The following is a 288,358-nucleotide window of genomic DNA, read 5'->3' on the forward strand; positions in this document are numbered from 1 at the left end:
TCTAGCAGGTGACAAATGGGAAGCGGGCAATGGAAAGAAAAGGCAGGAGGGTAGTGGCAGACTCTTTGTAAACACATCAGCTTGGGTGATGGCTGTTCAGTGGAGACTCCTGGCTCCCTCTGTTTTCCTAGGTTTAAGATGCTAAAAGTTGTGCAAAATCCACGTCTGATATAAAGAGATGCCATTTTGAGGATGCTTTGGAGCAGGGAGTGAAGCTGTATATCTAGTTGGTGTGCCCATTTTAAAAGCCTTAGGAGAACATCATTAAGGGGTCACCCAAGATTAATATCAACTTATTTTCAACAAATTATTTCAACTTCTAATCAACAAATTATGTAGTATGGGAGTACAAGATGGAATGTCCCAGGGGCTGTGACATAACTCATTCGGCAATGTAACCCTTTGCTGTGTCTAGTGTGAACAGCATCACATATGTATTCGACAATACAATAGTCAATCCTTCCCCTTCTCCCACCCCTTACTAATATCAGCAAATTGTAGTAGTCACTATAGGAGTGCTGCACAGAGGGGGAGGTACCTCCATGATGATCTGTCCCCTTCTATTTATAGCAGCAGACAAGAAATGGGAGAGAAACAGGAAAGATACCTTCCTTTCAGACTATTTTCCATCTTGATGTGGAGTGATAGGCTAAGTTTAACATAGGTGATAAGGGTGTTCCTGGCTACAGCAGCTCTATATAAGCGAACATACAAGTTTCCAGTAGAAGCATAAGCTAACTTAGCTGCAATGATGCTTAAACTGGAACACTTCATCTTTACTCTGTTTAGTTGAATGCTGGATATTGGCACATGCTAATACTTGCTCTGTGCTGTGTCTTCCCCCCAGCTTCACTGGAAACAGCAAAACAAACTTCCCTGTTGCCCTTAGGGGGAATTAGACACGTGGAAAAATGATCAAGCTGTAGGCATAGCTGAAGAGGCAGCCAGGGTAGTGTTGCAGAGAGGGCAACTTGACAGTGCCATTTCTCTTCAAGCAATACTCTACAAGAGCAATGACAGGATGAATAGTCTGTGCTTGGTTCACCAGTTTTAGACCTAGGATACTTTCATAGTCACTTATTAGCTACCCCAAATGTGACCAGACTTCAAAAGCTCTTCTCAGAGCAAAATAAATTTCCACTTTCTCTAGTGAGGCAGGCATATAGTGACTACAACAATCTTTATTTGGCTTTCCTCTCTCATGCTAATTTCAGAAGGGAAAAAGTTACCTTTTTTACTTGTCCTCTAGCCCCACCTTTTTCCTGAATTTTATTTATTTATTTTTTTAAAGGCCTGGTTTGACATCCAGATGACAGCTGTGTTCACAGCTAATTGCAAATGTGAAAGTTTAGCTGCAGTTTCATGTGGCTCCCACTGTTGCAAATGTGAATTAAAATGAAGGCTACTGAAATGTATCACCCCTTTAGGTACTAGCCTGATTTACTGGCAGTTTCTGGGTTCTGGGGCCATTCCAGACCCCAGGGGACACACTCATGCTTTGCTTCTTTGCTAGTGTGAGTGAGGGACACACAGTCTCAAGTGGATAGAGGATATATATCGACAAGCTCATTGTTTCTTAATTTATCACCAATACACAGGCAATTAATGAACCCCAAATACTTCTTTGCTGTATACCTTGGATGTCTTCTCCCCTTTGCAACAGAGCACAGCTAGGTTTAAATGATGATATCGTAAACTCGGCCCACTCTTCCCAGCCATTCCCGTACTGCCTGGCGGACACGGATGTCTGTCACATGGCAAGTCAGCTGGCTGATGCAGGGGAACACCGCTGGCTGCAGGGCTGTGAAAGTTTGGTCTGGCAGGGCCTGAATCTGGTTGAGAACTGTGAGCACCATGTTGGTCCATGCCTACAAACAAATTTGATACAAAAAGACTCTTTAGAAGACCTTTCTAAATAGATAAGCCCATTGGTTGAGGCAGAAAATAGGTATCTGGTGGTTGCAGCCTCATGAAGGGGACTGAGTAGTGCCAGCATATTCATTTAATGTTCACTGTGTCTTCCTAATTCACATTCAGTACTGTAAGTCATTGTTTGACTTTGTATTGTGGGTATCATGCTCACTCTTCATCACCTTTTATTTCATCCCACAGTGAACAAAGACTTTCAAGTTTGATGCTTGCACTGACTTGTTCACTTAGACTTGCAAGTAGCAATATTCTGTTCAGCAACAGAGTCCACTATTTCTGCTGTGGAATTAAAAAAACCTTAAGTACAAAGCATTGTGACAAGCAGCATCACATTTTCAAACGCCCTTAAATGGGCTAGAGCCCTTAGCAGTAAGCAATGAGTTCATTGTAGGCTGTTAGTTCTTAGGACTAAGTGCAGCTTTGGCCCCAGTCACAGAAGCACTCTTGAAAGCTGTACCAGTATATGCCTGATAACACTTCCACTGATTTTCTTCTGATAGGACAGAATCAAGTTTTTATCAGTGCCAGCTGCTGAAATATTCAGTCCTCATCATGATGACTTCTTTATGTAATGAAGACATTTAATGAAGATATTATAGTCATTATAATAAAAACAATAGAAAAAAGTATTATAGGTATCTTTTTCATTATTGTTATTATTATTAGCATTCTACAAGTACGTCCTACCTGTATCTGGGCCTCAGCATCCCTAACAGATATATTCAGGGAACTGACTGTGGATCCTGAGCGTGGTCTCTTCTCTTGTCTCAGGATCTCTGGACCAGCACTGAATGAATGCCTCATTTGACCTTGATCTATAAGGTGTTGTGGCCGCTGGAGTATGGGTGAGTCCGGCCCTCTTGAACCCAGGAGCTCTCCTTTCTTTTCCACTTTGACCTCTTTGGTGAAGGATGTCATGGCCTGTTGCTGCTTTCTTTTCTTGTATTCTGTCATGAGCTTGGAGATAGTTTTGTCAGTGGCCATGGTGTAGATCTTGTTGCCAGCGCTCTCCCACCATTCTTTTTTCCTGGTTTGCTCTTTTTTCTCTGGCTTAGGACTTAGGGGTGGTGGTAGCAGCAACATTTCTCCACTTCCACCTCGGGGTGTCAGGCTGTCTCCCACCTGGTCCCTGATTTGACTCCGGTCATCTTCTGATGGTGTGTCTTTCCCAGATTGCCCTCCGGTCGATGGGGTGGAGGTTTCTGAGTGGAAGGATGGTAAAATGAAGAAAGGGTCGCCTTTGAACACTGGAGGCTCCTCTACATTATTCTCCAGGTCCAGATGCATCTGGATATAGTTGTTGCACAGTTCCATACAGAGCTTATGAAGCCGCTTGATTAGCCATCCCCAGTCTGCATTGCTGACAGGCTGTACACTCAGAGATGGTATTCGAGCCCTCCACTGTCTCTTCTCTTTCCCTCGTGGAGGACTGACCTGGGCAGTTTCTTCAAAAATGTCTTCATCTTCTGAAGAACACTGCTGTGACGAGTCTGTGCTTCTTTCATCATCTTCAAAGAGGATCTTCTTCACTTGCTCTGCAGTGATGTTCTCCTGGTTTGTCAGGATTGCACAAACCAAAGCATGGAAGTATATGTTAAAGCTCATTGCTGACTGGCGATACAAGTTGGCAGCTCCACTAATGCCAGACACTTTTTTCAGCAAACACTTCAACCCAGGTCTGCTGTCAAACTCTCTGGCTGTTCTATAGGAGTCCAACAGTAAGTCAAAGATGACAGCCAGGTTTTGCATGGAAATGTACCTAAGAAAACCAGCCAACTTGTTTTCTGGTACTTGTATTGTCATTTTATCCTCTAAGTTAGAAGGGCCTTTCACAAATTCTTCCAGCAAGATGTCATATAAATTCTGGAGCAGTACTTGGTGGGACAGCAAGCTCACCACTATCGTCCTGAAAGGAATACTTGGCAAACCAAGCATGGGAAGGAAAAAAAATAAAATTAAGTTAAAATGGAGCATTGTGCTTTTACTAGAAGTACAAGAATACTTCATATTTTAGAATCTAACATGAAAGATGCAAATGAAAGGCCAAATTTTCAGAGCCTTGTTACAAAAAAAGTGGAGGAAGATAAAGTTGTCTAGAATGATCTTTCAGCTACTCTTTCAAATACTTTCCTAGAAGTGAAGACACATTGGTTAAGAAAAATAACTGTCCAAAGCAAGCACACTAATGGCACTTGCGCAGAGGTGGTATTAAAACAAAGGTCTATTGTAATTTTGGTCCTTTGCTCCAGAGAAGTCTAACACTGAGGGTTACATATTCTGTGTTTCAATTTCTTGGCAGCTACAAGTACTCTCAATATTTCAGCCTGCTGTAACTAAGGAATTTGTTAACACACAAGTTATGCAGCACTTCTGCCATCAGTCCCTGACTGTATTTTCTATTTTTGTTGCCGAACTTTGGCTAAGTTGACATATCCTTAAAATTCCTCCACTGGCATTTCAGCCAACCTTAACTTTGCCATGACAAATTGAGGCCAAAACTAGTTTCCGTTTCCACTAACACCAGGAGTACTTCTTAAAAATAAAACACAAAGAGCCAACCAACCAACCAATAAAAAAACGTCTACAGAAACATCAGCAATGCAATGGAGCATGCAAAGAAGCTTAAGTCTTCCTGAAAGCACATTTCACTTTTTGCTCTTAAGATTTCAACTTGAACACTGAGAGCCTAGCATGGAAATATCTATTCCTATCCCTGTTTCTCACATGTAATACTGGGTGATTCTTAGCTGTGTTCCTGTTAGAAAGATGCTGTAAGTTGTTCTAGAGCTCACTGATTTTTGATTTGCACACAGAACCCAAGAATGGCAAATTCCCCCAGCCAAAGTTTTCAGGTCAATCACTAGTAAATAACAGTGAGAGCCTTACAAACAAGGGAGGCTAGGAAGAAGGGGTGGGACAGGATTGTTCTTTGGCATCTCATGGATTTAAAATTATAAACTGTGAAACCTATCTCAAGGCATTAAAAAAGTCTTTGGATAAGATTACAGCATCAATGTTTTAAATGGAGCTGATGCTCTGATACACATAGTAATACTTGTTTTGATTTAGGGAACTATGATGGGTGACATTTTAATTAGCACTGCTATCTAGTGAGGAAGAGATTTTTCAGTTTGCTTGCAATACTGAAGTTTTAGGTCTAAGTCAAAGTAATCTACATGTAACATGAGATGTTCAGTTGTAGACCTTTAATTTTTTTCTTGCAAAAATTATTCTACTTTCATTAAACAACTTTCAAAAGTGTTTTCAAAATATCAAAACAAAAGGTCTATTTTTTTTTGAGAAATCATATCAAAACTCAGTTTTGAGAATGCAACACTTAAAATATGTGGTTTTCTGGATTTTTTTTTTAACTCTCAAAATTTTGCCTTATGTTAATTGACTTACAAAAGCACACAAATGGTCCTGATTTAATAAAAAAAAAAAAAGTCCTGAGACTTTTGAGGGACTACCATAGCTTGGCCATATAGAAGCTATAGGTCAGACAAAACTCTGCTTCTAGGGTTAATTTACCTATGTCAGTTCACTTACCGTGACACAGCTGCCAGTGCCAATACAGCAGTAAAATTTAATAGTCTTATTATCTGACAGTGCTAAAATCTTCATGATTAATACATACATTGGAGCTCTTTATGGCAAAGTAGTTTTCCGCTGTAAAAATCATTAGAGGCTCTGACTCAGAAAAGCTCTTAAGAGCATGTATAAAGTTAAATGAGTGCTTGCATTGATTTCAAGAGACTAATCCTGTTTCAAAAGCAGGATCAGAATGGAGATCTGCTTTTCCTTGTAATAGCCAAAATGTCCATTTCCAAGGACAGTTTAAAGTACTGCTCAATTCCAAAAGAAACTAGTACAGAGCTATAGGTGAAAACACACAATGCCAAAGCTGGTTAAGGATAGTATTTTCTTATTCTGCCCAAAGTTTTGAACTGAAATTACTTTTTAGGAAGAAGAAAAGCTCCCTTACCCCAGCTTCCTGTGAAACGATGCAGCATTAAGGAAACAAAAGCAAAAGGGGAGAAAAGAAACCCCACTAAGGTTAAAGTAAAACTTTTGAAAGGCCACAGTTACTAGCATGCAAGACTGGCATATTACTGCACTGCTGTAGCAAATAATATGAAAAACAGTGGCACAGTCAACTTTTGAGCCCTGTTTTGGTGAAAAATGAGCACTGCTGGGGTAACATTTGCCTATTGGCATATACACTTTTTGCAGTTGTTTAGACAAAGCACAGTGTGAAAGCAGTCAGAGTTTGTATTAATCGCAAGCTTTATTTATTTGTTTAAAGACAAGCAAGAGCCATGCTACCTTTACAAATGCAGCCTGTTAGATTGCATGTCCTTGTGTGCCATGAGAGGCGAGTACTCCAGTCTTTTGCTTTGCATTCATTATAACAAGAAGAACGATCTGCAAACATTTGGGTAAAGCAGGTATTTTCCCACCATAAAGGAAGGGTTTAGACTGTGATCTCAACCTTTCTTTGTCTCTGCACAGGGCCCTGTTCTCTGAAGGCGAGGCAACAGAGCAGCTGCTCTTGGGGGAAACTTCTGTACAGCTGCGTAAGAATACAGACATCTTGCATGGTCTTTATTCCTGTCCATCCAAATAAGGCCCATCACACTCTGGCTCCTTGATGCAAGCAATAGTTTAGTTTTGAATGAGAATGCCTGAAGTGGTACAGAAGCGGGTTTGGTATCTAGTAAAAGACAATTTCATGCTGTATATTACATACCTTGCAATACAAACACAAACCCTGAATGCAAAATTCTAATTCTTGGCTCTACTGATGTTACAGCAGTTCTTGAAACAACTGAGTGCAAGCAAAAAGAAATATTCTTTGACAGGATCAGACTGTCATGCAAATGCATGAGTTCCTGAGGTGGTAACGTATAGAAGGACTTCCACAAAAATAAAGTGCCAAGCAAAACCAACGTTCCCTAGATCATTATGTTTACAGTTTCGCAGCTTTGGATGTGCCCTCTTCAATTTATACTGCTCCAGTTTACCCATTAACTTTCTCTACCTTCTTAATCCAGTAATACTGAATTTAAAAGACCATTAGTAAAGCGGACATTATTTAATTTGCTAGGTATCATTACAAACATAACAGTACTTCCAAAGCTTTCTTCAAACTGGTATTTTTAACTCTACTTCTTAAAGAAAAGAATCTCAATATTGGAAAGATTTTCCTAGTGTTTCCTGTGAGAATTTTTTTTCTTAATTTAATCTGCATTTCCTCTACTTGAAGGTTTTGTGTGACCTTATGTATCCTTCAGGTATTTGTAACCTAGCAATTTTTATTATCTATTAAAAGCATTTTCCTTATTTAGCTTTCTAAGGGCCATATTATAGACCCTGACACAGGCTTGTAACAGCTCTTGCACGTGCCTGCTCATCAGTGTATGATCATGGGAACACTGGCAGAGCAGACAGTAGTAAACTATTGTCTCCTGTGTCACAAAACCTAATTTTTATTTGATTGGTGTATTTAATTTTTTTTGATGAGACCTATGGAGAGGCATGGTTTGACAGGCTCTGTTCACATCTCTGCCAGCCTGACAATATTTTTATCTTGCTTTTAATAACCCAGTATTTTCCTGAGTAGATATTTTACCTTCTCTGGGTATGCCCATTTGGTTTCTTATCCGGTGGCAGGTCAATAATGAGCACGCACGACTGGGCATGTTCAAACCCTTCCTTGTTGTTAGGGGTCTTTGGGGAACACTGAGTCTCCAGCATGAAGACCTAGAAAACAAGTTACATAAACCAATCAGTTTAGCACTTGCACTGGGTCCTTGGGGGGCCTGAGAATAGGATCTCCTGCATTGTGAAAGATCTGTTATGATGACTTATTTTACAGTGATGGAGAGAATGCAAGGTATCCCTCCAGGCAGACCTTCCCTGGAGCATGCTGCTTTGGTAAAACCGCCTCAGAGCCATGGGCTACCTCCAGACACCTAGCAAAGCAAAAGCACAGGGCAATGGACAGACATCTTTTTCTTTGAACTTGTATAAGGCATAATACTGAATGCCAAAACAAGCTTCCTGCTGTCTGTATACTACTATCAGAAAATATCACGTATAGTGGAGACAAGGACCTCTTTGCATAGTTAGCCTGTTGTACCTAGAAAGGCTCATTGTTGGAAGGATTATTTTCAGCCATGAAGATACAACAGACACCTAACTTGCAGTTCTTTGGGTGGGAAACGGGGAAACAACTCTCAGTTGCTGTAGCTTTGTTTTGTAGCTTAGTAGTTGTGTCAAATCCCCCCTCAGAAGGACTCAGGGAGTGCCACTCGTCTCTACAAGAAAAGTATAAATGCCACATTCCCTGCTTTCTTGAGTTCTGCACCTTTAAAATTTAATTGCAAACATTTTTTCTATTCAAATGAAGTCTGCCACTGCCACATTATTTGTAATCATAAATCCTGGTCTGTGCCTCAGATTTTCAAGCAGCATCAAGGTATGATTAATCAAGTCAGACACTGACACCAAACATCTGTTGGCTCTTTTAATCCAGCTGCTTTCCCATGCTGAAACTGTCATACAGTATTTACAGTTTTAGGGTACCCTGCAGGTCATTAAGTTCAGTCTGCTGTATTTCAAGGAACTTGTTTCATATAACCACCTTCATAAAATGAACAACCTCCATTGTAGTGAAAAGGACCCTGAGAAGGTTGTCTCCAAGCTTGCTCTGCTGATTAGGAGTTAGTAGTGAGTTTTAAATAATTTGTTAAATGTCAGCATTATCCCCTAGTTCTCAGTAACTCTTTTTCTTTTCTGCAATCTATACCCAGGTATTTATAGAGAAAAAAATCTGCATTCCTCTTCAAACTCTGCTTTGATAGGTTGAACAATCTTGTTTTTCTAGTTTCACATCACAGTCTCTGTTCTAATTCATTTTTTGCCCTTTGAAATTATCAATCTTTAACAGAGTAATTTAAAATGTATACAACATTCTAGATGAGAATTAATAGTGCCACTACTATTTCCTTTTCTCTGTCAGAAACATTTCCACTGATGTATACTAGAGTTGCCTTTTTTAAAGATACATTACACAGTAGGCTCATCATCAGTCCTCCTCAGGTACCTATGCATCTTCCCCCACCCTAGGCATTCCTAATTCCTCCTTACAGGGGGACAGTTTTAAGGGTTTGGGTTTTTTCCATTTTTTTTTACTTTTCCTCAATACTACTGTTAGACAAATAAATATTAGTCTGGTGATGAGGAATTCTTTGCCCGTAGGGTTTGTGAGGAAGGTGGTGGTAAAGATGTACTTTCATAAAGAAAAGCCCCAAGTTTAAAAGGTTCTCTGACTTCCCCTAAAACGTCCATCAGTACCTGTTGTGCCATGGCTCTGATTCTCCAGTATTCAGCTTCAGCACTTGGCGAGAGGGAGGGGGCTGCCACCTTCACTTCACAGGCATCTCCACTAAAGCTTTCAGAACCACTGTGGAAATAGCCCAACAGGTTCTATAGAGAGACACAACATCAGACTTTCACTGTGTGTTAAAGGAAGCCAGCAACTGTAGCGTTGTCCAGCCTGTTCATGTGTAATACAAGCTTCAGAGTGATCTGTCCCATTACCATCAGCTGGTCACCTGCTATTTAGCATTTGATGTATTTGATGCAAAGGCATTACAACTTCTTATGTAGTCTGGCCTGTGATGAGGATTTTTTTGTTACAAGAAAGATAGTGAGTTGAGAAGTAATCTATATGGAGCATGCACCGACAGGATGCAACTTTGTCTTCTGTCTAGTTTTAGCCAATCCAGAGGAAAAAATAGATCAAAAGGTAAGTTTTCACCTACTAAACTGTTCTGATTTCATACTGGCAGGGCAATTTAAAAGAATTCTGGACTATTAGTGACTAGTGTTGTCTGCACATGCTTAGAAAAACTGATTTCAATCTCCATTGTTGATCCAACACCTTTCATTGTGAGTGAACTGACAAAATAAAAGCTACCACATAATTATGCCTCTTTTCTTCGCTCTGTACCCAAAAAGTTTTCTGAAAAAGAAAAAGCAACCTGACAAAAGTTAGTGAGTCTATACCTAGTGTGATTACATTTTGACTGTCCCCAAAAAGGCAGTTTACCTTTACTGGTTCCAGAGTGGCAGAGAAAGCATCCTGCAAGGCACAACATGCGAGCCTCCACATCTCTTCAGTGAAAACAGGCCCTGCTGTCACTAACACATACCTGCAAGGACACAGGAAAATGTTACCATGTTCAAGAAGGAACTAAACAATTCTTACTTGTAATGGGAGAAGGTTGAAAACAGAACAAAAGGCCTACTCAGTAGCTAGCTAATGATATCCAATCTTCTCTGTTGTTACCCTGACCTATTTTTATAATTACACTGTAGTTTTGACTTTTTTTTTTTTTTCTTCCTTTGCTTTTCCTCTTTAAGTAGTCATCTTGCCAGGACAAGAATCACATGTTGTTTAAGTATATAATGCAGTGCTTATTCTGATTAAGACTGTAATAACCTGAAGACTGTGAAAGGTATTAAGACCTGTGGATTCCAACAGAAAGACCCTTGATTATTTTCCTAAGGATGAATTATTGACTAACTGCATCTAAGTAATGTATAAGTGCTTTTTATGGGAATGATACACATAGCAATGCCTAAAATGACAGGTTCTGAAGGAGACAGAAAACAGCAAGAAAAGGTTAGTATGTCTAAAATTCATTATTCAAATAACAAGAGATAGATATATTGTAGACTTCTTTTGAGATGTTAGCCAACTTAATCAGTCCGCAAGTTCTTCAAAGATATAAAGACATCTTTTTATTGAATATGCTAACAGAGTGAATAGATGTGTTACCTGATGCAAGAGCAGCCGACTCTGGAAATAATTTCTGTTGGTTCTGCTACACAGGCTACCAGCAACTTGAAAAGATCTTTCAGCATGGTGTTGATCATATTTTCATAACCAATATCTATAACAAAAAGACACAGACTGGTTTTAACCTCATTGTCTTTCATTATAATTAGAGATAAACAGTCTTGCTACACTTACTGCTATTAAGAGACTTTGCAAAACCAAATCTTTTTATGCAGCTATCATTAGAGTTCAATTTTGAAAAATGCATCACATCAAACCGAAATAAGAACAGTCCTTTCAATGTTAACAATACAAAATATCTGGGCTTAAGTGGTACTGGAGAAATTCTGTTAGATCCTGTTTCTGAATATTCTAGTTCTTTATGATCAAAGTCTTAGTATCCTCTTTTGGAAAGTAGACTGTGATGATTTAATTTTGAAGATAGCCCTGCTCTGAGTGGAGGCTGGACTAAATAAATTCACTAGGTCTCTTACAAGTTGATTTTTCCCATAATTCTAAACCCTATAAAGAAAGAAAAAAATCCCAAACAAACAGAAATTTTCAACCCTCTTCCTCTTATTTTATGCTTGAGTAACCAAAAAGCAATGAAACCATCTCCCTAAGTAGCTATTCAGTAACATGCCACCGATGACTGTCAGTAGATGTGATAGTGCAATGACATACCTGAGTGTATGAAATTTTGAATGTGCTCCACTACGAGTTCACAGGAAAGGCCAATGGCATGCTTGAAATTAGCAGATGCCACATCCCAGTAAGAATGGTCACCATGGCTGCGATGGAGCCAAAGAGACATCGTGGGAAGAAGAAGATGTACAACTGCATAAATGCCAAATCCTGGGCCTTAAAATAAACACAATGATGGTTGTATATTTTTGCTTACAAAGCTTACATGCACAGTAAATTTACTAAGTTGTTCCAAGCTTCAGGCCAGGGGCAATGCTAAAGAAAGCAGGTTCTGAAACTTTTTGTGGGATGAGAGGGGTAAGCAGTTTTAGATCCAGTTGTGAGGTAGTATATGAACATTTAGCCAGCTGTTTACCTGCTGTCTTTCCCAGCAGGTCTACAGGACTATGTAATTTTCTTTTTTCATTTCCTGGACACCAGGCAAACTTTTTATGTGGCTAGGACATCAATAGAGTACTGCATCTCTTTATTTGTGCAATAAATGTAAGAGTATGTTGAACATACTCTTACAAGATGCCTTTTGTCAACACAGAACAATGCACTAACTGGAACAACAAATCACGCTCTGAGAAAATCCCTTTCTACTTGAGAATGACTCTGTGCAGCTCTAGCATGAGTAACACACTTTACAGAAGTCATTTAGGATTCTAAGAGGTTTGGGCCAGGGCTCTACTAGCTTACATTTTATCAAGCCCTTTCATTACCAGGTGTCTTGGCAACATCCCTCAGCAATTCAAAGAGCAGATCCAAAGTAGGAGGCTGGTGCTGGCGGGGACAGTTGGATATAGCAGTTGTTAATTCTTCCAGCAGAATAATCCAGACATTGATAAGGCCTACAAGTAAAGAAACAAAGATTAAAAGTCATGAGTGAGATACTACATTGACCACAGGTGGAATTTGCCCTCAGAAGGTGATGGAGGCTAAGAAATTAATTAACTTAAAGATCATGGGTTCTTGCATGTTCACTGTTGCTATGTAATGGTTATGGGCGATACCAGTTTTTGATATGGTGGTCTCCTTTTCCTTTCCTTTTTATTAAGTTTGTGTTTTATCCCATCCTTCCTCCTCCATGTACATCTTGTTCTGGTCTTCTGTCTTAGTTTACTACTCCCACTAGTCCAGTCTCTTTAATGTTGGGGGGTTTTTTTATTTTTTTAATGTGACATTTTACACATCTCACTACCATTGCAAATGCTGGCCCCATTTAGGTTATGCTTTTAGGTAAAGATCCTAAGATGACTAGCCATAATTTAACTGTCTCTATTTGGTACCCAGAACTGAACAGTAATAATGCCTCATGAAGTATCATCAGGCTGCCTCCCATGTCATCTTTAGATGTTAAGAGGTCACAGACAGAAGAATATTAAATGTGGATATGGCAGAGCTGGACAACTACCAGAACAGCAGTTAGGATACAGACAGTACTGCGAGTTCGTATCTACATTAGCAAACATGTATCCCTAAAAGATTATGGGATACAACTAGGTTTCAATACAATTTTGAAGATGGTTAGGAATTGCTGCCCTTTAATTTTTCACAGATCACTTAAGTACTTGCTAGTTCCCCATGATATTATGAATGAGTAGAAGGATCTTGCATATTACACGCACAATGCTCCTGCATTATTCTTGAGTTAAGTCTCCTTAAAAGGCTATGCATTTATTAAGCTAAAATGGATTTTACTTTGGTTCACTAATAAGTCTTTCTTCTCTGCCACGGGTAGCCATGCTGATGTAGTCTGTGTCTGCATGATGCTTGCTGGCTAATTATGTTCCAAAAGCAATAAAAAAGGCTGCAAGGGAACTTTGTGTAAGATGCATTGAGTTTGCTGACTGCAAGAGTCTTCCTGAGCATCAAGGAAAACATGGTGAAATCGTTACTTAGTAACTGGGTCGATCATTTATTTTTTCACACCACTTCCACGGGGCAGTATGCCCAGTGACATTGTTTGGAGGCATATAGACTTTAATGACGTTTCTAGATAAGGAAACAGCAGAAATCACTCAGCACAAAATCTGGGTATCTTCAAATCTGGAAGAATTTAGTATCTTTTAGAAACACCCTCTTGAAAAGTTTGGCATGGAATCAAATACACTTGGAACTACACTGCACCACCATATGGCAAAGTAGGCTAAAACATTTTGCCCCATCTGACTTTCAGCACTAGACTGCCAGGTGAAGAACCGTTTTCTGTCTTTGTAAAGTCGGTTTGCCTAGCAATGTTCTAATACCGTTACCAGCTAAATAAAAATTGGGTGAAAGTTTCAGCGCTTAGCTCTGACAAGAACCAGATCAGAAGGCTTCTTTGCTGCCACGTGGCATTTCTGTTCACAGAAAACAAAACATTGATAGGCAAAGCCACTTCAGAATAGTAGGCAAGTGGTGCTCACCTGAGATGGGGAGACCCTAGGCCAAGACCCAAGCGTGACCCAAAGCAGAGACTTCAGTGGCTTGGGTCTCCCACATGCCAGGTGCACATCCTAAAATTTCCAGAAAGGAGAAAAAAACAAACATAGAAAGAGGAAAGTAAAAGGGTTGTTTTTTTTTTTTATTTTTAAAAAACTAGGACTTGTGGTTTGCTTTTTTCAGAGAGCAGCTTTTCTCTCCTTTATCCAGGGTAGCAGTAGAAAAGGACCATCCATGTGGTGGAAGAGCCTAGATAAAAGTAGGTACCAAGAGTGATTCTGGTGAGGCATGTGAATGAAATACACTGGAGTCAGCCTAATTTCTGCCTGGTTGGAGCTGGCTCTTCACAGAGACAGGCAGGTTGAAACAGCTCAGTAGTTCAGATATTCAAAAGAGACCGTACTGCTTCAAAGGGCCGTCCTGAGTCCAGAAGCAGTAAGGCTGCATTTCTTTACCACTTGGCTCCACACAGATCTAGTTCATCAAACACCTGATTAATCCACAACCCATATAAGGCACACAAATAATCAGGAGACAAATGTTGCTTGTTTTTCTGGAGGTCATAGAGCTTTTTATGGACTTTAGAAATATGCCACTGTATTGGGTTTGCGTGGCAAGGTTTTGGTAGCGAGAAGGCTACAGGGATGGCTTCTGTGAGAAGCCGCTGGAAGCTTCCCCTATGTCCAACAGAGCCAATGCCAGCCAGCTCCAAGACAGACCCACTGCTGGCCAAGGTTGAGCCCATCAGCGATGGTGGTAGTGCCTCTGGGTTAACATATTTAAGAAGGGAGGAAAAAAAAAAAAACCTGCGCAACGGCAGCCAGAGAAGAGAGGAGTGAGATGTGAGAGAAACAACTCTGCAGACACCAAGGTCAGTGAAGAAGGAGGGGGAGGAGGTGCTCCAGGTGCCAGAGCAGAGATTCCCCTGCAGCCCCTGGTGAAGACCATGGTGAGGCAGGCTGTCTCCCTGCAGCCCATGGGGGTCCACAGTGGAGCAGATATCCACCTGCAGCCCGTGGAGGACCCCATGCCGGAGTAGGTGGATGCACCTGAAGGAGGCTGTGACCTCGTGGGAAGCCTGTCCTGGAGCAGGCTCCTGGCAGGACCTGGGGACCCACGCTGGAGCAGTCTGTTCCTGAAGGACTGCACCCCGTGGAAGGGACCCGCACTGAGGCAGTTCATGAAGAACTGCAGCCCATGGGAAGGACCCACATTAGAGAAGTCCATGGAGGACTGTCTCCCGTGGGAGGGACCCCACACTGGAGCAGGAGAAGAGTGTGAGGAGCCTTCCCACTGAGGAGGAAGGAGCGGCAGAGACAACATGTGAAGAACTAACTGCAACCCCCATTCCCCGTCCCCCTGCACCACTGGGGGAGGAGGCAGAGAAAATCAGGAGTAAAGTTAAGCCCAGGAAGAAGGGAGGGGTGGGGGAGAAGGTGTTTTTAAGATTTGGTTCTATTTCTCGTTATCCTACTCTGATTTGATTGGTAGTACACTAAATTAATTTTTTTCCCTCAAGTTGAGTCTGTTTTGCCCATGATAGTTATTGGTGAATGATCTCTCCCTGTCCTTAACTTGACTCACGAGCTTTTTTGTTATATTTTTCTCTCCCCTGTCCAGCTGCAGAAGGGGAGTGATAGAGCGGCTCTGGTGGGACCCTGGTGTCCAGCCAAGGTCAATCCACCACAACCATTTAAGTTCAACAGACTGCAGGACGTAAGTTTGGAAACGTATTTAAACAAGTATTCTTTATCTTTGCAAACTCTAACTCAACACTGATATTGTTTCTGTTAAAGGCAAGCCTGCCAATATCAACCTTAAAACATTTTCACTCCTTTACTTCAGCTGTGGTCTAGAAAGTATTTTTGTGTTAGCTCTCAGAAATATATGCTGGTTGTATTATGAATATAAGGATAATTAAAATATTACTAATTAAAATATTATTATCTTGTCCCAAGAGAGGGGTTGTATTTTTCTCATATATGAGCCGTATTTTTTAACATAAAGAAGGTGACATGACCTGAACTTCCAAGCTCTGTGTGTGCACATGTGTGTGTGTAGACAACAGGGAGACAATAAGCTACGAAGTTTTTCCCCTCCTTTTTGCTTACAGCAGTTGGCAAAATTTACAGTGACATGTGGAAGAAGCAATTGATTAATTCTGCATTTACTGCTTTCAACGCACTTACCGGTGTCGTCATCAAAGTCAGAAAGGATGCACTCAATACCATCCTCACTGCTGGCTGACTGTTCCTGCACTCTTCGGGGCAAGTTAACCAGCCGGCCACTGAGGAAGATGGGTTTCAAGGGCATTTTATAGATTTTGGCTAACAACTGGGAGTGGAGGGAGAGGAGAGGAGAGAGAGAGAAAAAAAGAGAAGGAAAAATAAATATATATGGGAAAGTTTGTAAAAGCTATCACATACAACACAGGCATGTAAAATAAAATAAAAGCTATGAAAGCAGCATAATGTCAGCATCTGTTCTGTTCATCCAGCAATAGTGTAAATGAAAAACACAACTAGAGGCCAGAAGTCTTCTGTTCATTAACAAGTAAGGGGTTGGGGGGAGAAAGAGAGCGAGAAAAGCAATTTAAATAACACATTTTTGGGAAGGGAGTGTGCTCCCTCCTCATTTGTGAAAGACAAATGTTACTACTTATTGATTGCACCTATGACCTAAGAAGCTCCATTAGCTGTACACAGAATATTTTGGAGCCCTGAAGGACTAAGTAAATACTGATAAAAGGAACTGTACAGGTTTAGTTCAGAGCTTCATTGCCTGGGTTTTCCATTACACAACAAATACAAACTTTGCAGAATTGTGCTATAGCTGGGATGCTACCAGTATTTTACTGTGCCTTTCTAAAGTAAACCATGTATTTGCAATATACAGACAGGATTTCTTTTTAGTTATTCCTGTTCTTCCTCTACTGGCAAGTTAAGACGTATAACAAGATAAAAATGGCTGCTTCTTTTAAAGAGGAGAATAATATTTCTGCGTCTCTGTGGACTGGGGTTTGTAAGGACGAGGAAGAGTGATGTGATACACATAGTGTATAGATAGAAAATACATTAGATATACACATAGATATTCACTAAATTTTTTTAGGTGAACAAGATAGCAAGTACAGTTTGATATATCTGCTGTTTATTATTCTGAGCTGCTTTATTCTTTCCTTCTCCTCTCAGTCTGTGTACTGAATCCACCCGTTATCTCTGAATTTAGATATTAAGTCCTTTCAGCTATGATAATATCCTTTGTAATGCATTTGTACTGTACCCAGAAAAAACATGGCCTGGGTCCAACAAAAAGACCTGTAGGTACTACAGAAATACAAACAACATTATAAAAGCAGACAAAAAACGTCCTAATAACCCTGGATAATAATCTGTGCTGTGTGCAAGGAGATTACAGGAAACATGCCAGTATTCTAATTGTTAGAGATTTGCCCTGAGCTTCAGATATGTTTTCATGGTACAGATAAGCTGCTGCTGCGTTTTGGAGGATGCAACCTGTTGCTTTTCTTAAGATCTGAGAATTCTCAGGTTGTTTTTTTCCCCCTCTTTCATTCCCAACACTGTTTACAGTAACTGTTTAAATAAGAATTAATGTAGCTTTGAATATGTTATTACCAGATTTTGAACATCCACATGCTCCTTGGGTCTGAGTGTTTTTCTCTCCTCAGTTTCCCCACCTTTAGCTGGGCTAGAAGGTATGAGATTCCTTCAGATCATCACTCTCCATCTGGCAGTGCAGGTTATTACCATCAGGCTTACCTCAGATTCTTCTGTGTTCATGCAAACCATCTAACCATTGATGCAAGGCCTAGAGGTCAGAACTGTTTCCTAGGCCAGGGTAGTACCTGTATAAGATTATTCAGCATACCTGAGAACATCTCCTGAGGTAATCAAGCGCAGGAAGGCACAAGTCTGTAGATGCAGATCCTGATCCTGGCACACAGTCACCCATCTCCTTACAGTCTACTTCCCCTGAGGATAGGAAAGGCAGCATTGGGAAGGACAGAAGAAGAGAAACACACAGAATTAGTTTTCCTTTTTCATTCAGTTATGCCCTAGTGTCTGAATAGAATCCAGAAAACATCCTTTGTTTGATCTTATTATATGATTCTCATACAAACAATACAGTAATATTGGTCATAGTTTATACACGGACTTTTATATGAATAAATGCTTTGATAAATACATGCCTATTTAATAACTCTTTATTAGAGCCTTTGGGAGTTCTTATACCTTACAGTCATCTGTCATACTGACTCTACTCCACTTTTTTCCATGGGTTTATAAATTACTTGCTCATATTCACCCTTTGCTCAATTAGTATACTCATTTACTTCTATTCATTTGCACCCCACTGCCCTGGAAAATTCTTACACCACAAGGTCTTCCGTTTAGTTTATTTACTCCTTAAATACATAATTTTATATTTTGTGCTACAATATTTCCTTCTGCCTTCTAATTCAGGTGTCAAGGTCTCACAGTTTCAACTGTATGATATGCTCAGGCTCTAGTGTCTCAATTTCACAGGTATTACTAACTGTGCGCATTAGCAGACTCCTACTTTTAGGTCAGCTTCACTAAGTGTATTAAATAAGCAGATCAGCTCCAAGGCATCCTGTTGCAGAGCTCCTCCCTGGATAACTCCATTCACTTCAGCATTTTCCCTGTCTGCAGTCTGCTCTCCTCCCCTCTCAGCCCATGTTCTGCCCACCCTAGAATACTTGGCTCATAACCATTTTTCCAGCCAAATGCTTCCCATTCAGTGCCAAATCTGAAGCTTTACTAAATGCCTATATGCATGAACATTTTATTGCCTTAAAAACTAATCCTCTCATAAAAACCACAAGATAAATATTAAATCCTACTTTATTCTCCTTTCACTACATTTATTTGCTTTTTCTACGCCCTTAACTATTACCTCCATAATGTATTTTAAAGTCTTGTCTGCTATTGAGCTGAGCCAAGTCAGCAAGTGAAGTTTGAACATAGTTTTATGTTAAAATGCACATAAATGGTAGTATATTTGCTATTGCTCAGTACTGAAGTATCCCATAGTCCTACCACCTTTAATACAAAAAAAGATCTCGCTTTTTGACATGTAACCATAAAGGGGACAAACTTATCTCATGAAATAAGAAACCTAAAGAAGCATAAGACAGGTTTTTAAGTTCTCCAGAAGGAACCTGAGTTCCCTCTACTGGTCTGGACATGCAAGTTTGTTTCTCTTTTATAGTAATAATTACAATTCTGGTCTGTGAGCACAAGCTGAATTCTGACCCTGTTGAAATTGATGGTGAAAAAGCTTACTAAGACGAGAGTAACATTAAAGACTAGATCTGCTGCAGTTAGGTGCTTCATTTAAATCAGAGTCACTTACAGACCTAGATACCTCTGCAAATTAACATACATGCAAAAAAAGCACATCCCATTTTACCACTAATTAGAAGTTTTGCAATTTACATAAGGAAAAAAAAAATCATTGCTATATTTCAATGTAAAGTGTCAAAAAGTGTCAAATTCTAATGATCAAGGCAAGCCACACCATTTGCCTTTGTTCTGAAGTTTGGTGAAGCACCACGATTACTCTGCAGGGTCGCCTTGACTTGACACGCCTGGTGTCCACTGCCCTCAGTAACACAATGAAAAAACTAATCATGGGGACAGTGTTGTTAGTTGCAACACTCGTGATCTCACTGAAGGTTCAGCAGGTGTTCAGCATTGCATATGCAAAACTACTGCTGCTGAGGAGGGCAAGAGTAGCAAAGAGCCATGTGGCTTCGACTGCTGAGCGTAAAACATACCCTGTTGTTCTGTTGCAGACAATCCATGCTGTCACTGCCCAATGCCAGGCCATTTCTGCAACATTCTGTTTGGGGTTTTTTTAATTTAAATTAATATAAGCAAGTCTTGATGCAAATTAAGATTAAATGAAGCTGACATTTAATAGTGAGTGGCATCTTTGCTGCTACAAAAACTTGAAGAATTGATAGTATTAAAAATGTTTCTGAAATAATCCTTTGGTCTTGATTTTATTTTATTTTTTAAAGCATTCTCAACTCAATTTCTTCACTGCCTCTCTCTTCCCTACTATACTATGTGTTACATAACTGAATTTTCCCGTTCTGCAGGATTAAGTTTGACATATCATGACTTAATAGGATAAAAAGGAAAATAAAAATATTTACCCAGTCCTTTGACAAACTTCATAAGGCACATAATATAACTGGTGGCGGCATTGGCAAAGACCTGGATGCTGTCTGTGTTTAGAAATGCTTCAAAGACATCAAAAACTGGAGCCTGGCGTTTTCCTGTGGAAATAACAAGTTGAGAACTCTTCCCTATCTCTCATAAAGTCGAGTTTTCCAACAGTTTTTCAACAATTTAACTGAATCTGTAGAATCTTTTCTATTCTAGGCAAAGACAGAAATGCTCTTAGAAGTAAAACCTAATATGCTTTCTTCTCTTGCTCCTGAGGCAAGGCGTGTAGCCCTTCATAGGAAGTAACAGAGACTCCCTCCTTCTTCTTACCTGTGAAAAATGTCAGCTTATCATTGCCCAAATGGTAAGAGCCAGTTTGAGCTCTTCAACTCAGCTCAGTAGCTAACACTTCTGTTTTGTGGAGGTTTCTGGTTTAGTCCTTGATAACTGTCAAGATGACAGCAGTCACACAGAAAACTATTCAGACTATTCTGATACAGTGACAAAATAGCCTTGCTTTTCCTAAGTATAGATTATCAGTCTTCAAAAGCTGTATACACTTGCATTTTGCCATTGATCATAACAGATCTGAAAGAAAATTTAGGAGGCAAACCATATGCTTCACACATGACTTGTAACATTTAAAAATACCTTCTAATGGGGCAAAAGGACAGATTAAAGTGATTTGCCCATATTACCCAGTTTCCATAAAAGCAAACATCTCTGGAAGGGATGCAGAATCATTCCTACAGCAAACATGGTTTGTAATAGCGCTAGCAATTTGAAGCCTTGTGATTAAGTGTCTGGACAAGCGCTTGCATAGATTATCACACTAGCTTACCCTGATGTATAAGCACAATAGGTTTCACATAGTAAGACAGTCCACATGAGACATGGTGGTTGTGTACAGTATGCCTTCCTTTCTCTAGCAGGACAGAGACAAGGGTCCAGCCAAGCTTAGTACTCCTGCACTACCGTTTTGCTCAAAAATATTCAACTAGGTTTGAAGCATTTCTTTCTCATTGTACTCACCTGCCAGAATCTAGAGAATAAGAAGTCAGAACAATACCTCTGCTTTCTCTACCAACCCAGCTAATAAACCAGATACTTCAGTACAGTCATAGAGTATTGCAGTGCCACTGCTAAGTGCCACTGTTCAGGCAGGGCATTTAAATATATTTGAGTTAGTTATTGTGTCCCCAAGGAATACGACAGGGAAACAAAAGCACATATGAAACAGTCAGTGCATTAAGTCCTTACCCATACAGTATTCTCCTACAAGGTACTCTTTAACCTCTGACTTGCTGCTGCTGTGAACTGTTTCCAGAGCGCTGAACAGGGGTCTCCACCCTGACTGGATCTGGGTAGAACACATTTCCACCAACTCTCCTATAGAGGTGACCACCTGCAAACAGTGTAGGAGAGGTTAAAAGAATAAAAACGAAAAACAGAACTGATACATAGATGGACCTTCAGAAGGAATGAGGATAGCTTTAAACACATTCTTAGATTTCCTAGATATGTCAGTCTAGACTAATTTATTATTTTATTTTTTTTAGATAGTAGAAAAGTTTTATTTAATTGCTTTAAAGCCAGGTGTACTGTCTCTGTGCTCTACCACAATGCTGCCTTAGGTAGGCAGAGCCCTCCTGATTCCTTGAAAATGTTTAAGGGGCACTATTTGAAGGGAATTTGGGAAACACTCTCAGGTGGACCAAGTGCATTCTGGAGACCATCCTTCTTATGGCCATGGTACGTCAGACACAGACACCCTGATCAGAGCTGACTTGCCTGGTCTTGGACATCCTCATCACACAGCTCTAGCTGCATGATACGCTCAAAGGGGCGGAAAAGCGCCTCGTTAAAGTGAAAATGAGAAGGCTCATTCCAGTCCATCAGCACTTCAGTGAGGATGTCATGGATGAAGGAGACAGCCTTCCGAGACACGTGTCTCTCCTTATGACAGGCAGCCTGCAGGGAAAGGAGAAATATTAGAGTTTGTCCAAGCAAAAAATTTGCTTTTAGTGAGACAATTTTAAAGGAGGTAAGCACTTCATGTTGCTGAACCCTAAAAACAGCTTCACCACTTACGTGACTAGGGACCCCACTGCAAGGAAAATGGGAGAGTACTGTCATGGAAACAGATGACTGAGACCCTGAGCTTCGTGGAGTCCCACAGGTGCATGAAGGTTTGCTGACAATTCAAAAAGCACAGAGCTAAAAATAAATTAATTAAATAATAAAACCCACGGAACAGAACCCATGTGAAATGTCTTTTGTTTCTACCGTGTGACCATTTTTCCCTTCAAAAAGGTAGTTTCTGCATATATTCACCATATCTATCTATGCATGATCAAATGTAACTTTTTATTTGGTTACTTATGCAACTTAAAAGTGATGAGAACCTTCTCACTTTGGAAGAGCTATTAAAAATTAAACACCAATGAATCTGGATATAAAGTTACTGTTTTGAGCAACTATGCAGGTTATACTGAATTCTGTCCTTTCCCTGATGTTGCTCCTTCCCAGTAATGCATTCATCTGCACTGAAGTCAACCAAGAAGACTGACCAGGCCTGCATTCTAAAAATGTGGAAGGGACTTCAGGAGTTTAAACTGGCTTGGGATCTTAAAAGGCCTAAAAAGCATTCAAAACATGAAAAGTATTTAAAGTGGTCCCAGGCTGGCATCCAAAGGCAAGCGAGACACTACTTTTCAAGATAAAGGGCTGTTAAAGCATACAAAAAACCTATTTTCTGCTATTTCTACTTCACTTTGAGGGATTCCACTGAGACTCCCCTACGTCTGAACTCTGCTGTAAGATATCCCACACATTTTCTTGAGTCAATGAAATGAAGTGCTATGGCAATTTACTGAACTGCTCATCTTAAAACTCCAGAGAAACATGCTCTCAATAGACCTGGGCACATGACACCACATACCTCACCAACAGAAAGGAAGTACCGCGCGTTTATTCATACCAATGATACAAATCAAAAAGCTCTGAGGAGTCAAGACACCAGCACTTCACCAAATAAGACTGAAAGTTTAGTTGAGGGAAGATCATTTGTTATGACTGAAATCCATTATGTGGCTGCCACTAGCATGCCACTGACCAGGGTCACAAGGAAGAAGGAAAGGGAAAACTGTCACCATCTTCCCAGTTGAGCTGGCTTTATGTGGGAAAAGAAAGCCTGCATCCTTTTATGGGAAGACTTGCAAGGACGCAGACCTTGACTGGTTTCAGTTTTTTCACCACAGACACACAGGAAGTTTCATATTGCAAAAATTCAACACACTGTCCCTGGACCTGCCCATTTCAGTTATTTAAAAGTGCACTCCTCAGTGGCAGTATCACAATCTATGACACAGTATGTACAGTACTCCAACAGGAGTGTAACCAGATTTGACAATGTTGAGGGTTGATATATATTTTAAGAGCTATCAAACCTTCTCCAGCGTTTTCAGCTTTGCTATCTCTTGCTCATGTTCCCATTTTCTCCCTGACTCCTACCTCTACAAGGTGAGGTGCCACCAGGCTCCAGCAGCGCATGAGATGGAGCAATGGACGGGATTTACTCCTTACAATTCTGAGCATAGCATCACCAAGTCGGAACAAATGAAGTGCACTTCTCCTGTCCTGGGTAGATTTTACTTCACCTACAATAAAGTATAAGAAAATAAATGGAAGCTAAGCAACAGCAGATCCTCCACCTCGAGATGTCTAAATAGGAATTTAAATCAGGTTAGAAATTATTAGCATTAACTTGGCGGGGGGGAGGGGGTGGTAGAGGGGAAGAAAAAAAGAAAAAAAAAATCAATGTAAAAGACAGCCTATGCCTGTGTAGGTAAAAGAACTGGAGATGGATCCAAGTTTTAAGAACCACTTATTAAACACACTTTATTTTGATTTAAGTGAACAATTTTTTTGGGAACATTTTAAGGCAAAGGCTTGGAGAAGCAGTGCAGAAGAGTTAAACAAGGACTTAAATAATTAAGACCCAAAATAGTAGTTGCAAAAACCTTTAGTGACATCTACAGGAAAGAATATAAACTGCAAATTATTTAGGTTTGGTTTGTCCTTTTGTATCTCTTATCAAGCAAAGGATACTAAGCAAAGAATGTGAGAAAACACTTTTCTGTTCCCCAGCCAGTAATACTTATTTCCTATTGAGAGGGATTCATCTTCTGTTGCTCTTGCAACATTTGGAAAGACACTTCATTCTCTCATTTAAAATATGCTGGTGCTTTTATCTCTAACGAAAGACGTAATCAGGGGGCATACCACTTTCAATATTAAAAAAAAATTATGCAATTAATTGCTCTACGCTAATTTTAATTTCATTATTACTGACTACTGTTGATTGACTACTACATACATGATATTTATTAAAAAGAAAGTGATGAATGTTGAATGTTGAGACCTGGGGACAAGAAAGAGCAAAAATGAACTCAAAGTGTCACACTGAGAAAATGACAAGTAGCACTTTAGGGAGAGGGGAAACCAATTAAATTGGAGACATATACCAGATAAAATCCATGTCTGCCACAGGACAGAACAAAGCCCGTAGGACTAATGTAAGTTTGAAAGGCACAGTACAAATTTAAGGGAAATATCTTCCTTTGGGTCCAATCCTTCTGCTCTATTTGAGACAGTGATGGAAACAATTTACAGGCTTTATACTGTAAGGTATATGCTCCACTCTGCTGGGGAAAAGCAAGCAGGACAAATCCCATTGGTTTATTTAACATTCTTCAGTTGTGTGCTTTGTTTGCTATGACGCATTTTCTGAGCACTTCTGAGATTATCCCACTGTCAAACATCTAAGCTAAATCCGCTATCCTAGGTCTGCATCCACCCGAGTTTCCTCACTGGATTGGGCTCCAAAATGGAGCTGTGATTAAATATCTGTGGATAATTAACATCCCCTAAGTCCAAGAACCAAATGAATGTCCTCTTAAGCATTTCATAGCAGGTGGGGATGTAGTTCCTGTCCAAAAAAAGCACTCAACCTTTTCTAAAGACTGGATTGCTCCTACAGAAAAATCTTACTAGAGTAAATACTGTGTTTTATTTATACCTTGAAATTTCAATTGGAAAAATTAAAACTGTAAGAATACAAAGCAAGTCCTGTAAGCAGTACAGTTGTATATGAAACACAGAACTCTGTAAGGGATCTTCAGGCAATTTACCTGGCATTGCTAGAGAGTAATCAACTGTATCTGTGACCGAATGGAAAAGCTGTGCCTGAGAAGCCTTCTTGAGCTGGTAAAGGAAGCCTGCCAGTGCTATCAAGTTTAACTTGTCAGCAGCATCTTCAAAAAGCCTGTGAGTAAAAGAACAGAATCTAATTGAAAAATTCATGAGATGCAGACTTAAATGTGTATGTAAGAGGAAAACCCTTATCTGTACGTGGCTGCTATGTGTTGCCTTTGGTGACACATAGGGTTATTGAAAGCTTTTTCATTTACACAGTGCTACAGAAAGACTTTGATCCTGAAGCTTTATTAATTGGAGGGTGGAAGGTAAAGTGCTGTAGGACCAACGAGAACCCTTCCAAAGTTCAAATGCAGTACTAAAACAAAAAGTCACTTTTTCAAGGAATTGACGCTTCCCCATTACTGTATCATAATGCTATAAGCAGTTCATGAAGCAGTAATCAAAAAAACCAGTGAGAACGTGCCCAGTCCTCACAACATAAATCATCATAGCTTCACTGACTTTAGAGTTACACCAGTTTGCTCTATCTGAAGTTACAGCCCCTTACATGAAAAACAAATTAATTCAATTCTTAGACCTAAAGTTGCTGTACCTGAATTTCTTTTTAGGAATATAAACAAGAGTTGTTATTTTCAGCTGCAATGAGCTCTTAAGATTTAAGAGTTAAAATCTATACCCTTAAAGCCGTAAACTTATACTTACATAGGAGGTTCCACAGAGATCACAGTGAAATTTCACATGGTGCAACCACAAGTTGACACAAATACGATTTTCTGACATTGCTTTTCATGAAAAACTTTCTGTAGTCCTCGGAAACTGAGGATTAAGTCCTAATAACGTCCACACTGAAGTAGCAGTGCAGAAATCAAACCTGTATCTTTAAAATTGCAGTACTGCTATTCTCTAATCTTTGGAACCAAGTTGTATTGTGAGCTTCCTGAATAAAAAGTACTTTCTATTCACAGAGTCAAACTCCTGCAAGTAGTGTCAGTATGCATTACTTTTTCCTCTGAATTTAAAAATAACGTCCTCCTATGGGTGGATATCAAGAATGCAAAATGTCAGCTGGAGAAAAAAGGGTATTAGAAGCATGAAACCCAGGAAATTTCCAACTCTAGCCTGGGCTGCTGGAAGAATAGCAGAAATAGTGAAAAAGTCTGCAACATACCAGTCTGCAGACCATGTTATAGGGATATTTAACCTAGCCATTCTGTGACCATGCTTGGTGGCCCTTCTTCCTCCAGACATGTTGGGGCAGGCTGACAAGCTGTCCACACAGTCCTGACAGAAGCAACTGCTTTCTAACTGACACTGGTCTTGTCACTCAGTCCCCTCCTGTCAGGACAAGACACCCACTTATTTGCCTGCTTTAATGAACACAACAGATAAATTTACATGCAAACAATAAATCCACCACTCTCAGGATGCATTTGATTTACTTGGCGTATTCACTGTTGTGCAGACATACTCTGCTCAGTACCTGCAGGGCAGGTACTGCACAGATGCAGAAAACCAGGTCTTTTAGGAGCTGCTGGTTGTGACACTCACACAGCTCTCTTCTGAAACTCAGCTGAAGCAAGTGGCTGCAACAGACAAAGATCAGACCTCACAGCACCACAGAAAGGTCCATTTTTGTTCTGTTTTGGGAACAGGGATTCTGGTTCTTGACACCGCTGCTTTTACCTGTCAGCTTGTGTGGAGAGCGTGAGGACAGCCTTGGCAGCACCAGTCCCACACAGCAGGCTTCCTCCACGGAAGTCGAAAGCTCTGCCCTTACTGCTCTCCTTGATGAGTTCCTGGATAGAAACCGGCTGAATGACAGGATTGCGGCTGAGGGTGGTCTCCTGCTCAGGTGTCAGTGCCAGGGGAGACTCTCCAGGCTCAGAGTCCAGGTGCAGTGCTCCAGTTGCCTGCTGTGACTGGGTGATGGTAAGGGAGGGCTGGGAAGCACCATCACTGAAGTGGGTGTGCTCCAGTGTGCTGATGTACTCGCACACCCTGAGAACAAACAGGAGAAGCAGAAGATGAATAAAACCCGCAAAACAACAACTCCTCCTCCCCTTAATCACAGGGCTTACTGAAGAAATGCTTGGGTCTGTACTCCAGAGGTGAGTCAGAAGGATAGTGTTAAATACAGCTCTCTGCTGCCTCACAGCCCCATCACTGTGAGAAGCCAGCTTACATGGAAACCCGCTGCCAATTCACAGGGACCGATTTCTACACCTGAACCAGATACAATGCACAGGACATTTTCCTCATACCATAAACAGATGATGTCTAAATCTCAGACTACACATACGTAACCTGTCTTCTTATATCCTTTGGCCACCCATGTACCTAAATGGCAAATAGTTTAGTGGAGGTGCCTGAAAAGCCCATTTAGATTCCTGGGTCTGCCACAGTCTTCTAGCAACTTTGAAGTTTCTAAGTGTTGATTGTGTCTCTGAACAGCGATGGTAAACAGCAGTCTTCTCTCTTACAGATACTGGCAGCTAAATCACTCTGACACTGTTTACGTGCCCTGGGAGTGTCCTATATAAAGTCCTTTTTCTCAGTCTGTTACTTTCAGGAAACAGTATAAATTCTGTCTCTTTTGGGAAGTACCTGAACACATGAGGCCAACAGTCCTGATTGTGGCTTCCCATCTCCAGGCCCACGTTAAGGACTGCATCCATACACAAAACATGAGCAGTGTGCAGGCAGACTCCCTGCATCTTCCCCATCTGCTCCAGTTTCTGCTCCACTTTCTGTTTCACTGCAGCATGAAAAATAAAAAAAAAACCAACCAAACATTACCTTCTCCAGCTTCTAAACAAACACTTGTTTGTACATAGGGTGATGGCAAAGGTATACAGTCTGAAAACTGTAAAAGAACATGGATTTTAGACAAAAAACAAATCAGAGAAACCCATTTCCTCCTCATAAACATAAGGCAGTTTTAAAATTAAAATCGTTTTTGATTGATTTTATATGCATGAAAAAAATTAATGCAAGATTGACACCCTCCACCCCCAAATTCACATCTTGTTGCCCACAGAACAGATGTAGATTGCCAGTGATATTACATGCTTCTCTTTGGAGCTGGCTGGATTTATATTTATTTTTATAAAAATCTCCTTTGCTACACATAAAAAGGGTTTGTGGATTTCACATCTATTTCCATGCAAAAGTTTCACCAAAGAGCTTTTGATAATGGATACTCTTGTCAAAGCAAAACTCATCCTGATCTGAACTACAAGCATTTGGACCTCGTACTTTTTCATGAGAATCTCTGAAAAGCTTAGTTTTCATGTTGCGTTAGAATGGAAACTAATTTTGAAGCTTTGCAAGTTTTCATAAAACAGATCTGTTGGCCTTGGGCCACTGCTACTGCCTCTTCTTTGCCTCAGTGTGGCCTGGCCAACTCGCTTAAGTCATATCTAGCAGAGTGGTCAAAAGCTAGTTTGTGCTCAGGCCTATTCAGGTTTGGTTTCTCTACTGAGGCACCAACTTTAAGTGCCAAGCGTCATTTGTGCAGCACGATGTTTTGTTATGGGCTTCTTGCCATTAGAAATCAGATGTCATCAGACACATTTTATGTGCTTTTCCAAACAGCCACTGAAGATAACAATTGACTTCACTGACTTCCGCACGGTTTGAAGTAGTGGTATAGAGATGCAGAACTTTTTATATGTTATACATATATTTTTTTTTTTATTCCAGCTTCATTTAACATGACTTAGAAACAATTTTACATATCTGATGATGATAAAAGACAATCAAGGACATATACACAAGACAGGGAGAGGGATGTAAACTCAGCTTTTATCACCACACTTTAAAAAAATATTGTTTCTCTGGTTATACTAGTATCACGAGGCTTAAAAAGCATACATTTCAAAAATGCTGTTGGCTTATCTGTTGTTCAACTGATTTCAGTTCCATGTAAAATATAATTAGTGTGACATAATTTTAAGAACCTAGGACAGCAGGACGTGTATTGAAACCTCTAGACATACATCCCATATGCTTACAAGCAAGTGGTGCACAGTAGTGGCATTCCCCTCTGTCCTTCTTCTGTGTGTAGCAAAGTACCATCCAGTTGCATCTCTGCAGGCAATATGAGATAAGGCAGATAATTTAATCACATAGTTACCTTGAGCTATAGTATCACTGGGCTCTTGGATTTCTTTTTCCTCTTTCTCTTCTTGGACACAGGAGGCAGCAGCCATTTGGGCAAGAGCAGATGCACAGTTAGCAGCAACTCCTGTAAAGCAACAACACAATTACTGTTTAACCAGAAGTTCTTCCCCAACCTCATGTAATCTCAACACCAGGTTGCGTCAAGGAAAGATGACAGGATACGTCTATGCTTTAGGGCAGGTCGGCTCTATGGGGAGTCCTACAGTCCAGGTTCCTATCCAAGATCGGAACAGGATGCTGCTTTCTTCTATCTGAAATTCTTTCAAGGAAAGCTACCATCCTATTTTATGAGTCTGCCAGGATGCCCCACACGCAGCAGTACCTAGAGCACAGCTCAGCCGGGCTGCCCTTCTCAGTCCATCCAGGCTCAGGCATATGGAGTCCTTCTCCTTTTGGTTCTGCTCCTTGGCTCCTTCTGCTCCCAAGATGAAGGCCAGCCCCTTGGAGCTGCCTGCCATGCGGCCAGTCAGTGGTGTGGACAAAGTGTCAATCAAGTTCTTCCAACAGCCAATTAAAAGGTATCGGGCAAAAGCAACTCCTGGAGTGAGAAATGCATTACTATCACTACTGGAAAATACAGTAAAAAAACCCAAACAGCAGCTTCATCACCAATGGTAAAAAAAAAAAAAAAAAAATCAAGTCATATTTGTCCTCTGTATTCTGGACTACCAATTCATGTGAGGGCGTACTGACATACTTCCCTCAACCCTTAAACTGTTGTTCTAAAACACAATTTACCTGAATAAGTTTATGGTATATAACAACTCACTGCTGGTAGATACCCTTGTGCTTATAATACAGTCTTAATACCTGCAACAACAGAATCATCTGTCTTCCGGTTTTGGGAAAGAGGAGATTGAGCTGATGCAGATGCCATCAACTGGCCACCAATTGCACTGCTTCCCAAGCCGTCAATGTCTGCCAGAACATTAAAAAACATCAGATTACTATTCGACACACAGATGGTATAAGGAAAGCAACTCCTACTGGCTCCTTGTTCAAGCAAGTACTAGCGCTTCTGACTTCTCAGGTATGCTTTTTAGTTGCTTTTTTCTGGCAGCCTTCTGAAACCTTGGCATAAACATGAGCTGTGGCACCTTATGCTTTGCCCAGTATAACCAGTGTTTTCTTGAAGAGGGGAAATACCCCACTCCCGAAGTTACACAGTCAACAGAGCTCTCGGCAAAGATTTCACTTACAGTTCAGAACTTTCTGCACCCTTAAAACTCCACAATTCTTAGTGTATCCTTTCAAATCTTGCTAAATCCTGTATCTGGATGTTCCCAGACTTCAGTCTGAGTCCTCAAGACACACTGGGATCCTATGTCATAAGTGCAATTTTTAGTAGACCTACACGGGTTTGATCTCAACAAACGAAATACAACTCTTTCTCCAACACAATGGAAGACCAACTTCTCACAGAGAGTTTAACATTAGGGATGTCAGGCTGATTTCCCTTCTAGCAGCCCCTGTCTATCTGTCTCTTCTCCACATAATTCATGGCGATTGTTTTTCCAGAGGGTTTCTTTCAGCTTCCCAGCTGACTATTTATCACTCAATAGTTAAAAGCAACACTGAGCTCAAAACAATCAGCAAAAAACTTTCAGAGCAGTGCCCTTTGATTACCAGTTAAGGGCTTAGCTGAAGCCAGTGTTCTCCCTGAATACAGTTTTAATTACCTTTTTGTAATAATACAGTATACACATTCAAGCAGACAGTGCATTTTATATCAATACAACACCATAGACATCCTGCTGCCTTTCAGCTGATACCATTTGACTTTTTTTCCCCTCAAAGGAAGCTAAGGATTGTTTTTAAGCATTTATTAGAGGTGTGCCAGGTTTTCAACTTCTCTCTCTAGCACCATTTGGCATATCCCTGGCATAGCACAAAGCTGAACCAAGGGGAGCCCAATGTATGGAAGGCTTCCAGGATCAGACTTTCCTGTTTATATTTGTACTGCACCACAGGCACACAGACATGGCTTTTCTATGACATCAAGAAAACAGCAGCCTTACTGCTTATCATTAACAGGTACCAAGTCTACCAAAACTGAAGCTGACAGAATTAAGATAGTTTTTGGTTCAGCGAAAAAAAACGACACTCCCTGTGTCCAGGAACAGTTTGTTTTTAAACCCATGCTTCAAAAGCTTTCTGTCCGATCCAGAACAACTACTTAGGTACCTGCCACTCTGCTGGTAATCTAGTGAAACACCACGTGTTGCATGATGACACACTGTTGTGTACGTAATGCAATGAAGCAGCTAGACGTGTTTGGAAGTTAGCCTTGTCACCATAACATAGTACTGACCAGTCAACATGGTGATAAGTGGAAGGCTGTGCTCTTCAGGGCTTCCCCAGTATCCAGCTTCCCCCAGCATGTTCCTTTCTAGTACCTGGTGGTACAGTTCTTCAACCCAGGCCTGGGAAAATACCATCAACACTCCACTGGACTGAACCTGCTTCATGAACTCCTTCTGCAAAGAACCATAAAAGCCAGATGTAAGATAACAGTAAGCCCTACAGCATGAACCTCAGCCACTCGATCCATTCCTGAGTGTAAGAGAACACAGGAATAGAAATGAAGTTATGCAAAAATAAGAATTATCCGAGGATTGCAGTGTCTCTCTATGGTGGAGAATGACACGAACAAGGAGCTTTCCCTTCTTTTATTGCAGTTCATGAAAGATGTAAATCATAATGACAGTTCTTGCACAGTGACAATGGGACATGCTGATCTCTCACTATTTCCACAAGGTATGGGGAGGATCTCAATTGCAATAAAAAGAAGTTGTGGTACCTAACGCTGCCTGTCCAGCAATCAGGCCTTTCTGCATTGAACAGTCACCACAGATGAACTGGGGTCCAATGAGATATCCGAACTATTTTCAACAATACTTAGGTCATGCTCAGGCCTGTTGTGCACAGGACTGCCCCTAGAGAAGGTTCTGAGTCACAGATTTGCTCTCGTGGCTGCTGAAGACCATACCAGAACCGATGACGATGTTAAAACCCAATTGTTTTTGAGATCTTCTAGAAAATAAATGGGAAGCTCAGCCATAATGGTACATTTTGACAGAATTGTTTTGGTTTCATTTTTTTGTTCCATATATCACCAATTTTTTTTACTTCTAGGAAGACTTTAAAATGACCTATCTTGGGCAACTTAGTTGAAAAGCATAGATTCAAGTTTTGTAACTCTTGCAGCCTTCAAAACAATTTTTAAAAAGCCCAAGAAGCTGAGGAATCCCAGGTGCCACAAAATTATCAGTTCATATTACTAAAACCTAATTATTTTTCACTCTAACTTCTCATGTCTTCATCTGCGTAAATGCAAATCAAGTATTAAGCAAGAACTTTGTCATTATGCCCAAAAGTAGTTGCAAGATGAAGGTATGTCCCTTGATAACATGCATGAACAATACCTGCTGTATCGCATGATGCTAATGAAGATCTGTTCTGAAGATAGAGTATCCATCAAAATGACTGCTACTTTAATGGTAATCAGTAAGCAGCATTCACTCCTCCCCGAATTACAGAGAAGCTATGTAATTCAGATGCATGACATTTATTATCATGCAAGACTCATAAGCAGCTTGGAGAACACTTCATTTACAATTATTATTTCTCCACTTAGCAAGCAGCCTGAAGGCTTTACGTGTGGGCTGTTTTATGCGAAAGGAAGCAAAACAAGTTTTCTTTTTTTAACAGTTTTCCCACATTCCCCAACTCACCAGCAATACAGGGGCTTGGGCAGGCTTCTTCCTGTAGTAATCCGAGTTGGCCAATTTTAGATTGAGCAGCAGAGTGTAATGTGAGACCATGTAGAGACTGTCTGCATTCATCAGAGTCTGGAAGTTGAAATTTAGGTTTCCCTCAAATCCTGGTGAGTGCATGATACCTAACAAAAACACCATGTGAGCTCTCACATTTTACACAGATTTTGCCTGGAAAAAAAAAATCAGAAGCCAACCCTAGCATTTCAGCAGCAACAGATTGCTTGAATAGTTAGTGAATCATCAGTAGAAATGACTCTACTAGATGTACTAGAATAGGGAATAGAAAAATAAGTAGTCCATCTAGAATGCAGTGCTGAAAGGCAAACTGAACGCTCCAGTCGCAGTCCAGCAAAGCAACATGCTGAATTTTAAATACACAAGGAGCACCAGCATTCATCAGGATGACTGCCAGGTACAAAGCAAAGGGCAAGATACATCCGCAATGCTAACTGGAAAGGTGAGATGGGAAGGGGCAGAGGCAAAGCCTGTGTACTTACAGGAAACTGAGCATACATTGCACCAAATGGTCCTAATGAGGGACGCTGCCCTTTTAACCCCCCTCCAGTAAATCTGTCCTGGCTAAGTGAGTTGTTGGATGGGGACTGGAGTGCTCGGCACCTTGCAATATCAGGCTGTAGCCATCATTCTCTCCATGGCCTAGAGGTATGTGGACAAATACTTGGGGCCAAGCTGGCTGGAACTTGTTACAACTCCAAGCCCCGTTTAGTTCATACAAGACCTGCTTTCTAGATAGCTGTGCACTTGCAGCTCCATCAGACCCATAAGCCACCCATAAGCGCTCAGTACTCCTGAAAACACTGTTTGTATGAAACGACACCCTACAACTATGCCCAGTGGCACAATTCCTTCTTCCCAGGTAGGATGGACAGCACATACATTTTTCTCTGAGTTAGCTGACCTACTGGTAGAAAAACATATATCAAGTATGAGCAATACCTAATCGAATCCCTGTAATCTGTAGTTCAAGCTGTGAAAAAAACCTGAAATATTTGACCCCCCCACATAACCCACAATATTTCATGGTTCTCACATCAACTGTGAAATCCATTCTTATAATGTCAATTAGGGATAAGCCTGATCCTAGAGGAATGTTTGAAATGAAACAAAACAACAGCTTCCAAGGTTAGTTACATGATGAAGCAAAGCTGTGTCATTTGTTAATTGCTGCAGTGGTTTACTATGAATATATTCCTCCCACCATAAAGCTCATGCCTCTTCTTAGACAAAATACAACAAACCATTAACATTAAAAAAAAAAATCCACACACAGAAAAGAAGCAAATGTTTTTCTTGCCTCGTGAGGGTTTGAAAGCTCTGTGCTGCTGCCTTCTTGGACTTTCCACTGTCGTCACTTTGGGGGCGTGGATAAGGTGAGTAACTGTTTGAGGGCGGATTTAGAAAGAGAGTAACTGTTCCAGGGTGGGTCTAAAAAATGAATAGCTGTTCAAGGGAGCAACCTTTGTGGAAGAGGGGTGATAGGGCTGGCCACACACCATACCCACACAGGTTGCCATATGCTTGAGGCAGATTTCTCGTGGTGAATGTTAACAGAGAATCTTTACCTAATACCAAAACTGCAACCATGTGCTTGAAAGTAGCCTGTGAGCAGCTCCACTGACTCCTTCATCACTGAAGGCAAAGATGCATCTTAACACTTTGTTGGATGGAGGATCATGATATTGATGTAACTAAAATATATTGATTTGATGCCTTATCTCTCTTAAATATGTATCTTGGGGACTAAAATCTGCTAGAGTAATAAAAACCTCAAGGCAGAGAAGTATGTAAAAAAAAAAAAGCCCACTTTATTTTGCGTTAAAATATTTTAAAAATTGTGCAACTTCCTATATAAGACTACAATTAAAAAGAAAGGTGTGTAACTGCACACAAAAGTGGCTACTACATACTGGGTATATATTTGAGCACCCAAAAGTGTTTGGGAAAAACGTGGTCCCTAATTTCCTCTAAAATATGGGGAAATAAAAACTGCATTTGAGAGATGCTCAGATCTCAAAAGCAGAAGATTAGCTGATGTGTAAACTTGCAATGATGCTTAACAACCTAAAAACCTTGCTGCTAAAAGCTATGGAATCAAAACTGAAGAGAGGTGCTAAAAATGTTTGCTATAATTATTCACACAATGGCACACAATTTTTAGAATTAATGCATTGACACTGCAGTTCATGAGAATAGTTATGTCCGAATTAAGAGAACTTTAATTATAAAATACTGCCAGCTATAATAAACAATGAGGTTAGCACACTGTCTTAACAGAGACAATAGTTCATTTAAATTGGCCAGGTAAAAGGAGGTCTTGAAAAAATGCAAAGTAATGTTTTGTGCAAGTCAAGATAATATTGAGAATTTTTAGATAATTCGGTATTTTTTAAGATAGACATCACATATAAGGAATTTTTTGGCAGTTTTTATCTAGCAACAAGGAGGAACTTTCTGAGGAGAGATTAAAACTGTAGATTAGAAAGGCTTTTAACCAACTGACTTCCAAATCTTAATTTCACTATAACTGTGCTTAGCTGACCTCACTTTTTCAATGTTTGTACTTCCATGCCAGTGCCTCAAATTCCTACCTCCTTTCATTGCTTTTCAGTCCTACAAAACCACAATAATGTTACAATACTATTTAAGGACCTAGCTTGTAGGAAAGACTACTAAATTGTAGCTAGTGTATTTTCCCCCCAAAGTGTAAGAAAAATTGATGAATGAAACAAAACAGTTAAATAGGGGCTCTCAGAAACACAAATATACTGTTTCTGTACTGGCTGGTCTCAGAACTGCACCTGTCTCTTTTCTCAACTCGAATCTTAACCAATACTCAAATGTCCTAATGTATTCTTCAGGAATTATACATGAACGGATGTTGTACATATAAGGAGTAGGACCAGTTCCCTTAACTTCATCACCTAATTTGTGCCCTGAATTGTTGGTGCTAACGAAGGAGTCCTGAAATAAGGACTCAAAAGTTGCCTATAGATGCTGACCAGACTGGTGTCTCAGAAGGTCTCCCAGGGGAGTTCCCACCCCCAGACATGTGTTTCAACTTTAGTAAGACTCTCTCTACAGGTCTTCAAACTTATGCCTCTCTCACCTACACAGGAACACAAGTCCTTACCTCAGGAGACTGATGGACTTTTCCTTAAGATCTGAGGTACAAGTTAAGAGACTGTTTCAGCTGGACTAGGTCCCATTCTAGGGAATCAACAGATATTCTTCCATCTTTCTCACTGTATTAGTGATACTGAATGATGACAAAAGCGAAGTTTAGCCTTAAAATCTGTAAGTCTGCTAGGTCTACCTCTTCCAAAGCTTTAAAAAGTTCTAAAGGGATTTGACAGACAAAAGAGAAAAGAAGTAGTATATTCATTCATGCATGAGGGAACAGGCACGCGGAAGTTTGAGCTAGAGTTCTAGTCCTGGTCTTTTGGCATAACCTCAAGATCACTCGTTTTCAGGAAAAATAAATCCCTGGTGACAGAAAGGATGCTTTTGAGCACCTCAATTAGGAATGTAATTAATATTAGTGTCCCCTTTAAGAGATGTCCTTTCTGTGATATAACATGGCCAATGTTTCTTAAGAATGTCATCTACCACCTTCCTGAATTAGGGCTTATTTGGGCAGCATTTAAACAGGGTATCAGGAATATCAGCTTATTTGTGTGGTGTTAACACATTCACCCAACTTCATATCTAAATTATGCTGTATGATGATGGCTATATGATGATGGGAGGCATCCCTTCTGATTCTGTATGAGTTTTATGTGTGTGAGAGAGCACAAATGAATGAAGCAATGATTAGGACAGGAACAATAGGAAAAGCAATTGTGGTGAATTAAAGTTAAAGAAACAGAGAAATATATTTTAACAAACATTTCCACTTTGGCCACTGTCAGGAAAAGGAAACCCTTCTAAAAAAATATATATATTTATACATATTTAAAATATACTATCAACAGGACAAACTAGCCTTTGCATGGCATTTTTTTTTTGATTGATCAACTCAGGATCCCAAAGATTCTAACCTTGAAAAAGCTGCAAGTATTTAATATCTTAAAAGGTAAGATCTTCAAATTTTTTTCACTCGGTCTAGGCTTTGAGCTTTGGATTTCCTGTCATGATAGACAGCAGTATTAAAAAAACCAAAAAAGAGTGAAGGAGAGTCACTCCTCTTATTCTTTCAAGAGCTTACTGTTGTGGAATTTTTATCACCTTCTTTGCAGGGCTTGGCATTACTAATAATAATGCAGCGATGTACTAAGCTACTTAAATCTCTTTCAAAACAGGGGATGGTCCTCCCCACACCCCCAGTCTTCATGCTAAGGGGCAACCCCAACCTTTCTTTAATGACAGCACGTGCAAATCTTCTCAACAGATCTTCACAAACCTGTGAAGATGTATCTTACTACAGAAAATTTGATTACTCTTTTGACCGAGGACGTAATCCAGAGACTGTTAAGAGTCAATGGATTGACCTCCCTTTGAATCAGTGCCTGCCTATTAAATTTGCTTTGCCCTAAATGAACTGTGCTGCTGTGGAGGAATGTGCTTTGTGGTGTTGGCTGATGGTTGGACTTGATGATCTTACAGGTCTTTTCCAACCGTAGTGATTCTGTGATTTGTAAAGCACAAACCTCCTTACTCTTGATACGTTCTCTGCAGATGAAAACCTACAAGAGAATCTGTTTACGGTGCTGTACAATGTACATGCTAGTTAGACAGTAAATATTTGCTTGCAAACCTGAGCAGAAAGTTGAAGAGAAGCTCTGCAGTGCTCCATCCACCTCCTCTATGCTGGGGAGAGCTATAAGCCGAGGAAGAAGAGCTTCAAGTGATTGGATAAAGAGCCGTGCACTGTGCTGGTCTGCTTCTTGGTTTTTCAGCAATTTCAGAGAGAGAGCAGCAGTACGTAAGGACCTGTGACCTGGACAATCCCGTGGTGTCTGCTCCTCATCAGCCAGGGAGCAATTGTCAGAGCCTATGTCTGAGACATCTGACCTACCAGAGTCCTTCTCTGCTGCCATGGAATACTGATCGCATGAATCAAACTCAGTCCTAGAAAGGTCCTGGTCATCTACACTGAAGTTACTTTCACTGTATCTGGATCCATAGGACCGGGTCTTGCAATCAACTGACAAGAAGTTAGTTATATCTGGATAGACTATGGTGTGGCTTCTCTGAACAACATCTGGCTGGTCGATGGTTTCTGACTCTGGTTCTCTATAATGAATCTCCTTGCTTTCGTGTCCAGCTGGAGATGGCAGTGAGTTTTTTTGACTTTCTGGATGATCCTCTGGAGTTGTCTGTCCCACATCCCCTTCCAAAGTGGTCTGACCAGTGTCTGTGGTAACGCTAATGCTAATATCAGGACTCTTCTCATTTCCTGATTCCCAGGAAGGATTTTCTGAGGACAGGATGCGCCTCTGCCACCTAAAGTCGGCATCATTGATCTCCATGGAGTCCCTGCTCATCTCGGTCCCATCCTTCAATTCTTCTAAGCGGCGGAGCAGCAGCTGGATCTGCTCTTCACTAAGACCTCTCCCTTGGCTCAGCTCATCTAATGCTCCAAGCAGGGCAAAGACACAGGACACTGAAGCATAACATGCTTCAATACCACCTTTGATGCATGCTTCTGTCATCCCGTCCATGATACTACAATTAAAACAGAGTTTATTTAAGTGATGCAGAATATATAGTGAGCACATGTCACTATCATCCAACACCATCCCTCCATAACCAGGAAAAAAAAGAAGTGAAATTATCCTGTAAGACTACTCCTGAGAAAGACAACTAGTATTAGAACAAATTATTAAGTCTCCCACGTGGACATGGCCATTCTGTAAAAGGAGTGCCAACCAGAGAAACAGTTACCGTGCATTTGTACCAGCATGCACAGCATGTTTTCCCTTATAGACAAGCACTTACACTGAAAAAACCTCAACACCCAACTGAAGCTAAATTTAAAGCCACCTGTGTCCTGAAAATGATTTTATCTACAAGACAGGATCTTTATAAGAACTGAGAATACTTCTTGCTCAATATAACAATGTTCAAATTTTCGATTACCTCCTTTGACTTCATCTTGGAAATGTACCTCTAAATAAGCACACAGTTATTTCATTGCAAGGTTAGGGACCCAAACCCAAGAATTTCCAGCTGTAAACCAACATATTTGAGTATTTTGGCGAACTCCACAAGCTAGTTATCTATGCCTTTACAAACAGGCCCAGACTGATGACAAACCAGTAAAAGCTTTTACCCCTCTTCCATTTTCACAGCTTATTTAACCAGGGAGACACCCTGACTTATATTTGGGTATGCTTCTGAAGGTACAACTGTTTAAGTGCCCTGTGTGCACAGGTTTAAGAGAAAAGAGGCTAAAGGAGGAAACAAAGCCTACAGCTTGAGAAGATCCAGATGGGACTTCCTTTTAGAAATAGACCTCTTCCTGGATTCTGACTCAGAAGAGCAGGGCCCTGCCAAATCACAAAGCCGCTGAGGACTGCCAAGTATCTGAAAGGAAAGGAAACAGAAGTTACTAGAAGATTATCTAAGCATTATTTAAACACAATAAATGAGTCATAGCTCTATGAAGCCGTGGAACCCAAGGTAGCAGTACTGTAATTTTTTACAGCAAAGGAAAACAGCACACTGACTTTCTACTTATTAAAGCTACTTTTCCTCTTTTTAAAGGCAGAAAAGCAGATAGAGGAGAGCAGAATATTCAACAAGAATCACATATAGAATGTTCTCCAGTGCTTTACAGTTTTGACTGAATATGTTTCAACTGATACTGCACACAAGACAATCTTTATGCCTAAATATAGAACAAGTATCTTGCATTATATTATATACCAAAGGGGGCCTTCCTCTTCAGTCACCCAGTTACAAAGTGATAGTTATGCAAAGATAGGCAAAGTGATTCCTTTTGACTCAACCTGCTGGGTGGCATCCTGTTAATGCCCACCATGAAATACAAGGAAAAGACTTTACAAACAAGCCCGTATTAACAAGCAGAAAGAGGCAACAGATACATCCTGAAGGAAACAACATTAGACTGAGCTTTTCCTAAAACTTTAGTTTTAAACAACAGCAAGATGACAACTGGAGGAAGACAAGTGCCAGGGTGACTGCCAGGTCAGACAACAACCTAGTGGGTGGCTGTGTGGTGTTAGGAGAGATCTTCAGGCACAGAACAGCCTAGGTATGCACAAGCTAGAACAAAAATCCTCTAAGAGGGACCACTCTTCCTACAAATTACGTAAGTTACTTTGTGTTCCACAACATTAGAAGGAAGCTGCACATGTGGAATGGAAGAGTCCATGATTTCAGCTGCTGCTCAAAGAAGTCTCATAGTGCTCCAGTTCTAGCGCTATCAAGAGGCACTGGGCAAGAGGCCAGAATGGACTGGTCTTGACACAGTGAATAAGACGTTGACAGCTTCCTTGTGGCTATTCTAATAAAGCTCAAGGAAAGTGTATTTCAAAAACCTGGCACATAATCAAAGCATATATTCACCTTAATGCCTGGAAGGCTTCACTGTGAGGATGAATGTCTCCTTTTAGTAAGAGCAGAGAGTGGGAAAAGATGCCAAAGAAGTTGAGAACTGGATCACTATGCTGTATCTCACCCAAAAGAGCAGTCATGACTCAGTGATAAGATCTGCTCCATGCAGTACCACAGCATGAACACTGATGGAGTTGCCATAGCAGCTTGCATTATGGAGACAAATATAGCTATTACGACTTTGTAAAAATGAAAATATTTGTCAGAGTGGCTTTGATGTAACAGCTGTGCTCAGAAAGGGCGATTTCAATATCCCTCGTGCTAAGGTATGGAATGGACTGGTATGCACGTATCACCAACATTTACTGTTAAATAAACATTTTGCTTTACATGCCTGGATTTGCACATGTGATTATCCTACCTCTTTCATAATTTTGATGGCTTCTACTCGGTGCTGAGGTGGTGGGTAAAGCAATATCCGGTGATAGAGAGACTGCAGCACAGGCTTCATGGATTCCACTGACCCCACCAGTCGAACCAGTTCTGCTGCAATATAATATATGGTCCGTGCAACAGGCCCACTAAGTGCAGGTGCTATGGAGGAACAACCTGAACCCCGGCCATGATCAGAGATCCCTGAGGAAGGTGAATCAGCCTCAAGGTAGATGCTGCTGTGGGCGGAGGTGATAGTTTTGTCATGGATTGGATTTCCCAGGATTACTACTAGGGCTGGACACAGCTGCTTCCTGAGAAAAACAGAAAAGCAGCAGATGGTAACTGGAAAAAAAATAATCTCATAGAAACAGACTGAAAATAGCTCACGGTTAAATGAGATACAAACTCTTGTTTTAGTGATCAGTCAACAGCATTGGTTAGATAGAATAACAAATTACGCCAGGCTTTTTTCATCTCCCAAGCATCAGCATGCTAGTACATATGGAAATACTTTTGGTTGCTTTATAAACATGGTACTGATTTTGCAAGTTCTTGTTGCTGCACAGTGCTGCCCTTCACAGGATAGCATGACTGTCTCTTTCAGTGGCTGCAACCTATCGCAAGGTAGAAATTCTACTTTTCTACTGCCAAGTGTTTCTTCTTCCATCCAACTTGGGAACTTTAAAAAAACCCGACCAAACAAAAACCAATCTATGTTAACTAGTAAGCAGCCTTAGTTGTGAACCTCTGTTTTGATGGCTTTTGAGACCATAATTAAAGCCCTCTACAGTAATTCAAAGTGTGCATTGTAACTCCTCATATGCCACTATACACTAAAAACACCATCCTTCTTTCAACAGTCTTTCTGCATGAACACTCAAGTTAAGTGATTCCACACCAGCAGATCACTATTCTGTGGAACCAGAGCCAAAACCAGCTCAGCACTTCACTCCATTAGCTGTTATTTCAGCTTTGCATTCACGCACTTGACATTTTACTTCAGTCTGCAATAGCCTAATTTAAAAAACCAAGTGCTGCATGAGAATGCAGTCCCAAACCTGGTTTTCACCCACATGCCTCAGATGTTCAAGCTGGCGCCTAGAGCAAACACCCAATGACAAGCAATGATCAGCATAAAAGGTAACACATCCTTACAGGTAGAGTTCATCTTATTTTCTCAAAATTTTTATGCAGCCCAGAACTTTCATTGTTTCTCTTAACGTGGTTGCTAAAACAGCTCAGCTTCCTGAAGTCACAGAAAGAAAAACAGTTTTTAATCAGACATCAGATAATGAATTTGAGTCTGCTTATTCCATTTCTTTCTCCAATCAGGTACACTTCAAAACATATCAATTCACTGCTTAAGAAATGTGCCTGCCTCAAAGCAGGCTTAATCACAGGTTGCAACAGCAACATATTCCCCACACAGCTTAGTCCCATTAAATGCTTCTGTATCAAACTATGGAGAACACTGTCAGAAAAACACCGAGCTAAATCTTCTCTGTCTGCTCCCTTCTTTAACTTCTGTTGAGAACTGATTACAAAGTGCCAGCCAGAGATACAGTTGTGTGCATGTAGGCAACAGCTCCTTAAAGAACAAAGACAACTGTCAGTCTGGTTCACAGCATCACCAGACAGCTAATGGTTAGTGTGTACTTATAATACTATATATTCAAAATGATGTTTGCAGTTTAAACTGTTTCATGTCTTCCTAGTGGTTTTTTTTTTTTCCCCACCTTCATCTTAAGCATGTAGCTGGAGGATGCATATTCCTTGGCAGCAATGCTGACAATGGCTTGCCCTCATGATACACAGTTACAAATACAAACACCTGTAGATTTGCAGTATAAACTGGATCATGAAAATGATGTAAATTTAAAATTAAACAGGAAGTGTTTTCTTTTAACTGAGATAATTTCATGACCTTGCTTATAGGATGGCCCTACAGTCAGTCACATAACCATGAACAAAGGGTTGGGTGAAATTCAAGGGCAGAAACTTCTGAAATGGGTTTGCCATGAAAAAGAGGATTCTGCTCTTATGTTAGAGCTCCCAGAGGCCTCAGCACAGGGTCCTTGTGCAACACTGCCAAGTGTTATCAACCTGAAGACCTCCCAGTCCAGCAGTCACTGATTTTCCTGGGACAGCAAGGGAAGTTATGGGTGCCTCTACATGTTGCATCTTTAGAACTGTGCCCAAATCAAACACTTCCATTTCAAAAATTACAGGGTAAAAGCACAAGAAACAGATCTGCCATTAACAGACACGTATATCTTTTCTTAACACAATCACCCACCAAGGTCACAGGATGGACACGGGCTGCAAGAAACTGCATATTAGTTACATTCTTGCTTTATTACTATGACTCAATTATCCATATGCTATTAAAAAAAGCACTATCGCAAACAAAAAGAGGGAAAAGGATTATTTCAGGTGCTCTGAGGTGATGATACGAGACAATTTAGAGGTAGATATGAACACTAAAGGCGTCAAGTCTTTCTAGTGAAGTGTATTAAAAAGAGGATTTCTTGGTAAAGTGGAAGCACTATTTAGCCTCAGCCCTTATACAATGCAGGTCATAAGCATTGCTGGTCACCAGCACACCATCTAACATTAATTCTGCTTATCTACCTGTATTACTGCACTGGACCAGTAAGAATCTCTACAGCACCCTCCTACAATAAGCAGAATATTTGTGTGTTTAATGCCACACACAAATCTGAACTATTGCAGAAAGCATAAGAGATTTTCTGTTCTGCACAAACACATTAGACTTCATTACACTGATAATTCACTACAGGGATTTAATGTGCTAGCTGAGCATGAGGTCCTAACCAATCTTATATGAGGCACAGAATGAACTGATAGTAGGTTAACAGCGAGCTCTGCTCACATCTGGAGATTTATTACAGGTTTGTTTGCATGGCTGGGGGGAGAATGTCCTTTTATACTTACAAACTGAGTATTTGCATGAGTCTTCAGATGTACTCACCATATTAGATCAGTGAATCCTTTGTGCTGGTGCATGCTGGGAGAGGAGCTGTTTAACATGGAGAGGATGCACTCCAAGTAAAGAAGCTGAAGTTGCCGATTGTCACTGGCAAAGAGAAAAGACGCCATTCATGTCACATTAAAATAAAGATTATTTAATTTTCTAAAATAAGTACATTAGTCCACTTGAAAATTATACTGCAATTTACAGCAGTGATTTATTTTGCTTCTTCCTATGGATTTACAATGGTGTGATCACTTTTATCATCCCATTTATTTTGTACTGATCACATGCAGCTATCTGCTACTTTTTGTAAGTAATAGAAAGAAAATAGATTTAATTAATCAAATTTCAGAGTGAGGAATTGAAACAAAATCTATGTGAAAAAAAGAGGAAGAAGAAAACAGAAATAATTATTCAAATTCAATCTAAAAACTTGAGGAGGAAGGAACCCTTAAACAGAGGAAAAGGAGACAACCAGAAGATTTTGGACTATTGGATAGCTTCTTCAGGCAATCTGAAGGGCGTTTAGGCTGCTGTCTTCCAGTTATTTTTTCTCTCTTCTTGGTGACAGCCACAATGGTCAAAAGTCAATGTCTACAGGCAGAAAGTCGCATGATGACATGGCTACCTTTCAGGGCTTTGCCAGTTACTCTGTCAAAACCATAAACACAAAGTCAGCTTCATGAGAAAGAACTTGAAAGATCCTGTGGACACCTGGAATTTATGCACTTGTAATGTGCAATGTGCTTGTACCTACTCTCAGAATTAGCTGCGGGATTCAGGAGACAAGCAAGGCTGAGGTCTGCCTTATGAAAGGAGCTGCCCATGCCAACTGCACTCACATTCTGGTTTTCATTCCTAAAATGACTGCAATTAAAATAATTCTTTTTTGGTCCAAGATGAGAGCTGGATGGTAGGTAAAGGAAAGGAAGCTGTAAAAACAGATTTATCGTAACTGAAATTAAGGAATGAGAAATGTCTGCTCTTCTGTCACTGCCTGAATTCTTTTTGTTCATATAGATGAATTTTCATCCAAATTAGAACAGTACCTGTTTCACATGCCATGCAGAAAATAGTGAATCTCGAGGCTTGAAGCTAGATTTCTAACTCCATGCTATAGATGGTTTAAAACTGCTGGCTGGTTATGTATTTTAGAGGTGATAGATGAATTTTCATCCAAATTAGAACAGTACCTGTTTCACATGCCATGCAGAAAATAGTGAATCTTGAGGCTTGAAGCTAGATTTCTAACTCCATGCTATAGACGGTTTAAAACTGCTGGCTGGTTATATATTTTAGAGGTGATAGCCTTTTACTCACAACAGCCCACACCTATCTGGAAAGATACACACATTCCAGATCCAATTGCCTTCTTTCCCAACAGCTTTTCTTACAATGTGTCTTAATGTAGATCATCAACATCTTGCAGCCGACACTTGCATGGGCATGCAAGGGCATCTGTGCACTCTTGATTGCTCTGATGCCTCTTACTATCAATTTGTTTTCCTGCAGCTAAGAAATTAACATTGCACTCCTACACACTTCAGTGTAGCAGCTGTGTTCATACCACAGCTGCCACAAATTCCAGAGTCACCAAAGTCACCAGTGGTCCCGCGAAAAAAATTCACCTCCCTGAACTCTTCCCTCATCACAAATAGCTGTGCCTCCCTCAAAACCAAATTCTAATAAGCTTGAAATTTAGAAGGAGGAATTAAAGTAATCTTCAGACTAAGAAATTGGAACAGTCAGTATAGCATACTAAAACCTCACTTCACTGACCTGGAGGTTAGAAAGTTAAGTTGCTGCCAACAAAGTGTTTTGAAGGAGACATCAAAATTGGCCTTGAAAGAAATAAAGGCTTTTCATTCATGGAGTTAGTTCTTTAACAAGCCATCCTAATTAAATTTATCTTCCTCAGATTCAGTCAGAATCCTTTACTATGCTTTGCACATAATTAGAGATCCTAACAGTCTAGGTACATAATTGCAAGCATGAAGTAAGTCATGGCTCAGTGAGTATTTTTAAGGCCTCTGAATTTCTTATTGTACTTTACCTACAGCATGCCTCAATCTGTTCTAATTCAGTACAGTTTTATGGGGAGCTGGGATTGCAGATATTTTTTTAAAAGACTTTCATTGATTTTGAGAGATCCTGTCAGGTAGTTTAGTTTTGATATTTCATAATCAATAATTCAAACTGATTATCATTTGGTGGACAATACTTATCAGTTGATAGCTGTTTATAGCTTTACAAATTTGATACAAAGAATTAATCTGTCAGCTGGTTTTGCCACTTGCTATTGTTAGATATACACTTTTGAAGATCTCTTCTTATGTAACTATGCACACAACTAAAAAAAAAAAATAATGTTCCTTTAGAAGATTCAGAAACATGCTTGTTTTCCCAAATGCTGACACTGATTAAATAATGCTAAGTAAGGCACTCTTCCCATTCAAATCTTGCTGTAATTAGAGACACTCATAGCAAGAAAGTCTATAGAAGAACTGCCCACAAAGATGTCTGTGCTGTCTTTGGCTCCGGCAGTTCCTAACCCATAGACTTCCTGAAAATGGTAGAGCATATAAAAGGAAGTACCGATGCATGCTTATTCTGTATTTCCCTGGTTTCCCTGAGTTCATCACAGGGTACTTTCAGAGACGTACAGTCCAACCAAAGAGACAACGTTATGCTACATTTAAAACAGTTTCAGACTGGATTTTTCACTACCACTCAGGTGATCTGCAACTGGCAGTAGTAGCAAGTTATATCTTATTTTACTGATACAGGAACAATGTCGTCAAGTAAGAATTTGTTTTTCCCCTTAAAACTTTCAAAGTCTTTCCAGCTTGCTATATTTCTAGTTTTTAAACAATTACTGTATAACGTTTGCATTGCTTTTGGCCGGTTTGTCATCTCTCTAACACTTCAGGCTCTTTTTGGCTCATTTCTTAATAGGCCATTAGTCAAGCCATGCTAGAATGCCACAGGAAGTAATTTTTAACTCACGAGTAAGTATTTACTCTTACAGTACTGGACAACTAAGAGACTCTAGTATTTTAATGCAGTATAATACCATTGCCCATAATAACTGCATTTTAAAAGTCAGGGTCATGCATTTCCAAGCAGGTAGAGTGTATGATATTCCTAAATTTAAGGAATGCTTTGGTAATGCAAATTATGTCAATTGGATAAAGAGGACAATTGGATAAGAAGGACATACGAATTAATTCTGCGTATTAAATGTTTCTGTTAGGTTTTTCCATGTCTCTTGTAATTGTTGTTCTCTCTACAATGGTTGCTTTCAAGCCAGAAAAGAAAATTTCTCCTTTGACAAGTATTTTGCTGCTGTATGGGAGTTCTTATAGATTATATTTACTCGAAGCTCTTTAAATCTGAACAGTGCACAGAGAAGGCAAATTAGCTTCTCATCTCAAGTGATGATTAAATTAATGCATCATGAACAGTACTTCCTCTAATAAACACTTCATTTAAATACAGTTTTGCTCCATAATCCCAGAACTACAACAATACAATCACATGCATCAGTGACACTGTCCATCTCCAGGTAATAAATTCAAATTATAAACTGAAATAACTCACTTTATGACAGCCTGGAGCTTCTCACAGAGCACAGTGAGGACAGATACAACATCATCACAAAGAGACTCAGCTGAAGTACCTCCAAAAAGGACAAAGATCAGAGGCGTTACATATGTGCAGCTGGATTACAACCTCAATTCACTGCATAGACTTTCAGAGTTGGTCGGAGCTTCTAAACAATGAGCAGGGCTGCCAAAATTCATAGAGAAGATGCAGTAGGAAAAGTTCTAGATTGGAAAGTGATCTCTACACAATCAAAAACCAGTAGTATTAAATCCAGAGACAGCATTGATTGCTTACACACGTTTACAGAAAATTAGCTGAAATCCAATTCAGATAATAAAGTAAGTACATAAATAAATAATAAAAAAGGACTGGCTCTAGTACTTCTACATGGCAGCTAAAATTTCTGTATCTCTCCCTGTAGTTTGTCTCTGCTACACAGCTTCTGATGTCTGATCAGGTCCTGATCTTAAAAGGGGACGCTTGTGCACTTCAAAGATTTTAGCCTCCATCCACACAAAGTTCTGCAGAAATCCAATGAGAAGATCAAAAGCAGGGATTATTTTTACCTATCAGGGAAGATGGTGGAAGTTAACCCAGAATAGTAGTAGAAAGAATTCTCTTGTAAAATAATCATTTGGCAAGTGTGAACACACCTTTACTAGCGATGCACTTTCAAAAGCTGCCATTATACAAACTGCACCTCTGGCCTGAAATACAGTAACACAATCATTTTCAGATTCCACATCCTACACTTTGAATCTGTTTCAATTTAGGAAGTAAAGCCATGTACTAAAACTTTCTCCAGAGCACTGAAACTCCTTAAATACAGAAGTTAGCACCTTGAAACAATCATTTATTACTATGTTGAGTGCAATGCTATTACTATGGTCCAAATGAAGACATGACTGAAAATACCAGGAACTAACAGGGCTGTCTCAATTCTTACCACAGGTAACATCAAGCTATGAAGAAAGTAAGAAATCGTGAAGATGTAATTTCTGTGATGCCAAACAGTACTGTGCTGATGAAAGCAAAGTGAAGAATAAAAAAGCTGGATTGGAAAGAGCCACTAAAAAAGTCGTACAAATACCTTGAGTCTTGAATTTCTGCAAGGCGTCATCGTTTTCAATTGTCTGGTGAGGAAAGACAAAGGTGGTGTAATCAGTGGAAGCCGTAGAAAAACACTGTAAAAGCAATGTGTTAACAGCAGAGCTCTCTTAACAAATCTGTGTCCTCTATCTGTTTTGGATTTTTTGTTTGTTAGGTTTTTTTAAGTGAAGCTTTTGCATAACATTTTCAAACATTCCTTAAGATCTGTTTTAACAGTCATTTAGATTTAAGGAACTCGCATCTCACTGAGCTGAACTAGGATTTGTAAAGTCCTTAAGAGGTTTCCTACACCTAAAAACCCTCAGTAATAACTAGGCATGCAAGTCGCATTGAAAATAACTGAGAGGAAAGCATAGTCTAGATTTCACACAGTACTTGGAAACCAAAAATCGATTGAGTATTAGAGAGTTTATCACATTGTCATCATTAATGCTACAGTGCCAACACAATTAATGGCAGTCAGGAAATGGAAACGACCTCTTACATCTTTTGGTTCAGCTGCAGTATAGGATTCTTGCTATCACTGCACAAAGGGGTCAAGCCAAATTCTGCTCTCAAGCACCACCAACAAACTGCCACGAACTAAATGCAGCTCTCGTATACTTCACTTACTCCTCAGCTAAGAGCAGAACTAACAAAATTCAACTTTCAAACCCAAACTGAAATGTCAAAACTATTGGTTTTGGTTTGGGCTTGTGTTTGTTGGGGGTTTTTTTGTTCGTTTGGTTTTGGTGTGGTTTTTTTGGGGTGGGTGGGTAGGGGCGGTGGAGGGGAGGGTGTGTTTTGGGGTTTTTTTTAAGTGTTTTGGCTAGTAAAATGAACCTACTTAGCACAGACAGAAGATAAGTCAAAGTAAACTGATTAATTGTGTTCTGCAGTTGCTCATTAGGATAAAAGTAATCTAGTCTAATAATCAAAAATAGAATTGATCATCTTAATCCAAAACAGATGTAAGGAAAATAATCTATACAACTACAGTCCTTAAAATTTCCTAAAAATAGAAACTGACTTTTACAAACAGTACTTTTTTGATAATATGATAATATACAAAGCAGCACGAACAAATGTAAGAAGCCAGTGTAATATCACATGTGCCCAGAATATTTACAGTTTTGCTGACAATGTGCTGGGATTTCATCCAAACGGCTCTCATGGATTTTGATAAACACAATAAATAGAATTTATTTTTTTGCTAACAACCAAGCAAAGAATTTCGTAAGCTTAAATTATCTTCTACAGAAGGTAGAAGAAAACCCTCAACTGCACTTTCCTTAGTTGAGAATTTGGTTTGTTCATGTAAATATCTGTCATGCAAAAACTTTTGGCAAAAGGATTTCAATGAACCTTAGGAAAACAAGCAAACAAAATAAAAAATGGAAAAGTAAAAGGCCAAGGCAGCCTGACATCAGAACAAAGCCTCTTTTGTTTAATGGAAGGAGGGGGAAAAAAAAAAAAAAATCAGCCAAGTAGAGCTGACACTGAGCGCGCTGCGTTTCCGATAGACTGCTCTGAGGCAGGCGCAGAGTCAGAGCCCAAAAAAGCTTTTAAACAGAATTAATTGTGGAAGCGTCAAATAAAAGCCATGGGGCACAAGAAGCCAGTACAATACACTGCATTCAGAGAAACAAAAAGATATGCAGCCATGGACATGGAACCATTTGTTGATGCCAGAAGGCTCACCATATTTTCTTGCTTTTGTCGTAACTGTAAAGTCAAGTCACTCAACATTTGGCTGAGGGTTGCCCGCACAGCGGTGTTAATGCTCCGCTGGTGACAGCTAGATACATATGTCTCAATGCAAACCTGATGAGGAAACAAGATAGCAGTACACAGATATGAACTGTAACTTACCAGTAACACATCTTAGGAGGATACCAGGGTCTTTCGCATACAGATAGTCAGCCTTCCTTACTAGTCCATATTCCCTTATTAACACATTGTAAGTTTTTAGCAATATGGAAAACTAAGTAAGTAGTGTCTAGAAGCAGCATGCAATTAATCAGTTAGTCTCACAGCTGCAGGAATGGTAAGGCAAAATTGGCAGTCTTCCCCTTCTGTCAAACCTAAGTGATTTTGGCAGTTGCCTTGCTCTCTAGTTAATTCCCTAAATGCTGCTTCAATTGTTCATTTCTAGATACTTATTTGTAACTATCACTCTGCAAGTCTGTATCTGCAATGCAAATACCCTCCAATACTTTAAGGTTGTTGCTTCTGTTGTATAGGTATTTGACACTTTTTCTATAATTAATTATTACATACTGCAGCACATCTGAAAGCCTAATACAGAAAATGCAATAGTGTTTTACCATAAATAACACAAATGATTGCCCTTTAATAACTGGCAATGAACCCAAGGGCTCCTCAGCTCAGGGATCCCATGGGAGCCAAGGTAGCAATAAAAGAACACTGACGGATCATACAGTTCCCAGCTCCATGCCCAGCTGCCTACAGGTTTTTGACACTGTGCTGTGACCACAGTTGTCCTTGACTTTTGCCCCCAGATGATGTTACACAAATAGTCACCAAAGCATAATGCAGCTAGGATCCTGGGGACAGCACACTGCAAAAATGCAGTTTCTATCCTTGATCAGATTTTCTGTGGGGGATGTTGGTCTTGGGAAGAGCTGCTATAACTGTAGTAACCACTGTAACTACTGCACAGTAACTACTAAGTGGCTAACAGTCTTGATGGAACTCAGTGGGTTTGCGACAGAACTGTGCAATACAATCTTCTCAGACTGTGACCCAAAGAAGTAGTTTTCATAGAATCATAGAATGGTTTAGGTTGGAAGGGACCTTAAAGACCATCTAGTTCTAACCCCCCTGCCATGGGCAGGGACACCTTCCACTAGACCAGGTTGCTCAAAGCCCCATCCAACCTGGCCTAGAATGCTTCCAGGGTTGGGGCATCCACAACTTCTCCGGGCAACCTGTTCCAGTGCCTCACCACCCTCATGGTGAAGAATTTCTTCCTAATATCTAATCTAAATCCACCCTCTTTCAGCTTAAAGCCATTAGCCCTTGTCCTATCACTACATGCTCTTGTAAAAAGTCCCTCTCCAGCTTTCTTATAGGCCCCCTTCAGGTACTGGAAGGCTGCTATAAGGTCTCCCTGGAGCCTTCTCTTCTCCAGGCTGAATAACCCCAACTCTCTCAGCTTGTCTTCATAGGAGAGGTGCTCCAGCCCTTGATCATCTTCATGGCCCTCCTCTGGACTCGCTCCAACAGGTCCCCATCCTTCTTATGTTGGGGGCCCCAGAGCTGGATGCAGTACTGCAGGTGGGGTCTCACGAGAGTGAGAGTAGAGGAGCAGAATCACCTTCCTCAACCTGCTGGTCACGCTTCTTTTGATGCAGCCCAGGATATGGTTGGCTTTCTGGGCTGCAAGCATGCACTGCCAGCTCATGTTGAGCTTCTCGTCAACCAACACCCCCCAAGTCCTTCTCCTCAGGGCTGCTCTCAATCCATTCTCTGCCCAGCCTGTATTTGTGCATGGAATTGTCCCGACCCACATGCAGGACCTTGCACTTGGCCTTGTTGAACTTCATGAGGTTCGCATGGGCCCACCTCTTAAGCCTGTCAAGGTCCCTCTGGATGGCATCCATTCCCTCCAGTGTGTCAACCACACCAGACAGCTTGGTGTCGCTGGCAAACTTGCTGAGGGTGCACTCAATCCCACTGTCCACATCACTGACAAAAATGTGAAACAGCGCGGGTCCCAATACTGAGCCCTGAAGAACGCCACTCATCACTGGTCACCACTTGGACATCGAGCTGCTGACCACAACTCTTTGAGTGCGATCATCCAGTCAATTCCTTATCCAGTGAGTGGTCCAGCCACCAAATCCACGTCTCTCCAATTTAGAGACAAGGATGTCGCGCGAGACAGTGTCAAATGCTTTGCAAAAGTCCAGGTAGATTTTATCAGTTGCTCTTCCCATATCCACCAATGCTGTAACCCTGTCGTAGAAGGCCACCAAATTTGTAAGGCGTGATTTGCCCTTAGTGAAGCCATATTGGCTGTCACAAATCACCTCATTTTCAATGTGGCTTAGCATAGTTTCCAGAAGGATCTGTTCCATGATCTTGCTGGGCACAGAAGTGAGAGTGAAAGGCCTGTAGTTCCCTGGGTCTTCCTTTTTTCCCTTTTTAAAAATGGGGATTACATTTCCCCTTTTCCAGTCAGTGGGAACTTCACCAGGCTGCTATGACTTCTCAAATATGACGGATAGTGGCTTAGCAACTTCATTTGCCAGTTCCCTCAGGACCAGCAGATGCATCTCATCAGGTCCCATGGACTTGTGCACCTTCAGGTTCCTTAGATGGTCTCAAACCTGATCTTCTCCTACAGTGGGCGGTTCTTCATTCTCCCAGTCCCTGCCTTTGCCTTCTGCAACTTGGGCCATGTGGCTTGAGCACTTGCTGGTGAAGACTGAAGCAAAAAAGTCGTTGAGTACCTCAGCCTCCTCCTTTGGCCTCCACTGAGTTTTATCATTAACAGTGATTGTAAAAAACACGTAAATGACTGGTCACATACTTTTCAGTCTTTGTGGTTTTATTCTGCCATCATTCAGATATATAGCTAGTGAGAAGAACCATGCATATAGATTAAACTAGCTGTGAAAAAAAAGAGTATTTAAAAAAAATGTAGTATAAATGATATGCATGAAGAGTATACATAAATGCATCTGGTGCATGTTTTCAAATGAAAAGGGTATTATGATGTAAAGCCATTTCTATAGTTCCTTAACAAGGGTGAGTTTTTAAGAGGGAAAAATAGAAGTGATCTGATTATATAGGCTAATCAGTATTGACACGGGTACATGGACAAGACTCTGAATTGTTTCTAACTCCTACTGAAATGAAACCAAGCTATTCCATTGAATAAGAAAGGCTGTGGACTTGAGGCTGTAAAGTTTAAGATGAACATGTTGCTGGCACATTTCTGCATTTGTTAGAGCGGAAAAAAAACATAGGTATGTTCCTAAGACCGTTTTGACCTCCTCACATCTCAGCACTTCAATAAAGCCACGAGCACAAAAAAGCATGACTGAGTTTCTTGGATACAAACTATATCTTAAGTGAATGATCTAAGATGTCACACATGGAAGCTACTTAATTATGGCTCTTGCCTTATTTTCCCTTACTTCCCAACTACACTGAGAGATAGCATTCCAGAGCTTTTCAAGTGTATGTACATCTCTCGTTATCTCATGCTAGAAACACTATGCAAATGACATAAACTGAGGCTGATTATCTCCTTTGACAATACACTAGAACAGGTTACAGTTGAACACATTTGCAGGTTATAAGGGACGGAATCAACAGCATATCTCATTCTTGCTGCCCTTTTTCAAGATTCCAAGATTCCCTCAAATAATACCCCCCAAAAATAAGGGATTTTATTTAGCTTGAGATCAATCAGTCAGTGATGAAGATGGTCTTGTAAGTTAAAAGAAGGCCTGGACGAACTCTGTCCATTATTCAGCTATCACCTGAACTCCAGTGGACAAAAAACCCTAAAGCCTGTTAATCATGTACAGCCCTTCGCAGAGGCCAAACCATTCCCAGTGCTGCTGAGATCATTCTCTTGAGCTGTGAGTCTTTTTCTAGAGTACCTGAATTAAGTGATGAAATACCATTCTTAGAGGTAGGCTGACTTTCTGGAAAGAGCATGGTTGATCTCTCCTTTTTCTCTCCCCTCCCCATGCTGGCTGATAAGCAACAGTACTATCCACTTGAGCTTCGATCTTACAGAAGGCCTGTGTTCTAAAATGGCTGGGCAAGGTACCTTTTGAAAAGCCATTGATGAAGAAGCACCAGTAAAAACGCGAGAGCTCAGGGCCCCGAGGAGATGCGCAATGGACATTTTGATAATTTCATGCATTCGGGGACTTCCAGCTCTATGGCATGCAAAACACAACTAAGAGCAAAACACAGAAGGGTTAGCCAATGAAACACAACAGAGTCAAACAAAACAAACCTCCACAAGGTAGATGGGAGTAACAACTACACACACAAATCCAAGCAACAGCCCAAGCATGAACTAAACTTTCTTGCAGAGGTCTAGACAAGCATGGGAAGGTGCACACAGCAAGATTTAGTCTGTTTTCAATACTTAAGCCACAAAATACAGTACTCTTCATGTCAGACACTTCCTTAATTTGAAGCTGATAATATTCAGAAAGATTTGGGGTGCCATTATTTTGTACACATGAATTGAGAACAATCAGGCAGTGCGAAATGGCCAGACCATAGCCTTGTTTGTCAGAGAAAGTCCTCAGAGTTCTACCAGTAACGCAGGTAGCACCTTTCCAATTCTGCAGTGGCTCCACTTTGCTACAGAGGGCAGGCTAGGAAAACTAAGGAACTGACTTGGAAAGAAATGCCAAATAGCAGGGGCACTGGAGCAGAAAGCCCCTCTCTGCCACCTTTCCCTTAAAGCAAGTCAGAACAATAAATGCTGAGGCTAAGTAAATGCTGAACTCAGAAATAATTTTCTGTTTCCTACTGCTTATACGTTACAGAATTCAGATACAAAGGCATATTGAGTCCACCTGTTATAGCCTTTGCCTGGCCAGAAAGAACCTGAGGAAGCATGTATGTGCCTGGCAGGACTGGCTAATTAGAAATGGCATCAGCCTGCATCAGGGCTGCTGTTCATTTTGAAAGAAAAAAGACAAACTATCATTGTGCTAACTTGTATCACTATACTAGCAAAGGTTTTTAAGAGCCAGGCTAGCCATTTGGGAATGAAAGTGAAGTGCAACTACCAAGAGCAGCAGGGTTTAACTCCACTCTATGAAAGAAAACTGCCATTTTTCAGGATGCTTTAAATGAGTAACAGGCCTATTGCGATCCAAATTTACAGAGAGAACAGCAAATATGATTTCTCATACAGCTTATAGCACACAGACCACGACTGATGGACCATTTTCCCCCAGTCTTAGGCAGTGGAAAGACTGAAATCTGAAGGGTTTAGAGCCATTAAATGCTTTTCCCAGCAAGTATTTTGTCTAAGCTGGAGCTATTTAATTACAGCAAAGAGATGCACTAAGCCGAATTCATCAGCTCGCATGTTAGAAAGTCTGCTGAGAAAAACTGCAGCAGGGGAAACTATCTGTGTTTTCTTCAGTTTGGGACACTGACCTAAAGAGGGTTTAGTAAAACTTAAAGTTGTGGCTTGCTCTAAATACCAATTCAGTAAATCCTTGCTTCTGCATCTACAGGTGGGGCTTACAAAGACCTCCAAAAATAGCCATACCTTATGGATTTGGAAGTCTCACATAGCACAAGAGAAACCGAAGTCTAAGCTGTGCAGGACATCTGGAATGAATACTACTTTTTTATCCTATATATGTTATATACACAAACTGTTTGTGTTATATCCCTGCCTTTTAAAGCCCATTTGTTACAAACTAGCAGCTGTTTTCTTTGGTTCCCTGTTATCCCTACAACCCCATTCTCTGCTTCCAATGGGACAATGCAAGGTCTGTTTTATTCCTAAATTTAGAAAATACTGTAACTGCCAGGTAAAGTTAGCTTATTTTCACATGGAATTTTTCTTTTCTACAAAATACCAAAATCTGAGAAGGAACACATCTCTAAATGTCTACATACACTTGGAGTATATGACATGTATATAACCTTTACATTGCTCCATGGACATTAGCTCTCCCCATACCACATTAACAATATAATTTTATAATATATCGTGCACACAACAGTGTGTGCTGCACAGGAGGATTAAGTGTTCCTGTACATCTTCTCTAACCTAAGCCAACAGCCTCATGGCTTGCTACACACTGTACTAAAAATATCACCTACATACAAAGGCTCACTTAATAGACCTGCTGGTATGTTTTTCTACAGCCAAAGCTCCTTTGCAATTTAATTCAGACTAAAATCTAATGGAATAGAGGGAGAAGAGTGACTGATAGCACCAGAACAACACCATATATCTAGAGGTGTAATAAATCTTTTACTTGGATGTATTAGGAAAAAGATACGCACAAGGCTAACAAGGCACATTGTGGCACTTGTGCTAACATGGCACATAATGGCCCACACACCTCTCTTGAGGAAACTTCATTAGTTTTAGACTTGCACCAGGTAAGGAATTGGCACAGCGTTGTGTTATAAAGAACTCAAGGAAATTTTTCTATTGCAAAAGGCAAAGCAAAGTAAATATGAGGAGCAGTAAATGTGCAACGCTGTAGTATACAATTGTCAGTCAGTTTCCAAAAGTGCCTTCCCATGCAAGCCCATCAGCCCTGCCCAACTTACAGCCCAACTTACAGCTATTTCTTCACACTAGACGTAAGGTAATACCAGACCTTGAGATGGTAATTGTGGTTTGAAATAGTTCAGCTTCAGGGTATGTATGGAAGACACACTCTAGGTAGCGGGGGAACATTAAGTGACACAAGCAATGGTACAACAGAGGCACTTACCTCAGCAATCTTCAACACTGAACTCCCATTCAGCTCAAATGTGGAGGTATATGTTATACAGAGCAAGACCTTGAATCAAAAGAGAGGGAAGAAGGAAAAAAATTACGATTCATCTGTTATTGCCTCCCTTCCCCACCCATGTGCTTTAAGCCCCAGCTCCTTCCATTTTTAGAGCAGACATCAGAAGATTCTTAGCACCATGTGTTACCGGGATAAAGGAGATAGCACAATCAAGTTGCTTCCTCCTAAGAAGCTGCAACTGTTGGCCCCAGAGGTACAGCTCAATGGATTATTTATCACTGTCTCCAACATCTGACCATGGAAGGAAAGACAATCCTGTGATCAACTCTGGCCTTGGACTTCATAGCCAGAATCCATTCATATTTTATCCACAAGCTTTGCGTGATTTATAATCAGCCCTTCAATTCATTTCTATCAGTAAACAAAGGAGGAAGGAAAAAATGTATACAAGTTATTACTTAGGTGACACAGATACATATGTATTATGTGAAACAAGCAATTAATTACTGTTTGACATGAGGATTTCCCAGCCTAGGGTATTTCCAGTAAGTGTATTATAGTCACTTGATAATGAGCAGCTAAAAAACAATTCATAAGCCCCAATCCATGAGGGAAGGCTTGTCCTGTCTTGAACTCAGCAGGAGGAATAAGAACCAAAAGCCCTGTCCGACACCTTACTTTGAAAAGGAGTGGGAATGTGATGTGATCTACCAGGTGGTAGCGTGGTGGGTTGAGTGGGGAAACGTGGTTAGAGGTGCTGTGGTGTAATGCCTTTAGTGTCTGGAGATGTCCTCCCTCCCTCCCCATCTCCCTTTCCAATCCCTCCAGCCCCGTGGAAGACTGAGACAGTCTGAGCTACTTACTGTCCTCTCTCCTTTGAAGCATAAAATCCCTCCAGTGCCAGAATTTATGCTTTGCTTGGTCTGAAATAGCCTGAGTTTTTTCGGATAAGCATACTGGGAAAATATCAGTCACACTAACACTAATGTATTGGTCCCCACAACTTCCTCAGCACTTAAGAACTACTGTTCTCTGCTTCACAAGGCAATTGGGGTCATCAGGTAAGTTAGCATTACTGACTGTTAACTATTTATTTTACTTATTACATGCTTCTCAGTGGTATTAGGTTTTTATTCTATGGGTAGGTTCTGTGACAGCTACTAATGCACAACACCCTGGGGTAATCTCCTTAGCCTAGAAAGCAAAACAAACAAACAACTCTGCCACAATGTGTCTGATCAGAGTTTGCAAATAAACAAACATAAAAAGGAGGCAAAGGGATACATGTTTGGGAAGATTATTGTCCTTAAGTCCCTGTAAAAGTGTCATTTTTCTGACCTTTTATTGCATTGCACAGTTTCCACATTACAGTGGAACAGTAGAAAATTGTAATGTAACAACCTGAAGTGGCAAACTAGATCACCTATCAGATCCAAGCTGTATCATCTCTCTAGATAGTGGTGGTCTCTAGAACCATCTCAGAGCCTTCATAAAGAACAAAAAAAATGCTGATCTGCAGGTTAAGCGAAGCAGACAACTCTAATATAGCACCACTTAGCATGCTGCAACCGCTGAACACCCATCATTACTATTGAATCTCTGCTTGGGAGAATATTCCTCTCTGCAATCATTTTGCACTAGGGAGGGGGGGAAAAAAATATTACTGGAAAGCAGGCACTTAATAACTGTAGGAGAATTTGAACTCTCCGTACAAGTGAAGCTTTGAGCATTACTTACTTGGTCTTACAGGTACAGACAGAAGAGCCTGTCCATGGCTGAGTGTGCCATTTTTCTAGAGAAGGACATAAATAATCGCCTTCGCATTTTGACAGTCAGACTGAAAAGTTTCTATGCACTGAAATGCACTGCATCCTTATAAATGTTTTTCTCAGCAAAAAAACTGTATTTCACTACAGGTTGTCACACCTTACTCCAAGGTTTTTTTGTTTGCTTCTTTGTTTTGTAAATAAAATACCAGTCAGGAGCTTGATCCTATTCTTACAGAAAATGTTTCTACTATAAAAAGTATCCCAAGAAAACCATTAAGTAATGGCAATTTTACATTTGTCTTTATATGTTATTTTGCCCTGACTCTAACTCAGCCCTTCATAAATGGAAGCTGAGTAATTTGGATAAGTATTAGAGAGAACAGAAAAGGGCATGTTACTCTTCTGAAGTACAATAGTCCTGGACTATAATCTCTTTTTCAGATGTTTAATATTTAATTTTAGAGCAAAGTGAAGTTTCTGAACCAATTTTCTTCTTTATAGTTTCCCTTTTCTGTGAAATGGGCAAAATGGATATTCTCATCTTAAGTGTTACACAGCCTACCTCCCTATTACAAGGAGAGATACAGGCTATATAGCACTAACACCTGAGCTTGACAGAGAAGGAAACCTGTTTCTAATTACAAATTATTAAGAATGATGCACTTTATATTTCTTGATATGAACTCTGCAAATTTCTCTGCAATCCGCTGCATTTGCTGGCATATGGACAGGTGCCAGCGACAAGGAACAGTGATACCACCTTTTTTTGTGTCCACAGAACAAATCCTACAGAATAGCTGAAAAGTAAACAGTCAATTATAAAAACCCTCAATAATCTCATCTGGTTAATAAGTGCATAAGTTATAAGGGTTGTTATTTCCATCTGCTGCTCAGCCTACACCTGTGGAATTTAAAACTTCAAAACTGAACAATTTTGTTCAGCACTAAGTGATTTCTAAACTACTGGTCAGCCTCACATTCAGCTGTTGGGCCCCACCTTGTCAGCTATTAACTACCCTGAAATTTTATTGACATTTCTAATAGTTTTGAGAGCTCAGCAGCTGGCTAAAAAAATATATATTCAGTATTTAAGGAAAAACTGTGATTTGTATTCTCCATACACTGCCGCGTAAAACACAGGCGTAGCACACAGTTCATAAACCCAGAGACAGACAACTGTCACCTCCCACTGACAAATCTCTTCTTAACGTGCTAAAAGCCAAGATGGACAGGCAGACCCATGACTAATTTTATTCAGCAGTTTGCGTGTCCTGATTTCCCTACTTGTAAAACCTCGTTTGCTTCATGTGATTTTCTGTTCTCTTGTACCATCTTGGCTTTGTACAGTTTGTTAATACCACTGCTTTCCACAGATCAATACCTGGAAGCCATCTACTACAATACATGGAAGTACACACCAGTTTAGGCACTCTTATAAGCCCTTGCTCTTCAAAATATCTTCTCCCCCTCCCTCCTTAATTTCCTACCTTTATAGAGCTGAACTGTGAAAAGTTAGCACGTATCTGCCTACTCCTCTTTGTCACAAGTGTTCATAACCTGCTTGTAACAGGTGAATGATAGAAAAGTCAGATACCAAGCGCAGTAGGGAAGTGATGATCAAAACCTTGCTACGAAGCAACAGGGAATTTCAGCAAAAGGACTGCTAAGTTTTGACTGCATCTCTGTCTAAAATGAGATCTGGGAACCTACTAGCTCTAGAAAGGGCATATGATCTGATGCGATCAAATGACAGAAGCGTAACAAGTTATTAGCCAGCATATTTTTGGCTTACTCCACTTGCTACTGTCTTCCCTCACAAATCATTTGTGAGATCTGAAAGATGGTCTCTGACCAACACACAAGACTGCTCTCAGCTATGATTTCCATCAGCGCTGCTGCAGGGCTCATTTACAGTCTTGGTAATGCTCCAAACACTCAACTCGCGTGTCTTCCCATTTGTGTGGAACAAACAGGAAGATGGAAGGCTTCTCTTTTAGATTACTAGATGAAAAATGGGATTACAAACAAACAAACAAAAACAAACTTAATCATTCAGATCTACTAAAAACACTGAGTCTCCAGACAGTATATCCCATAGGCTGCTTAACTACTCATGACACTAACTCAAGCAGTCTGTATTTAAAAAAATTAAAGAAAATACAGGTAGGTTTTCTTGGGCAATGACATTTTGTTTTTGCAGCCACTGGCAGTGGAAGCAGAAACAAAACTACAATGCAATTTCTAGTAGCATCTTCAGTACAAAACAAAATTGAAAATCAGCTTTTATTGTGTGTTACTGTGATGAGATCTTAATTGGTATGGACTCTAAAACACACTTTTTTTTTTTTTCTTTTTTTTTTTTTTTTTTAAAGAAGGAACTTACATGACTGTAGAGATAGTTTCAAAGGCACACAACCTCCAGGATGTTTTAATTGTCTTGCATTATCTTGCAAATGCCAGGATGAGATCACATTTCCATAAATGGCTTATCCATAATGAAAGTATTCATTTTAATTACTGTTGAAGCTCTGACTGTCATGGAACAAGAAATACAATTCCTACTCCCCGGAGTCCTAGGGTACCAACTGTAGTATAAGAGTGCATGCACAGATAGTTTTCACAATAAGTAGAAACAAACAAACAAACAAGGTGCTCCTGATGCTATAATGAAGATCTACTGACACAAAATGTACAGGATTTGAAGTGCAATGTAATTAAACTGACATTACAATGTCTATCCCATATTTTAAGGGAGGTCTTTTAAAGAGGGAAAAAGAGGGAACATTTTTAGATTGTGAGACTGCTAAGTGTTGCTAGCCAAGCTCCCCAAGTGTTTAGCATATATTTGTAGTAAAAGGCAATTCTCACATTGAAGAGCTTATGGTGGAATCACATCAAATAAACAAGGTGTGTAAGAAAGCAAGTAGTATCCCCCAAGATGGAGAAAGAGGGAAAAGGTACAAAACAACTGTAATCTGTGATCACCTGAGGATGCTTCAGCATTTCACTGCATTTAAGTGCCAAGTCCAATATCCATACACTACTGCTATCCTTTTTCTGTTCCAGCACTTTGAAGTCCCATTGGCAAAATCCTCTGAACATTCGTGACTTAAGACACTTAAGTCATTAGAGTGCTGAATTTTGCAGCCACCTCCAACCCCTTTGTGAGATTCATAAAGGAAGCCTTTCCCGTCTTACCTTACTTGCAGGCTTGTAAACTTGTATGCAATGTATACTCAGATGATTCTCAAATCCTCCCCCCAGGAGGAAAAACCCAGCCAGAAGACAAGGCAGGGCAACACTTTATCTCATTCAGGAATTTGACATTTAAAGCAGTCATCCAGTATTTCTGCAAAATAATTTGGACAGGAGGTGTCTTCCTATTTGGCAAAATAACTAGTAACCTGCTCATGTCACATTCTTTGGCCTTGAAGGAAAACAAGGGCAAGAGAAACAAAGTACATTAATGAACTCACGTACATTGTCTCACCATGTATCACTGTACAAAACAGCAGATTTTAATTATGGAGGGAAAGGAGACAGTGTCTCCCATGAATCAGTAGACCCATAAAATGCCTTACTATCACAGCAGCAACCGGTGCTCAGTATTATGAATGCACCAGGGCTTCTAACAAAAGGGCTGTATCTGGTGTAGAAGAACCTCACACATTTATCAGTGGTGACATGCTGAATGCTCCCACAAGACCATGCCCATTAGTTCACTAGACTAAAACAGAACTATCACTGAAAAGTATTTATGGTGGTATGAAATCAAGTGAAACTTCTGTTTATGTAGTGCAGTTGTAGAAGGGGAAGAAATTATTTTAAGCAATTGCTTAATAGATATTTAACAGGTTTTCTTAATGGCTCTGGCAGGGGCTTTTATCTTTAGAATTACAACCCTTAAAGGTAGGGAAGATTAAAAAAAAGGCTGACTAGCACTGCTAGGCTGGCATTTTGCCCTTCACAGGTTACAGCCTATTTAGGTATACTGCATTACTTTATGAATTAGAAGATAAATATCTGAGTAAAACAAAACTGAAAAAGGACAAATACCAAACTGAAAAATACCAACAAAAAGTCTAAAGAGTTCTCAAATAAAAATGAAGTTACATGCATCCACTACCAAAATGATCAGAAAGGATGTCAACACATGGATGTAAGTAAACCCACAGCTGTCAAGGAAAAAAGAACCAGTATATCCCCTGGATGGAAAATTCTGACATTTATTCTTGATGACGAGGGAATTTTTTGGACAGGGGAGAGGGAAGACAACTCCCTTACCCTCAGATACGTGCAAGGTTCCACCAAAACTATATCAGGGGAACTTTCTGTGTGGCAATGTACTTTACAACAGCTAATTTAAAATTACTATTTCAAGTCACTAGATTAATTGTCAAGAAGATAGCCTGAAGACAACCTAAGAAGTGGCATCCCACAGGCTGTCTGGCCTGTCAGAAGATTTCATCCTATCCCAGACCATCTCCTGACCTGCACCCAGGAAAGAGATACTAAAAAGCCAGATAAGCTGGTTTTGTGGTGGCAACATGAACCACTATGCCACACGAAGCTTCCATATCTTTTTCCTCTCTCACAAGAGATACATGTGAGGAGCCCTAGGGAAGAGGACTCCCAGGAGCTGGCTGGCATTGTCAGAACAGCTTATTGGGACACAAGTTCTCTCCTCAGCTGCCCCCAGGACCAAATGGTGTTAACAGCTATGGTGGCAGCAGCCCTCATCATGGGAAGCTTATAAGCAGAGAAAGTCTAAGTTGGGTGCATGTTGTCTGTGGCACATCTGGAGTACGTGCATAATTGCATGTAAAAGCTATGGCAAGTGACCCTTCCATGCCACTGTTATGTGACCAACTTGGCTGGCAGAACTTGGCACTGTTACCTCCAGCAAGCAATAATGTCTGGCAGCAGGGAAAAGATTAAATGGCAATATATCAAAGTTAAAATGTTTCTATATTCGGTTTTGTGGTCATACAACGTCTTCCAGTTCACTTTCTTAATGGTTAAGCAATGTCCAAGTTCTTGGTATACGTCTAAGACTAAAGAAAGTCTGTAAGAACTTGTACTTCCCTTCCACACAGGATAGGTGTTAAATTACACTTTCCAGAGCTAGGGACTTGCTACTTTCCACATTAGCCCTGGAAAACTTGCAGGTATGACCCACTGACTCATTGCTTGCATAAGCTGCACAGAACAGCTCAGTGATAAAACTCCAGCACTGCTCAAGTTTCTTCATTTCTGGAAAATTCGTGCTGTTGCAAAAAAGAATGCCAGCCACAAGTACTCCATAATAACAAAACCCCCTACATGAATAGCAAAATCTGTGCCGTATTAATTCTACTTCTGAGCATGTATACTGTAATATAGTATTTGATCACAGTGTATCACAGGTAATAATTCCACCACCCCCCCCAGTCATTCATCAGGTAACCCAAAACCAAACCCACTGCTGAGTTAACCTGGAGTAAAGAACCCTTCTGCCATCCATCCATGACTAACTGAAGACAAGAATCCTGCCCTCTTACCCTTCCCATGATTGCCACAGCCCCGGGGTAGAGCGTTCCTCTAATTCCTGCTTTTTGTGCCCAACCGCAATGATTTTGATTACCCCACACTGAGTGGGACAGTTCCAACACAACAGAACTAGCATGTTCTCTGTCCGAAAACACTTTCATAACCTCACAGCTGAGGGAGCACTGAGAAAGTTAAAATTTTTGCGTTAGAATTTCTTCAAGCAAGAAACTAAGCCTACTTTTCTACTCCTGCAAACCTTTTAAGAGACGGGACCAATCTCTGCTTAGATTCTTAAAGCCTCATGGCTGCTCAGATCCACAGAGGTTGTTCAGAGCTATGAATTCAAGCACAGAAAGGTACTGAGGAAGAGCCACAGATCCTGGAAAGAGGCTGGATTTTTGAGATACTGCATTCACTACTGACTGGCTTAGGCAACTCCCATCCAGTATCCATCTGGCCATATCCAGGCTGCTACCATTCTCATTCTTTTGTACCCATTAAGGAGAAAGCTTGGATATTTAATTCAAGACTGAATTCTGCTATGACGGGAGTTCTTTAATCACAGTCTTAATTATGAGTACTAGGCATTTACCATAGTTCTAATTAATCTGGGAAAGGATGAGCTTATCTTGAAACATGCAAGGTAGGTCACTCAATCCACTGGAGTTAACCTGGTTACTTATAACTAAGCACACGCATAAAATAACTTAAAAAAGTAACCAGCAAAAAGAAAAAAAAAAAAAAAAGTAAACCCAAGAGAGTCCAGATTTGTAATTGGCCTACATTACAACAATTTAACTTATGAAAAGGCTAAGTGGAGGAAGCACTCAGAACTGTAGCTAGCATTCCTTGCCAGGACTGATCTTAGAAAAGAGTCTTATTTGCAGGACATTGTGCAAGTCTTTACAGACTCCCCCCTTTGACAGTGCAGACTGCTAACACATCTCTGAATTATGAACTGAACAAAAATCAGTTATTGCGTATGATAGCTCGTATCAGGCACCACGTTACAAGAACTAATGAACACATTCAGGTGAAACTTTCTTCTATAAATTTTCAGCATTTTATTGACTTTTTTTCTTACTAATATAAATTTTAAACCAGTTCTGTATTAAAGCATGCAAATAAAGTTGAATAATGGTTTTTATTTTTTACTTTATTTGAAACATAGTCCTTGTCTGCTCACAAAGAGACTGGATTGCAATTTGTATTGCAAGTGATGTTGAAAAATGTTTGCAATACTGCAGAGCATAAAATATATCAAGGGGGAAAAGTGATCTGTTATTCCAAAATGATGTATTAACTAAAATATGTAAGACTAACAGCAAGTATCAGCAATTGGGTGCCTGATTCTCATCCTGAAAGTGACAGTCTCTCTTCTCCATCTCCATTTACCAGTTACATTTTTACTGTTGCACCAATGAATTCTTATTTTTAATGGGCAGTGAAATCACTTTTTACTCCTATATAAAACTATTATACATGCCTTGCCTCAAAAAGGCAGCATAGGGAATAACATAGTTTACATATACTTTTAAATCCAAGTTGTTTCAGTCCAGTTTTGTCCTCCATTTAATTTTACAGTTCAAGACAAAGCAGAACACTTGCAAATGATATTCTATTAAGCACAACCAAGTTGTATGTGGAAAGATACATTTCATAAACATTAACCTTAAAACAATGACAAGATATATATATTTGTGAGAGTTTATTACAGTGATCCGCTCATTTACCAGTATCCAAGAAAAAGGTGCAGAATATAATCATCCATGGAGGCTGGGATTTTACAGTTGTGTTTTGTCAACATTTTTGATCAAACAGTTTAGAACTACTTTTCAAATACATAATATAATTTGTTTTCTGTCATGAAGGGCCAAAGAAAAAAATTAACTACCCCCCCCATCAAACCCTCCATGTCTTGGAAAAAGAAAAAAGTTAGGCTTCCTGTTCAATGGCAACAAAGTTCCTGCCAAGTTTTCTGAAAAAGTTAACAATAAGTTTTGCTCAGTTGCTCAAGCACAATCCAGCTTAATCCAGTATTGCATTAGATCAGGACTATCTCCCTGAACCTGTAACACCATGGCTGTGCAGAACCTAAAACAGGTCAACTATGATTGTTAAAAAACTAAGAACAAACAAAAAATTGTCCCCAAACTTTCTGCTACTCCTTGTAGATCTTCAGTAGTGACCTTCTCAAGTGCTGACTAATTCGACACTGTAACTGGGACCCTATCTATTGAATTATTACAGAAAAAAAATAATAAATACTAGGAGATGGCTCTTAGTACTTGAAGAATCACTTTGCATCTTTAAAGCATTATGGTAGCAATCTTGGCACGAACAATTACAAATACCCAATCTAAAGACAGTGTTTCAGAGGCAGAGCTATTTGCTCCATTCAGCCTGTCCTTACACAAGCTAAGTTTTACCACAGAACTCTAATTCAGATTTCAGTTCTGAATATATCCAAAATGAAAACTGAAATCACAAAAAGAGCGGTCTAGTATTATTACTGGAGAGTTCCTAAATGCTATATTAATGGATCAGTGAAGAGACAAAAGAGAAAAGATTGCCTTAACACAGCAGATTTAGCAAGGGTTCATTAAACCTCATTCACAGATTAAAAAGACTTCTGGCTGACTCCTCACTGAAAGCCTACAGAAGAAAACCGTAAAAATTTTGCCCATCAGCAAGCAGTACACCTAATCCACTAACAAATGCAAGTTGGAGTCACTGGGAATAAACTAAGCTAAACTTAAGTTTTCCTAAATGAAAGAGCTGTTCAATCACGGACAATAGGTAAATACTGGGAATTAGAAGAGTCTTCTCTCTCTTGAGCCACTTCGGAAGAATATTTTTTGGTTCCAGAAAATCCTCAAGTCTATTTCAAAACACACCACAAGTAGAGTAGCCACAAATACTGTGTGAAGTTTTCTCAGAGGTAATAAGAAACAAAGCTTGGAAGCTCCACTGACAGAAACATTATATATATTCATAACATGTCCAGCATATCATAACACCGTTAATTACAATAGTGAAATAAAGATCAAATATTTAAAAAGAAAACTGAGTTTCCTTCGTAGAATGTAATTATTCTCATTCTTGCTTGAAAGTTTCTGTCTCGCTAGCTGTAAATTTCTTGGGAAATCTGGGCACAGACTGGACTGACATGCACTGGATTGCATGACACAGCTTTATCTGTGACTGAAGAAAACAAAAGGAGGCAGTAGAAAGGGAACTTTTAAATGATCAATCATGCCTTTCTTTTTAAAAACAACTTGTTTACTGTCAGTACCCATTACATTACAGTGTATCTGGTTTATCTGGAGAGTTTGTATCTGGGTGAGGACTCATCTACTAATTTGCAATTATTCATTAAACTCTATTTTTTTTATTTATTTGAGAATAATGTTAGCACAGTTAGATAGAGAGAGAGGTACTGCATTATTAAGAATGTTGTCAACTTATAAATGAAAGTCACCATAACATTAGCGAGAAGAAAGAAAAAAAAAAAAAAAGTCCTTGCTGTTTTGGATTCTTTCCACCCTACCCACTTCCTTCATACTTGGTTTCACTCCCTTCAACATCACAGTTATGTTCAAAGCTTAATTCTAGTTCTTCCAGGAGCCTTTCCTGGGGGAACTAGATTTTAGGGCCAGAGTTATACAGGTGAAAAACTACAAAAAAAATCAAAGAGAGAAAGGAAAAAAGTCACAGAATCGCTGAGGCTGGAAAGGACCTCAATCCAGAGGCTCAGCTATAGATTAGTTTCCTTTTCCACTGCTGATCTGACCATATCTGCTAGCGCTTTTATCAATACTATATGTATCCCCACAAGCAAAGGTCTAACTGCACAAAGCAGAAGTACTTCAGCCATTTTAAAAACATCTGAAGCCAGAATTTAAAAGCATCAAACCAGGAAAGAAATCAGGATCCCCTCACTCCACAACCAAACCTAAACCCATGCTATTCATCTTCAAATCCAGAATATGTCCCCTTTCTGCTGCAGACTCTCTTTTTGCTTGGTGGTCTAGTGCTTAAGGTCAACAAAACATCCCTACTCCTCAACACGAGATACACCCTTGCATTTCACTCAGTTATAACATGGCCACATGTCACACAACAAAATTCCTCCCACTTCTGGGCCAGCCATATTGCATGACCGTGTTCATCTAAGTAAGTGCTGAATTACTGCCCCCCCCTATTTTTTCTATACATCTGCAACTGTATAAATAGAGCAGTAAGTCGCTTTGGCGCTTCACTGATAAAACACCTAATTTAATTAGTGATCAATATGTCTCTTCCTTCACAACTCACACGAACATTGTAAAGAAAATATACAAGTAAAAACATTATTATATAATTATATTTATTATAGAATTAGATTATTCCGTTTGAAACTGCAGTTAAGCTATCGATGTATTACAAGAAGATTGACAACAAGGCATTCTATGACTCTCTGATTTTCCATTCCCTTGATACAGTCAGCTGAGCACAGTAAAAATACAAACTGGTATTACATATATTAGAGACCTTTTCAGTACGACAGAAAAGTATCACGGCAACAGCAAAGATGAATGCTAAAGTGGCCTTGTGTCAGACACATTGCTCCTTCTGGTCACTTTCTGGATTACCTGGTTTCTCAGTATCTTTTAATATTATTTAAAGCACCTAAATAACCTCAGTTTAGTCCCCAGTGTGAAAATACTAATAAATCTCTGTCATAAACTGTATCAGAGGTACAGAGAAGACACAGATAGCACAGTCATTGAGATATTCTAAAAAAACACTAGGCTCAGCAGTTAAATAACATGCAAGTCTGAATGCAAAATTTATACACCCAGAAAGCTCACTTTACTATGTGGGAAATCAAATGCAGTTAGCACACCTGTGTTTGTTACAGGTGCCCATTCACATCACAGAGAAATAATAGTCTTTTCCCTTTCCTCACTGAAAAGACCACTGCCTTCTTTTGGGCACAAAATTGATGTTGACATAAGAATTACCCAGTGCTTAGTAATAATAAGGGTGTCCTGCAAAAAGATAAACAAGGACTTCAGAGTATCACTTCTACTCTGGAAATTCAAGGGGGGGATTTCCCTACATAATAACTCTATATGAAACATCTAAGAGAAAGGTGCAATCCACAACTGGTATTCAGAAGAACTAGAGATACTGGCAGCAGTCCCTAACCTAGAGTTTAGTTTAGTATTTGCTTATTACAAAAAGTAAAATTCCACTTTAAATCAAAGTATAAAAAGGATAAGAGGTACCTCACGTAGCACAGAGGAAAGATACATTGTGAGAGATGAAGGCTTTGAGTTCATCTTGACAGTTGCATCTGGCCAGTATAAATCTTCCCTGGCTGCCCAGGACGCACTCAAGCACAGTCCCCAACCCTGTCCCTTAAGACTGAACACTGTTAGCATGCTGTTTTTGTGATCCTCCAACCTGGGAATCTGTAGACCATGCCATGACAGTCACCCTTAAAAATAAAAAGGATTCAGTACCTAGCCATAAATTAGTGAGTGCTGTTCCACTTCTACAACAGTGGCCCCAACTGCTTGGTTTTTTCAGTGCGAGAAGAGGCCCAGCTAGCACTCCTCTCCATTTATTTACAGCAACCATTACAGTTACTCTATTCCTTTCCTGTCTAATGCTGCCCCTTTACAATAATATTTGACAGGTTCCAAAAGCCTATCAAGCAAGGCAACTAACTGCACTTATGCCTCTCTCCTGTGTTCTCCCTTTCACTGCCAGTTCCAGCTTGCAGTCACCTGAATGTAAAAAGCTTTACAGAATGCTCTCCTCAGCTAATCAAATCCCTTCACGCTCACATCTGCAATACAGGTGGATGACAACAAACGATTAAAATAAATATTAAAAACATTTGTTCTGGATAATGTGTGAAGTGTGAATTTCTGGTGTACACTTATTGGCAACAACAGGAGATATTCTGGATAGGTTTTAAAAAAAAAAAAACCAAACCCAACAAAAAAATCCATTTAAGTTATTTAGGAGCTTACAAGCCAGCAGCTTACAGTGAAGTCTGTACTTCTGCACCTCTAGTTTCACATCTATTTTGCATGACTAAAACCTTTTGTGGAATCTTTGATGGTTGCATTCCTAATACCTGCAAGACTCGTGCAACTGTGCTGCAAGTCACAGAGAACCAGGCCAGTATCACTGCTGACCCAGTTTCACGCAAACCTGCTCACACTCAGGAGTATCTAATATCTGCACTGGATAAAGATGTGTTTAATCTCCTCCAGATGGAATAACACAGTCTAATGTACAATCATATGCTGCCTTGAGGACACATTTTAGCAGATCCAGGGATACAAATGCATTGCTGAGACCAGCTGCTTGAAAAACCCCTGAAAGCTTTAGACATTCAGTGAGACCTGAGCTAGCTACAACATTTTCAAGTGTTGAAATGGCATCTGTAACCTTCAAGTTACTATGTAAAAAGATCTCTACTTGATTTGACTTTCTGGCAAGGCTCACATTTAATGATGCTGAGTTTTAACTGCCCTGATTACAATACATTTTGGCCCTCCGGTCTCTTGAAATATTTAAATCAAAACAGAAGTTTTGCTTTGTTCTCAGGACATAAAGATGTAGCCTGATTTTTACCATACATCCATTTTGCTGTGCTTTTAGCCAGAAAAGGATTTGTACATCAAAATTTCATTCAGTGGAATGAAGACAGTGTTCTACTTTCTCTGTTGCACTTAAATTGGAATTGAACATGCGTCTTTTTTCTTTAAAATAAAAGTACATTAATAAAGTCTTAGGTTTTGGCTTGGATTTTATGTGGTTTGGAGTTGGGGTTTTTTTTGCTTTTCACATATCAAGACAAATTGAGAAGACATTCACTCATAACTGTAGTAAAATACAGTCCTCACATTCTTCTCAGTGTGGGCACAATGCGTCACAGATGCATGTCATGGTTTTCAAAGAAACAGCGCACATGCAGATTCTGCAGCGCTCAAGAAGGTAAAAAAGTGACTTGCAAAAAATTACTGCATATCAAGAGAGACCTCCTGGTTCAGGAGTGCTACTTCTTAACTCTTCCCCTTTCCCGCTGTAGAGACAAAAGAGTCAGGAAAGAGGCATGCTGCATTAGGGATGCAGATATGTGTGTCACCAGTTAAGCCTGTGCGTGGGCAGAAGCCTGCTCCCATAAAACAGTTACCAGTGCACACAAATACTCCCTTTTTTCTGCTGCTAGGCTCACCCTTCTGCATGTTCTGACACTGAGTCATCTTCAGTGGCAAAGAGTACAGCTAGTATAGAGCAGTTTCAGAATGGATAACATATATTCATTAGAACAAGTATGTCACATGTAAGGAAGAAATAAAATACCTAATCTATGCACTTAGAAGTAAAGGACAGTCAAGTAAGCAGATCCAAATATATCAATCACTACTAGGTGTAGTGAACAGGTAAAAAGGACTGCCAGGTTTGTTCCAAAGTGGTTTCAACCAGTGATCAGCTATAGCACAGCAAACCCTGCAGCACAAAGTTTACAGCCAAACATCTGAGAACCATCCACCACCATATTGCTTCACACAAGTAATACAGGTATTGGAAGTCACTTTTTTATGGTGGTACTGGCAAATTAGCAACTAACCCAATGACAGGGCAAGGAAATTCCATAGTACCTCCTGGCAGTTGAGCTTCCTAATACACACAGGAGAATGCTAAAGCATTTCTAGAAATGGAAGTTTTCACTGAGTACACAAAACAATAGTTTTCCTTATGCACTAGTCCAGGGACATTTTGGTGCCTAAACAAATCATGCTCCACCATTAGCATTTTACAAAGAGAACATATAGCTAAGAAACTAGAAAGCACCTACATACACAATTCAAAGTTACAAACCTGCACAGCCCACTTCACGAGCACTACAGCTCAATACCAAACACAAACTTCCATACCTACAAGTCATTTATCTGTGAACTTCCACGGAGTGAATTGGTTGTCCTGTTACAGTCTGCTAAAACTGGGACCACCAGTGCACTGACTCTTAATATAAACTATCTCCTATTTTACCCGGGGAAACACAAACCAAGTAGAAATGAAAACAACTGACATCTGCCAGCAGGAAGGAGGAAATCAAACACTGTCCTAAGGTGAAGATTTCCAAGGCAACAGCTAATTTGCTTGCTAACCCCAGCATTCAGTCATACAGCCTCTGCTGCAAACACTGACGTGTGTGAAACACTAACCTTCATCACTTCAACCTGCAGGTCTTCGTTGAGCGAAGGAGTCACTTTGACGGCATTCAGCATCTGATTAAGCAACTGCTTCTCATCTGAGTCTGTTTCCACAGATACAAACCTCTCATCAGACAGCAGCTTCTGCAGAGAGAAAATGGCAATGTACAGGTTGAGACGAAACTGCCTCTGACTAATTCTGCCTAAACCAATTAGTGTTTGGTACTACGATGGCTAGGTTTTCTGTGTACAAATTTCAAACTGAAAATATGAAAATACAGCAAAAACTGGGAGATCTGTGTCACGATGAGGGGACAGTTAACATCTTTTGAATCAGCTGCCATTCCAGTATTATCTTTCCCCATCCCACTTCTCCAGTGTCCAGAAGAAAGCAGACAACAGTAATTGACGTGAGAGATGGCCAACCACTCCAAGTAATGTTCTCAAGCAAAACCTCTCAATGTTTTAGAAGTGGGGAGAGGGTGGAACACTTGCACCACCCCAAACCCAAAAAACAACAACAAAAAAACCCCCACTCAGACTAGTATTCTGGCCTCAAACTAGTGCTAGCAGATACCTTGCCCAGAAGGAGACAAAGAGTCAGCTATCATCCTGCTCACTCTGATAGGGCACAGAGCACAAGCACTATGGAGGTCACACTTCTGAATGACACAAAACACATCTTGTCAGTGATCAGAAGTTGACTAATCATGGATGCAATCAAGTCCTCAGGAGGAAGAGTACTGTTAGCAAGTGACTGGCATGAGGACCACAAACATACATAGGAGCGCGTTCAATACAGATTGACGGAACTTCAGATTGAATATTTTAGACTGATCAGATTTCCTTTGCCTGGAAAAAGCCAGTACCTCTCAACATGGCCAGTGGCACGATTTCCTCAGAGTTCTACTAGAAATGCCTCTTCCACTTAGTCTATAACCGCTTTCATAGATGCCTCTTATTAGTGGCAGGCATCCTGCAATAGATGTACCCACTCAAGTCTTTTCCCAGCTCCAATCTTCTTAGAAGCTCCCATGATGCAGCAAAACTACCTTGTCTTAGTTCCCAGGAACACAACCTTGCTCTGTCCCAGCGCAGACTTTGAGCAGCCCACTTCACCCTGTATGTTCTGCATAATTTCTGTACTGATGCTCCTTCCCAGCTTCAACTCTGTAGCACATTTCACTGGTTCATTCCTACTTATTTTCTATGTTTGTACTGGTTTTGGCTGGGATAGAGTTAATTTTCTTCATAGGAGCTCATAGGGTGCTGTGTTTTGGATTTGTGACCAAAACAGTGTTGGTAACACGCCCACACTTTGGCTATTGCTGAGCAGAGCTTACACAGCATCAAAGCCTTCTGTTCCTCACACTGGTCCCCCAGCAAGTAGGCTGGGGGTGCACAAGAGATCGGCAGGGGACAGAGCTGGGACAGCTGACTCCAACTGACCAAAGGGATATCCCATACCATATGGCACCATGCTCAGCAACAACAGCTGGGGAAAGAAGGCGGGGGGTGGGGGGAAGGAACACGACACAGGGACATTTAGAGTTAAGCCATTTGTCTTCCGAAGTAACTGTTACATGTGATGGAGTCCTGCTTTCCTGGAGATGGCTAAACACCTGCCTGCCAATGGGAAGCTGTGAATGAATTCTTTACGTTTTTTCGCTTGCGCACGCAGCTTTGCTCTGTCTTAGCCCAGAAGTTTTCTCACTTTTACCCTTCCGATTCTCTCCCCCCTCCTACTGAGAGGGAGTGAATGAGTGGCTCAGTAGGGCTGAGCTGTGGGCCAGGGTTAACTCACAACAATGTTTTAAAGAATTTCCCACCTATCAGTATATTAAGCGTTTTAGCACTGTACAGCCTGATGAGATTTAACTCAATTTACAAGGAAAATATGTTTTTCTATATAAAGGAGAATATTTAGCTTGGTATGAGAGATATGGAGCTACAGGAGAGAGTCCGGGGAAGGGCCACTAAGATGACGAAGGGACTGAAGCATCTCTCTTATGAGGAAAGGCTGAGAGAGCTGGGACTGTTTAGCCTGCAGAAGAGAAGGCTCGGGGGGATCTCATCAATGTACATAAATACCTGAAGGGAAGGTGCAAAGAGAACAGCGCCAGGCTCTTTTCAGTGGTGCCCACTGACAGGACAAGAAGCAATGGGCACAAACTGAAACACAGGAGGTCCCCTCCGAACATCAGGCAACACTTAACTGTGAGGGTGACCGGGCACTGGCACAGGTTGCCCAGAGAGGTTGTGGAGTCTGCATCCCTGGAGATATTCAAAAGCCATCTGAACATGGTCCTCAGCAACCGGCTCTAGGTGACCTTACCTGTGCAGGGGGGTTGGACCAGATGACTCCCAGAGGTCCCTGCTAACCTCCACCATCCTGTGATCCTGTGACCTACTTTTGGTAAATTCAAGTTGTACTTCATCTCATTTTTGTCTTTTATCCTATTTTTTAACCTATCTCCATAGCGTCAGTTGTGTGGTTTGCTTTTTTGTCCTTCATAAAACTTCACACACCATAAATGCAGATGAAGGACTGTATTGTTGCCTGGATTACTTTTTTAGGCTTCTAGATAAGAGGTAACACTCTTATTTAAGTTACCATGCTGCAAATCCATAACTTTGCAATTCCACTTCTTACAGAACTCAAGTGTATGTGCAGCAAGTTAGAAGAGTAACAAGATAAATTTTATATTCACTGAGTATTCCCAAGGAAGTTATACTACAGTGGACAGTGGGTCACTCATAATTCATAATCCACTATTCTTGGTTGATCATCATTCTACAATGTTCTTCTAACAAGCATACATGCATCAGTACAAGCGCAGACATATGTTCAAGTCCCACTAGTCTACTGTTGCTCTCACTTTAAAAGCAACCCCCCCCCACCTCTCATATATCTGAAACACAGGATCTCAGAGTGGTACCAGAGTACTATGCTGCAAGAGGGTGATACGTGTCTTCTGGCAGAGCCCAATAATTACAGTACCTCTTCAGAAAGTACCTTTTTTCCTTAGCTAGAGCCTTCTACAACCATGTTGTGCCCCAATATGGGGCACTCTCTAACCAAATGCCTGACACCTCATATGCTTAATTAAGTGAATTTGAATGATCCGCTTACATCCTTATACTCCCAAAACAACTTCATGCTTGCCCTTTGAGGGAGAAATTTCTTTTTGGAAAATGGTGGCGTGCATTTTACACCCCAGCAGTGTACCGGCCTTTTCCACAACTGGCATCCCTCTAGATATAAGTATTTACTGATGTGTACTCATTTGTCCAATTAAAAGAAAGGTAAAACTGCTTTAGTTTTTATACCGTCAAACTCGAGAGTCTTTTTGTTGCTTGTTCTGCACTGCTGTTTTCTTTTGCAATTGCCTAAATTTCCAAATCAGATGCTATTCCTACTGTTTTCAGTGCGCAAAAAACCCCTGGAAAGTGCCCACACATAGAGAATGCAGCTCCCAGATCCTTTATTAACCTCTCCATCTTTCAAGCACTGCAGTCCTCTCTTCCAATCAAAGAAAACAGAAAAACTTGACTCAGTTTAGTTTCCAAGACATTTAGCAGTGGCAAGGCTTACCACAAGTAGCACAAGGCCACGCAAGGAAGAGTACATCTCCATTTCAACACTGGAAGCCAGGAGCTCCCACCTATTCGCAGAACATTTTTAGCTTCTACAGAATCACGAGCCTTTACTTGCATCGCAACTGCTGAACACTGTTACAGAAACATGAACACTAACGTTAGGTCCACCTGAGGACACTTTTTCTGTAGTATTTTTCAAAAGAAAAGCCTAGATTTGCTTGACACCCACTGCCTACTAACACACCCCCACTCTAAAGCCATACCTGCATCCCTGCTAGAGCATGTTGGGCCAGCTTCATGCTCTTCGATTCCAAAGCCAGTTGGAGGGGAAGGAGACACTTCTCCCTGAGGAAAATGGAGGGAAAAAAAAAAAGTGAGAGGGAACAATGGAACTAAAATTGGTATTCAAAGGAGTAATGTTGCAGAAGGGCTGTATCACTTTCAGTAAGATAACACTTGCATACAGTAATCAAGGAGAATTTCACAACTCTGTGAAGCACTTTCACCCTCTGAAGAAAGCTGGCATATTTCTTCACATACTGTTATGAATGGCCTTTTAATTGAAATTTCACAAAATACTTCCCAACTGTTAGCCCTCTGTGTGAATGTATGAATGTGCAAAGCATAAAGAAGGGATTCACTGATCACTAGTGGTCCTTCAACTCAGTGTGATAAGAATTACACTTCAGTCACTTACCTTCTGTTTGATATTCAGGTTGCTAGAAAAGTGGTTTCATAATCCACTTTCTATTAGCCAAATTTTGGTCTATGGCCTCCTCTACAGTGTGCCCTGTCATGTTAGCTCCCTCCAACTATAAATGGCATAGACAAAAGCAAATGTACACTAACAAGTTTGGTTTACACCTGAATTAGCATGTGCTAGAACTATGATTAGCTGTACTTTGATCACAGGATAACACAATTTTTTTAAATATTAAAATACATCACTAATCAGGGTAGTATTTTAGATGCTTTTGACTCAGTGCTCAGATACCAATTTTTTTTTTTCCTTTGGTGACCAAACCAAACAGTTCCTGGAGCTGTGACTTCTCTCTTCACTCCTTGCTCCTTATCAGAGAAGAGCTGCAGCATCTGAGGAACACGTAGTAACTACAAGCCCTTTAAGCAAATCCTGCTAGTTGGCAGGAAACTCATTCCTGATCAGAGATACTCAGCCCATGTCTAACTGCAGTCTCCCTGAAGGTTTGCAACACTTCCTTAGGTCACATATCATAAGAGGCACTTATCTGTACACACAGTCTTTTTTTGCATTTGTATAGACATACTTGCTTATGGCAAACCACTCTGTGCCAGCCCTTAAGGTCTTAGTTCTCCAACTGTCTGCACTGCACCCAAAGGAGCTCTTTTGGAACTGCATTAATTTCCTCCCTATGGAGACAAGTGTGTGCAAGGTAAGAAGGAACAGAAAACAACTAGTTGAGTCTTTTCTTATCCAAACGGAAACCAAAAAGCCCTGACTCGTTCCAACTGAAGTATTCTTCTTTGTCAAGTCTCAATGCATTCAAACACACACCCAAAACCCCTGTCTTTTCAAAGCAGAGTCAAAGATGTTTAATTTCTGAAAATACCAAAATGAAGAGTTTTTCATCTTTTGCTCCTGTGAGCTGCCTTAGTTTCAGTTGACTCAAGAATAAATAGTTTATTTGTCCAAAAGTATATAGAAATAGAAGTATTGTCTAACTTACCCACAACTCTACAGGTTCAAGTTCTGACACAAATGAAACACATGCAGTAGACTAGCGTGCATATTCTGCTCCTCTCACAAATCATCCCTTCATAACTAGCTAAGGAGAAGCCCTAGGTTAGAGTAATAGTGGTTACCAGTGTTTCAGACGTATTGTCAAAGCTACCTAAAGTCATGCTTTGCCACAGTCTGCCCATAATCTACCAACCTCCCTCAAAAACTGACAGTCTACAACCTGAACTTGCTTTTTAAAAAACTTAGAGATTACCAAACACTGGCCATCTCAGCTTTGGGGAACCTAGCTTGTAACTCCTTCAGAAGATCCTGCCTGCAGAGGGGACTGAATGTCCACTCTGAAAAGTCAACTCTATTTTGGGTGTGTTCAGTTCGTATTCCCTTCTCTCCACCTTTCCCAAATAAGCACAAATCACAAGCTACCCCAAGGGGCACAAATCTGCTATTTGCTCTTTGAAATGCAACCCCTTCCTTTAATGATAAAGGCTCAAGAGTCACAAGCATGGCTCAGTTAAGCAGCCTAGCAAACTTCTGTACTTGGCAAAGACCTCTTCAGAATCTGCAGGTCTTTTCATATTTGTACCTTCTTTCCAGGTTATGGGAATTTGTAAAGGGCCATTTGGCATAACACCACAAGAAGCTTTTTAAAAGAAACATGAATTACGCAGATTTCTAAAGAACTTGAAGCATACTACATGTGTATCTTAAAATAGGTTTCTAACTAAAAGCTAACCATTTGCTTCATTTAGGATATTCTGAGAAACAGACAGGCACAAAGCCCAATTTTCTCAGAAGCTCCTTTCTTGAATGTTTCTGGAACCAACTTAACTAGAAGGACTCTTAAAACCTGAGAGTTTAGCATCCAAAACAGCTTGAACTACAGAACATTTAGGAAATGTTTCCTCATAAGAGTGCCATAATCATCCGGATCTACAGAAACTGCCAAAACATCTACTCCAGGGTTCAGAGAGTAATCCTCTAGCCAGTACAGAGCTGGCTACCATCTATGTATCTACTGCCAGCTTTGCCTGGACCTAGGCACAGATGTAGCATGCAGGTAAATTGTGATAGGACTTTCTAGTTTAGAGAGGTGCCACAGCAATACATCTCTAACTCACAAAGCACCTTTAAGTGCTAACTTTTACACTGCAGCTTCAACATACTCTCTCTTTTAAAAGAAGTTGTCACTATCACCCTCTGGGGGAGAACTCGCGCTTGAAATTCATAGATAAGCAGGTGCCAAAACAAGGTACCTGTGCATTAACTGGTACTCAATCAACCAGACACACACAGGAAAAAATGAAGAAGGGGAAAAAAAAAAAAAAAAAAAATCACAATAGTATATAGTATTAACTGCAGGAATGCTAAAAACTGTTGATTATTTAGGCCTGCACCTCTTCAGGGCAGAACACCACATTTCTTTTAGACTTTTTACAGTTCACTGCAACAACATGTAAACGCTTGGGGCATTATTAATACACAACAAACTTATTCTGTTATTAAAGTGGATGAAGACTGGGAGAAGAGGGGAAAGGGAAGGCAGTCATAAGTCACTGGAGTGGATCCAGTTCAGTTTCATTATAATGAAGACAGGTGGGAGCTCCTATGGTTTATGTGTAGCTACCCTGCACATCAGCATGTTGCCTACCATCTGTCATCACATACTGCAATGAGCAGAGAACAACAAAAGCTGTTTCTTGAGGTATCTCCCAAAATGAAGAGCAAAAAATGACAAACAGAAGGATGAAAATTTGAACAGATTCAATTAGCTGAACTTCCTACCCTTGTTAAAAAAGTTTAACTGAAAATCTAATTAAGGTTGCTGCAGCCTGTGTTCCCACTGTATTCTCGGAGAAAATGAATTGCCATTGTGTCATTTCCTGTTCTTGTTACACACTCAGTCAATTAAATCTTTAGCATTTCCATGCTATAGCTATAAAACACCTGCAGAGATACCTCACAATGTTTGATTAGCTTGAGCATCTTCCACATTGCAGTTCTACCTGACATTTAAATGCATCTTCTGCTAGTATGAGAACACAGAACGACACGGCAGATAATCCTCAGGCAGAATGGGAGAGGATGATGTAAATTAACACACTCAGTCCCTACTAAGGTCTACCACTTAAGAACTGGGTTCAATAAGGCTGCACAAGAGATAATGCAGACCAGAATTTGGTCTCAGAGTGCAATGAAGAAAGGGATTGAGGTTTCCTCTTATACCTTACTTTTATAATTCCACCCTGTTTTAAGTGGTCCCACACCATGGGATCTCATTGCTTACTCCACTGTCTGCAGTTCTATACTGTCAAGTGACAATTTATTCAGGTTTTGTAGTGCTACACATGTAAGATATTTTACATATGTGAAGTTCCCAGCATAAGCTGGTGCACATCAATATACTTCAAAACACATTTAAGAATGTTTGCCATTTACGTTACTGAACAGAAACTAGTTTCACACTGGAACTCCTAAGTTTCCATACTGATACATGCAGGCATGGAAATATACACACATGCAGTTTTAGGCACAAATACCAACTTAACACTGAATGAGATGAGTCAAGTACAACACAGAGGGAACATGAAAGGAAGGGAGCACCTTTGACTTAAAGAGGAAGCTACCAAAAGGTCCAGGATAAGGTTATCTGGGCATTGACAGATGAAACAAAGCAATGAAAACAGAAGCTAGAGGTAAGGAATAAAGAAGTTGAGATGCTGTAAAGAAGGAATGATAGTGAAGAAAAAGGATGTGCTCAGATATAAGTGGTGTACTATGCTGAAATCCACACTAATTGCATCGTTTGCATATGTCCACACAGCAGTGCTCTCAAAAGACAGTTTGAAAGACAAAACAAACACCACCACCACCTCCCCCCCCAAAAAAAAAAACAAACAGAAGAAGAGGGAAAAGAAGAAAAGAAAAAAAAAAAAGAGGCGCTAATAACAGATCTTGGCTGTAGTGTTCTTTCCCTGACAGTGGAAGAGAAGACAGGGATCACTCTTTACCTGCTGCTGTTGTCTAAGGTCACGTGTGCAAAGGATATGACGAGAGTCACTGCAGAACAACACTCTGGAAGAATGATTTTGCAGCACAGAAAGTAATTGCAGAGACATGAAACAGCTTTTCTAATCATGGTGTTTCTATTCAAATCCAATATACACATCAATACTGAACATTAAATGAGTATAACATGATGGCAGCCCCCTCCCTTCAAAATAAAAGAGTGCCAACCACCCTCCTATCCTTGCCCAGAAGGCCAGATTTAAAAAAAAAAAAAAAAAAGTAAAAACATATATTCTAAGGTCTCTAGAAACCAGTAGTCATTTGCACTAACAGGCACTCCATTAGAGAAAACAGCATTTGGTAATTGTGGACCTTGTTACATGCAAAACAGGGTAAGCAGAGAGCACCAAGGACAAAGACTCAGTCCTGTTCCTACTGAGGCTACCTGGAGTTTTGTCACTAGACCTCCATGGCATCTGGACTGAATCCCAAGTGACCTGCCCAGGGTCAAGCAAAAAGGTCAGAGACAGAACCAAGTGCGTAATCCAGGACCAGTATCTCCAGGAGCACAGGTTGACCTACCTGAGCTACCCCACTCCACGACTGTCAGCTTCATAAACTGCAGAATGAGTCATGAGAATGTAAACAGACTTTATATTCAGCATGCTGGGTTACAATGACCTTTCTGGTTGGCTGAGTTTGCCATGGCTCATCAACCTACCTCTTTCCCTGCAGGTTTGTCACAAGGGATGCTATGACAGGCCAGTGAAAACAGACTGCCAAAAAGGTCAGAGCAAGACAGATTACTATTGTAAGTACGTGATCATAAGTAAGAGATCATAACAAACTTTCTATCCTCATTGTAGTGGAAAAAGCCTTTAGTGAGAAGAGAATGGCAGCTCATTAATTCACTCTCATGATGAAAATTGTAATGAAGATAGGAAAATGGCCCAGTCTTAACTCCTCCTTGTTAGTGCATGGAACACAGTCTCATGGCCCACCTTCACCTCCACTGTACTAACTTAGGGAAGGGGGCACTATAAAAGTACCGTAAGAGTTATTTCCCCTCATGCAAATGGTGATAACCATATTAAATTTCAGAAACGGGATTAAAAATAGAGAGAGATTAAAAATAAGACATCTCTCTGTATTATCTTCCCCCTGAAAATTACACAGGAGAAGCAAAATTCAGAACCTCGTGGCCTTATCAGCTTGTAATTTGCATTCCATAGCATAATTCACAGCCCAGTCAAAGAACAGATAAGAATTTGATTCATGGCTATTGCCATTTTCTGATATGCTGTTTGTTAGGCAGGATAACAGTCATAGCCAGAGTCTGACATTTTTCAGTCAGAGTAACACTGGCAGTTGAGAAGAGCTTCTCAGTCTTGGCTGCTTAAAATGAACAAAGAATCACAGCATGTAACTCCATTAGCCTCACTTACTCAAGCCAAAAAGTTGGCCCACCATGAGAAAATAAATGGTAAAGATGAATTCTCAAAATTCTGGAGGTACTCCCAGCTGTTACCCTTAAATAAACCAAACAGAACCAAACACTGTCCCTACACAAAAGGGGATGATTTAATTTGTGTAAAACAAACTCCAGCAGTGTATATATGAACACATGTACATGTAAAAGTAGAAATATTCATAACTCTTCTTTCCTGTGCTAGCTTAGAGAACATTGATAAAAGATTCCACCAACAACTTTATGGTTCATAATGGAAGTACTTAAAACCTAGAGGAGGAACAGGAAATAAATACATCCTTTTTCAAGCAACAGCTCTTCAAGAAGAAAGGAGATTTTAAGTCCTTGCTCACATTCTCAAGAAATAATTAATTTTATCTGCAGCAGAAATATGATCATCCCACTTACAAAGAGTATTACAGTCGAGCTCAGACTGAAGTTTGGAGCTTGCAGCGTACAAATAAAGGGCAAGTTCTCAAGCCTCCACAATGCAGGAAGTCAGACCAGATGACTACAACAGACCCCTCCAGCACTGTAACTTTCATCTCTCTGCAAATACAAGTTTGTTGATAGTACTTAAAGACCTCTTAGAGCAATAGCATAAAAGACAAAATCTGAAGCCTTACAGTTAGGACCCTCCTTTTCAAGAAAAAAAACAAATAATAAATTATCTTTATGATGCTGTACCACTACAAGATGGTCATGCACTGTTAGACAGCTTTGGTGTTATAGCACTACATAAGAACAAACAAGCAGTCCATGTTGCAGTTTACAGGTCCTGAAAAAAAAAAAAGACAGTTGAGAGAACGCTGTCATACTATGTTGATATAAATTCTGACATGCTTCAGCAGGGTCGGGATTTTACTCCAGTAACTCACAAGCATAGAGACACTTGTGTGCATGTTTCGCGTGTCAAGAGATTTGCCTGTCACATAACCAGGTGAGGTTCCACCTTTACTAATAACTTTATAATTTACGGCTGAAAGCCAGGTCAGGCTGGACGTTGCTCTGAGCAACCTGATCCAGTTGAAGATGTGCCTGCTCACTGCAGGGGGGTTGGACTAGATGACCTTTAAAGGTGCCTTCCAACCCAAACTATTCTATGATTTTCATTTTTCTTCCTCACCACCTGCAGTTTCTTTTTTTAAAAATCTCATTCTTTTTCTCCCCACACAGTACAAAACTCTTCACTTTTATCCAGTTACAATGGAAAGGCTCCTTTTCATATGACTTGAGGTGTAACTCTTCTTTCCGTATCCGATTCTCTCTCACCTCATCTGCTGACATCAGCTCTCTCTTGGACTTCCCTCTGGGTCTCCCCTCCAGCTCAGTATTTCCTCTTTCCATCCTCTTCCCTTCATGTATTACCCTCTTCCCTTGACTCCTTTTGCTTTTCAAACCAAGACACAAAGTAATCACTTCACCTAATGCTAAAATGAACCTGCCTCTGGAGGGATGCATGAGTTGCTTATCAGAGGACATTTAATAACATAGGAAAAAGGAAGTGAGGAATAATGCCTAAATGTAACTTCATACAGTTTGTTAGCTAGAACTTTAACAATTTTTCAACCTGGAATGTTGAATGAAATTGCAATGTAATACTGCTTGGTATTGAAGAAATGACACAGTGGTATTTCTAATTTTTGTTATTTACATACTTTCCAAGAGAAATTGATTTGCCAGAACAGCAGAAGTATAGCTCTACTCATGGGAAAGGCAAATGTGAACAATTTAATCTTCCATCCAGCCTAATGCAGCCAAGACCACAGAATTCATATAATCGTAATTAAATAGCTCAGCACAGTCACTCAGCTGGAGAGTGCTTCTAAGGTCATTTGCTTCTTTGCTCTACTTGCTAATAACATCTTGATTTCAACACATACACAAAAGTTCCTAGATAGGAGTCTGAATGAAACCAAAACAGAGCAAAACAAAAAACATAAGCACACAATGTACCTTTGCTTGAGAAGAGAGACAACAAAAGATTCCACACAATATTAAAGTGGACAAGACCAAAATAATAATCAGGATGTTTCCAGTCTCCAAAGCTGTAGTGTAATCTTTAAGTGATAAGTTATCATCACCCTCCCTAGAACATCCACCCTAGTAGATTTTTGCCCTTTGTGCACAAGGTATGACAGCCACTTACTAACTGTGCTCTTAAGGAATTTGATGATACATGTAAACCTCACAAGGTCTTCATTATAAAGCAATCTGTATGCTTTAGGTGATTTTATGGATTATAATTTGAAGTACAGCATGAAGATGAGGTGTGGAGCACAGTATCCATCCTTAGTGTACACCTCCTGGCCTGAAGTAGAGCACGTGGTGGACTTGCTTAGCCTACAATTTTGAAAGCTTATCAAGCTGTTCCATGAAACCTCTCTTCCCTATATTTGGTAAGCCTGGAAGTGAAGCTGAGGATTTTTCCAGTGAAAGCATTTTTGTTTCAAAATTTCAGTACACTGAAAACAACAAATAAAGCATCTTATGAGAATTAAACTTCCATCAGGAGAAGTTTTACAATGCTGGGACAGGGTAGGATTGAGGGGACAGAAAAGAGACACAGAGGTACTATAGCATAGATATCTTGCAAATGACCTTATTTTCTCCATTACAGCTGGATGGCCTAGAGTTAGTTACAAAACAGTTTGATGAAGAAATGGGAGGATGAGGTATATTTCCAGTCATTACTAGTTATATTTTGAAGGTTAATGCTGCACTCTGCAATTCCATTCAACTTTCACAGCAGTGCAATAATAAATCTTGACAGAACTAAGGGATGGTTGTCAAAAATATCCCCACATTTGCAATGCATTATGTAATTTTACACTCACTGCACCTCAGAATATTCAATTTCTTAAGCAAACAAACATTCAGGGAAACCAAAGGTAGTGTATTTCCTGCTGCTTTGTTACTTTTCATGGAATGTAAACAAAAGAACTGTGAGAAAAGACTTTTATTATTCCCACTCACCCCTTCATTTTCAAAACAGAGTCATGACTTGTGCAGCTTCACATAAAGACCACGGCAGAGTCAAGCCTTATTTAGTAGGAAAACAGTCCTCTCCATTTCAGTGCTACTTCTCTTCTTCCATCCCCTGGTTTCCCCGCCCAACCATATTTCATTCTCTAGGGCAATTATCAACAGCCTCATGATGTTCTCACTTTCTCCTCTTTTGCAAGCACTAAAAGTGATCAGATGTTTAAAACAAGCACACGCACTGCTATGCCATTATCATCCTTAGACCCTTAGGGCAATATTTCAGTTGCATTTGTTGTTAGAAATTAGACAAACACTCAAAACTATGGCTGCTCTCATCTTCTATTGGTGCTATTCCTGTCCCGAATGAATTATGTACATCCCACAGTAACTGTGTGTTGGGGGTTAACATGTTGGGGCAGCTCAGTCCCACACACCTGCTCCGCACTCCCATCCTGCCAGCTCCTGTGCAGAAAATCAACTCTAGCCCAGCCAAAACCAGTACGCTGTGGGTCACAAATCTAGAATGGACTTTCAGAAAAATAAATAAAAGGAACAAAGACCCAAAGCTGCGGTGAATATTAAGGTTCACCACTACAAAATATGTCAAGAAGGGCAGAAAGTTACTTTCAGAAAAAGCAAGCACTGCTCTTTAAAAAAAAAACCAAAAAAACCCACCACAAACCACAAAACCACACAAATCCACAAATAAGAGTAACAGAAATAATCTTTCAGAAACCATGCACCTTTTCCCATGGCAATACCAAACCTTCTTTGATACCTTCAAGAGCCATAACCCCAGCTGACAGGTTTTTAGGGACTCCTAGATCTAGAGGTGTTCCAACACTTTTGGAATATTGTCTTAACAGCAAGAGTTCAGACACACATGATGGAAACCAACCCTATACAGGCCTTTCCTCTCCAACACTGCTGTCTGTTGGGGTCCCAGAACAGATGCAAAGTTCTGCTGAGATAAAAATACCTGCCCATCAGACAAGAAATAGGGCCAGTTACATATCCCAGATTAAACATGCAGATTGATCCAAATACTGTATCAGACAGTGCCACGCTGCCTTTCTAAACACAAATCTCCTCCCCCCACCCACCCCCCAACATTAGAACTAGGAATGCAACATTTTAAATCAAGGCCAGAGCGCATACACCATTCAAAACACCAAATGGGCTACATAAATGCCCCCAAAAGTCTGGATCCAGCCTGTAAACTGCCAACACAGGAGATGCAGCTCAGCAGTCCACACTGCCACTAGAATCTCTTCTTAGCCAGATGCCTGACAGGGAACTCATCATTCACTTGCTGAATGCCAGATAGCGACTGTGTAATGGTTGAGTGGCATGAATCACACATCCAGCCATCAGGTTCAGGAGGAAAGCCCAGGAGCACTTAATGCCACGTGGCTGTGGCAGCAAAAGCAGGAAGCAAAGTGTTTTAAAAATAAGAAAGAGTAAAATAGAGAGAGGTATGCTAAAAACACTGCCCAAAAAAACTCAGAGACAGTAATTCCTCCCTCCCTGATCCTTGCTTCTGGTCAGGGGATCTGATATATACATATATCTATAGAGGTAGATATCTATCTACATATATCTATATATATCAGCTTCCCTATCCACTCTCTCCCAGTAGAAAGAAACTAACAGGAATGATGAACAAAAACAAGTAAATGGGAGAAGAATGAAATCACAGGTATTTCAAAATCAAAATGCATCCCAAGCCTGAAGATTATTTAAGTGGATGAATTATCTGCAAAGCTAAGTGGATTCGAAGTCTCCATGGCATTGGATGTTTGGCGATCACACCACACTTACTGCTTTTATTACTTGTTAAGCACATGCAAACTAAACTGTGTGCGCACATTGTTTTATTTAAGAGTTTGTAAGCTGCATCTACTTCTCAAGAAGTATGTCAGATGCAAAGCTAGAGGTGCAAAAATAAATGGCAGAACTACCATTTTCATCCCCAAATTCCCATGATCACGGCGGGGGGGGGGGGGGGGGGCGGGGGGAGGTAAGGAGGATAGATATTTCAGAGTTTAGCTAAGTTTAAAGCTTACTTCTGTTCCTGACTGCTCTTCATGGTACTGGGTTCCCAAATTCACAAACTGCCCTCAAAAACGAGCACCAAGATGAATAGCACTGGGACACAAACAGGGGAGACAGAACTGGACATAACCTGGTTATTATAGAGGACCCTGCTCACCGCTGACTTCTGACTTTCCAGCTCTAATCCCCAGAAATACTGGTTATTTTTGAAAGGCCAATGTGAAATACCAGAGGGATGCAAGCTTTTGCAGTAATGAACTGCTACCAACACAAACAGGACTTGGAAACGCTTAGCACCTCTGAAAGCCAAGACCCTTATCTCTCTGATTAGGCACCCAAAATCGGTGCCTTGAAGGCTTGAGCCTGTACCTGCAATTGATTTCTGCAACTTTCAGGTGCAATGTACAGATATACTGAAGAGATAAGTAAGCATTTGGAAAGCCTTTCTGGTTCTTCTTTGAAGAAGGAATGTAAATTACATCAGTTACTACGCCAGAACGCTTCACTCGTCAACATGTCTCATGGCCATTACTTTAAAGTCCACAGGGGAAACTTTAAGCTGGTGTGAACAGCAACTTGTACTATCAAGAGTCTTGCCCATGCATCTTCTGCACTCAGCCACATTTCTCTGAGAGCAAAAAGACAACAGCCACTCAAGCTCCACAGAACAGCTCAAACTCAAGTCTGCAGTGATGCTTCTGGTACTCTGACAAAAGGGCAAAAAACATGTTTTGCCATTGTTCTGGTCAGAAGAAAGTAAAGTAGTGACAGGATAGTAGAAAGACTTGGAAATTACAGGAAATGTCTGAGAACTAAGAGAAAGTCTCTCTAGAATAATACTAAAAAAAAATCCTAATGAGGAATGGCAGGGACGTAGTAAGAAATTCTGTATATAGGATTCCAGGTTCCCGTAAGGACAGAAACGCCAAAACACAACAGTTAAACTACCCACCAAGCCACAGCCTCCATCAAAAGTCCCAACCAACCTCCTTGTTATAACACCAAGTGTGTGCTGATAGAAAGCCACTAAGTTTTATATAGCCTATAAGGCGTGACTTAATTGCATAAAGCATTCCAAGAAACTCTACTACGACCAAGTTTTTTCAAAGCACTATGTGATTGGCAAGCGCTGTCTAGCCTCTTATTTTATTCTCTGGTATGTATATAATCCTCATGAGTATTAAACTGCTCTGATCAAACATTCTCTTTCAAGGCTCATTTTCTTGTGTCTGTTCAGTTACCTTTTATGGATCATATTTCAGACTCTAAAATCACAATGGAGAAACTGGCCAGGAATTAGCCAAGAAGAGAGACTTGCTCAGTGTAGGTGGTTGGCCTTAAGGCAGAATTTGTCATCTTGAAAATACTGAAGTGAATGCAGCCTAACTTAGTAGCAAACAATTGTTTGCTGGCAGACAACATCAAGCTCTCTTAAGCTATTTTCCATGTGATCAATTCACCAATTAAAACACCAGCACATCAAGTCCTTTTATCTAATTCATTATTTGTAAGTTATCCATCCAGCCTCCTCTGGCACTTAGTATATATCTAATCTTCACAACACCTGTTCGTCAGAGACAAACATCATACTAGGCAGGCAACAATGGACCAGTTACCAATGGGTTATGTGACTCTCCCTTCTCAAGAATTCACAGGACATCTATGGCAAAGCCTTGAACTGATTTAAGGTCATTTCCATCCCAATTCACTTTAATCTTCTTTACTATTTCATACCCTTACTCAACAGTCTGATCACAAGTTAAAGTACTCAAAAAGCACACACATATTCCTATCTCAAGGCAGAGCTGACAGGACTCTGTGGGGAAGTCTGTATATGTTGGAGATTTGTATTTCTTTAGGAAACGAGACATTTAAATAATGCCCCTCACCAGAATTAATATGCAAGGTCATTAACTGAGATTTGGATTCATAAGTCCACCATCCAATTAACATCAAAGGAAGCTGAACAGCAAAATAGTCTCATTTAGCTCCCTGAAGATATATCCAACAGATCTCTATCAAACTAATTAAAGAATGACATTCCAGGCTGAATGTCCAGACACTGCACTCCCTTGTGACAAAACATAGCAGGCACATGCTATCTTAAGCGGTTAACAGGCAAGTGCTGGAAACAGCTCCCGTACAAATGCTAGAGCTGAACCCCGTAACTAATTGCACAGATTTCAGGAAACTATCATGTGGCCTGCCTGGTGTTCAGTAACAGAAGCCCAACACAAGAGAGGAAGCTATGGATAGATTAGGAGCAAGCCAGAACATAGAAGTAATCTACCCTAACAGTACGGTGGATACAAGTATGTAGCTGACATAACACATGTAAAAACCCCTGAATTCAACTAGTCATAGTCTGAGGAAATGCAAAGAGATAACTTGTCCTCCCCATTCTCACGCTAGGATCACTATCTTAAAAGAAAAGATTATGAAGAATCTCTACTCATCTAGAACTGTGGTTTCAAAACCAGCAAATGGCCTTTTACTTTTTAAGGGGAAAAAAAGGGAGTATACAGTTTACACCTTCTCCTCCTCATGAACAGAATTCATTCTTCAGTTTCAGAAGGAAAAGAAGGAGTTAAGTAAGGGCACGGCCATTCTGTTAAACAGCAATAACAACAGCACAACTTGCTAGTGGAAGCCAGATGCTGCTTTGTGGAGAGGTAGAAACAATATTGATTGGGGTACTTACTAGATTCACTATTTCTGACATCGAGCCAGTATCTATCTCAACTGCACATGGCCGTTCATGAATATCTGTCCCCCATTCTTATGCAGTATAGATGTGCCCAAGATCATTAACTTCCCCAAATATACTGTAGAGAAGTGCTGATATACTTTCCTTGTATTCATTACATTCTAAGGACACGCCAAACTTTCCTACTAAACAAGCTGGAATATTTTCCCTGCCATGCAGTACTCTAAATACTTATTCAGCTGCTACTCTTGGAAGAGACCTCACAAACATGGATTTTTCTCCTGAACTATTTCGCACGCTGCCTTTAACACTTTTGTTACCACTACGGATCTCAGATCCAAGTTGTGAATTAGGGTCACTTGGTGGAAAGATGATACATGCATCCACCCTAACTCTAGTACCACAGAAAATTCCAGACCATATCCCCAGGCTCTGCTACTACACCCAAAAATATCACAGCAGAAAGGGCAAATGGCAGATTCAAAGTGGATGAACAGCAGGGGCTGATCTGTGTTACAGCAGATGATGCAATCTGCACCTGATCAAGATGAAAGCAGGAAAAAGACATGGTCAGGATTCTCCATCCCGCACCCATCTTGGCTGTATTTCTGGTCATTGCTATTGCTCTGTTTTCAAACGTATTCTTTTACAGTGTTAGGAACCAAGCTGTCACAGTGCTGTTCTTTAACAAATACCAAGCGGAGATGAACTTTTATCTAATTTGCACATCATGCAGGTGAACTCCAGCCCAAGATGTGGCCCAGTGTGCTGACCTGGATTCTGGCAGTAGCTTGTTAGCAGAGAATGAAGAGTAACCTCAGAGTACTGGTGACAGCAACATCTCCTACACTGTCTGAGGTTGTGTGGCAGAACCATACCAAGGACCCCACAATCAAAGCTTTTATTCAAATTCTCTAGTCCATCCTTCATTTTGTAAAACATCCAGTAATACTGAGTGCATTGTTACTGACAAGTCTAACATTAAGAGCTTAGTTCATCATAGTTACACCTGTAAAGGTATTAGCTTCATTCAAAAAGATTAGTATTTACAGTGGAAAAAAAAAACCTAACTAAACAAATACAACATTAAGAACATTGGAGGAAGAAGAGAAAAAGGTAGGCATACTGTAAAGAAGCAGTAGGCAACTGAAAAAGGAAGAAAGGTGGTTAACAGCTAACTAATTCATAAGGAATGAGAATAGTACTTAAAAACAGAGAGACCATACACTATATTAAAGATGAAGGGTGATAAATGGGAAGATAAAGAGCCAAGTTTTCTCCAACCACCATGCCAAGTAAACAAAATCTAATTCTAATGGAGCTACTGGGAATTACTCATCCAGCTGTTCTCAGCTGCCCAACCTGTGCTGGAAATGTATGTGTCTGGCACTGGTCATGTCAGAACTGTGCTACATCCATTCCCCATTGACTTGGGGCCCCTTGTGGACTGCAGCTGACAGGATTTTAGAGCAGCAAAAGAACTGCTGTTATTCCTTCTCTATTTGGTGACTACTCTGGAATAACTAGCTCTTCAATCCCTAATTTTCCTTGCACAAAGGTGCACCAAGCATATCTTAAAGGAGCAGTGGGGAGTAACGAGGTGATAAAAATAGTCCCAGGAGAGTAATATTGCATTAAAAAAGTGTCACCTCTGTCAGCAGCTAATAGCGGATATCTAGGAGGACTACAGGGCAGGCCAAATTTTAAGCAACACTCCTACACACTCTCTTATAAACTCAATCATCTTTGACTGAAGTACTTCTGAATAAGAAGGGGTACCTTTGCATCTGATAGACTTCAATCAATTTCTTCCATGGATTTTTTTCCATGCAAACTTTTAGCATCCATTACACTCTCTAATAAGGCAAGCCTAAGCATTTCACATCTTAACTACAAGCTGTGTGAAATAGGGTCCCACTGTTTTGAACAGTGCACTTGCTAGTTTCTTCTGATGCTTCCTAACAGTTCTGTCAGAAGGGACAGTGAATAATTTTGCCTATTTACTTTCTCCATAACAATCAGAATTTCCAAAATGAGATCTTAAATAGCTCTACAAATGAGAGCAGGGCCACCTCCCCCATTTTATAGGTGTATAAATGGAGGCTGGAAGAAGGAAGAAGGCTTACTCAAGATAATCTAGCAGGCTAAAAGACGAAGTAGGCATAGAAACTGTATTATTTTAGTTCCTACTCAGTGTCCTAGCTATATGATGATATAACCTTTCAGTTTCTAGAAGAGCTATTTTCAGTAAACAAAAACTGATCTAGATTTAAAAGAAAGCAAACACACTGAGAAGACTGCAAAGCATCATCACTTACACTGAAGGCTGTAATTTAGAAGGAAAAGTCTTTAGACCATAAGACAGCCCTCCTTTCTAACCCAGGGTAACCATAATACATACTCATGCCCATTTTAATAAGTTTCCTCACATTTCATTCATGGCTAGAGGCCAAGGGCTCATCAGCAAATTATTCACTACTACCTGCCTAGATATGTGTATCTACAAACGAAAGAAATCACAGAGATTCAGCCCTCTCCTCTAACTCACTTTTAATTCAAAATTTTACATAACTTTTACAAATACTTACAGCTCCATAGGATCCAACATTAACTGTTCTTACCTTAGCTGATATGCAGGTATCTTGATAGCAGCATCAGGAGAATCCAACATTTCTGTATAACCAAAGGAAATAATAAGGCTTTTAAAAGAAACTTCTGAGTTCAACCATAGTAATACATCTGGCTACAATCTCTGAACCAACAATCCTAAAGTTTAGACCTACTCCAGCTGACAGAACAACAATCACTGCTGCTCCAAGACTCCAAAGATTTGCATGAACTTATCAGGACACTGGGTGCCCAATGAGAAGGCACCAACTACCATCTTTTCCTTAGTGAACTCCCTTTCACATATCAGCACTTCGGCAGCACGTATACTAAAACTGGAACAGTATAGAGGATATTAGCATGGCTGCTGTGCAAGGATAACACACGATTAATGAAGCAACTCACGGCACATCAAGCTGAACGGCCAGTAATAAGACAGCAACAGGTATGAACTACCATGCATTGCTGTAACTACATATGGATGAAAAATAAAAATTTAAAGCAATTTCAAGTATCACAGCTATGCTGATGTAAGCTAAGGGTCTTGCTGACTAGTGTTCCAGGTAGTTAGCATCAAAAGCACTTCAAGTCACAGCCAATCTCTGAAAATGGGTGGATGCTGAAATGTACCTAAGCTCATATTCCCTTAAAAGAAGAACTCATTTTATTTATCATTATTTCCATTATACAGCAAGGATAAAAGAGCTCACGGAATCCAGTCAAAAAAACACAGCTTTGAAAATAGATGCCCGAAGATAAGCCAGCAGTGAAAACTGTACTGGAGGAGGTTTTATGATGCTTTAGGAAGGGGGGGCTTTTATAAAGAAGACACATACACAACATACACAGAAACTGGTAGCTACTGATACCCGTATCTGGCTCGCAAGACCCACGAGGCAGACCCAGGAGGCGGGGGTGGCTGGGACACGGATGCTCTCCGGGACGGCGAGCAGGTGCCACAGCCCCTTCCAGCAGCGCGGAGCTCCCGGGCATTTTGAACCGCCTGAGGCGCCCCGGTCCCTCCCCACCCGCTGGAGGCTCAGCGGCCAGCGCGGAACAAGTTTGTGGAGGTCTCCCTGCCCCGCCGCTACCAAACCTCCCCGTCGGAGGCTCCTGCCCCGCACCACTACGGGTAGGGCCGTGCCGTGCCCCGCTCCGCTCCCCCGCGGGCAGCCCGGCCGCGGCGGGGTCAGCCCGGCGCCGCTGCCCCCCACCCCTTACCGATGGCCCAGGTGCAGCTCTCCTTGATGGCCCTGTGCTTGCTCCCCGACGCCTCCTTCTGCAGCTTTCGCAGGATTTCTTCCATCTTGCCTCCCCCGGGATCCTCACGTAACCGCGGGGGCAGAGGAGCAGGCGGCGAGGAGGAGGGCGGTGCGAGCGGCAGAACGGTGCCGGGGCTGCCCCCGCCGCGACCGTGCCTACGCGGGGACGGTGCGCGGCACCTCGCTGCCGCCCCACCGCCGCTGATGAATCACGCCGAGCTCCATGGCGGGGACACGTCAGTTGCTGCCGCTGCGGAGTCCCTCCTCCGCCTCCTCCTCCTCTCCCACCCCGGGCAGGCCCCGGTGGCGCAGCCGGGCTGGGCCTAGCCCCGCCCGCCGCGGGCACAGCCCTGCGGCTGCGGCCTCCTCCCGCCCCAGGAGCGCCGGGACTCCTTCCCGGCGCCGGGGGAAGAGGTGGCGGCGGCTGCCGCCGGCCCTGGAAAGCCCGGGGAGCGGAGCGGAGCGGAGGACGGCGCCGCCGGACCCGACCCCACGCGGCGGCAGCCGCCCCCGGGGGAGGAACGCGGCGGGGGCAGGCTGCGGCCTGGCCGGTCGCCATGGCGACCGGCGGCCTGCCCGGCGGGCGGGGGGCGCCGGCAGCCCTTGCCTGCCTGCCCCCGGAAAGCGGGAGGGTGGGCTTGGTGTCTGCCTGCGGTTTAGGCTCAGCGGTTCCAGCCGGGTGACTCGCGGGGCCGGGCGGCGTGCCCGCGTCCGGGAGTGGGAGACGCTTTCTGGGCTTTGCAGGGCTGAGGCGGGGGGCCCTGCGCCTGGGCCCGGCCGGTGTCCCCACCGCCTCGCTGCTGAGCGCGGCCTGGACCTGCAGGGCCTGACTCCTGTTCCCCAGCCGGGCCGGCCTGGCGCTCCTCTCCCTGCAGTCCTGCTGCTGGGCAGCCGCTCTCTCCCGCCTGCGGAGCCACGCGGGGCGGGAGGCAAGGAGCCTGCACACCGGCAGCGGTGCAGGGGCTGGTCACCCTCTGAAATCAGTGGGATCAAACAAATGACAGTGTGCCCCGCGGGATCGACACCTTTCTTCCCAGCTGGCATGTGCAGGAGGTGACGACTCAAGCTACTCGCCCGTGCCTTGAGAAGCGTGTGTACCCCTGTGTCCCTCCAACAAGCCAGCCCCTGGGAGAGAGAACAGCCACTCCACTAGCTCAGACGTTCCTCCCCACGCCCCAAATGCTTTCTATGCAGCAAAACTCCTGCCTTCTTCAGTTTGTTTTTTCTCTGCGTTATCTCTAGGATCGGCTACTTGCCCTTTTTGTGGCTGCATCAGTTAATTGAGTGTTTTAATGTCGTTGTCTTGTTGCAGAATCTCTCTCAAAAGAGACAAGAGGACAAACAGGATAGGAAAAGAAAAAGACAACAGATAAGAAAAGCAGTCCAGGTAGCAGCTGGTGGTATTAGCGGTTATGTCTCCTATTGCTAATTGGAAGAGTACCAATTGCGAATTACCAGACAGAATATTGGCACCTGGTGAATCAGCCATAGCATTTCCCCATAGGATATTGGGCTTTCAAAGGCTGTCCCTTATCCAAATACTTAGGAGGGCTGATCCTGCTTATGTTCGCAAGTATAATGAATGCATAATCCATAGCTGCATTTTAAGGCCAGAGTGTAAAACTCGAGTCTGAAGAGAAGGATTTAGAATGATGCCAGAAAGGTTTGGAGATGGATAGGGAATGCCTAGAGCTACAATACTAAGGATTAAAAACAAAAAAAGCTCTAAAAGAAAGACCATTAAGCTTCAGATTCCAGGGCGTAAGCCAACCTCTAAGAAACTGGAAGTAGTTTCCCAAAGTTTCTTATCTCTGACCATGCTCTGCCACTTTCCTTGGAATGAACAGCTGGTAATAGCTAGTGGCCAGGGTTGTCAGTGAACCATGATGCTGTTAAGTCAAGGCTCAAATTGAAGTGATGATGAATTGTTCCCCACCTATGTGCTTCCTCTTTATTCTGTGATGTGCTTAGTGGAAATGAGCATGAGGGTTGGTTTCTGTCTTTTCAAGTCTTTGATTTTTTTCTCCTGGAGGGAAAACAACAAAAAGGACTGTCTGAGGTATTTTTAATGTAGAAGCAATGTACCAGAGATCATTTGACCTGTGGAACACTAAAAGATAAATATGTATCTATGTAAATAATTAAGTGCTTATTTTCAGGAAGCCACTGATGAAACTGAATTAATTTTGAATTTTAAATTATTTTCTAGCTATGTGCATCGTCAACTCACTAGTTAATTTCTCTGTGGTCTCTACAGGAAGCCCTTTGCAGCTGAAATCCTCACCAGAGCTACGGTGTTTTCATAGATGCTGATGTCACTGGATCAAGATTTGCATTTATTTGTGTTTCACTCACTGTCTAATGTCTTCAAGCCAAATGGATTCTGTGCTGCTAACACTTTTTCCCAGTAGTTATGTCAGCAGAGTGAGAGAAACAAAGGTCATGTTCAGGCTCTCTAAAGCATATTAAGGTCTGCCTATAAGATTATGCAGATGGAAAAACAAGTAAGCCATGATGAATCTTCCCAAGCAAATGTATGTGAGAGTACCATGAGTCAGCTTGCTGACACTTTTTATGTAAGGCCCTCCATCTCCAAATGAACAGGAGTCCATCAATCTTTGTCTCCGTTGTCTATCGTAATCACATAAATACACAGTAACCATGTCTTGCTGGAAGTCAGTCACTGAGTGCACTTTGCACAGGGAGGAGGTCACATTTAATCATACGCTTTGGGCTCCCCTTCAAGGCAAGTGGCCTAGAATGTCACAAGATCTGGAAGTCTAGGTACAGAGTAGGGATGATGGAGGAAAAACCTCCTATCTTCTGCCATGAAGAGACAAGCTTCTAGGGTCATTCTTACAGCTCGTGAGTCCTCTTTGCCATGTCCTGGCTGTTGAAAGCCAGCAGCGTTCTACAGTGGTAGGGGCTACCCAGGACTCAGCTCTGATGATCCCCTGCACAGCTCAAGCCGTGCCCAACTGGAAGTCAGTAGGATCCTATGCAGGTCTGGTGTCTGCAGGATGCAGTGATTATATATCACTAACATGCAGTGGCAGATATGCAGCATGCTTTTGGGACTCTGACCTGGCAGTGCTACTGATCTTTCGCATTATGTGAATGCAGATTATATCCCAGGATATATCCACAGCTCTGAATGCAGCCAAGAAGTGTGTAAGCAAAGCCAAGCTACTCAAGATAGGCAGGGTGATAGAGTTGTAATACTACAATTCTCTGTCTAGGCTAGTAAGCAGAATTAAGGAGCAGCATGTGCTTGCCTTCAGAGATCTCCATGCTACTATGGCTCTGCTCCTTCCAGTAGCCAAGCAAGGCAATGTGGTGCTAATTTAAATCTCTTCCCATAGCATACAGCCATATTGCCCACCATAGCACATAGCCATATTGCTCATGCACACACCTGCCCTGTCACTGTAGTCTTTGAGATCCTAAAAAAGAACCAAATGTACAGTGGAAAAGTATGAGACAAGGGCATGTTAGACTGTGAGATAATCACATATATTTGCCATTAGTTATCACTCATTTATTACCCGTGCTTTGGCCGTTTCAACAATATGCTTGGTCAGGATCTCATTGTACACTGCAGACGCTAGACAGTGTGGACCAAAGAGATGGGCTGTGTCGCGAAGATCTTCCAGTTTAATTATAAAATACTAAGAAGTACCCTCTAATGACAGGAAAACCACCTGGTTCCATGATTCAGAAATGGTGCTTAGCCAGATTTTTCAAAATTACTCTTTTCCCAGAAGTATCCCCATGACTGGACTGACCAGACTTGCAAAAGAAGCTTGGGCTCTGTTTTCCTCAGGAAGCTCTGTACGTGTGACACCCTTTATGTAGGACAAATTGCTCAAAAATATTGAAGTGAAGGGGGCTGTAGCTGGGACATGGGCTCACTAACACCTTTGTGACACCTGATACCAGAGGTAGGTACCCTTCCTTCCCTCTCCCAGAAGGCAGCAAGTCATGGACAAGCAAGACCCTTGTCAGGGTTTGGTTTTAGTTTTGGTTGTCTAGACAGTAACCATATTATTGATGATAGGGTGGCATCTGTCATTGTTTGCCTGATTACAGAGTGAGTTACCAGAGGCTAGCTGAGCGCTCAGTGAAGTCGTTCCTGAGCAGGCGCTGCTTTCTGCACCTTCCACAGCATGACCTTGCTGAACAAAGGCAAAGCACAGCGACGACAGGTGCTGCTGACTGTGGGGATTAGAGAGTTAAGGAGAAAAACCCTTTGGGGCAGGAGCTGTGAATAAAGCTACCATATATGCAGCACTGTCTGTTCAACATAACCTTACATCATTTATTCTGTAAAGAACAGTTGAAGCAAAAGTAAAGTCTTGAGATCCATGGCAGGATAGCAATAAGAGACAAGACTCTCTGGCCCTGCTGAGACATATTTTCTGCAAAGACAGAGGAAAAGCAAAAATCCCTTTAACTGCCTTCAACCTACCATAATCTTCCTATCTTTCTGTGGAATTGCAAAGGCAATCAAAGAGGGTATCAGGAACGCAGAACAGCTATTCTGGGTCAGATCAAGGTCCCTTTTACCCAGTACCTTATTCCTGACAAAAGTTAGTTGGGGATTCTTAAAGAAAGGGTAGAAAGGGTATAGTGCCCCTTCCTTTGGTAAACTCTCCCAGTTTCTATTAATTTGCAGACTAGGTACTTCCTGACACAGTGGGTTTATGTATTCAGTAATACCTGACAGATTTTTCTTCTGTGAATGTATCTAATTCCTTTTGAACCTTTTTATGCTTTTGACCTTCACAGCCATACTGTGGCAGCAAGTTCCACAGCTGAGTTGCACACAAACAAAAGAAAATACTTTTTTGTACAGTTTTAGCTTCTTTTTGCTTAGGTTTTTGATGCTACCTAGCTTTTGTACTGTAAGAAGCACTGCATAAGCTTTCCCTATTCACGTTCTCCCCACTATTCATGATTCCTTATGCATTGAGTGTGTTGTCCCTCAGCTGTTTTTATTCCAGTCTACAGTGGACTATTCTATTTAATCTTCATATATGATCTTTGGTCATACTGATTGCCCTTCTCTGTACCATTTGCAGTTCTGCTTTACCCTCAAACGAGAGTTTGGAAAGAAGAGTGAATACATGGGAAAAGGCAGCATGAAGTTTTGAACTATAAAAGCTCTCTTTCTTCCATCAGACTCTACTGAAAAGGCTTCAGGGGGAAAGGAAATTACAAGTAACTGTGGAGTTAAACTTGATATCGCAAGAGTTCCAAGTTGGCCAGACAGCTAAACTTCGGAGGACTACTGTGTCCCACCTTTCTCTCTGTAATCCAGAGGATTCCCATAGTCTTAATCTATGGAAAGAGAGCTTAAAAGTGTAACAGCACTACATTCGAAGGCTTGAATACTAAAATCAGGATTGTACCATCTAGCCATCATATAATTGGAATATGCAAGATAGGCAAAACCAAACTCTCTGAAGCTGTGTCTAGAAAAATACTGAACTGACAACTTGTCACGTAGCTGTATGAAATGTAGGTCACTCAAAGTTACAAATGCATTATACTTATTAAGGGCCATAAACTGCTTTGAAATCTGTTGTGGCCTTTGACTGAGAAAAAGATGTCTCTCATTATGAGAAAACAAGGACATCATGGCATCTACAGCTGTCAGATGCTTATGATGCAAAGTCAAGAAAGGTCGGCAAGACCTAAGAACATCTCTGCCAGCCAGGAAATGGATTGGGATTTGCATTCCCTGTTTGTGTTAAGCATGTAAATAAATGGGCTGAAGTACTAGAAATACTCCTAGAAAAGCTGAAATTGTGTAAGTTTTCAACCTAATACGCTCTTTTTAAGGTAGATAAATAGATTTTCATACCACTATTTCAAATTTTAATGTATGGCTCCCCTGTGACAGGTCCCTAAATTTAAGTATAGTGCAAAGTAAAGAGAAGCACAAAGGGACGGATTAAGTAGAAGTTTATTTAATAGTGTTGATTTGCAGATTCTGTTCTGCCACAGATAGATCAATCTGAAATGAATTCCCTGGTTTCAGGGGAATGTTGTCAGTTTTACAATGCAATAGTGGCAAAATTCAAGTCAGAGCCTACTTTTTATGCATTCATATAATATTCACATATAAAGACTAAACATGAGAAAATTTCTCCTGTTTCTTTTCCATGCTGCCTTGGAACTCTCTGAGATGTGGTTTGACTCTGTTAATCAATGCTGCTTATTTTGCCAACTTTAAAGACCAACTTAGAAGATTTACAAGATAAAATGTTCTGAATTAAGAGAGCAAGTTAGCTCCAAAACATAATTTGGTTCCTATTTAGTATGCTTTTTTCTACACAATAATAAGTAGGAACTTATTTCAAGGAAGGTAAGCCCTGGACTCCTAAAGCTTTTCCACAGTATGTAAGGATCTGTTACTCTCCATATGCTCTTGTCCCTGCAGACACTACTTCTCATCATCTCAAAGGCAAAGCATGTTCAATACTTCCAACATGAATTAGGAGACTATTAATTACTTACATATCTCTCTCTGCCATCTGACTGGGCACAGGACCGAGTTCCTGGATTTGACACTTAGATTGCAAATTAACAGTAAAGTCGACCTGTAAGTAGACCTGTGGTATAGTCCCATGCTTGGAGGTTTTTCTTGGGATGTTGTTCCAGACAGCAGTTTGCTATAAGCTGACCGACGAACTTGCATTGAGTGATGCCCTTTTATATTTCACTACTAGTATTAATCAATGTGAAATCAATGCTCAGATTGTTATTGGCATATACTTCTGGAGATATAATCAGAGGAAATATAGCATTCAGCTTCCAACTTGCTAAGAGTAGACAGTAATTGCATCTAAGTCATGATCTGAAAATCCAGTGCTAAGTGGATATTGAACCACACAAAAGCTCTTATTACAGCAATAGGCACACAACCACACAGCCTTGTAGGCTTGAGGGAGAGCACTGATATCCAAATGTATGTTTTTTAAGGCTTTTGGAAATTGCTCTTACATTAAATGGAAAATCTAGCAGAAAGACAGTGTTTCCCAACATGTATTTTGAAAAGGGATTTCAAAGAATTGCATTGCAGAGTTCTGTGTGTGGATTTCAGTAGCTTCCAGATCGAATACACTCAGTCTACAAATGAAAAACCTTGGGGGGAAAGGGACCTAATAACCAAGGCTACAGATTCATCTGGTTTCTGTTAGATTGGGTTCCTTGCTATCTACATCATACTGTAGGGTAAGCAGAAAGGAAAAAGATGAAAATGTTTGGGAGATTATTAGAATGATGGTCCTTTAAAGAACAATGACTATTTATAGGGATACAGAGTGAGTGTATTTTGTTGGCTTGATCTTAAACATACCTAGCAGCAGTCTTGCTTTCAGTACTACTGTAAGCCTCACTGATTTTAGCAGTACATGATTGGACCTATGCAACTCTTTTCCCTCATGTTATGTTGCCACAATTGCAACCAGAAGAACTGTCTGATTTCACGTCCACTGATATGAAAAGAGAGGGGCTTTTCTACCATAACCCTTTACTTCTGCAATGTGCTCTCTCTCCCCTTTGATCTGTAAGAGCTTGGATTGCTGCACAGTAGCTGTACTGGTTTGCCCACATATTTTTTTTTTCTGGGCCTGTAAGGAACAGGGAGATAGGAATAATAAGAAGCCAGACCACTAGACTGAAGAAGATTGCTCCTTTATTGGAGGATAAGGTACTTGCCTTTTCAGGTATTTATTTCTCAGAATAATTTTGTGTATAAGGCATATTTTACAAAAAGACAATAGATCTTAACACAGTTCTTCTGTGTAAAATTTAAACACCAATGAATGTTCAGACATGTGCAATAATATTTGACGTTTAGCTTGAATTAAAGATGCTCTGAATTAATATTGCTATGATTTCCTGACAGCTAGTTTACAAGAGATGATGACTCTGTACTCATTTCTTTTTCATCTGTCTTTGCTATTCTGTCTCATATATTCTCGTATTTAGTTAGAATGTACACACAAAAGCACAGCTATTAAAAGAACATGGAGGTGCAGCCTGTGCATTGCGATGAAGTCTTGATGCTCATTCAGCTTCATGCCTCCTCACAGTCCCGGCCTTCGGGTTCTGCCCTAGCTTCTCTGTGCTTCATCACACCTCTTCTCTTTCTGCAGGCGCTTTCAGCTATTCTCTTTGCCTTCCTGTGCCACAATTCTTGCCAGGCCAGTTTGCCTTGTATGAGCATCAGCCTACCTTGGCCCTTGCCAATGTATAACCTCAGTCAGCCCTTCTGTCTATGGCTTTTTTCTTTAAAAAAAAAGAAACCTATCCCTTCATAGATCTTTAGAGTTAGATGACATATTGCTGTATGTAGGACAGTTCTAGTGTGAATTAGGTTAGAGTAACTTGGATTGAGCTATGTGTTACTGCAGTACTCTCCGTTTAGGACATGAGTGACCAAGTTCTGTCTAGGTTGGGCACTACTAAGTTATGCGGACACAATTACGATACAAGACAAGCAAGACTGCTTGCTCTCAGCTCCTGGGTCACACGCTAATGACAGCCTGCAGGTGTGCAGGTTTACAAATACAGGAAAGCTTGTGTTTAGCCCCTTACAGAGTAGAGTGTTAGCATATAACTATAAAAACACTCTTCAGAGATTTTAGCTGATAAAAACTAGTGATCTTACTGAACATGTGTAAACTGATTTTCTGAAATTTGGACAGATTTGGACAAGTTTTCAACAACGCAGCAAAAAGCATAACCCTGATACATAAGCCACTCATGCATTTTGTTTTAATCATTCAAGACAACAAACAGGGACAGTACATCTTCTTAAAGAAAGGTTATCAGATTGTATTAACATTGGCAAAACATTATCCTCTCTCTTTTGTCTAGAAATAGTGAAACTAATCTGATAGAAATGCAAAGCAATCACCCCTGCTCCCATCCAGATGGAAGATTTCAGCCCTGGTTAGTATTTGACAAAGTGAGTGAAAATGAGGTTGTACTGTGGCAGTTGCCAGGTAACCTTAAGGTAGTCCCACCTGTAATGCCAGCCAACTTTATAAATTATATCTATATTACAGATACAATGTTTATTTCATACAGTCACATGTCATTAGTAATGAGAATATTGTTCATTTGACTTACTCTGCCTTTTCTGATCTGTGTGGAAGATGAAAACATTATGTTCTTAAATACCAAGTGTCTAACTTGAATAATTTCTTCATTCAGGAACAAATTAGTCCAATAGATGCTCATGCCAAGAGTAAGCTGATCTTTATGGCGCAGAAGAACAGAGCATCATTGACTCATTAACGAATAGCAATGTAGATATCAGAGTAAGAGGATTTAGTCATGTTGCCTAAGGATATATAAATACAAAGTATATGAAATATAAATCATTGTCTCTCTCTTTTCTTTTTTTTTTTTTAATTACGCTGCCAGGTTCCATTTATTTCTGTTCAGCCTTGTGCAGATGTTGTAAACTAATTTACTGTTATTGGCCACTGAATGAAGACACACCTTCCTGCAGAAGGCGTCAACTGCTGTTACAGGATTTCCCTTCAGCAGTGGAAGCAATCCTTCCCAATAACACAAGTTAACATACCTCACATATTTCTTGCAGTTGCCGGATGCTTCAGTGTATGTGCATGCATTCTACCCTCTGAGGAGGGCAGCGGCAATTCCTGTATTCTCTGCCTTCGTTCTCAAAGGCTGTTGCTGTAAATAGAGGTTAACCACTGTAGGTATTTGCAAGACTGTGAGCTGACACAGGTCCTTCAAAGTCACAGAAGATGGTCCAGTAGAGTTACACCAGCAGAAGAGGTAGACCTATATTTTTTAAGCTGAAGCATATATATATACACATACCACAATTTAGAGTCTCTATTTTCATAATCTTAAGAGAAAATCAAATGTCTAGTTGCTAATTAAATTTTATTAACTTAATTAACTTAAAGAGAAATTCAAGGAATAAGAATACTGCTTGTTAATCTTTTCATTAATGATCTTTCCCCATTATGCTCACAATGAATCCAGTTCTACAGGAATTTGCATTCCACAGATGAATACAACACATTAGATTATAATTTCATTTCTTAAGGGAAAACCCTTAAATGGGCATTACAGTGATTTATGTTATGTTGTATGGGTGGTTCATGTCTTTACTTTTTGTGCTTAACAATGCGGCAAGAATACCATATAACAAGCTGTATGTCAATATGAGGACTTATCACTGAGTGCAACATGTAAGCTTCCCATGCATCTTTATTGACACCTCTGTGTGCTGAATCTCATCACTTTTTTCCCCCCTCCTAATTATTTGCCCCATTAATCTATTCACCTCAATGCTTTCTGATGCTTTCCCTCTAGCAAACTAGCTGCATAGATTTCCCAAATTCTCACATGGTCAGAAAACCACAATCTTCACACTTGTGTTTGTTTAACTTTTTCCTTGTTGAACGTGGCACCGGGACATATTTTCAATAAATGCCTTTTGTGCTTCTCAGGTACCTCACAGCCTTGCTGTGGTGTTCAGTTACTGACAAAAGCCATTTATTCCCTCACGAATTCCTCCACCATGGGCATTATCCCTTAAATAATTCACACCCTACTGTGCCTCACTGCCTGAGCTGCAAAGAGTATAAAAAATGTTTAAGGACAGCCTTACATAAAGCTCACATAATTTCATGTAAGTACAGTTGAACCCTCTTGTGGAGTCAGGTTTGCTTCAAGAAAACTACAGCTCAGCAGGAAATTTACTGTGTCGTGTGTGAACTGTTTTCCTCATGATTTGTGTATGAATCATGAGAAAGAACATCTTCAGTGCAAGCTGCATTGTTGGCAGAGCATATACAGGCAGTTAAATCACTTTTATCTCCTTGATGCTCTTGTGAGTTGTTCTTTTTGTTTGGTTGGGTTTTTTTTCCATTTACAATCAGGGGCAGAGCAGATAGCAAAGGCTTAGCTTGATGTAACATGTCCATAAAATAAGCAAAGCTGTCAGTGAGCCTTCTCTCCAGCAGACCTACTTCACTTTTGGGATGATTTTTCTTCCACTGGAATAAACCTCAAAAAAATATGACTTTAGGAAGAAATGAGTAGCTCTGTGAGCAGCAAAAGTTAATGGTTCCGTAGTTCTCTGTGAGGTCACTGTGAGCTTCTCCTTTAGGGAACGAAGGCGATACTCAGGGATTCTCTCCTCCACAAAGCACTGTGTTTTGACTAAACTTGTAGAATTCCTCAGTTTTGCTGCTTTTGCTCTTCTGTCATTAAAAGGTTTTGGGGAAGTAGGGAGTGGCAGGAAGCTGCAAAGTCATAGAGACATCAGCACTGCATTTGTTTATGGCTTGATAGAGTCAATCGCATCAGTAAGTGCAGTCTCACTAAGTTTGTCTCATCAAGTTCCAAAAGAAAAAAAAAACTTAGATTTTTGCTGCCATAGGAGTTGAGATAATTCCTAAGTATCTTCTGGAGTTGTAACTTCAGAAGCTATTTCTGCTGTTATTTCTGCTGCCAGGAGTGCCCAGCGTGTGCCAACATATACAGCCCTCTACAGATAGACAGTAAAGACAGGCTTTACCCCAGAACACTACCTGAACAGAAAACACAGGTAAAACAAACTTTAATTTTGCCGATTTCTTAGATAAAGAAATGATGGCATGGACTGCTTAAATGATTTGCCCAAGGCCACACGCAAAGTCTGAGGAAGAGCTATGTCTGAAGCAGAGCTGTGAAAATTTCTCCTAAGCCACAGTTCAGTGCATTAAGCAAGCAGTTCATCCTTCCTTTTCAGAGTACTACCAATGTGATTCAAAGTTGCTGACAAGTCTAAATAGCTCTTTTTCTAACAAATGAAGGAGTGGCAGTTGGCAAAAGGTAATAATAGCACTGGGCAGCAAAGACTGTAACTGCCTGTGCCATGCATTGTATTATACATTTTATCTTTAAATGCTCCCTTAGAGAAGCACAAACAAGAATACAAAGGAAGCTGAAATCTGACACCTGCCTATAGTTTGTAATGCTCATTATATTTTTGGGACAGCCACCTCTTGGCAAGGTAAGTTCTTTTATTTATAGGCAGGGGCTGCTCATGATTTGCATGCTAATGCATTCACATCTGCAAAGCCTATAAATTAGCCTCCAGCTCATTACCGCAATGCCATTGTCCTACTTGCCACTATGTAATCTGATCCCAAATGTTTCAGATGTCCATAAAATAAAACCAGCCCGAGGGAAGAGCTTCACTGTTGCAGTATTAGCACACCAAAAAATATCCCCCCCCCCAAAAAAAAAAAAAAAGAAAATAACATAAAATGACTGGAGGAGAGGAAACTGCTAAGTGTTTCAGAAAGATGAGCCCAAAAGTCTAACACTCAAGAAACTGGAAAGCTGTTGCTATGTTTTGAGATGCTTATGCCAGTTCAGACAAAAGAATGAATTTATAGCAGCTTTTTAATGGGCTCCCAATAAAGTATCTTCATAGAAGATTAAGTCACTTGGCTGTGCATCCTGATTGGATCCCAATGTGTCATACATGAACACTCATGTTATTATTACTGTTTAAATTCTGGTTGTGCCTAACTATCTGAAACAGACACTGAGGTCCTTTTTTTTGGTGAGCCTTATAAAGGCAGTCCTACTTTCAGGTAGTCAAGAGTTTACAATTATGTCAAGATTTTGCCCCTTCGTTAAGCAGGCAAAAAGATGAAATGCAGCGTAGGCAAAGCAGGCTCATAGAGCATATACGCTCTCCCATCCAGATGTACAGATGCCTCCTATGTTAATTCACTTTGTCAAAGTTAACCAGATGGTACAAAACTGCTGCGCCCAGAAGTTCAGCTTTTGAAATCTCTACAGTCTCAACTTTGCTACTGTGGGTAGGGTGCAGGGTACTCTCCACCAACCTCAGGTAAACACTGTCTCGCTCTTGTAACTTCCATCTGCTTACCTTTAACTGTGCTGAGACACATAGACATACCCATCCTTAAAAAAGAGAAAAGTGAAACCCTTGTAACGCAAAACCCTACCTACATCGTTGGAAAGATCTTAAAGAGGGTGACAGAGCAGCTGTCAGAAAACTGTCACCCACTGCCCAGACTTGCTCCTGCATTACCCTACTGCTTGCATCCTCTGGCCTTTTCATCTCTTCTTCCCAACCTCTCCAACTACTCTTCCCTGGCTGTAGAGTCCTCAGAAACCTCCCTTCTTTGCTGGCCTACTGCTATAGGTAAATGACCGTAAATGAGAAGAAGGCCTGAAACAGGAGAGCCTTGACTGAGGCTTCAGAGTGGGAGGGGGCAAGGCACATGTCATTGCATAAGTGTGACGTTGGGTTCAAGATCCAGATGTACCTGCATGCAGGAGATGTAGCAGTATCTTTATTAAATTTCTTTACTGAATTCTGGTTGATAATAACAGCTGGTTATTTATTTATTTATTTGCCTGTAACTCTCCTGTTTGTCAGAGTAGGTGGGAGAGGAGCAGAAAAGCAGGGCTCTGCATGAGTCATAACCCGGAAAAAGCTCTGCTGAGAACACAGCTCACGTTGCTCTGCAGTGTAGCCCAGGTGATAAGCATCAGTGTTGCTGTTGTCTCCATGTTGTCAGTGTCATTATTGCTGTGAATGACAAGATTCAATATGATATATTCAAATGGGGCTGTAGGTAGGGATAGGTAGGGACTGCTCCATTTCATTTTCTTATACTTCTCTTTTTCATACTACTGTAAGAAAGGGGAATTGCAGCATAAAGAAAAATAACTACTTGTTTAGAACAAACATAGAAATAGAGAAAAAAAGGTATTACTTCTAAATCCAGGGTTTTGACCTCAATTCTGTTCAACTGTACTTTTGATCTTCCAAAGAATTGCACAAGGCTAGATCCAGCTATGAGGCCCGGGGAGGATTTATACATCTCTGCTGTTCATCCTACTACACGAGTGGGTAGTACCCATGTGTGAGCCACAGCCCTGTCACCCCTGCAACTGGCAGATAGCTGGCAAGTCCTTCTTTTAAATACAGGACAGTCCAGTGAACTCTCGAGACCCTCCTAGCTAAGAACTGGGTACAGAGTGAGGGAACAACAGGGCCTGGTGTTCTCACTGAAATCTGCGGTCCAAGCACGTGATTAAAGGCAGCCTTCCTGCCCATGTTAGGAGTGGGGTTGCTCAATGCTGAGTCTGTGATGAACTTCTCACAGACGGACCCTGGAGCAGTCATTGCTGAATGAGGACCACTGGTCGCATCCACGCTGCTCTGAACGCGCCCAGCTGGGGATGGCAGTGAGCACTGATCTGGGTACATCTCCTCTGCACATCTGCCTCACTCAGAAGCTGAAGACCATTTGGGGCTGCTGAGGTGCCGGACATGTGAGGTCCTGCATGTCCCACAGAGAGCGAGCGATCTCTGGCTGTGCCTGGAGCTGCCCTTGTAGCTGGATCTCTGCACAGGCACCTCATCTTGCCGGCTGGGCTCCTCCGGCCCTGCAGCAGACTCTGCTGATGGACTCTGAGCAGCTGCAAGAGATTCCAGTATTTGAGTAGTTTATTGATGGCTCCCATGTTTATTGTGTTTCTTCTTTTCCCAGCAGAATGGAGGATGGAATACACTGGATGTTGCTGTTTAGATACTGCACTGAAAAGTGTAGTGTCTGTGCCTAGACAGAGCTGATTCCCATCCCATTTCTAATTGCATTTCCTTTCTACACGTGGCATAATCTCCTTTACAATAATATGTGTGGGAAAAAAGTTCTTGGTAGCATTTTTGTTCAGACCACCTGTGATAAAGCCTCATTTTCTCTTTCCTCTGCCTATTGTGCTTTTCTTTAAACTTTTGCTGAACCTATATTTTGGACCTAGTTCCTTCATGCTTTGTACCACAGAGATCCAAGGAATTATTTCTTCACAAATGGTAGCAAAAAAAAGCACGCAAAGGCTAGAAACAAGCATGCTGTAAAGATGGTTTAAAAACATACATTTTCCTCTGTGTGTATTTAACAGTTTCCATCTTTGCCATATGTTCTTTCCCTCATCAATTTGCCTTTTAGATTGTTCTTTAACACTTGCCTATTTTCTTGCTTCTGCAACAGAAGGCAAGTTGATCTTTCATTTGTTCCGCAAATATTCCTAATTGTCCCAGGTTTTATTACCCCATCTGTTATTGTGTGATCAATTGAAGTCTCTCGTGGTCTCACTTTTCCAACCGATCACACTATACCACAGGTTATATTTCAATTTAATTGCTCTCTACTGTATGATGTGTAAACTAGAAAGAGAGGAGCAAAAAGATGAGGCTATTTTCCCCTGCCTACCATTCCTCTCTTTCTGTGTAAGCCCGTATCTTCAGTGCTTACTTGTTACCAGTGACAGTGTTTAAACTCAATCCCTTATCTCCACTCTTTTCTACGCAAATCCGATGCTTCCATCTCAGCGTTTACTACTTTAAAGCACAAAAGTATTTACAGAACAAGTTCACCAACACTTGAGAGAAACGGGTAGATACTGTCACACTTCATGAGCTGAAGCAACACTTCCCTGCAGCACCCTTGCCAAAATGGAAACTTCTCCCTCCAAGCACAGTGATTCCCCGTTCTCCCTCCTCCATCTCCCAGCCCTCTCCTACTGCTCCCACACACTTGGTCATGCACGGCTGTGTTACCTCTGTGTGTGTGTGTATTTTTAAAATTACTTTTTCTCCCATTACTTTAGGCATTTATAGACACTATCTTCTGCAAAATCCTCTTTCATCTTCTTGCACTCAGCTCTGTCTATCACAGCAAGGTGTTCAAGGTCTGCTTTTAAAATCAGAGGTACAGTACTGTTTCTGCAAAGGGAAGCTAACCCTGTAAGTGTGATCAAGCTGATTTGAAGAAGGTGAGCCTTTTGCAGCAGGATAAATAGATGGAGATTTCTCCTATCTGTCCAGTGCTATGGGAGAGATGACTCAGCATTATAACTATTTATAACTACTGCTTTTCATAATAATAGAGGAAGACAGGTCAATGCCAGCGAGGAACACGGAGGCAGCTCCTGCTGTGACAAGGCTTGGAAGAGATTGCGTAAAGAAACAGCACCCCCAATTTGCTCCTGAAAATAATGACTCAAAGTATTGACGTTCATGCATGCTGCGTGAATCCAGCGTCATGTCCACATGTGCTGCTAATTTGGTGTTGTGATCCCTCATTTGAGCATTTACTTAAAGACCAGACTGTCTCTTAGAAATCAGGCCTCGGTGGACTGAGCTATCGGGTGAGTCATTTGTAAAAGCTAAACAGGGTCTTTAATCTGGAGCTGTGCAACAAAATGTACCCTGTCTACTTCTGGATGTGCACATGGAGATTAAATTTATCCCAAAAGCTCCTGATGCCGCTGCTGGGAGCCAAGACATCATTTTACTAGAGCTGCCTGTGCTGAGGCTGGAAAGAACAAAAAATGTGAGTGTCTTCTACAGTGCTGTGTGGGCAGGTTCGAGATGTGCGTGGCTTTACAGAGGGGAAGGAGGAACTGAGACAGGAAATACAGATTAATGCAAGGAAATGCTAATATTGGTGGAAAGGAAAGCTGCTGTAAATCTGGCAAGCCAAACATCTTTTTTCCTCAAGATACTTGAATGAAAAACTCTTTCGAGATTTGACTGTTTCCTCAAAAGTATTGAGTAAAATATAGATATAAAAAAGTCTCAGTGCTAAGAATGGACAGCAGGACAGCAGCTTCTGGCTCCCGAAGTGAACTCAAACCCACAAATGGAAGGCAGTGCCACTGGAAGGCATAAAGGCATTAGGCTCTACTTTATGCACGTCTGTGGTGTGGGTGTGTGGACGGGAGCGAACCTCGCAGACTGGGTGGCTCTCCATCATCAGTGGGGAGACCACCAGACGTGTGTCTCTTCACTTCAGCCTCAGTCTGAAATAGCTGAGCGAGAGGAATTCCTCTTCGGGTTCCCGGCCTGCGGTTTCAGGGGGAGTTAAGCGCCCACATGTCTCCTTGCCAGAGGAGCAGGAACAAGGACAGCTGACTTTGTGCCCACGGAAGGGCCTTGCCGAGCCTGGCCAGGCTGCTCGAGAGGCTCGCGGGGCCGGGCTGAGGGTCCCGGCACACCAGAAGCCCCTTTGCGGGGAGGGGGTTTGGGCGGGAGGTCCGCGCTGCCCTCCCGGGGCACAGCCCAGCTTTTTGGCGGTGTTTCCTGCCCCCTGGTGGCCAGGGCAGCCGGCACCCCCCGCTGCACCCGGAAACCTGGAGCGCGGACCCCCATTCCGCCAGGCTACCTGCGGTGGAAGCAGCAAATACGGGATTGAGTCCACCTGCGTCAGATGCTCTTTTAAAAGCAGTGTAATCGCAGGAGAAATCTCAGGTCTCACTTCAGCTGGGTTTCAAATCCGACGCCCGTACTCAGAATGGCGCGAAAAACTAACAGTATCCCTGCAGATCAGAGTTACAGCAATGGCATTTCCAGCTTTGTATCCGATATTGCACAAATACGATATTTTCCAAAACACATCTTCTCTCAACTTATTTGATGTCAACACACAATCCAGAATAAATGCAAGCATGCTGCCCTACAGGAATTAGTAAGTCTTCTCTGTACTTCTGAGTAAATCGAAGTTTATGTTAAAAGAAAACAAAGCCAAAAACCAGTGAAAACCCCCAGACCCTCATGCCTAAGTATAGACTATACCTTGGGTTTTCTTGGAGGCGTGGTTCAAAAATAAATATTAGAAGCTCTAGGAAATAGTGTCCGCATGCTGCACCAAGCTCCCATTCCTGCAGGAATAGTTTCAGTGGTAGCTAGGCAATTCCTAGCACTTTGTGACCACTCTTTAACATCATGCACAAAGATGGTCAGTTTGCAGCCTTGGAAAAGAGACAAACCCCAAATTAATATGGAGGTCAAGGATGACACAATTCTGTATTTGATGCTTTCCTTTTTTACCTTTTGAAAATGCAAATGAGAGGATGAGGTAAAAGAGGGAAAGTTGCAGCAACAAGCCTGTAGACCTTAATTGTCTGAAGACCCTGGATATTGTGTGGGCATGATCTAAGTGAGCCAGAGGCCTCTAGAGAGCTCTGGGGTAAAATCCCAGCCACCAGGGATTCCACCATTTCCCTTAATAGAGATGGGATTTCATCCGGCGCACCTCCAGGACAATACAGAGGCCTCTGCACAACCTAAGTGTAGAAAACTGGAGTTGGGGAGCTCACATGCACCTTTACGGCTATCTGTACAGCAATCATAGGCACAGCGTGCACAGAAGGAGGAGGGTTCTTTACCGTCCTTTTATTTCTAAGATTTTAGGTCATCTCAGGCCGATGGAGTCACATAAGGTGTCTCTCGCTGGAATGAGAAAGGGTTAGTCACACCTTCGCGGGCCACGCTGATGTCCTAGTATTTTCACCAGGCTTTTGAAGCAGGCTCAACAGCACGCCAATTGCACAGAGCCAGCTTATTTCAGCTGCGCTAGCCCCAGATGAGTCTCTAATGTAAGCTGAGTTCAACCAAGGGCTACTGACAAGAGCTGGTCAGAAAAATTGCTCTCTTTTAAATTCAGATAATGGCAGCATTTCAGCACACGTGAGGAAATTGAAGTTCGATCTGGAAATACTGCCGGAGTGGTTGTTGCAGGTTACATCGAGTACCTCCCATCCCCATCCTGTTTTATGGGTTGAATGACTACCTTGTTTTGGTGATGCTAATTAGGTATTACAGCTGTGATGCCTGAAGAAAGATTAAGTAGAATTAGGGCACTTGGACATGGAGGAAAGTCAGCATAAGACGCTGCTGAAAGACAACACCCATGAATTATAAAATAATTGGATTTACAACAGGTATTCAGTCTGCGGACATTGCTTTTTTCCTAATGGTTTTAGCTGAGAGGTAAACAGGCTAGAAAAAATATATTCAGATTAAATGGGAAAATGAAAGGGAACCCCAGCCCTGAGGAGACCCCCCCGCCCTGCTCCACAGCTGCCCGCAGCAGGGCGGAGGGGTGCCCTTGGCACTGTGCTGCCCACCATGTCCCCCCTCCACACATACCCTTGGGAACCAGCCTGTGGATTCCCGCTGGCCCATTTCAAAGCCGTGCCCGTCTGGGCTGGAGCTGATCCCTCACCTTCACTCAGCGCCGCTTGGTTTTCTCTGATAGCTGGGTGAATGATTGCCAGCAGTGGTAAATTATTTACTCCACATAAAGCACTGCCTACTAGTGGGGCATATTCTAGAAGGGCAGAGAAAAAATATTGCTATAGAGCCCCAAAGATTATGACATTATGTAATTATTTACATAATAAACAATTGAAGGTAATTGTAGTGGTGGTGAAAGACGCTTGTGATTCCTCTGTTCCACGGTAAAAGAAAAATTTGGGAAAAGGGCCTAGATTTTCATAATAACTACAGAACACATAGCTGTGTTCATAGCCGAAGATAACGTACTTTTCAAAGGGCAGCTTGGTCCAGAATGCCCAGATAAATTCAGACATTTTTGGTTGTTTAGCAAAGCAACACTCCAGTTTATTTTGTTACGTATTAGGGCATCTTTTCTTCATGATCATAGCACTACATGTTTTACATGCGTGTATTGTTGCAGCCCCACAGAGCTGACTCCTACCATCTGGTCTCTGTGAAGATGTGGGCTACACAGCCTGGAGGTGAGAAAAACTACATATGCTGCTGGAGCTGCCTGCTTTGCTGCAGGAGGCACTGGTTTATTACTTTGCTAGATTTCCTCACTACTAAATCCAAGCAACATCGGGACTGAAGGCAGGTAACTTCATTGACTGTGTTGTAGACCCTCAGTCACACAGAACTAAATCTTTGCCATATCGTTTAACTTCAGCTAGATTTCCCAGTTGTTTAAAAGCCAGAGGTTTAAAAACAAAGGCGAAGACGGCATTTCTCTCTTCACGGGGTCACTGGGAGCGGCAGGGTAGCCGACAGGAGCTGCTAATGCCAGAGGTGGGCTTGGAGGGGTTTGGTGTGATGTGGCACAGCGGGGCCAGGCTGCCCTCGGTGCTTCTCATCGTGCTCCCCCCAGCCACCGCAGCGTCCGGGCGCTGAGACGCTCCAGGTGCCAGCACAGCCTTGGGAAAACAATTAATGCTACTAATGAAAATGGCAGCCAGCTCGACGCTCCCATCTGAACTGGGGGAACTCTCTAACTTTTGACCTTGTGATGAAGCAAGCACTTTCCTGAGTGGTGCATTCCTACTCTATTTCTTGCAAAATGGATGAAATTTAACCTCCCTCTCTTCCAACAGCTCTCCCTTTTTGTGCTGAAGAAAATACCTTCTGTGTCTGCTTCTGAGGTGACTTGAGTGCTGATGGTGAGACTGCTGGAAAATCACCTCTCGGCACTGCCCAAATGACACGCTGCTATAGGGACAAAAAAAGATGATCATGGTGTCCAATTCTGCCCTTACTTCTCCTTTATGCAAAAATTGTGTGCTGAAGAATCATGCTTGCAAGTAGTTCAGGCAAAATTTATTTACAGCTCTATTTTATAATAAATTCAGAATGCAACCTGAACAGTCGGTACCCATCAGGAATGAAGGAGGAAGAATCTTTTGGTTGCAGTGCGGTACTGAAGATTTGGTTAGATTTGAAAAGGACGAAGTTATGGTAATCAAGGCTTCAAGAATAATACAAAGGTAGATATGATTTGAATAGATATTGCAAGGAAGCACTGGCAATAACTGAAGGGTGGAAGAGGAGTTATGAACAAAAAGTATTTGTGTGTAAAAGTATATATATAGGTGTGTATGTGTGTATATATATTATTAAACAGGAAATTGATACTTTGTCACAATACAACTTATTATGCAGGAATATGCAGGCCATTAGTTTTTCAAAATAGGTGATTTAAAGCTAGATTAGATCTTAAAACCAGCCCTTCATTATTTTGCCAGTCAATATGCACTTGCCAGTAAAAGCCCTTGAGACAGTTAAGTGGCAAGTAGTCCCTCAACAGTATTCAAAACTGGAAATTCTTAAAAATGTCAGCTTAAAAATACCCTTTTTTCAGTTTTTAGGAAATGTTACAATAATTCATAGCTATAGCTTTTCGTTTGCACTCTTTGAAAAGCCGCATGCTATGCAGCAAATATACAAATAATCTTTTAAAGCTACTTAACAGAAATTTTATATTTAATTATTATTGACAGAATTAATACTTCTCACAGTCCTATTTTTCCACTCACATTGTATTAACAAGTACATACAGTACATGCTTTCTAGATACATATAGCATCTTTCTAGATTTCTCCAGTGGGAACTTTGAGGAGGATGTTGAGAGAGGGCTAGTGAAACTCCAGATAGTTTGAGGTAACCTGCCTGAGATATTTGCAACTCGGCTATGGTGGTATCATCTTATTGTTTGGGTTCATCACAATCCAGTCCCTGGCATTTGCCAGCAATTGCTACTCAAATGAGATTCACCATCCCTCCCCACAGAACACCTCCCCTGAGTATCTTTCTGAGGAATTGACATTAGGCACAGTCTGAGCATGTTTGACACGGCTGTGACAAAATCCCGTTTGATGCGGTCCAATAAGAACTTAAATGCCCCCATCCTCCATGAAACCCATGTAATACCCCCTACCTGCTATTCTTTTTCAGCCCTTCAGACGTCAAAGATTTGTCCTCCTACTGACCTCTTTGCTGAGGCCTTGAAGCTGCTCCAAGACTCGGCCAAATGTGTGTGAGTTACGTGCGCAAGACGCGTGCACCCCTAGTCCTGTGATAGGCACATGTCCGCTCATATGATGAGAGTTTGCACTGGTGCGGGGCAATGGGATGACAAGATGGGAGGTATGTAGATCTTACTGTGGAGAAGAGTTTCTGCCATGACAAAAATTGTAGGTGTTCATTCATGCCATGTGATGGGGAAGCCTTCATTTTGATCACCTTGGGGGTGCATTTCTAGACATGAGGTGGGGAAAGATGAGGGCACATGGGTCCTGAATGCCACTCCTGGACCGTGTCTGAGACAGCCTGGTTGGAAGCCAGAGCACAATTGCAATCAAGCACTCATTAGACAGCCATTAGGAAACGTGCCTTTGTTTGATGCTGAGCTCGATGCCAGACAAGTGATGGCTTCCTTGTTAACAATGGCACATTCCCATCCTCAAATAACACTTTTCTTTCTTCCTCTCATGTGCATTAAAATTGTCCCAAAACTGGGCAAGAAGTTGATCATTTCGACTGCAAAGCAACTTATCACAAGCCTTTGGAACCTGAAGTGGCTAACATCGTTGGTGTTATCCATGCTGGGTAACGCTGGTCTGCCTGTCTAGTGAACAGAGAGGCGGGAGATGAGCGTCAACACTCGGGAGGAGGGCAGGGCTTGTGAACCCTGGCGAGAACCTGAAGTTTTTGCTGTGGTTACGTTTTGGGGTGGCGCGGCCACGACCGACAAGCGGGTCCGGACACGGGAGGGTGGCAGCCAGCAAGGGGTTAAGCGCAAGGCTGAGCCCGGGGAGGACGAGTGAAGGGACGGGGGCTGGCGGGGCAGGGAGGGAGCCGGGGCCGAGCGAGGAGCGGGGCCCAGCCCCGCGCTCCCTCCTCTCCCCTCCTCTCCGCCGGCCCCACCGGTTGCGGCCGCCGCCGCTGCCAGGCTTAGTCAGAGGAATGTGGGTGGGACTCCCTCCTCCCCCGGCGCCTTAAAAACCCGCTCGGACCGACACGCACGCAGCCTCCCGTCCCGGCGCAGCGTCCCCGCCACACCCCACCCGCGACGCTCGGGCTCGCTGCCTGCCCCCGCCGGCCGGGCAGGATGGTGGTGTGCGGCCTCGCCTGCTGGCGGTGCAGGTGGCTCCTGCCCCTGCTGCTGGGCCTGGCCATCATCATGGGCATCATCGCGCTGGCGGGCAGGGGCTGGCTGGAGTCCGAGTCGGAGCCCTACGTGCAGCAAGCGTCGCTGTGGGAGAGCTGCTCGCGGGGCGAGGAGGACCTCAACTGGAGCTGCGAATCCCTCATGGACTACGGTAAGCGGGCAGCCCCCGGCCCTCCGTCCGCGGGGCCGCGGCCCCTGCCACTAGCTGCACCCAGGGGCGGTGGCTGGAGAGCGGTGGGTGCTAGTGCCGTGAGTGGTCGCCCCACCTCCCTTGCGGAGCCGCTGCTTTCTGGGATGGGGTTTCCCGTGCAGAACCGGTGCTAGTGCTGTTTCGGGGCTTCAGCTAGCAGAGAAATACGGGCTCAGGCTGCTTCAGAGAAATCTGTTCTGTCGGTGCAACACTGAGAAGCCAGAGTGTTGTCGGTTTGGGGTTTTTTTAAAAAGTTATTTTTACAACCGAAGTAAGAGAGCCAAGTGACCACAAGTCCCTTCGGCTCTCCAGTTTGCTTTCTCCCAGTGATCTGCAGGCTGTGGTCCCAGCAGCCTTGCCTGGCACTGGCCAGCTTCCCCCTCCCTGTGCCAGTGGTCTCACCGCTCAGATGGTGAGTGGGGAAACCTTCACACAGGGTGTCCTATGCAGAGCCACACCTGGATGATAGCAAAACTGCCTTCCCCCCAGCCCTCTGGAAGGAGAGAGCACCTTAATTTAATCCTGCCTGGCCAAGGGAACTCGGATATTCAGATGCTTCCCGACCTGCAGCTTAAAATGGCCTGATGTGGGTTTGCAGATGGAAAAAATGCCATTTCCTGAATATACCTCTCTATTGCACTGAGGCCTAAATCAGGGGATAATTGTGCCTCTGTTTTAACTTGCTGAGCTGCTTTTATATCTGGCATTGCCAGCATAATAGTCTTACAGCACACACCCAGTTTCTCGGTTTTTGGGGGACTTTTTGGTTTTTTGCTAGAACATGTGGGTCTGATTACATCTGCTTTTCCCTCAACAAAATACTTCTGGACGAATAAGCAGACCCGCCTTAAGATCCTGGACAAGGGTACTTTGGGGACTGGGAAGCTGGAAGGGCGTGTTTCAGCCGGGAGAGTCGGGACTGCTGCCCCGCGCAGATCCCTTGCCGCCCAAGCACGGCGGACTGACTTCCAGAAGCTTTCCATTGCAACACTCGTGTGTAAGCTAAATCTTGAATATATTGCAAGAGCAGTGGCTTCATTTCTCAGCCAGGTGATGACTACAGGTCTTACTGTAGGTGGAAGAAATCTGGCTAGTGTGACAAAAAATATCCGTCTCCCCCATTAGACAGGCAAGAAAAGCTAGTGCAGAGTTGCTGAAATTTGCATTGCAGAGGGAAGAAGTGCTAATACAGTAGAGCTCCTGAAATTTGCTTCTCATGTCCCTGAGTAGTGATGGGTGTGTGCTTTGTGTCAGCTCAGAGCGTTGTGGGGCAAAAGCAACTTTCTGCTGTTTTTTCTAGTTAACAAGCTGCCAAAGAGGAATAGTATCTTTGACTTTGCTTATTTAAGCCTCAGTTTATTTAAGCCAAAATTTATTTAAATCCTTAGCTTATTTGGACCAACTTGACTTTGCCTCTTCTCTAATTTTCATGACATCAATGCCACTGTCTACTCAAATACTATTTACATCTAGAAACAGGATGTAACATGTGTTCAGGTTTGATTTAGTTTCCTTTTTTCCATGCTAATTCAATTAGGCTCAAAATAGGTGAGGGCATTTACAAAGGAAAAAATGCCTAGCAGGCATTTACAGCACTGCTGCAGGAAAAGAAAAGTTAATTAATTGAGATGCATAACTTGTGTTTTGCATACAACAACTACTATGCACTAACCATCCTGTGCCTCTCCTGATGAAATGAAAACTTCAGAGCGGATCCCCATTAACAGAAAACTCCATTAGGCAGTTTCTTAATTGAACTCCGGCATGTGTACTGAGAAGAAGAGGAGAAAAAGCAGGCGAGTCACTTATTTTAAATGGGGGTAAAAAGGGGCAGGAACAGACAAACAAAGATTTGCAAATAGGAGTGTCTCTTAAACTGCATTGCTTCTTAACGCACATTTGCAAATGCCACATGAGAAGGAAGAAGTAGAAAGGGAAAAGAGTGGGATGTCATTTGGTAGGGAGGTGGGGAAGGATTTTGTTTAGAGCTCTATACTGGTTTGCGTCTGGGAAGTACCTGGCTGGCAGCATCCGTATATTATCAAAATGTTGCAATGCAGAGCTGCTGTACTGCACTATAATATGACTCAAGATGACTTAATCTGGACCATTGCAGGATTAAACTGTAAGCCATCAGATATGACAAGGATTGTTTGCAATGTGGTTACTTGGAGAGGGTGGTTGTCTTTATAGTGATGAGGCCGTAAATTTAAGAGCAATTTTTGTGGGTGGCTGTGTCCTCCTAGTTCTGAACGGCTGCTCCCAGCGACTTTGCTTTGAATCATCACTGTAAAAGACGGGTGTGTATGTGTGCAGTAAAGGTGATCCCATGGCGGTTAGCTCTTTCTTATATTCCTAACAGACAGTTGGTATTCATTAAGTACACAACAGCTGACCTAGAAAAAGGGAAGCATTAATCTGGATCCTTAGGAAGTGCCAAAAGAAAAGAAAAAAAGTTGGAACCTAGAAGTAGGAGCCCAGCCTTTGTGAATCATGTTTCACCATGGCTGTGCCACTGTACCTGTGTCCTTAGAGGCATGGACTTTGATACCACAGATTATTGGTGAAGCTGAGTGCATGTGTCGACTTCACTGAGGGGCCAGGTAAATAAAGGAGGAATGTTACAGGTATGCTTATCTTTTCAGTACGCCTCTTTTCAGGCATGCTTCTGTCTGATTTACAATGCCAGGATGTATTCGAGAGAAACTAACTTAGTTTATGGTGTCAGCTGAGTGCAGGCACTTGGAACAAATGCTAATGGAAGAGGTGTTAGCAGTTGGTGTCCCTGTCTACACCCAGAAAGCATTTGCTGAAACTCCCCAGTAAAAGACCCCAGTGAGCAGGCAAGGCTGGTGTCCCTGCCAGTGGGCTTGGCTGGCCCCGGGGCAGGCGCACTTTCACTGCTAGCAACCCGCAGGCGTTAAAAGTTGGAAATTGTGCCTCCTGAGCTCCAGGCAGAGCCCAGTGGCTGAAGCCAAGTTTGTAGTAGTGGGCTTTTATTTAATGGTTTGGTATTACAGCAATCACTTTTCCTCCACTCCTGAAACGAAAACAGAGCTGTGATTCCCAGTATTAATTCCCAAGCAGCTCTCCTGGCAAACCTTTGATTCTAGGCTGTCCTGTGCTTGTGGTGGGTATGCACATAGCTTTCCTTCACCAGTCGTGCTGCCATGGAAGCTTGCATATTATGTGAGCAAGAACATATTACTGACAATGTTCTCTTGCTTGCAGTCCACTACTCCTTTGTTTTGTCAACAAAAGCGTATTTTTGGGGTATTCTATGTTATGAGCTCTCAAGGCCAAACAGGAATTGCTACTGTGATTTATATACAGAAAAATATTATAGCTACAGTGTAAAAATGTCTCATCTATGCACATCATGGTAGAAACATCTACCCTAAGATTCCAGTTATTCACAAGCTAACAGACTAGCTTCTGCTTTTGTAAATAAGTGAACAAAGATGAGAAAGGCTTGTTATTTCAAATCCTGTAGCAGTTCATCTTCCTGCTAGACTATTTTCCCGGTCCTTTTATTAATTTCTAAAGGGAAATCTGTATTTAAATGTCCTATGCTGTAGAGCTTCCATCTCCTCCCTGTTAAGGCTGAGGCACAGCCAAATAAAATTAAGAAATACAGCTAACACTAAGGCTCTGTTACTTTTTTTTTAATTTCAACATATTACTGATGCTCATCATTAAATAATCCCAACCCCTCCTAATTATTTGCATAACATTTGCAGCTTAGTTCCTTTCCATAGTCATCATTAATCAAGATATATAATAAAACCCTTAAGCCTTCCTAATAACTATAGACCTTCAGCCCCTAACAGTTTTTAGTGTTCTTTCAACACCACCTAATTGATAAATACTTTTCTGCTAATTAGATGCAAATAACACAACTCTTCTTTGAGTCAAAGCCGACCTGGGGAACACTAATACCTCCAACTGTTCTTCTGCTCTCCTATTTATGCAGCCCCAAATTACTGTGGCGTTACTCTTTGATTTCATAAACAGACATCATATTTATGCCTATCTTAAGTAAGAAATACTCTCTCTGCCACATGAAGGGACCTAAAGATTTTCTATTTTTATGAAAAACTTAAATTTTGGCTAAATGTCTTTGATTATAAGGTACTTATGAGCACAAACCACCTAGAAACTGGGGATGATCTGTCTTTCCGTGAGTGTGAGCAAGTGTCTCGAGCTCTTAAGGCAGCGAACAGTGAGAGTGTAAACCCCCACCTCTCCCCTCCTGGGAGCTGTAGGTGGAGGATCGTGCAGAAGGAGACAGGAGAGCGGGGTGCCTGCAGGGGCTCAGCCAGCTCTCAGGAGTCTCTAGGAGGAGGAGGCAGGAAAGCCTGACTTGATAGGTATGGGGATGAGGCGGATCCTGCATGGGGAAACATCAGTTTCAGTCGGAGCCCTGCAGCAGCCCTTCCACTGAAACCTCTCACTGTTGGTGGGGGTAGCAACAGTTTGTATGGGAAAGAAGTGGGCCAGGGCTGCACCCTATGCTTGGTAAGGGTGCAGCCTTCCATCCCAACATCTCCCATCAGTCACTTATTAAAAGACTTCTGGTTATTTTTTTGAGGTTTCTCTTACATTGTGTATTTATACAAGTCCAGAGCTTTTTGCTGCTCTTCCCGTGACTCCTACCAGTGCTCATGTGGCAGGCTGGCCGTTTGATGGCTGTTGTCTAGTCCAGCTGAGAGTAGATCCATCCAGTGCCATGGCCAGCACCTATGACTCAGTCTTATCAGTATTAACCTGCTGATAACTGCCACTGGAGAAGATAATCCAGCAGGAGAAGGAGAGGAAGGTATGGGGTCACCAGCACTGAGCTCTGTCACATGTGAGCAAAAATCCCCACTTAATTTCGTAATGGTCATGTCTACTACTGCCCTGTTTCTGAAGACCTGAAACAAAGCGGGGCTTGATATTAATTTTCCTGACAAGACATCTCCTACAGCTATGTGTGGTGTCACTTTCATATCACCAGAGACAAGAAAATAAATCACTGTGAGTGGAGCTGGGGCTGACCTGTATCCAAAAGCTTGTTACACTTGGAAAGTAAGCACAGAGGATATGGAAATAGCAGAGAGCACACTGGGGGCTTTCCAGCTTGTATCTTCTCCATGTCATGTTTGTGTTGCACGAAACCTCAAGGTGTCTAACCTGCAGGTGTATTTGAGTTTGCAACCTAAATTTTATCAGGCAGATGCCAGGCTTAGCTTCCTACACTGTGCCAACATGTGTGATGCATCTGAAAGGGAATGTGCTTTGATAACTAAGAGTTCCTTCTTCTTGTTGTACTTTTTTTCTGAATAGGGCACCTATTGATAAATAGCATTGCTAGGTGATTTAGTCTGAGTCACATTTCCAGGCTGGCTGTGTGTAATGGTTAAATATCCCTTTATATACATTACCCCTAAATAAATCCTGTTGTGGAGACAATATCCAGTACCTGCATTAGGTACATCAGAGAATATTTTGTATGAAAAGATTTTATCGGACCACTGATGTAGCTTTAATCTCCTCACGCTTGTTGGGTGTCCTCCCCCCTCCTCACCCCACAGCACTCCCTTAGTGAAGGCGTATGAAACACACACAACTGGCTGAAGGAGAACTAGTTTGAAAAGTTTTTGCTCACTTGCGTAGCTCCAAGAAGGGATAGGGGAAAGAAAACCCTTTTCCTTACCCTTTCTATGCCAGCATGACTATCTTCAGGTGGCGGCGGTGGTGGTGGTTGGGTGTTTTGGGCCTAGATCTGGCTGACGGATGGCTGCTGTATTTCACTTTTGCTATTGGAACAGGGAGGAAAGAAACCGGTTCAGACTGATCTAATGAAAATAGCTGTAAAACAATGTTTTGCTTTCAGAGGGTAGTTGATGTGCATAGTAGAGGTGTCTGAGATAGTTTTACTGCATTCTCTGTCTCAAATTACTAGTTTTAACCCATTTATGCAACTAATGGAGTATGTGAGTTAAGGTGGAGGGTTTTAACTCTTTAGGAAAAGGTTCTCTGCCTCACTGCCGTTTTCCTCTTAGTTTTTGCACAGAAAGAACGGAGGCTACCTTGAAAGCAGGGTGTCTCCAGAGCCACTTCAGCTGTGTTGGAACAGACATCTCCGAAAGAGAGGTTTTTTTGGAAAGTGTTCTGACCTAGCACTTGCTGCTCTTTTTATTCCTACGTTAGAGGGAGCTCGGGATCGGGCCCTACCTCTGTCTGAATACGTGAGAGTAGAAACCCACGTTACGCAGACGTGGGAAGTGAGCTGTGATGACAGCTGACTGGAAAACGAAGCAGTAGCCCGTGTGGGCAGGTATCCTGCCTCCGGGGCAGGAACACCTTTGCTTGTTGTTGGTTGCATTGGGCTCACCTAAACTCCTGCTTGGTTTCTAAAGAGGACAGGGTCTGGCCATAATGAGGGCCTTTTCACAAGCCCGTGTTACTTCGAAAGGGGAATTGTCAGCTGTTTTTCTGGGAGGTTTTCTTACCTTTGTTGCCCCGGCCCTAGGCCACTGCTTTGTGCCTGAGCCTCTCCAGCCTGCAGTTGCTTGATCCTGAGAGTCTGCACCACCCTGTCCCGTCAAATGTCAAAGTAATGATTCAAAGAGGACTCCTCTACTTTACCTCAGATTCTGCTGTTTCTCCTCCACCTGCTACATTTTAGCTGTTTCTAAAGTTTTTCACCTGTGAATAGGTATTTATCTTCAAGAGCTTTCTCTTTGCCATCTCTCACTTCAGCTTTTCCAAATCTATTTCTTTTTGGTCATCGTTATTTTGCTCCACATGCATTACTCTTGTCATAAACAAACAGGCACGAAGCTGTAGGCTGACAGCATTATTATTTCCCAGCAGTTATCTCCTGTGGTGGTACCCTCTTGTCTGCTCTTACACTTCCCCGAGCGTGGAAGTGGTTTTGTAAACTTGCACGTGCACGTCGAACAGGTACGGTAATGATAAAGTACATTCTCAGCGGTTGTGTGCCCTATCTGTTCAGATTTCTGTGGCTGTCTTGCAGATACGGAGTTCAGGGGTGTTATCTCCATTGCCATGCTGCACTATCGCTCTTTTCAGCAGGACAAGTTAGTGGGCAGGCAGTTCTGTGCTGCACCACCAACAATGGTGCCTCCCTGCTCTGCAGCTGTGCGCTTTGGAGGCATCCAGTATTGCTTTGACATACAGCATGCTTCTTACAGTAAAGGATTTCAACAAAAAATTATTAAAGGAAACCAAAGGCCTGCAGTGACCTACAGTTCAGTGCACTGCTGTGTGTAACATCTTTCTTGTTTTCTCTCAAGGATGGGGGAGAGCAGCAGCTGCCACGTACCTCGTTGGCTTTGTGATCCTGGTCATCTGTTTCGCCCTCGCAGTCATTGCGTTCTCGATCGAGATACTCCGCTTCAACTTTGTGCGAGGAATTGGAGGCTTGCTCTTTGTTGTTGGTAAGGCTGAGCAAAAAGACAAGGTTATGTTGGATGTAAAACAGGCATCGGCAGAAAAACATACTAGATGGCACCTTCCTTATAAATAAGCTGTCTTTGGTTTATGACTCATTTTCATGGGGAACAAGGGAAGGTTGGTTTGTGCTCAGAGAGGATAATGGTTAGGGAAGCTCCAGTGGCCTTTATCAGTTAGCACTTTCCCAAAAGCGGAGGGGGGGAGCAACCAACACCTTTGACCCTACATGTCACATGCCAAGACTTAGGAGCTGAGAACCCCGGGTGCTTCCCACCTTCCCAAGGGGAGGAGGAGCGACGGGGCTGTGGTACACGTGGGAGGTAGCTGGCTCCACAGGGATCGTGGTGCCTGGCTGTAGGACAGGGCTGGTCGCGGCATGCAGGTGAGTGCCATAGCAACCTGGCAATGTCAGCTGTAGCTGCTGCAGCCAGATAGGCGTGGGGATCTGCCTTGGCCAGGAGTCACGTATCTCTGCAAGAATGCAGATCTGATTGTAGGACTGAAGCTAATCCTTACATATCTTAAAAGGATATGCAGTTATCTCCAGGTGCATTTTTTAGTGGGAAAGGTAATACCGTTCATTGTCATTTACTCCTGCTTTTCTTTCTTTCTCTCTCTAGCTGCATTCCAGATCATAGGCTTGGTCATCTACCCAGTGAAATTCACAGAAGAAATTCCACTGACGGGAGATAATATGTTCAGCTGGGCCTATGGCTTTGGTTGGGCCAGCACTGTTGTTGTAATAGGTTGTGCTTTCTTCTTCTGCTGCCTCCCCAACTGGGAAGATGAAGTCCTGGGAAACATCAAACCTACCTACTACTATTCCTCCCCAGAGAGAGCACCATACTTAAATTGAAAGATTAAATCCAAGTACAGACAGTTGTCAAAACAACAGGAGCACCTCTGATGTAAATTTGGTGCGATTATAGGAGACTGAAAAAAAACCACCTTATTTTTCCAGAGTATTTCTTAGTAGCCCTGGCAATAAATTAGTAAAAACACTGGCATCTTTAAGGAAATGGCTTTTACCTGAAGTATTATATATGTATTCTCATGTCGATTCTCTTTGGGTGGTTTACTTGCTCCTTCCCCTCCCAACTAGTTGAGTCATCCTTATTTTATTCAAACATTTGCTTATGAATAAAGATGTAGTGTTTCAAGTGTAGAAAGGAAGAGGAGATATTTTAAACAACCATTAGAGGGACCTGTGTGTTATTTTGTTTTCACCTCTGACAAAATTGCCTTAAATGGGACTAGAAAAACACAACCTTCCAAAGAATGCTTTTTCTTCCACCAAAGTCAGTCCCAAGGAAGGAACTTCCCTGAGACTATTGCAGTCACCTGCTGCCTAAGAATCTCTTCTCATTCCTGTTACTGGACTATTGTTGACTATTAGCTATTTGAATTAAGGGGAAAATAAAATTAAATTTTATTTTCCACCAGTTGGTGCTGTTGGACGGAGATCTCCTCTAAAGCACGGAGCTGGTGCGTATAACAGTGCCTAATGTAACACTTACTGCTGTTTTTGTGGCCACTGCAGGACTTTTGATGGAGCCACATATAATTAAATATACATTGTCACAGAGAGAATCAATAAACCTTCAAATGTTAGACTACATATATTTTTACATGGTATTCGAGGGATGCTGATTTAGAAAATGCCTTTGAGTAGAAACATACACTGTTCTTTATGTCTACCTTTTTAAAACTGCAGTGCTTTAATTATCAGGTGTGCTTTGGAGGGAAATCTTAGCATAAAGTGTTGAAAACCTCCAAAAGTTTCTAAAGCACACTGTAGGTACTCCAGAGTTTAGTAAACTTGGAGAGGCTTTGTGAGTCACTAGGGATAACAGGTAAAAATAGAAAAGCAGTTCTGTGAGCAATTTACGTATGCAAACTTCATACAGACACCCGTCTCGGGGAGGAATCTGGCTGGCTCCTAGCTTGTGTTTCTGGAGCCAGCCATTCCAAATAAGTATTCCAGCAAGGCAGACCTGTGTCTGTGTTGGTCATGGGCCTGCAGCAGCTTACAGCAGATTTAATTATGGCCTATATTCTTTGTCAGAGCTTTCTTCAGATGGGGAAGAAGGAAGATGCTCATTTGTGGAGCTCTTCTTCCAGCTATGGGGGAAGTAGCTATAGCGGAGACAGATTTCTGAGCAGGGTACAGGTAGAGTGGAAAGCAAATGCTGCATGTTAGTCTGTGTAACAAGCAGCTGGGGACTTACTACTTAGTATTGTGAAAACAGTACTTGGGAGAGGGTAAGTGTGTGGGCATATGTGTTCATGCACATGTGCAAAATAGAACTTATAAAGCATTAACCAGCATATTGTAAAGCTAAAATAATTTAAAACTAAGCTTTTTCAATGCCCAATACATCTTGTATTATATGTTGTATAGCTTTCTGTTTTGTAACACTTTTTTAAATTTGGTAGTTCTGTATATTGCATGTGGTCCTGTTTGGGGAAAGGCCAGGTGACTTCTGAAGGTCCCTTCTAGGCCTGTATTTTATAACTTTAGAGAGCGTAAGCATCTGCAGACTTCAGAATTGTGTTACAAGCTCAGTCGTGATGTATACAATCAACTGTGTTTATGATTCTGGCTGAAGAAGAGAATCCTGTGACAAATGTGTCATTTTTTTTTTCTTTTTTCTGTACAGTACTGACTGGTGGGGAATACTGACTTATCTGTATCATGAGTAACAATAGTACCTACTTTCTAGAGAATTCATAACACAGCAGAGAATCCCAAGTCTGGAAAATCCTTGGACGCTAAAGCTGAGAAGGAGAAAAGATGTAAGAAAGTGGACAACCTTCCTAATGAGAGGGAGAATGGTTTGGTAATAGGGTTTAGCATAACTTCAGTCTTTTGTATGTTTTTTTTTTATAAGCATTGTCATAACTTGTCAAAAAAGCACAAATGTAAAATAAACTTGGCTCTGAATATACTGGGAGGGGTGGAAGGATAACCAGCATGTTACACAATGAAGATGTTCAGGAGAAAGCTATTGCAAATAGTCATTAATTACTCTCAAGTGATACTAATGTATGTGGCACTCCTTTCAAATGTGGTGGCTTAATTAAAGCTGTTTTAACAGATGGTTGTAGAAACTTGGTGTTGTTTGTGGTTCACAGATTCATTTCATAAACTCAAGCAAATAGCCATTCTTTACTTCCCTTAACGTGAATATCAATATCCATGAAGTGTCAGGTTAATAAAATAAAGACCTTATATGTCCAGGAGGCAACAACTTCATTTTCCAGTCAAATAAGCTTGCGTACACATTGCAAAACACAGCTGTGCACTTTCATCGGAAGTGCCAGTCATAGAAAAGTCTTTGCTAAGCCAAAACCTCTTAAATGCATCACAACTTGAGGGGGAACCCTAAACATTTATCTCATATACTGATCAAGAACTTTAAATAGGGAGAAAAAGATGGAGTACTCCCCTGCTATTTTCAGTGTAAGACTGCACTTCTCCCATGATAAGAAACCTTCCCCTTTCTAACCTCAGATTATGCATGGCCTGTACGTAGCCCTGTGCTAGTGGCATTCTGTATCCTGAACAACTCTTTCTCCCTCTGTGTTTTTACAGAGAGCAAATCTTCTGTCGGCCACTGCTGTCTTAAACCAGCCTGTGGCTTCTGATTTCTGGAAAGACTGGTTCACCATTCTCCCGATTTTTTTAGCTGTCCTTTTCCTTAAATGTCTTAGCTTTAAAACACACATACCACCCTGGATTCTGGTGGCTTGCATGGGTTTCTTTTAGTTTTTGGGGTTTTCCTCCCTCCTTTAATTACTCTTGATTTTAAATACACAATTAAAATATTTTTGTTCCTTTTAGATTTTCCTAAATAGATAAGATAACTGGAGGGTTTGTATAAAGCCCATTTTTTTGACACGAACATTTGTACTCTTGTTTACCTACCAGTCTGTATTCAGCTGCTGCCTAATTCTGTGCTCACTAAAATCCCCTGAACAACTCCAGTGAGCTTCAGGCTGCACAGTAGCTCATTCTAACCCAACCCTGGAGAGGAGAGAGCTGTTTGGGAGAATCTGAGCAGCCTTGGGTCTTGTCTCAGGGAGAGTTACGAGCAATCAAAAACGTGTATGACTGGGTGCTAGGGAAGGCTAATTGACCCGAATGGGATGATTAATGCTTAAATCTCATGGATATGGGAAACAGCTGCCACACCCCGCTGGGATTTTGTATTTTTAGTTGAGGTAATGAGTGACTCATTTTTTAGACAATTCCTTGACAAGGTAGAATTCTTAAGAAGTATTCACCTGATCTTTACATCCTGCATCTAAGGACTTTTGTGCCTAGAATACATGCATAAATCAAGACAGTGTAGTAACAGATCATTCAAGATAATTGGGGGGGGGGGGTGTTATGGTGATAAGCGCTATAGAAACAAAAACACCCACGTACTAAAAGGAAAGGTTACACACACAAAAAAAGAGTTGCTGAGATCATTGAGCACTTTTGAATTAACGACGAACAAAGCGCATACGACAATGGAAGCCAAAGTGCTTTAGGAGATTCACAACAGCCGAGAGAGCTGAGGTACTGGTCCCACCACACAGAGCAGTGGAGGTTACTGGCAATACGGTACAGCACCCTGAAAAAACAGGGTTTTCAGTGCTAGTAGGTGAATCTGCACAGATTTTAAAATTAACTTGGGGGATGATACTCACAACCAGAATAAAGTGTAATCAAATGTAGAGGATACGGTTGCCACAAATAGGGCTGCTGAGTTTCTGAATGTGATTCTTGTAACAAGGTCTGTACGGTAGTAGTGAAATCCCTGTGCAATGAGTTTACAGCACCTGCGATACGTGAGCATTACTGCAAGGGCACAGCAGTTCCTATGTGTAGATCTCATTGACCAAGATTGCGTCAGTTTTGCTGTGCATGTACAGCATGTTTGTAAGACAGGGCTGATGCATCCACTGTGCAGGTCTGCGCTGGTACAGCAGCCTTTTGTCTGGGGTTTCCTGGCATCCAAAGGTGTGGGCCAAGCTACTCCGGCTATGGAGCTTGACATCCAGAAATTCCAGGCAAAAAGTCAATGCCCTCAAATTTTGCTTCTATAAAATTATATTTAAATCACCTGGGAGTTCTCAGAATAATCCAAAGGGTATTATTTTTAATTGTGATTTTTGAATACCTAAATTTAATAAGGCTTTATTTGTAATAAAGATTGTAGTGCAGGCATATCTAGAGCTTTATAATATAAATATTATAACTATAAATAGTAGAAATAAATAATAATGTATGATAAGCAATATGCATTGTATAATATAAATAATAAATATACATGTTTCCATGAATGATGTTCCTCATGGGTTCGTCTTTGCAGGATTGGGTAATATTTACTAGAAGAATTAGTATGGCTGTTGCTTTTTATTTATTTATGGGATTGTGGGCAACACATACTATTTTCCACAGAGATCTTTACGAATACAGACTATTTTATAAGTATTAAAAATTGCTAAGCATCAAGGAGACACACTGGAAATCAGGGTTCACTGAGGTTGAGAGGGCCCAGAAAGGTTTGGAGTGAGCACTCGCATGAAACTGTGAGCCTAAAAGCCAGCTAACTCCTGTCGTCCAGTGTGCTGCCCTGGGAAATGAGCATGGATTAAAGTACATTAGTTGACTGTCACGGTCTTGAATACACACAGAGGCATATAATTGGGGCAGGAGCTGACATGTGGCCATTAAAATCACTTTTCAGTAAACAGCCTATTTTTAAGCTCTCTTTGTGTTAGCAGTCCCATAGGACAAGAAATCAGCAGAACTTATTGTGAAAAAGGAATTTAGATTAATCGGGATACTTGAAAATTAATTTCTGTTCTGATTTGCAATAGAAAGAAAAAACAACTTGCAAAACAAAACTCAGGAAAATCATAATTGGCATTTTGTATCAAGACAACAGGAAAAGTTGAAAACGTTGATAGGAGACCACCATTTTCATTTCAGCCACTTCCCAAATTAATTCCATATCAAACATTTAAAACATAGGAGGTCATTTCCATATAACACTTTGGTTTCAGCAAACCCCTGCTTTTGGCTGGAAAATCTCAAAGTGAAAATTCATGGCTGAAACTCCTAAAGGTATGTTTGGTATGCATGTCTTCTGTTTATCTGTAAATCTCAAAGTGCTTGAAGAAGTAGCTGGTGCTGTTCCCAGCTGACCCATAAGGCACAGTAAATGAAAGCCATTTCTTTGACAGAGAAATGCAAGTAGCAAAGGTGTGGCACCTGGGAATTACCTACATAAGGCTGATTTTATTCCTCTCCTAAGGCAGCTGAGCTATATGTTTTAAAAGGAGTTACTGTTATGATCCACTATGATGGGACAACTATTTAGTTAGCCTAGCTATGCCACAGAGAAGTTGTGGGGCCCAAAGCAAGTAGTTTAAGTAAAATTATCCCATATGTAGAACAGGGCTGCACTGTGCCACTCTACCTGCTTACACACAATTTCGTAAACCCCTGTATGTTTCATGTGTGCCCACCAGAGAGCTTGCGCTCCTGACAGCCTCCTGACAAAGTTACAGATCCCCACAATGGTTACAAATGGTCAGAAGCCATCTCAGCTGGTAGCTGCATGGTGGGTTTAGAGGACACCCTGGATTTCAGCTGTTTGCCTGGGGGCGTTGGCTGAACTCATCACGCTTCTGCAGAGCATCAGAAGAAATAACTGGGGATTAAACCTTTTCCAGTACAGATCCCACCCTGAAGAAACCATGTCCTTTAGCAAAAAATAGCTGAAAATGAAATCCATGCTCAGGCACACAGAGCCTTTTGTGTTTTCCTAATTTTGTGGTTTCCTGATTTTGTGGTTTCCTAACGCAGGAAGCCAGTGAGTGCTGTGCATGGGGCAGGCTTTGGAGGTCTGACCACAGGCCAGTCCTGGACGGCTCTTGCTAGAAGTCTTAACAAGACTCCATGGAAATTTTCCTCCATGCTCAGCGGCCAGCGAACAGAGGAGGTCTCAAACCTCTGCAGAGCTTTCCTGCGCTGCACAAGGCAGCAAGAGGAAGGCTTTCCCAGACGCATGGCAGCAGGACCGAGCACCAACCACTCCCAAGTCACCACAAACGTCACGGACGAGCCTCAGTGTCCAGCCACTGTGGGAGAGTCCCTCAGAAAGGCCGGGTGTGTGGGAAACTACAAGATCTCAGCTGGGTCCATTTTTTTTAGGAGGGTGTTCTTATTTTGCAATGAAGTAAAGTCAGGTCCTGTTCAAAATGCATTTCCAGTATCCTTCTAATTAACGTAAAGAAATTGCAGCTTGGATTACCTTGTGAACACTATTGGTGTCTAAAGGTATTTTTCTACATGTGCTTACTATGGATGAAATATTAGTCACAATGAGAACACTATTGCCTTGGTGCCCAGGTGATGCAGGGCACAGAGAGTGACCAGAGTGTACAATTTAGCCCAGGCAGGATTTGGCTGACTGAGTTGCATCACTGTATAGGCTGTGGTTAAAACAGTAACTGCAGTGCAATATTCCAGCTGCAAGGCAAGGTGCAGCCATCTCCAAAGGGAAAAGGCAGATTGGTATTATCAGAAAAAAAGAACCTATGGTTGTAAATGTGTCAATAAAGATAATAATAATAGTCATAAGATTTATGATAACTCATGCAGAAAATGTTTCTCAGGGTAACCTGTTAGATGTAAGATAGCACAGAAGAGAACGAATCATAAAATAATCTCAGCAAAGCTTTTAAAAACCAAACTCTGGGGACTTCTTGTTTATAAGCAGTATGAATATCAGAGAATGAAAATGAGCTTGCTGCAAAAGTAATGAACATGCTCGGCAGCTGGTCAGCCTGTGTCAATCCAGTCATTTATCTAGCTCCGCTGACCAGGTCAGCAGACTAGAAGTGGATGAAAATGTTTTGTCAGTCATTTGTTAGCTTCTCCTTCCACTAAGAAACCCATTTGCGTCTTGGCTGAAAAGGGCATATTTTTATCTTTAGCTCTGATGCTGTAGAATTGTTTGTTTTATCAATATCCTACTGCTTACATGATTGCTTCAAGTAGCAATGAAGATTCATTAAGGAATGCTTTCAGATGCAGAAAGTGCACTACAGTCTACCACGTTTAACATTGATAATATATCTTCATTTTCAACGGATGATTCTGGTGTTAACCAGGAGGGACTATCCAAAGATAGTGGAAAGGAGAAAGCATTTGCTTTCACATAAACAGCCAGCTCATACGCTGCAAAATACAAAGCACGTTGTGCGTAAATAATCACTTCAAATCACAGACAAAAAGTTTTAAATAATTTTTCCCTGTTTGCCATAGGAGTATCAGAATTACACGAGGTACTTCATTTTGTCACCTTTGAATACATCTACCTCTCTGCTGTTCCAGATATCACAAACTACCCTTGTATTGAATGTGACGACTGCTTGTAGGTTTAAGTTACTTCAGGATGACAAAGATGGGCAAGACGCAGAAACACCCGCGGCAACTGAACGCTACTCATCTTTCTTTCACAGAGTGATAAATATGTTCTGTGGTATCATTTATGACAATATGCATTCGTCCAAGGGTGAGTTATGACAAAAACTGATGACAAATCCTTCAGTCATAAATGCCTACCTGAAACACGGCTGAGCATTCAAAAAGCAGGGAAAAGGATTTTATTCTTCAACAAACAGTGTCTCTCAAACACCTGACAGTGCCTGACTTCATACTGGATTTCAGCTACAAAATTGCTTTAACTTGATTTGGCTTTTTTTCTCTGAGAGAGAAAAAAAAAAAAGGCTGAGTTTTTAGAAAACCGCAACTATTCTTGAAGGACTGAAACTTGGCAAGAGACTGCGTATAGACAGCTGAGCAAGGGCTACAGTCTACTGCCACATGCATGAGTACTTTTGAAGTAATCTTTTAAAAAAGCATTTAATATCCAAATCCAGCTCCGTGTTCTCTCAATCTTTTGACGTTTATTGTGCCCATCTCTACATCAGCTGTGGCAACAGAAAGAAGATGTGTAAACAGACCTGTACAGCTTGCAGGTACCAGCTTATTGTGCTAAAGATGAGCGTCAAACAATATTTGTTTTAATGGAAATATTAAAAAAAAATCATGTATAAAAATTGATATATCACAGTGTTATAGAAACGGTAAATGGCATTTTAAACATTATATTTAGGTTAATGATAACTGAATTGTGGATAGTACAAATGTGGACTACAAGGGAAGATACATACTATTCTAAGGAAATGGTAGTTCCCTAGAGTGTCCTTTACAAAATATACCTGAGGTTGTCCTTTATTTCCAACCCAAAACAGCAGCTGAGGTGTCTTCATAGTTGGCTTTTGCTTTAAGTGACATTCAAATTCAAAGGCCAAATCTGTAAAAATGCCTCCTGCTCTCACAGAGAGTCGCGGAACGCCCCGATGGCCCTCTCACAACCGCCGGATATTGGGCCATGTCCGTACTACAGGGAAGCCGCTGGCAGGATGCTTCAGCCAGCCGGAATTGCACGGGCTAGGGAATGAGAGGCAAAGCAGCCACACCGCTGCTGGTCTACCACCAGGCTAATAAGCTATTTCTGGCTGGAGATAAGGCACAGTGTCACCTCAACACCTTCAAATTGCTTTCATGACGGAGCTACTACCTCTTCAGCTCATTGCTGCGGATGTTCCAGTGTGGGTCTATGCAAGCTCAGCACCTCTTCATGCACTCCCCTGTACAGTGTATAAATTCGATGTAAATTACTGATTTATTTTATTTAGTCCATTATTGATTTATGAATATTAATTAAGCAAAATACTGTGGAGTCTGCAGTTCAATATGGATGCCAGATTTCACCGTGAATGCTGCAATCTAGTAGCAAATCTCTGTGAGTAAATGAGGTCTGTAGGTGGATGCAGACCCCTCTGACAAAATCCACCACGGGAGCAAAGGATACTTTGCCTCCTCTGTGCTTAACCATGTTTCACAAAACCAGCTTCAATCTGCCAGGGGTGCAGCTGCTTCCAGATGTAAACGTGTCTGGGTCCTACCCAATACTAGGTTGTAGCAGGTGTTAGTTCAAAGGGAGGGTGCTACTAATGTGGCTATATCGCTTCTGAGCTGACAGACAGAAGATTTCGCCCCGCACTCGGCTGGGTGGCTGCTCGGGGCACGGCACGGTGACGGCTGTCCCCACATTGCTCTCACAGCCATTGCAGGCAGGCCCTGACAGGCCCCGGGCAGGGCACCCACAGCCAGAGCCACGTTCGTAAGGCACGGTCAAATCCAAGCTCAGTCTTTGTTCTACCACTAAGGCTATACCCAGATCATACTGTATTTTTAATGGTAAACCTTGTTGTTTATTTTCCCCTGCAGCTACATCCCAGAAGGGGGAGGGAGGGCAGTCACACGTTCTTCATTGTCTTAGCTTCACAGCAGCTAAAGGAATTTTTTTGAATTGTGAAAAATAAGGTATCATTTTATTTTTAAATGGAGTCCAAGAAAAGCAGCTTTCACCTCCAGGTGGCAAGTTTCAGAAGCAACCACCCTCTAATGCAAATAGTTCCCTGGCTTGTCTCCTGTGTTTGCCTGCCATAATGCAAATCCCTTAGGAGACAGAAAGGTGTAAACACAGCTGTGAGATGCTCCTGCTGCTGGGGAGTGGCAGGAAGGAAAGCGTTAAATGCCGAGGGTAAACAGCACCCGATTTGTCAGCTAGTCAGCAGGGCAGAGAGGATCCCACAGATAAACCCAGCCTTGAAGCTTCTCCCCAGCTCAACTGGTTATTGCCCAGCGGCAGCTCTTACTCATCTGAATCTGGGTGGAGCTCCCTCCCTCCCTCCTTTCTTCCTTCCCTCCCTCCCTGATGTGTGTCTCCTGATTAAAAAGCTTTTCTCAAACATCTGCACACGCGCTTGCAGGTACCGGTGCTCACTTTCCAGGAGCTTTGCAGAAGCACCCTTTGCTTCGTGCTGCTGAGTCTGTGGCAGAGAGGGCCACCCTCGTCCCGCCAGCCTCCCCCTGCCCTGGAAGATGGTGAAGTACGGCCTCGACTACACGCGGTGCAGATGGATCCTACCCCTGCTCCTGGGCATAGGCGTCATCTTCGGTATCATTGCGCTGGCGGGCAGGGGCTGGCTGGAGTCGCAGACCTTGCCCTACGTGCACCGAGCGTCGTTATGGGAGAGCTGCCGGAGGAACGAGCAGAGTTGGGAATGGACCTGCGAGTCCCTCATGGGTTACGGTAAGCGCCTGCCAGGGTGGTAGGGAGCAGTCTCTGAAGCAGTGGGTCACGTCTCCGAGCTCATCTTCCCTCGGCTCTCCTAACCGTGTCGCCCAATACCTGGCATTTATATACGAAGTTCTGGGCACTAGGGACCAACACTGAAATACGTCAAGGCTTTTGACTAACAGGGTGAAGAAGAAAAATGCCTGTACCCCTGTGCTGAAAGAAACCTGGTTGTTTTAGATGGTGGGCTGCACAGTACAAAAAACCACATGTGGTAATGTACCAGTACAGAAAATATTACAGCATTTAAGGTTTTCTTCCTCTCTCAGAAGAAGCTATAACCTCTTCTCACTGGTTACTGCTTTCCAAAACTTAACAGCTACTGCTGATCAAATGTCCAAACAGCAAGTTGCGTGGGTAAGCCTGGCATTAGTGTGATAAGCCAGTCTTGAGTGCTAGCAATAGATGGGGAGGTAAAAATGTAAGATGGGAGGAAGATATTCCCAGGGAGTGTCAGGCTGCAGAATGCTGCCCTGAAACTCTTCCGGTAGGTGGGTCGTGTGAAAGAGTCTCCTTGTGATTATGAAAGAAAGCTTTAAAAGATGAAAGGATTTCTTGTTTGTACTGAATTTTGGTTAAGTATGCTATTAAACACGTTGACCCAGGTGCAACCTTCAGCTTGAAAAGATGTTATCCACTGAGTCTGGGAGAATAGGCCAAGAGAAGGATCACTCTAGATGTGTCCTGTTTCTCCCCCCCCCCCCCATATATCTGCTATTGGCTGCAGTCTGAAACAAGTTATTGTGAGTGATAGGCTGTTAGCCTGAGCTGGGAGGAAAGTTCAAGTGTTCTTACAATTTACACTAATTCAAATTAAAAGGAAGAGCATATTCACTAAGGCTCAGAATCTCAGCTGCTCTGGGTGAAAATGAGTGTAAAAACACTTGCAGAAGCAATCTGAGGGATCATTTATTACAGCTTTTCAAAATTGTTCCTGAAAGTTCATCATCTAGGGTCAAACTCTACCTTCTATGCACAAAATTCAGCTGAGATGAGTTAATTGTAGCAGGCCTCAGTGAGCGTAGGGCTCCAGGACAATACTGGCTCCACTCAGCATCATACCTGGTCCTGTGCTCAGAGCTCCTGTGTCAGCTGTGTGGCTGGGCATAGATGAAGCCAGTTTGCTGCCTCTGGTACATGGCGCTGGAGAGCAGGAGAGAGACCATGATGCTTAGCAAAGGGCTTCTCAGCCCTCAGTTTCCATGAAAAGTGAGCCCTCTTCCTGATCTCCAGGTTAGGCATTATCTGTGTCATGAATGCCAGCTTTAACTGGACAGAAAATATTAAGACGTTTCACCTTGCTTCTCTTAATAATACCAGAGAAGTTTCACTTTGCTTCCAGGTCCTACATGGTTGTTTGGCATTTCACTTCTTTCCTTATACTGCCTCACTCATACATGCTTAAGTTCTGCAATTGTATGCACAGTTTCCCGTTGGACAGCACCTACAGACAAACCAGGGAGGTCATTCTCTATGTGGACTATCCTGCAATGTCTGGGGTTACTGTGAATCACATCCACAATAAGTCCAGCACTTCTAACACAGAAATGATGGTCTTAGTAAACATGTGCAGAGTATTCTCCAGCGCATACATTGGAAAGTCAGCTGATGCTTCTGAAAGCATTAGAAACGCTGTTCCTGTGCTGCGTGACTGCATTATGCTCTCAATGGGCATGCATCTATCATTTGACCTCTTCAAGCTTACTAAATACCCAGAAAACCTAAGCAAATCCTCAAAATCCTCCTGGACAAAATTTCCAGGTGGAAAAGGAAGAAATGTCTGGGACAATGGAGTCATTTAGCCAATGGGAGAATATGTGAAGCCTGTATGTAAAAAGTGTGTGCATAGGCCATGTGATAGTGGATTACACTGCCAGGCTTCTGCCTCGGCAAGGTTATGCCATTACAACGTAGATCTCGGTCATCGCAGGGGTGCGTTACCCCTGACCCATAAGAGGGATGTAGATCTGACCATTAAGGATGCAAACTCATGTCACTGTCCTGATCCTTTCCAGGCTCTTCCTTCAAACACCTTCTTTCCAGAGGCGGGATGTGTTTAGGTCCAATCCTGTCCTCTGGTTTTCCCTATCATTCTGTCCTTGCTCAGTTGGTGGGGGGTTGGGATTTTTCTTCTGGGGCTCCTACCTTTCCCCACGTATAGAGTGCAGGTGCCTGATGCTGGACTTAGGTTTCAGCCAAAAGACGAGGCCATGAGACAGCATCTCACTTGTGATCATCCAGGTCTTGTGTGAAGCCTGATTCTACCTACCTCAGTACTGAAACATAGGGGTTTAATAATTCCAGGATTACATTTATCCACACTGCTCCAGAAAGGTCATAGAAAACAAGCATTCAGCATCACGTTCTGTGGGATGTTTAACTTTGTATTGTGCCAAGCTAAACACAGTGCTGGATAAACAAAGTGTAATTACACGCCTTCCCCAGTATAGAGATAAAAGGTGTGATGTAAACAGAAAGGACAGAAGTGTTTTACATCTTTCCTGAGATGAACTTTCTCTTTCCTCCCTCTATTCCACAGTTCCCATCTCCTTTCCTCTGGGCTTTGCTCTCAGTTTACCTGCCTAATCTGCCACAGGCTGGGTAGATTCTGAAATTCGGTCTTCCTGCAGGGATAGTTTCATGGTATATGCATGTGCACCCCAGCAGCTGCCAGCAAATATTCTCAGCATGACTTGGACAGTGTAGCTATCTTAATCCACTACAGACATCTTCATCCTATCATAATGAGATATAACTGTAACGTTCTTGCAAGTTGTTCAATATAATGTGCAAATTCAAATAAAATTGTCCATCTGCAATATTTGTAGTTCCCCTTGAATCTCTGCTGTTTGGCTTAACATATATATATATATACACGCAGAAGACAGAAAGCCAACATTGTTGAAGTCAGTCAGTTTGGAAGGGAAGAAGGCTGAATGTTTCATTGGTTGCACCAGTGGAGTTTGGGGTCTCTGAATAGTTGCTCAAGCTGACAGATTTCAAAACCTCATAGGGAAGACAAGATGCCTGTACAGTTACTTTTTTTTGAAAGCCAGGAGAGTAACTCCACCAGTGCAGTTATCTTCTGTGAAAGCATCTACACACTCTAGGTCTTTTGCAAAGTTTATGAACTCTGTGGAAAGTGAGAATATGAAGAGTTTATACAGTCTGTTACCTTCTCCAAGAGTTCAGATTTTCTGCTTTAACCATATGACACTCATGTAGACTTTATCAGAAGTCTTTTGCTTTTCAAGGATATTTAGCTCAAATAAATAGAGCTTTCTAGGAAAAAATATGTCATGCATTAGGACACCTACTAGAAACAAATGGAGTTTAGGATGAGGGACTGAGAGATGCAAACTGTATCTCTGCAATGTTCTGGCACTTGGAACAAGTAAAGGTCTAAAGCTTATAACATGCTTGAACCTGTACAAAGACAGAGAAAAAGAATTTTTGGATAGATTATGAGCACAATGTGAAATATATCTGTCTGGGACATGGCTGAGCTTGCAAAGGAAACGCAGAGGTTAAATCCCTTCACGAAGCTGGCACAGCACTCCTTTGTTTTTCTTGATTTTTGTCTATATAACCTCTCTTGAATAAGGTGTGTCTCACAGACCTGAGACTTTTTCAGTGTGTAATTTATTCCACTGCAGGCTTTGAAGACGTTTAAACATGTGTGGGTTTGTTTGGCAGAAAATAACTGATTTGATTTTATTAGTCCCAATGTGATGCACAATAAGATGAAAAACTCATAGCTACACTTGTCCCACCTTAAGTTCCACCTGGCCTTGCAGCTCTTCCATGTACAGATGCTGCCATCAAAATAACTGCAAGCTTAAGGCTCTAAATTTAGGTTGAAGTGGTTGGCTCATTTGCATGGTGCAAATAGAGATCTTGGGGAAAAAATCAGGAAAAGGTATTTCCACATGACAATTGGAATCCAGTTCTTCAGTTATCTTCACATCATAGTATTCAATTACAGCCTTTTCATAAGATGTGTGGAGGGTTTAGTGGCTGTGGAGATTAGTGGAGGGATGAATGATTTTGCCATCTGGAAAGTACACCTTCCTGCATCTTGTCTTCCAGGCAAATAATGGCTAACTATGTTCTGGCTCATTCCAGTTTTATTTTAGTCCATGAATATTAATGCAATACTACAAGATAGAATGGCTGGTATAGTATGATTATAATGGACAAAAAGTTACTTCAAATATGGCAGCAGATGAGTATGTCTACAGGATAAGTGAAAGAAGGGAATGTTGCAAAAGATAATATCCTCTTGAGGAATGAAATATTCTGCTTTAGTCTCATAAGAACCCCATTGAGGAGTAGATTTTCTTCCCTGTTTTGCCTATATCAGGCTCTTGGGTCGGGAGAATCTTTTGCTATGACAAAGCACCATTTATTATTCTGGAGGAATAACAAAATGGAAATCACTTGCTAAAAAATCCCCAGCTAATGATACAACAGCGAGGTACACTGTGCGGTCGGGAGCAGTCTCCGAGCAGCAAAGGACCTCTCTTGGTACTACACCTACCACTGGCCTTGCACTGCTGGCCCCACAGCTCTCCCTCTGGAAAACTAACTTCTCAGCAGACCAGCGACTCATCACACCCAGGGCACAGGACAGACCAGACACCAATTTTCCCCATTGCCACACTGCCTATGTAAAACTGCTTTGCCTTCCCCCACGTTCCCATCACATCTGACAGCCAGCACCTACTCCCAGGCGTGGGGAAGCCCTCACTTGCCTCAAGCTGAAGCAAGTGCCCCGAGCAGAGTGGCACAGGGATATTTCCAGAGGGATGGGCTGCTAGACAGCCCCTTTCAGCAAGGCGTGGGAGGAGGAGCAGGCTGTCCCAGCGGCTCTTTGGCATTTGAGGGTGTCTACAGGTAGGAATAGAAATGAAGCGAAAAAGTAACTGTGCTTTTGAAGCAGGGACCAGCTCAAGTCATGGGGCCTTTGTTGCAGACTTCCCCTGAAGTCACGATTCTGCACCTAAAGGCTTTCAGAATTTGGTAAAATTCAAGTAGATTTGGAAAAGTGTCCTTGCAACTGGGAGACAAAGACTGGGGAGGTTTCTGACCAGTCCAGGGAAGTCCATGGGAGAGCCCGGGATGGAGCACAGCTCTATGCTCTGTGCATTGCCTGGATTACAGGGCAAACCTTGACGCCTTTGATGATGATGGTGAACTGAAAATGAAAGCCTGTTGCTGTTCCTGCTGCATTGTAGCGTGAAACAGTTATATTTATATATGGTGATTGCCTGTAGTTTTAATGACAGTGTATAGAGAAGCACATAATTTCCTAAGTCATCAGTCTCCTAAAAGTGTAACGTTACCTGAGACTAACCAGTGAGAAATGAGATTACAAGATTAGTTACTTAAAAACATAGAATAGTCAATCATTATTCAAAACTTAGAATGCTAGAAAATGCAGGCTCGATTAAATATATATAGTAATGAAAAGACCACAACAATAGTATATTTAAGGAACTCTGATGCAAGAAAGAACAAATTTGATTTTTCCCCAGCTTGTAGGAGACACTCCGTTGCTACTAAAGAGGTATAAGAGAAGGGAATCAAGCCCAGAGCATTTAATTACCATGGCAATTTTCATTCCTCATCTGCAAGCACTAACATGCTTTTCCTTGTAATTTTGGGGCTGTCCTTTTATATGTTTAGTGGCAGATTCATTTAATCAGACTCTTTTCTAAATAATAGTTATGCTTTTCAGCAACTAAGTCTCCAGAGAACAATTGCAGATGGCATCCCACTGTTTGTTATCCAACCTTCTTTTAATAATTACAGTTAAATTGGGTGGCAAAATGGCAATTGCGTGGAGGGTTCTCATTGCCCCATCAGGAGATATGAAACTGCTGGTGTTGAAGGCTTTGTGAAGATCCTCAACACTTTGTGTCATCAGGATGTTAAGTCCTTGAGAGGATACCATTCACGCACACACACAGGAGGTGTCTGCTGAATATGTGTGGAAACTTGTGGCTAAACTCTCATTTCTCTTCACCTCATTTCTTCCTCTAGCTTATTGAGGGAATCTGATACAGCCAGGCTATAATGACTTCTGCATAGTCTGAACAGTGATAAGGGCTGCAAGATGGATTTCGAATTCCGCTGGAGGGTTAAACAGTCAGGTTACTTAAGCAGGAAAGGAGTTACGCAGGAAAAGAATCAAAACTCTCAAAACACTGTTTTTTCACATTTCCATATCACTTCTGACTGACAGCTTGCATTGTTCTGAGGAACCTTGAACACATTCAGTCAGTGAGTATTGTAGTGCCATGTTTCTTCTTTGTCAAGTACCACTAGAAAATCTCTCGTCGGTCAAAAATTCCCAGGAACTCAAGGTAGTTTGTGGAGTGACGATGGTAGCCTATGTCCCAGCGGTTTCTGGCTTCCTTCTACTGGTACTAAGTAACACTTCAGACCACACACTGTCCTGCTGAAGTACTTATCTGCAATTGAATACATCTAGTGTCACCTATTGTATGGAATATGCCCACTGTGCCCAAATCAGGCCCCAAATGTAGGAAGTCTCTGTGCAGTTCATTAACAACCCCATCAGCAATAAGCAGCAAGTGATGAAGACTTTCAGGATGCATTGTAAGAGCTATTTCACTCACAAGAAGAGTAAATAGAGCTTATGATGTATTTTATGAGCACAAAGTACCATTTCTGCTTATATATTGGGGGTTTTCTTTTGCAAATGGTGAAATTTTGCTTCTAACAGAAAATTAGATCCAGATTCACAGCTGCTCTCTATCAGAAACTCCCTGGTGCAAAAGGTGACTTTCAGCAAGGTTTCAGAACAAAGTTTGCTCACAGCATGAAAACTGCAGATCAAGAGTGAGAACAATACTTGGTGCATATGGAAATGAGATGTAAATTCAGTGTTCTTCAGCCTCAGATGGCCCCGGGGAATATAAAACGTATAAAGAGCTTTTTGGAAAGGTTCCACTCTGCTGTGTCGATTAAAAGTCCTACTTCATAGCCTGTGTTATCATGGAAATGGATTCTGTTTAATTCACATTAATTATTTTAACCCACCTTTAACTCAGGGGTAGTTAGGGAGCAGGTACATCTTGCTTCTCTGATTAACTGAGCTTATGTGTATGTACTGATTAGTCAATAATTTACCTGCTTTATTTACCTGACCCTCCCAACACCCATATACACATCCAAGTGTAAGTAATCCTGCTTTAAATAGGAAAAAATAGGAGGAAAAAATGTTATAGCATTAAAATGTATAAGACTGAGCTTTAATCCTGAGATGTTCTCAATGTATGCAACTTCTTCTGAAGATAATGTGAGATAGGGGTACTCCCTGACTCTCTCATGAGCAAACCTTTAATTTTGAGGCGCTGTGTGCACAGTATTTTAAATAGCTAACTTACTCCCTTGGTGCTCCCTTTGATGATGGCTCTACGCCCTCTGTCACTTCTGCCTCCCTAGCGCTACGTAAGCATCAGGGAGCAGCCCTCATTAATACAAGATTTGCAGAAGCCAGCTTCTAAGTCAAGCTTGTACATGCCTGGGCTTATGATGAAATGAATTTGAACCACTCCCTCAAGATGTAACTGCTCCTCCCCTCAAATTCAAGTCAAAATAGTTTCTAAGTTGAATTGCTTGCTTCAGTAAGAGAAGAGGTTTGCAGAAGAACTTAAAGACTTGAATGCAGTATATGTTTGTGAGTGAAGTCAGCGGTGGGGAATTAATAGGTTTTTGCTTTAAAGAAGTTAAAAGTCCACCAAGCCAAACTGAGCTATCACTTTAGTACTAAGCTATGGCCAAGACACTGCTTTCTGCTAATGTATACTGTGTTTTACTGATAGATGGTCTAGATAAAGGTTCTTTTCCTTACTGTTGTCATTTAAAATCATTATTACGGGGTAATTGTCCTAAAGTCCTAATCTTTTCTCATTTATATGGGACCTGCTACTAATCACTGAGAAAGTTTTGCAATGACATCATCTTAGTGTGAACCTAAAGAGGTCATTCTCTGCTTCCGTGGTTGTCTCTTAAATAGTGGCAAGCTAAAAGCTGGTTCCTGCTCACATGGAAATGGCTTACATGTTATGAGATAATACTCTGTTATTAAATGAGAAATCAATATTAACTGCCAATGAATTCTAAAGAGGTAATGTTAGGGGAAAAAGAATGGGGTTACCAAAAAGGATGCCATACAGAAGGACCAAAAAATTTATATTCCACTCCAAATGATATAAACTCACACAAAAAAACCCAAAAAACCCCACAGGAAAGATATTCAGAGAATGCAGGATTTTTAAGAATGATCCAGATGCAATGAAGGTAGAAGCTCAGAGAATAATACACATCCAATCATGCCTTTGATTTTTTTTCTTCATTTTATTCTGTTCATAAATTATCCATGACTAACGTGATTTTCTTCATTTGTATAGCCTTCCTTTGAAATTATTTTCGGTCAATAGCTTTCAATCTGCACATACAGTTTATACATAAGAAGCTGCTTTTAATAGTTTCTGATTTATCTTGGCTGTATACAAACACACACACACTGGTATTTCAATGCCAGCTCATGTGATCAACAAACACTTGCAGAGATTTCAATGTTCCCTTGTTTTCAAAAGCAGCACAGAAGTTTCCCATAGTTGGCATGTTAGAGAGTCGTGATTTCTAGAAGACAGGATTTTGCACTGTTCAGTGTTGCACAGATAACATGGGGAATCCAGAGTCCTGGATGACAGTGGATTGCATATACACCAACAGCTGGTAACTTTTTGGCTAATAAATTGAGATGTGGGTTAATGAGTTTGATGGACCGTCTTAAGATTCAAGCTGAGAAGAACACATGTTCTGCTGCAGACATGCTCACTTTTGCATGGAAACTTTCTTGAGGAGAACAAACCAAAATGAAATGGATAAAACCTGGCCAAATCGGTTCCTTTTCAAAGTGAAGCATGTGCTCTGCAGAGTTCACCACACCCTGATGAAGAACGTCAGGTTGAGAAACCTATGTGAGTTCAGCTTTGTTTCCAAAATAATGCTCTTTCCCTTTAATCAGAGAGATGTAAAACAGGTTGAGCTCTGCAAACAGCCTAGAAACATTCTCATTACTTACAACACAGAGATGAATCACCACCACGGCAGATTTTAGTTCTTGTAAGAATTGCTTTGCAAGGCTGGAGCTAGAACTGCAGGGTTTGTGTTTCTTTCCCTTGATGGTATGAAGGATAACAGAGCAAAATATTAGTCTCTTACATTTTCTTTCCCCCCCTCCCTGTTTCTTTTGAATTAAAACTATCCTTCCTAAAATTGCTGCACAATTCACTGCAGTGGCTGATGTGTTAAAACGATCAGTCAGCAAGAACCTGTAGGTAATTGTTGGTGTCTGCAAGCTGGCAGAAAACAATTGTTTTTCTTTTCAGTGCTAGTTGTGTATTTAGCTTCAAGCCAGGAGGAAAATTTGGAGAAGTATGTTCTTATTGGTTAGACCAGGAGAAGTTGTTCTGAACATTCTGGGGTTGCTTTCAGAAAATGTCACCCAAAGAGTGACACTCACTACCACTCAGTAGTTCGTGTGGTTTGGGGGTACCAGATCAAAAAACCCATGAGAACGTCATTGTGAATGTTTTCCCATGTTTTGAACCACATATACCAGAAACACAGACATTTGTATTTGTCATGGGGGAAGTAGACTTCACACTCTATTTTCAAGGCACGACAGCTCTTTTTTGAAGGCACCATTTGGAGCATGAAACACAGCAGGCTAAGGATAGACTAGATATGGTGGTTCAAAGTTTTGGCTTAACTTGCTCCTGAGCAAGGAAGTTTATTTCCTTATGTGTGAAGCACAGACGGTGTTTACACTTTTGCAACCCGGAAAACACATGAGGGAGTAAAATCAGGAAGGCAGGAAGCTGAAGACACTCTTAGTCCTGGATCTCTAATGAAGTCCCTCAGCTTCCCTATGGCTGCGGTCAGCAATAGGATATTCAGAAGGTGTTTAAATGGTGCAATACAAGAGGTAGTTGTGCTGCCTCTAAACTGAGTTAGCTTTAATAGCAGAGTAATAAAGCTGTGTTGTATGCTGTCTCAGTTAATCATCTTGCTCATAAGCTACAGTGAGATCTGTACTGGCATGGGTGGGACCTCTTCCTAGGGGTCTTCTCACACAGCAGGGAGTTTTAGAAGGAAGGTACTTATTTTCATTTTCCAGTAGTCACATATTACTGCATTCACTGTGGGTAGTCCAGACTCTCACAAATCATTGTTGATTGACGTACAAAACACTGTAAATAGAAGCACTGTCCTTGCTCAGCTTGAGATAGGCACGAAAACGTGGGTTCCTTTTGCCTGTTTGGGGTAGTAAGGTCTTGTTTTAAGACAAAGTTGCTCAGAAAATTGCCAGCTAGAAGTTTTCAAGAGCGGGTGGTGTGTAGCTTCCTACAAGCCTTTTCATAGTGTTCACTGGTGTTCTTTCAGCTGATAGAGGGGCTGAAAGAGGGAGAAATACGACTGGCATGCAAGTGTTACAGGATCCTGCTGATATTCAAGGACACTCTTGCATAAACACACATTTCTTTTCTAACAAGCACATTTTAACTCTTAAACATCAAAAACATCACTGCCATTTTTGGGGACTGAGAAAACAGATCTCACAAATTGCTGAATATTTTCACAGACTCAGCTGGATGTCGTGTAATGTATTTCTAGTCTTGATCTGATGACAGGTGGACTAGATCCTTTCAGCTTTCAACTCCCCTCTCTCTAGAGTCAAGTGTTCTTTGAGTTGGTGTTGCACCTGTGATGATTCTTTGGCCTGGAGTTCATATTTTTAAGAAAAAGCTTTGCAGTTAGAACAATTTATTTATGCTTTTGCTTTATGTTAAAGCAAAAAAATCCCACAACATTGAAAGATAAGAAAATATTTGGGACCAGATTAGCCACTTGCTTGTCAGTGTTTTTTGACCAATTTAATTCTTCTAATTCTGTCATTTTTAAGGAATTGTAAGTCTTAGTTCTACTGGTAAAGCCACTAAGCTACTCTAGTGCTCCTGGCTGGCACAAGGAAAAATTAACATCTCGAATGTAGAAACAGTAGCAATTATTCCTACACAAAGCTTTTGCTGCCTTTTACCCTGGAAACATAAGGTGTTTGCACACTGTGGTCTTAGACTACTGATAACTGCTACTTTTTGTAACGGACAGATGAAGCCAGGGTATCGTTCCTCAAAAAAAACCCGTAGTGACTCTTCCATGCAATCCTATTGCCTTACTTGGAGCTGCATATTGGTTTTCTTCCAATGTTGAGTTAATTTTTTTTCCCTTTTGTAGAAGTGAGAGTCACAAAATTGGCTGTTAGTGATTAAGCAATGCCTCCTAAAGATGTAAGCACCCTGCAATAAGCATGTCTCTTCTTGCCATATAGCCAATGCCCGGCGGGCTGGGTGTGCACCCAATCTGCTTTCATACAGTCACAGCATTTGTAACACTACTTCAGGAAAAACACCTGGGCAAGCCCGGCGGAGGAGGGAGATGGTGGCATGGGCAAGGTGACACCACGCACGGCTGCGGCCACCAGGTTTTTCATGCCTGAGCCCCCAGCCCAGGCGATGCTCCCACCCCCGGGGACGGTGCTCTGCCATCAGCTCCTCTCGGGAAGCAAGGCTGAGCTTTGACAGACCGTCTGCTGCCCACAGGAGTGGTGGTGGCAGCGGGTGAGACGAAACCCCCAGCTCTCATGGTGCCTCAGCACTTCCTGGGGGCAGCTGCACTCGGAGTCTGCCATGGGAAAGGACACCCCTTTTCCCAGGAGGTCTGCACCTAACCACAACCAGTGGTGCACCTGACAAAAAACATCACCTCTAGACATCCTTGTCATTTCACCCTTCTGCCAGGAGTTGTAACTCTCGTATCCAAGAGCAGTGAGGTCACCGCTGCTGAGCAACTTTTCTTATGGCCAGGTGCCCCTTTTTTTGCTGTTTTAGAGGGATGGCAGAGAGGCTGGGAGCAGGAGCATCCTCAGTAGGGTAAATTGGGCTGTGGCAGTAGGAGAAATCTTCCTGGCTGTTTCCTTTGATACTCTGCCTGAGGTGCTGCGCTGCCACCTGCACCTCCACGTTGCATACTCTACCTCCGAGCTGACTGCAAACTCCCCGAGAGAAGAGTTTGGACTAAAATACTGGGCTAGAAAATGAGATGTAGGCACATCTTTGCTGTCCCTTTCAGTCTTCTCAGGCAGCTGCCTATTTGCAGGAAAATTAAGACAGTTGAAAAGCCCTATAAGCAGACAGAAACTTTTTGGCATAAGGAAGAAAAAGGACACAACATAAAATTGAAAATATAGTGCAATAGCTAGAATGGAACAGGGATCATAAAGCAGGGTGGCATGGTGAAAAACAAACAAAAAGGGAAATTCGTTTTGATGGGCTAATGGGAAGAAAAGTAGAGCTGGAAAATCCTTATCCTTTTTTCTAGTCTAATAGCAGAGGTGGCCTGGGGGAAGAGAGGTTGAGCACCAAGGTGTCACTCACCAGGGACAGGACAGTGGCTTTCTTGCCTACCCGACACTGGTCGGGGGGAAGGTAGGACACTTGGCATTTTATTACTTGCATGCTCGAAGCAAACAAATTGACAGGTTACTGGGTATCAAAAATCTTAACTGAGTTCCAGAGGGAACTTTTTCTGAACAGAGTGCACCGCATTTAAGTTGAGTTGTAATGATCGTCAGGGTTGTTTCGGCTGTGATAATTTTTCGGCACTGCTGCTGTATATATTTGGTTAGAAGCCGACACCTTACAAACGCATAGTGTAGGCGAGGGGGTGAAGTCTGTAGATGCCCAGCAGACTTTACCTGCCTACTCCCATCTACATTCACAATTTAAAAAGTGTCAAAGTGGGCTTTTTACATTCAGAAGAGGAGACACTTTGATCTCTTTGAGCAGTAGTTGCCCTTCAAGACTTAAAATATTGAATAAATACTATTTCTTTTCCAGTTGTTGTGCCAACACAATATGCTTTGCTCTGACATGTTATAACATAAAGTTATGTAATTTGAAAATGAAAGTATTAATATCCTGAACAAGCGTTTCAAAACGGAACAGTTCTGACTTTGGATCAAAAGCAGAGGTCAAATTTCCCTACAAAACAGATTCCAAATCTTTAGCTCTGTTTAGGACACAGAGCTAAACAAAGGCTGAAAAGGGAGAAACCACTGAATTTTGACATTAATGGACTATTGCCATACCTTTAAATTTGCATGTCAGAGTGGTAGTGCTTGTATAAACACTTTTTTTTGAAGGAAGAATTTAATTAGTTTCAGGGACAGTCTAATTCTCCTTGTCCATGCAAAATGCTGCTAGTTTTATGGCATCTGCTGATGTAATGATGTTTGTTATTTAAGGAGAATGTCCATTCTTACATCTTTACAGTCATTTTTATCTCGATTCTTAATTGTTAAATCTAAAGAGGAAGCTTGCAGGCAAGCTCCATTGCATTCTGTACAGGAGGTCAAAGCCGGCATTTTTATGTATTTTGCACTTAGTGAATGATTTCTTGTGGAACTAAAATGTTCACCTATGAGAGGAGAGAAAGCTCTCATGCTTTCCCTCTTGGGAGCTGACCTTCTTTTCACATTTGTTTAAAATTAGCCTTTCATTATAAACCAGAGAAAAACACTGCAAGGGATTTTTTTGTTCCTTTCTAATGTATCTTCCTTCTGATTTCAGCTTGGGGAAGAGCTGCTGCTGCCACATACCTGGTCGGCTTTATACTTCTAGTCATCTGTTTTGCTCTGGCCATCATAGCATTTGCCATTGACACACTTCGGTTCAACTTCATACGTGGGATTGGAGGCTTGCTTTTTGTTGCTGGTAAGGCAGCATTTGAAGTCAAGTTTAGCTTGTTCAGCTCTATCCATACTAGAACTGGTATTTCCCTCAACTGATTCTATACCCAAGTCTTTGCCTGTGTGCACTTGAGCTCTCTATGAAAAATGATACAAAGTCTGTCACGGCAGTGGATTGATTTTCAAATCCTCCAAATCATGGGTGGGTTTAGCGACAGGTATTATGGAGGCAGGCAACGTGATGGGTGTTAGCTTCAACATTTTTTGTTTTCTCGTGTTTCTTCAGCTGTGTTCTCCATCATGGGCCTGGTCATTTATCCAGTAAAGTTCTCGACTGAAATTGATATGACGGGAATCAATATGTTCAGCTGGGCCTACGGCTTTGGCTGGACCACCGCCATTATGGAAATATGCTTGGGATTCTTCTTCTGCTGCCTTCCTAATTATGAAGATCAGATCTTGGGTAATGTGAAGCCCACATATTTTTACTCTTCCCCGTAAGCACCAGGAAAAATGTGTTCATACTCCAGAGATATCTGACAGACCAGCTACATTTCCCAGGATATTGTCATCGGGTGTTAGTAGAAAAGGCTGGAAACTTTTCAAACGCGTGTAGAAAAATGGTACTGGCATTCTGCAATAAAGTTATCATCTACTCTATTTTGGACATTCATATCTGATGTGGGTTGGTTAGATAAAAGTCTAAACATTAAAAAACCTTGTGTTTCCTCATTCATTCTCATGAACGGGGTGTATGTGGATTCCATTGCATCTTAAATGCATTCATATTTCTAATTAAATTCAGAAAAGCTTTTTAAACTGCCAGTAACCAAAACAAAATATATCATCTTCCTGAAGGAAAGCAGCTCACAAAAATCCTGTTTTGTATGTATCATCTTTAACCTGAAGATTTTGCACATTTTTCAAGAATCCAAATACCTTTATCCACTGACTGCCAAAGTAGTAAATTAGTCAGCCAGCACTTCATAGCTTTGCTTTTTCATTCATTCATTTAAGCCATAGGGGCAGGGCATGAAAAGGATGAGAGAAAGCCCCCTACCAAAGCCAGCATCTTGACTCTTACCCATCCATGTGGAATGTAAGCATTTATTTCTAAATACCTGTAAGAGTAAGCAAGGACCATCAGTAAACCCTTAAAAATCCTGGCATGCTGTTGCTGGGGCCAGCACAGCATGGGCAGAGGCAGAGAGGATTTCAAGCCACCCCTGCAACCTACAGACCTGGTTTGAAGAGGCTCCTGGTGTGGCTTTCTTCATGGGCATCTGCCTCTTTTATCCACTGTATCAAAATCTATGGCTTTAAAAAGCTCTGCTATACTGATCCAGCTCTTTTATCCAGCGTAGAAGTGTCAGGAAGGACTTAAGCAGAGGTATGATTCCCCTACACATCAGGAGTTGAGCTGGAGCAGTGTGAGTGTAGGGATCAAACATTTATTAAAAGGCCCTTTTTTCATTGGTTTGCTGTTCATAAGTATTTTAAAAGTGGAAAGTGTATACTGTTGTACGTAACTGTAAAATGCATAAATACCCCTTGCCCTCTCATACTAAGGCTGTCATAGAGAAAATCACATCATAAAACACCTTTCAGTATCTTATACTCCACAGTGCTGCAAGCCTCGATATATTGCAAGCGATGACGTATACTTAAGACTCTGCTGGTTTCTGCCTTGTTAATCCTAACATCGTAACATTCCATTTCTTCTCTTAAGTGAAAAACTGGGTAATTTTGCTATGTGGAAAAAAAAGTCTCATTGAAATCCTTAGCTACAGAGGATTATTAGTTTGTAACACATCTGCAATTTTGTAGCTATATGTACTTTATGAAAAGTGCCCTGCCAAATGTTCTTTACTGCAAAGAATGCAGTTTAATAAAACCTCTGGGTAGCTAAAATTAATAAAGGCACAGGACTTAACCTGTTTTTTTGAAGTAGTTAACTCCATTCACTTTTATGGAGTGTCTTCTAACTTTGATCAATAAACATGAGAGATGTATCAGATCAATGGGGAGAGTATATGCAACAGGGAATAGTTAGACAAGAACTTGCAAATACATTAAGAAGATGTTTCCTAGCTGGAATGAAATTAAAATGAAATAGAGTTGAGAAAGCACTTTGTATAAAATGGCTTGCAATTCTTTGTGTAATATTATCTGTTCAGGAAAACATTTATCATCAATCTTTTCATTATGCTTATTGTACCTAATAAATGATGGTATCTATGTATTGTTTCAAAAATTAGTCTTCGCTTTTGTTCTCTGCTAAGAGTGGGGAAGTGTGGAAGCCCCCAAAGCCTCCTCTTCTCAGGCACCACCTTGGAGCACCTGGGTATGCTGGCTGGATTTTGAGAGGGGAGAGTAAGTTACAAATCTAGCGTCACAACAGCTTGTATTATTCTTCAGTCCTATTCTGGCCAGTCTCTTCTGTCCTCAGGCCTTGTTCACAAGCACATGAGAGCAGTGGACTTGCTCTGTTTGCTTATGGGCTATGTGGTGTCAAGTAACTATACGCACAATTCTGTGCTCTAGTGTGCTACAGCTTGTTTTGGCATGGAGCGTAACGCACTCATGTTCACCGAATAGGAAGCCAGTGCGGCCCCGCTTGATGTTTTTGCTCCAACGGATGTGGCAATCCCCTGAGGAAGCAAAAGAGAACTTGAGCAACAACTGATGGTATTTACAGTTTCTTTAACGCTAGCTGGACACTGACTCAACATCTGGAGGTGAAGAAAGGTGCACAAAACAAGGTTTAGGACTGTGACTCCAACCTTGATGAGAGAGCAGAGCATTATTAAAAAGCAAAGAAGATCTCCAGCAATCAACCCCTTCCTCCCTCCTGTCCCTTGCTGCTCTCAGCATCTTCATCACCTCCTCTCTCCTTCTCCTCCTCTTCCTCCTCCTCCTAAGGGTGACAGAGCAGTGTTGGGGCTGGTGGCTGTGGCTCTGCAGGATGCAGCCCCCATCCCCATTTTCCACTGCCACCTTCCCCTTCCTGGGAGAGAGGAGTGAAGCAGCTTTGCTGGCCCCAGCACAGCAGCAGGGACCCTAGCCTGGCTCCCTGCCCCAGGCCCCCAAAGGGAAAGGCTTTCTCTAGAAAAAGGAGGGGGTCTGGTGGGTATCCAACAAGCAGAAGCATCACAGGGCCTGGAGCTCAAGTGCTTGCCTTTAGGGCAGTTTGCTTCCAGTCATGCCAGGCCAGTTCACCACAGATCCCTAAAAAAACACATCCTAAACCTTGCGGCAAAAAAACAGTGGGGAACAGTGTAAAACTGTTGTACAGATCCCAGTGCTGTTTCCTGTGACTGCTGCAACAGGGAAGCACGGAAAAGCAGTATGCAAAATGCAATCGGTTCTGACAGAAAAGGAAGCTGAATCCAGAAGCCAAGGATGTGCCTCAACTAGATTATTAACTAACTAGGTTTATCAACTAGCTAGGTTATCAACTAAATTGTTAAATTAGTCTACAGCCAGGTCAAGTACATTATTAACTAACCAAATTGTTAGATTAATTTGAGCTAAGTCAACATCAGAAAGTTTGGATTTTTAAGCAAAAGAGAAATTAGAGGAAGAGAAGGCATCCCTTTACTTCTGCAGCTCCGTTTGGCAGGGTTCTTGCTCCAAGTCTTGCCTATAAGAGAAAAGGGTGCTTAACCGCTAAAAGCAGCACAATAAAAGACTTGAAGTTTCATTGTGCCCAGTGGCAATGCTAAAGAGAGATCAGGAAAAAACAGATGTCTGCAAGATTTGGCTTTTGAGAACATGAGGTCTGCTACAACAACAGAAGTAAAGACTTGACTGCCAAAGGCATTGCTGTTGTTCCCGTCAAATTAAGAATTAGGGAAACATCCTCCAACAAACACATTTTATCTAATTCAACTATGCTACTGCACAGCAAAGGAAAAAACAAATGGAATGTCAAGCAGCCCTATAGGTACAAACTGAAGCAAAAGAAATAATGAAAAGTCCCTACTGGTAAGTTAATAAGTTTAATTTAATTTCTGCTGTTTCTGCCAGAGCTTGTAAAATGTGAACATCTTGGTGTTTTCAATTTTCTCTGCAACTATGTCCATATTTCACTATACATTTTTCAGGCACCTGCCATTTGGTATTAAAATACAGCCTGCTTAATCAATAATTCAACTGCAATCTAGTTTGCAACTGTATTAAGGTTGTGCATATTTTGTTGTATGAACTAATGCTATGAGTGAAGTTTTGACCCCATTGACATCACTTGCAAAACATTTATTGATTTTCTTGAGGCTGACATTTCATCCTTGAAGTGCAAACCCTTTTCTTACAAGTGCTCAGAATCAATAGTATCTCTACGGGATGCTCCATTGATTTCAGCAGCTTTGTTTACTTCTGGAGTAGGACACTGGTCCATACAAGGTAAGGAACAAGAGTTATGGCAGACAGGATCATTCCCAAAATAAAGGACAATTCAATGTGTGGAAGATTAGCAGAATCTGGGTCATAATTAAATCACATTTTGTTAGATACACAACATGGTTGCAGTAAAAAGATTCATCTTTCCTTTTGACACATCTCAGTTGTGCAACAGTTATTACTTCTTATAATTACAGAATCACCGAATCACAGAATTCAATTTCTTGGAACAATTGCTTGCACATTTCTCTATTCAGTGGATTTCTGTGTGCTCTGAAGATAAGTAGATTCAAGAAAAGAATGAAACAATCGAGTTTGTGATGAGGGAGAACAGAATTGACCCATTTGCACACTCCGTCAGAAAGCCAGAATCAAACGGTCTTGCTAGAAGGATAGTGAACTGAACAACCAAAGAGTTACTTCTGAGTCATATCGGAAATTCAAAACTGAGAATTTAAAGGCTGCTATACAGTTAATAATGGGGAGAGACTAAGTCACGTGGATCTTCCTTTATCTCTTCCCTCGCTGTCAAAATTTTGGTTTCAAGAGAAGATTGTTAGTCTGGTGCAGCTGCATAATAATGTATAGGCCTAAATTTTATCTGCAAAGTTCTTCAGTGCTAAGTGCCAAAATCTAGAAAAGCACCTGGATAACCTTAAGGTTGCATATGGTTCTGACGAGGTCATCAGAGCTGTTTACATAGATGGTTCCTTAAAGTGACTTAATACATTAGGGCTCATATGCCTGTCTACACACACTGGTCAGTTCCACAGATTTCCTGCATATGAAGTGATGTAGTAAATTTTTTAAATTTTGCTTTTCATTTTTTATCATCAGAGTGAAAATGTGGATGCATCATAGAATTTTGCATATGACTGCTGGGTGTGAGGAGAATTTACAGGAATAATTTTCAAAATAGTTTTACTGTTTATGATAAATGTGGTGAGAGTAGATCAAACTGCCCTCTCTTGGATAGCTTTTATAATACATCTTTTTACTTGTGCCACTGTTTGCCTGAGCCATCTGTTTTTCTGTAAAAACAGTTTTGTGAAAACCTACTCTAATGATCCTATCATACTGAAAAGAAATTATATTAGGTATCCATGGAGAACCCATCATAAAGCACTTTAAATAGCCCTTGATTGTTCAAACACAGCGAGAGATGTTGCCTGTAGGATTTTTCCACAGAATAGTGTAAACCCAAAAGAAGCAGATTCACTCAACTATTGATCATAGACCTGGGTTACATGCCCAGCTCCCCATTTCTTACAAAGTAACCAGCGCCCTAGAGCCTTGTCCTTAGCACAACATCAAACAAATAAGTCAAATGCAAACCAGAAAAAAAACAGTGAAGGAAAAATATTGCATAAAAGCATATACATATACACATACTTTGTATCACCAATGAGTCTATAGTTGACCTCAATGTGAGTGAGGATGAACCAAAGTTACATAAAACACATTTGGGTTTGCACTGTTATTTCCAATTTTTCATTCTTTTTTTCTCCCATACGGAAATTTTCTCACCTCGCTTCTGTAAAGCATTACTGCTCCTTGGTAAGCTGTCCCAGTTTTACCACACCCTGTCCTGACAAGCACACCCACGTTTGCCATGCTCATATCTGAAGCTTATATGAAGTATTAATACAACTAGGCTTTTATCCCTTAACCCTCCCTCTTTGCTTCTTAAATAAAAGGGTTTGAAGTAATAAAATCTTGCTGACATTAGGCAAATTAGAAGCATGGAAGATTTTCTCAGGCTGCTTTAGAATTAACCCTCAAAAGAAGAAAGAAACAAGAGGTTCAAGAGAAAATCCCAGTCTAGTGCACAAAAGGTGTCCCAAAATCTACTTGCAGTCCTGACAGTAAAATGGCTTGGGGTGATTAGCAGCCGAATTACCTCTGTAGCCCCTCCCTTCATATGAGTGTGTACTCTCTGCTGCCTTGCAGGTTTTCACTAACTTTAACAAATCTTCTGAGCACTGGTTTCTGAGTCCTCCAGCACGCAGAAGGAGGAGCTGGCCATTGCCTCTGCCTCCTACAGCGCCCAGGGAGGGGAGTCTGGGGGGAAGCCCAAAGGACTCATCTGACAGGTGTGTGATATGGCTGGTGTCTTCATGGCAGGATGGGATAGTTGCCCACCTGAGTGGAAAGTTTCCCTCTGTTTTAGCCTACAGTCCCAAAGAAGTTACTAGCAAGTTGAAACTGCCATTTTATGCAGGTGAGAGGTTTGGGGGGGGGGGGGGGGCAGACGGAGGTTAGAGACTTGGCGACTCACGGTGGTTAGCACAAGACAGAAAAATATTCTTGTAAAATCAAAAATTCACTGTGTCAAGATTTACAGTCTTCCCCAAGATGTACAATACATGGAAAAAGGGAGGGAACAGACGCACCTATTGATCTTCGTAATTGCTAGGCCTGGTGCTTCAACACCAAGAAATACTCTTTGGATTAGTAACAGGAGGACGAGTACAAAGAGCTGAAACTTTACACCTTGCCCTGAGTCCCAGCACAGGTGAGGACCTCCTGAGTCACCAGGTGCTGTCCGTGATTATCAGAGAAAATTTCTTATCATCTCATTCATTACCCGATCCCAGCTCTGCTTTGCCATCCGTCTTCCATAGGAGGCTGATCTGAAATACCATCTGAGAGTCGGCCTCTGACTTCCATCCAACACGTATCACTAGCCAGATGACAAGAGTGCCTCTCTCTCCCTCTGGCACTGCCTATGGCGGTACCCAGACCTCACCGTGGGGCAGCGTTGCTGCCTCTGAGCTTTCATCCAGCACAACTTCTTGTTTCAACTGCAAGAACTCGCATTTTGTCTGCTCCATCCCTTTCAATACATCCTTCTCCAAGCAGTACACTGCCTTCCAGTGCTCCTGTCCCAACTGCTGCCTCACTTCCCACGACTGCCACTCTGGATAATTACTGTCATCCCCAGTAGTGTCCTGGGCATCCTTCCGGTCCCTCCTTTCTCTTGCCCAGCCTAGAGCACAATTTTTCTGAGCTGGCCACGCAGCAGCCAGATGGGGAGCACTCCTCACCCCGTCCGTGCGAGCAGGCTGGAGGGGAGCCTTGCTCAACTCTGTGGCAGTGTCTAGGCCAGCATGAGGGAGCACTGTGAAAAAAAAGAAAGTGAAGAATGAGGTAAAAGCAAGCTTCTTCAGATCTCCATCTGCACAGTTAAGACAAATAAGGACACAAGAACTGTTTGCTAAAACATTTTTTGCAGTGGTGGACTTGAAATGACATGTTCTACCTTCACCTGCCAAGCTCCTGAGGGCACTTGGGAACCATGGTGCTTGCAGGAATGAGTCCTCTAAAAGTTCAAAGACAATGGGCAGGTTTTTTCTCCACATACATTTCCACCTCCTACTAGCGATGCAACTCAAAGATTGCTCTGGAACCTGCAATGGGAATGTAACTAACACGAAGCAATCAAAATAAAATAGCTCCGAAGAGGAAAGATGGCTTCAGGCATCATAGTGGGTTATCACGTCCTATATATAATATTAGTTTACATACAATATTACACAGATCATAGTGCATGTTTTGGGAATGGATGCTTTGTTCTAATGTCGTAAACATTGCTACAGGTGGGGTACTAGCTTGGATTAATATTGGAAATGGGGACTGATATGCAGCAACCTCGTGTCATCAAAACAGCTCCAATCTGTGCTATGTTTATTTGTAGCTTACTATGTAAAAAAATCCAGAAGTTTGCCTAAATGATGGATTCTTTAGGGCAATTTTTTGTTTCTTTTTATTTGGCTACTTTCATGAACTTCAGCCCGAACCAAAATATTTATTTCAGCTTCCTTTTCCCAGTATATTTTTTTCCAGATTTTCGAATAATAACATTTTGAAATAAAATATTTAAACTTTATTTCAAAAGTATGCGGCTATGACATTTTAGTTGTTTCATTATTATTCTATAGTGCATGAAAATATTGACAAATGACAAATCTGAGAGTTTACAGTCAAGCCAAGATCTGATTTGCTTTTTAGTGAATAATCTATTTGCCCCAGAACTGGCCTGGTTCTGCTGTTCTAAATAAGGTAGCTGTTTTGCTATTGAAAACAGTAGTATAGCTAATGTAAAGCTAATTTAATCTAAAGAGATTCTTTCTTTCAAGTCGCTAGCGATAACGTAGAGTGAGTGAAATGTGGAGAAAGGCACGGCTTTGAAGGTTATCAGATGAGAGATCGCAGAAGACTAAGCCAAGTTACAGATGACTGGGCTTGTACATGGGCTCCTCCTCACTTACTCGCCCAGTTTTGAGAGGCCCTGCCAAGTCAAACACAAACATGAAGACTTGTTGACAGTCTGTGAAAAGCGTTTTGAAGGCAGGGAGGCACTGCAGACAAATGCCAAATAGTTACAGTGCTGCTGCCACAGGCTCCTGCCACTAAAAATGTCATCTGTGCCTCACTGCAGCTCTACAGATGTTTTAGTTCCTTTACATTAGGAAGCTTTATTTAGCCTGCGTTAATAAAATGAAGATGTAGGTTGGCCTAGTGATAAAAAAAAGATGAACTAACGTGCAAGGGCCATTCGAAAAGGCAGTGCTTGTGTTCATCTTACAGAGCTTTATCACTGCGCTTCCTTCATGGCTATGATAGGTAGTGCTATAATCCACCTCTTGTAAGCAAAAAATATGAATTGATACCCCACAAATACCAATCCCCATCAGGCTTTGGGACTGCCAAAATACTGTGTAGATGGAAATAGTAGGCATCTCGAATATCTACTCAGATGAAAATTAAGGTCAGCAGGAAACAGTTGATCTGGGCAGCAGAAAGCCTCTGTTGCAGCTTCAGGGCAGCCAGCGTGTTTCTGCTGTCACAACAGATTAAGAAATACACTGCACAGTCCCGAGGAGCTGAATCGGCAGAAAACCCTGGGCCGAGACGCTGGCGATGAGACAGTCGGTATCAGCTCTTGGGCAGAAAATGCCCCTCGGGCTAGGGCTGGGCTGCCCCAAACCTCCTGGGGCAGAGGCAGGAGGCACGGGCAGTGCAGTCACCCAGCGCTCGGTGCTGGGGAGCAGCTCCTCTGCGAAATGGCTCCGGGGCAGTGAGACAGTTGGCAGAGAAGCCATCACAGCACCGAAATTAAAGTTACAAGCTGCTTTCCCATGGCAGTGCTGGGACATAGCACGGTGCTTCATAATTACGTTTCAGGAGCCTCCGCCCTCTCGCCCTAATTTCCAATTAACAGTTGTACCCTTCCCAGTTGCAAACATCCCGCGAACAGGGGGAGGAGGCCAGGAAGGACCATTCTGCGTAGGTCAGTAGCAGGCTGCAATCTGCAGAAATTACTTTATGTCACCACCACCAGCTTCTCAGCCCCGTCGCCTAATTCATTTTCTCTTGTAGACTCACTGACAGTGTATTTAAAGCCACAGGGAAAAATGGCCAGCGAGTGGAACGGAAATGTGGTGGGAATGGAAGGAGATGGGAAACTGAGAGGAGGCAGCAAGGCAGTGGGATGCAAACTCTGCAGTGCTTCAGCCTGGATGTTGTTTTGATTGTCAGCCAACCCTGACTTGTCTAGAGCAAAATGCTAGGCTAAACGTCTCAGCAAGGCATGTCCCTTTTTCTAGTTTGTTTTCCCGGCCATATCTGGATGTTAGACTGCGTCTTCTCCAGTAGGGCTCCTCTGTTTACCCCTGCCTCATCCTAGATGACACAGAAATTGCACTGAGAAACCTATCATGTTCAGTAATCTCATGATCTTTTGAAAGGTAGAATGTCAAGACTGTACAACTAATAGTATTTTAAAATATTTTCTTGCTTAAGTTTTGTGAACTGTTTCATAAGCCACCCCAGGTTTGTATACAGATTTTTAAGATGTTTGCAACTCCTGATTCACATTCAAAATGTGCAAGACCCACATTTTAATCTCCAAAAGTTTCTCAATTGAAATTTCCTGGTGACTTTAAATGACCAGCAAATGGCTCTGAATGCCAAACGGCACAGATGAAACCAGGATATTTGATTTGTGATGGAGGCTGACAGCACCTACTTTAATGAGGAAGAAAGGTGTAGGTAACTGCTGAAAATGCTCTGGTTTACCACGTCTGAACAGGTAGTCCTTCCCTGCTGGGTTACGTTGCCTGGTCAGTAGGTTGCAACCATAACACAGTTGCCCGTCACACAGATCCTGCTCTGACGCCCTCTCCTCCTCCTCCTTGTTCGCTGGTGGAAGGAGGAAGGTTTCTCAACTCTGCAGCCGTCCATTCTTTTCATGTGGGTAGAAATTAAGGAAAGACTATAATCTCAGAAGGGTAATTTAGAGCAACAACTTTGCCCAACGTAATGATAATAATTGAATATCTCCAACAGGACGTTAAAAGGATGTTTCTCCTTTCATCTGCGTAATAAAGAGTTTCCTTTTAACTTTAATAGACCTTTTTCTATCATCTGTGACTAGCAGAATGTATCATTAGTAATAAATCTAATTTATAAAATTAGAGATTTATGGGCTTATATTGAACCCTTTACCAGCGTGTTTCTGTTCCCATACACCACAGTTTTCTTGTTTGTTTTTGCAGCTGGTAAGAGACTGGGTGGCCATTAAAATGGAAATTGCGAAAAATTTTCATATAAAAACCTTTCCCACTGGAAAAAGCAGATTTGGATAAAAAAATCAAAGCAACTTTTATGAACCAGTTTGGTTAATAAAGACTTTCAGTCCAAAATTATTAGAACAGACTGTAACACTTCACTTGCAGACTTTGGCACTTTATTTTGATAATATTTTTATTCACGTGAAACAACAAAAACAGTGCTTAATGAGATGCATTTTTTTATCTTAACAAAACAAAAGAACTTTGACATTATGAAAATAACCTTAGTAAATCCTTATTTTATGTTTTTAAATAACTTTTCCTTTTGATTTTTTAAATCTATCTCACAACAGGTGGAAATATCAAAATATTAAAACATAGATCGCAGAAAAGAAATTTCTTCATTGATCACTGTCAATAAATGGAATTTTTTGGGATGAGTTTTATGAAAATTTTGATTCTGGTGAATAACCAGGAGTTATTTTTCATTAAGGAACGTCTTTACAGGGAAAAAGAAATGTGAATAAATGTGGAAAAGAGAAATATTCCTGCAGTTAGATGTAGTGAAATGAAAAGGTAGAAGAAATGTCCATTCTGGTGGACACTGTGAATGTCCTGTCCATTTGAAGAGTGAGTACCAAACCTCAAGCTCTGTAACTGGGGCTTCAGCCTATTTGGCTAGGTCAGACGCTGCCTTAAAGCAAAGCCACGTTCAGACTGACACCCCAGCACTGGCTGCACTGCTCATCTCGAGCCATCGAGCACCTGGCACATCGGTCTCCTGAGACCTACCTCAGGAAAAATCTTGGGACAAGGCTGCAGGGGACTCATAGCTGAATCCAGAGACAAAGCTCGATCAGAGCCTGCCTCTTCCTTCATGATGGGAGATGTCGCAACACGACCAGTTTATGACCAATGCGGTTGCTCTCGCTGAGGAAAATGTGTTGTAAAGTATTGGGTTCTGCTTCAATCCAGGGTGGCATCCATGACATTTCCTTTGCTCCCTGTGTAGTACAAGATGGATTACAAGCAAAGGGAAGACTATTAATTGTATAATTAGCAAATGATTTAAGCTGAAATGTTACTGATTTAGCAAGAGCTTTTATTGTAGCACAAACAAGCAGCCATGTCTCACATGAAAGGCACAAAGCTTTTTGCTCATAGCTCTTCAGGAGTTATTAGTGTTAAAGCTTTTTCAAGCTACCCTGGATTAAAAGGTTGACTGAGTGGTCATCAGCTGCACTAATTGGAAAACTTTCAGCCATCAATCAAGGAGGAGGCAGGGGCAAAGGACAAATGCACATGTTAAAGACAAGAGTCTGCATTCCAGTTCAACGAGTTAATATTAAACCACATTTTTATCCACTCTTGTCTGGTTATGCGTGAAGTCTTCTGACAGCAGAAATTCAGGATAGCTCGTCCTGCCATAGCCCAAAGAAGGCTTTCCCTAAGTATCCTAGGGAAAGAAAACCCGGAAGCCACACAGAAACAATAAAAAGGATCAGGGGTTACCTTCCCGCCCGCCCCCCTCAGGAAATGTAGAGTGACCATGACTGTCAGGTCAGTAAGTGAACTACAGAATGAGCAAGTGGTGTGGAGGACGGGGAGGCCATACTGAGAGCCTTTTTAAGGAAAACGTGGCAGTGAGGAAGCACCTCAAGAAGAGCTTGAAATGGCTGCTAATCCTGATGTGAAATGCCAGCATTTCAAGTACTGCAATGGCTTGCTCTCAATGTTATTTTTTAATTACATCTTGTTACTGCTGCAGCTAGTGATCCATGTGGGAGTACTGCGGGGAAAGAGTTTAGCGAGCTGCATGTACAAACTGGGCTTTCAATGTTATAATTTGCTTTAGGAAAATCATTGTCTTTCAGCAGTTTGTTGTGTGTGAGGGTTTGGGAGGAAAGGGAACCTACAAGGGTTTGAGCTTAGCTGTGATTTTAATAAGTGGGAACCTCAATTTTTCCTACGTGTGTGGATATGAGGGATGAACAGAAAAGCATGGCAAATAATCCAGTGAGTGCAGGAACTGAATGCTGTAATCCTCCAGTGCCACTTACCTCCTCCGAGTATCTATTTCTATGTAAAATAGGGATAACAGCATCTCATAGAGTTGTTGGGAGGATGAATATTTGAAAGTCACCCTGAAACTGTGCATGTTTTTGCATTTAGCTGTAATTGATTGCTAAAGCTGGCAAACAATCTGAGCCTGTTGTTTCTCAGGATGCCAACGCAGCCACTCCTCAAAGGCAACGCCCAAGGCAACACCACCACCACCCTGATCTGAAAAGAAATGAAGAAGGTGCTTTCCTTCCTCTTACTCCTCTGTGTCACCAAATCCCAATTTGCTCACGTCAGACACCGCAGATTCACCAGATTGAAGCAGGTGAAGCAATACTGCCTTTTGTGTCCTTTCCCATGTTTTAGAGAAAGAGCAACTGTGACAGCACAAAAGAACTTCATTAGAAGTATATTCAAAATACTCAGAATATTTTCAATAGCTTCTGTTGCAGATTCAGAGCAGCCTGCAAACTGTTTGGAAGTTGTATACAACCTAGCAGAAATCAGCAACACTTTTTTTTTGCCAGTCTGATTGAACGTTCAAGCTTTGTATGTTAGAGAGGTTCAAGCTTATCCCTCTGTGATGAGCAGCAGTGGTGCTGATACTGGGTTTACTGCAGTGCCCCAAGGACGCCAGGATAACTATCATTGTTGCATTAGCAGTGCTAGCCTTGTCATTCTCCTCCCAGTTTATGGCACAGCAGAGATTACCTCGGGTGTCTTGGAAGTTGCCGTGTGGCACAAGTCGTCGGTTTGTTGCTGTTGCATGGGGGGATGATGAATCATGAGGGTGTTGGTTCAGGCTTGGCAGGGTTTGGCTCGGAGAAAGCACTAAACAAAGAAGCCTAACAAATCTTGTACAAAGCCAGGAAAACATGAATGTTGTCATTGTCCAGGTCAGGAACTGGCCCATGCAACAGATAGCAGTGTATGCACGGGAAAAATCCTTGGCTTGGCAGCCAGAGGTGCCAGGTAGCAGAGACAGCCTCATCAAATGACCAGAAAACAAATTATATATATTTGGATTTTTTTCACTCAGGGATTACTCCGTCCTGTATTAAACAAAAGCAAGGCTCTAAAGTTTGTGTGTGTGTGAAGTTGAACACAGAGACTAACAGGCATCTAGGCAACACCTTTTGGAAATACAGTGACTTTAATGGATTTTAGGGCTCCTGGCAGAATTAGAAGTTTTGAAATTTGGTACCAATTTTAGAAACATATGCAGACTTAAGAAACGGATTCTCTTAATCAGTTTTTCTTTTAACTTTGAACAGACTTATAAGCGTTCAATATCCCATAGTGAGCGTTATGCAAATTTTCCTATTTCCTGCTAATAAACCAGAAAATAAGGAATGGTGGGGCTGTGTCAATTACACGATTTGATAAGACTGGCAAACAAACAAGCAAACCAACCCATGAACTGCAGTTTTTGAGTAAGTATGTGTGTAAATCTATAATTTCACTATCAAGAGGCTGTACAAAAAGCAATACATTTGGTTTAGGTTGTATGTGAGCTGTAGCACAGATTAGTTTTTACTTTGGAAGGCAAATGTCTTTACCAGGGAGCCTCCAGGTGGGAATGTAAAAGCAACCATCTGAAAGCTTGTCCTTTACCCCAGGTATTATGGGGCTGTATCTTGAACCACTAATTTTCTGTTGTTTCTTTTTAAACATAAATCAACCTTGACTGAGTTTCAGCCCACACATTTAGAAATCCCTGTTCTAAATTGAGCTTGTTTGAGCCATAAGGATTTTTGTTCATATCAGAAGCTGTGTGATTCTCAAGTCTTCTCATTTGTTACTATTGCAAAGATCAATTTTGTATCATGAAAATGAGATGTGACTAGAGCTCTTGCTTTCCCAGAACCTGGCAATGGCTGTGACAGTCTTTCAAAGCTGCAGAGAAGGATCTTCTTCCAATTTAATTTCTTACTATTCCCTTCGTTAGTTGTCATTGTCTCCTGCCATAGGTTATACCTCACTGATCTGCTTGCCAAGTGACTTGTGTTAATGCTCCCTAACTTGTTTCAGGCACAGTCAGTTGGATTATTTCAAACTTTTTTCCACCGAGTCTCTACTTTCCTCTGATTTACATTATTTAGCTTTGTTGATCAACAGTGACATGAATTAGAAAATGCTTCTGTAATTGTGAATTGTGGTGTCAACAGAAGAGCTGTGGAAGAAAAAAGTAGCTGGGAATCACTTTTCTGCTGTCACTGGACCCAGAAGAGGGCCCTGTCCTTGCAATATGAGTCACATCTCTGAAAGCTTTTCTAGCTGGCCCCAACCATGTTTTCGTTAAGGTCTTTGGCAAACCCTTCTTCAGAAATACGTGGATGTGATTAATTTTTTCAGGCTACGCTTAATTCTCTGCCTGCTTCCTTCAAAATCCCACAGACCTCCTTTAGAAACACCCATATAAAGTGACAATATAAAGCACTTCTGTGTAGCCCAAATGTACAGCTAATTCTCCGTTAATGCTTTCTCTGGTTTCAAAAGAAAAATCCATTGCACCCTGGGGAAAAATAAAGATACGATAGCACATAAAAGGTCAAGATATTTTCAAGTGAACATGTAAGATATCTACAGGTCTTCTGGCTTTCTCAGTACACACAACAGATAACTATAACTAACCAAGCAAAACCAAGACCATTTGTCTATATTAATATTCTAAGTCATATATTGAGTACAACAGATCTGCATTTGGTTTTGGGTTTCCATCATTTTAAGAAAAATTCTCCTTTGAAGAAGAGAGCCAAAATTAAAATTATTTTCTACCAGTCCCCAAAAGCAAATGGAGTTAGTTGATTGGCACCATCAGCAGGAAGGATTGATTGAACTGAACTAATCGTTCTCCTTTCTTAAATCAAGAGTTGAAAAACACTAATAAGGTAGCGTTGGGGAAACTTGCATTGTTGCTTCTTATGGTGTACCTGTTGGTAAATGAAGGCAGGATTGTGTCTTCCACCACAACTGAGAGCTGGGCGCATTTCGTGTGAAATAAGTGTGAGGAAACATAAAAATAAGGGAAGTTAGGAACAGGCCTTTGAAATGGATCTGAGACCAAAATTTAGACAGCTGCAGTGTAGCCTCCTTTGACTGTCAATACTTTTATAGCCAGCAGAGTCTAAGGAAAATCATCTCCTCGTGCACGCCTCCCCGAGGAGAAGGTGAGCCCAGCCTGAGCAACTTCGGCGTAGACATCTAAGAGAGGTTAACCTATCTATATGTCTATCTCATTTTCTCTTGATTTCTGTATCATTTTCAATAATCTCAGATTTTAAGGCTGTAAGGGACTTGCCACTATAGTCTTGCCTTTTGCATGACACAACCATAAATGTTATTTTTTAATGAATAAAATGTCAATACTGCCAAACTCAGCCTTTATAGTTTATCTGTCAGAAGAGTGAGATCACTTTTCTGACTTTTTCAATGCTTACTCTTCTGAAGGATTAATAGAAAAAAAAAAATCCAAGCAAACCCCCTTTGCCTGTTCTAATCCCTGGATCATCTTAAGGTGGGAAGAAAATGCTGCTCAGACTTCACAGTTTTTATGCGTATTTTCCATACTGCTGAGTTGTGATCAGCTTGGGACTGAGGTCTCATACAGACCTGGGCCTGTATGACCCAATGCTTTGCTGAGACCTCCTGACCCAGAGCAGCCTTCATGGGCCAAGGATCTCCTCTCCTGGAACAAGCTGGGGGTGACCCTCTGGGGACCAGGGACTGCCAGGAAGGAGGGCTGACTCTCCACTTGTTCTGTGGGGAAGGATATCTGTCGTTAGCCTCCGGCAGACCTTGGGCACAGAAGGTCTGTAAAATAAAGCAAGAACTGAAAAGGTTTTGTTTTAGTGGCTTGGTTGGGGGAATTTTAACAACTTGTCCTGTGTTACCCAAAGTCATAAGTCAAAAGCGCTTCATGAGTCAAAATGTAAGGCTTCACTGATGCTGACACTGGTAGTATTGACATTTTCTATTGTAATATAAGTATACATTTAATACTCATTCTGCTCTTGGGCAACTGAGGACACCAGACACAAAGCAAGGGCAAATCAGGCTCTAGATTTTGATAATCCCTTTTGGTCCCTTCCTTTTCCAGTCTTCCCAGATAATATTTTCTGGAACTATTGAAAAAAGACTTAATTTTTATTTTTTTTTTAAAGAAGGGGTTATTAGAAAATAAGTAAATCCAATTATATTGAGAAGCTACTGACTGTAATTACACCATAGTTGCCTATGCTCCTTGCATTTTGCACCCTGCCCATTACAGCTGGGTGGGATTAGTCTCCCTGCTTGAATCCCTGAGAGCTGGTGACATTGCTGGAAGCCAGCAGAAACATCTCTACCGTGCTCCCTATCAGACAGGCCAAGGAAACCTACTTCAACCAGGCTGCCAGGAAGCACAGTAGTGCTAACTCCTGTGTGTTAGCACACACGTTTTCCTGTATTTGTGGCCCCTGCAGCTTATTGTAAGTCTGTTCCCAGTGAAAGTGAATGGCAAAATCCCCTCTGAACACGTTTTATGGAAGGCAGTTCAAGTACTGGGTTTGTATCTGCTTTTCTAGGCCAATGGACCCATAAAGTGGTTCATTAACATTTCCCCCTCCAGAGGTGATGTAATCCTGCCTTCTGCAGTCAAAGCTCCTTAATTTAACTGAAGTTAAACTTGCAGCCACAGTCTCAGCTCAGGCTGCGGCACAGGAGTTCTTTACTTGGGTTCTTTGCTTCACACCCCATTGAGCTTAACTTTTACCATGCAGATCTCTTAGAGAAAAGATTCATTCTAGTCATATGGCTGGAGTTTTCCATCCGCCCCCCCAAAAAAAACCCAAACAAAAACCTCAGTCCATCCTGTCATGCAGATGGCAATAAGTAGGGGACAGTGCACATGGGAGGAAGAATTAACTGCAGCATTCGGAAAGGCTACCAGTACTTATTGGCACTGTTACTACCTGATATCAGTACAAACAACTCTTGTGCAAATTTGTTGTTAAACAGGCTTATAAGCAAACCCTCTGCAGCTCTAATAGAGTACTTACACACCTATTCCACTTTGTGTAGATTTTTCTTTTATGGCACAAAATAGTCAGAAGATAGTGTTTAGGAGCAATGCCTTTTTACCAGGAAGACTGTCACAAGTTCAGCTGCAGCTTGTCATGCCCTGGAGTTCTTTGAAGCTTATCCTAAACAAATCCAAGTAAACAATAATTAGCTGTGGATGGGTGTGGGTCTTAATCAGAAGGCACAAAGGATTCATATTTATTAATCCTCTTGTACCAGGCAAGTTTACCTCCCAGGTAGAAATTGTTAGGACCTTCAATGGCTCTCTTAATATCTCACAAGAATCTCAAGGACCTTACCCTTTTCAAACTGCTCTAGAAAAGGCAGACTGCTTTCTCAGATTGGATATGACAGCCAGAATAGTAGCTTCTAAAGTAAACCTTGAGGTATCGATGATCTGCTTTGGGCATTTCACTCAGGTTTTTTTACATCTTGATTTGCTTGTGCGAACTATGAGAGCAGCTCAAGCATTTCTGTGTCAGTGGTGAGGAGGGAGGACTTCCTTCTTTTAGCAGCATTTTGCAAGTAAGAAGTTATTATGTAGGACAAATAATAATTTGTTATGTAAGGCTATAACAGCTTTAAAAATTGGTCAGTGAGTCCTTCCATGTAAAACTCAGTTGCTGACCACAACTTAGTTTTTGATGTGGTGGCTGGTTGATTTCTGAAGTTACACTTTTCTCGTTTGTTTGACTTAGAAAGCAACCTTACCTTTCTGTATTATTAGTAGCTACATTGACCTCTCTTTATTTCATTACTAGAGACTTAGTTTTTTGTAGTAAGGAGCTTGTAATCCCTGCTAGGGTTTACCTGGCAAACTATAAGCACGTGCCCTCGGTTAGCTTCCTCAGCGGGCAGAGACGGTTAAACCTTGTGTCTATAAAGGTGTACTGGTTTTCGGAAGGGAGAGCTGTCAACATCAGTACAGATGGTTTGATGGTCTTAGAGAGCCTTTCAACACCCCTAGCAATTACTAAATTTAGTTGAATATCTGGAAAAGTTCTTAGAAATTTCCAGTAGCCAGTCATTATCGAACTGTCTCATGTCCCTTTTGGTGTTAAATCAAAGCAATGTTGGCTCAAGAATTTGAAGTCAGGGCACAGCATTTCATATGGATAAGGCTGAAATTCAGTCTCACAGACATTTGCATGTCTCTTGTTCATTTGTTTATTTTGGAACTGATCTAATTTACCACTTGACACAACAGAAGAAAAGATTTCTTTGAAAATAAGAGAGAAAAGGTGAATTTTTAAACAGAGATTTGTAAATTATTCCCATTCTTATTAATTTTTATGACAATTGAGCTCCCAGCTCCCTTCAGATCCTTTGAGAAACCCGACTCCATTGATATAATTTATGTAGACCATGTCTATATAAAATAAGGGACACCTGCACTTTAACTGTCTTGGAAGCTCTAAGTATTACATTCACCTGCTCTAATAGAAAGATTTACTCTTTTCCTGTGGACATATGCCCAAAACAGCTTACACTGAGATTTTAATAAGGGACCTAGAAGACTCAATGGTATGATGAGTTTGAACTTAAGGAGTAAATTTGGTAAATAGTTCAGATTTCATAGCTCTGTAGGAAAGAATTGATTCCTTTTACGTAAACAAACAAAATCACTTCTTGGCTATACAGGAAGGGATGGAGAAAACATTGTAGCAACAGTATTGGCTTCTCTGCCTCCTGCGGTAGCAGATGGTTTTCGCTCTCCATGCCCAGGCTGCAGGTCCCATGACCTGAGGGTTTTTTGAATGTGATCATGGTGAGCAAGAAGGCTGAAAGTTCCCAGAGGGCTAAAAACTGCAAACAGTTATTGTGAGTAATATGTCTAAACTGGGCCTTGTGTTGTCCACACTCAAGCCCACAGCAAAACCTCAGCTGATTCAGCCCAGAAGCAGACCACACATACGGAGCTGTGATATATCGACCAACTGTTTAGACAGAGAAATGTATAGAAATCTCCTCATCCATATATTCTCTGACACATTTTCCAATGTGGGATCCTGCTCAAAAGTGCTAGACCCTCAGATTGAAACCAAAGCTCAGTTTCTCAATTCTGGTTTCAAGTTGTTGACAGTCAATCATTTAATGGACTGGCCAAGTCCTGTCATCATATGCCGCTTGGTGAGCATGTGTCCATGTTATTTACAAGGTTTGCACATGTTTGCAATAGGTGAGAGCATTGTTTCCCTCTTTTGTGTCACATTACAATGACTCTGCCTGCGCATTTAGAGCTATTAAGTTCTTGGGGGTAGGGGAAACTACGGAGCCATCAACAAACCACTTTAATTCAGCGGATTAGGGAAGAGAAGGTTCAATTTTTCAAACTTGCTGATGCAGAACATGCTGCATGTGAGTGTGTGGGGGAGAGTGACCTGTAAGGGAACAAACACACAAATAGAGATGTGGCCGGACTGGTGCTGCTAATGAGCAGGGTAGCATTAGGTGCTGGCAGGGTGTCATGCTCAATAGGAGTGCTGGCTGCACTAATTACCAGAGGAAGAAAAGTGGCTTATGTAATTCAGTGTCACTAAGGTGAAATAACAAAAGTAAAAATCAAAATACTTAGTCTAGAAGAGAGCATAATCCAAGAAGACTGAGCTCCCCAGCACAGCCAAGCTCCTTGCCGGGCACGTGGATGATGAGGTGCTCCCTGTGCTTGCACCTCAGTGCCTGGTGCTTCTTGACTGCAGTGCAGCACCATCCCAAATGCCCTCAGCAAGAGGTCTCACAATCTTGAAATACATATTGTTCTGTTGTCAGAAAATTATGAGAAGAGAGGTACGGTCAGCCAGCCAGCCTATGTCTCAGGAGACCTAGGCAAAGAAAAGTTCATTGTTTTGCCTGCCATTCATACCCTGTGTTACCTTGGGAAGTCACTTCGGGTGAATCAGTAAAGGACAGCTACGCTTTCAAGGATGCAAGATAGGAAATGTTTGAAGGCAAGAGCAGTTCTTAAAAATTACCTTAGTTGGAGTGTTAGATACTCTTCAGGGCTGAGAAATGCATTTTTCTTCATGTGGGACCTATAACTTAACATCTCCATTAACACAGACACCAAGAGTTTCCTAAACTAAGCAGTGGTAATTCTGACACTGAGGGAACTGGTAACTCCTTTGCATTTTTTCATTCAGCAAGGAGACATGTTGCTGGCTCCCAAGTTGGGAAGACACATGCAACTGCCCCTGCTGCCTGGGGCAGCTCAAATCCTGGAGCCTCCTCTGCTCCCCTCTGCCAGGTGGCACTCACGCTCCCTCCTGAGGTGAGGACACTGCAGAGGAAAAGGTAAGTAAAAGAGCAAAGCAAGAGATGGAAGGGATCACTGCCCTGAGCTCAGAGATTAGCATGCCTTACTCAAGGGAAGACCTAAGATTCTGCCTTTTCTCAAAGTACTAGTTATACATTTAAGAACTGTTACAGAGTTATGAATATGTATGTTCATGCTCATGGACAGAGGTGGCTGTAATCCAGTTCCCCATGTCTTCTTCCTTCTCTGCCACATGAGCATCTTCATCACTGTGCTGCTGAATTGTGTTACCTCTGTAGACCAGTGGGATGTGAAGCCATAAGACTCAACGTGAGGGAAGGGGTTATAGCCATATTTTATGGGAAGCAGCTGAACCTAGGGCTCCCGTGGCCTTGTGACTACTCTACCTGCTGGTGCCTGTCAAAAAGCAAGGCACTTGTATTTGGAAACCTTCAGGAACAGACAGCAGCCGAACGAGGGCTTGCTGATCTGAATCTGTGCGCTTCATTCTGACAATGGACCATTTTGTTATTGACATCTTTTCAAGATCTCAATTTTTCAGCCCAATATTGAAGAGTGAGAGGAGAATATTTATGAGGAAACTGCAGGCATAAATATACTGAAAGGTTGTGAAACTACAGACATTAGAATAATGAGCAAAAATGCTTGACATGTCATGCCCTCTGAGTTAGGGATAAAGTAGTTGCCTAAGTGATTCCTTTCCAACCAATGCAAGACCAACATTAATCATGTCTAACCATATAATTTTAGCTTGTACAGATACATTCTGGCTCCCGTCCAGCTACTGACAAGCTTAACCACATTATAACTGCATTTTGATTATCTGTTGCTTAGGGAATCAGCTTCAGGCCTCCTGAAGGCACAAAGGAAACGTGAATGAACGCTGTCAGTATCCTGGCAAGCACCATCTTTCTTCTTTAAGAACCATGGCAGAGGTCTCCATTTCTGTTGGATGCATCCTTTCTCCTGGAGCAGGCATCTTCTCCAGCTGCTGCCTCTGCCCCAGCCAGCTCTGTGCTAGTCCTGGAGCGAGGAGATGGTACCGTTTCTGCCAAGTCCACAACAAAAGCCATTGATTTGGAGAGGAGTCACTACTCACGTGCTTGCAGGAGGGGCAGTAAGCTGTTAGAGATCCACATTTACGGCTGAGTAACAAATTGTTCAGTAGGCAGTGTGGCATTAAGGAGTTAATCATCAGCAGTGAGGCAGAGATTAATGTCTAATTGTAGCAACTCCAGGCAGTTTAATTTGCTTCCCTTGGCCTAGTGACAGAGTGAAACCATCAGCTGGAGCTGTGTGAAGCCTGCTCCACCCAAATAGGGGTGGTTTCAACCAGAAAGCTCCTGCCAATCTGCCCATCCCGCCTCCCCACATGCAGAGAAAAGCAGAAATCATGTACAACTCTCCAACTCCTAAGCTCCTCTGCACTGAGGGAATTTTCCATGATTATATCCTCGATGGAAGCTGCTGTCTCCTCAAATTGGTTAGGCATGTTCATGCGCTGAAGAAAAGATAAAGTGGCTGAACAATTTGAGATTAGTTTCTACCTCCTTTTGTTGGAGCCATATTCACAGCCCATGGCCTCACCCCCCCGTGCAGGAGGGAGAACAGCATCAAAGGGATTATTACAACAAATTTCAACTCTGCCCTGAAATACTGTTTCCTTATCTTGCTTTTCTGTCAGTCACACTCCACTGCCCTAACACTGGAGTTGGACAAGACTCAGGGAAAGAACAGAGTGGTCTGCATTTGGTACTGGGGATTAATTTTGTACCTGCGCATCTCTTGGAAAAAGACTTGCAGAAATGTGTCCACTGTAGCAGGTTTCTTTCAAAAAGACTCCAATGTCACCACTTTGTACAGTAATTTATTTCACACCTCTCCACACTGCCAAGGTCCTAATAAAGGAGCTGATTTACAGCATAGCACAGCAGTGGACAACTACTGGGAAAGTACTTATAGGTTGCACTAGCAGCAATAGCAACAGTGGTTGAACCTGCAAGGGAACATCCAGTAGGCTGGATGAAGACACCCAGATTGGGATTTGGCAAAAAATCTGAATTATTTCCTTTACCTTAAGAAACATATAATGGAGACCCTAAGGGCCTGCACTGCATGAAAAATCACAGTCTCCCTAATATGGTAAAATCAGTCATACACCAAAGTAATTTGAATTACTTTTCCCCATGCAAGGGCTTGTCTGCTTTAGGAGAGTGTCCCTGCCAACCTTAATTCTGATGATTATGTTTGCTAGAGAAATAATTATTTTGGTCTCCCAGCTCAGAGTCCTTGATGTTGGTTCTCATGCAAAAGCACAGAGAATATCTATGAGCACACTGCAGGCGTAAATATACTGAAAGACTGCAAACTTATGTGCATGCTGGCATGCACAGGGTGACCCCAAGCCATTGCAGTGAGGCACTTAGGTGGTGAGCTGCTCTTTGAAGGTGTCACAGACGTCAACAAGTGCCACTTTCAGCCTTTGCTGAAATAGTTACTGAATTCTGAGTGATACCGTGGGGAGATTTGCCATGCAAAATGACACGCTTTTTTTGATGTGAGATAATTACTCTGATTTTGTGCCTGTTTCTTTTTAGATGATAAAGACAGGGTGCTTCTGTTGAAAGAGTGAGACTCCAGGGACTAAAAAAATTAGGAGCGACTGCACAGAAAAATCAGAAAATGCCTGAGCTGACCAGATGTTTTTGATACTAAATGGTGCCATAGTGGAGAGATGGCAAATATTTTCCTGCCTCAAGACCTAGGATTTGACTGCTTACTCTGGCCAGTGCCATGACAGTCAGCAAACCTTTACTTCCAGACACAAGAAAGCTGCCGTCCACAAAGGAGGGCTGGGCTGGGCAGGGCCTGGGAGAAAACGTTTCTGTGGCCCAGGGGAAGGAGGGAGGCAGAAGCCCGACTCCATCAGTCCCTCCAGGCAGGAGCCTGGTGCTGGTGCCTCTCCGGATCGTGGAGCTTATCAGTCCGTGGAGACGCTGACGGGCCCCGAGCGCATCCTCACTCTTTGTGCCCACCTGGAACTGGGAGCTCCACCTCGTTCTCTGTGATAATAAAATAGCCCGAGGTTGACTTTCCCAGTGGGACTCCATCCGAGGCGAATGGTTACCACTCCCTAGAAACTGCCAGCGGTCACCGCCCTGCTTGAATCGCCGCCGTATTCCGACCCAGGGGTTTTTACTGGTAAGAACGGAATAGAAGAGCGTCTGTCTACCTCTGCAGTGAGGACGGAGCAGTATTTTCCTACAGGGACTCAGTGCAGAGTGAAACGGCTTCTCGGGCTGCTGTTGCCCCCCCTCCGGGTCTGCCCCCCCCCCCCCCGGGACTGCCCCGCCCGCCCGTGCTGCGCCCCCGCCCGTGCGGCGGCGGCGCTGTCCGCGCCCGCCCCCTGGCGGCCTCCGGCGGCGCTGCCGGGCCGCAGGAGCCGGGGGGCGGAGGGGAGCCGGCACCGGCGCCGGGCCAGGCGCTCCCCGCGGGCGGGCGGGCAGGGCAGGGCAGGGCAGGGCCTCGCCAGCCGGGCCCGTCTCGGAAGCAAGGCAAATACAGAGCAAGCGCTGATGGATACCTTTCGCTTTGGGCAGTCAGTCGTTTCAGAACTCCTGCCAGGCCGGGGATTTCTCATGGCCATAAGAGAGCGAGCAGAGCTTTTGATTTTCCCGTGAAGTGCTAAACCGCAAGAGGGGAGGGGCCAGGAGACTCCTGCTGCAGAGCCGCATGGTAGCTGGGGCGTCTGGCAGCTGTCCCTGGCCCGGCAGCAGTCAGCCTCCCTCCGCCTGGTGCGGAAGGAGCTCCCGTGCTTGTGGTACAAGGTGCACAGGTGGAGCCGTCCCCCGCCCTGGCACCCCCTGCGCTTGCATGGCTGTCAGCAAGCCCAGCTTCACACTCCTCATCTTCCGAAGAGAAGAACTAGCAGCCGCCAGGCAACAGCTTAGGCCGCCTGCTTGCCTCACGCAGCCTGGAAAGTGCCTTCTCTCACTGCAACACGCCACGCAGCTAAAAAAACCCGTACTCAACCCGGGACAGGATCCCAGAAGTACCTTTGATTTAAAGCTAGGTCTTCCTCAGATGGATCGGTGACCTCTGTCCAAAGAGGAGGAAGGCTGGCTTGGCCTGACGGGTGGAAACCCAGCAAGCCCAACCCAGCTGAACCCCATCCTCAGAGGAGCTGTGGGCTGTAACCCCGCCGGCTGCTTTTGGGGTATAGCTGTTTTGGGGTGCTGAGCACACACACAGATCCCCATGGGGTCAGCTCCCAGCCAGCCCTCTAACACTGTAAACCTCAGTAACATTAAATAACACTAAAATAGTGGTTTATTTGGGAAATGAACCTGTTATGCGTAAAGGAAAAGGACCAAAAGTACACCAGGAAATTAAGAGTTTGGGTATGGGATTTTTACAGATATGTAATCTCATAAACACTGAATTAATACAAGGAGCAATAGAACTGTAGCCATTCTGTCAGGAATTACCCAGCTGGTATTGGTGGGGATCCAGTGTCCAGACCTTACCATGGCTCCTTTTTAGAAAGTCTACCCATAGCCACAAGTTGAGATGGCCAAGTGGCCTCTTCAAGTCAGACCTCAAGGGTAACCCTTATGCGCTGGGCAAGGAGGAAGGGAATTTTCTTGCTTGTGCACCCTCATTCTCTCTTTACTTGTCAGCACTGTTCCCTTTTGAAAACTGTGGGGAATAAACAAGAATTAACCACTAGATGGCTGTATTCGGTAACAAAAGGCCACACATACATTCTTACTCTGCTATAATCCGTAGTAAAGATGCGTTATTATTTTTATAAGCTCAGTCAGTCTTTTCACGGATGAATTCATGTGGATAGGCCAAAGAAGCAGGACAACCCACCCTGACAGGGTTATTGGCTATATAAGCAACCTTGGGTATTCTGTGTATTGGTAGTTGGGCAACCCCAGATAAGGAGGGCTGGGGGGTGCAGTGCAGTGCAGAGTTTTGTTCAGTAGCTATTCACAAAACCAGCCTGGACAGGACAGCTTGGTCAGCACTGAGCCTGAGCATGTAGGTCCTGAGCTGTTCTCTAGTGCTAGACCCAGCCTAATTCTAATGGAGGCCAAGGATGACATTTCCTGCCAGGACTATGGGGAGGTGCTCCTGCTTCAGTTTGAGATGTTGCTAGAAGTCCCAGATATGGAGTACCTGTCAATCTATGGCTGTGCCAGCCATCCTTTTGGGTGGCAGAGGAAGGGTAAAGCAAAAGTAGCACATCTCTGTCCCTTCCCACAAAGGAGAAGTCCACAGATGCCAAAGGAAGACTCCAGTGGGTTAATCTTGGCTAACAGCCAAATGCTCACCCAGCTGCTCACTCTCTCCTCCCTCCCCTCCTCCTCTAGTAGGACAGAGGGAGAAAATAGGATGAGAAAGGTCATGGGCCAAGATAAAGACAGGGACATTGCTTGCCAATTACTGTTGTGGGCAAAACAGACTCAACTGGGGAAAATCAATGCAATTTATTGCCAATTAAAATAAATTTGGGTAGTGAGAAACAGAAAGAAGAACATTAAAACGACACCCTTCCTCCCCCCTTTCCCAAGTTCAATCTTTCAATCCAGACTCTTCCACCTGCCCCAAGTGGTGCAAGGTGCCAGGGGTGGGTATGGTCAGCACATAGTGGTTTCTCTCTGCTACTCCTTCCTCCTCACGCTTTTCCTCTGCTCCAGTGTGAATTACCCATGGGCTGCAGTTCCTGTCAGGAAAAATCTGCTCTAGCGTGGGGTGTCCACAAGCTGCAGTCCTTCAGGAATATCCATCTGCTCCAGCGTGGGTCCTCCATGGGCTGCAGGGTATATCTTGTCCCCTATGGAGCACCTCCTCCTCTTCCTCCTTTCTCTGATGTTGGTGTTCCCTCTGCTGCTTCTCACTCTTTTTTTCCTGCTCCTTAGTCTCAGAGGACCCTCTAGAAATCATGGAAAAGAAATACCTAGTGTGTCTACTTGGTTTTGAGCCTTCTTTCAATGATCAACTGTGAAGGGGCCTGCCCTTGGGTACACTGGGAAGGGCTCCCAGCATTTCTGCTACCGTGGGAGCAACCTAGGCACATCTGGCCTTTCTTCAGTGTCTCTGAGAGGATGTGCAGAAGTGGCAGACTGCCAGCCCCAGGCTCTTGTGAAAGCCTGACAAAGCCATGGCACACAGAGCAGGAGTTCCAAGCATCATGCCATCTGGAGCTAGCTGCGGAGCTTATGGGAGGCACAGTCTGGGCCAGTGGGAAGGTTCCCTGTGGCTGCTGGTTGACCATACTTGCTGGTGATGGTCCTGAGTTGATGGGGTGTTCATCCATCATTGCCAACAAGGCAAGGGAGCTGTTGGACATGGCATCTGTTAGTGAGGCCCCACTCGTCAGCTGATGGCTATGAGGTACCTTTTTTTTTGTCTTTCATGGGATCCCCTATGTGTGTGCTTTAGCAGACAGTGACCAAGGATACTTCTTACTGCATGGCTTTACAATGCAAAAGCTAGGCTTGTGTCTCAAAACATAGGTCAAAGAGGGCTAGTTGTCCACATTTGTTTATTGCATTTCTGTGGACATGAGAACCAAAAAGGTATCTTTTTTTTATTTTATGTCAGTGATCCCATGTTGACCATTGTCAGCTTTACCAATCTGCCATGTTCGAGGTGTGGCTGACTTGCATCTTTTGCTATCTCTGGTCATAGATTCACAGCCCTAGTGATAAAATGGCAGGCCAGCCTTGTGAAGGTCTCTCTACCTGTACAGACAGCTCTGTAAATCTGGCTGCTTCTTTGCTCCCTGTTCCTCAGTTTTGCACACCACCATGACAGAAAAGGCAGCTGTGGGTAAGGCCACTTGTCTGAGCAGGACTTCAAGAGCCACGGGATACATCTGATGAGGACATTATGGGGTTGGTTAGTGTGATGGAGGGATCTTGTCAAAGGTGCCAAAAAGGTTTGTGGAGTGGGTATCATTTCAGACAGGACCTCAAGTGGACACTTAGGCAAGGAAGGGAAGGGCTTGCAACGTGGATGTAGTTGGTGCATCCACACTAGCTCCTGTGAAATTTGGGAATATAGTATTATTTCACTGTCCACATCTGCATTGCTGTTGAAACACTTCTTCCCCAAGACTGACAATGGTTTGTCTCACTATTGCCAAATCAAGGTAAAGATAGCTTAGGGGTGCTTCCAAAATCTTCAGTGGTGTACTTTCTCTTCTCCACAGAATATCTAGTGACTCATGTTTAGAGAATCAGAGTAAATTTTATTTCCCAATTAGGCTTACAGTGAAAGTCAGAAACAAGAGATCTCTGGTCACTGCAACCTAGAAAGTAAAACTTTAATCCAGTTACATTGGCCATAGTTAGCCTTTGAAATGCTTTTGAATGTTAATTATACTGTGACAATACTGTCAGGCCCTGGGTTCTAGATGGCACCTAAATTAGGACCTTCATAAACCTAAAAGATCTGCAGTGAAACTTGAAATGATGCAATGATTTCAGTGGATCAGGCAGATGGAAAGTTAAGACCAATGAAAATGCCCCAGGGCAGAGGCGGTGACGATCAGGTAGGGATCACGCCTCCCAGGCAGGGTCATAAATTACAACAGTTCCATGCAGCTGTAACACAGTCCAGGCAGAATAGTAACGCAACGGCCCTGGAAAGCAGGGTGAGGATAAAAACCCCAATATGCTGCTTGACTACAGCAAGATGCTGCTATCTAGCATCCTCTGAAAGTTTTTTCTTCTGCCATTTTGTTTGTCAGGAATTAACAGAAAATGTGCTCCTCTCTTTTAAGTGCTTTTCCAGCTCCTGATACCTACCGGGGGTGTGTGAAAGCAGAGGTGCCCATGTCTTAGCCAATGTGGATTTCCATGCCCTGTAACATCCACTTTTATTTTACCCTTTTACATAAATGCAGTCATCATCCTTGAGGGAAATAAATGCTAATTTTGCATTTTCAGAGGTGGTGTATGCACAGATATAGGTACTTGGCTTTAGTCTGCCATATTTGAAAATGTTGATCCAATCCGTAAAGGAAATATAACACACATGGAGTAAGAAACATTGTATATTAAACATTGTTTTGTTTCTTTTACCATTTAGAAATCAAATCGTTATGTTAAAAATCTTTAAGAAAGCAAATTAAAAATCATTAAAGGGGGCTGAAGATTTTCTTTCATAAAGGATTTTGAAATTTTTGAAACTTGAATGTTGAACTTGTCACCAAAGAACGCTAGACAAGTGATAACAATTCAGCAAAAGAAATCTAGACCTGCAATCTAACTGCAGTCTAACTTGGACTTGTACAAGAATTTCACTTTAACAAAACCCTGTAGTTTCAGTGTTCTTTTTTTTTTTTTAATGAGAAATTTAAGCACATCATCTGATTATGTCAGGAATTTCTCATTTCCTCTGAAATAGTATTTTGGCAGAACTGATGTGATATTGTGAAATATTTCTTTGGTAGCACTGCTTTCTTTTAATTCAGAAGTGTTCTGTCAGATTTTTTCCAACCACTTTGGATGTGACTAACTCCTATAACACATTTTCTTCCTGACTACCTGCTTTTTATAATCGTTATGATATCCAGGCTGATTTCATAGGCAGAATTTGGAAACCTGGCCTCACAGGCAGGCAAGAGGAAAATCTGTCACTGTCTTCAGTATGGCAAGTTTTTTCCACCTGCAGTTCCTGGAGCTATCTCATTCTTGGCCAGGCAATTAAATTACGTGTTCTAAGGAAATTTCCCTGTAAAGCAGCTTTTTTGTTTCTACATAGATTAGAAAGAGAAGAGTAATTTTTAAAATAGAAAGGTTTTAACAGTTTCTTGTACATTTAAAATGTGAAAATGATGGGTTCGTCTTAAGAGAGGAGCAGAAGGTCAAGGCAGTTCTGCCTGATCTGAAGTGATGCTGCATCCCAGTTACCAAGCATTATGACAAGTGCCCAGTGATAGGAAATCTTTGCTTCTGTATCGATAGCTGATACAATCTTTTAAATAGATTCCTATTTCTTGACATAAAACAGTGAAATGTAAGCACTCGATGAAGCACTGGGTTAATCCCTGGGGTATCCTGGAAGAGTGCTATGGTACCAAAAACTTCTCTGCCCAACAAGGCTGAGTTCCTGGTTACTGTCACTTGTGGGGACTCTGATACATGCTGCCAGGGGTTAAGAAGAAGCGGTGATGGAGAATGGCAGGCAGACCAGGCAATAGCTACTGAAATAACTGGCCCACAAGGAGGGATTGGTGTATCTTGTTGACCATGACAACTGTCATCAAAATCTTGCAGCAGATTCCCAGGGGAAGGGTATAGATGCGCTTTATACATGTTTTCACTGCTCCAGCAGTGAGATTTGAATTTAGACTGTAAGATAATATATTCCAAATGAAACTACTGGGGTCAGCTGAGAGTGTTTGAGATGAGATTTAGCTGAGGCTGAAGTAGTTAAAAAAAAATTTTACCTTCATCTTAGTCTTTCGGTAAAAGGAAGGCTCTTTCTCCAGGGTATATCACATGAAACTGGTGACTGCAAATTTATTTACAAGACTTCATAAAAATTGTGCAAAACCTTTTCTTTTTCATTTTTGATTAATAACATGGCAATAGAAATCAGTATAAATTTCAGATGATGCAAATATGGAGTTACACAAGCATACTCTAGAGACTGTTCTTACACTGAGTGGTGATTTATCTATTTATTAATTTTTTGTCCATTTACGTCGATTGCCAGTAAGTCTCCAGAGTTCTCTCTGTTGTTTCTAATAACAGGACCAGGACTCATGCAAATTTGGAGAAAACACATGGTTGCAGCTTTCTAAAATGGGGTAATGAGGGATTTCTTAACAGACCATCAAGATAATCTTGCATCCCTGTTTAGTCAGTCTTTGATGAAACTGCCCGTTGTGATGCCAAACAGAAAGTGAGTTGTAATTATGAACCTCTTTTTAGAGCTTGCTGGCTATGAGCCTAGCTCTGACCATCATCTTCTCTTACAGAAACATCGTACCTTCAAGAGATGATGACGTCTTTTTTGTGCTGCACCAACACTAGGAGGCAGGATTAGGTATGTATATATAATATGCATTTTTATAGAATATCTCAAACGCCTGAACTAGTGTATGAAAATATTATACAGAGCGTTACTGCGAATGCTATTAAAAAAACCGTGTGAACCATTGATAGGTTAAAGGATTTGTCTGGGTTATACAGGGAAATTGTGGGAACCTCAAGAACTGCCTCGAAACCCTCCAAAACCCACAAAATTATCTTATTCACAGACAGGCCTCTAGAAAGGATTCATCTAAAAGTTAGGTAGCGGAAATTGAACTCCAATGCTCTTGTTTCCTCTCTCCATGTAATGAATACTTTGTTCACCCTTTCCTTCTTTCTCTACATGTCTGAAAATAATACATGTTCAATGTGCTGCAGCGGCTATACCTTGCTCCTCGTGGATACATACTGTTTGTTCTTCATATCTTTAGCAGCCGTCATGAATGCCCATCAGCAAACGTTTATATGAAGTTATTATTATTGTTTAGTTAAAGATGTGACATGTAACATCAAGGATGAACACTGACGAAAAAGCAAGCTGTCAGATACTGATTCAATAGTCTCAAGACTGCTCATCTGGAACCCAGGGCACCACAAGGTCAAGTACTTCCCCTTATTCAACCACACACACCGCTCCTGGCTGCTCTGTATTTTTAGTTTCAAGCATTTACTATCTTTGGTATTGGATTGTTCCACCAACAATCATGGTGTAAGAAAAGTTTTGAAATGAAGAGCTGCCAGGAAGCTTTGTTGGAAAGCTTGTGGTGTTAACTCAGACGCTGGCATACTTCTCGCACTCAGATTTGAAGGGATGGCAATAGGAGATTTCAAACCGCAGGCAAAGCCATGCCAGTTCTGTACAGTTTTCTGTAAGCAAGTGAAGGTGACGCCTTCCTCTGGAAAAGGATGTCAAGTAGTAAAAATACAGGTAGAGAGGCAGCGTGTAGCAGTGGGATTTTCTAGGGCATTCTTTATGGGAGAACTAAAGTGTGTTGATGAGCAGCATCTTGCCTGGCTGGTGGTGCCCCTTGGGACGGTAAGAATATTAATGGTTGTTCGGGTCACTTTCAGTCTCAACATTGAAATTTGCATGAAGGTTAAGAAGAAAAGAGATTCTTCTCTGATCTTCCCCTTTTGCAGTTTTAATCAATGAATGAGTATGCTTAGGTAGACAGGCCTTCCTCTGCTGTGCTGGTAACTCAGCCCTCAGAATGATGGGTTTGAACCTGAGAACCTCCAAATGACACCGGTCACTGGGGAAGCTGTCACCGACTGTCTGCCTCCTTCAAGCTGACAACAATGCAGTCCATAAATAAAGCACTCAGGCAAGTACAGGTTGTTTACCCGATTAATCTAAAGTGCATCATCCCATTTTTTTGCTTTTAGAAAGAAACGTGGGTCGAATTTCTCACGAAGCTCTGAAGGGTGAGCTATAGCCCACGTAGGTATATCTTGCTCATTGCTGTGGTATTTGAGTATTTTATTGGACTCTGTAATGCATGAATGTCAGCTACTGAAGCTTGTGGTGTTTTTCTCTACCTTCAACAGACACTGGAAAGACCAGGAGTTATCTGGATTCCCTTTTATAAAATGGAAGGGGCAGGGAGGAAATTACTGAAGAGGGAGGAAACATTTACAAATAGTAGCTATGTGACTTCTCAAGCCAAAACAAAGCAACCAAGCCAAAACATAGTTTGACGTCAGGAAGTGGCTCGTCAGAGAACAATTCTTCCAAGCTCTTGTGCCAGTTTTAGCCTTGATCACCTAAGCAGAGCACAGTAGCTCCCGAAGGACCCATGTGGGCTGCTGGCTCCGTGGGACGCATGCAGGCACGCTGCCGGTCGGTCTGAGTGAGGAGGGAGAGAAGGTGCCTGCATGCCTCTGGGGAGGTGATGCCTCAGAAAAGGTAGGTATAGAAGACGTCTGTAGAGGATTACAGGTGACTAGATTGTTTCTCTGGGAAGTCTAGAGAATATTTTTTCTTTCATTGCCCGTTAGGTAGCATTGTCCCATGCTTCTGTTATGGTTAGAAAAAAAACCTCATCTTGCACCAGGGTGGCTGCAGAACTGGTTGTTCTGGCTAGCGAGAGGCAAGGCGAGGTTGAACACCCACATCGCATTCTCCGAAATGCATACGGTGCATTTGGACAGTGCGAGAGCCAGCCCTGCCTTACCCACTGAGGTGGGGCTCCTTCAGCTCCTCGTCCGCATGGGGCGAGGGAATGGACACAGCTTGCCCAGGGCCAGCCACTCCTGAGGCCTTCTCATGTCTCTCCGCAGAAGATGAGCAGGTCTTCAGCCTTTTCCACTGAAAATGACTGCAGCAAAAAAGTGCAAGTAGCTCCGCACAAAGCCCAAAGCCTGGGTATGCTCCCAAGCGCAGGGTGAATAAAAGATACAGCTGGGTAGGCTGCTAATCACTTGGTAGAAACATTTCTTAATTATGCAACTGGCAGCCTTAAATAACCTCCTGGAAAAAAGCCGAACACTTCTTCCCTCTTGATGCAATACCTTCTTAAAGAGGCAGAGAAGCACTGAGGGACAGCGGAGGCAGGCAGCCACCATAAGTCCTGTGGGCTTCACAGGGCGGCTGTGGTGCAAGTGGGAAGCCGATAAGAATAGCACATTGGAGAGCCAGGCGTTTGCGCCAGACCAGGATGACTGCTGCTCATGGAGCAACGTGCTTGTTTGTGGAGGGGAAGATGAAGTGCTGCGTAGTGCACCAGCGGCAGGCAGGCAGGGCACTGGCCAAGCAGGCAGGAGGAGGCTGTGATAAGCAAGGGGGAGGCAAAAAATGGCTAAAAGAGGAACTGGGGAAGAGAATCTACCCACAAGGAAACTTTTCTCTGCCGGCAGCGTGACAGCACTCTCACTGCGTGACGGTAGCTGTGCCGTCCATGGGCACTGCCCTGGTGCCCTGGCTGGCTCGGGGTCCTCAGCACACCCAGCCCCGTCCCGGCACAGGCAGGCAGCAACGAGCCTCTGCAATTGGAAAGCACGGAGGTGGAGGCATCGGGACGCCAGAGCAGATGGGAGACCATGCAGGCAGTGAAGCTGTGGAGATCCACCAGCCCCTGGAAGATGGTGTAGTAGTAGGAACTGAAGGCATCATTTGAGGACATCAGACGAGAGTGCATGATGTGCTGCTCCAGCCAAAGGCCAGCTTCCCTTCTGACATCTTCTGGCAGCAATCACTTTTGAAATGAATGGAAGTACTTGTAACATTTTGGAAAAAAAAATATGACAGCGTTTTCATGTTGCTTGGAGAGATGTGGCTGGAGATAAAAGCTGTGTCTAAACCAACTCATCCTGAGCTGAATTAAAGAAAAACTGAGACTTATGTACAAGCATTTGCACCTAAGGTACATAGACATGTGTGAAAAGCACCTAGATAAAGTTTCTGAGGAACAAGAACTATTTTCACGTGGGAAAGGAAGAGGTTGCATGAATCATGATATACTCCCAACTTAGATTTTACAGTAGTGAGGTTTTAGGGAGGAGAGATACCATCTAAAAGTTGGCAGAATTTGTTTGTAAAACACATATCTGTGGAAATCCTATACTTCAAACAAAAAAATATTAAATGACAGAAGTCAGAATAAACCACTTCGTTTAGCAAAATAGCTGCACGATCTACCAAACCCAGTCTTGTGATGACAAGCCACATGAAATCTGTGCAGATAACCATCACCAGTGGCTAGTTTCCCCTGTGTCTCACTGACAAGGGGTGGGGAGGAGTATGCATAATTACTACCCAGGGGAAAAGTAGGGGACATCTGTTGAAGTAATCCCTCATTACTCTCAAGTGGGTATTGATCAAGTGAAATAAAATATGCTTTTGTACTCATATTCCTCTGGATAGCAGAATCTGGAGATGGTCCAAGCAGAAGTAGTAGGGGAGCTGCTAGGTGGCCTGGTGGTACAGTATCCCACCCACCGCTGCATGCCTGGAGGGGCGGAGGAGCTGGGAGAGGGGGAGACCCTCTGCTGAGATAAGCCCATGCACCGCACGGCCGGTGGGCATAGAAGACGGACTCGACCAGTCTGGGTGAGTATTTAAAGGTGAATTTTTTTGCTAAGATTTTCACGTGTGGTCTTTGATCAAGCTAGAAGTAGGAGGACAAAAATAAGTATTTGAAGGTTGGAAAAAATCACCTGTCATTTGTTCAGGAAACTCAGGTTATTCTGTGACTGTGCAAGAGAAGTTTCTGGGTGTGGTGTGACTTATCTTTTCCTGTTTCTCACTGTTATTCAGCGAGATGATGTTTTTTTAATTGCAGTTATTATCTTTACGTGATAAAATTAGTTCTGGTGACAAGATAAATAATGCTGTAAGCAAGACCTCATTTTCCTCTCACCGGTTTCTTTGGTTAAGTAACTTACATTAGTTATGGAGGAAAGCAAGGTACAATGTAAATATACCCTGTCCTTTTTATCCAGCCTTTCAGCAATATTGTATTGTGCCAGGTAACGACTTTATGTTTGATATTGCAAAAAGTTTATGTTGTTTTGACAGATATCATTTTACAATGGTAAGCTGCAGTGTTAAAAAAAAATAATTAACAAAACTCTCAGCATTCTCTTTCTTTACCCTGATCACAATTTTTCAGGAAAAATCAGTTACACAAAATTTTTCCTCTTTATTTGTAATTACAGTTCCCTTGAAATTTCAAACCCTGGAAATATTTAGAGGTTTATTTGCTGTGAGCAAGATTAAGCGCATTGTTCTGTCCCGAGTGACTGGTGTGGTATAAACATTCCAGTCCTCACTTGTGCCTCCAGCTCTCTAGAGAATCATTCTGAGAAAAGCTGAGATGGATGAACCAGCATTTAATTACAGAAAAAGTTGTGTCCTTGTGGGTGACTGGGGTCGTGTCAGTGGTTAGAAACTCACACCTAGCTCAGGCTTCACCGCACAGTTTGGGTAGGGGTGAATGGCTGGGCCGGGCAGGAGACACACCACTGAGGTGTTCCTTCCTCCCATGCTGGAAACTCACTTGTCTGGGGACTTTCTGAGACATTTGCTTTCAAAATTCACAGAAAATGTGACAAAACCTGAAAAAAACAGATTCTGCTAGTCTGTGTTTATGGAAGCAGCAGACAAAGAGATCTCAAGGGGTTTTGCCACACATCCTAAAGACCCTGGGCCGTATTTTGCGTGGTGTGGGGGGAACTGATGGAGGCTGTGTTGAGCTTGGGGTGAAAACAAGCTGTGATGAGCGGAATTCCCAGCTTTCCACATTGCCTTGGTCATGCTGGAGAGCCCAAGGGGAGTGCTCCGGCTCCTGGACCGAGGGACCGCCCAGGGTACCGCTGGGCAGGGATGGATGCCCTCACCTGCGTGAGTCCCCTGACAGGAACCGCCTCGGTTTACAAACATGTGGACGGAACGAAATGGAAATTCTGCCAAAGGCGATGCGGCTGGGCGCCTGCTGCACAGCGGTGTGCTGCCACTCTCCCAGCATGACTGAACCGCCCGAGCCCCTGGACACTGGTGTGAACCCCTGGCTGGTTCACCCAGACTGCGCCCGCCAGCCAGCACCTGAGAGTCAGCTGGTGCCCTTCTTCTTGGTAATTGACTCTTTAAAGAGGTAACATGGTAATCTCCTGCAGTCAGAAATGGGAAACCCCCTCTTTGCAAACGACCTTGTAAAAATGCTGTTTAGACTCTCACCAGATGGAGCATCCAGAGGGAAAAATTCCTCTTCAGACCTATCAGGTCTGAATCTGTTGGAGAAAAATGGTCCTGAGGTGTCCTCAGTCCTGCAAGTTGCAACCTGGTGTCCTTGGAGCTGACAGGGACAGGGAAATCCCAGAAAAAAAGACGTTTCTCTTGAGAAAAGGCCTCAACAGGCTTTCCTTGGGTTACCTCCAAAGCCAGCTCCAACACCAGCCCACCACTGAGTGGGGCCAGGACCCCCAGAGAAAGAAATATCCCCTGTACAACAAGGGGTTTTCATTTCTCCTTTGGGAATGGGCTACCCTGTGCTCTATCCAGGTGAGCTGCCACGTATCGCGCCGGTCCTGTGGCAACACCACTCATGGGATCCTGCCGGGGAGGACCGCTAATGGGACACGTGGCATTTGAACACAGCCTGAATCCGGGCTGAGCTGGCTTGCAAAGAGGCATGGAGCTGGACATGGGCAACCTGCCCCAGGAGTCAGCGAGCATAGGCAAGTGCAGGTGTGGTCATGCTGACCTCTAGTCACCACGAAGCACCCCACAGCATAGAGGCTGATGACAGTTGGTCTACTGTAAATTTCATTTCTTTTAGTTACAAAAATAAAAATATCTCAATTCTTCATAAGCTTTTTTTTTCCCTGAATAGAAATTAGTCTCAGAGCTATTTAATTCCCACTTACATGGCATTTTCTATTTTGATAGCAAATACACTTCTAAGTTCATTTACTTGTATTCCTCTGTAAATTGTTGTACAATATGTGAATTACGGTTTCTTAAATAAACACTTTCCTCTTGAAAGTTTTCAGGACCTGATGGAGAGAACCAATAGCACATTGTTCTCTCTTATTTAATGTAGGAAAAAATCAAATTTTTGGATTGTGTTTGCAGTTTATTTAGCCCTTGTACAACACAGCAATTGAGTACAATTAAAAATAAAGAACATCACATTTTCCATACTGAGGGACCAAAGGGTCCTTTCCTCAGCTGTGCTGAAGCAGTTCAGTAGCCAGAGTATGGCAGTGGAGCTGGGTGGATGGTGCAGACACGTAGGAGTAGGGAACTTTTTGCATTGCCACATAGTGCCAAAACTTGACAGTTGAACTCTAACCCAGCACCCTGTGTGTCATCCATTTGTTCTTTTGACATCTGACTTCTTTACAGCATGAACACATCTCTCCCACGTACAGGGATCAAAACTCCCCGAAGTCTAGCACCAGATGCCAAAAGACAGGGTGGTTTACATGTTTTGAACAGAGGGTAGGTAAAAAATTTTACCTGGTATGAAACTTTTTCAAGGGTTTGACTTCGCTTATTTTTCATGTGGATTGGACGGGTAGACAGGGGCTACTAAAGGTTAATGACACTGGAGAGCCTTTATACTGTGGGTTATCTCCCTAGGTCAATTTTTGTCTCAAGTCAAAACTTTCTTGCAGTTCAGAACTGACAGTTGATGGGCTGTGTAAAATGATTAGATCTTTTCAAAGGAATTCCACTTTATCAAAACAGAGCATGAACATTTGTAGAAGGATGAATTTAGGAACATTTTGGACATCTTCCCAAGTCCAAGTTGCACTCACATCGAGGGAAAATCAGAGGTTAGCAAATCTAAAGGCAATAACGAATTTTTAATCATCAAATTAATCTCAGCGGTAGTAAATATCTCCTCTGGAGATAATAAAATTCTAAACATGGAGGGAAAAAGTGTTCAGTAAATATCCTGGTTCTGTATCTAACATTTCCCTTAAATATTAATGTAATGGAAAGTATCGTTCATATGTGATACAAGTAAATAACACTTCTTCCTGAATGCAACTTACACCCACAAACCCTCGACACTTGCTTGAAGAAGAAGGAAAACAACCAGTGTCATTCTATGTTAATTATTAGAAAACAAAGCTTCTTAAATAAACCTGATTCCATGCTTTGCTGATGTCAATTACTAGCCTAGTTGATAAAAGCAATTACGTAGACCTTTGTGAGGTATTTGTTTCGGTATTGTACAATGTTTCGACAGGAAAATCTAGCAACTCTTGCTGGCAAAAACCCCATGACCATTAAACTGAGAACTGATGCCCCGGCAGAATTACTAATAGGTTGGCAATATGAAATCTTCAGCACATGACTTCTCTAGTTATTTTCTGCAGAGATCAGTGCCAGATTTGATCTCATTCTACATTTTCGTCTGTGGCCAGGAAGAAAATACTAAGTCACTACTGATGAAACCCAAAGATGACAGGAAGACTGGGAAAACAGTAAAAACAGAGGAGTCAGAGGAGTCAGACAGTGTAAAATAGATGGATTAGCAAACTAGACCCACTGAAACAAAAGCACTTTAATACAGGCAAATACAAGGTGGGGTGTTATATCCTGAGAACAGCAAAGAGTGTAGGGGACACAGTGGGCAAATAGCTCAATATGAATTCACAGTTCACTACAGGGGTAAAAGGGAATGATGCAATTAATGGATGTAAAAGCAAGCTAGGAGAAGAGGTGATTCTGGCCCCTGTATTTCTCAATTGCTGCGATTTTTTTCCACGCTAGTAATTTTAAGTCTTTTTACCGGTACTTCCCAGGTCTCACTGAGATCACAATTTTATCTTTATTATGAATATTTTTCCACTGTAAAGAGGGTGTTTATCCCTTGATTATGGCAATAAGTCACTGCAGAAATAGATAAAAGCCAGCTAGATGAACTTCTCACTTAACTTCCTTGTTCATGCCACAGTGGTTTATTCTCATCTCCCTTGATAACCTTGAAAACCTCAGAGCAAACAAGTGGGTCATCTATTTCCCCCAATTTATAACATTAATCATTGTGTAAGCTGGATAGAAATTCCCTGGTACATCTTAACTGTGTTATGATTCAAAGAAGCTAAACATACTGCAAGCAGTGTACAGAGAACTGTGGTCCGGTACTTTTCCTTGTCGTTTGACAACATTTCAGATCTTTTGCTTTGTTAGAAAGAGAATTCGATGACGGAGCCAGGTAGTTCTTTGATGCAATTCCATTGACTACAAAGGAAGACCCTGTTTTCTTGAATGTATTATTAATGCAACTGGAGGATATATTGTCTTTGGCAACAATGTCAAGTATCTTGCCATTAACACTTATTCCAAACAGTCCTGCCTTGATATAACTACATTTGCTCTGATCTTCTACACTGGGAACATATTTGGCCTGAACTGGGAATTATTTGAGAATTCAAACACATTTCTAGAACACTGGTAAAATAACCAAGGAACTGGTAATGAAGTGGGCTTAGTATTTAGCTGTTGTTTAGTGCAGAGACACACATCTGGTTCCACATGATCCCTTTGGGCAAGTTTCATTTTGATTCCTCTATATCCCATGGAGTACCTGAAAGAAAACAAGACAGTGACTTCAGAAAAATGAAAGAGGAGTCTCAAAAGGTGAGACTCAGTTGATCCCAAAGTTATGTTGTTAGTGGGGAGTGAGTACGTCCTCAATGCAGATAGAAATATTAAATATTGTTAGTAACGTATCGGACCTTTCACCTTAGGATGTCAGTGCATACTGTAATCATCAATGAATTTAATCTCATAACTGCTGAGGAGAGTTAGGTGAGTGTTATTTCTCCAATTTCATGCAGAACAAATATATAAATGGAAGAACTGAGAGGTTAGTTACCCCAGATATGCAAGGCATTGAAATGCCTAACACCCATTGATTTCAGGGGGCGCTAGTCGCTGTAAGTTTTGAGTGTCTCTGTGGTTTGCCCAGCATCAAACTGAGTAGTCAGGAAGCTATGAAATAAAAGACAATCTGCGTATTGCCCTGATTTTCTAACTTTCTCCAAGAGGAAACATCACCTTAGAAATGGGTTGTGAGATTCATCTCATCAAACGTGTCACCTTTACAGTGTAAACATCTACATCTGGACTAGTCATCTAGACACTCCTTGTAGTCAAGGGAGGGAAAGACAACAGAGGCGAATTCCACATTGGGTGTCTGCACCACAAAAGCGGAATACCAAAATGCAGCCTACGCCAGCTGTGGTCATCCACTTACCCTCGCCTCTTGTATTTGCTATCCTGAGATTCACCGGAAAAACTTACAAAACATATCCAGGGGATTTCCACGCAGTCCTTGATGCTATCTTTAGAGTGCTCTAATGCAGTTTCAGAATAAAGAACTTGTTTGTACTTTTTCTTGTATCTACTTGTCTCTGCTTCACCCAGCTCAAAACAGGAGAGTTTATAGATTAAACACTTACTGTCTCCACATGCCTATAAAGTTATCACATTCTGGTTTTGCTGACCTCTGTGATGTCCCACAATTACTTTCCATTTATTATAGGCTTTTCTGGATTAATTTTATCTACTGATGATATTTTCATCATTGCAGTATTAAAACAGAGGTTTAGTCAATCTTTTATACATTAGCAAGTATTTTTAAATAGCCTATTGCTTTTTGACTGGGGAAAAATAAGTCATGAACAATATGATCTAGCTAGACTTTCCCTGGAACCAAAAGTATTTAGTTACACCATGAAACATAACAGAAAGAACATGTTAATAAAAAGAAGTTAGGCACAAACACAATTCTGGCAGCTATACTACAGATGTTGTTATTACAGGCTGAAGCTTCACTGTAGAGAAGAAGAAAAGAGATAAAACCAACCCATGACTGCTGTGTTTGCTGCTGGACTTTGATGAGAGCTTATTTCAAAGTTATTTCCAAATAGGAAGCGCTGTTAATTCAAAAGAGTAAATACTGTGAAATTTGGAAGGTCAGCCCTTTGCAGAGCATGGCCAGACTTCTGCATTTCTACAGATGAAGCCATCTGCAAGATGAAGGCGGCAAGCAAGCATAAGGAGGAGTGTTAGGGGCCGGAAATTTTCAGCAAGCTGTGCTTGTGACCCTCGCCTTCTCCAAAGCCTCAGGGAGCACAGGAATGTGCCCACCCCAGGAGCCGGCTCGTTGTGGGAGCAAACTGAGGTGCACCCAGACCTGGCATGAGGGTGGGGGAACAGTGAGGCAGAAGCCTCATTGCGGTGCAAAATGAAACCAGAGCTACCTTAGGGAGTTCGTTAAAGCTGGAAATGCTGTGCCATCTACAGCACATGCAGATGTGGAAAGTATAATAAGCTCCATCCATTAAAGAACAGATTGTTCCTGGTCCCAGCTGTTGGCAGGTTTCTCTTCTGGGAGAGGAGAGTGGATCAGAGAACAGACACGTGATGGTGCGGTAACTCAACTTTGTAGATGACGTTGTGGCTGCAGTCAACTTACAATGTTCAGACACATGAAAAACCCAAATCCTCAGAAAAAATCTTACCACTCTGAGGAGGACTGAGTACGTAGTGGAGCCCAGAGTGGAAATCTGAAATCTGATGTAGCCCCAGTGCAGGGGAGATGAGCAAAGCTTCAAGGTCTGATGTTATAGCAAACTGTCTGAACTGAAAGTTGGTTAAGAAAATACTGAAACCTCGATGATATGTAGTTCTGCCTTAATAGGTCTTCCCTGCCCGAAACAAAAAGCAAGAGGAAGAAAATTCTGGTGATGAATATGTTAAATTTGACATTCACGTAGACTCAGGTTTGGCTGGGCCTGACGGGGCCTGAGCTACACGTCTGATCTGAGTAATGCATTTTGAACTTTAATGGTGCACAATACTGATATGACTCAAATGCACAGGAGCCCTGGCAAGCACCAGAGGCTTTCCTGCCTCCAAGCACCTGACCTGGCACCAGCCTTCAAAGAGAACAGCTCTGCCAGGGGTCATCATTCATTGCTCTATCACCACCACCCAAACTTCCCTTTTTTAAAAAAAGTCTCTGGAATGATGACTTTTTTCTTTTAGGCAAATGTAGGCTGGTCTAGACATGCACATGATTGTGAAAAAGCCATGCAACATCATCCTTTTCTGTTAGACTGTGCATTAATGATACGTACATGAAAAATAATGTGACCTCTTCCCTCCAGTAGAAATGAGTCTTGTCCTCATTGCAGGTAATAAGTTCCAGGCTAAATAAGCCATAACCTATCATGCTGAAATATCAGTTTGGCTACTTTTCTTGCCTTTTAAGTGGTTGTGTGTTAAGGACCACAGCAAAGGCTAAGACACCTAATTCCCATTAAACTGTAACCAGCAAGCAGTGCAAGACATGCATATATTTAAATGAGATCTTAACAACGAGGTCTGCTTAGATAGGCATGCCTTTGTGGCATGAGGATTGCAACAGAAGCAATTTAAGGCTCGTCTTTTCGCTCCAGAATGTATAAAAGGAAGTAAGAGACTGTTTTTGTAAGATAGCTGGCCAAATACCCATCCTAGTCATGCTACAGCATACCTAGAGCAAAGTTGCTGAAGCCAATCGAATTATTAAAAGTTTACACCAATATAAACGTTACCGGAGTTTGCAGTAAGATGTTTGCCAGGTGTCACTGCAGTGCACACTCTTCTGTCACCAATGTCAGGCAACAGGAAACGAAACGAGTCCTGCAACAAGTAATGTTAATAAGTGGGAATTCTGACTGGGTGATCTCACGGTACATACTACTTCACGCCATGACCAAATTCTGCCCCACGGTACTCAGCAGCATATCCGAGAGTGGTCAGTAAGAAAAGCATTGGTTTCGAAGCACAAATCACTGCACAGAGCTGCGTTCCTCGGGGCCGTTCCCCAGCTCACTGGCTTTGCTTTACGTTGTAAATGAGAAGGGGATTTTGACCCCTTCTTGTGACGTGCCACTGAACAGTGGCTTTTTCAAAAAAAAACAGTACTGGCTGGGAATTGGACTAACTCATGATGTGCATTCGTATGAGCTCATATGAATCCCTTGAAATGGAGCCATAACCAGAGAACAAAACCTAAGTTTCCCCCTCCAGTAATTCAGCAGGGGAAATCTGACTTCCTGCCCAACACCACGGGTGTGTACTAGAGCATAACACAAAAAGAAGGGCGGGGAGGGAAAAAAAGCCAAATCAATAACAAAAAGAATCATTGCTGTCAGAGATCGGGGGTGGTGGGAGAGGTTACCTACGTAATATTATTCACTTTAATGAGGCTGGAGGAGGGGGTAGTCTGGATAGCATGCCGTAGGCTGTCTTTCAATATTAGACATAGGGAGTTTTTTGAAAATTAACATTAGTACAAAAAGAAGTCATCATAAAACTCCCAAGCAAAATTACCTGCTCTTATTTTAGGTTTCTGTTTGACAGACATTAAATACATTTGGTTTTTATATATATACACACACACACGTATATATACATACAGGTTTTTTTTTCAATTTATCTTGACAAAAGGAGACGCAATCACACTGGGCTGACTAGGTTTCCTACAGCAGCTGTTTGGTGTAAAAGGGTTGTGAGAGACCTTTGCAGGGGGTGCTGGTCTGCCCGGGAGGCAGTGGGAGGACAGCCACAGCTCCGGCCAGCCAGCAGCGGCAGTCGGCTGCCGGACTGCAGGGGAACTGACCGAGTTGGCTCTGCCACAGGTTGAGAAGTGATAATGCTCATTCAGGAGCCGTGGCTGTCCTACTAAATAAAAGAGCTAGAATGTGTCCTACTAAAAGCAAGAGCTCGAGGAATAACCCTCATAAGAGCTAGTGGCAGTCTTCGCCACAATAACCATGGATGGTCGAGGAAAGGGGAGTCAACAAAGTAGCAGCTCAATTAAACCACTTCCAAGCATTTTGTCTTTCTTTTTCTGCAGCTAGGACAACCCTTCTGAACCAGGCAAGGGTTGATGCTATCAGTGTTTATCACCGACGTGGAGAAAGCATCAGCACAGAAATGACTGAACAAGTTTATGTTAGCACATTGAATCTGCTCCCATCAGCGACAGGTTTGCTGCACTGCGTGTTAAATGCGGGCACCTGAGAAATGGAGTACTCGGATGTAAAGGCACCCGTACTTCTAACTCCAAATTTTAAGAGGCCTTGGAATTTTAATATAAACTGAAATTGTAACCATTCAGTGTTGTGGTTTTCTATTTTGGTGCAGTACATACTACACTATAGTGTCCTACTCAAGTATGCAGGATAAAATTATGCAGTTGCTGTTCCCCTGTGGCTCTCACCTGAACAAAACATGCATCATATCACGGTGCGGAACCACTTACTTTGCACAGATTGAATGCACGAGCTAATGTCATGCATTGTGGCCTCATAGCCCCAAGTGCCCAAAGTTAGGCTCAGCATGAATTTTTTGAGATTTATATCCAAAACACTTATATACAACCTCTAGATGCTACTGAAATCTTCACAGGCCCTGTGAAATACTGCCTGAAGTCCTTCAGCTCCTCTGTCAGTAAAATCCCCAGGTACTGAGGATCTCTCTTGTGAGTCTGTGTCCCCATTCCCATGCTGCAGAGGTACTCAGAGGCCTTCCTGGTGCCAAAGTCTCAGCAGGACTCTCGAACAAAGCATCGTCCCGGGTATCTGAACTACCAGGTCTGGCCCTACGAGATATCCCTGCTCACTCATTGCCTCCTAAGCACAGCTAGGGATGAGCAAGTTAAGACTAATGTTTTTTCATTAGGTGGACTGCCTCCTTGACATAGCAGCTTAAAAGTCCCTGCTGTGCCTGTTAAGAGGAGCTTAGAGTCAAGTACCCCAAGCCCAGGTGGGAAAGACACCTTAGCATATGCCAAGAGCTTTGGTCTCACGATGGGGGTCTTTTTTTTGTGTTTATCCTGATCACTGAACTGCCTTTTCTCCTATGTCTATCACTGTCAGTGTAAAGGTCATAGCTGCCAGATACAGATGGTTTAACTGGCTTTAGACAGTGGCTTTAGACTGAGGAATGGGTGGTACAGATCAGGACAGTCTGTAGCATATGCAGAGACACCAGGATAAAAGACAGCTGGTAGAATGGCTATCACTTGCAATTCAATCAAGCACATAAAAAGTAGATATGAAGCCACTCCTACATTTGCACTAACTCAGACAAATGTTTTTCATTTCCATTTATTGCACTCCTACTTGCTCCAGGCTATCAGTGGGTCAGCTGGAATCTGTACACCACGTTGCATGGCAAGCAACTCATGAATGGCTAATCAAGTAAGACAGTCTTACTTAAATAACCGCTTCTCAATAACTACCTCAGAGAGACATGGTTTATCCGTGAGGTCTGCCTGCAGCGAAGGAGTAGCACTGCAGACTGTGGGTCCCCTGCACCTGCCGGTAGCTCTTCTCTTCCACTCTGCTGGGCACGGGGGGTACTGTGTGGGATGGGGATGGGGCCAAACAAGTGCAGGAAGAATGGATGGGCAGATGGCTCACAGGCTGTAAATAGGATCCCTTACCTTCTGAGTAAACATAGAACATCACAGCCTGCACCTAAGACTGTAACAGCAGGCACTCTCCGTTCTTGCTTTCCCTGCAAACCGCCGACCACACTGCCTGGGGCTCCTGGGCTACACACTTAGGTCAGTAGCTTGATGTAAGTGTTTTGATCTAACAGAGTACATGCTGCCTGGTGCTCCCAGCCCTGTTAAGTGGCCTGGTACTTCAGATCACACCAAAGACTTGCTGAGCACAGCACTTAAGTATCAAAAGATAAATTGACATTCTCTATACACTGAAAATTTAGTAAGAGCTTTCTTTGTATCATAAGTTGCCAACTAATATGGTGGTTAGATCCCTGAGAACTCCAGAAACATAGATAATATTCAGATCATCCATCTTCCCAGTCAGGAATTACTGTAATCATCTAGAAGTATCCCTTCCCCAAACAAAATGAATGTGTAATCACCGCCTGCGCAGCAATCCCTTCTTGCACTGTATTATAAGGAATTCCAGTGCAATGCAAGTAGTCAGTAAGCCAGTTGTTTCATATTAGTTTTGCCTTTCTACTAGGAAAAGAATCTCTGGCTATGAAAGATTTGCATCTTAGCAAAAAGACTTCCAGAAGTGGTCACAAAAAGGGAGAATCCAAGTAAAAGTTCTCTCTTGCAGAACAGGAAGGAAAAAAAATACATGAACTTGAAGAGGTGTCTGGGCAAAGAGCAGAAAGCATCAGAGGGTCAAAATCCCCTAAGGACATTAGGGAAATACCAGAGTATTTTTAAAAAAAGACCCTACTAGGGTTAATGTTCCCACACAAGTAAATCACAAGAGGCAGGCTGGGCACTCATTTACATAGGAGCGTCAGAATGAGACAAGCCTCATGTGACTGTAGGGTTATGAGTAATGGGTCCAGAAAGCAGCAGAGAAAAATCAGTGGGATCTGGGGCATTTCATCTGAAATCCTTCCTCTGCGTGGAAGCTGCAGTTAACAGCAACTGGAGCTAACCGCGCTTTCAACACTGACGGTGTCATGATGGATGCTCTGCCTTTTCAGTGCGCAGGGGCTGATGGCTGCCAAGGCTGGATGCTGTGAGCTGCCTCCACCTCTTGTTGGAGACATCCCTCCCAGTCTTTCCTGGCTCTTTCAGCACCAAGGTGTCCACCAGGTGCAGAAATTCGATGAATCGGGTGGGCATGTGAGTTGCAGGAGTTGTAAAGAAAGGGGAAGAAGGGTACAGATAAACAGAGAGACAAATTTGGAAAAAGGGAGCACGCTGTGTAGATGGGGTTGGTAGATTCAGCAGGCTCTGCTCTGGGGCGAGTAGGCTGACTTCTAGGTTGTATGCTCTGAAAGGAGGGGTACACAGGTCCAGAGGGAGCTGGGCTAAACTGTAAGGAGAGCAGTGGGCATGAGGAAGGTGGACAGGCATCCGGGAACATGGGCTAGAGGGCTGAGTGAATTACAAGGCCTGGCTAACCTGTGACAAAAGTACTCAGAAACTTATCATCTACGTGGTTTTAGTTGGGACAGCACTGAAGCATATGCTGAGGTGTGCTCCTGAACAGCCAAAAGGGATTAAAGAGTTAACCAGGACAGAGAGCAGCTGATCTGGAGAGGTCAGCCTCTTAGGAAAGGGTCCTCTTTCCTGACTGCACAGGGGCATTTGCAGCCCCAACTCATTTATTTCCTTCAGGTCACGGGCAGCACCAAGAAGCCACGGTAGTGTACAGTATTGCCTGTCTATGCAGAGGTCTGAAACACCTGAGTGCTGGTACAGGCACACTCACACCACACTGGGGGAGCGTTACAGTGCAGAAATCCCCTGGCAGTGGGGCTGGGTTAGGCTGAGCTTGAGACGAGAAGAAAACATCGCTTTCAAGTACTTTTTCAAGTAGCAGTTGGCAACTTGCTTTTCAGGAGCTATCGAGCAACTCAGATGCCAAGACCAAAAAGGTGAGGGGCTTCCCTGCTGCCCCAGATGAGGGGAGGTGGCAGAGCTGGCCCGTGCCTTCAGGGCTGCAGGCATGGCTGGGCAGTGGTGGGGATCACGTGCTGCCATCACCACCTCCCAAGGTGGCACTCAAGCAACGTTGGTGGGGGAATCCCTGGCATAACTCATGGATGAGTGAAGAAAGCAAAGTCAAGTCAGTCTAAGCTCAGCTTCTCTTGCAGCCTGGTCCTGACCATCTTTACTTTCCCACACCCATAGTTCTGGGGACTGAAGATATTCTGCACCCACAGGAGCCAACTCCTTATGCACATTGAATGCATGGGTCTCCCATGGTACCAAGAGCTCTTCCTGAGAGGATGATGATGTAAGGTGGGAGTATGCAGAGACTTACAGCATGTTATCGCTTCCTGAAAGCACTTGGCTACACATCATCTGAACGAGGGAGCATTTGATAACATGCTGAATAGTGGTCCTGAATCTTTCTTCAGTGGGTGTCCCATGCTCAACTGTGCTCTCTCTCATCAATATAAAATAGCAAATTCAATCCTTCAATAATTTATTTCTTTATATCAGAGAATGTTTTTCAATTATACATTTAAGTTTGTAACTTTCAACACAAGAGTAAATATATGTAAAAAAAAAAATCTTAGCTGTGCAAATTTCAAGTTGCATTGTTTCAAATAATATAAATATTTTAATAAAACATATGTTCACATTAAGGTTCACAAAATATATAAAATTTAACAGAAATAAGTCACCAGTTACTTAATTTTTTTTTCTTTTTAAAAACTGTTTTTTAACAACTAGAAAAAGTTTCTAAACTTGAGAAGCAACTTATAAGAGGTACCACCTCCAAAATCATAGCAGCAAAACAGATGCTGAAAAATTAAAAGGTGTGAAAGGAGAAGAGAGAAGGGCAGGTACCAGGCACAACAGTAAAGGCAAGGTCACTGAAGAAAGTATTGCAGATTGAGAAGTGGATGCATGAACTCCATGTGGTGAATGGAGGTAAATCCAGCTGGCGGCCGGTCACAAGCGGAGTCCCCCAGGGCTCAGTTTTGGGACCAGTCTTGTTTAATATCTTTATCGATGATCTGGATGAGGGGATCGAGTGCACCCTCAGCAAGTTTGCAGACGACACCAAGTTGGGTGGGAGTGCTGATCTGCTCGAGGGTAGGAAGGCTCTGCAGAGGGATCTGGACAGGCTGGATCCATGGGCCCAGGCCAATTGGATGAGGTTCAATAAGGCCAAGTGCCGGGTCCTGCACTTGGGTCACAACAACCCCATGCAGCGCTACAGGCTTGGGGGAGAGTGGCTGGAAAGCTGCCGCGCAGAAAAGGACCTGGGAGTGTTATTGACAGCCGGCTGAATATGAGCCAGCAGTGTGCCCAGGTGGCCAAGAAGGCCAACGGCATCCTGGCCTGTATCAGAAACAGTGTGGCCAGCAGGAGTAGGGAGGTGATGATGCCCCTGTACTCGGCCCTGGTGAGGCCGCACCTCGAATCCTGTGTTCAGTTTCGGGCCCCTCACTACAAGAAGGACATTGAGGTGCTGGAGTGTGTCCAGAGAAGGGCGACGAAGCTGGTGAGGGGTCTGGAGCACAAGTCTTATGAGGAGCGGCTGAGGGAACTGGGGTTGTTCAGCCTGGAGAAGAGGCGGCTGAGGGGAGACCTCATCGCTCTCTACAATTACCTGAAAGGGGGTTGCAGAGAGGTGGGTGTTGGTCTCTTCTCCCAAGTGATAAGTGACAGGACAAGAGGAAATGGCTTCAAGTTGCGCCAGGGGAGGTTTAGGCTGGATATTAGGAAAAATTTCTTTACTGAGGGAGTGGTGAAACACTGGAACAGGCTGCCCAGGGAGGTGGTGGAGTCACCATCACTGGAGGTGTTCAAGGAACGTGTCAACGTGGCTGTGCGGGACATGGTTTAGTGGGCATGGTGGTGTTGGGTTGGTGGTTGGACTTGATGATCTTACAGGTCTTTTCCAATCTTAATGATTCTGTGATTCCATGAGTAAAATCTCAACGCTAAAGCACTCCATTACCGACCTCTAAGCTGTTTGCACGATAACAGAATCACATTAAGGATAACAGAAAGAAGTGTGACAGAAATCAGGAGAGAGGGTACAAACAGCAGCACACATATTCCCAACTGTTACAATGCAAGAGAAGATAGTTGCTCTGGTTTCAGAACTGAAGATGAAGACAAAGGGCTTTGGGGTTTTTTTGTCTGTTGGAGGCAATTCCTTCCATACGAGTGGGGAACAGCAGGATTCAGTTTTCCCATCATATGCATATGCTCATGAAAGTTGTTTCTATAATCACCTGTCTTTCCAGCTGTCTTGGGATTTGGGAAAGGATCTAAATGCTGGTTAGGTTAAGCATGTTAAAGGAGCAGACCACTGCTGGTCTTGTTTTTGGCTGCAGTTTCCTGAGGCCTCTGCAAACACAGAACCGCTCGCCATTAACACCCTGAATGCCTGTGGGAGCTCCCGCCTTGACGAGCTATGTAAGAACACCAGCAAGGATGCAGGCAACCGAACGCAAGTTTCTTCAGACATAAACTGCAAGCTGCATCAGCCTGTCCTGGGGGATCCCCCTCAGGAAAGACTTGCCTCTGACTGATGTACACAAACACAAAGAGGTCCTGCACCTCTGACAGTAGCTGCGGCTCCTTGCCCAGGAGCAGGGGAGGTATTGAGAAAGAGGCAGAACTGGGAAGTTCTTTGGATTCAATGCTTCACTCTTCCTCCTGAGAAGTCCAAGAATTAAATATGGCATTGTAGGAGCTTAATCATGAATGACAGCTCTGTCCAAAAGGCAACCTGCCCTTCTCAGCAGTCCTTGTATGCAGTGTTTAGAGGAAGTAGATATTTATTCCCATTCTTGGGAATAAACATAAACACGAGTGGACAGCTTATATTTCCCCCCACGCTCCCAATCCCAGGACTGTTAAGTGTTTTGGACATAGCACCGTTTCAGTGAAGGAAGTAGTTAGTATTGCTTTCTTGTTCTTTACCAACTCCTCCCCTCTGCTAGCCATAGATCTGTTTGAACTGGTAGCATTCATTGCAGTAGCCGTTGCACTTGGCATTGCCATAGTGATCACAGGCAGGGGCTCGGCAGCGTTGCTTTGGGGGCTCCTCTGCAGCTGGGTCCCTGGCACTCCCCGACGGCGCGAGCTGACCGAGGCGCTGGCACTCCTGGCACAAGTCATTGCTTCTGCAGGCCAGGTTGTTTCTGCATGAAGCCACAGCACACTGTCTCTTCTGGCTACTCAACGCTGCTCGCTGCAAATCTCTGTGCTGTCCCATTCTCTTGAAAAACGTTAAAACACATTGTCAGTTGCCATGGCGGCAGCACAAGCGGCTTTTCATTTACTTTCAACTCTGCTCATGGTTTGTATAGGTAACCACTGGGGGCTGTTGCAGACACATGCTTCTTCTGAAAAGTACAATACCAAGAGCCCAGTTGGGCTTTACCAAAGAAAATCACAAGTTCTGTCATTTCTTAGAGAAAAAAATGGTTTTTATCTTTGGTAACTCAATTCTAAAAGGGCCAAAACAAACCAAAAGAAAAAAATCTGTTAGAAAGAAAATCTCTAATGGGCTCAATGAAAAAGGCAACATGAAGCAGACTAAATCCCTTGATGCAGTTGCATAGCTCTAAGGGTAAGAATGAAAATCTCTCCCTGATCAGCAAGGAAACCAACTGTTGGTCCAACTGCTTCCACTGAAATTGCTGGTGAAATCCCAGCTGAGGTAAAACTGAACACGGCCATGATAACCCTAAACTGAGAACAGCTTTTAGGAGTGCTGCTCAGTTGCAGCAGGAAAAAATAATGAGATACTCTACGCGTGTCTTTCCATGATACTTAGGATGCAGTCATTTGAGAATTTTCTACTACGCATCCAGAGTCATTCTCGCAAGAGAAAAACATGCAGCGCTAAACAAGAGGAAGATTTTGAGAAATTCACACTTACTTCTGGCTGTCTCACCAGCTGTTCTTCTGTCCTCCTGGCTTCCTGAAATCGCTGGTTCTGGGCTTTAATGAAGCAGTTCTGGCAGTACCCTTCGAGCATCGTGCTGCCCAGGGTGCCGCAGTCGCGCCGCTGGCAGGACACGGTGTTACGGAAGGTGGCAGCAGAGGTCCCCAGCTGACCTGCTGCCGAGGACTTCTTCTGAGATCTCCTCTGGTGGCGTAGCAAAGCGCTGTCTGTAATGCAAAGTAAGGACAAGAGGAGTTTGAATGTGCCCAATAGACGTGATGGCCCAAAGCAACTATGAAAAGCTCCCCAGTTTAAAAACAAAAAATAAAAATAAAAATAAAAATAAAATCTACTACCCTCAAACATAGGGTTTGGACAATCCTGAGACCCCTTGGTTGATGCACTTTCCTCTATGTTACATAAATAAGGAAGCTAATACAGCCTGATCTTCATACAGGTAGCTGTTGAAACAGCTGATTTGGGAAAAAATTTGCCCTCAGTGGGAAAACTAGATCCCACTGAAGTCAAGAGGAATTTCACCTTTGGCTTCAGCATGTCATCTGTGACCTATCTGACCCTTCCCTTTCAGCCTCCCCCCTTTCAGGTGCATGGGGTAATGGAAGTACAGTGGCACAGAGCTTAATGGGAAAAAGCGCCTTAGGCTTTTTAGTCTCATGAAGTAGTCTTATATATTCTACAAGCAGAAGGAAAAAATTTTCTTTGTGAACAACGCTGGAAAATAAGCTATTGCAAGCTGGCATAGAAGTTCCCTAATTTGAAAGTATGTGGAAAGCGCAGCATTGGCACACTTGTCAGCAATGAAACAGTCTTAAGAGATATGCAATAATTCTCTCTTTCACCCTCTCTGCCCAAGGGCTCGTTGTCTGTGTAACAGGGCAGTAGCATGAAAGATGAAGATTTCATGCTGTGATTTATTCGCAGACGATTACCTTTCCGAAGGCCTGCCTTTAAACACACATGTGCACGCATGCACGTGATACTACCAAGAAAGATTTCAAGGTAGATCATAACAACACACTCCTAAGTTACTCCAAAATAAAAGCACATTATCTACAGTCAACTTCTACTTGCTCTGCTTATCAAGGTGACTTCAGTAGTTACTCCAGAGTGTTACACCTGTTACATTCAGAATGGATACGGATCTTCAAATTCATCCCAAGCTTTTTAAAAGCCTTGCCAACATAACTGGTTTTCAGTAGCATCAATGCAATAGCATTTCCCTCACCGACTCCTACAACTTGTCTAGCTGTGAACAAAATTCATACCAAACCATGACTGCAGTGGACGGTGGGGAGGGATCAAAACCCACCCTCTCTTGAGCTAGTTTTGCTGCCATGAAAGCCAAGGGGAAGTTTTATGAGAGATTTCACAGATTTCCCACACTGTGGCCATGCGCCCCTTTACAGGATAATAACGGCCAAAAAAGCACCTTCTCCTCAACACTGCTGCTTCTGCTCCACACTCTTTCCGTCACCCCCTGCCCTTTTAACACCCAGTGCGCGCAGAGCTTCATAGCTCAAGGAGGCTGATCTGCAGCCAGAGTGTGCCAAAGCTCACCCCATCTCCACTTACCGTGGTTTTCCCTGTACTCAAAGAAACACAGCGTGCAAAAGCCCTCATTCTGCAGTGTCCCAAAAAACTTGCAGCCAGGTTTCCTGCAGAGGTTACCTCCCCTCTTCTCCTCAGGAGGCAGCGCCGGTGGCGGAGGCTCCTCGCCGCAGCTGTTGGGACCCTGATGGCAGGAGTGCTGGAGGAGGCTCTGCGAGATCTGGGAAGGGTCAGACGTCGATCTCTGATGGCACGTGGGCAGGAACGCGGGGCTGCCGTTTGAGGAACGCTCTGTAGTCCTTTTGAAGCAAGTGCTGCATATGCCGTTGAAGGTCCTGTTGGCCTTCTGACAGCACACCTTGCATGTGGCATAGTCTAAATGTCTCCGATCATCCAAGTTGTTGCAAGGACTGAGCTGTCTGGAGTTGTAGCAGCGTTCGCAAAGCCCATTGTGTTGCACGTTCAATGTAAAGGGGCAGTCTGGTGTCCTGCATTTCATGGCTGTGGTCTCGCTGTATAGGAAAAGGCTTGGAGCAGTCGGAGGTGCGGAGCGAGGCCCTGTTACGGGCTCTTCGGATGTCCATCCCCCAGGTTCACAAACGTCCCCACGGGAGGAGCCTGACCCAGCTGCCTTCAGTTTCTCAGGTGCTGCTTTGGAGGTCTGCTTTCTTCCTTTGCTTCCCTGGGATCTCCGCTCAAAGCACTCGTGGCAGTAGGGCTGGGTGTTCACAGACATGTAGAAAGGGCAGTTTGGTGTTTCACATTTCACCTGTAAGAGGGAGAGCTGGGAAAAAGACAGTTCCTGTCTGTTCCTGGACCAGGTCTCTCTCCTAGCAGGTTCAGCGTTCTCTTGCCACTTCTTGTACTCATGCTGTACCAGTTGAAAGTAATCTTCCACAAGGTTTATTTCTTTGGGTAGGTTGCCTTCATCTAACCTGACAGCCAAAAAAAGATTGCATCAGTAGTTGAAAAGGGCAGATGGTGGGGGTGGAGGCAAATACAAGCAATGCAGGAAGGAAATGTTGATTTAATGCACATCCATATTACTCAGCTAGAAGATCCAGGATGTTAAACTGTTGCTGTAAATGGAAATAATTTTAAAAGCAGGTGTTCAGTGATGTCAAATGGAGACTTTCACATCTAAAGAAATGGTCTGACACAATGCTAAACAGAAGTATTCTTAAAAGGATTTTGTAGGTGAGGGTTTCTGTCTGAGAGCTGTTTGCAGGAAGAATATGGATAATCTCTCAGAAGCGAAAAGAAAAATCCCCCCCAGTCCTGAACTCCTCTGAACACCAGTGCTCAGCTGAGCTGAGGTTAGAGTGGAAGACCCCTCTCTTCACCAGCCCACACTAAGAACAAGCCTTTCCTACAGTGGGCTCAGCATTTCATGATAAAGTTTATCACAAAATCTGCTCCTGATTTTCCCTTGTTGGGTCTGTATCTACCAGCGGAATTCTTCAAACAAACTACAGAGCTTCAGTGAGGCATGTGTAATGCCAGCATCATCACACCGTCCCTACTCTGCCCCTGACTGCAGGGAAATCCCCACACCAGAGCTTCACCATGCCACAGTTGGGAGGATGAGGAGCTAGCACTACCGGTAACACTCAGGAACACATCCATGCAGTGGGACTAGGGAAGCTGGACTGCTACTTTTTACATACGCATATATCCTTTGGGCAGGAGGACTTCAATTTTCAAGGCTCCCAAACCACTACTCCTTGTGTGGTAATGGAAGTAGAGACAGAGAACACAGGGAGTCGCTTCCCTCCCACAGTGATGAAGAGGCTGGGCGGACACCGCTGCCAGCGACCCCTGAATGTGAGAAGCGGATGGGTGCCGCCAGCTGCCCCCCGCACGTTACTGATGCTCAACCGTCAGGGGGACGAGCACAGATGCCGGTTCCTCCACCGGCCACAGCTTCCTGCCTACTGCCGCACTGCAACAGCCCAGGGCATCAAGGCATCTGTGCTAAGAACATACCAAGTACTTTCCCTAGGGCAGCCAAAATTACACCAAATGCCCTTTATGCAATGTGCCCTTACTACAGCACAAGAGTTCGGTCTAACTAGCTCCTGGGATTAGCCACTTTTCAGCCACCCTCCCCTGTAACCTAAAAGTCAGTGAAACTAATCCATTGGGTTTACTCTTCCAAAATATTAGTTTCAGTCTCCTAAGTCTAAGACATTTTTGCCTTTAGATTTGAGACTGGCTTGGGCTCATACCGCTTTAAAGCATGTCAGCAGTAATGCCATTATTTCACGTTGCAGAGGGTAAATACATGTGCTACTGTGGAAGGAAGGAAAGACGGAAAGAGCACACTGGGCTGCCTGGCTTCTCCCACCACCGTAAACAAGATAACTTCGAGGAAACGGGGATGACACTCACTTCGCAGCATTAATTAGATGAGTTGTACCATGATCCCAGCCTTGCACTGGAATTTCTATCACTATCAAGTAGTCTTTTAGCAGCTGCTCTTTCTCCCTCTCCTCTGCATCTGTCAGAAAGTGCACGCTCAAGTCCTCAAATCTGCCTCGTTCACTGGTGACCAGAGGGACAGCCCGGATTTCTGCGGGGAAACAAGATGGGTTAGCATATTTATACATGTTACTAGGCAGGAGTAACCACAAGATGCAACACAGAGATGTCACCACTGCTGCTGAATTTTGGAGAGAGAAGAGAATGGCTGGCCAGAGCAACTGGTTTCTAAACAGTGCCACTGGGGGAGGACACAGACATGTCTGCACCACAAACCTAGCCCCATCCCACGGGAGTTTTAATGTCCCCATAGAAAGTTTCTTCTCGGCGTGGGCAGCATTGTAGATCTTAGTTTGTTATACTATTCCACGGGATGATGCCCTAGCCTGGACTTAGAGAACTGCTATCCATTCAGAAGAGATGCATTAAAAATGGCAAAGCATATGTCTCATTATCCCTGCCAGACAGTGGTACACCGCTGTGAGACCATGTCCTTCGAAGCTTCTTATGATGGTGCGTGGAAAGGAGGCCAGAACACAATGAAGCAGAGGCCGCCCTTTGACTGATGTCAGCCTGCAAGCAGGGGAGTTGTACTCTACTTTCAACCAGTATTTTGAAGACAACCTTTAGTTTCTATTCAAATTTATAGTCAAAACTGTTTCTGCTCACATTTGAAGCACGTATTCCAAAGGAATCTTTTACATTTATTTTAACTTTTGAAATGCAAATCTAAATCAGATTATATTTTAAATGCTTTATCAGCATGACGGTATTGAAGAAGCTACATAAATACTAAACAAGGTACTTGAAAAATACCTGGCCCACTGTCCTTCAGAGTCACTAGCGGTGTGAAATGCATATTATCATAGCCAAGCACAATGGGGTATCTGTAGCATTCTTCAGCTGGCCAAAGCAGAGGCAAGTAAATACCACCAACGTTCAGAGGAGCAAAACTGGAGCCTGATTCTAAACTTCTCACCACTTTATCTGCATAAGAAAGAAGAAGAAAACACAAATAAACACAAATAAGTGTGCTACAGGCAAGAGAAAACATATTCTGAGGGTTTTAGAACAATTGCTGAAAATGCCCCATTCTGAAATGCATCTACCTGAAAACAACAAGTATCAAAGTAAGATTACTAACACAGCACAGAGTAACACGGTGAGGTGGCTGTCCGGACAACTCACCTGCAAGGACAATGACTGGCCTTCTGAGGATGTTAGCAAGGATGAAGATGTGGATTTCTTCCAGTGCATTATATGGAAGCCTGTTTCGAGCCCCAGATGTTTCAGGGGAGGTCATTTCAATGAGGTATTCCCACTCCTCCTCCCAATTCTGAGGAAAGAAACATCCATCAGCAATGGTTCAAAGACACAGAGGTCAGGAACCAACTGCAGCACCACTGTGCTCAAAATAATCGTATTTTCCCATTTCCTCCAGAGGAAGACTATTTCTGCTCTCCACTAACAGCAGAATCCATGAAGCCAAAAAGCAAACAAAATCAGCAAGGCAACGGTGATGAGCACTCAGAAAACAGCATGATTCCCTCAGGCCACCTTACCCGGGTGTCATAGTGGAGTCCTGTTTCTACAAACTCCTGGGATTTAATAGCCTCCCGCTGCCAGCGGAGCTTGAAGTTCTGTGTGTCAATCTCCCTGAGTGCGCTAAACAATGTTTTTCTTAAGACGAGGTCGATATCTTCAATACCCCACATGTACTGTGATGCAGCATGCATGAGGCAATTTCCATCACCTGCAAAAACAGAAAGAGTACATTATTTTTAAATGGCTACTTAAATAAAACCCCACAAGTGCATGGGTGTAGAATTATGCTGTGCATATCCATATTCCCTGTGTGCTTCTCTCTAAGCCTCGGACAGAAAGGTTTTAACAAGAAGACCACAGGTATGAGCTCTCTGCTCACAGACAGGAAGAAAGTCCCCTCGCTACTGGTTCTCTCCCTTCACCGGTTGGTGTTAAGCTGTCATTCAGCAATGGTGGGAAGCCTGCCCCTTATCTATCTTACTTAACTTTGATTGATATCATAAACTAAATTTTGGGGTCGACTGCAAATGTCAGATACAGTTGAAATAGCTTTTAAACACAACAAAGTCAACTTAAAATTACAAAAGAATGTGTAAATCTCCCTCAACAAGGTTTATACAAATATACACCTGATGGCACAGGGTAGAGGTAATGGAAACCACTAAGAAAATACTATAGTAACACCAAGCCTCACATCCCCTGACAAGCACTGCATTGAAAGGCTTGGCACTTGGCTGTGCTTAACGGAGGAATTGTAATAAAATAAAATGAAAAAAAAAAGAGACAGAAAAGGAAGAGTAGGTGATTTACATAAAGCAATTGTAGGAACACCTCTTGCCTTCCTCTCAGAACTGATATTATGCTGTGCTGCTAAAAGTTTTATTTAGAGGGTTGTTTTTCTAAAATACAAAATTAAAACTAAATAAATGAAAACCATATTGATTCGATTTTCATTTAGACACACTTCTTGCATTGAAAAAGTCCTCTTTACTCTACAGGTAGGAATTTCAGAGGGGAGGAAACCAAGAATCAGAGGAGTTAACTAGCTTAATTAAAAGGTGTGACAAAGCATGCCTATGGCTGGGTTTCAAATTTTATCTCTAGCCATCTTCTTCAAAAGGGGATGTCTCCCTTGAAAGGGAGACATCAAGAATCATTACTGTCATATCCTCAGATTCAAAACTAGGTCCGGTGTTTACTACAGTGGTAAACAGATTCACCAAATGCTAAGAAATCACAGCAATTTCCTTGGAATAGAGGACATCAACCATGGTAAAGCTACCACATTTTTCTCATGTGGAAAAAAAACCTCACCCAAAGAAAACCCACAGAAGACTTAAACCCAGTTTGCCACACGCCTTATGAGCTCAAGTACACCATTTGTGAACACTTTTACTACTTTTTCTACGGAACTGCAGAGAAAAACCTACAAGACCCCAGAACCTGAAAAAAGATACCATTTGACATCTACTTAGCACTTCATAAATTGCTATGGACTCAGTGCATATCAGGTCCCTGCAACTGCCTTCTGGTCTCTGAATGCTGTCTTGCAAAGCTTACTTCAAGTCTGCAGGCTGCTTACTTGAGCTCAAAAATCAGGGAACAACATATCAGACAGAAAAACTGACTGGGTTTCCTTCTGACCAAGAAAGATGACATATTAATCCCATTAAAATTTTCCCTTTGCAAAATCTAGAGCAAAGATAAGATTTTTTTTCTCTCTCTCTGTCTCTGAGAGCTCACTCTCAGTTCTTTATTGAGAAGCATTGCCCAAAATTCCTTACACAGCACTTGGAATTCCCCCGTGCCGTTTGACTAGCAATTGAGCAACAGTTGTACTTTTTGTTCTGTGGCGCGCACGCTGAGCAGCAAAGCCTCCCTCGGACTTTCCCGAGGGGTGTGGTTGGGTGAGCTGGAATGAATGCCGATTCATTATACAAGTGAAATCTCTACAGCCAATAGATGCTGGAATTTTTAAATTTAAAAAAAAAAAAAAAAGTTTCGATTTTTATACCTCCTACTTCTTTCCTTCTATCCTTCATTTGCACGTCTGCAAAGAAATGTGTGGTGATTCAAAAGGGCTTTTTTAATTAAAAAAACCCCACCACTCCACAAACTCATATACATATTAGGTAAAATATACATCGAAAGATCCTACAGGAGATGCTTTCTCTGTTTTCAACAACTACAATCTTCATCAGAAAAAAACCCAAGAATTTTCCAAAGAAAGTCCACCATTGACTGAAAGAATTAATATATTCCTCCCACATCTATGGGTTAAGCAGCTAAATGCTTTAAAAAATATTCTTCATGCCACGTGGGAGAAAAAAAAAGCAAAACCATGTTATTTTCTGGGATAATACAGGGCTCCTCCAGGCTTCTGTCCCTTCTGTCAGGGATCCTCTCCTTCAGTCCAGTCTACCGTCTTCTCTCCTGCAAAGGTCCCTCGCTGCGACTACTTTGCATAAACCACAGGTTCCCAAAGCCACTCCTTCTACTCATGCACTTAATGACCCTAAAGCACAGAACTGAAGCTGTGTTCATTGGCTGCACGGGGTACAAGGGGACCACAAACCAAGCCCTTGCGTTGCCTTCCCTCAACCTGCCCTGATATTTCAGCATCTTGTATATTGGTGCGCCTGCTCACGGATGGGATCCAAGTCCCCAGTCCACAAATTGTGGCCATTTGTAACACTGGCCAACAGTCATGAGATAAGGCAAGAGGTCACAGTTACTGAATAGTGTTGTCAGCAAGAAAGGCCTGTCCAGGCAGTGTTAACCCCTGCAGGACTCGTATTAACAGGAGATGGGGGATTCTACAACTGTTGCTCTTTGCCCTGGGCAAAAATTACACAGGTTGTCCATTTTCCTAGTAAATCTGTTAGAGCGTATCTCCTGGGGTGAAGTTTTGAAGATGTAACACTTGGAGTCACGCTACCTTCCTAGTACCTGCAAAGTGCTGCCTGCCCTAGCTGCAACTCGAGTCATTTTGGAAGTTCAAGACTACATGATCTCCATGCACAGCCTAATTACAGTCATGAGAATTTTATACATGTGCAGAGGCAGCCCACAAAAGCCCACCAGAAGGTCAGTGCCTCTATGACACTTACAGAAATGCACATTAGGATCAGACTCTTCTAGGCTGGGGCAGTGACATCTACACGGCGGTTCTATTTTTATGGCTTCTGTACAACACAGCTGTGTGCAATCTGACTGAGAAATACGGTAGGACTTGGGAAGGGAAGAATGTGGACTAGGAAGATAAGGGCAATGTGTATATAAACTGATATGAAAAGAAGCAGCCACAGAACATAACGTAAGGACTTCAACGAGGCTGCAGGTCCACCCACCCAGTGTTTCTATAACCAGTGTCATCTGCTCCCTGAGCAAAGAATATGTATTTTCCATGCTCTTGGAGTCTTCACTGTCCCAGTCTACCTTCCCAGTTTTAGGGAATCCTAAATCCAAGTTTGCAGCTGCGTGACTGTAAGTCACAATCTTACACAATCTTTCCTCCACTGAATGTGAAATGCCCAGCGACTCTTAGAGTCATGTGCAAAAGTTTCCTGCTTGGGACCTGTGGACACATGCACCCTATTCGAGACATCTCTGCACTACTGCTGTACCTTTTCATTTATAGCGCTTGATGCAATACACACGAAGTAACCCTAAAGCCAAGTCCTAAAACCGGCACTGACCCTTGGAAAAAAAGGGCACTGCAAACCATTGTGTTGCACAAAGATGGCTGTCATTCACACACACGGGAGCTACTGGTGAGCCCCGAGGGAGGGCAAGAGCTGGCAAACCCCAGCAGGTAGCTGAGGATGAGGGAGCCGGCCGGGTACGGGTCGCTGACTCCAGGGCCAGCAAGGTCAGGTTCCCAGAGGCTCCAAGTCCAGGACGCTCCCTCCAGCACTGCTGTTAAAGCTGGATCAGCAAGTGAACCTTGCCTACCAGCTACAACGGCAGGGCTTATGGCAGGATATTAACTTCTGCTAAATATACCCGGGAATGCATCCCCATCACCCAAAGCATCTGAAGTCTCCTCTTGCCTGGCTTTAAGGGCCATTCGGCACTTCTGACAAGGCAGCTGACACATAGCAGAGTCGGATTCACAGAAAGGCGATGGGTTGCAAGTCAGGGTTCCCGCCTGGTATTTTACTCTGACATGTCACAGGTTACTGATATGATGAAAATATCCGTGAAATTTTCAGGCTATTCATAATACTGTGATATGGGCAGGGGACTGCTACAGCCTCAGGACAGTACATCATGTGGAAAGAATTTTAGTTTACAAAACTAAGATTGAAAGGCACCACGTTTTTAAATCCGTGCGCTTCTTTTTCAGTAACGTGAACTCAGATGCTATTAATAAAGGTGCTACATTTGTATTACCCGTTTTAATGCAATCGCAAAGACCTGCTCATAACTTACCATTAGTCTTCAAAGGGACAAGTCTCCGAACTTCCATGCACCAGTTGAGCTTCCTCTGGCGCTCCAGCGAAGTCTGGGTTGCCTGGTCAGTCAGCGCCTTCTGAAGTGTTTCCCGAAACTGAGGACAAAACTGGCACATTCTGAACATTTCTATGGTGTATCTGTGCATAGTCCTGAAGTGGTGAATTATTCCACTGGGTGGTTTGACCAGATCTTCAGGTGTCCTCTCTCTAATCTTCATGGCTTTCAGCATATTGCTCTGATAAAAAGCTTGAGGAAGGATGTGTTGGCCAGCCATGTTTCTAGAAGACATCTGAAATGAAAAAGGCTCCTTTTATTGGCATGTTAGTGTCCTTGCATCATAGCACTATCACTTCTGCAGAGATTGAGAAGGCACTTTCAGGGGCAGGATTCTGGCTGCAGTTTTGCCTAAAATGAGCACACAGAGGATGCAGTCCACTGAGCCTTATATAGATGATGGTTTTTAAAGCTTATATTCACCAGCCTCTCTGCATTACTCAGATACAGACACTGACCAGCTTGTTCCGATCATTTACTGCTATCATTTACTGAGCTATTAAAGAGAATTTATTCATACCTAAGGAAATTGCATCATCGTTCCAAAAAAAGCATTTAAATCAAAGTAAGGATAAAAGAAGGCAAGATCAAGGGAAGGGAAAATTATCCTGGAAACTTGACTAATTGATAATTGCACAGCGTAATCCCATATGAACTTGCTGAACTTTCAGCACGTTTCAAGCTTTTGTTTTGATGACATGCCAAAAAAAGCAGATAATGACCATTTCAGATTTCCGCAGCCCATACATTCTGAGAAGTGATGCTTGGTACAGTACAAAAAGAGCCCCAAGAATTACAATGCCATGCTAGTATCTGTCCCATACTTACGGTGGCCGAAGATGGCAAATGAGGAATTTGTAGCAGAGCAAGCACTCAAAGACAGACTTATGTTACTCTTCTTGAGGCTCCTTATATTTTGTGAGCGGTAGAGCTACTGCACAAAGGTGCTTGTGCTGCGTGTGGGGGTGCACACTGCGGTGCCGCTATTACTCACCGGTAAGTCAACATAGCTGAAAAAGCATTTCCACTTGGCTCAAAACCCCCAATATTTTTCCACAGTGGCACATGTAATGTTTGCTGCCCTGCATCCCTTTCTTCAGTAGCTCTGGCCTCATGGGCTACAGCAGGAAGAACAAAAAAACCCCATAACCTCAAACTGCCTATACTCTCTGAAATACTTATTCAGAGCACACTAACTTTGTGGCTAGCTAGAGCCAAACGTAGGGACCACATCCCTCAAAACTCCCGTTAGCTAGAGTAACACCACCAACAACCTATTTTTATATGGAGAGACTCTCCATGCTGTCCATGTGCATTACTGCTCTGTTTAAAAACAAAGCAAAATTTCTATTAAGACAAATAAAGGTATGCATGCCTAACATGTTTAAACTACAGCCAGTCACATTAGGAGAGCCCATCATTGTGATTATGAACCTAGGGACAAATATTAAGTCATAAGCGTAACTCAAGGTCTGGATATATACCTTGCCAAGTACAGGGAGACAAGAAGCAACTGAAAACTGATTTATGCAACTATTAGGAAGTTTTCTCATGGAGATGGGAGGTCTGGAGGGCCAGAGAGAGAAGAAGAAGGACTACAACCTCACAGACTGTCCGGGAAGGAACTCCCAGGTCTATGGGGGCGGAAGACCACTCTTGCACAGAAGGACTTAAGCACATCCTTCCCTGCAGGGAACCAGCTGCTGTCTTCTCTTCACCCGGACACTTCCATTGGTGACATCCACCTCCAGCCGCCCAGCCAGAGCGCTGGAAAGGACCCTGCCAGGGTAAGAAAGGACCTCAAACTCCTGCTGCCGAGAGCTGCCCCCTATAACCTCTCCAAGAACCAACTGATGGAGAGACTCAGTGGCCATTCTGTCAAGCCCTAAATAGAGGCAGGTGAAACACGAGATGCTGCAAAGTCCTTTCTGCTCAGCCCAGGCAATGTCATTCACACAGCGTTTCCTCTGCTCCTGTAAGAGCAGTAGGAACAGGGCTCAGAGCTGTCACATCTTGCAATACACGGAAAAGCTTTCCTTTAAGTGATAAAGATGGCATATTCCTATCATTCCCCCACCAACATACAGCCTTAAAATGGAAGTAACACATTTTCTCATCCTCTCCCCCCACCAATACAGTTTTACATGTGCGATTTATGTAATCCTATATTTAAATGTATGGACGATTTAAGAAATGAAATATAAACAAACCCTTATTAATCTGTTTAATAACCACAGCTATAGTTTGCTCCGAGATGACCAAAATACTGAATTCCTTACTTATGTAAGTAGAACCATTGAGTCAATGGGATTATTTTACATGAATAAAGACTAATCACATGATTAAGAACTACCGGCATGGACCCTTGAAATGGTTATTTCCAGCTTTAAGTAACAAAAAGTACTGATCTTACAGAAGCATTCACTGAAACTATATTAGTCAAGATCATATTCTACAGGCATATTTTCCCCTCCTCACATGGAGATTACTGTCTACGCTATTTACGGTCATTAAATGTCAATCAAGGCAAAAGCTGAGCAACCCTTATTTTCAAAAACAACGTGATGAAACAAGCAGAACTCAATAACCACCTAAGCTAGAGATTTAAAGAACAGAAAGCTCAGCTACAATTGGATCAGTTCATACTGTACTGTGCTTTACTGTATGCTATACTACTTTAACCTTTTGACATGTAATGACTACGAATTCTCAGAAAAGAACAGCTGTAAACAATGATTAAATAGCTATCTGAGGCAGCATCCTTTCTGAACATGTAGTACTGAGGATGCTGGGCTCAGGAAAGCTGAATTCTGTTCTGAGATCTGCCAGTGGCTTCATAAAGTTATTTTAACCTTCTGTCCTCTAACTGAGAAACGGCAATAGTAAACTCTTTTCTGTAAAGTGCTAAGACAATACTAAAATAAACATGCTTCATACACCTTCGGCACCCATGGATTTCTATGCGTGGGTCTCTGCCTGAGCGCTTGGTACAGAACTAAGCGCATTCTCACTCTTCTCCGAGGAAGACGATGAGGATTGAGGGTGCTCTATGCACCACGGGCCCGGCTTACACGGCTTAGTTCCCAAACTCACTGCTCTGCCGGCAGCAAGTGGGTGCAAGGCGGAAAGGACAGCCGCGCTTGCCACCTGCCAGCTCCACAGGAGGAGCTCAAAGCAGACAACTTTTCCAGCCGTGGCCGGCGCTAAAAGCAAGCCCGGCACACCCACCGCCCGCCGGTTTCCCCGCCGTACCTGCTGCGGAGAGCCCGCTGAGCCCCCGCGGGGCCGGGGGCCCGCCCAGCCCGGGCCAGCGCCAGGCACCGGAGGGCACCGTGTCACCGCCCGGCCAGGGGTGTCCAACGCGAACCGGGAAGAAGACACAGCCGCCCCGCGGAGCGCTAACTGCGCGCCTGCCGGGCGGAAAACGACCACACACCGCGGCCAAACCCGCCCGGTGCCCCCAGCCGCCCTCCTGCAAGCGGGATGGGGGAGATGAAGCCGGTTTGGGGGAGATGAAGCCGGTTTGGGGGTCCGCCGTGCCCTGCCCTGCCCTCCCCGTGCCCGCAGCGGCGCTCACCTCTCCGCCGGCGGGCTCCTCCTCCGGTCGATCCTGCCGGTAACTCCTGCTCAGCAGCGGGGCTGGGGCGGTAGGACACAGCCGAGTTCGGGAGCCATCAACCCCCGCCGAGCCGGGGCTCCCTTCCCTCCGCCGCCCCCTCCCCGCCGGAGCTGCTGCCGCCGCCGCCGCCGCAGCTGCGGAATGAAGGGCTGAGCCGAGCCTCTTGTTTTTTTTCCCTTTCTGTTTCAGCGCCCGGGCGCATAAAAAAAAGAAGAAAAAACACACAACAAAAAAACCCCACCGGGGATTTCCACCGGCAGCGCCGGGGACTTTCCGACATGTGACAACCGCGGCCGCCGCCGCCCGCCCCACCAGCCGCCGCCAGGGGGCGCCGCCGCGCTCCCGGTCCCGGACCCGCCGCGCCCCCCCGCCTCGGCCGGGCCGCCCCGCCGCCTCTCCGCCCGCCGTGACTCACCGCCAGGCTTGCGGGAGCCGGGCTGTCATTTTTTCCTTCCTTATTCCGTTCTCCCCCCCTCCGGGGGGTGCCCATCCCGTCCCGCAGGCCTCGCTCCGCAGCCATGCCGGCCCGGCGCTCGGCGGGACGCCGCGGCGCCCCGGCGCGGGGGAGGGCAGCCGGCGGCCCAGGTCGCTGGGGCCGGAGCAGCTCGGTGCCCCCGTGCAGGGCATCGCCCTGGTGCCACCACGGCGGTGTAAAGGGTCCCTCGGGCAGCGGGGAGCTGTGCTGGGGAACCGGCAGCTGCGGCCGGTCGTGCCCTGCCCTGCCGTGCCCAGAGCTCGGGGAAGCACCCTGCGCCCTGCCTGCGCCCTGCCTGCGCCCTGCCTGCGCCCTGCCTGCACCCTGCACCCTGCCTGCGCCCTGCACCCTGCACCCTGCCTGCACCCTGCCTGCGCCCTGCCTGCGCCCTGCACCCTGCCTGCGCCCTGCCTGCACCCTACCTGAACCCTTGCCTGCACCCTGCACCCTGCCTGCGGCCTGCCTGCGCCCTACCTGAACCCTTGCCTGCACCCTGCAACCTGCCTGCACCCTGCACCCTGCCTGCGCCCTACCTGAACCCTGCCTGCGCCCTGCACCCTGCCTGCACCCTGCCTGCACCCTGCGCCCTGCCTGCACCCTGCACCCTGCCTGTGCCCTGCCTGCGCCCTGCCTGCACCCTGCACCCTGCCACCCTCTGAGCGCCAGCAGCAGCAGCAGCGAGAGGCTCCGTCTTCCCCAGGAGCCATTACCTCGTCCTCGTCCACACGGACGGGCATGACAAGGGGCCCACTAGACTCCTCGCACACGCAGAGAGGTCTCAGGGTGGAGGTGCCCACCCTCCCTCGAGCTGACATCCCAACGTGATGGAAAGGGAGCCCATACTGTTTGAAGCTATTGCTTTTCTAGGCTGTTTTCGAACCCAAGCAATCTTTTTTTCGTTTAGGTTGCATCTCCTTGACAGTTTTGGCTTTGTATTGTTAAGTAACCACAAGTGACTTCATTTCTTTAATTAGAGGTTAGACTGATATGTAATCCCATAGCTTCATATGCTGGTATTTTAGGCAGGAGATTTAATCCAGCCCTGCTCAAGGTAAGGTCATCGTAGGCAAGGAGCAGAACTTCACACTGAAGTTAGCAAGTCAGGAGGCTCTTAGTGCCTGTGTCTGTTTGTAAACTCTTGGCCACACCTAGCAGTTTGTAGGAATCATTAAATTTAATGATTGTAATCAATTAATTCACACCTTTAAACCATGTCCTAAAATCTGTGCAATGGAAAAACTCACTGAATAAAACACAATACTTAAGGCCTGTAAATATGATTTACGATGGGATGTATGCTGGAAAAAGGGCAGTTCCTTGCCCACCAGGCTTGCAACCTGAAGGCACCCAGAAATGAAATTTAGTTCAACAAAGTTTCGTGCAGTCTTAACAGAGGACTCAGAGATGCTGTGCTCCTGCCCATTCCCGAGCACCCACCGCTACCACTGCTAACTTGGTGATAAGCTAGGGTTGCTCCACACCTTGAAATGAGGTCATAAATCCTGACTCCTTTAGAGAACAGGTGGATTTTGGAAGAGTTCAGCCTTGAGCTCCCTCACCTCGCCTCCAGTAGCAGCAGCTGGCTCAGCTCATGCACTCCTGTCACGTGCTGTGGTTATGTGGCGGCATGCTCCTTCCCAGGGTTTACAGGCCTGTGTCTGGCTCTGCGCAGCCTGACGTCCTTCTTTCTCTGCATTTGTTCAGAAAGAAGTCAGGGATATGGCTGGAAAAAGAATAATCCCTTCCAATTTTTTTTTCTCCTCTCCTTGCAGAGATTTCTTTTAGAGACTTTTTTGTGGGTGATTTTTTTTTTTAGTACAGCTCTTCTTTTTTTCTTTTTTTTTTTTTTTTTCCTGTTTTCCCCCTAGCCTCTCTGCTGCCTTGGAAAGTAGTAGTTGGGTAGGAAGACTCCGCACTTAAGGATTGATGGCCTGAGGGATGACTGAGATCCAGGGGGCTGGATGCCTGAGGGAACTGGGCCTGAGCGATTATTTGCATAACTAGCACAACATTTGTGGCATGCTTTACCCAGTGTATGTTTCCTTCAGCATCTTGGCATTCCCTGCTCCTGGACATTTTTCCCTGTCCCTTTATGTGGGCTGAGGTACTGGATTACTGAAGTGATCTGATTGGAAAACAGCTATATATATCTCTATTTTTATTTTTACCCTAGCCATTTCTCTCATGTGATGTGAAGCCCAGCCACTCAGTGAGTTTAACAGAGAGTGTTTGAAGTGATGGAGAGTTTTACCATGGAGTGGGAATGAGGAGCTAAAGTAGGAAGTAGGAACTTACACCCTGCTTTCTATGTGAAACTGCAGCAAATAGATTAACAAGTGGTCCTAGCCCTTTCTGGTTGTCACTCACAGGAGAAGGAGAGGAAAATAAGTGTGAGTAAGGAGATTAATAGTTCTGCAGGTATTTGCTGTGAGCCTATGAAGGAGACGCTGAGTCCCAGGAAAACCTGAAAAGGCAACAGCTTATTTTTGTTTTTCTAAATGGTGAGCACATCTGAATATTCATAATTACTATTTACAGCTCGATAAACTGAAAGTTGATTGCACGTGGCTAAGGCTGATGTTTATCATACAGGTCTGAGCAGGATGGCAGGAATTTATTTGATCTGAGTTTGCACAGCACAAAATAAAGTTCTGTCTTGTCAACTGCATCTCCTAGGCAATATAGGAATACATTAAAAACATCAACATCAATAATTATAGAATGCGTGAATATACATTCCTCTTTTCTGATTTACTCCTATTTCTTGTAATTATACCCCATAGTTTATTTATGATATAATGTTTATATTTGACAGAATATAAACATATATACATATATAGTAGGGCAAGGAAAATTTTCTTCTTTGAAGTGTGTGTGTGTAGACACACACATACACACACACATACCTATATATACACACACATTTTTTAATGTATATATACATATCTATGTCTCTTGAGGGAAGCGGGAAGTTCTTGCCATTGAGGACAGGATAAGAAATACTTCAAATTGCATATACCTGGATTCTGGTTAGGCATAAGGGTGAAAAAACCCACCCTTTTAAGTGGTGAAGTTTGTATAACCCTGGAGCAGGCTTTCTAGGGAAGCTGCAGAATATCCATCTTCGGAGGGTATTTAAGTACTCACTTTCATGCACATCAATCAATAACAATTCTTTACTGTACTTGGGAAGAAGAATAAATCTCTCAAGGCCCCATTCAGCTATGTATCTCTGAATTATTTTAATTATTTCACTTCTTTTTACTGTTCAGGAAGGAGGAGCTCATGCTCACTAAATTAAACGAAGACCTCAGGGTGTTCAGAACACCATCATCAAGTGTTTCAGAGGTCGCATTCGGTAAGACTCATTGTCAAGACAGTACTCATATAATATTCTGTCATAGGATGATGTTGATGATAATACTTATGGATGGTAACATTCAGACTTTAATAGCTCAATCACTTGCCAGGTCTTTTAATATCAGATAATTCTGTAAGAGATGTGATTCATCTAGAAGGGAGGAAAAGGATCATAATAGGGAAATCCCTTCTATTGCAATAGCAGTGCTTGAGGTCACGCTTGAGTTCAGCACTTCTGCCTTTCAGGAGCCCTTTTGTTACTTCTTTTCCTGGTGGAGAAGTGATGAGAAGAGCTTGTTGGTGCAGAGGAGAAAGAGGGAGGAAAATCCCTTAAACCCCTATCAGACAGAAAACTGGTGCTTACTACTGAATCAAGTAGTGACAGTAAAAAAATAAAATACCCAAACTCATCTCTACCACTTAGAGAGCAAGACCTGAACTGGTTTTGTGAATTTTCCATTATACTCATCTGAATACAGTAAGAGAAACTCTGCATTCCCAGGGAGACTTTTACCAGGCTATTGTGGCAAGGGACTGTACCAGGGGTAGGGGTTCTTATTTATGCCACTGGGCCAAGGATCCCTCTGCTTTTCTTGTGCTTTTTCCCTTCTGTTTTTTTTTCTCATTTTCTTCTTCTTTGCAATAGCTGTGATTGAAATGTCAGAAGTAAAGGGCTGGAATTGCAGTGGGTTCCAAAGAAGCTGAAAGTTCAAATCTTGCCTTAGCCCCTTCTGTTGAGCTGTAGGTTGAACATTAATGATAATGTTGTTCCATTAATGCTGGTGAAACATTGCAATAAATGACCTATGGAGGCAAACACTGGACATTTTTAAGAACAGGTTATATTAGCTAGAAGAGGGTTAAGTATGGCCTTAACCATACTTACCTCCCGGTGTGGAGGTAACGGGCAAGCTGAAACCTCAGAGTGCCTTCCCAGCGCTGTTTTATGAGAGTCTGTGAAATATGTGAAAAGGTTGCAGTGGCAATGGTAATGTATTTCTAACTTGATTTTTATCTGTCGTACATTCCTCTGATATCTGTACATACTGAAAGGAGCCTCAGGGCCCCTAAGAGCTGCAGAGACATACAACTATGTATAGCTACATTTCAGATAGCAGCACAGCGCAGCATTACTGACCCTCTGCAATGCACAATATAGAGAATGCCAATAAGCCCCCAGCAAGAAATAAGCAGAAGACCAATATTATTTTTGCCTAGGAGAGTAAAGTACTTTCAGTGGATTTTGAAGCAGGCTTAGACAGGGCTTGTGGCTAAATTCAAGAAAATAAGAACAGCAGTAGTAAGCCAAATCAGAGGCCCATGGAGCTCAGTGACCTCTTTCTTTCAGTGGTTGAGAAGATGCCTAGGAAAGAGCATAGAAACGGGGTGGGTTGTTCCTCATACTTTTCCAGCCCTCACCTTGCCACAGTTTTCCTATGGGATTTGGGGCTGTGGCTTAGCATTCTGGTGCCTCAGTTTCTCAGTTGTACGATAAGTATAAGGATGTTTCTTGTCTCATGCTTTTCTGTATCTTGCTTGTTTACTTTTGATTACAAGCTCTTTAGGATAGAGTCTTTTCTTGGTTTTTGTTTGCTTTACCTTAACACCTAGACACATGGTTATTTACCATGCATATTTACAGTGTGGTCCCTTCTTCAAGAAATTTACCATCCAAGTGTAGCAGACTTCACTTTACTGTGAACTGCGACTGTCGTAATGGTATTTCATTTAGGTTGAGGGTTGTAAGCATAAAGCACTGCATAGGTAACACTGTGGAGGGATGAGTTCTGCACAGGGATGGTCTTCTCTTTCCAAAACTGTAGTAGTCAGCATGCCTTAATGCACAGAGCAAATGGATGGGTTTAGGTAGTGCAAGTCCACTCATGTAACCTTTACCTTGATCTTTAGGATGGGACAACTGCTGTGCTGCCTAAATGTACAGTGCACACCACAGCAGGGGACCCTAAAGCAGAATCTGGATTTCGGAGCTGTTTGCTTCAGCCAGCACTTCAGCATCCATGAGTCAGCATGGCTAACAAACAAATAGCTAAAGATAATGCCTCATCTGAAGTCTGGAACTACTATTGTTTTCCTTTCTTCTATGTTCCCGCCTGATAAGATTACATAAGCAGCTATTCTAACTTTACATATGAAGTAAGCATTTAGCACAGGGCTATACCCTCTGGGAGCAGATGGGAAGGGTTGGGGAATGGAGCTAGCGAATGCCTGTTTATGTAATTAAAGCCCTTACTCCTCTCTCCTCTATTCCCCCCCAAATTTCCACATATAATGCAGTCAAACTTTCTTAGATAGAACAGCCTGCAGTTCAGCAAACTTGACAGTCTTTCAGGTCTTTAGCATCCTGTGCTGTCTTAGCTCCTTTCCCAGTGAAATCTAGTCTCACTGGAAGTTTTTATTTTCTCCCAAAATATATGCAGTTCGTATAGTCTGAATGGTAAAAAATTCAGTGCAACCTGTTCTCATTTCTTTTAGCTATTTCCAGTAACATATTTTCTTACATATGTTTCCAGTTATCAAGCCAACCTTACACTCTTTAAAATCAGTAAAGCTATTTTAAATTGTGGTTAATTTCCATGTGCTTGGTGAATACATGAATGAATGACTCTGTATCATTCCTTACTAATACAGGAGAACTGCTGACACTGTTTTCTCTCAAGATGGAAATATCTCTCCTCTTCAGCAGCTCCCAGCAATGGAATTATGTGGGGACTGCTAAGTGAATAAAAAGTCACCATGTGAAGGTAGTCTTTAGTCACAAATCATAGAGCATGAAGCTTGTCTATCTTTTCCCCGTGTTATTTTTGTCATTTCCCCCAATTCATCAAAATGTGGAGAAATAGCCAAGAAATATCCATTTCTGCAGTACCTGGTGAATGTTCTGACCAGCTTTTTATGTTCATAATTGTCTAGTCTAACGTCCTCAATAACACAGGACGTTGAGATTCATCTGTAGTTTCTGTGTCAGCCCCATAACTTCTGCTAGAGGCACAGCATCTCTTTCAGAAAGAGACTATTTTGATTTCACCAAAGAGAATAGAATTGTATAAGGGGGCTGGTACCCCCAAGCGCTTACTGTAAATCCTATTTTAGAATAACTAGTGTAGGTGTGGGATTTAATCTCATTTGTCACAACCCCACCCAAACAGTTTCACTGGGGTTTTACCTCAAAAGCGTTAAGTATTGAATAGGTTTCAGTATCTTGTGTGTTAAGAGGTTAATTACATTTTGGGTCTGTTCAAAGCTCACAGCCGTTTTCAATGACAATGAGGAAGTTAATTCATTCCTGGACTTTCAAAAGCAGAGGAAAGGCATTTCCTTTGCATAGAGCAAATTCTGTGCATGGGGAATAACAGGAGAGGCTTATATGAGTGGCCAGAAATTCAAGCTAGCTTTCCAAGTGGAGAGAAAATCTATTTGCCCTGTATTAGCAGTGCCAGAATTTCCCCAGGAAAAATTCCTCCAAAAAAGGATGTTCGTTTACGCATGGGAATTTACCAGCATTTGCTGAATTAATATCAGAGTCCCTAGATTGTTTCCTAAAAACTAACAATCGTCTCCCACCAGGGAAATGGTGATTTTTGCTTTGTAAACATGGGTTTAGTCAATGTCCGTGGGGTGACTCTGATAATGTGTTTTAGCTCAAGAAGTATATTGTTTTCCATGGAATTTGTTCTGATTCATACTGATCTCAGGGAGAAGGGACTCCCCGTTTTTGCAGTGACAGCAGTTATTGGTAACACTAACATAATAATTTATTCCTATCTTCACAGAGAGAGTTTTGTAAGATTTCTGCCTTGTACATGTGGGGAATGTGTTTTCATGTCACACGCCCCCACTTCTGTAATTTTCATAGCTGCAGAACACAGCCCACAGGCTGCTTACTATGAATTATCGCGCACTCATTCACATGGAGGGAAGTAAAAGTAGTCCCAGATAGATCTGGGAATAGTAGAGAAAGAAGTAATGTATCATGTCTAGGAGATGTTATAGAAATCTATTAATCTCTGGTCTGCATGGAGCACCCTAAGTAACTGTGTTTCCATCCTCATGGTCCTAGAGCACTAAAATTGAGGACTGTCTGACTTGGATCACCTGCAGCAAGCAAATGCATGTCTGTGTGTTGACCTTCTTCATATGGAGTGGGAGTCCCTTTTCATGGCACAGTAACATAGTCCAGACTGGGCGGGACAGGCAACTTCTGAGGGGCCGTAGATTTAAGATTTTTGGTATGTTCCTGTAGTAGTTCATTGTGCATGCTTTCTAATCGGACTGATGAATCTGCCATACTCTTTAGAGGAGGCATTTCTTTATTTGGTAGACCAGTTTTACAGAAAGCTGCTTTTTCCATTGCAAAACCATTTTTTTTCCAATGGGAGAGCTGCTGAAGTGCTAGTCAGCTCCTCAACTTTGTGATCAAAATATGTTCACCTTTCAAGTCCTCTCTGTGCAGAAGAATAGATGTTGTGTATAAGAAAACTAAGCACATGCTTTTGCATGATAGCTGAAGATGGATTGAAGGGAATATCCCACTGTGGACAAAGTAAAGGCTGAAAGTCCAACAGCAAAGATTTAAGTACACCTTTAGCTTGGCTGGGTCATGTCTGGCTTGTGGAACAGTAGTCAAACAACCTAAAAAGACCAGTGCACAGCTGATCCTGATCTCCTCGGCCTCCTTCTTTCACTGTTCTGCCATTTTTTCCCTTTTACGGTCATACACATTGCCCGAACTCATTCATTTTAAAAATAGATGAAGGGGAAACACTAACTGTATGGTTAATTCTCAAATAACTTGTAATGAAATTTCACGAAGACATGAGGCAGAAACACAAGGAGCTTATAGTTAGTAAGTTTTCCAGGGAATTTGTTATCATAGTAAAGGTGACTAGCTGCACTGGCTTGACATGTTTTGAGGAGGCTAACTATGTCTGCCTACATAGGTTTCTGCTTGCAGTTTCAGCAGGTTTATGGCATCATATAATTTCCTGGCCTAAATAAAGTCATTTAGGTGTGCACTGAGAAGCAGCTATGATATTCTCCCAAAAAAATGGCTACATTTCAGGAGTAGTTCCAGTGTACAAGAAGAAAAGAGAGAGAGAATGAGTATCAAAGAGATTGCCCTGTGCCACATCATCTGCTGGGAAACACAGACCAGCATATGCTGGATTTCTGTGCTTTTTCTATCACGAAAGTAATGTATGGGCTGTATGCTCCAGTAAGGATATACATCTATGTACACACGTGTACACAAATGATAGAGAATTGGAACAGAGAAGGCTAAATCTTAAGGTGACAGAGTCAGCAAAATGCAAACAACAGGGGTAAAGATCGTGGTGTGATATCTACAGAGTACAGAGTGGGTGGTTTTCACAGGTTCCACATTAATTTCTTCTCTTTGACACTCTCAGCAATACCTTTTCAGCTCTTCTTCATGACTCCTCTGAATTTTTGTGCCTTTCTGTTCTTATGGGTACAGTGCAAGGCTACCGTGCAGCTAGTCTGCAGGCTGCACCCACGAGGGCACCCATCCCCACCCAGATCTGCCTGCATTGCACTCCCCTGAGCTCCTGACTCTGGGGGTAGCCAGTGTAGCATAAGCTCAAGTCTGTCTCCCCCAACAGTGCCCTTAACCAGTCATTCCCCTACCTGAGTAGGAAAGCATCTCTTTTGGAGTATCCAGCAGATCTAACAGCATCATGATCAGTTATAACCATGATTCAGAATCCACGTCCTGAGAGGGGCTTAATCTGGTTCACTTCAGTGGGATGGAAAATGAAATGGAGTGATACACTTCAGGCTTCTCTTGTGATGCTTCAAGAACATCAGTCCTAGGGATAGGATCTCAGCATCTGCGTGGCTCGCTAGCTACATTCTGACATGGTCACTCTCATCTAACCGCTGCAAGTACACTCAGCCTGGACACGTCTGTCTTTTCGAAGTCCTCCTTCCAAAATAGCAGTCATTAGTTATTCCTGGTCACAGACCAGGGCCTTACTCTAAGCAAACATCGTTCCAGGAGTCCCTGTGCTCCTATGACTATTTACTCTTCTGGCTGCAGGTATGTTACATTGGCTGTGGGAGCAGGTATCTATCTGATCTATCTCTGTTCTCTTTCTATGGTACATTGAATCCCTAGAGATGCAGGGAGGAAGTAATCTCTGCACCCTCTGCCTTTGTGGTAGATTCTTGTGGAGATTGCAGAAGGAAGATGTGTTCTGCCCCCTTGGCTGCTCAGCGTGTATACTGTAATTGGGCATTAATGACACCAGGATTATCTCTGACCTCATGTTCTCCAGAGACATTAGTTCCTTTATAGATAGGACAAATGGCACCAGCATGGGAAGCCTTTACAACAGGCCAAAGTAGCGAAGTTACTTCAAAGTGTGAGTCTGCAAACTCTGGAGAAACTTACTGGTACCAGAGCTATCCCAGGCAGAGAGGGCAACTCCTTCTAATGAAGTCCTGCACGATTCTAACAAAGCTCTGCAGTAATTCACCTACTTCCACTGAACTGTGCGTAAAAAACCCACAATGCTGTTGTAGTCCATAGCTAATTTAATATCTGAATTGCTCATCAAAGGTAATCCCCTAAATGAACACTCACTATTGCATGAGCATTTAGAGGCACCTACACACACTTACCCATTTCTTGCCTTAGTTCAATACTCAGTGTATCTGCTCGATGTTAAGCCATCACTGTTATTATTTAGAGAAAGTTGATACAACGTCTCTCAAGAATTAAATTAGAGCATGTGTTTCAGACTTACGTCTTACTTATAAGCAGAGTCAGGGAAACCCAGTTTAATAAAGTGCTCAGCATCACTGGTGTTAAAACCCAGTTTCCTGTTTTTTCCATGTTTGTCACACCACATATTTTTTGGATGAAGTGTCTGACATTGGTCTGCACAGTGAATTTGGTGACAGGGGTGAGAAAGAAGGAAAGCCTGACTTAAAATAGCTCATTCTTTTCTAGGGACAAGGCTAAGGAAAAAAACACATCATTTTATCTGTGTAAAAAATTCCACCATTTTTTTCTTTAAATTGCTCTGATGACCCATAATTTGGACCAGAAACCTGACTTATGGCAACAGAAAGACTTATGCATCAGGGATGTGCTATTTGCAACTCAAAGAAATGTCAGTCCAATCCTATTGCTAGTCAATTGCTATTTGCAGTTGTGGGTAGAGACTTCTAAAAGTCAGACTACAGGTGGTTCAGTCATGAGTGACCACGTGCAAATTCCTCTTAGCTTCTCATGGTGGCCATACCACTGTGCCTCCCTCTGTCCTGGCTGGAGCTGTGTCTCTGGACCACGTCCTGCAGAGCTCACCCCATGCCTTGGCTTGACCGTGCTGCTTCCAGTGAATAGCATTATTTTCCTGCCATCCAAGAAATGTGCTCTGGTTGACCTGAAACCATCAGGAGTCAGATCAAATACTTGCACCTGGAAAATATTTCAGGGTGAACACAAGTGGAAGTGCCAATTCCCCCTGTTGCCCAGTGGCCCAGGGGAGGTCACATGTACAGAATGTGGTTGGCACAGTTTAATTTCTGCCTCTGCTAGGTGAGGACTCCTTGGTGAAGTAAGGAAATCTCCAAGCTATGCTGAAGCACAGAGTATGCAGGAGGAGTCTTTCAGTCCCTTTTGCTCAAACTGTGGCACTTAAGTAATTATTTATTCTCTAGGCAGGAGAGAAAGCACCAAGGATTTAGGTTTCATCATAGACTAACAGTGAGGAATCTTACTGAGGTTATTCCAATTAATAGTTAAATGTTTCTAAATAGAGTAGGGAAGTCTCAACATGCAAAGTTGGGAGCACCTTACCCTGGACTGTACCATCTGGTGATATTAGCTGTAGAAGAAGAGCCTGGGTCTCCTCACATACCAAAAAGTTAAACAAAGGTTCCTTAGTTAAAAGGTAAGAAGCTATAGCACTGTCTCCTTGTTCTTCACTTTGTGCCCTTTGTTTTTTATGTTTCCAATGCTGTAAATGGAAATTAAAAGTTTTCTAATGAGTAAAAACGCAGGTGAATATAATTTTTCAGGTTAATAAAAGGAACAAAAAAATTTGCATTTTCCTCCAGATCAAACCACTTCTTTTATTGATTTTTCCATTCTTCCACTAAACCAAACCAGCTTTATCCAGAGCTGGAGTAAGTTGCCATCTGCAACCACAATGTGATGGAGCATATACATCCCCTCACAGATCCAGTGTTGCTCACAGGGTGCAACAGTGCAGGGTGATCCAGAGAAGCTGCAGCTCAGACCGGTAGGGCAAGGCTGGACCTCCTACAATTCCTGCCCCCCAATAGTCCAAATCAAGGTGAGAGGCAATGCAAATGAAACAGGGGAGCTTCTCCCTATCTCGTGCTTTTAGTGGCCTTTGCTGGCAAGCGTTGTAGAAGAGGGGAATATGCGTGACTTGGGAAGAGCCTGGTGTTACTTGAGTGGCAGCTGAGACTTGGTGGTGGTTGCTGATAACTAAAATTGAAGACGACTGAATTTCAGAGCTGGGGAGACTGGGGACACAGAACAGTTTCTGTGGGAGATGGGAAAGTGGGAGCTGAGAAGCTGCATAAGGGAAGCGATTCAGTCACTCAATTAATTCATCATCGGTGCTAGAATAGAAACCAACTGGGACTGGGGAAATTGGTGATGGAAAAAGCTCCAACTCTTACTAGGAGCTAAAATACAGGATGAGAAAAGGAAATGACTGGAGAAAAAAATACCAAGTAAAGGAAGGAACTGAGTGGGACAGGGATCGAAGAGCCCAGGGAAAAGGCTATGAATAGGAGTCAGAAAACAGAGATTAGGGAAGGTGAAAGCTATCAGCAAAATGTCCAATGCTATTAATTTTGAAGAGATGAAGACTTAGCCAGAAGGGCTAGAAAAGAGGACTGGAACTTGGTAAAGCAAGGAGACGGGAGCTTGGTGGTGAAGCTTGAGGAATGGAGCCTGAAAGTTGAAGAAAACGAAATTAGAGGGATAAGAAAGAAACAGGTGGAACCTAAACAGGGAGGAGTGAGAAATGAGAAGGAGACAATGTGAGGCAGTGGGCAGAGACATGTGTGCCCTGCTGCACAGTCTGTGCTTGAGCATGGATTGGTGTTCAAACTCCTTGAGTTTTGCCATTTCTCCACCAGGGATTATCCATTACCTTTGTCCCACACTTCCTATCGCTCCCCCTGAGACTAAAGAACACTGAAGTCACTAAGTGTGATACATGAGAATGCCTGTCTCCTTCACAGTACCTAAGACATTTGTCCTGGGGGAGTCAGGGATGCGAGGCAGAGTGAACAGAACATCCCCCATGTGTCCAGGACCTCCACTTTGCTTGCCATCTCGTTCTGAAGCTGCAGGCTGAAGGAAGGGATTGCACCGAGAGCAAGCACAGTTGCATGGTGAAGGCGGTCTCATGCTGGCCTGGGAAACTGTGTTTTATCCTCTTCTTTGCCGCAAAATTTCTGTGCGGTGCTGGGCAAATTTTTGAAACCTACCTTGTCAGAGGTGATGAGCAACTGGGTGCTCCTCGTATTACGCATGTGTGGGTGGAGATTTCAGGTCTGACGTGAAGGAGTGCTGAGTTCTCACAGCTGTAGCTGAAGTAATGCGTACTGTGCTTTGGAGACAGAAAGTAGAGTATTAAATAAACTGAGAAATCAGATCCTAGGGAGTACACAGAAGTAATGGAAACTTTTGACCTTAATCACTTTGTGCTTCAGTTCCCTATGTGTAAAATGTGGATTGTACCACCCCCTCATGTTGCAGGGCTTACGAACAAAGATTAGCTAACTTTCAAAGATACTCAGATGCTTTAGCGATGAGGCAAGAGCAAGAGTCTCTGAGTAATTTTATTTTCAGAGCTGTTTTTGAGTAGTAGGTAAAGTGTGAGGCTAGGCACTGAGCAAAGGGGAGGACACGAAAGCCCAAATAGCTGCTCACCAAATGACTAGCTTTGCAGCCCGTGCATGCAAAGAGATGCCAGTGAGGTGGAAAAAGTTATTGTGAGATCATGAAGGGACTCTCTCCTAAGGCACAGAGCGACTAAAATAGAGCTGCAAAGGTAGCTTGGATTCTGGGATTTCCTGCTGAGTGGTTGGTTTGTAAATGTCTGATGAACATTTCTGTGCACAACATAAACTTGTGTTAGCAGGCTCTGTTTGCTGAAATGGACATTTCTCTCTGTCTGTAATGCAAGATGAGTGAGGCTTGCCTCCTCGTAGTATAGTATACTCTGTTGGTGAATATGTTGGCATTCATAGTCTGCTTAGTAGCAGGATTTTAGAAAAGTGGGTAAGTATCGCAACCATTTTACAGAACTAGCCTACCAAGATTTGAAATGAGTATTGAAGAGTTGGGAACAAACCCCAGATCCCTGCATCTCGCTCTTTCCCCTAAAGATCAAACAAGGCATGCATTTTAGTTCCAGTCACATTGGGTTAGAAACACTGCATAAACGAACACACATCTGCAGTTTACCTTGGAGTCCGGTGGTTGTCTTGCCTTTTAACATAACTAGGGACAGGTCTGGGAGTCTGGTAGTTGTCTCACCATTTAACATAATTAGGGGCAAGACTGGGATGAATAATTATTTGGGAACACCAAGCATGTTAGAGGAGAAATCCAGGCCTGACGTTGGAGGAAATCTTAATGAATCTTGATTTTACAAAAATCTCTGGGGTCTGGATGGGTCTGATTTGATGGAATCAAAAGAGCTTCTGGTATCAAGAGCTGAAAGCCAGGGACACAGATGAGGGGTCTGACTTTGGAACAAAGGCAGTTTCCTAGAACCGACGTTCACCTGTACCTTAATGAGCAAAGGGGTACTCCTTTCTATTGCACTGAGAGTATGTGGAATCCCCTCTAATAACTGATAATGAAACCGTAACTGATAATTCTAAAATCACACATTTGGTGGTTTGTTTTTTAAAGATTTCTGTGAGTCACAGGAATCCGTGAGGCCAGCTGGGAGCAGGGGGAGAAAAAGAAACCCTCTAAAATGTAGGTCGCTAATTATCAAAAAGTCAGTGGAGAAAAAAATAAAAGCCCCAAACCACGTATAGGTCCTTACTCTAGCCACTATTTTGGGTACAGAAACATTTAATTTCTGAGCAAAAAAAGAACCCACAACTTTTTGTTTTCTTCTCCACCCTGAAAATAAGATCGGAGGGAAATTTATTCTAAATGCCGTTACAGTCTGTAGATTCAGAGCGATTTGTTTGACACCATGTGGGACATTTATCAGTAACATTTTAAAACTCAGTATACACAATTTTCCTGGTGGCTGTCTTTGCTAGTGGCTTCTCTTGGTCTCAGACATGAGTTTTCTCTTTTATATACTCTGTATTCATAGCAGGAAGGGCAATGTCTTGTCTCCCTTTTTTTAAACTTTTTGTAATATTTAACAATGTGGCTTCAAACTAGGACTGGAGCTTTCTTTAATTACACTGTGGAAGTAATAAGTAAAAGGATAATATGAAAGTACCTCCAGCCTTTCCAAGGCAAACCCAAGAAAGCACAGTCATTAAAGGAATTGTGCTGATTCTTCTCTTCTGCTACAGCTCTAACTACAGCTGAAATCGTGGGCCTGACATCAACTACTGGAAAATGTTTAATATTAGCCATGAGCAGAAAATGCTGCAGGCCTTGACCTGTCATTTTCAGCTTGTTTTTTGATAGGCATTTTCTAAAAGAGACAGGACTGGGTGCTAATGGTAGAGAAAGGCAAACAAACCCCAGTGGCTGGAAGTCAAAGCTAGACAAGTTCAAATGAGAAGTCAGATACTCATAGCTAAATGATGGTTAATCGTTATTGAAATGAATACAAGATGGAGCCAAGATAGCTTGAATGTCAAATCAAACAAAGGCAGCTTTCTGGATGATAAGCATCAGCTGAACACCACCGAATGCAACTAACTGTGCTCCGTGCAGGGGTCACTAGGAGATGTGTAACACCGGGATAGTCAAACGATCTGATTGCCCCTCTCAGCCTATGAGTCTCTGAGGCTGTAGGCGATCACTTTGTTGAAGAACACATAAATCTCCCACTGCTTAGATAAACAGGTCACAAACCCAATCACACACCACCTTCTTTGGGGAAAAAGGGCTGGAAGATATTTTCAGAAACAGCTAAATGATTTGGAAGTCCAGGTCCCACCTTCAGAAGTGACCCTTGTCTCATTTGCGCTGAAAAGTCTGGATTGTTGCTAATATGAGCCGACAACGTGTCCTCTTGGCAAAGCCGGCTAGCAGCATCCTGGGCTGGCTTAGGAGGAACGTCACCAGCAGGTGGAGGGAGGTGATCCTTCCCCTCTGCTCAGCACTGGAGAGGCATACCTGGAGTGCTGGGTCCAGTGCTGGGCTCCACAGTACAAGTGAGACATGGACTTGCTAGGGCGAGACCAGCGAAAGGCCACAACGATGATTAAGGGACTGGAGCATCTGTCGTCTGAGGAGAGGGTGGGAGAGCTGTGACTGCTCAACCTGGAGAAGGGAAGGCTCAGGGGGATCTCATCAATGCCCGGTCGGGAGGAAGTAAAGAAGAGGAAGCCAGGCTCTGCTCAGCAGTGCCCAATGACAGGACAAGAGGCAATGGGCACAAACTGAAACACTGGAAACCCCACTTAAACATAAGCAAAAATTTTTTTACTGTGAGGGTGGTCAAACACTGGAAGATGTTTCCCAGAGAGGCTGCAGAGTGTCCACCCTTGAAGATATTCAACTGGACACAGTGCTGAGCACCCTGCTAAAGGTAACCTCTGAACTGGGTGGCCTCTACCAGGTGACCTCCAGAGGTGCCTTCCCACCTCAGCGACTCTGGAACTCTGTGAACATGGTAAAGAAGCAAATTCAGCCAATGTATTACAGCCTGACAGGCTTCTTTACCTGGATGAACCTTGGTTTATAATAATCACACACAAATGTCACTCTCCATACTGGTCTTGCTGGATATGGGCACTGGCAAATAAGTACATTACCTAATACTAAAATACTGTTGGTATTCATTGGGTGGTGTGTTTGTACTAATATACAAATAAACACAAAATATTGTACATACCAATGCAACTTGCTCCAATTCAACAGCTGGTAATTAAGAAGTATTTACTACAGTTATGTGCCAGAACTCTTACCAGCACAATTATGTCGGCAGAAAATTACCTCTTTTCTCAGCATGTTTATACTGATTAAAAAAACGAAATGTAAACTGAAGTCCTGAGTATTTATGTAAAAAATCTAACATAAGCGCAAAAATCATATAGGTATTTTTGAACTATTCCATCTTCATATGCAGGTAGTAGTACAGCTAAGGGCAGGCAGCCGTCTGCTTCCAGAGGAGACACATTTACACAGTGGTGAAGGTGCTCTATGCTTCTATAATGCAGGAAAAGACAAAAATTATACTGACAGAAGTTAGCTCTTTCTTGATAAGCTATGTCTGAAGCAAGAATTGTACGATTGCAGTAAAAAATCACACCCCTGCTTTACAAAGTTACTTGCCAAAAAATCTGCGGTTGTCTGAGGAATGAAGTGACTCTTTTTGCTTCTTTTTTTTTTTTTAAGTTTGGACACTGACTCTAGTAAGTGAGAGGGCTGCCGGAGTGTGGGTATTTCAAACACATCCTGAAATTGGATTAGCTGAGGTGGAATAGACCTGTGTGTGTAGACATTGGATATAAAGTCTCTTTACTAACATAACACAGTCTCTTAAACACATATCATCCTGTTAACCCATTCAAAAAAGGAGGAGGTGAAGCTCTTCTGTGTCAGGCCTGTAGTCATGAAGCAGTTATGGGTCATAAAGCTGCACTCACTTTCAAGAAAACCAAAAATGGCCAAATTAGTTAATAAACATCTTTGTACAGCTATGTTTTAACTGAATGAGGCATACACAAAAATAGCAATACCCTCCTTAGGAAACATAGATATATAGGAACATCCTTTTTAATGTAATATAGCTAGTAACTATTTTTAAATGTCTGCCTTTGCCACTCAGATCTTCAAAGATTACTGTTTACTTTGGGGTCTCTTATTTTTTGTCTACCGGGCACCCAAAAGAAACTCAAGGAAGGGCACTCATGCAGCACTGTAGAAGAATATGGTCTGTTTAAGCACCTCTCAAAAAGACACTACCAAACAAAGACAAGTGAGCTGACCAGTCACTTTTGTGTGGTTTGCCCCATGAAGACAGGAGTGTGCTCCTGGGTGTATGTTGGCAAGCATTACTCCTGGGTTGTTGAAGCACTGAGCTCTATGGTTTTCAAACACAAGTATTTAATGCTGCTGCAAGCCTTTGGCATTTCCCTGCCTAGCAGTCATGACAGAGGGTAGTTTCACCTTGTGAGGATTGCCTCTGGCCAGTAGTACAAGGCTGCCACGACTGGAAGGAGAACATGCATGATCCTCCTGCCATTATTTTTTCAGTGGGGGAGAGTCTGCTGCCGTTACATGCTGCTGAAGTGGCTTGAAAAGTTGCACAGTAACTCAGGTCGGTGATGTCGCATCATGGTAATACGTGCTAGGTTGCAAAGTTGCTGTCATCATGGCTTTAAGCAACAGTGCTTTTCTCCTAGCAGATGCATGTTTACAGAATTAAAAGAGTTAAGTACGAGTTGCTGGTCTAAGAAAGAAGGTCAAACCACTTTCATCCTTTCCTATTGTCTTCCTTCGTTTCCACAGCACATCGGCATGAAAAAGTGTTTATGACTTTCTCTGCAAATAACAAATCTGCTACTGCAGATGTTAAATCTCTGTTAACCTCATTGGTTCTTTTCATACCTGTCAGTGGCCACAACTGATCAGTTGTTGCTTAGGGGTGGCTGTTGACATCCAACCTGTTTTCTTCACCCTAGTTACATGATCAGTATCACCCCAAAAGGAACTTATCTGGTTCACTCGCTGGCATAGCTGCTTCAAGAGATGGCAGATTGAAGCAATTGGTACGTTGTATTTTTGTCTTCTGCTGCGTGTTCAGTGGAAGGGCCTATCCTTGCTATGCTGGTCTGGAATAAACCTGTGTGCTAAATATATGTGCAAGTGGGAATGAAAAGCCACAATATTCTTAGAAATGGATGACCTCTGGAAGTGGTGAGTGTAGCGGTCAGTCATCTTAACGCACTTCGTGTACAAAATGTGGGAGGATGTGTCCATGCTTGTTAACATTTATATAGGTATAGGCTAATTTAGCATTGCTTGACTGCTTTCTTTTAAGCAATATCTTCTTTTCTTTCTTTCTCTTTTTTTTTTTTTTTTTTTTTTCAGAGGGGAATGCCAGACTTGACTAACAAAGACAAGAGCAGACTAAATGTTTCCTTAACAGGAAGCCACTAGCTCTCTGCTTAGCAAGTGGGGAGGGAAAGCCTTTAAAACTGTTCAAATTTTGTTATGCAGATTTCAGCTACACGCAAGTTAAACTTTTGGGAGAATGTCCCAGGGAAAACCTATTCAATTGGAAATTGAGCCCCTCAGTCCCTTCCAAAAGGTGATTGTGGTCTCTTGGTGATTATTAATGCACAGTACACAAAACTGTATGCAGCACCACACAGAAATCCAAAGGTGAGGGGGCTTTCAGGTCTCCTAGGCTGTTGTTCCACAGTTTCCATCCAATCTGGTTTTGGCTGAGGATAACACCTTTTCTAAGAAAAGCATGAGAAGAGCTTTGAAGCAAAAATAGAGCATTGAAAGGCATAGTAATGCAGTGCCCCTAGAGGAATGTGACAGTTACTCAAATGAAGGCATTTACTACAGTTGTAGCCAGAAAATTAGTGTTTGAGTGGCTATTTGAAACATCTGCTTATATAATTGCCATTATTAGAAAATATCCCAGAGTCCTGTCAGAGATCAAGCATGCTTTCTAACTGCTCTTCTCACATACGTCAAAGAGATCGTTTTTAACTCCAGACTGTTCCGCCTTGGACTTGGGACCTGTATGCATATTTTCTTTGTGACCTCGGTGATGCTAATCACATCACGTAAAGATAAGCACATGTGCAGGGACTGAGGCCTGAGTCAGTGGCAAGATACCATCAGAGAGTAAAGCAGAAAGAGTGATAAGTGAGAGCTGGGCCATTGTTTACAGGTTATCTTCTCTGGCCCCCATGGTAAAAAGGAGTCTTAGGGATGTGAAGCAGTTCAGGTGAATTAAGAGCCCCTGCCGTAATGGTGTTCCTAGAAAAACAAGTGTCCATACCAAGCTCTCTTCCCTGGATCTCTGCCTCTCTCTTGCGGAGGGGCAGAAAATGGTTGTGATGGTTTCCATTGGACTTTGTGGGACGGTCTGCAGAGGGGACAGGGAAGTCCCTTCCTTGGGGGGGGGGGGGTGAGGTTGCCTTAAAACTGCACTGTCTGGCACGTACATCCCAGAACTGAAGATCATTGCGTGCCTGGCCCGATGGCTGTCAGAGAGACCAGCCTGTGGCTCTGCTTGTATATAGGCCAGCATCTAATGGTCCTAAGGAGGGGATACCACAGCTGAGTATCAGGACAGCAGGGTCATGTCCCCTCCCTTCACCTCCCACCCTCCTACTGTCAGGAAAGCAGGCAGTAGCTTATACTACCGGAGGATGCCTTTTGCATTTCAGTGAGCTACCTGGGGCTGAGCATATCTCAAAGCAGGCACAAGGCTCCCCGGGGGGTGTTGCTGCTTGAGCTAATGCTTCAGGGCAAGAAGTGCAGTCTGTCCCTTGAGCTCTGGGCCCAATTTCCTCAGCTCAACCCCTTCACCACCAGGAGGGACGGTGTTTTGTCCTGGTGATATGGCCATGCATCTTCATGAGGACCGTCTGCCTCCTAGCCAGCTCTTGGTGTACAAGACCTGGGTTGTACTCTTGCTGTTGCTACGGTATCTCCCTGACTCAGTTTCCTCATCCGCTGAATGTGAATAAGGATGCTGTTCTCTTTTGTGAAGTCTGTTGAGCAGTGTGGATGAAAGTGGTGCACAAGGGAGAGGAACTGGGAGGCAGCTCAGGGGCAGAACACAGCACTGGCCTGCCGCAGACTGCAGTGTGCTACTGTGCTGTCGGTACGTGGTGGCAGCTGTAATCCTTGCCAAGTAAGGAGAGAGATGGCCTGAGTTGCCTTACCTACTCTCGCTTTGCTCATCCTCTTGAGGAAGCAAGCACTTTTATCCATGTGGCTGATGTCTGAGAGAAGTGACCATTCTCTAGAGAACTGAAAGTGCTTTTTGGCGTGCCGGAGCATTTTATTCCCTAACGGATAAGCACAGCACTTGTTACTGAGAAATAACCCTGGCCAAATCGACTGTCTCTAGCTGTCCACAGCCTTAGGTCATCACACGGCCACACAGCAGCAGATAAAGTGCTCTGGGCCCTGCCGGAGGGTGGGAGATGGTGAAGGAAATTCCCGGGTGCTGCAGAGGGTAACGTGGCAGCAGTGGAAGCAATGATTCAGGAGGCAGCATTTTTTTCTCTGAGTCATTGCTGATCCTTTACCTCTGCCTGATGTTAGAGAAACTGTGCTGCTGCATAGTTACCATCTTTCTCATGATATTTAAAACTGAGGTTTTGACACTTTTTAGCATCAGCGGAGGCTACAGCACTTTTTGCAGTAGCAGGTTGAGATGAGTGTTTATTGGGTCATGAGAGACAAGGTAAGAAGCCCAACACTCAGAGGTGACCTACCCCTGCCCTGAGGCAGGACCCAGCACACCTCAGCTGATCCTGACAGATGCTCTTATTACCTGTTCTTAAACACCTGCAATGATAAGGGTTTCACACTCTCGCTTGGCAATCTGATCCAGTGTCTCCTTAGCTTTACTGACTGGGGGTGTCTCCTCACATTTAACTTCCAGCTCCCTGACTTGTGCACTCTGCAGTTGGAGCCAAGTAGTGTGAGTATAAGCATCATTTGGCACCAAACACTTCCTCTTTGTAGGAAGGAAATGAAGGATTTTTTTTCCCATTAAAGAAATGTGGGGAAATTAGGTATTTATAATGCAAATGCCTAGTTTCAGACTTTGCTTTCCATCTTCATAGTGAAAAGCCAACCTAGAAAACCCACCACTCTAGGCTGGATGTCACAGGTGCCCCCATCTGCAGTTAGGATCAGTGGCAGCACCAAGCCATAAACCCCACGTCACTGGCTCACGCTGTTGCTGCTGCCAGTCTGAGGCCTGTGGGCCCAGGTACTGCTTTGCTTCGACATTTCACCCATCTGCGGTGAAGCTGGGGGCCATCGTGGTGGAGGTGGGTTAGAGCGTGCACGGGTGACTGAATCACTCCGTGAGTGGTGGGAGGGCAATGGTCCCATCTGGTGACCTTGTCCTCACCCACCCATCCCCAAGTGTCCTCTCGCCATGCCCTGGGTGACAAGCACTGCAGAAATCTGGTGTATTTCTTATTTTGATTGTGTGCCGAACGAGTAATTCCTAATGGACGTCAGTGGTTTCACTCGGGCTGGGCAGTGGTGTTCGGCGTGCTCCACGGCATGTTGGCTGGGTGATCGCGGTGGGGTGCTGACGCCAGGCGGGGTTTGGGGCATGGCCAAGGCAGGACAACGAGATGGGGAGTGGCGTGAGGCAACCTGGGAAGTCACATTCTTGCCATGGCAATGCCAGCAAAACTTTTTAGGACTCGGCTTTCCACAGAAACAAACGCAAATGAGGTTAACGTCTCTTTTGAAAGCCTTCAGAGAACTTCAAATCAGGTCCTATACCTCTTCTTGTCCTATAGACTTATCTTTTATTTCACTTTTATTGTCCAGATAATTAAGCAAAAAGCTGGATTCTCGATAAATCAGAACAGCTCAACTGAAGTCAATAGCACAGCTATGTTATTCTAGTACCAGCATGTAGGTTCAGACCCCAAAGTGAAAGCTAATTTATTATCTACCTGGATATAAATTCATGGCACAGGTCCTCAAGTTCCCACACTGTCCCATCCTGCGAAAGATGCCACCAGCCTGGTTTGGTTTGTTTCAGTGTGGATGTGCCAGTAGTTTTTGGTGCTGTGGATCGTACTTAGCAGCCACTGCCTGCATAGCAATTCCCTTACTAATTTTCTCTTTCAAAGGTGGCAACCTTACCTTCTCCTTACCCAGGAAAATTCTGTCCTCAAGTACCGACTTCAAATATATGCATATACCATATATCCACTTGTATATTAATTCATTCCTGTGCCTCTGCTTAATTTATCAAGAATTTTGCATTAGCTAAACTTTTGTAATTATGTAATGGAGGAAAAAACAAAGGAAAACCACTTGAATCATTCATACTGCACATTTACCAATACTCCTTAATGCATCTAGTTCTTGTGTATCAAGTATGTGGCAATTTCACAAGAATCAACTGCCACTTTACTGAAAGTGATTTTTAGCTATATGACCAGGGAAAGTCACTATTACTTTTCATTTCCCAACAACAACTAATTTGGTTTGAAATTCATATTTTGTAATAGCTGAAATGAAGATATTTTCTACCAGACAATGCTGGTGACTTCTTAACACAAGACTAGCAACGCCACGCAGATGGAAATGGATCATTTCCACTAAGACAGGTCATCAACCCTGTTGCAAAACCGGCTACTGATTCCAACTGGACACATAATGATTAATTTTTAATGAGCAGGTTTTGCAAGTCTGTTGGCTTGCTTATTTTTACTCTACATTGACTTTCTACCTTTTCTACTGTTTTGACAAAAGCTCTGCAATTTCTGAAATGCAACTGCTTTCTGCACAGCTCTGCTTCTAGCAGTCATCTAAAAGTGTTTTACGTTTAAGGGCATGTACTCCTGTTGACAGAGATGTCAGGTCTAAAGAGGAAAGCAATTTTTCTCTTTTTTTGGTTAACCCATTTTTGACCTGGCAAATCTAGGCGTGATTTCGGTGATTGCCAGCTACGCCAAGGGCTTGTTCGGCTCGCTGCAGCGGAGGCCAGAGGCTGATCTCACGCATATTGTTTTTACAGGCGTGCGACTCTGCTGACGTCCTTCGGCTTCCTGTTCAGTGAGGCTGCACTCGGCGTCCTCAGCTTTAGGCACAACCTGTACCCTCTTAGACTTCACCCTCCAGCTCTCGTTTTGTTTCACCAGCTCCTCCTGCCTGTGCATAACGTTTGGTCATGATCGAAGTGCAGGGCGGCTGCGGAGAGGGAAGGTCCCCTCTCTCTCGGTGGCAGCAGCGTGGGTGAGGTAGGTGTGTGTGGGAGGGAGGGGGACAAAGTTTCAGGCAGTCACTGGTAGCGTGCAAGACACGCAGTGGGTGGAGTTTCCCTCCCAACACCATCAAACCTTCAGGTTACAAGTGGGCTGAATCCTGTCAGGTCATAGGCACGTTATAAAAATAAGCACAGACCTCTGAGGTGAATAGGTTATCGGTGAGGGGGCAGTAGCATGGCTAAATCAGATCATTCCTCTTTTTGGTGAACACCGAGAGTAAAATCAACTATTCTTGAAAAGGCTTTGCCTCCCCTTAGCATTGCTGATGTTGGTGCTGTATTGCATGTCTTGGATGGCCACACCAAGGAAAGGTCTTGCCCACGCTGAAGTTTCTGAGTGCATTTGAAGGTCCTGAGTGCTGTTTTCTGGTGCCTGACCAGAATAATAACAATGGGCTAGTGAGGAGGTTCTCTGAGAATTAGAGACCAGAATCGAGGGGCATGCCTGTCCACCCTTTTATCTTTGAGATATTAGGTAGGGAGGTGGTTTCAGGTGTTATTCAGAGGAAACCAGGGCAGACAGTGCCTCTCCCTGTGTTCCAGGTCTGTCCTTCTCTGAACCTCGTTTCAGTAATAAACTCATATAACACTCCTCAGAACGACATGTCATAATATAAGCTGAGGATTGTGCTGCCTGAAGTATTCTGCTATCTACAACTAAGAAGTACTGCTGTGTTTTGTCAGTGGAAGCAAGAAAATAAAAAATATCTTTCACCCTTTAAATTTCCTAAGCTTCACTGCAAACATAGCTGTCATATGCTGTGACTGCTTGCAGGACTGGTTTAAAGAGAACATTTGCTTTTTCCAGTGGTTTCTAGACTTGCACAACAGCTGAAGAAAGTAGGAAACCTCCAATCCAGTGCAAATGTAAGGTTGTTAAAAGACAAGGCTGCCAGGCCCTGGACAGGCTGGTGGCATGAGCTGACAGGAACCTCATGAAATTCAACAAAAGCAAATGCAAAGCTGTGCGCCTGGGAAGGAAAAGGCCCTTGCAGAGATATACGGAGGCGACTGACTAGGGGAAGAGGACTGGGTACAGGCAGCAAGCTGAACATGGGCCAGCAACATGCCCTTACAACAAAGGAAGCCAACAGCATCCTGGGCTGTGGTAACAGAACAGGCAGCAGATTCTCCCCCTCCACTGAGTGCTCATCAGACCACATCTAGAATACCGTGTCCAGTTTTGTACACCCCCCTCACCCCCAAGTACAGGAAAGTTGAAGCATGTTCAGCAGAGGGCCACCAAGATGGTCAGGGCTGGGGCACTTACACTGTGAGGAGAGGCTGAGGGATTGGGTCTGCTTTGGCCTGGGACAGGGACATCTTTGGAGGGATCTAACAGCAGCCCCCCAGCACCTATGGAGAGGTCAGCAAGAAGACAGTGCTGGGATCTTCACAGCACTACACATTGGGAGGACAAGGGCAAGGGGCTGAAGTTGAAACAAGAGGGTCATGCTGGATATGAGGAGACACATGAGGACAGTCAAGCACCAGACCAGGTCAGCCAAGTGAGGTTGTGCAGTCTCCATCCTTGGAGGTTTTCAAGACTGACTGGACAGAGCCCGGAGCGACCTGGTCTGAGCTCACAGCTGAGCCTGCATTGAGCAGGAGTTCGGAGTAGAGATCTCTTGACGTCCCTTCCAGCCTGATACCCTGTGATCCTGTGATCTCCTGTGACCCTGTGATATGCCTAGGATTTAGCTGGTATCCCACACTCCAAGTGTCACAAAAAGTCTCAGAACTGGGTGAAGGGTTGAAAAGATAAAAGCAATATGTTTTGACCCCTCTCTCCACCTTTGACTAATTGATTTAGCTCCAGTCCAGGAGCAATGGTATTTCCTGACTTCTCTAACCATGATCAGGCAGTGAGCTTGTATAACTGTTGGCTTGGCAGCTGGTATTTTAAGATGACCTCAGAGGACGTCAGCACAGGGATGATGCACCCACTGCCTGAGGAGCTTCTAATGCTAAAGCAGGGCTCAATCAAGCAGGAGTGCCTGAGCCTCATGGGATGCCTTGTAGGCTGAGAGGTAGGAACAGAAACCCAGCTTTGCCCACTGGGATACCCCTGATAAGTGAGCTGCTGATACACATGGAGACAAAGCAGATAGGGTTGGCCAGAATTTGACAGTTTTAATCTCCCCAGAATACAAAATCAATATTATACCACAGCATTAAAATAATTGCAGTTATTTGGCGTATTTCACTTCCCAACTTGAAATTAATTGTGTGCAAATTCATCTCCGAGACTAGGGCACCCATGTTGCCTGTGGGCCAGTCACTGTGCTGAATGGTGCCACTGTATCATACTTCTTCCTTCCTTCCTTGCAGCTCAGAAGTTCGGTGTTGGTCTGTCCCCTCCCCACAGATCCCAGTGCTGAGCAGCCATTGGCAGCCAAAGGAAGTCACTGTGTTTGGGTGGTTTTTTTTTTTTTATGAATGCAGGAATTACCACAACTGAATGAACAATTCATTCACTAAAATGATGCATAAAAAAGAAAAGCGCTCCTCTGTTATTCTTGGAAATTGTTAACCCACTTGCTTTTTTTTTGCCTTTGCTGCGGTGGGGGCTGGCAGCAGCCGTCGCTGAGAGCCAGCGAGTTCACGCCCAGTGAAAGTTTGTGAACAGGGGGAGGAAAGGTGCATGTCTTCTGGGGGTGAGCTCTGATCTGCTGTCACTGATGGCTTTTGTAGGCGTTCTCAGAAAGTCCTGCCGGGTGGCCGGGGTGACTCACCAGCAGCTGACTGAAGGCAGGCAGGAGGCCAACAGCCCCAGCACAACTGGAAAGTACAGAGCCAGCCCAGTGCATGCCAGAAAAAGGAGAAGATGACACGCAGCGATGTATCCGTCTGTCTGGCTGTCTGGCTGTTACAATGCTAGAAAAACCGGTGACTCTCTGTATTCCTTGTAGGATATAGGGGAGCTTGGTGCTGTGAAGCCACCTTCGCTCTTGCAAGAGGGCATGTTCAATGGTTACATAGCAAAAGGGGGAGCTGTCACAGGCTTTCTGCGGACTGCTTGGCAAACCAAACTTTCTAAGACAAATGTGATATTAAATCCTTTCAGAGGCACAATGTACTTTGAGGGTCCCTGAGGACTAGGGTCAGGTTTACTCTATCAAACCTACTTACTTTCCTATGAAGCTCCTCTTGCCGCTTTCTGGCAGGCAAGTGATGGAGACCCAAAGGGATAATGCATATGGTCATAGGGGTAGGGGGGTAAATACAGCCCAAGTCTCGTTTTGTTGCATCTCCTTCACTGGGGGCTCTGAAGAGCAAGTTAGGGTAGACAGTTCTGTGCATTAGTCCTGGAGCTCGTGAAGTCTCATTCCCTATAGAGCCGTGTCTTCAGCTCTTGTGAGGGCAAGCTCTGACTTGAGATCTTCCTGTGATGGGCTTGTTTATAAGTTGACCCTTCTCTGCGGACTTGCTGGTGCCCAAGGAGGGTTATCCTCCTGCCACAGCATCCCTCCACCCCCTTGGCTGCTTGCCCTGACAAACTGCCTCTTCTTACAGATTCAGCAGAATTTAATTTTCTTTAAAACTCCTGCCCCTGACAGTCATGGCAGGCATTGACCAACAGGCTCTGGGCTAGCTCTGGCAGGGTTTTTCTGAGAGAGGGGGTGGGCAGGAAGGGCAGGATGGACAGGCAGACAGACAGATACATGAACTGTGACTCCTGGCGCTTTTTAAAGAAGCTGAGATGAACGGCTGCTAGGGGTGACCCTGGGCGGGAGCTTGCTACTGCCTCAAGGACCCTACATAGATAGAGTTGGAGTTAGCAGACCACCAGCAGCATGTGTCTGGGGCTTACACTGACGGGCCTTACCATGGCCCTGCCTGGACATCCCGGGGCTGGGTATGATGCCAGTTCCCCTCACCAGGCCTGATCCTGACCCTCACCCGCAGGCTGACATCCCATCCCCGGGGAGTTGCCCAGTGCCGAAACCTGTCTGGTTCCTTCCTGGCCCCGGATGCCCAAGGTACATAACCAGGAATGAAGAGTCACAGGGGTGCTTGAGGCCAAGGAGATACAGCATGTCCCTAGCTGCAGCTGAGCTGTGGTATTTCAGAGATCACCGACCGCCCAGCCCCACCTCCCACTGACAGCGAAGTTATTCATCAATGGCAGGAAAAAAGCCTTCCTGGTTTCAAGCCTCTGGGAAAGAACTGAGGCATGGGCTCAGCATGATACAATACAGAGCAAACAGTGATTCAGTTTTGATTCAAAGCCTCTGGCGAAGGGCACGGACAGCTTGGCTCTCTCTCTTTTTTCCTTGAAAGGGCAGTTCTCTGCCAGTATTACACCTGAGGGGAGATGTGAACGCATTTCCCACTTCTCACAGGGTCAAAAGCGTGAGGGTTTTGTGAGGGGAGTCCATCAAAAAGCCCACGAAATCCACTTCACTTCTCTCCAGCGGACAAGCACCATTCAGTGGGCATACCGTGACTCAGATTGTATGGGAAACGCTGCAGGCTGCTTTCTGGGGGTTGGGGTGCAGTTATTCCTGCTGCCTGTGGGCAAGGAGAAGAGGCTTGCTGGAGCACCACAGCTGCTCTTGCTGGTACGGACCTGGAGATTCCCACAAGGGCTGCTCCAGGGACAAGCCTACAAGAAGAGGTTTACGTACCAGCAGTTCAGGCTGGGTTGGTTAAATCACCACTTGAGTAGCTGTCCTAATATGGGCAGGACACAAAACTCTGGAGTCTAAAGAAGGAACTGACACTAGTGTTTAGGGATGAAAATAATGAGGCGTTCCTTTTTTCAGTGAGAGCGACTGATCTCCAACTGCAAGGAGGGAGTTTTTCAGAATGCAGGCACTTACTTTCTGTGGTTTGTACCGCCTGACAACCATTCAAGCTACAAAAAGAGTCAAGTAAGCCTTTTCTGTGATGAATGCAAGAGAAAATTGAAAAGCAACCTTTTAAAAACAACTGACCTCTGCCAATGTTCAGTACTTCATAAAATCAAGGGCTGATAGCGCTGGCGTGGGAGCGATGTAGCTTGCAGTAGGCACCGTGCAGCCTCCTCTGCTGAGCTCCTGGCTCCCAAAGGCGAGGGCGGAGGGCGATGAGGTGTATGGTAAGAGCAGGACCCCATAAGGATGAAGCAGGGACCAACTAGCTTGCATTTGCTTATAGTAACTGGAACTTGTTTCTTTTTCTGTGGGTGTTTCTTTTATTTTTTAGTCTCCCTTTATCCAAGAAAGAGGTGTGACATTCAAGAATTCCTTTAGCCTAACCAAAGCCCGAGGGCACTCAGTAGACAGGTCTGTGACACTGAACTCAGCAATGTTCAGTAAAAGACAGTGACCCTAGACACAAGTCCTGGGGAAATACAGAGCCTGACCCTCCCAGAGCTACTGGCACAAACCTTTTAGGGCACTTCCACCCCCGCTGCCGGGACAGCAGTGTGCAAACCCGCAGCGCAGCAGTGCTTAGCTGCGAACCGCGTGTGACGTGGTGACACGGTCACGGGGCATCTCCAGGACAGCTCCGGATCCTTTTGCTAGCCTGGCTCCATGCCAGGGATGATAAGCTCTGTGCCTTGGCAGGAAGGATTGGTTTGGGCCCAGAGCCATCCCAGGAGCACTACTACTCCTGTACCAGCTCCCAGAGCAAGGCTGCTGAGGGTTCCGCCTGCAGCGGTGGTGCTCTCTGAGCTGTGCTGCCTGCAGTTCCCTTGCCAGCCCCGGCAATGGGTGAAGCCAGCCCAGACTTTGCTGCGCTAAACATCTGAAACATCTGAAACATCTTCTTGTCCCAGCAGATGTTCTGAATGCTGGGGCTGTGCATCAAAGGCTTATGCTGGTAAGGGGCTATATATATCCCCTGTTTCCTGTGTTAGAGGTTTTGGGGCAAAGATTGCAAAAATGCAGCTTTTGTTTTCCTTGTGATGGGCCTTCCTCTGACAGAATGAATGAAAATATAAATGCACGAAGAATAAGAAAGAAAAAAAAGTTCTGAAGATCTCCATAATTCAAAAAGGAGCATTGATATTAACTTATACTTGTCAGGGTACTCAACGTGTAAGATGAGGTTTTAAAAAAAATTTAAATTCAGACTCCTCCTTAACAAGTATGCAGCTAAAACTGCTGAAACACTTCCAATACAGGAAGCGGACTGCAGTTCCTCATCTTCATTGAGTCCTAGGAATCACAAGGGCATGACAGTCTGTTAATCAGGGCCTTGGGACGACTGGTCAAGGGATCGGGAGCACAAGTCGTGTTCTCCTCTATCCCTGCAGTTGCGGGGAATGACGAGGGGGTAAACAGGAAGAGCCAGCAGATCAGTGCCTGGCTCTGAGCCTGGCGCTAGCGGCAGGACTTTGGGTTCTTTGACCATGGCTTGATTTACCAGACACTAGGCCTGCTGGTAACAGACAGGAAAAGCCTGTCTCATGGGGGGAGAGGGTTCTAGGACAAGAGTTAGCAGGGCTCACTGAGAGAGCTTTAAACTAGATTTGAAGGGGGATGGAAGGTAACTGGGCTTGCTAGAGAGGTGCCTGGGTGTAGTAGCTCAGCACTTGTGGGGCAGCGTGCTAGTATTTTTGAGAATCAGAAGGCCTACCACCCCTCAAGGGTGAAAATTACACACAACTCCCTCCCTGAAATGCTTACACACAAATGCACGCAGCATGGGGAATAAACAGGAAGCATTAGAGATCTGTGTGCGGTCACAGGGCCATGATCTCGTTGCAATTACTGAGACATGGTGGGATAGCTCTCATGGCTGGAATGCTGTCACGGATGGCCATGTTCTTTTTAGGAAAGATAGGCCAACAAGGCGAGGTGGTGGAGTTGCTCCTTATGTGAGAGAGCAACTGGAATGTATTGAGCTTTCCCTGGGGGCAGATGAAGAGCAAGTTGAGAGCTTGTGGGTAAGGATTAAGGGGCAGGCTAATATGGGAGACACTGTTGTGGGTGTTTATTACAGACCACCTGATCAGGATGGGGAAGCTGATGAGGCCTTCTACAGAGAGCTGAGAGTCGCCTCACAGTCCCAGGCCTTGGTTCTCATGGGGAACTTCAATCACCCTGATGTCTGCTGGGAAGGCTACGCAGCCAGGCATGGACAGTCCAGGAGGTTCCTCCAGTGTATTGATGATAACTTTCTGACTCAGGTGGTGGAGGAGCCAACAAGGAGAGGGGTACTACTGGATCTAGTACTGACAAACAAAGAAGGACTGGTGGAGGACATTAAGGTTGGGGGCAGCCTTGGCTGTAGCGATCATGAGAAGATAGAGTTTAGGATCATGTGCAGTATGCACAAAATGACAAGTAGGATTGCAGCCTTGGACTTCAGGAGGGCTAACTTTGATCTCCTCAAGGAACTGCTTGGAGAAATCCCCTGGGTTAGGGCTCTAGAGGGTAGGGAGGCTCAAGAGGGCTGGGTGATATTCAAGTCCCACTTCCTCCAAGCTCAGGATCAGTGTATCCCTAAGAGCAAGAAATCAGGCAAGGGAAGCAGGAGACCTGCATGGTTGAGCAAGGAGCTTCTGAAAAAGCTCAAGTGGAAGAAGGAAGTTTACAGTATGTGGAAGAAGGGACTGACCACTTGGGAAGACTACAAGAATGCTGTCAGAGTATGCAGGGATGAAACGAGGAAATCCAAGGCCTCCTTGGAATTAAACCTGGCAAGGGATGTCAAGGTCAAGGAGGCAAAAGGAAAACTAGAGAAAATGTGGGCCTGCTGTTGAATGAGACAGGTGCCATGGTGACAGATGATGCAGAGAAGGCGGAATTACTGAATGCCTTCTTGGCTTCAGTCTTTACGGCTCCAGCCAGCCCTCAGGAGCCCCAGACTTTGGAGATAACAGAGAAAGTCTGGAAGAAGGAAGACTTTCCCTTGGTTGAGGAGGATCAAGTTAGAGACCAATTAAGTAAACTGGACATGCACAAGTCCATGGGTCCTGATGGGATGCACCCGCAAGTGCTGAGGGAGCTGGAAGAAGTCATTGCTGGGCCACTCTCCATCATCTTTGAAAGGTCCTGGAGAACACGCAAAGTGCCTGAGGACTGGAGGAAAGCCAATGTCACTCCAGTCTTCAAAAAGGGCAAGAAGGAAGACCCGGGAAAGTTAGCCTCACCTCCATCCCTGGAAAGATGATGGAACAGCTCGTTCTGGGCATCATCTCAAAGCAACTGGAGGAAAAGGAAGTTATCGGAAGTAGTCAACATGGGTTCACCAAGGGGAAGTCATGTCTGACCAATCTGATAGCCTTCTACAGTGGCATGACTGGATGGATAGATGAGCGGAGGGCAGTGGATGTTGTCTACCTTGACTTCAGCAAGGCTTACAACACTGTCTCCCACATCATCCTCATAGGCAAGCTTAGGAAGTATGGGTTAGATGAATGGACAGGGGGGTGCATTGAAAACTGGCTAATAGAGCTCAGAGGGTTGTGATTAGTGGCACAGAATCTAGTTGGAGGTCTGTAACAAGTGGTGTTCCCCAGGGGTCAGTACTGGGTCCAGTCCTGTTCAATATATTCATCAATGACCTGGATGAAGGGATAGAGTGTGCCTTCAGCAAGTTTGCTGATGACACAAAACTGGGAGGAGTGGCGGACACACCGGAAGGCTGCGCTGCCATTCAGCGTGACCTGGACAGGCTGGAGAGTTGGGCAGAGAGGAACCTTATGAAATTCAACAAAGGCAAGTGTTGGGTACTGCTCCTGGGGCAGAATAACCCCATGCATCAGTACAGGTTAGGGGCTGACCTGCTGGAGAGCAGCTCTGTGGAAAGGGACCTGGGAGTCCTTGTGGACAACAGGATGACCATGAGCCAGCAATGTGCCCTTGGGGCCAAGAAGGCCAATGGCATCCTGGCGTGCATCAAGAAGAGTGTGGCTAGCAGGTGGAGAGAGGTTATCCTCCCCCTCTACTCTGCCCTGGTGAAGCCGCATCTGGAGTACTGTGTCCAGTTCTGGGCTCCCCAGTTCAAGAAGGACAGGGAGCTGCTGGAGGGGGTACAGCAAAGGGCTACAAAGATGATTAGGGGACTGGAACATCTTTCTTATGAGGAAAGGCTGAGGGACTTGGGTCTTTTTAGTCTGGAGAAGAGAAGACTGAGAGGGGATCTTATGAATGCTTATAAATACTTAAAGGGTGGCTGCCAGGAGGATGGGTCCAGTCTTTTTTCAGTGGTGCCCAGTGACAGGACAAGAGGTAATGGGCACAAACTTGGTCATAGGAAGTTCCACCTAAACATGAGGAGGAACTTCTTTAGTCTGAGCGTGGTAGAGCACTGGAACAGGCTGCCCAGAGAGGTTGTGGAGTCTCCTCCTCTGGAGATATTCAAAACTCGCCTGGACACATTCCTGTGCAATCTGCTCTATGTGAACCTGCTCTGGTGGGGGGGGTTGGACTAGATGATCTCCAGAGCTCCCTTCCAACCCCTGTCATTCTGTGATTCTGTGATTCTGTGAAAACCCTAAGCAGTGGCTGAGGAGAAGCCAAAGGTACAAACAGAGGAAACTCCCTCACACTGATTCCACAGTTCCCCTTCAATTCGTGCCTGAACTGCAGGAGGCAGCTTAAATGATCTCCTGTATTACTGTACTTCCATCTGCTGCTCTGATTCCTCCTGTGACAGTTGCCTCCAAAGCAAGTGTAAAACCATCAGCCTAAAATATTCTTTCTTGCTTTGTTACAAAGACAGTCAGCAATTCCAGCTGCTCTTAAGGAAATGTACAGTGCTAGCAGATAAGCTACTGTGACCTAAATATGGTTTCTTCTTAATAAGAAAGGAGATATGAAAAATATTGTGGGCACATTAGCTATGGAGAAGTCTTAGGAGAAGGTCAATGTTTTGCTTAAGCCAGCACATCCTGCTTATAGTCAATATATTCAGAGTTTATGAAAGACCCAAACAAACATGAAGGTGTGAAAGGTGGAAAAATATTCTCCTACTGGGGAGTGAGTGTGCTTTAGCGCTGGAGCAGAGAGGCCAGTTGGAGGCAGGAGGACGGTAAAGTGCCCGTCAGGTCTGTTTGTCTTTCCTGAGACCACCAGCAGAACTGTTACCAAGATAGTGATTCCCAGCTGCATGTCGGTGTGATACCGCATGTTTCATCCTGAAGGGAAACCTAGCAAGGTTGCTGGTGGCCGCTCCTTTAGGAAAGCTGCGTTGCCTTGACATTCAATAAAGAAAATATTTTCATCTCTTTAATTTATGTCTGTCGCATTCTGGAGAGCTGCACCTGTGCTGGTTTTGGCTGGGATAGAGTTAACTTTCTTCATAGCAGCTAGTATGGGGCTGTGTTTTGGATTTGTGCTGGAAACAGCGTTGATACACCGGTGAGTGGGCTGGGGGTGCACAAGAAGTTGGGAGGGGACACAGCCGGGACAGCTGACCCCAACTGACCAAAGGGATATTCCATACCATATGACATCATGCTCAGCATATAAAGCTGGGGGAAGAAGAAGGAAGGGGGGGACATTTGGAGTAATGGTGTTTGTCTTCCCAAGCAACCATTACACATGATGGAGCCCTGCTTTCCTGGAGATAGCTGAACGCCTGCCTGCCCATGGGAAGTGGTGAATTAATTCCTTGCTTTGCTTTGCTTCCTTGCGCGGCTTTTGCTCTACCTATTAAGCTGTCTTTATCTCAACGCACGTGTTTTCTCACTTCTACTCTTCCGATTCTCTCCCCCATCCCACCTGGGGGGAGTGAGCGAGCGGCTGTGTGGTGCTTAGTTGCCGGCTGGGACTAACCCACGACAGCACCACAAATGACATTGCTTTGGCTGGTTTCATTAGCAGTATACGAAAGTCTTCAAAACGCAGTTCATGCAAAGGTCCGTCGTATACCAAGAAACATAAAAAAATAAAAAATGATCGTGAGTAGGGCTGTTTGCAGACACCTGAGTTTCTGTGTCCAATTTACCCACTATTAAGAATGGAGATAATCATATGCCCATGGCAAAGCTCCTGGAGATCTACTGACAAAACCAGCTACATGATGTTTGATATTGCTATCACTGTAATTGTTGTTAGCAGTGCATGGGCTTCATGTGCAGTGAAATGATTGCAAGCCAAGCTGGTACAAGGCACGTTTAAACCTAATAGGAGGAAAACAAGAAAGGAGTCTGAATCCATGTAAGGGGAAGTCTCTGACAGCTGAGCCTTGGTGACGCTTGGCATAGCAATCAAAGATGCCAGCTGGTGGATCTGCATCCTGCTTGTGCCTTGGGCATCCTGGTTCACAGTTTGATATTCTGGGGTACCCAGAGAGTCACCGTTTGCCATATTAAGGTACCCAAAGTGTAGAGGACAGTAGCTTTGTGCTAAGATTTTGGCACATGGGCAAATGTCGCACTGCCTCATAGGAATGGAAACCTCTGGCTTTGGTTCTTGGTGGACCAGAAGGGAGAGTAGCATCTTCATCTGTCCTGGCGGATTTTCCAGAGCTTGTCAGGCTTAAAAGGAATTATAAAATGGACTTTATTTAAATCAACACAACTTTGCTGTACAGATGTGGCCAAAGGTTCTTACACTACTGACCTAAAAAGGAAGCAGAAAAAAAATCTAGTGTTCCCCCAGTCCCCACAAAGCTATGGCTTCTGTATTCTCTTTTTCCTGAAGAGCTGGAAAATATGTCTGTTTTCTTCCTACAAGGACAAACTACATGTGAATTTCAAACTACATTTTCCCACCTCTGAGTTCATGCAGTCACACTTTCTGAGAGTTCAATCCCTTCTTTGACAAGGCAGAAAGGATGTGTGAAAAAAATCCAGATTTTATTTCAGCATTCTCACCATCAGACCACATCAGATCCTGTTAATGAATCTGGTCTGTGCTGAGATTTTTAAGATGCTCCCAAGATGCCAAAAAGCGTGCTATGACACAGTAATGAAGAGATCACTATTCTGAGTGTCTCAGTAATTATTTGATTGGTAGCAGAGCGCTACTTCTCATTTCTGCCATGTGGAAACGTATGCTGGCCACTGTTAATGTGCATTCCCAGCCAAGCTCCCAAAGACATGTAGGGTGGGTGAAAGGCTAACGGCCTGCTTCCAGGAGCAGGGAAGGTAATTCGGGCCAGCAGTTGTTGGAGTATGAACAGAGCATGCCCGCTGATGGGTGCTGCGGGGTGGTGACGGCAGGGTGAGAGGAGAGGGAGGGCGATGGAGGGCATGTGGTGCACAGCCGGAGCAGCAGCAGAGAGCTCTGAGACCTCAGAAAGGATCTGGGAGGAGAAGAGTGCAGGAAAGGGGAAACAAATACAAACAGAGCCAGAGCGAGCAGAGAGATTTGCACTGAACATGGAACAAGAGCTGCACAGAGGATTGAGAGGTGAGCGTGTGGCAAAGGCGCAGCAGCAGAAGAGGAAGATGAGTATTTCCTTTGGCTGCTTATGCCACAAAGCTGTACCTACGGGTGCTGGCAATCGTCACTACACCCATCAGTCTTGGTAACAGACATTGGACAAGTGCTGACAATAAACAAAACATTTATATCTATTCCAAGCTAACTGAACTGGTTAACCTTATGGTTCAGAGGAAGTTGTGACGGGGTAATCCATCTTTTGTTGGGACTATGGTTACAACACTGGCTCTGATCATATGGCCTTCTGAGCATCTCTCAAAAAGTATTCAGGGAAGTTTTATTACCCTCAATTAACTGTGCTCCCCAAAATGGAAAGATCCCAAGATCACCATGAAAAAGGTCAAAATATTTCCGCTTAAGTATTTCCTTGCTGAGAAATGGTTTTTTAGCAGAATCAGTCCTTACTTTTGGGAATTTGTCATTTCCAGGAAAAAGTCCATATTTATATGGGAAACATCAAAGCAAAACTTGAAATAGTATGTGAATTTCATTTTCATTTTCTTTCTCTTTATGAAAAAATTTCTTCAAAACTATGACGAATAAGGGAGCAACGTGTACTCAGGGTTAGAAATGGTAGTAGAGATGCTCATATTCTAGATCACAGTAGTTTAAGGGGCTGTGAGGAAAAATACGCTGCAACAGTGATCCAAGCAAAACTTTCACATCCATTGATTTGTGCACATTGGTCTTCAATGACTTGCCCAGACTTTGCTGACTGCATTCTGTGGGGGCACCATCAGGTCATGTTTCATTTTCTTTTTCCTATTGCAGCTTTCAAATCCCCCTCAGCTTCAGCAAAGCTATAGAGCAGGTAAAAAAAAAGACCAGAAAAAAAAATGCAGTTTAACACTGGCCCTAGGGAAAAGTGAAAAGCTAAAGTTTAGCAGGCTTGAATAGTTCACTGCCGTACATTTTCCCCAGCTGGAGACAGTATGAAAAATCACAAAACGGAAAAAGAAAAAAAAAAAAAGTGCTTGTTGAAGGAATCCTGCATGTGAATCCTTTTCACGTTCTCACTGGCAGAAAGAGGGGGGAAAATGGGTGCTACCATTACCAACTGAAAATGGAGTTTTAAATGCATGAAGAATACGTAAATAGGCTCACACACCTTCTCACATACACAAAAGCACAGTCCCCTGCTATCTGCTAGACTATCTACCTGCCATCTCAGATAGATTTCAAATTCATAACTGATTTTAAGGCAGCTGAGGTGTAATAGTAGCGCATCTTTTCATCGGCAAAATTGTTAATAATTTTTCTGTTTATTTACAGAATTTCTTAGAGACTTTATAGAAAGTAGAAATGGGTCCATATCAGCATAAGAAACACTCAGGCTCTGTGAATATTTGAATATCTGACTGAGAATTATGGGTGAGAGGATTTACATTAAAATGTCCTTGTTAGGGTAGCATGAAATCCTCAGGGGACTGGTTGTCTAAAATAGTGGAGTCAGGGCTAGGGATTCATAAATGTTTTCAAGGGCAACATTTTCAATGGAGAAAACAGCCTCATCGTGAAAAGCAGCAAATACGCATTTTTATTCTTTGCTACCTCAAAGTTTCTTGCCAGACTATCACAGCAAAAGCAATTTTTGTTTTGAGTCTTCTGTCTTGCCTTTAACTTCTTCCGCTTTCTGTTCCCTTCCTTTTCATTTCCTGGTCTTTGAAGGAAAATTTGGGTGACTGGCTGTTAACCTGAATTCTCTTTGGGAGGTGACCTACTCCTCCACCATGAGGATTGGGTACATTTAAAGATTAATTCCCCTTTCTGAGTAAGAAATTCTCCATTCTAAACTCCTGTAACTAGAGACTGTGTAACTGGAATTAATTCTCAAAATAGAAAATAGAAAGAGAAAGAATTGTGAAATGGAAATCGCTTGCAGTGGGAATCTTTATTTTTAGACCTTCCAGGTAAAGTCCAGCCTCAGGGGGTTGATGATATTTAGAATTTTACCCATGTCTTTTCATTATTGTACAGTAGCCAAAACTTGGAGTTGTCATAGGAGATGTTACTGTCAGACCAGTCTCACTCTCACCTACATGGCTGCCTCCCCTGTCCTTCCTTGTTTGCCTGGAAGTTCCCAACTTGCAAGATTATGGCGTAAATGTAGAAAAGAGACAGAATTTCGTAGGAAATTAGTGAATCAGTTGCCTAACATGCCTTGTGTCACATAGGAGGAATGCCAGTGTCTTCAGCACCCAGTCCCTTTACTCCCCCCCAAGTGAGAGCATGGCTTTTTACCATTTCACACTGTCCTTTTAAGACAAGAACCAGTGCCTGCTGCAGTACCAGCATCGTCAGAGCTCTCCCTTGGATCAGTGTCCACTTTTGATGACCCTGGCTTGCCAGCTGTCTGGTAAGAGTGGCTGCCAGTGGGACTGGCAGTCAGGAGACTGGCATCCCCTGAACATCCCCTGGTAACCCACGACTTCTTCTGTTTGCTTCAAATCTGCTCCAGAATAAGCCTCTGCACTTCTGCCGCACCGCGCTCTGCCAGTGCCAGAAATTCACGTTGGGAGTGCATGACTGGTTTCCTTTTCAATTGTGTTTCCTTCCTGAACTTCAGGTGGTGTTCCTGGGGGAGCTCAGTCAGAGGTGAGCACACCGGGGACAGCAGGCTGCCCGCTGCCGTGTGGACACCTTAGCGAATCAGAAAAAGGAAGGGCTTCAAAAACTTCACTATGTCGGTTTAACCCCACACCCAGGAGTGTGAAATACGCTGTCCGTTAGTCAGAGATGGGGTCAGAGATGTTTCTTTCTCTGATTACGAAACGGGGAGTGTTGCAGTTGCCACCCATATTTCCTGATAACAGCAATACTGGGATGTGTTGTCAGATACCTCTCGCTGGGAAAAAGGTGTTGTCTCGTTTATCCCACTCCCCCCAAAGGACAGGCTGGAACAGGAGCAGGACACCCATCTTGTGCTTTGTCCTGGGTCAGCGTGCCCAGGAGAGCTCTTGGTCACGTACCGGGGCACCCCTCTGCTGCAGGTGATCACAGCAGAGGGGTTCCAGGCACCAGCAAACCACTGAGCCTCTGTCACCCAAAAATGCTCCTGTGAGAGCACCCATCATCACGTGGAGCTCCAAGCTGCAGATGAGATCCAGGTATCCTAAGGAGGCATCTACATCATCTTTTCTCTGAGGGGAGGATACAGCACGTTGATGCCATCTTGCACAAGTGCATGAGGTGCCTGTGGGATGTGGGGACCAGCTGTGGAAGTCTGATGAGATGGGACTGGCCAGAGTCACTTTGCTTCCATCATTGGCACTGATCCAGAGCCTCTGAGTGAAGTCCTGGAGGAAGACTGCGGAGAGGAGCCAGCATTGGGAGCCAGCGCAGGGGGTGCAGAAAGCACCCTGTGGTATTGACTGAGGTTTTTGGGATGAACAGCCCAAAGTCTGGGCCCCTTAGCTTCCTTCTCACCCTTCCCTTTGGGCTCACTCTGCACACTCCTGCCCTTTCCCTCCTTCCAAATCCTTTCTATCCTTTCCTGCTTCCTTCTTGAGATTGCCTTTCCATCTCATGATCTTTCTGTCATGGGTATGACACCCTTGCCTCTCCCCAACATCCATCTGGTCTAGCAGGGCTCTGCCATGTCATACTGCATTTCCAAAAGGGTGGCAAGCCTCCTGCTTCTGCACAACTGCTCTGAATTTGATATTGCCTCTAAGCAGTGAGTCTCCGAATTAACTGAGGGCTGTGAAGCGACTGCTGTGAACAAATGCATTTTTTAGTTTTGCTTCAGTTTCAGAGAGATACTTATTAACAAAGAGATACACGCACATGCTTACACAGACTTTCTCCCCAAACTGTACCCTTTTTTACTAATCACAGCAGTGACCAAGCAGTAGGATGTGCAAGGTATAAAGAACATGAAGTAAGCGTATCTCCTCTGAAAATGTTCAAATGACCTTGGAGAACTAGACTGTGCTCTTCTGGTTGATCTGAATAAACAGAGACTTTTGAAAAAAAGAGAGAGGGAAAAAACCCCAAGAACATAAAAGTTTTATTTTTAAGGGCCCTTAAAAGCTCTAAACAGAATCACAGGATCACTAAGGTTGGAAAAGACCTGTAAGATCATCAAGTCCAAGCATTAAAAAAAAAAAAACAAACAACAAAAAAACCCCACACCACACAGCACCATGCCCATCAAGCCATGTCCCACAATGCCATGTCCACATGCTCCTTGAATACCTTCAGGGAGGGTGACTCCACTGCCTCCCTGGGCAGTCTATTCCAGTGTGATACCACTCTCTCAGTAAAGAAATTGTTCCTAATATCCAGTCTGTATCTCCCCTGGCACAACTTGAGGCCATTTTCTCTTGTCCTGTCAAAACAAGCACATTTTTTGTAGTGTGACAGGAGCTCGTGCTCCAGCTTCTTAGTTTAACTCTAGGGAGACATGTGGAGACTAAAGGCTTTAACATCAAGGAGAAAAATCTTGCAATCTTGCTGACAAAAATTACAAAGGTCTTCTATTAACTGAAATGAAGTGCTGCCTAAGCCAGGCAGAAGAATTTGGCTGTATGACAGAGCAAGAAGTGAGTTTACAGTGCCAAATTACTACAGACCAGAACTTGCTGAGGTGATGCTGGGCTGATCTTTCTATCTGTTAAAAGTAACATTTCTGTGAGTCATCCTAGATAATTCCTCAGATGCTTTTCTGGCCCTACAGCAGGAAACCTCTCCTTCTTTCTGGTGGGAATTTTCCCTGTGCTGTAGCAGAGCCTGGTGTGGTTTCATAGACAGGAAATCCATATGTCCCTCCCAGGTACGCAACTGTCAGGGCTGTGGTTTAGTTTGGTAGTTATGATATTTTGACCGTATGATCCATAACATTTCTTCCTCCATTCACTCTGAGCTCTCTGCAATGGCCTTCAGGGGCCCTGGGCTTTACCAGTAGCTCATACCTCCCTCTGGGTTGTTGCTCTACGCATTTACATACCCTCCCACACACAAATATACACTGGGCACAAGAGCTGTAGCACCTTAAGCTCAGGCTACATGCAAAGAAAAGGGCCCATAGAAGCAGTGGCCTAGGACTCCCCAATGTAAGGCAGCTGTCACGCTATCCTCTGACTGCATCACTGCCAGGATCTGGCCAATGCCTCAACACAGGGCGACAGCTTTGTATCAGGCAAGCTGGCCTGCAGCACAGATGCTTCCTGAGCCGCCGGGTGCTCCTGCAAGCAGAAAGCTGTACCAGACCATCCCCCCCTCCCTGTGGGTGACCTACACCCCTAGGTTCTGCTGCACTGCAGCCGTCAAACAAATCCCAGCTGGTAACTGCGTTTCACCCGGCCAGCAGTGAGGGGTCGTCTCTATAACCACTGGTGTGGCATCAGTCATTTTTCCTGCTCCATTTATATAGCATGGCACTTTATGGGAACATTCCTAGTCATGAAGAGGATGTGGAAAAAGAGATGGCTATAAGAAGAAGCAAAGAGATCAGGAGGATAAGGCTGGCATATATTACCCTCTCTTTTTTTCTTTGTTTCTCAATACCTTCTCCCGAATCGCATGTGTATATGCAAATACCTCTTGTTCTTCATGAAGAAGTTCTGCCCACAAAAAGAGGAGCTCTGTGCTGCATTTTAAAATAAGCAACATTAAATGTTGTTTGCAAGGCAGAACATCTTCTTAAAAAGAAAGCATATAAAACCATATTTCCATTGCTAGCTCTGCCCTTTTCCATGTGGTAAGCACTGAAAAAAGGGAAGGTGTGCCCTCTGACAATGTTCCTTGGCACAAGTGGTGCTCTACCTTCCAGGCAGTCATCTTGAAAGAGAAAGTTCTCCCTGTTAATGAAGGTAGTACTGCGGTTACTTAATTACAGCAAGCAAATGCCTGTGAAAGCAAACAAAGTAAAAAGGACCTTTCATCAGTAGCTAAGTTATGCCAGTAACTGCAAGTTAATGTTCCTACAGGTAATAAACATATAATGAGCAATTATGTTTGGAAGGCAGCAGTGCTGTAGCTGGTGATGTCATGAAATATTGACAACTCTTGCTCCCTCTGTTTCCTAAAGAGAAGTGAAAGGCACTGGGGACATCATGTACTGTGATGCTCTGCCAAACATATTTTACTCAACACATGCGTGATCGCTGCCCCAGCCAGCTGGTGCCAGTGGCTGTGCTTGTACTGCTCAGGGCTAGAGCACGGCGACCACATCCAGGTCACAGCAGGCTTGCCCCAGCCCTTCTCTGAGCTCCATGTGGTGCAGCTGGGGCTTTAGGACACGATCAATGTATTTTCTGTGTTTTCTCAGTTCAAAGTGTCTGAAGCAACGAGAGGGTTGCATCGCAGCCCACTGCAGAGCTACTTTTATAGCGTGAAGCTGAGTATACGTCCAAGCTGCTGCATGCCACGTCGTGTGAGGTGAGGTCGTGGGGAAGCTGGTGCCCGGAGGTGCCTCTGTGGGACAGCGGTGGAGGATGATGTGGAGTGAAGGAAGGCAAACCTGGTGCAGATTGCCCATACTACCTCCTCAGGCCATCCTGGGCTCAACTGTTCTCCCCACTGCACCTGGATTTGTTTCAGAGAGAACCAGCTGCCCTATCCCAAAAGGACTTGGAAATGAACTGGTACTTCTCTAGGGTGGATGAGCAGGGGGCTGGGTGTCACAGGGGAGGCTGAGTTATCTCGCAGGCTGGATGAGGGTATGACACCATAACCAGAACAGCATCCTCTCTCATCCATTTCGTCATATGTGCCAGTGATCTTATCTCTCCATCAAAGGGCAAGATCTAGAAGACTTCCTGGAAATGGCACTCTGACCCTAGTTCTCATTGACTTGGGGATGCAAGAGAGGCTGTCATTTTGCTGAGGCCCAGAAGCAATTTTATGTTACTCCAAGTGCAGCATAACTGCACAGGATGCTGTTGAAAGTGGAGGTCTAGCTCCTCCCTGTCCCTGGCTGACCTTCCTACTGCTTTCCCAGGGTCACCTAGTGACTGGGTGGCCAGACACTGAGCTGGAGGCACCTGTGGATCTGCCAGAAAGAGAACACAATAACCAGACACTACCAGGTTGGCAAGAGCCAAGCTACCCCTTTGAAGAGCAACCCCAGACCTCAGTCACAGGAGGAAATGAGCCAGCAGGGTTGTCCTGGGACCTAGCTGCATGCCCAGTCCTGCTCTCTCCCACATTGCTCCTGGAATTTCCCCTCCTCTCAGCTCATGGTAGTGCAGTATGTGGTAGGTGTCTCGTAGCTGTCAAGCACAGGGAAGCATCAAGGTGCAGAAGGGAGGACTGAGGAGTTTGGCCATTGCTGGCCCACCTCCCAGGGACAAGCGGGAAAACTGGGATGACTCAACTAAAACTGCAAACTCAGTCTGCAGAAATGAAAGCAACTTAGCTGCACCCCACCCCTTCAGAAGGCACCGAGCATGCTTTTACTTGTAGAAATGGAGTTCACACCTTTAGCAGGGTCGTCTTAACTTTCTTGAGAGTCAGGCTAGCCCTGGTTAGACAAACCTTCAGTGATTTCCAGATGGAAGGCAAGAAGCCTGGTTAATGTCAGTGTAAATAAGGCCAACAATCTTCAGCTAAGAAGTCATGTAAATAGGTAACAATCTTCAGCTAACAAGCCATGCCTTGGGCTACTGGCTGAGAGGGGAATTTTGGTAATGTGACCTTTGACAAAGAAATCTGAACAAACAGGGACTGCCAAATTCAAGTGAGAAAGCACCGAATGGCAGTCACTTGCCTGCACAGGCACTTCCAGATGCTAGTAGATACTCAGAAATAAGTCTAAGAAATGCAGTTAAGGGTCCCAGACTTGGTAAGGACTGACAGACAGATTGGTGTTTTGTCTTTCCTGGGGTAAATCAGGAGTAACCGTGCCCATGGGGATTCACCATGCAATAAGCTTGCCAGTAAGAACAATGTCCTACCTGGGCTGTAACAGGAAAAAGGCAAAAAAACACGTAGTTTAAAGACTTAGATTTGAGAATTGAACCTTAGGCCATGGACTGACATCTCTGGCTCCAGTTGTGTCTGGGTACTGACTGCAATTGCTCTTTTGGGCTTTAATCTAATGTCACAAGAGAAGCTTATCTAAACTGAACGCACTGCACCGTAAACTGGGGAAAAGCATATTTACACAAAGATTTCTGCTTTGTGCATACTTTTACATTTTATTCCTGCTAGAAAAATGATACCTTTCTACCAGCTGATAGAAAACACCCCAGGAAAACAATTGCAGCTTCTTCTCTGGCTGTCAGCACAGTGCCAGGGTAGAGACGGCATGACTGATGCCTGTCCCAACAGTCGTCCAGCCACAATCCTGTCATCCACTTTCTTCATACAGCAGTGATTGCTCTGGTCACAGCTTTCACCTGCCCTGGCCAAGATAGTTCCCTATCCTCTTTAATTCCTCTTTATAACCTACCAACAGTTTTGGAAACTCTGTGTTTGCTGCACAACTTCCCAAGAAGGCAAATAAATGGACTCCACTACCTAAACCTCCTCTCCCTGCCCAGACCAGGACGGATGTCCTCAATCTCCTCAGTCTGCAAAAAGAAACAGCTAAGGGAGTCTAGCTACAGGGGAGCCACAGGACTCGGGTGTTGAGGCTGGGGATATGACCCAGGAGCAGCAGAGAGCTGAGGTGCAATGCAAAGGAACTAGGGAGCACATATTATAAGTGAGGGTGGAAACCGGGGTGGGGAACTGGCCTCCACCCTTGTTGTCATTGCAAAAACCCAGCATGAACCAAGGGAGCAACCTCGGAAGGCCTCAATGAAGAGATGGAGGGCAAAGATGCTGAGATGAAACAAACACACAAAACTTGTGGAGACGCGGGATGTCTTTGAAACGCAGCAGGGATGGCCCTAAGGCAAATGTAAGCAAGGAGGGAGCCAGTTGCAATGCAATCCTGTCTGATTTATTTTTAAATGTGTGGGCTTTTCTCATGGTGTTCTTGCAAAGTATCTTGTCCAAATATGCAAATATACTCCTTTTGTCTGTGTCATCTCTGCATTGTTTTCTGGAAGAAGCACTTTGGTTCTTTATCTGAGATCCTGAGGAAAATTCACTCTGCTTCTTCCATCATAGTGTGGCATTTTATAATAAGGGCTGTAGGGACCATCCCTGTAAGTTGCTCTGTATGAACAGGCTCTGGAGCCACAGGCAGTGCCTGCCCTCTGTAGGACTTCATCACCTTCAAGGGTGATGCAAGGGTACTTGAAATTATTACTATATTCCCTTGTTGAGAGCACACCTATACGCTCCCTTTTCTTAAAATGATGGGCTTGCAAGGAACCCCCATACTAGCCGTACCTGTAGCTATACAGCAGTCTCAAAGCAAGCTGTCCAGAAAGGTGCCCACTATTACCATATTGATTGGCCTGTATCTGTAAATGTTTTTTTTTCTAGGGAACTCTTACAGTTGCCACATTCCTTTTGCTACCTACTAAAATATGAACAATTCTCAGTGTTTCTTCCCAGTGATACCAGTGTTCAGGAGAAGCTCAGTCTTCATAATCCAGCAATAGTGACCCAAATGAGTGTTCAGAGAAAGGAGAGATATGACCTTGGAGCCTCATGCCTCCAAAGAAACCTCCATGTGCTTCTGACTGAGAGAAAATATCTAGCAGAGGCTCCAAACCAGAACTGCACAGGGGTACTGCAAGCCTCCAGACAGATGCTTTAAGAAAACCAAAGAAACCTGGTGTATCTGTGACATCAGATCTGCTGCAGTAACCCAGATGTTACAGGCCAGCATGGAGCAAAGGCTTTTCTCTGGCTAAGAGGCACCTTGCTGTGTGTGAGCAGACAGCAGTGGAGCCAGCTCATGCCTTCTGACCCCAGTTTGAGTCTTTGTCCTAATTGCAGGAAAATGAATCTCTCTCAAGATGAAAAACAAATCCATGCATTGTGGAATAGGTACTAATGCACCGAACAAAATGTTCCATCACCAAAAAAGTCTGAAACAGGAGCTTATACAGTATTTTTATTGTTTCTTTCCATTCATACATTGAATAAGAGAATGTAGGACACAGCATCGACCTTGACAGTTCCCTTAGGTGAACAGCTCTGCAAATGGTTTTAATAACTGTCCTTGTGCTTTATGCTGAAACTCAGCAGGCAGTGTGTCCAGCACCAGCTGCCATCTCAGGACTCCCCCCTCCCCTCCCCGTGCCTTGCCTCAGCTTGTGGCCCCTGTGCCCAGTGCTCTGCAGCAACAGGAAGGGGTTTGGCCTTCTCTGAGGTTCAGCCCAGCCTCAAGGAATTACTTCTGGCCTTTCAGAAGCACATATAGCAGCCACCCGACACCTGCTTATGTGGAAGTGAATCTCTGCTGCTCCTCCCATCTCCAGTGAGCCTTTTCCTGAGACATGCTGTGTCACAGAATCACAGAATCACAGAATCAGTACGGTTGGAAAAGACCTGTAAGATCATTGAGTCCAACCTGGAAAAAAAAAAAACAAAAAACCAAAAAAAACCACAAAACCCACGCCACACAACAACAACAAGCCACAACCCACCCAACACCACACAGCACCATGTCCATCAAGCTACATCCCACAATGCCACATCCACACGCTCCTTGAATACCTCCAGGGAGGGTGACTCTACCACCTCCCTGGGCAGCCTATTCCAATGTTTCACTACTCTCTCAGTAAAGAACTTTTTCCTAATATCCAGCCTGAACCTCCCCTGGCGCAACTTGAGGCCATTTCCTCTAGTCCTGTCACTAGTCACTTGGGAGAAGAGACCAGCACCCACCTCTCTGCAACCCCCTTTCAGGTAGTTGTAGAGAGCGATAAGGTCACTCTTCATTCATTGCTGCTATTCTGATCCCACCAGCATGTCTGGAGAGGACTGTCCCTGCTTGCATCCCACGAGAAGTCTCATGCCCTGGAAAATGCGTGTTTGCCAAAGCCAATGCCAGTGACACAACCCCAGTGACACAGCAGTGCCTGCAGGGAGCAAGGAAGAGGCAGAATAAGGAAGTGCAGCCCCTCTCTTTCCCCACCTCAGTTCATGGAGGCCATTCCATTTTCTGTAACAAAAATTGTTACGTGGGCTCATTATCCTGTGCAGAAGATATTCCTCATGGCTTTGCACACCTGCTTCTTGCCCATCCTTTCCCCTGCTCCCTCCCAGCTCTTCCTAGTCCCAGGCTGGTTGCTGTTTCAGCGCTGAGCTCATTCCCTGATGACCTCCTGTCTCAGCTGCCACCCCTGACTGCCTTCCCGGTGGGAGAATAGCTTTCCTTGCACCACCGTGCTGCTGGGGGGATGGGAAAAATGCAGGTGTGCAATTACAGGAATATGGCTTTCCCCCAGCAGCAAGGCTGCTGTTCATCAGATCACCAGTCACTGTTACCACAGTGATGTTTTTCACCTGCTGCAGAAGGATATCACAGCTGGTCTAAAACTGATAGGCAAATTCTGCTGATCCAAGCATGATCTGCATTAATGATGGATAGAGGGACAACAAATGGAAATAAAAGGATTTCTTTTAAATAGTGCAAAAAGTATGGGAAGCAAATGTAGGATGGAGAAAGAGGAAGTATCAGGCGCACACTCAAACTCTTACAAAATTCTGCTGCTGTATAGAAATCCTACACTTCCCTGCAAAAATGCTGTACAAGGCATTGCCCCAGAAAGCAGCAGAGAGGACTTCGGGTTTCCAAATGTGGGCTCACACAGGTGCTGAGAGTGCCCAGCCCTGCCTAAGTACTTGGATGTGCACAGTGGCCAGTGACAGCATTTTGGCATGCTGTGCATCTGACTTGGTACAACAAACCAAAATAAATAACCAGAACCACAGGTAGAAATGCCTGAGGCAAATAAATCTGTAGACCCATTTATATGTAAAATCTTTCTAGCAATATTATGTCAGTTAGAAGTATGGGGTTTTTTTGCTAACATGGTTATGCCACTAAAAGCACTAGCATAGATTCAGTTACATCAGTATAAATTGCTTTTTACTGAGATTTGCTTCTCATAATGAAGTAAGTAGTTGATCCTCTTCAATACTAGAGTACTACAAAATACAGTTCCTCTTGTAGAGCCTTCAAGCATCTTAGGCTATTAGAAGAGATGGCAGCAAAATCTGCCCATTTTCTAGATAGGAAGCCGAGGCTCTCTTTGCCTACGTTACTATGAGAGCCTGCCATCTGGGTAAACTGGCACATTAATGGTAAAACTGTGGTGCAAAAGAATTTGTTCAAGTGTTCATACATTTGAATCTATATACAGCTTGAATGGAAAAACAAGGAGACAGCTTTCTGATGGAAGATGGCTTCCACATTACAGGCCTGAATGCTACCCATGGTGACAGAGACTGAGGAGAGGAGGGAAGGTTGGGAGACAAGTGCCAGAGAAGGCTGGAGTCCTGGGGCCAGGGAAAGCGATGGTTTCATGACCATGGCTGTCTGTGGGGAGCAGGGTGGACAGATCAAGACACCTGTGAATGAGTATTAACAGGTGAGGTTTAGCTAGGAAAGAGGTTGTCAGAAACTCAGCAGAGTACTGTTTGGAGACTCTAGACTGGAGATAATGTAAACCCCACTTGCCAGTGAGCCTAAAGAGAAAGGAACCTGGAGGTCCTCACTGGAAAAGCAAAAGAAATCGAGGCTGTTGTTCTTTAAGAGGGAGACACATTCATAATATGAAGGGAAGAGCCAGAGGAAAGTGAGGATAAAGCTACAGTCAGTGGTTTGAGCCAATCTCACAGCTTGTGGCTACTGAAAGAGGAAGGTCCCACTCTTCCACCCGCTGACTCCCTTCTCTCCTTGGCTAGATGCTGCCCCTTCCCCTGCCCAGCTGGCTTTCAATTCACTATTGTAAATTCAGCCCAATAAAACTCTGCAGGAAAACCCCCAGCTAAAAGCCTCAGAAGAACGTTTTCTGCAGGGTTAGTGAGTTGAATTGGCCCAAAGAAATATCCAGTGAGCTGGCACTCCTGGGGCTCGACGAGGAAACAGCAGGAGTTGGAAAGGATGGGGCGACACAAGGGTCCCCCTCCTACAATCCTGAGAGGTAAGATTGGCTCCATTTCCCTGTGTAATGCTGATGTGAGAAGCTGCAGAAGAGGTAATGAAGGGAGATGAAGAGATAGGCTGGGGTCCCTGGGGGAAATGATTAGGAGAGAGGGGAAAGGAAGGCAGAAAAGAACTTTTCTAGGAGAAAAAGACTCTCTCTGTGCTGGCGGAGAGGCAGGAGCAAGGATATATGAAGTTAGAGATGCAGAAATGCTTCAATAAGTATAAGAACAAGCAAATGAATTTGTAATGCAGAAAGTCAGCCTGGTCATAGACTGACCGGAAATGGTGCTCAGCCCCAAAGGACCACTCTGGGGAGGGGAAGAAGTGAAGAGCAAACCAGGAGCTGGGGCAAGCCAGGAGAGGCTTTGCCATGGGAGAAGGTGTGGGGCTTTCCCAGGTGAGTTAGGGAGAACTGGTAACTTCAGGAATCAGGGAGGGAAAGCTGAGGGCATGTAAGAGCATCTAAGTTACCATCTGTGCTGATGGACTGAAAGTTAAGCAAAGGCCACCTGGCAGTTAGGAGTGCTGGGTGAAGGTAAGAGAGAGGACTCAGCAATGATGTGGCAAGAAAACTTCCGACCTTGCTACGGCCCTCAGATTATTATCCATTATTGATTCTTCAGGTAGGCAGTGATGAAGTTGGTACAAGAAGCCCGAGGGCAATCAAGAGAGACTTCAGGGCCTTGGGATGACTTGTTGGGGGATTGGGAGCAGAAGTGGTGTTCTCCATCCTTCCACTGGCAGGGAACGATGAGGGAAGAAACAGGAAGAGCCAGCCGATCAATATCTGGCTCCGAGAATGGTGTCACCACCAGAATTTTGGATTCTTTCATCATGGGTCACTCTATACAGCACCAGGCCTGCTGGTGACAGGCGGGGAACGCCTGTCTCTGAGGGGGAGAAGGATCCTGGAGCAGGAGTTAGCAGGGATCAGTGAAAGAGCTTTAAACTAGCTTTGAAGGGGGAAAGGGATAAAATCAGGCTCGCTGATGATAAGCCTGCAGGTGGTACACCAGTGTTTGAGGGCAGGTGTGCTGGCAAGGAACTGTGGACTGCCGTCTCAGCGGAGGTAGGGGATGGGGACCCACACGGCAGCAAAGACATCGAAGTTGTTGATGTGCTAGAAACCAGGGAAGCGCCTGAGATCAGTCACATAGGAATTGTGGCTTCTCCTCCCAAAAAGGTGGCAGAATCAATAGCCCAACTAAAGTGCATCTATACCAGTGCACGCAGCATGGGCAACAAACAGGAGGAGCTGGAAACCATTGTCCAGCAGGGAAACTATGATATAGTGGCCATCACAGAAACATGGTGGGGTGACTTGCACAACTGGAGTGCTCCACTGGATGGCTACAGAAGGGACAGGCAAGGAAGGAGAGGCGGTGGGGTAGCCTGTATGTCAAGGAGTGTTTCTACAGGTTAACGACGGTGATGATAGGGTTAAGTGTCTGCGGGTAAGAATCAGGGGGAAAGCCAACAAGGCAGATATCATGGTGGGAGTCCATTATAGGCCAACCAGGATGAGGAGACAGACGAAATATTCTATAAGCAGCTGGGAGAAATCTCATGATAACTAGCCCTTATTCTTGTGGGGGACTTCAACTTACCAGGTGTATGCTGGAAATACAATGCAGCAGAGAGGAAACAGTCCAGGAGGTTCCTGGAGAGTGTGGAAGACAACTTCCTAACACAGCTGGTGAGTGAACCAACTAGGGAAGGCGCCCCACTGGATCTGTTCATTTGTGAACAGAGACGGCCTTGTGGGGGATGCGAAGGTGGGAGGCCGTCTTGGGCACAGTGATCATGAAATGATAGAGTTTTCGATTGTCAGAGAAGTAAGGAGGGGGTCAGCAGAACTGCTGCCTTGGACTTCCGGAGGGCTGACTTTGGCCTGTTTAGGAGCCTGGTGGACAGAGTCCCTTGGGAGGCAGTCCTGAAGGGCAAAGGAGTCCAGGAAGGCTGGACACTCTTCAAGAAGGAAGTCTTAAAGTCGCAGGAGCAAGCCGTCCCCATGTGCTGGAAGGCGAGCCAATGGGGAAGAAGACCGGCCTGGCTGAAGAGAGAGCTTTGGGTGGAACTCAGGAAAAAGAACAGAGTTTATGACCTCTGGAGGAAGGGGCAGGCAACTCAGGAGGACTACAGGGATGTTGTGAGGTTTTGCAGGGAGGAAATTAGAAGAGCCAAAGCCCAACTAGAACTTAATCTGGCGATGGCCATAAAAGACAACAAAAAATGTCTCTATAAATAAATTAGCGACAAAAGGAGGGCTGAGGAGAATCTTCATCCCTTACTGAATGCAGGGAGAAACATAGTGACAAAGGATGAGGAAAAGGCTGAGGTACTTAATGCCTTTTTTGCCTCGGTCTTTAACAGTAAGACCAGTTGTTCTCTGGGTACCCAGCCCCTTGAGCTGGAAGATAGGGATTGGGAGCAGAATGAAGCCCCCACAATCCAAGGGGAAATTGTTAGCGACCTGCTACACCACTTAGACACCCCTAAGTCTATGGGACTGGATGGGATCCAGCCAAGGGGACTGAGGGAGCTGGCAGAAGGGCTCACCAAGCCACTTTCCATCATCTACCAGCAGTCCTGGCTAACTGGGGAGGTCCCAGTGGACTGGAGGTTAGCGAATGTGACGCCCATCTACAAGAAGGGCCGGAAGGAGGATTTTGGGAACTACAGGCCTGTCAGACTGACCTCGGTACCGGGGAAGGTTATGGAGCAGATCATCTTGAGTGCCATCATGTGGCACGTGTGGGACAACCAGGCGATCAGGCCCAGTCAGCATGGGTTTATGAAAGGCAGGTCCTGCTTGACCAACCTGATCTCCTTCTATGACCAGGTGACCCACTTAGTGGATGAGGGAAAGGCTGTGGGTATAGCCTACCTAGACTTTAGTAAAGCCTTTGTCACCATTTCCCACAGCATTCTCCTGGAGAAACTGGCTGCTTATGGCTTGGATGGGTGCACTCTTCGCTGGGTAAAAAGCTGGTTGGATGGCCAAGCCCAAAGGGTTGTGGTGAATGGAGTTAAATCCAGTTGGCGGCTGGTCACAAGCGGTGTTCTCCAGGGCTCAGTATTGGGGACGGTTTTGTTTAATATCTTTATCAATGATCTGGATGAGGGGATTGAGTGCTCCCTCGGTAAGTTTGCAGACGACACCAAGTTGGGTGGGAGTGCTGATCTGCTTGAGGGTAGGAAGGCTCTACAGAGGGATCTGGACAGGCTGGATCCATGGGCCGAGGCCAATTGTATGAGGTTCAACAAGGCCAAGTGCCGGGTCCTGCACTTGGGTTACAACAACCCTATGTGACGATACTGGCCTGGGGACGAGTGGCTGGAAAGCTGCCCTGCAGAAAAGGACCTGGGGTGTTCATTGACAGCCAACTGAATATGAACCGGTAGTGTGCCCAGGTGGCCAAGAAGGCCAACGGCATCCTGGCCTGTATCAGAAACAGTGTGGCCAGCAGGAGTAGGGAGGTGATCGTGCCCCTGTACTCGGCTCTGGTGAGGCCGCACCTCGAATGCTGTGTTCAGTTTTGGGCCCCTCACTACAAGAAGGACATTGAGGTGCTGGAGCGTGTCCAGAGAAGGGCGACGAAGCTGGTGAGGGGTCTGGAGCACAAGTCTTATGAGGAGCGGCTGAGGGAACTGGGGTTGTTCAGCCTGGAGAAGAGGAGGCTGAGGGGAGACCTTATCGCTCTCTACAACTGCCTGAAAGGGGGTTGTAGAGAGGTGGTTGCTGGTCTCTTCTCCCAAGTGCCAAGTGATGGGACAAGAGGAAATGGCCGTAAGTTGCACCAGGGGAGGTTCAGGCTGGATATTAGGAAAAACTCCTTCACTGAAAGAGTTGTCAGACACGGGAACTGGCTGCCCAGGGAGGTGGTGGAGTCACCATCCCTGGAGGTATTTAAAAGACATATGGATGAGGCGCTTAGGGACATCGTTTAGTGGTGGTGTTAGCAGGGTTAGGTTTACGGTTGGACTTCATGATCTTAAAGGTCTTTTCCAACCTAAATGATTCTATGATTCTGTGCTGGAGGGAGCACAGTGCTTCAAAAAACCCAAGTGCCCTAAATGTCAGATGTGGCATGTGGGAGGGCTGGACTGCACTGGAAGGTAGTGTGACAGTGTGAGGACAAAGAAATAAATAGCTAAGCAATTACAGGGGCTGGCAGCAAAATATTGATGTTACGAGAGGGGCAGAGAAAGAACAGCAGTCAAAGTCAGAGGGAAGGGCACTGGGGAAGGGGGAGAAGAGATGACAGAAGGAGAAGGGGGTGATGTGGAATAGAAGATACAATGGGAAGGAGAGACAGACGCAGATTCACTTGACAGTTATGTAAAGAGCACCACTGAGAAGTGACAGGCATTGCATGTAGTCCCAGTCTGATCCTCTGGTCCTGACTCCCGGGCTTTTATCCCTACCTGTTGCACCCATCTCCCTGCCTACTTTTGGTACCTGATCCATCTGCATTCAGGTAGGCATCTGCCTTCTCCGTATTGCCTGGGCCTAGGAGAAGGAGACAGGGCTCCCCAGGAGTGTTAGCACCATGACTCTCAGCTCTGGTGCTTAAATCTGGTAGTGCTCTGCATCAGCCTTGAGCAGGGATCTTTCTGAAGTCCTGGTACTAAACGTGCTCAGTGCAAACTGTCCTTGGGGAAGATCCAGTGAGCTTTGTCCTGAGGACGTGCAAACTGAAATTTCTCCAAAAGCTTCTATATCTTGACCAAATTTGGGCAGATTGTTCCAAGAACAGCAAAACTCCCTTCTCTGACTGAAAGCCTGCTAAATGTGAAGCCCTGCTCCAGCATGTTGGGGCACTGCAGCTTTGCCAAAATTATATTTCTGCCAAAATTCTGGGCTAAACAGCATTCTTTCCCCAGTCTCACTCTTGCAAAGGGTTTTGGCTGCGGCTTCCTCCATGCTCCTAAGAAAACCTCATGCCAAAGCAACCACTTGGGCATGAAAAAATTGAGCCTGAAAGCTGAAAGTCGTCTTATGAGCAGCGTCAGGTAGCGTTGATCTTCTGCAGACGTCTTCCCACACCGCCTCACGGCTTCACTCTGCTTCTGCATGCAAGAAGTCTCTCTTCCCTCCTAACAGGGCTCTCACATATAGAGTCTCTTTCCTTCCAAAATCTGCACCCCCGAGTGCATACACATGTCTGGTTTCCACACCCAGGAGCAGACCCTGTTTCCGCAAGGCAGCGGCGGCTCTGTGCAATTCGGCAGGTGCATTGGCAGAGGTCTACACACCCCCTTCTGAGGACATGCAGAGCCCATGCATGTTCTTGGCATCAGCTTTCTTGGGTTAGGTCTGTAGGCTGGTGTTCAGTAATGGCTTTTGCTCCCATCTCTTGCCCTGTACCCACACAATGTCAGGGAACAACTCACCCAAGGCTGGTGACGACAGGATGAAGGCATCTGGCCATACTTGTCTGCCACTAATGGGGTATGAGCAGATGATGTACAATGAAAGGAAAGGCAGCCCAGTGACCCTTGGTCTGCAATAAAGAAATACAGATGAAAAATGAAGGAAAGCAAGGGAGATGTTTTCTTCTCTTCTCCTCATCTCCACTAGCGGTAGCCACCATGCACAGACACCCCGGCAGTGTGTGGTGCAGGGAGGGGTATTGACATTATCCAGCCTGAGGTGACGGCCCAAAATGGGAGACTGGCTGCCTGCTTAGTGGGAGAAAACAGAACTTACGGCTTAGCGTAGCTTCTCCTCTGACTATGTGGGGGAGCTTGACCCCCACCTTAGGGCAGCCACGTCACTTAGGTGCCTGAAAGTCGATGCTATCAGCAAACCTCCGTCTTGTTTGCAGCACAGGTGGGAGCAGGGTAGCCACACAGAGCACGTGCGGTTGAGAATGAAATAAACATCAAATAAACACCTTTATTTACAGGCTGGGGAGGCCAAGATGCCCCAGGCCCGGGGTTCAGCTGTGGTAGGCACTGCTCAGGCAACGAATGAAAACATGGCTGTCAGGGGGTAGCGCTGCCCTTCTCGCTGCCCTCCTCTCAACTCCCATCGTCATTTGATCTTCGCTTTGTATTGCACATCCTTTTCCTTTTCAGCTTTAACCTGTGTTCCCGCACATGCCTGTTTTACTTCAGGGAGTGGCCGGGGAGCGCAGCAGGAAGAAGCCCCGGGAAGCTTTGCCTCCTCCGTGTGCTCCTTTGTGCCCGCTGGCAGAGGGAGGTGTGGGGCTGGCTGTGGGAAGGCCTGTGGGGCAGGGAGGCAGTTTGTACCCTCTGCTGGACCTTCATTTTACTTCTAAAAAAGTCCTCAGAAACACCTCAGGTTGGTACTGATCTGATGCTAAACTGAGCTAGCGGAGCCAAGCAATCTGCACCGAGACCATGCTGTGAAAACACAGCGTTTGCTGCCTTTACTACAAAATAGTCCCTTTCTATGGGTTCATCTGGGAGAGCAACCAGACGCCTCTTCCCAGGCTGCTCAGGCCTCCAGAGACCCTGTGCGGTGACGTGGGGCATCGCAGGCTGTGGGTTACTTTATTCTGCACTTCAGTGGTCCAGGAAAAACTAGAGTCTTTCCGAGCCGGCGGTCTGAGCTGGACCCAGGCTCTCTGCCTGGAGCCAGAAGCCAGTGCCGCCTTCTGTGGCACAAGCGTGTAGCTCTGCGAGGCCTTGGGGGTGTCTGGCTCGGGGCAGTGCCTTCGGTGCTGAATGGCTCCCTTTGCTTGTAGAAGGGAATTAAATTTTCAGCAAGGAGGGGGTCTGAAGGACACATGAAAGCCCTAACATTTGTTTGTCAGGGCCTCAAATTTCCCTCCATTGCTCAGAGGTGCAAAGGCCATTCATAGCTGTTTCCCAGCACAGCCCTATCCAAAGCACAGCCCTGCTCGTCTTCCCTGCTCATCTTCAGCAGGACCCTGGAGTGGGGAGGGCGGAGAGGGGAGGAAGGAGTAGGCAGTGCCTGGCTGAGGGGACATGGGGCAGGTAGGGAGCAGGGGGGTGTGCAGAGAGAGGGGAACAGGGCACCCAGGAGATAGAGAAGGGGATGCAAAGGCTCAGAGGGAGGGGTCACTACGGGGCCCTGGGAAAGGCAAGGGGGAAAGGAGAGCAGACATGGGGTAGTGAGGAGGAGAGGAGCTTCAGGGAGCCTCCGAAGGATATGACACACCTGGGAAGCAGGCTCTGGGGAGGAGGGAGGGAGCCCCACCTTCTACCCCAAGTGGGCGATGGACTTGCTGGTGGAAGTGACCAAGATGTGGCCACCTCCAGTACATTTCCCTGTCTCATCCTGGGGCGCTGGAAGGCAGACTGGTCTGTTTTTCTAGGGTCATGCTTATTTACCTAGACAGCTTTCTTCCAGGCAAGGAGTTGGGTGATCCAGGGCCACCAGTGGCCATCATGCCCTGGTGGCTACTGCTGCAGGCTTCTCCCCGTTTCGGGAAATTCCTCGGCCACACAGGTCTGCAGGGAAATGCAGCTCCCAGCTGTTGGGGTAGCTTGGAAACACCCGAGGATTTTGCTTTTGGACACAGCAGGGAGAGAGTTCACTTCACTTTGCTTTTCCAAACACTTGACGCATCAAAACGAGCTGGAAAGCCCGCGCGGGTCTTTTTTGCCCCCTTGCCTGCAACCTCAGCGCCCGCGGGCCTGCCACCGTAGTATGTGGAGAAGGGGGAGGTGAAAACAAAGAGGTGATTTCCCCTGGTGCTGTTTGCGATTCCAGCTGTGCTGACTTCCCTTTCTGGCAGTGGGAGGGAACTGTGACTTATTTCTTCTGTCAAGAACACGCTGTTCCTCTTCATACTTCACCTGCCATTTGATTGCTACAGGGTAGTACCTTAAACATTGGTGGAACAAAAGGGATACCTTAAAGTAAGTGTAAAGAAATGCTTTTATTTCTGGCTAACAAGAGATAGCTAGCTAGCTAGAGTAATTTCTTTGCACCTCCCAGCTGTGTGAGTCACAGCTATTCATCACAGAAGGAGACTTTGATCTTTCTGCATGTGCTTATCAGTTAAATAACTGATATATCTCTTGGATGGACCTCATGCTGATATAATTTTCCTTCCTTCAGCTCCTGCAATCATGATTCTAAATGTCTAAAAATATCACTCTCCTGTTGACTAGAAACCTTTGCTTCAGTTGTCTATGTCTGAGGAAAGGAAATGTTTTCTGTAGCACAGGCAGAAAGAGCTTTGCTTAGGGACAGGCTCTGATCTTGGCACTCCATCTATATTCCTGGGGCCAGGATATATCTGGGATCGGGGAATGAAATTTCATTGTTAGGTGTCAAAGGACCAGCCTGCTCTGCTGCCCATAAAATCAGGATGTTTTTAAGGAGAGCAAGGAGATATTTCATAACAATGAGGACTTTTTTTTGGGACTATATTAAGCCACTTTAAAAATAGAAAGTTTCTGTCAAGGCCCAGCATGACTTGCCACGTGCTTCCTGCTGTCTCCGTTCATGCCCGCTTTTCTCTTGTTAGTGTTTTTCTTTGTCAGCAAAGAACTCTTTCGTTCACATTACAAAAAAGCAAAATGGGGGGAAAAATGAAAACACATCCCTGGCAGCATTTTCAGAGCCTCATGCACTGCAGCCACCTGGTGCTGCCCCATCCAGGTGGACAGAGGCACCGGCAGCCAAGGACAGCGCCGGCTGCTCTGTGCCAATGAGGTGGACCAGTGGGTCCAGCGTTTCTCTAGACCTCTTCAAACCTCACCTGCGCCGCAGGCTCAACCTCTGCCTCCGTGGCAGTGCTGGCACAGCTTCTCCCTGCAGCCAGCCGTCCCGAGGGAGCAGCAATGCCTTTGGCACAGGCTGGGCAATCTGACAATGCCTGCCCTGCCTAGACTGGGGTGGGTACCCAGGGTGGGCAGCCTCCCTGGAGCCTCTTTTGGAGATCTCCCGGTGCTGGAGGGCTGCACTCCCTCCTGCCCTCCAGACCAGGGCCTCAGCTACCACCCCACTGTCCTGGACGTCCCTCCGACCCCCTGCGGGGGCAGGAGCAGTAGGGGAACTGTTAGTGCCAAGTGGTCCCAGGTGGGTCACGGCATTTCAGCGGGGCTCAGATCATCCCCGGTTCTCCACTGAGAATGCCCTACTGATGAGGGGACATGTTTGGCCAAAGCACTCCATTTGTGGGACCGTCGTCCGCTCGCCCATTGCCCCCATGCCACCTGAGTGGTCACTGCCAAGGGATGCTCCAGCAATGGGGACCCCCAACCACCTGGTCGGAGCAGCCGTGGAGTGCTGTGGAAGTGACATCTGGCTCGGAAGGGCTGCTGGCAGAGGGAGGAGCAAACTGGAAGAGACTGGAAAAAGGAGAAGTTGGTGCAGAGGGGAGAGGTGAGGGCAGAAGCAGCCAGGAGGCCCACAGGAAACACTCATAGAGGGAAAGAAAATGAAAAAAGGAAGAGACAAACAATGCAGAAATTATTTAAAGACACAGAGACCTGGTGAGATTTAGAATAAAGAAATTCAAGTAGTCTCCCAAGGAATATTTTAGCACCAGCCAGTGTACCTTTCAGGTTGCGCTCCTCATGGAGACACAGGAACCCAAGCTGGCAAGGACTCTCTGCATAAGCCCTGTTCCTGCTACCTGTTACCCTCAGCGTGCCATCCCATGCCGCAGGAACAGTGCCAGTATTCACATTTTCATGACCGTGCCTGAAAGTGTCAGTAAAGATTATCGTGCATGGTTCTTCCCACAGCCTGCTTTGTGAAGGAGGCCTGTGGCAGACGCCTTGTTTTTGTGTCTGGGGAAACTGAAGTATGAGACATGAAAGGATTCACTCAAGGTTATCCGGGAAGGCAGTGCCAGAACCGAGACCAAAGCCCATAGGTTGAGAGTCCCCTTGTCTGTCCATGGGGCCAAAAAAGAGCCAAAGTTCCTGCGTGTAACTTCTTTAATATCTCCAGAGTGCATACAAATGTAGTTCGAGGTGCTCATTATCAGCAGTGCCAGGATCTTTATTTAAAACTTCTGTTTCGACATTTCTACTTCAAGCCAAAGGAAACATTCCTGCACTTTGTCACTGCATCGCCAGCCAGATTTCTGAGCAGATAGATATCTTAGCGATACCCAGCAAATCCTATTTTAAGTTGACATGTTCTGAATAACATTCTCTAGTAACAGCCACCGCTTTTTCCCAAACTAGCATCCTCCCTTGAGGAAAAAAACTCCAAACATCTTAATCATCATCATCATCATTATTATTATTATTATTTAGTTTGAGTATGTCATGAGGACTTCCCCTTCAGCTACCCCAAGAAGCCTGCTGGCACCTGGTGGGGGATCTGAAGACTATTTACATTCCAGAGGAATTTGCTGGGAAAGTCCAGGACTCTCAGGGCTTTGAACATCGCACATCTGAGGAGAGACGCCTGGTTGCTGTAACCCGAGATGGGGCTCTCTGCCGAAGTGTCTGAAGCCCTTGTCCAGTTGCAAATCAGCTCTCTGCAAGTTTGACTGACTCGGTCTATACCACCACCAACAACAAAGCAAGAGTGCAGGTGCTGGCCAAGCATGTCTGGCTGAGTTTGCGAGGCTACGTAGCCTGTGGCAAGAAACCTCAGGTTTGCTGTTTGTTTGCCATATACTCAACATCGCTATTATTATTTTACTGCCTATAGCTGAGATGCTCCACAGTCACAAATATCAAAGGGAAAGAAAATGTTTTGTGGTTCTCCCCCACGATCATCTTAACAGAACATGTTACCAAAGCAAAGCTATTTTCTTACAGATATAGCCCCTGTAATGAAGCAGGACAGACTCAAAGGTGACCACAGGTCATTTCAGACCTGAGGGATGCAAGGGCAGCTTCATCAACTCTCTCGCCTGCACTAGCACCACAGCTGACTTTTGGCTATGTCTGACCTAGAGAAAATATCTTTTTTTTGTAAAAAAAGGAAAGACAGTAAAGGCCTATCATCCAGGTGAAATGAGTAGCAGTCAGTCACTTTCAAAGCTGGCTCAGAGATTCTCAGCATTGCATTTTGGTGCCATGCACGTGCCAGCAACAGCCAGCCTGGATTCCCACAGCCCTGACAAGGAGCCAGGCCCATCGTCACAGCCAGCCCGCTCTCCTAGGCAGGTTTGTGTCACCCTCAATCACCCCTGCCTGGGCTAGGAGAAGAGCTGTAAGGATTTTTAAAACAGTTTCACTCAACAGGTTTCCAAAAGAGCCTGAAAGTGTCTCTGCTAAGTGTGACTGTGGGGGACAACAACTGAAGAATGAGCATGGGTGAAATGCGTGCATTTTCGAGAGGTTCAGAGAGAGGTAGAGATTATTTCATTCCCCCTGTTTTGCCAGCCTGTTGAAATGAAGGTCTGAGACTGCCGCTGCTCCGATGCTGCACAAGGAGCAGCTGTATCAGCCCCTGGCCAGGACCAAAGCCATGCGGGTGGTGGGGCCAGTTTTGAAGAGCTCTTGCATTACCCCCTTCCCTGCTCTTACAGACAGCTGGCAGCTCCTGCTTATCCCCACGGCATGGAGCTTCAGTTCCTGCCTCTATGTGCATGGTCTTGCACATGCTGTCTGGCCCAGAGATGGGCTCGGATGTGGCCCTCGGACCCTGGCCACAAGGTCCTGCAGATGTCCAGGGGAGCAGCACAAGCTGAGCAAGCGGTGCTGGCTGCCTGCACGGTTGCGATGTGGCTTTCCTGAGCACCTGGCCGGCACGTGCTGCTCTTGTCCCTGCCTCCAAATGCTCGCTTGCTGCTCTGATTTACCTCAGCCCATTGCTGCCAGCTGCCAGCATGGCCTGGGAAAGTTTGGGGAACCTCTTACTGGACACAGCATCAACTTGTCGACCAGATTTCAGCTGTGAGAAACATCCTGTGACTGCCTGTTAGAAACTGCACTTTGCTCTTTTTTTCTCTGTCTGGATGGCATATAGAAGGAAACAGAAATAAGGAAAACGCTAAGTTAGCAAGCACAACCCTCCACACAAACATTTTAATATGAGTGCCTAAGCAACAGCCCAAAACGGTATCAAAATACACATGCTTGCTGAGGAAGCTGCGTGGTGACGTGGCAATATAACCTTGGATTCGATGCAGAAATAGGAAAGGCACTTTTCTTTTTAGTTTGACAATAGTTTGTTTGCAGATAGTATTTCCTTGCTAGGAAACATTGTCATTTCAGCCTGGACAATAGTTTGGTCAGGGTGAGGTAAGGATTGTTCCCATCTACCCTGGGTTACTGTAATACCTCTGAACAAGTTCAACGTAAGCAGAGGGGAGAGACCAACTGATACGACAAATGATTGCCTGCATCCTCTGCAGTGAGGGCTCCCAGGGTTGGTGCTCAGGGCTTCCAGGCTCCGTACTGGTTCCCAGTCTGTTTCTGAAGTGACTTTAAAGCCGAACCCTTATGTCAGATACTGAATTCAGTCTCAGGAGTGGTTAAGATGGCTGCACTCTTACTGAGTGTCAAGGGGTCCAGTTATAGGGCAAGCTCCCAGACAAGAGCAGGAAAAGCCCCTTCATGAGTTTTCTGAAGCCTTCTGTGCCAACTGAGCCTTCCCAGCATCGTGAGAGCTTTGGAATACTGAAAGTCTTTCGGCTTGTCTCCCACCCTGCAAAAAATACAGTTCCTCCTCAGAAGCCTACAGGTAACCTCTCCGAAACTTGTTGCAGGAGTTAACCAACCCAGCCCTTCGCCATGCTGAACTCTTACCTCCCCGCACAGGAGAAGAGCCAGAGTGCCTCCCAGTGTGCTGGGGCTTTTGCTATTGCCAGTTGTTTTTTCCTAGAAAGCCCAGAACTAATATATACACCACAGGCACTGCATAAACCACAGAAAAGCGCTGTGTTATCGAATGTCTAAGCAAAGTCTTTTTTGCACAAGTGTCAAAGCAACCGCTGACTACAGCATCAGGGCATATGCGTGCCCACCCTGGAGAATAGGTGGCTTTCTGTGGTAGCACAGCACGGCAGAATGTAATCCCAAAGGCTGTGGGGAAAAAGGGAGGAGGAGACTTGGGGGTTTCTTATCCCGAGTCTACTATCAGTGGACTATTTTGAAGCGGTTAACTTCTCTGTTTGCAGATCCACGAGAAGACTAATGCCTGCACGTGACTGCTTTCTGTCCCCAGCGCTGCCCTTTAGCCTGCATTTTGGCTATGCAGATCAGAAGAGAAGGCGTTAAACCCAGAGTCCATTTTCCCTCACGCAAGGGTGGATGGCTGTCAAGGGCCATAGGTCTCTGAGTCACGCTCGCAGCTGCAGTGGTTTACGACATTGCCACCATCCTCCCTCTTTCTCTCCGCATGCACAGATGTCTGCACCTCTACTCTGCTGGCTTAAGGTAGCGTGCCAGGCAGTAAAAGTTAATAAACCAGCTGCCGACTGGGGCAACAGGGCAGTAAATACACACTTACTCCTGCACACCTAGCAGGGACTGGTTCCCCAGCATTTGCTTGTCAGAGTCCAAAGGATTTTCTGTGCCTGCACTTTGGCTGCCCAGAGTCACTCTGCTCTTCCCCAGAGGTATAATAATTTTCTTCCTTTTCCTTTTTAACCATCAGGGTGAATGGTTACAGCCTTAGGAATGGTTCTTATCTCCCACTGCCATGGTTGCCCTATGGTCATAGATAATATCATTTCACGGGGCGTTTGGAGTTTCATGCTGCCTTGCTGGCAATCCCCGGAAGTTTTGTCACCCATTTCAGCTGGCACGGCCATAGACCCGTGAGTAACACCGCTCTCGTGCGTCTCTGTGTGTGCCAAGAGTGAAGATCACTGGTCTTAATGTGCGACGGCAGGACTGAACCTGCTTAGAGCTGTAGAGATTTCAGGCTACAGCAATAGCTGTTTTGCACTATGTAGCTCCAAGTCAGTTACATAAAAAGGCCTTGGCATAAAGGCCTTTAACCTGTTTACTTTAAAACACTCTGCTGTACAGGAGAGCAAAAATTGTGATTTTTTTTCTTGGTAGAATCAAATCTGGGAAAGGTGTAGGAAGGACTATGTGTTTCTTAAAGGGTGAGCGTCCAGAAAGCAGGAGCCTGGAGAGTTCAAAGGCGAGTACCCTGGCACTGCAGGGCACCACTACAAAATCCATATCAGTTTTTGTGACTGCTGTGAGCCCTGTGGGGAGAGATGTGTTTTCAGCCTTGGGTAAACCACTGGCTGTCTCTCTAAAGGCCATTTGTTTGTTCGGCCTATGAAGTAATGACTTTGAAGGGAGAGGTAAAAAGCATCTTGGACTTCCCCTTTGATATTTCTATTCAGTTTGCCAATAAGCAGTGGAAGTTTGATACTTCCTTTTATGTCTACAATAGAGCACAAAAGTACACGGTAAACTCCTCTTTCCATTACAAACAACTCACACAAAAATAGCAGCATAAATTTGAGGGTGATTTCTCCTGGAGATACTCCAGGACAGAAGAGCGTAACTCCCATCCATTTAACCTCCCATGAGACTCGCCGTGGGCCACCAGGGACATGCTCTGTGTGGGTCTGTCACACTGACAGAAAGGATCGGAGGATGAAATAACCTCGTGTGAACTGGTAAAGGCCTTCTGCTTTAATGTACAGCGTTCTGAACATCCCTCAAACTAAGAAGTAGCTATATGGTATGCTTCTTTAAAGTCTCACATCTGGAAAGGTTCCCAGACTTTTTAATAATTGTTAAAAGAGGTAAAATTTAAAAGGAGAATTAATATATTTTGTTAGGTGAAAAACTGGATACATCGTAATTTTGCTGTAACTCAGTATAGTAGTCCTGTAACAAAGAATCGAGCAATTTCTGTTAAGACTCAGCATAGCAGATCCATGCAATCACAAATTCCCTGACCTTCAGGTTGGGCCATTAACATAGTTTGCATATTCTCTCTTTTCTTACAAGAAACAGACCAAGAGACTGAATATTTTCCCTTGTTCTCTCTACAGGAAAAAAAACATTTTAAAGAAATTTAGAAGAGAGAATGTCCTTTTCTTCTTCACACCCTAACCTCTTTCAAAAAGGAAGAAAAAAGTGTTTATCTATCTTGTATGTTTGTGCCACTTGTTTTGGCTTGAGCTGCAGACATGTAGTAGTATTTCAATACTGAGAGCTTTTAGCCAGCTTTACAAGAAGATGAAAACATAACCTCTGTTTCAGCACTTCCTTTAGAGACGGTCAGTTTTTTTTCACATTGTTGAAATTTTGTAATAAATTTCACTACTTAAAGGGGAAAAGGCAATTGCTTGTCTCCTGAATTTTACCATTACCATTGTTAAACGACTAATGTGCAGGAAGTTTTAAGGACCTGTCGCGAACCACTTTCCCTTGTAAATAATATTTTATAAACATGTTCTGGTTATAAATCCATCTTGTTAGTCTAAACACAAATACGTTTTGATAGTACCAAATGGTTACATTTTCATGTAAGTCAAAAACTCTCGACGGCCCCTGCTTTGCAGAAAAAGTAATTTGAAGAAGGAACATATATATATGTGTCTTTTTGTGTGTGTGTGCACGTCTGAGATCCACATGAAAAAATATGTACAATTCTTTTTGACTCAAAGTTGCCTCCTACACCAGCCACAGACATGACCACTATTGTATTAAATAAACCACAAACCGTTTTTCTTACCAAAACACAACTTCCATTTTTGGTGCCACCAGAAACATGGTACTTTTCAAGCAAGGGGATGATCCTAAGAATTTCCCAGGGAATGCTGAGAGGAAATTGAAGACATTATAATGAGAACCATCAGATTTCTGATCTTATGCTTAGACTGTTCAGAGCTATGATTAGATCTCATTTGCTTTTTGACTCCTTTGCTTACCATCAGAGCAGAAAAAGCTTCCCATACTTTCGAGTCATTTTTGGACTAGAATGATGTTTGTTCACTCTATTTTGAACCTTGTGCTTTCCATAAAAGTTTGCAGAAATGTTCAGCAGGCCTGGAAATCTTCTTAGAAGAAGCCAAGGTATTACTACCGTGTGCCTCAGGAATCCTGGAATTACCCGACTTTGCAGATGGCTGTGCAGTGTCGTCCAGTGACCGCAGGGGATCCCAAGTTTGACCAACCGGGACAACACGGGCATTGAACCACATGTTTCAAAAGCAGCCTCCTCCCTTTGAAGACCAACAGGGACAATATATGACCTCTTCTCATTAATGTTTGGGGGTTGTGCCCTAAATGATCATGCTAACAATGAATGGCAATGCCTCTGTCAAGTACTTCCATGGGTGCGTCATGCAGTTTTGACCTTTCCTTTGTGCCCATGCATAGCGTTCATGTGAAGTGGAAGCAGAGAGAGACTTGCAACTCTGGACAACCCAGTATCAGGCTGATCTTGCTCCTGGGAGCAGGATCAGGAAACACAGTGGTAGGGCCCAGTTCTTGACTTACCCATTCGGATTTGTGAGTCTTCAGGCAGTGGTAAGGCAGGTGAAACTCAGGCACTGAGTTTGTTGCTGTACCATGTTGTCAGATAACAGGTATGAGCAAAATAGCCTTCCCCAAAAGTCATGTTCCATCTTGGGAACTGTGGTTACGTTTATTAATATCACAAGTTACATCTGATAGCAAAATCACATAATGTATTAATAAAAGGCTACAAAGGTCTATAACCAAAATCTCGACAGCTTTGGGAAATAATTTTCCTAGATCTTTAAAAGTTATGAGTTGCAATACCTGTGTCCTTACAACCAGGGGATTTACTAAAACAGATACCTGTCTGTGGGGGTAAAATGTGAAGAGTTTTTCAAGATAGAATAATGGGTATATCAGCATTTAGTTTCTGATATTCTAAAAAAATACATCCATTTTTTTCATTTGCTAAAGACACACATGAAGATCAAGCTAAGCAGAGGTTAAAGCTCCATGCTGAGGAGCTGAAGCTGTATCTGCTCCGGGGAGGGACATATTCAGGTCTGATACCAGCGGTGCCTTCTGACATGACTGCAAATTGCCAGAAAAAGTCGTTATTTTAGTCAAAGCTATTTGTCAGGTCTAAATGTCAGATGAATGGCCATAATCAAGGTAGGCCAATGTGTTTGAAGTGAGGTTCACCATAGACCTGACAGGTCTCATAGAGGTCTGATGCAATACTGTGTGAGCTGTGGAGGCGGAGGGAAAGCCAACAAAATGGCAAAGGTTATTGAGCTGTTTTCGTCTCAATGGCTGCCTGAGCCAGGTGGGGTTTCCATGCATTTAATCTCCCCCTCCTGACCCTTGCTCTGTTTCCCCTGCAGCCCTATGGGCTGCGACGGCACCCTTACGCTGGGCATCCCCTGGCCATGGGGCCACCTCCATCTCCTCACCTGGGGACCACGTGTGTGGGGGGAGAAACAAACCCGGAGCCTCCCAACCCTGCAGTCACCCCCACAGGGTGAGGTCCAGCGGGTCAGACCCTGGCACCAACAGAGAGCGAGAAAGTACCCGCTCTCCTTGTCCCCTCCTGTCCATATCCTGGCACAGCAGTGGACTTCCAGCAGCCCTGAGCCCCAGCTCCACAGTGGGATTGCCCGTTCCTGGTGGCCAAGGGCTCCACAGCAGTCCCCTCCCCAGGCACCCCCCAGGCCGGGGCAGCCATGGGACAAGCTTTTGCAGGGGCGAGCAAGGAGGGAATGAAGCAGTCGCACCCCAGCTCCCGTGCGAGTCTGTACACCCACGCTAACACTCGTTACGTTTTCAGGAACTGGGATCATTTTTCTTCAGCGCCTGAAGGTATCCACGTAATTTTAGAAAATACATAGGATCCTCCACCTCAACTGACCTGATTTTGATTTGTGAATTGGGATTTTTTTTTTTCTTGTCAAAACTCTTCCGGGGGTTGCAATGCCCAAATTAGGATGTGAAGGCAAAAGGGACAGTGCGTTCCAGTGCTCTTATTTTTTTTCTTTCTGGTTATTAATTAGCAGAAGTGAAAAATAGGACTCAAGGAAAATTAGTGACTTTTTTTTAATGGAATGCCCGTTTCATTAAAAAAAAATACCAGTTTCTCCCAGAACAATTTGGAGGGAAATTAAAAGCTTTGATGGAAAGTTTTTGATTGCTTTTAATATTTTTCTTCCAAAAACCCCTCTGCCTCATTTCAAGCAATTTTGCTCTTCTAAACACTAAAAATCTAAAACTCAAGCAGTATTTTTTTTTTTTTCCAATAAGCTGAAACATTCCCATTTGGACTTCTCCCCTCTGTCGTGAAGAAGAAAAATTTTAAATTTCTTGAGATTGTTAATGAGATGGGAAGGATATATTCTGCTCTCATAAATACCTGTACATACCCTACCCACGATACTACTTCAGTGTGCGGTGGTGGCACTTCACAGTCCTGTCTGACTTCTTATTTGCTCGCAAGCTGAATTCCTCCTTATCTCGAAGGACAGAAATCCACAGACCAAGTTTGACCTTGCTGTAATTCTGAACGATGCCGTTCTGTCATTGTTGAATTTGGTCCATTATGATTAGAAATTGTGCTTAGCTGGCAAGGAAATGTGCTGAGCGTATGTGCTTAATTTTAAGCATGCTTTTAATGCTATCCCTTTTCAACAAACCACTTAGACACATGCTTAACAGCCCGTGTGCTTGAAGTTAATTAAGTGCCTAATTGCTTTTCTGAATGTGGGCCTGAATAGGGATGGACTAAAGCATGTACTTCAGTTCTCAGTTAAATTGCATCCTAAAAAGCAACCGTTTCCTAACCCTTCACCTCCCTTTCATCCTTGCTCAATTTATTTCATTCCTGCAACAGCCAACTAATCCCTATGTTTGCGTAACAAAAATCCAACCAAAACGAGTTGTGGCCTCTTCATACTAGCTCTAAATATACTTGTAAATAGCTGTAATTAAATCCAGAAATCTAGTAATGTGGCATTAATTAGCCTAATGGAGAACTGAGAGAGAAACGTGGTTTCTGAGGCAGTAAAATTCCAGGTCCTGGAATACACGACATGCCGGTCAAAACCCAGCTCAGAAGTCCTCTAGGAAATACTAAACCTTGTCAGGGCTGGGGGTTTTTTGGTGGGAAGAAAAAAAAATTGGCAGAAAATTCAGATTCGCCAGAACTTTTTCAGAAGTGCAACCAGCCGCTTTTCTTGGCGGGTAGCTGGGCTGCTGGTGGGAGAGGGCGAGGAGGGACCCACCGCCCCGGGCAGGCACTCCCTGCGGGTGTGGGAGAGCGGGGCTGGGCCAGATTACAAACACCTTGGCCAAACAACGCGGAGCAGCAATCTGCCACGGGTTCGGGTGATTCAAAACCCGCTACCTTTGTCCCGCAGGTTTCCTGCCCCAGGAGGGTTGCCGGCGGCCGGGTACCGGCCAGGCTGCTGCCGCAGCAGGGGCTGGCTGGCCGTCGAGGACGGGGCAGCGTGCCCGGCCTGGGCTGTCCTGGCTCTGCCGGCACCCACCGGTACTGGCATCAGGCAGCCACCGGCTGCGGGCACCAGCCTCCGGCCCGGCTCTTGCTGCGCGCAACAGGGAGACATGCCGGCAGCCGAGTGAGGGGGGAAGAGAAAGGCGGAGCAGGGAGGAATCACTGCTGGCTTGCAACATCTCGCCAAAAAACCGTAAGAAAGAAAACTGGCTCCCACAAAGCCTCTGGAACATCTCCGTTTTTCCCAAATGATACAAAACCCCAACAAATACCCGCATCTCTGTGTTGCCATATGACTGAATTCCTGTTCGCCAGCCAGTCCCACGCTTTGCTTTATTCTCCCGCACAGTTCCCCGGTGCCCCTTTAGCACCGGGCCACAGAAATGCTCGTACTAACAGGTGTTAAAAATCATTATTGCACGGCTAAAACGAATGGGTGACTTGGCCACGCGGCTTCTTCTAGTGATAAAAGTAGCGTAACTGTTCACCTCTCGCCCTTTCCGATCCGCGCCAGGGAAACCCGCTAGAAGACGGGGTTTGCCAGGGCCAACGGGCAGCCGCTGCCGGACACCGGCTCTGCCGGACACCGGCCGGCCCTCGCCGCTGCGCTCCTGTCCCGACAGAAGCCGCCTCCCCGCCGGCCCCGGCCGAGTGCTGTCGTGACATGTGCTGCCCTGCCGCGCCGGAGCTCAGTACTGCAGCGCTGGGCACAGGCCCGCTGCCGCTGCTGCGGAAGAGGCGTGACGGCAGCAGGGTGACGTCATCGTGACGAGCGCAACACGGGGTGAAAGAGGCAATTAATTAGGAGTTTATCGCCTAATTCACTCGGGCAGTGCGTAACTTGTGCTCATATACCAAATACGGTGGCGTTAACCTGTCCACTTTTTTGTTGCCGTGAATTAGTGATCAACTTCGGGTGAGATCCCCTCCGGCTCCTTCTAGCACTGGAAAGTGCCTCTGCCGACGTAGCTGCCAAACCTCGTTTGCACTCCACAGAGACAGAAGTAGCTATAAGACAGGCTATGACAAGTGGGATATATCCTGTACTGGCAAAAAAACACTTCTCTCAAAGACCGTTCCGCGTTCAACGTGTACTCGCGTGAAGAAAGTGACTTTGTCATCTTACTCCTTTCACAGTACATCTCAAATCTTACGCGTAGTTAAGCCTGTCTTATAGCAAGCTACATTCCCCTTCTCCTGGTTCTCTCAGCAGCCTGGGAGGCTGCCTGGCACCTCTCCAAACTCCTCTGGGAGTACCTCGGTTTGCAGAGGCAGCAAGCCTGAGTCTCGTCCATCCGCAATCTCGGGTAGGGTCTGATGTTTGAAACAGCTGCATGGACATGGTATGGTCAGGGCATGCTAGCGTTGCCAGCTTGGTGGGAAAAACAAAACTCCCTCCAGTCACTGGTAAGACTTAGTGCACGTAACAATCTGCAAAGTTTATACAGTATTGAACCGGACTGTACAACCCTTTGTGTACAATGTGTATTCCTACTTGAGCTCATGCTGTCCATTGTAAAAACTGTTTTCTCACATCCAGTGACCGACCAATACATTGTATTTATTTACCCTGTAACATACTGAGTGTATGTACAAGACAAAGCTTTCACAAAGCAGAAACTTTGGCAAGAGGAAGCATGAATTGTCACATTGCTGCACTGCAAACATCGAAGTGCCCCCAGCGTGTTTATCTTCAAGGAAACTCTCAAAGCCTTGAGTGATTCATAGACATTGCATTATACAAGGGAAAAAAAGATGAGGGAAGCTGCCAGAAACTGGAAGGCTGGAAAATAGGGTCTTTTGTATTAGTAACATCTATGGCCAAATAATATCCTACACTATGACTCTGTAGGCAGCAAACTGTCATTGGTGCAAAGAGCAATCAATAAACTATCACTGCACAAGCTTTTGCTATGGCACGTGTGTGAAATTTCCTGATACCACCCAGCCTGCCCGGAATACTAGCTTGAACCTGAGCCCTTGCAAGATCATGAAGTTTCCACCTCTGGAAAAACCCTAGGCTAGTTCCTTGCCCTGTGTTTTCTGCTACAGTGGTAGCAACCTTCACTACAGCTGCCAGAGAAACCTGTGGACCACTGAGAGGACCTGCTGCACAGCAGACTGAGATGTGCCTAGTTCCAGAAACACATGAATGTTAAGATCTATTTTGACAGAAATGCAGTAGGCATCTCTAGAAGCTCAGGCCCATCTGCAGCAGGGATCACAGAACAGGAGCTGTTGCTTCCCTGCACTGTGTGCCTCTGTCTCGTCTCCACAAATTGCCCACAGGCAGCTGAGCTCCTGTCCTGGCAGAGACTCTGCAGTTTTCCTGGGCTCTTGGGGAACACCTAAGAGCCTAGGTGGCCCTGGAATTAACCCTGTCCCATGCATAGATTACTCAAGGATCTGCCACAGAGTAGAGCTCAGTGAGGCGAGGTGGGTGTCCCTTGGTGCCACCAAGCACAAGGGGAGGCCATGTGCCTATTCCAAGCTGCCTTGAAGATAATGAACTGTTGAGGAGAAGCTGCTAGAACCCAATTACCAGTAATATCTACTTAATTTGGGGATTTGCAGTGTAGTCAGTGCTGGTATCCACACTGCTGAGGCTGCTCTGTGTCCACAGTAAAGGGCACAGTCACCAAACTGCTGGCAACCTGCTCTGACTTTGCACACTTCTGGCACTGGTTGTTCCCAGTGGCTCTGACTGACTGTGTTATTGCAGCACCTGGAAGGCTTTCCTCTGCCAAGTGTGGACCCGCTGCGGGGGACGGGGAGATGTCACGGGTGTGAGGGCTGCTGGGGGAAGAGCTGCTGCTGCATGCACTGGGGGGCCACACCATGGCCATCTCCTCCTCACACAGCCCACACAAGCCATAGATCAGTAGTACAGACTCCAGGAAGCCCTGGGAGAGCAGTCTGGAGCACCCAAGCACAGCAAGCCAGCCAAGGCTACTCTGCAGTCCGGTCTTGGCCCGCCAAAGCCACGTGGCAGAGCTGCACTGTGAGCACGTGGGGACAGGGCAGCATGGGTGTGCTGAGTGCTTCCAGCTGGGAAAGGAGCTGCCGTGCCCACTCCCTCAGCTGGGTACTTCACTGAAGTCCTTTGCCTCCTCCACTCAAGCCTGAAGTCCTCTTCACCCACTCCCTGAGCTCTGCTCCAGTCTGCTCTAGTCTGCCATGAGTTAGACTATGTGCCTGTGGGTGCTCTTATGGTCACAGCTTCCTCACAAGTGATCTTCCCCAGCACCATTTTCCTCCTCCAGACCTCTCCCAAAGAGACCCTTCCCCCTTGGCACAGAAAACCAGAAAGCAGCACATCTCTGTGAGTTACAGCAATGGCTTTTGAACATAACTTGGCTCATGATTCCTCCTAGTGTTCTTGGTCCCTCATGCAAAGGTGCAAAGTCCAGCAACATCCCAGCAGCTCTGAAGCCCTGCCAGGCAAGGGCACCTGCACAAAGATACTTTGCCTGCCAACTTCAGTGCTAACCCATGCTGTCATGGAGTGTCTCCTCCTCACAGAGAGGTCCTGGGATGAGGAGATTGGTGCCACTGGGCTGGGTTACTTGAGTCTTGTACATGTGCAATGCCAGAGGCGGACAAAGCATTTCAGACCGTGCAGGGCCACAGCTGAGGTCCATTGCTGACAGTCTCCTTGCTGCTTTCAGGTCAACCCACCCCACTAGAAAGAGGG

At 43.6% G+C, this 288,358-nt stretch overlaps 4 protein-coding genes across 4 annotated transcripts; 2 read left to right on the plus strand and 2 right to left on the minus strand.

Moving 5' to 3' along the window:
• Nucleotides 1-1,641: 1,641 nt before the first annotated feature.
• On the minus strand, nucleotides 1,642-94,420 carry ARFGEF3 (ARFGEF family member 3). The gene is made up of 34 exons (XM_059831388.1): nucleotides 94,336-94,420; nucleotides 93,129-93,180; nucleotides 76,830-76,911; nucleotides 72,979-73,110; nucleotides 57,426-57,494; nucleotides 50,653-50,775; nucleotides 48,953-48,995; nucleotides 47,857-47,935; nucleotides 44,254-44,358; nucleotides 41,248-41,572; nucleotides 39,721-39,833; nucleotides 38,062-38,972; nucleotides 33,243-33,409; nucleotides 31,820-31,985; nucleotides 30,319-30,426; nucleotides 29,831-30,046; nucleotides 29,462-29,572; nucleotides 27,931-28,081; nucleotides 27,010-27,324; nucleotides 25,299-25,432; nucleotides 23,620-23,765; nucleotides 21,898-22,077; nucleotides 21,367-21,511; nucleotides 20,094-20,216; nucleotides 17,777-17,880; nucleotides 16,078-16,222; nucleotides 12,187-12,315; nucleotides 11,462-11,638; nucleotides 10,778-10,892; nucleotides 10,046-10,148; nucleotides 9,289-9,420; nucleotides 7,562-7,692; nucleotides 2,617-3,847; nucleotides 1,642-1,868 (listed from the first exon to the last, which is right to left on the minus strand). Exons 1-34 carry the CDS (start codon nucleotides 94,418-94,420, stop codon nucleotides 1,677-1,679), a joined length of 6,540 nt encoding a protein of 2,179 aa, XP_059687371.1. The 3' UTR covers nucleotides 1,642-1,676.
• A 22,713-nt stretch (nucleotides 94,421-117,133) lies between these two features.
• Nucleotides 117,134-127,946, plus strand: PERP (p53 apoptosis effector related to PMP22). The gene is made up of 3 exons (XM_059835153.1): nucleotides 117,134-117,344; nucleotides 124,688-124,831; nucleotides 125,468-127,946. Exons 1-3 carry the CDS (start codon nucleotides 117,134-117,136, stop codon nucleotides 125,701-125,703), a joined length of 591 nt encoding a protein of 196 aa, XP_059691136.1. The 3' UTR covers nucleotides 125,704-127,946.
• A 7,921-nt stretch (nucleotides 127,947-135,867) lies between these two features.
• Nucleotides 135,868-150,473, plus strand: LOC104254958 (p53 apoptosis effector related to PMP-22). Its single transcript, XM_009808863.2, has 3 exons — nucleotides 135,868-136,078; nucleotides 149,854-149,997; nucleotides 150,259-150,473. The coding sequence occupies exons 1-3, from the start codon at nucleotides 135,868-135,870 to the stop codon at nucleotides 150,471-150,473; spliced, it is 570 nt and encodes a 189-aa protein (XP_009807165.1).
• Nucleotides 150,474-201,328: 50,855 nt separating this feature from the next.
• Nucleotides 201,329-215,999, minus strand: TNFAIP3 (TNF alpha induced protein 3). The gene is made up of 9 exons (XM_059835370.1): nucleotides 215,967-215,999; nucleotides 212,312-212,624; nucleotides 207,895-208,085; nucleotides 207,521-207,668; nucleotides 207,149-207,319; nucleotides 206,243-206,423; nucleotides 203,876-204,786; nucleotides 202,277-202,509; nucleotides 201,329-201,610 (listed from the first exon to the last, which is right to left on the minus strand). Exons 2-9 carry the CDS (start codon nucleotides 212,622-212,624, stop codon nucleotides 201,329-201,331), a joined length of 2,430 nt encoding a protein of 809 aa, XP_059691353.1. The 5' UTR covers nucleotides 215,967-215,999.
• Between the last annotated feature and the right edge of the window lie 72,359 nt (nucleotides 216,000-288,358).

Source organism: Gavia stellata, chromosome 2 (genome assembly GCF_030936135.1).
Source record: "Gavia stellata isolate bGavSte3 chromosome 2, bGavSte3.hap2, whole genome shotgun sequence".
Classification (NCBI taxonomy): domain Eukaryota; kingdom Metazoa; phylum Chordata; class Aves; order Gaviiformes; family Gaviidae; genus Gavia; species Gavia stellata.

Bases quoted from the DNA above. Each gene is read 5' to 3' on its own strand.
- TNFAIP3 (XM_059835370.1), bottom strand. From the start codon at position 212,624: ATGTCTTCTAGAAACATGGCTGGCCAACACATCCTTCCTCAAGCTTTT. The intron at 207,669-207,894 runs GTAAGGTGGCCT...TTCTTTCCTCAG, and splicing joins GACTCCACTATGACACCCGG to AATTGGGAGGAGGAGTGGGA. The intron at 202,510-203,875 runs GTAAGTGGAGAT...TTTGCATTACAG, and splicing joins TGAGTACAGGGAAAACCACG to ACAGCGCTTTGCTACGCCAC.
- ARFGEF3 (XM_059831388.1), bottom strand. From the start codon at position 94,420: ATGGAAGAAATCCTGCGAAAGCTGCAGAAGGAGGCGTCGGGGAGCAAG. The intron at 30,427-31,819 runs GTCAGTACTATG...ATGTTCTGGCAG, and splicing joins ACTTATCACCATGTTGACTG to ACATTGACGGCTTGGGAAGC. The intron at 21,512-21,897 runs GCAAGTCAGCTC...CACTGTTTGCAG, and splicing joins ATGAGGATGTCCAAGACCAG to GTGGTCACCTCTATAGGAGA.
- PERP (XM_059835153.1), top strand. From the start codon at position 117,134: ATGGTGGTGTGCGGCCTCGCCTGCTGGCGGTGCAGGTGGCTCCTGCCC. The intron at 117,345-124,687 runs GTAAGCGGGCAG...TTTTCTCTCAAG, and splicing joins CGAATCCCTCATGGACTACG to GATGGGGGAGAGCAGCAGCT. The intron at 124,832-125,467 runs GTAAGGCTGAGC...TTCTCTCTCTAG, and splicing joins AGGCTTGCTCTTTGTTGTTG to CTGCATTCCAGATCATAGGC.
- LOC104254958 (XM_009808863.2), top strand. From the start codon at position 135,868: ATGGTGAAGTACGGCCTCGACTACACGCGGTGCAGATGGATCCTACCC. The intron at 136,079-149,853 runs GTAAGCGCCTGC...TTCTGATTTCAG, and splicing joins CGAGTCCCTCATGGGTTACG to CTTGGGGAAGAGCTGCTGCT. The intron at 149,998-150,258 runs GTAAGGCAGCAT...GTGTTTCTTCAG, and splicing joins AGGCTTGCTTTTTGTTGCTG to CTGTGTTCTCCATCATGGGC.